At 40.8% G+C, this 280,559-nt stretch overlaps 5 protein-coding genes across 13 annotated transcripts; 2 read left to right on the top strand and 3 right to left on the bottom strand.

Moving 5' to 3' along the window:
* Positions 1 to 2,575: 2,575 nt before the first annotated feature.
* On the bottom strand, positions 2,576 to 27,188 carry PSEN1 (presenilin 1). Of its 2 annotated transcripts, XM_065754718.1 has the most exons (12): positions 27,127 to 27,188; positions 24,350 to 24,484; positions 22,503 to 22,541; positions 19,512 to 19,768; positions 18,105 to 18,246; positions 15,309 to 15,376; positions 14,286 to 14,506; positions 12,049 to 12,147; positions 10,076 to 10,162; positions 9,076 to 9,249; positions 6,982 to 7,100; positions 2,576 to 6,691 (listed from the first exon to the last, which is right to left on the bottom strand). In XM_065754718.1, the coding sequence occupies exons 2-12, from the start codon at positions 24,431 to 24,433 to the stop codon at positions 6,536 to 6,538; spliced, it is 1,446 nt and encodes a 481-aa protein (XP_065610790.1). In that variant the 5' UTR covers positions 24,434 to 24,484; positions 27,127 to 27,188; the 3' UTR covers positions 2,576 to 6,535. The 2 variants fall into 2 exon arrangements, with proteins under 2 accessions (XP_065610790.1, XP_065610789.1); XM_065754717.1 differs by lacking the exon at positions 22,503 to 22,541.
* A 1,370-nt stretch (positions 27,189 to 28,558) lies between these two features.
* On the bottom strand, positions 28,559 to 59,282 carry RBM25 (RNA binding motif protein 25). Of its 2 annotated transcripts, XM_065754719.1 has the most exons (19): positions 59,127 to 59,282; positions 53,837 to 53,957; positions 50,546 to 50,595; positions 49,496 to 49,666; positions 49,146 to 49,203; positions 48,025 to 48,185; positions 45,243 to 45,425; positions 43,032 to 43,085; positions 42,690 to 42,773; positions 38,863 to 39,149; positions 37,760 to 37,958; positions 37,383 to 37,472; positions 36,369 to 36,442; positions 35,903 to 36,053; positions 35,250 to 35,574; positions 34,046 to 34,320; positions 33,072 to 33,170; positions 30,738 to 30,785; positions 28,559 to 30,136 (listed from the first exon to the last, which is right to left on the bottom strand). In XM_065754719.1, exons 2-19 carry the CDS (start codon positions 53,940 to 53,942, stop codon positions 30,044 to 30,046), a joined length of 2,508 nt encoding a protein of 835 aa, XP_065610791.1. In that variant the 5' UTR covers positions 53,943 to 53,957; positions 59,127 to 59,282; the 3' UTR covers positions 28,559 to 30,043. The 2 variants fall into 2 exon arrangements, with proteins under 2 accessions (XP_065610791.1, XP_065610792.1); XM_065754720.1 differs by lacking the exon at positions 43,032 to 43,085 and having other exon boundaries at positions 28,561 to 30,136; positions 59,127 to 59,281.
* A 3,306-nt stretch (positions 59,283 to 62,588) lies between these two features.
* On the top strand, positions 62,589 to 86,200 carry ZFYVE1 (zinc finger FYVE-type containing 1). The gene is made up of 12 exons (XM_065754736.1): positions 62,589 to 62,894; positions 63,337 to 64,197; positions 74,962 to 75,466; positions 77,384 to 77,598; positions 78,950 to 79,056; positions 79,991 to 80,099; positions 80,652 to 80,749; positions 80,861 to 80,978; positions 81,346 to 81,516; positions 82,302 to 82,482; positions 82,971 to 83,084; positions 84,104 to 86,200. The coding sequence occupies exons 2-12, from the start codon at positions 63,703 to 63,705 to the stop codon at positions 84,334 to 84,336; spliced, it is 2,346 nt and encodes a 781-aa protein (XP_065610808.1). The 5' UTR covers positions 62,589 to 62,894; positions 63,337 to 63,702; the 3' UTR covers positions 84,337 to 86,200.
* Positions 86,201 to 92,511: 6,311 nt separating this feature from the next.
* DCAF4 (DDB1 and CUL4 associated factor 4) lies at positions 92,512 to 104,041 on the bottom strand. 4 transcript variants are annotated; one of them, XM_065754713.1, is made up of 13 exons: positions 103,771 to 104,041; positions 102,855 to 102,952; positions 101,047 to 101,204; positions 100,159 to 100,241; positions 99,435 to 99,537; positions 98,850 to 98,993; positions 98,129 to 98,178; positions 96,737 to 96,816; positions 95,208 to 95,303; positions 95,003 to 95,100; positions 94,152 to 94,328; positions 93,811 to 93,925; positions 92,512 to 92,924 (listed from the first exon to the last, which is right to left on the bottom strand). In XM_065754713.1, the coding sequence occupies exons 1-13, from the start codon at positions 103,950 to 103,952 to the stop codon at positions 92,731 to 92,733; spliced, it is 1,578 nt and encodes a 525-aa protein (XP_065610785.1). In that variant the 5' UTR covers positions 103,953 to 104,041; the 3' UTR covers positions 92,512 to 92,730. The 4 variants fall into 4 exon arrangements, with proteins under 4 accessions (XP_065610785.1, XP_065610786.1, XP_065610787.1 ...); XM_065754714.1 differs by having other exon boundaries at positions 103,775 to 103,903; XM_065754715.1 differs by lacking the exon at positions 103,771 to 104,041 and adding an exon at positions 103,474 to 103,570.
* Positions 104,042 to 124,528: 20,487 nt separating this feature from the next.
* On the top strand, positions 124,529 to 278,732 carry DPF3 (double PHD fingers 3). 4 transcript variants are annotated; one of them, XM_065754752.1, is made up of 12 exons: positions 124,529 to 124,579; positions 190,913 to 191,073; positions 196,280 to 196,387; positions 219,377 to 219,504; positions 222,621 to 222,716; positions 223,739 to 223,777; positions 227,341 to 227,419; positions 238,270 to 238,407; positions 250,421 to 250,549; positions 275,875 to 275,987; positions 277,293 to 277,374; positions 278,391 to 278,732. In XM_065754752.1, exons 1-12 carry the CDS (start codon positions 124,548 to 124,550, stop codon positions 278,459 to 278,461), a joined length of 1,176 nt encoding a protein of 391 aa, XP_065610824.1. In that variant the 5' UTR covers positions 124,529 to 124,547; the 3' UTR covers positions 278,462 to 278,732. The 4 variants fall into 4 exon arrangements, 2 of the variants coding, with proteins under 2 accessions (XP_065610824.1, XP_065610825.1); XR_010623347.1 differs by lacking the exons at positions 275,875 to 275,987; positions 277,293 to 277,374; positions 278,391 to 278,732 and adding exons at positions 253,378 to 254,807; positions 260,127 to 261,018; XM_065754753.1 differs by lacking the exon at positions 223,739 to 223,777.
* The last annotated feature ends 1,827 nt before the right edge of the window (positions 278,733 to 280,559 follow it).

Below are 280,559 nucleotides of genomic sequence, written 5' to 3'. Positions count from 1 at the left end.
GACTAAACAGTTCTAGCACTCAGCCTTTTTTATATGAATGATGTTCAGTTCCCTTAACTACTTTTGTGGCCTTGCCTTGGATTTCTTCTGTTAAGACCTGTCTTTCTTGTACTGAGGAACTCAGGATTGGAAACACTACTAGATTTGGCCTGACCAACACCGCAGACAGGTAGAACCAACTTCATTGATCTGTTGACATATTTACTCACAGTGCCACCCCCAGGATACCATTAGCCTCCTTTGTTGTAAGGGTGTGTCGTTGGCTAATAAGGTCCCTCGCTCCAAGCTGCTTTCAAGCTGGTGTCATGGTTTTATGATTTTTGTTACCAGTATTCCACAGTATAACATAATGTGAGGCACTGGGAGTTAAAGAGTTATGCTCTAAGTCCATGGACTGACAAATTTCTGGGCACCTGGCTCTCAAAGAATAACTACATACCCCAGAGGCTTTGCGTTCCCGTTTTCCACCCAGAGAGAAAGATAAAACTGCATGCAAGTCCTGGAGACTTCCTCTTAAACTGTTCATCTCAGCAGTGGAGGTTCCCTAGCCTTCAGCTTTAGTGTAAGGCCTTTGGTTTTGGACACTCTTTCTCTAATTTTATTTATTAGCATCAATTTCAATTATATTGTTATTTTGCATTCTGATATCTTATTTAGTAAATTAGTTTTCCTCCTCAGATCATTGCTGCTGTTTTGTTTTTAGGCCCATCTCCCTACCCTCTCCTTTTTCCCCTTCTCGTGGCGTGGGTCCACAGGTCCCCCACCCTATTAAGTCACAGAAATGGGTCGAACCAGCCCATAAACAGTTGACAGCTGGTCATGCCCTAGCAGGCACTGGTGCCTGGTGTTACTCCTCCTCAGGTGCAGGTGCATCCATTTCCCTTCGCTGAACTCTGTGACATCCCTTTCTGCCCATCTCTTCAGGCTGTTGAAGGCTCCCTAAACGTCTCTTCTACAGCCACTCCTCCCAGTTTTGTATCATCTGCAAACGTGCTGAGGGTACACTCCATGCCAGTGTCCAGACCAACAAAAAAGGTATTCATCAGTACCGATCCTAATATTGAGCCCTGAGATACACAACTACTGACCTGTCTCCAACTGGACTTTGTGCTGCTCATCACAACCCCATGGACCTGGATTTTCTGCCAATTTTCAGTCCATCTCACCATCCACTCCTCTAAACCATACTTCGTCTGTTTGCCTGATGATGATGCTATGGGAAACAGCAATAAAAGCTTTACTGAAGTCAGTTAACAACATGAACCACTCCATGATCATCCAGCAAGCTTGTCACCTCATTGTAGAAGGCAACAAAATTGCTCAAGCATTATTTGTCCTTTGAAGTCCAAGCTAACTACTCCCAGTCTATTTCTTGCCCTTCATGTGTTTGGAAATGCTTTCCAGAATTTCTCCATCACCTTTCCAGGGACTGAGGGGAGGCTGACTGGTCTGTAGCTCCCTAAGTATTTCTTCTTACTCTTGTTGAAGATACGGGTGAGGTTTGCTGCCTTCCAGTCTTCAGAAACTGCCTCCAGCTGTCAAGATAATTCAAAGACAATTGAGAATGAACTTGCAGTGATGTCAGTCAGCTCCCTCAGCATTCATGTGTGCAACCTCTCTGGTCTTCAGTAACTTGGTCCTCCACCACCTTGTTCCAGATAACCCCTCTGGTCTCAGTGGTATGGGATTCTTTAAGGCCAGTCTTAACAGTAAAAACTGAGGCAAATAAGGCACCAACATAGCTATCTCCATGTCACTTGCCACAAACTCCCCAGCCCCATTCATCCTGGTGTGCATCCCTTTTTCAAGTTTTCCTTTTGATGTTAAATAGTTAGAGAATCCTATTTTTTTGCCTCTCTTCTTCCCATATTCAACTCAATTTGCCTTGGTTTTCTTATTCCTATTCCCGCAAGATCAGACAGCAATTGTGTTCTCCTCCTGGGTCATCTGCCTCTGCTTTCACCTCCTATACATATCCTTTTTATGCCTGAGTTAGTTATGAGTTGCTCTTCAATGCAGACTCCATACTGCCTTTGCTTGATTTTCTGTATGTCAGAATGGATCTGTCTTATGGTCTTCCAGACCAATCTTCCATGCAGAGACAAGGTAATCCCCTACAGAGACATCTTCAACAGCAGTCAGTCCACTAGGACAAATATAACTTTGTAGTGACTACTTTTCCAAAACAAAACAAAAAAATGCAGCTAATGTAAGGAACTTATTCCTATCACATTACATGAAGTCAGCACCAAAATAACAATATAGTTCATGAAGCTTTTTATCTGAACAACCCACATATCTTTTCCTAGGTAACACTAAACCTCTCTGTGAAAGGTAGCGTTTGGATATAACCTCAAGACATAATTTGCAGTTGCTTTTGCAACAGGTTTTGACAAACTGTTTAACTTGAAAGATAGCATTTAGAACTAAGTATTTCTACAAAAATCAGTTTTAAGAAGCTATTCCACTGGGAAATAAATAAGCTACTTAAGTGTACTAAAACAAGAATCTTACCCATTAAATAGCTACCACGTTTAGGCCTCTAACAGCATTAAATGATGGCTTTAAATACAAGTCAGGATCCATGCAATTTTTATTTTAATAATTAAACAAATACAGGAAATTTTGCAGTAATCTATCAAAAATGTATCTTATTAAGAACCAGAAAGGTGTTTAAAAAACATTCACATTCAATTCAGATTATGTAAAACCAGTGTTTGTAAAAATGAAAACAGCAAATGCTTTGAGTGTAAAATAACTCCATTCTAGTTCATGTTTCAGCGTTTCCAATGACCAAGTTACCACTGAGATGCAATCACAGTGAAGATATGTCCCAGTCTATTACAACCATTTTAATAGCATAACTGTTAAAACTAATACTTCCTTTTTAAATAAACAATTTTGAGAATTTTCTTCATATAGTACCATCCCCCTAAAGTTTACTGTCCAGCATATTTAATTCTTCACTGCAGTAATGGCAGAACAGTTCTTATCTATAGGTCCAGAGTGCATACATTAGCATTTGTAAGTACAGATACATATCTACATACCCAAGAAGCACCAGTCTCCCTTGCCTGAAAAAGCCAGAATTTACTCTGCACATTCAGGAGGTGTGCCATTTTTAGTAGAGCACAGCCCTTGAATATTTGGCTTGAAGTCCTTATCATTATCTGCTCAATCAAGAACTGTTGTGAATGTGTTGCAATATACAAGTGTGTACTTTCCAGACTCACCTCATATACGTCATACGAATTTGAGTGTCATATGAATAGCCTCCCATAGGTACGACAGCATCATACACCTTTGCTATAACAGTTTCTGGGGATTTCTCATCTTTTTGCACCAGATTAAATCCTCAGTGTCACAAAATGAGAAATGAAAGTAGCTGTTTTTCAGGCAAATCTGTAATTTGCCAGGGTTATGTTTTTTTCACGTATTTATTTGAAGTAGCTTTGCTGAAGGAGACTAATGATTGATTTAAGATGAAAGGGGAGAGAAAACTATCAAGATAGTCAGTTTCAAAGTACAGCTAATAAAAGAAGTCACAGCAGTTACCGGTTAGTCTGCTTACAGCACAAAATAGATGAATCTAGCTACTGGGGCTAAACAATAGTTCTTTCAGCGCTACAGCCTAATGTGCTGTAATTACCCTACTAATTTAATAAAAGCAAACAACTCTTTCAAAAATGCAGACTAAATATCAGAACTCTTTCAGTTAAACCAAGCTAACCAAGTTGAAACAGTTCACAACTTTGAATTAGATAGGTGTGCTAAGATAAAAGAAAGAAAAGTGATACAACCTTCACACTAACACAGAAAAAACTCAAATGCTAACACTTTTCTTAACTGCACCTTACGGACTCAAGTACTGAGATGATCTTTAGATGCAAAATATTTGGAACACCATGTCTCAGCATAAGAGGACAAATCTATCAAATTTCAAATAGTTTTTGACATTTATTTTTTGAAAATCTATGTAAGGCTTGGTAATAAGCAGCGTACTGTAACATATATATTTGTCTAGGCTTGAAAAATCAGATTTCCCTTCTGAATTTGAGATTCAAAAACAAACCTGACCAACAGTCTGTTACTACGTATTTTATAGTCTTCATCACTGTAACATCAGACTAGCTCACTAATAAAGAATTCAAAAGAGTAGAAACAGCTCTGGGAAGAGTAAGACTGGAATTTAGTGTTTGAAGATTCCTTGCATTGTACATCTGCCACTTTTCCTCGGGTTGTACATCTAAAATCCACTCAAGTATGCGGGAAGGTTTCTGCGTATTTCTATGGATTCTAAAGCGTCTCTTAATGGAGTCAGTACTCCAATGGTATATATTTAAACAGTAAAAACAAACAATAAGGATGACTGCTGATTTTCAGTAACAACTCTTAACTGAGACTTGGCTCCAACATGCAAACAGATGCTAATGGTGCCAACTCTTAGCAAACCTGTTCTGTACAATAAAGCAATAGTTAGGATCCCCAGTAAAACACACAAGGGAAATTTTCCTAGATATAATGCTCAGGAAAGAACAAGTTACAATTGTATAAAAACCCCCTTTGAATCATGTGAAGAAAGTCTATTTCAAGATAGGCTTCATTTCAGCAAAATATGGAACAGTGATTTAAACTAGAAAACACAAGCAAATTTGCCTAGAAAAGTCATTGTAAGGAATTTTCATGTGGTTACTTTATTAACGCTATCCAAGATGAATCCACACAAATGAGATGAAGTACTTTAGACAAGGACAATATATTTTATGCTAACACTGCAGTTAGCAACTCACACTGGAAAAAGCAGATGTTTCCAAACAAGATGAAAGAAAGTAAATCTTTCTTGGTTTTAAAGTAGATTTACACATCACAGTCCTTCTTCCCTTACTTGGGCAATGGTTGGTGAGCATCTGTGATGTTTCAGTCCTTTGAATCTATAGGCACTGACACAAAGCCCCAGAAAAAGGGGCAAAAAGAGTCTGTGTCGGGATTTTAACAGTTGTCCTACCTGGTAAGGACTCCAGTATCAAGATGCAAGTAAAACAGAATGACCATCAAGAGTACCCAACTCCCTGTGCTTCCCTCAGGAAAGTTTAAATAAAAAAAAAAATACTTTCAGAGAGTTAGAGCCTACAGAGGAAAAAAAGAAATCCCATACAGATCTCATTTCCAAGCAATTATGCATAAATGAGTTCTTTCAAATGAAGAACAAAACAGAGTTTAGCAGTTTGAAGGCTAGAATCAGTTCTTGTTCTTGTAAGATGTTCAAAATCTTCTATCTTCTTTTCAGTGATTTTGAGTCATCTTTCATTTGTCCAGTCTTCTTTTTCACACAGGAGTGGAACTAAAATGAAGGGGGCCACAGATTTTGCTCCTTTGTAACATTAAATAATGTCTCAGGTAACTTAAGTATGCTCAGAAAAAAAAATAATTCCCTGCTCAACCTTGGCCTTAGATGGCTGAATGACCACATTCGGGTCAACAGAACTGTAAATCACATTTTAAGATAGAAATTTCAGTGAAATATTACAAGTGTTGCTGATAGCACTTTGGCCTCTAGATCTGCTAAGCTCAATTCCATCTGGAACTGTTGTGAATTTCTACTTATTTTGTGAAAATCTCAATAGAATGAACATGTAACAGCAATGCAGTCTATGCTGTTAGTGGCTATTCTCAACAAGAGTTTGAACTGGTGAACTAGCAAAATGATTTGCAAGTGCACAAACCTAAGTCCCAAAATTGCCTTTCAGTGTAGTTTAGCAACCCTTCAGAATTTTAGATCCAAATTAAGACTTCGTGATCTCTTCTGCAATTTAATTCAGTCCAAGTCCAAATAGCTACATAAACTGAAGCAGGTGTACAGAAGGTGCACTCCATGCTTGGGAATATAGAGAAAAATCAGAATAGGCTCTAGTTCCAGTGTGAGGGGAAATAAAAGTTTAAATGTACTAAACCAAGCACACTTGGGCACAGAGGCTATGAAGTAGTGGAGCACTCTTAGAGAGTGACAGTATTTTCTCCTGTTGTTGAATTGCTACTAAGTTCTTCTCCCCCTTAGAGGAAGCAGCCAGAATCAGCTGTCAAAGCAACCACTGCTGAAGAAGTTTGAGGTGGCTAACAGGGACAAGTTCCGTGTGACTTGTCAGCTTCCTCTGTCAACAGGAAGGAAGTCCTGAGCACCCTTAATGCCTTGAAAATAATCAACCTGTGGTAGAGATCACATTGCTGGTGGAAGCATTAGCCATTTACGCACAGATGGTCCTTGCCAGAGGTATGTATATCAGAGTACCTCTGATATAATAGCACCCGGTTTAGACCAGCCATCAGGAAGAAATCACTTTTGCACAGGAGAATTCATGTGGTGCCCAGTGCAGCACTTGTCTCAGAAAAAAAAAACAAAAAACTGGAAGAAGTTGTAATGATTCAGGCTTGGAAACTCGAGTGTTAAACTTCAGTTTCACTTGAGAACTGAGGGAAAGATGTTTTTCCTCCTCCCAGATTTGCTACAAATATACATAAAATATCAGCAACAGGCGTGCTAGATATAAAACTGATGGAACGCTAGCTGGTCCATAAAGGGCTGCACCAAGTTATCTGTAGCAAAGTAAAAAACTAGCCCAAAAGTTATGGAGATTGGAAGAGCTGGTAAGGCCTTCTTAAAGATGGCAAGAAGCAGAAGTGTAAGGCACAGACCCTGAGGAGAAGAAAAAAAAAAAGATAGGGAGAGATTAGGGAACTCCAACACACAAAAGATTATACGTATATATAAATTAATCTCACAGAAATACAATCAAATTTCCTAACTTCCTAAACTAAAAGGTCTAAGTGATGGATGTACAATCAATGAAAATCACAGATGAACTCATTAGTTTGTAGTCAGGTCATCAAATAAACAAATACCAACTGAAAAAAATATAACAGTTATGACTTTGTCCCTGATAGGCATAAGAAACTATCACTATCATCTTGCTAAATCATACTTACAATCAATATGGCTACAAAACATGCTAAAGTTGTATTCCAATCCCCGCTTGCCGTTGCAGAGGCTTTGCCAACCAGAACACTGTAGAAAATGAAGTCTCCTAAACCTAGCTTTACTCCTCCTGCAAAAGTAAATATTTAAGTGAATATACGGCAGAATTAATCATCAAACAGTCTACTACTATCAAGAATCTGCAATTGTCAGGGAATAAGACATCCACATTAAGTTATCAGTAAGATTTACAAATCAGAGTATTTTGCTCTCAGTAACAGTACCACTCAAATGAAGTGATAAACTCTAGCGAAACAAGGTGGCTGAGGAACATTATACTACTTAATCAATTCATTGTGTAATGAGATTTTTTTCTGTATTCCTAACCTACTGTAAATATAATTGCAGTATATACAAACTCAGATTCCTTCATTACAGTTTGTGGGGTTCTTTTTCCCACTTTCAGTTGCTGTGTCATAGTTCTTCAGCGAAACACAGAAGCAGAATCAAATAAAATAATAAGTTACCATGGGAGGGGGAAAGCAACTGTGTCGCTTGCAGATTATGCTTTATTTGTCAGTTAGAAATCTACGCTCAGCAAAATATTCTGCTGCCTTTTCAGTTTTCTCACAGAATTCTTACTAAGGTAGTTCTACAAAGCACTTGTGTATAATTGCAGAGTGTATCAAAGCCAGAAAAGGATGTATTTAGTCCAGGATGAGCTAATGCATTTTATTTTTAAATTGGAATTGCCACCATAGCAACATATATGGAAGCACAATATTCAATAACATCTGTAAATAAAAGAATGAAAATTTCCCAAATGTCACGCCAGTTTCTAAGCTTTTAGTCCAAGCTGTTAAGCCAGAGAGGCCAAACATCAGGTCACCAGCTGAACCTATCAGTTACTTTGTCACCTGCTTACAGTTCAGCCCCAAACCTACTCCTCAAGAGTTCTGTGAAGAACTCAGACTACCACAACAGACATTTATGCCTGGCTGATAATTTAGAAGGGAAAAATAAAAAAGGTACTTTCAGTAGGCACTGAAAGTCACAGCAAGCACCATGACAGCACATTCACAAAAGAAGCTGTTTACAATTAAAACATCCTGTAACTGCTGAGACAAAATATGGATGCTTGCTTACATAATGATAGAACAGTAAGAGAAAATGGCTAGAAAAAGTTCTTCCACACAAGCAAATTCTCCAAACTTCCACTAAGCTAATGCTGGCTAATATATCTGACTGGATCACTGCATTTGTTATTATTATTCCTTTAGAAATACAGAAAGAAAATTAACATTGTGCAGACAAGAATTTTAGTTATTCAGGTAACTAACTAAAACAACTCAATTCCTAAGATTTTGGAATTGGAGATTGGAAGGTTTGGAATAAAGTAAATTCAAATACTGAAGTGTTCTTAAACAGAAGCCTCTGTATTTTTAAACAGGAGAACCTTGGAATCAGAGAAAGCAGGTGCACCTGCTAAATATGGCAGCACCACCTGAGAAGAGCAGTTCATTAGGCACAGAAACCCCTACTTATTTAGATATCTGCAAATCTAATACTAGCATAAACTCCAACTGAAAATCAAGAGTCTCCTAAACTGACATCTGACTATTGATATCATTTGTTCTCCAAAGGTACTGCACTTCAGCAGTGCTGGAGGAAATAATCAAGCTCATTGCAATCTGAATTCATTTCAGTCCCCAATTAGGTTTTTAAACACTGCTTTGTCCAGAGTAGACTACAGTGATTTAATCTTAAAGTTAATAAAGTTAAGGATAGTATTTACAGGGCCTAAAATCCCAAAGAGCTATACATAGCAGAACGCTGCATGAAAGAGACAGAAGCTAATGCAATGGAGCGTAAAATGGTCTGAAAACAACTTCATAGTTAGTGCTGTTAAAAGTTTTCAATCTGTGTATCATATGGAAGATCAGTTTGGCCAATATACCTCACTTCTGCAGCAAAAACAAGTTATTTTTTTTAAGCACAATAATACTGATCATAAGCAAGAAAAGCTCACAGCATACCATATCTGTGACTGAAATTAACTAGCTTCAGACTGACTAAGTCTTTCAGAGACAGTACTCCATACTCACGTTCTTCAGGGTCTTCACTGGTTTGAGAGTTACTAGGTAGAGCCTGGACAGCAGCTCGTGATTCAGGTGTTGATTCAATGGGTCCTATTCTATTGTCTCTTTGTTGCTGCCACTCCTGACTAAAGCCACCATCATCTGCTTCAGGGTCTTCATTCTGAGTCTGGTTTGTCGGAGCTCAAAGAAATAAAGGCATTTAAAATCTTTTTTTTTTTTTTAATGCATCTTCTAACTCATAATGCTCTCCTCATATAAAACATCACAGAAGAGTGATGGAGAAAAAAAGAGGTATTTCATAAGATTTAGCAACATCTAATATTAGCACACACCATTACAAGAGATTCTCATTACTTTAATATTTAATTTTAAACACTCTGGAGTCAACATGCATTCTGCAGGCACTGCATCTACAAGTTGCACCCAAGTTCTAGTATTCAAGAGTGCTTCGATATAACAGACTGGAAGTCCTGTGGTGACCTAACTCAAAGATCATAATTTAAAGAATTAACTCCCACCTAATACTAGCTTCTCTGGTCAGTAAATAATTGACGGATTAGTTTTCCAGTAAAATGGAAAACATTACTGAAAATTACATATTATACAACAAACTCAGAAATTCTTCTCTGAGATATTTGAGTAAACAAGTGCTGTTTTTAAACACTAGTTGCATGGCCAGGAGGGCTAGATGCATTTGTTTCATATCAATATGAATATGAGTTAGCATATACTACATTAACCAATTTGACAGCCAATTGAGCTCAGTAAATAGCTGCCTACTGAGAGCTGTATCATCACCAATATCCTGTGTTCCAGAATAATGAGTGCAAGAGCATTCACTGCACAATAAGTAAGGAATTTTTTCAGTCTTAATTCATCACTCCTAATATGGCTTCTGCTTTTGCACTCTTCTACAATAGTCAAAACACTTAAAAAGATAAAAAACCATGTGTCCATAAACATTTACAAAATGACAACTACAAAGGCGTGTCAAAGAAAAACTCACCTTGTTTATCGTAAGTGGAGCTCTTAGAAGCTTTCCGTTGGCCTTCCGGATCTTCCTCAGCCATGTTCACTAGCCACACCATTGTTGCTATTAAAAACAAGCAGTACAGCTAATGGTATCTCAAAACACATGCAATTCTGAGCTAGTGTTGGCATCAATCCATTATTTTTTCTGTTCTTTTAGTATAGCTGTCTTCTTCCTGAGGCAATTTTACTCTCATTAAATTACAGTAGTATCTGGGACACAGCCAGTACCAGCTACAACATGCCTTTACAGAATTTGATGAACACAAGTTTTATTCTTACAAGATGCTGAAAAAAAAAATGGCAGCATTACTTCTACCTATGAGGTTCACTCTGAAAGTCTGAAACAATACCTGCTTTACTTTTTTCCATTAATCAGTTCTTCCAACTGCAAATGAAAAGTTCTATTAAGACTGGTATAAAGGTAACTTGAAACCAGAAGCTGCCTCTACGAAGTTAATTGTTCTGTTTTCTGTCACACCACAAAGAAATCCCCAGTCTTCAGATAAATAAATGCTGTCACACTTCAATGGTACATCTTATATACTAAGCATATTCTATATGCGGTTTCTCAGCACTTACCTTTCCTCCCATAAAAAAGACAGACATGTAACTAATAAGTACTATCAGTAAAACATAATAAGAACAAAAGATAAAGAAGTCCCTTCCCCTTATCTGCTGTATCCTTGTCCCCTAAGTAGCCAGTGTGGAGGCTACCACACAAAACACAACAGGACGCAGACCTTTTTTCAGCACCAGTAGCATGATTTATGATTAACCCATTTCAATATTATCCATGTGATTCTAACTAGAAACATGAAACGTAAGTAATTATATGAGACAGTTTTACTCTCATTAAGTGACAATAATACCTGGAACACAGCTAGTACCAGCTACAAGTTTTACTCTTGTGGATAGCAAAATTATCTGCTAATTGATAATCATAACGGCAATCTGTTCTCAGTAGGTTGTTTTTTTTTTGCAACTGATAGTAGAAACAACATACAAGAAGTCAAGCCTTGCCAAAAACTTTTGTCAGCGAGTTTCTCTATAGCAATTTCTCCCCCTTCTTTTAGCAACACATAAGATATTTAAGTATAGGAAGTCGATAAGCTCTTTCTGAAGAAGAGCTCCTTTTGAATTGCTTGATTCACAGCCTAATGACACACTAATATATTACCACTTTTTTTCCTGTTCCTATTTTGTAAGTAAAAAAACACGCTGTTTTTTATTTTGAAAATCTTAGCCAGAAGATGTTTCACATTTTTAAGTAAAAAGCAAAAAGGAAAACCGAGACCCAGATGAACTGACTGGGAATTACAGCTGGTAAATAACACGTTAAAACAAAGTAAAATGATAAAATAATTTCAGCTCAGTGGGTGATTTAATTCTGAAATATTTAATAGAATATGAGGGCTGCTCTGGAAGTAATACCTCCTCTTTCTATTATGTTGGCCTATGACATCAGAAGCAGATGGTGGCATGACAGCAGAGGGTGAACATTCCCACTGCATTCTGTTGATGTGACAAAAGGCAGCAGAGGGGCAGTCCAACCACATGGCATCTGACGTGGAAGTGCATATGAAGCAGAGGTGTATCAGTTAATTCCTCCATGTGGAAATAATTGCACTCACTGAAATTCACTGACATTTGCTGAATGTTTATGGAGACCAAAGAGTGGATGTGAGCACAACGAGGCAGCCAGTAGTGCACTTCAGTAGTATTTTTTCAGCATTTTTTTTTTTTTTTTTTTTTACAAGCATGGCATACAGGCTATTGCTTGTTGCTGGTGAAAGTGCATAGCTAATGGTGGTGACTACAATGAAAAACAGTACTTCGTAGCTGAGAATGAGCTCTATCAAACAGTGTTATTGTGCTATTTGTACCTGTTATTGTTTTCATTGAAAGCAAAATGAGGCATTAGTTTTGGAACGACCTACTTATACTTACAGGAGTAAATAAGTGCCGGGAAGAGTGTTTCATTTCTCTCTTGAGCTGTTTCAACCAGCATACGAAGAGGACCTTTAGGACATAAGACAGCAACCAAATCTGGAAGGAAGAGAAAATACATCTAACATCAATGCAGACATACTTCTAAGAAGTGGTTTTTATGTTATTTTTTTAAGTGTAACAATTATAGAGACTGGTAATAAAGTAAAAAGCCACCATGAACACAGACTTCTGAGGGAGGCAGTGACCAGACACTGGTCAGCACCAATTAGAAAGCTAATTTTTTGCCTTGATCTGACATTTAGAAGAGTCTCTAAGCATACATATGTCACAGCAGGGCACCGTTATTTTTCAGACCCCTTTTTTATTTCTCTTTTTATTTGTTTCAGCCTTCCTAGCTGCATGGCAATGTGTTACAAATGTAAGAACGTGCTCCTAGTCTCTTGTCTTGCACACATGCCTGGAGACCAGTCGGACAAAGATAATCATATAAAATTTAAAATGGTAAATTAATTTAATTGGTCCTGGTTCATGTCCTCTAGGTATGTTGACTTTTACTTAAGTAGCTGATCTTTCCCCTAAGTAATAAGTAGTTTTGTTACTAACTGAAACCTAGAAGCAATACTACATACACTTAGTTTGAAGTTCCATCACCTGCAGTTCCCCATGAGCTTGGATAGTCTCAGCAAGCCTGCTGTTTTCATTTTCTAATCCATAAGTTTTGCAGACCACAAAACAGTGAACTAACATCCTTCAGGACAAAATTAAAAAACTTTATTATGGAAGTTCACTGTGTCATCAGGAATTTCACAGATAAAAAAGTCATGAAAAGAAGAGTAAATATTTTAGTTGAAGAACATAAAGCTTTAAAATATTGGCTCAGAAATCATATATAATGCTCAAAACTATTATTTCTGTGCTGCTTATTTTTTGATTATCAAAAGCTTTCTCCGCAAAAGTTAAGATAGATTACCAACTTTAAGGAAGCATACAACAGCCATTCTCACAATTTCATTACTTTAATCAGAGGTTTAGAGAAATCTTACACTAATGGTATTGAACAGTTTATTAATATTCTCATTTGCAAAACCTGCTTTACATATGATTGTAACATCTGTACTAATTATAAAATACAGCATTTCTCACTTCACGTGTTATGCAACTGCAAATGCTGCTGTGTATCTATGTTGATTTGCAAGTTGAAAGCAAATAATCCTCAAAAACTATGATCCAGTTAACATCTTTGAAATACCCAGGCTTGCTTCCTATTACTGATGCTCTTTCTTAACCCCATTTTAATGCTAGAAGAAATTTAAAGACAACAGATAAATGGGGGTTTTATAATTTTTAATGGATTAGAAATGACTGCTTATTTATTTCCACTTAAAGAAGAAAAGAAGCGCAAGTGAAAAGGAAAACAGGATTACAAAGCTTTGCAGAAAGAAAAAGCTCTGAGGTATTCAAAGCACATGTTGTGAGGAAAAACAAAAAGAGCAGCTTTTTCCCAGTGTCCAGTGCCCTCTAAAGATTTATGAACAAACTACATCTAGGTATTTCTATTTCCAGTCTCCATTCTGAAAAAGATAAATGTTCAATAATTCAAATTAATTTTCTTTTTAATTATAAATGAAGAAATCAGATCACTAAAATACATCCTTCTATAAGTAAAATTACTTTGAGCAATGAAAACTGACTCAAATCCTGCCATGATTATTTTATTAGACATGGATCACAGTGTGGTTCCTATGCCTGTAAACTTAGGTAATTTGTAGGCTGGGCAGATCTGCACCAATGTAGGACTATATATAAAAATAAATAAATAATCCTTCCTAAATTCTGAATATACAATCGTTTCCAAGGATTATGGGTAAAATGGAACAGAAAAGCTCTTCACTTTCATAGAAAAGAATAATATGACAACACAGGTCTCAACTCCTCTTTTGATTTACTTAAATTCTAACCTTTCTTCCTCCCCAAAGAATTTTTAAAGTCCAGAAGACACGTAGGAAGATGGCATCACGCAGTCACACAAAGTCATTAGCTGCAGGGACTTATCTTGGTTTAGATAATGAGTTTATTTCTGTAGTCTGTAATCGCCTTACCCACTTGTTTGGATGATCCCCCTCCCCCCCAGTTCTTTTTTTAAGGGCTAGTCAGACAAGTGGAAAATGATAAATTAGGAAATAGAAGAAATTCCAGTGATAGTTTCTGTTACAACAGCTTGCCCCAGTTCTTACCGTAAACTGAGATGACAGCCAGGATAAGCCATGCAGTCCATTCAGGAAGGTATTTAATGAACACCAATGCCATGAGAGCGCTTATCATAATGAGATACGCCTGCTGAAGCCGAAGTGGGCCCTTCCAATGGATACAAATCATTCCCACAACACCAAAGTTCCAGATTATGAGCGCCACCGTAATGTAGTCCATGGCAACGTTATAAGTCTTAAAGACCTCGCTAAAAATATAAAGAAAAAAGAAAAGACTATAGACTGCATTTGCTTCAAACTATGGAAGCAAGTACTCAGTTGTTTTTTTCTTTTTAAACATCTTCCTACTCAATGTAATGACACAGATATCAAGTAGTGTCTGCAATTAGCACTTATTTAGAAACTGCTCTTCACAGAGGGGACAGTTTTACTGGTGCTTACTTAATGCAAATTATTTCACCCTTCTGCAAATTTTCATCTGCATTCACTTTTCAGTCAAACCATCAATGGACAGGAGAGGACATTACTACGTAAACAGTAATTTTGTTCATGCTCATGTTTTTTTTTAAAGTAAGGATTTTTGAGGTTATAATGAATCTTTCAAAACCACTCAAGTCTTGTCCATACCCAAACTGACTGTAAGGGAATTCTGGCTGAGTAGTTGGGGGTTTGCTCATGTCCTGAGTTGTCTGAGATTCACACAAAACAATCTGCCCTTACTCACCTGTTTCCTACTTCCAAAGCCATGGTGCATAGAGCTACTCTTCACTCATATGCTTATGAAAAATCAAATCATCAGAAATTATAGGAGTATAAACTAATGTGTGGAAGATACCTTACTTAGGTAATAAGCACGACAGGAGTAGTATACTTTAAGATGCACTAAAATCCACAAATCTGTCTAAGCTACATATTAGAACTAAAAATTTTACTTCACTAGCGATAGCTTATCTGGTATCATTCTTGTTATGACACAGGGGCTAATTCTAAAACAATACAAATAATATCATAGGTGAAAAATAATACATTATAATGCTTTTGCTCACTTACCCCAGATAGATGAATGAAAAAAAGAAAAGCAGCAAAAGAGAAGAAATGATAAGCCAACCATGGATCACCTGGAAAAAGAGATACCACATTTTTTTAGGTTTGACATTTTTAAGTTAATATCTACTTAAAAACGTTTTTACTGCTACTTTCCCTTTTGATTAAAGCAAGAAGATGATATTCAGATCTATCTCTCTTTGGTTTACATTTATCCTATACTCAAAATTGAGTCTAAATTTACCCCTGTTAATTTTAAGCATTTTGTGATTTTTCAACAGAGGTTCTATACAATGCAAACTACTTCCTGTATATGTTAAAGTTACTTTGACAACAACAGCATTATTAACAGAGCAGAAATATTCAGTGCTAACAAAGTAATTATTTTTTGCGCTATTAAAAAGCTTGCCCTCGTTCTGAGTCACTTTCAGAATTTAACCACAGAATTAAATGCTAAAACAGAAAACCTTCATTGTTTATCTGACAGAACTGTCATTTCATTGACAATGACTATATTAGGATTTCTATACTCTCTACCAATTACCTGTACACATAACCCCTTAATATGATATGGCAGCAGATACACAAAACCAACAAGAAAATAAAAACAATCACAACAGTTCTGTCTTGAATTGGAGGGGACACACACAGATTTGAACTTGCAAGTAATATCAGCTCACTCTGCATGGAAGAGAGTAACGATATTGTATACTACTGTGAAAATTAAAAATGAAGATCAATGAGCCCAAGACAAAAGCTGAAGACTGACAGATATCTGAAACAGAATCCAGCTTTCTAACAACTTGTAAAGTTGACAGAAACTTTATTTCTCTAAAAAAAAGTTGAAAATATTTGGAAAAAAAAAAAGAGTAAAACAAGCTGAGACATTTCTTTCATGAACTTGACCCTATTTGTAGTTCTTCAATACAAGCACTTAAATTATCTCACCACATAAGAAAATTCCATAACAGGAACATTTTTATTCTGGTACTGTAAAATCCTAAAATATCAAACTCCAAGGCCACAATCCAGCAAACTTGTACATGCTTTTGTATGAACTAATGAGGACAGCTGACTTATATCAGCATTTCATGTACAGGTGTTTGTATCATTCTTAGTTTGCACCACATTTGTGGACACACATTTTCTAAATCATTGGAAAAATCATTTGCATGAAAAGGACAAAGTTATTTCTTAAGATGTTTCAGCTAACATTTTCCTAACAGCATATCACAACAGTTTTAATGTCTTCTAGTAAAAAAATTCTCATTTTCCATCTGACAATGGCTCCAACACTGTTGGTTGCTGGTACAAAGCCAGTTGCCTGCTACTAAGAATTGAAGAATGTGGAGAATTACAGCAGCAAGATAAAAGGCAGACCACTGTAAAATGCAGAGAATAAAATGGGGTAAAAAATAAAGCTAATTGAATACAATCACAGAGGAAGATATTTTTTTCTGGTTAGATTTAGGACTTCTAACTGGGATCGTGCTTAACTTTTCATGTGGAGGAGAAATAGGAAGTGAACAGCAGTAAAGCTCCCTTCTTCAAAAGAGCTTTCAGATGAAATCTTGAAGATAAGCAAATTATCGCTTCTAGCTAGAGGCCTCACTTACTTTCATTCAAGTTCAATTCCTTATAATATACAATATGTTCTACTTAAAGAAATGCACGTAAATAAAATTGCACGGGTAACTCAATTTTACAGCATTCTCATATAACAGCAGAGAAATATTCTGTTAGCAATTAAATAAAAACGTAATGGCACATACAAATGTAATTGTCTATTTTAATTAGTATAAAATACAAACAGAAAACTTCTATTATCTAATCAGGTCAAGAGGGAAGGCAGAAATGTGAAAATCTTAGTAAAAACACTGGATAGCTTCAGCAGCAGAGAGAATTGAGGGCCAGCTGAGGAACCTACCCGAAGCACATTAATTATTGTACTCCCTTAGAATAATCAAAAATGACCATTCATAAAGAAAGCTTAGTCACTTCAGAGTTAACCCCACACCGTGATAAGAGAGGTAGCACGCACCTTAAAAAAACACTACTCCAAATCACAGCCAGAGGCATTCCTCACATACTTCGTAAAGGGGTTCCACCTACAGCCACAAACATCTTCCCCTCTTGAAAGCACAATAAATTGAAGCTGCTGTGTGCCAGTGAATGGATGCCATAGCCAGTTTTACAATTGTTAAACAGATTAATTGCATAGTGGGAAATTCTGTTATGTCAAGCTTTGCCAAAAAGGGTCATTAAGACCAAAAGACCACCACAAACTTTCAAGAATACCTCTTAGGCAGGTGACATTGCAGTTATTTATGCTAAGCCTGGACTTGCCTATTACATCATTATTTGATTGAAGTGTTTCACAGAAAAGCCTTTGAGTCTTTGCATTTGCTGTAAGGATATCACCTGACATGTACAGCCACACACACATCAGTCTTGGGAAGCTTCTATACTGAGGGCAGGGTGGGGTGAGAGAGATCCCTTGAAGAGTCCCAGAACTCTTCAACAGGTTCCATGTTGTAGGACCAGGTCTGTGCTTTGTAGTTTCTGAGCACAGGAAGATTTCAGTATATTTAACAGGAATAAGAAACAATTCCCAACCTAATTCTAGCTGATACAGCAACCCAGCAGTGTTAGTACTGGGGTGCTGTCTTCTCATTCTGTGAAAGAAATAGAACCCACAACATTTTGAAACACTGAAAAATCACTGCTTCTACTTTTCCTCACTCACCCTTGATGATCTGTACCAATAAAACCAGCACATTTACTCAAGTCAATTACACTCACCTTGTAGCACCTGTATTTGTAAAGCACAACCAGGAGTATGGTCATGACAATGATGACACTGATCATGATCGCAGCGTTGAGAATTGAATTCAGGGCCCTTTGTCCAACAGTATCTGTCTCTTCTGTGAAGGGAGTGTAGATGCTACAACAACAAAGGGTCAACTGAAATACCACTGTATATTCCACAGACATGTCTGATACACAAGGCCAACATGAAACGAAATTGCAGTAATCTTTCAGTTCAAAGCTGTACAAGAAATTTCTGCTTTGCCAGAATTTGAAAGGCAACACAGTAGATTCTTCCTTAGAAGACTTGCCTTTCCTATATTCTTAGACTACTACTACAAAGCTTTTAAGCTTTGTAAAAGAAACAACAAAAAAAAAAGCAGAAATCCGAGTTGCTTAATAAAATTACACACAGGCTATGAATCATTACTATTAGTGCAGCTAGAGCTTTATAAGCACACCATCTAGTGGATTTACAAGGAATTAACTCCCAGTGACTCAAAAACCAGCGCATGAGCACTCAGCTCTTACAGAAATGAGCTGGGAAGAAAAGAAACACTGAATTACTTGACAAAAAACAAATAAAATACTTATCATTAATAAAACCCTAAGCAAAATAATTTCTGATCAACAACTCTCTTTCAACAAAAGACAAAGTTCCTTTTTACTACCATTTTACAACATTCTTACATTGTATAAACATTTCAAAGCCAAATGCACTTTGAATAATTTTGTCTAAATGTTTTTACAGGGAAACATATAGACTGATTTGCTGCAGGTTCTGACAGCCTCAGTGCTCTTCCTTAGTCTCCTTTCTCTTAAACCATCTTTCACTGAAATTACTATTGTTTTGGTAATATTAGTATTTTGTCAAAAATATTATTATTATATACAGGAAACCTTCCACAAATGTTTCCATAACTGCAACAGAAGCGAACCTCAGAATATCATCTTCCTCTTGTATTTGAATTTCTTTCTCAAACATTACAGACATACCAGTATTTGGCATACAAGGTACCTCACCTAAAATGAGTACTGGTTCTCCTCCTTCCCAAAAGCTGTGCATTCTAGCAGAGTACAAATAGCTTTGAAATAGCTTTGGCTAGGGATTGAGTTTATTTTATAAATACCATAGAGCACAGTTTTAAAAGAGGGACCAAGATCTGAACCAAGTAGGAAGAAGCAAGATATCATCCTGAGCAGTTACCATACAACCAACACACATTCATCCAGGAGTTTAGTTTCTAGAAATAATAAAATAAAACTGTGTTCGGGCTGGTGAAAGGGAAAATGGAGACAAGAGGAAGCAAACTGCTGCAATTACAGTCCTGAAGAAATGGAAATTAAATAAAATTATCTGAGTGGGTCCATTGAGAAGACAGAGAATAAACTGATACATACAGCTGTCCATCCTTGCGTGTATAAAAGCTGACAGACTTGATGGTTGCAACAACGACCACCATGCAAAGTGTGACAGGTACAAACAACATAATCACATGTTTTGCTCCATATTTCAGTGTCAGCTCCTCATCTTCCTCTTCATCTTGATCCACCACTTGCTGAATGTTGTTCTGTGGCTGCCCATTGGTCTCAGACCCCGGATTCTCATTTCTTCGGCGCTCACTATTATCATGGCGTCGTCTTTCACTGTTATCATTCTGCAAGATACAGAACACAGTTTTATCAGAAACTATCCATGATCATATTCCCATAAATTAAGCTAAAGATGGAAAATGTGTAAGGGAATGTTTACTGCCAAAAACAAGATTTAAACCCAGTAACTAACTGTTTCACATTTATACTAAAAAACAGCAGCAGCTGATAGTGATTCTGGTTACATATAAAAGTCTGTAACATCTTTTCATCAAATTTAAAGAAATAATAAACAAAACAGAGCTTTTTCCTTTTGTCCAAACTACAGCTGATATAAGGGTGCATGACAGATTACTCATAGCTGACAACAATTCATTATTTCTGCTTCCAGAAATAATGCCGGACATTTATGATCCTTACTCCATGAAACTCCCAAGAAAATTTATACTTTCCTTGCCACGTAGCTCCCACTGCAGTACACCAACTACAATATATTAAAATGAGTTTTGCAAGGTATTGTGTTCATGAATTCTCAGCAAGAACAACAAAGAAACAGTGACTGAACCAGATAATTCTTACTCTTTACGCTGAGATTCAATCAGAAAGTTTTAGTGCAGTGAATTGACAGCAAACTGTTTTTCTCCTTTCCCTGCATTGAAGAAATTCCACCACTCTCGTCAACAAGTACAAAAGAGCCTCCAAGCCTTCCTGATTATTCTATGGATCAAACGGAAGGAAGTCTTTCCACCTCATCCTTGGAGGAATTAAGATTAACCGAAAGCAAAAACATAATTCAGGAACTCAAGTTGTATAGAATTCAGTTAAAATACTGTCTGTGAGTAAACGATCAAGCCGGTATTCTTTAACAATTCTTTCACATTGTGTGCACATACAGGGAACACAGTAGAAGAGTGAGCTACATTTCACCTTTCTGAACTATATAGCAACAGAACTTTTTAATGTTTACCAGTCACTATAGACAAAGCCCTAAAATGCAACAGTTTATACAGGCTACCCTTTTTTTCAACTCCATCTGTTATCATCTGTAGTTGATGCTGTACTGTTCCAATTTCCACCATTTAAAAGGCCTCATATAAATGAGATGTAACATTAAGACTCGGTTCCTTAAAAAACAGATCTTAAAACTTCCAAATTGCTTCAGAATTTACAAACAGATCAGTTTCACTAAGTGCACTAGAGATGTTTAACATCAAAAAGGTACAATAAACTAAAGAGAGATACATTTTGCAATGCCTTGGAATAGAACTCAGTAAAACTTGACATAGGATAGAACATTGAATATAACCTAATGTATTTCTAATTAGGAACTGTTATACAAATGATTTTTTTCCTTAAACACACAATGTTAAAAATCACATTACTTGTTAGTCACTGAAGTTATTTTGATAAATAAATAGCTATTCTGGGGATTCTTTATAAAGAACTGTCTTGGTCTCAATCTTATAAATGATGTTAAACATGCAGTCAGGAACTGATAGCTAGGTTTTCAAAACCACTGAAGTGATTAAGGAGTACAAGTCCCTGGACTTTGAATTGCAAACACTGACAAAGCAAAAATCCTGGTTGAAGCGTTACAGCTTCCCTAACTCAAGAAAAAGTTACACAAAACTTTGCACAGTAGAAATACATACCAAATTCTTGCCTATTCACTTGTATGTGTGTGTGTGTGTGTGTGTGTGTGTGTATACTATCTTCAGGATCAACCTCAGCAGAGTTTCAAGGAGTGTTCTCCAACAAAACTTGCTGTTTAATTTTTATTTTTCAAAGAGGAAACTTAGTATAAGAGGAGAAAACAAAACAACTAAAATTATCTTAATTAAGCAAGTAAAATCAGTGGGCAACCAGACATTTTTAACTCAGCTTTTAGCCTTAAATTGAATTTAGTATCATTAACTTAATGAATACCTTAAAAAAGATTTCAGATTCAAGATTATTTCTTACTAAATTAAAAGATTCATTATAAACCACTTGGTATTTCGTGTGGACTCCTTACGTACAGTTACTGAATACCAGCTAGAAACAGGAATACTGGAGAATGCAAGTAAAAGTAACGTTTAATGGTTCTGAAGCTTTAATTGTTCAGCAAACTGCCTGCATCTGAACCTCATTCTGTGCAGACTATAGCTGAAAACTAACATTTTTCACTGTCATTGTGAAAGTGCTCCATTTCTCTCAGTCTACATCATGAAAACAGTAAGCTTACTGGTTTAAATAACCTGCTTAAGACGACCACAAGTAACACTACACTAGAGACAATCAGAGACTTTGAACACTTCACAAGTAAGGCAGAACTAGTATTTAGGTTTCTGCATACCTGTAGAATACGTTGCTCTTTCTCTGTGGTAACAGCAGTTCTGCATGAGCGAGTGCCTTGCCCCATCTTAGGCACAGAAACACAGAAACTAAAATAAAAATGTACTATTTGCAATGCAAACACAAGAGCCACCAAAGGGAAAGGCTGATCAGCTTACACATTACTACGCCACTATCAAAAACCTGCAGAGCTTAAAGAAAAACTGAAGAAACTGGACCAGTATGTGCCATTCTGTTTCCTTCACTTGTAAGGAACAAAGACACAATCACAAAATGTCTTTACACATTAAAACACAGTGCATAAAAATCTGAACAGCATCAAGAGATGTAAGTTACTAAATGAATTAATCTCTCACTCATTAACTAAAGAAAAGCTGTGCTTTCCATCTACTGAACTAACGCATTACTAAATGTGACATGCACGTACCCCTCTGCTTAAAGGAACGAAGTGCACTCATATCCTACCTGCTTGGTATTAAACAGAGCAGAGGCCATGGACTCTTGCTGAAGTGGAAGCAAAGGAACAGACTCTTCACTCTCCTCATACATAGTTAAAAGTGAAAATTCTGAAGCTAAAAAGTCAGTAACACCTGTTGTAACACTGTAAGCAAATGTAAGTTATGAACTACGCGCTTTCAGGCGAATAAACATCAAAAGCAAACGATCGGCTTTTTTTCCTATCAGGAAAATAGTTAATAACAAACCCAGATCAATGCCTCTGAACCAACAGATAGAAAGCTAGCCTATTCGATACAAAAGTATTTTTATTTCTTGAATCTAAATGTATACATCCGTAGCAGATCCTCTTGCATGACAGTAGGCTCAGACTTCTTCATTAGTTCTCACACACAGCATTTATGTTAAAAGCTATTACACAATGACAAGACACTGAAGCCTGGGCTGAACTCCTACTGTGTGACTAAAAGGGGATGGCAGATGCTAACTTGGAGATTTTTCATACTGTCTGTTAGACAACAGAAGCTTAGGGAAGAACTAATACTTAAGAAAGAAATAATCTCTGTATCCATGTACAAAAACAATGCAGATTGATGGAGGGGAGAAAAATCACTACACCTAAGTACTGAAGCTACACCTTCAGTTACACTTAATAAAAACGGGGGCAAAAAAAGCACAACCTGTACTTATTGACTGGTATAGTCTAGCAGTGAGAAGTAAATAAAAATATCTGTCCCCATTGCTGGGAAGGAACACCAAGAAGCATTCTGCAAGGACAGTGAGCCCAGAGCTAATGACAGAGCTCTGCCTTTTCACTGTGCCAGAAATGCTCAATAAAGGTTAATCTCCCACCTGTCAGAGGATGAAAATAAACTTATTTCCTTCCCTCTGAAGTATAGGCACAGCCTATGTATGCAACAGGACAGTTTCCACTGTCTTATTTTTCATAACACTTTCTATAATCAGCAAGGTCTTAAATCATTTTAACTTCTTAATTTCAAAATGAACTTTCATGTGTTCTGTACGTTTACAGCACAGTGTTGCTCCGAGAGATCAATACAAGGACTTTTCAGATTTCCATTTGACGTGTTGGACTGCACAGAGAAATTAGAACAAGGATCAAAATGCTGTCTCGAATCACTGCCATAAACGTGGCTAGGAGTGACTTAATTGCAGAGCACTTCTATGTCATAAGGAAAACCGATACTCGAGAGCTGCAGCAGGAACAAAGAACTGAGTGTGACAAATCCAAGAGCCAGAGAACCACACCCAAGTAGATTATCTAGATTCAGTTTTATCGTACAATAGTTTAGGCAGTAATTGCACAACTACAACTTTCAAAGCAGTGATTTAAAAGTTAAAGGTCTGAGTTTTTTCCCCACCCCAAACCTCAAGAACTCTTAGAATAACCTGACAATTACTCAAAATTAACACAAGACAACACTGGTTCTTCAGTATAACAATGACAAAATCCAGGTCTCAAGCTCTACTTATACTAAAATTAACTCTCACTGAAACCTCTGAATCAAGCAGATCAGAGCCAGAGCTCAATTCATCTCACCACCTGGAAGCCAAAGTTTGCTATCAGAACATCACACCTCATTTTTTCATTTTTTTCTAGAGGGCCTGGTCACTCGAGAATCACTTCAAACTGGGAGTACACTATACTTGTAGAAAAATGAGTTTAGGATATCAGAAGATTCACAGAATTTTTCTTCCAGCACTGCTAACCACAACGGCCAGACAGAGAAAATAACTCCCAACAGATTTCTACAGTTCAGAACCGTATGTTCATCCACACTGATTATTCTTCCTTACTTAATTGCTACCAGGTGATAACACTGTTTGTTACATACGGTGTTGCTGAGGTGGTTATCCGGGAAGTTTTCTGTCAGCTGCCCATGCTGAAACTGGGGTAAATGTGCAGACAGTTCTGTCATTGAGGCAGTCCTCTGGCAACCACTTATTTGTACACAAAATGGACCTTGATGCTGAAAGGAAAAAGAAGTGTGAGAAGCCTTCTTTCTTTTACCACCCAATTCCCCATCCCCTCCCTAGCCCAATTCTTAGAGCTCACACACACCAGAGAGAACCATTTTCTCCCTTCACGACGACTATAGCACATCCTTTCAAACAGGTCATAACAGGGATTTTCCAGAACAAAAATAAGAGTATCTGGGTGCTATCAAATTAGTTCATCAACCACGGAAGTAAGTCAGCCACAAACTAAATATTCAAACAGTTCTCCATTCCATCTTGTGCAATAAATGAGAAGTACTGTATACTTGCTCTAAGCGTTACCTGCATGTTTTCGTCTCAGAGTACAATTGATACAAGTTCTTCATTTCTGGATTACAACTAAGCTTAATCATCGGTGAACTTCAAGCAAGGATGATCCAATTTATCTTGATCATTTAAAATCTCGACGTAACATGTTTACTACCGTAATACTCAAACAGCATCCAAAGAACAGTATTTCAGATGAGCCTCAGGAACTCACGTGCATTCCCCTAGCGGTAGGTTTGAAGTACAAGCTAAATGTACCCTAAAGATCCCTATGCTTTAACATCTTAATGTATCCTTACACAAAACAAATTGCAAGCCAACACTTTCCTAAGAAAACGTGAATAAAGCAGAACTAGACAGCTACTCTGTGACAAAAGAAAATTTAAAAATAGTAGAAAATGATTGAATAATGACGTAAATACATTTCAGAGAAAACAATTTTAAGAAACAATGGGTAGGTCCGGATAAGTCACCGTTTTGGCTGCACAAAATACAGAGAACAGAATCTACAGCTGCTGCTGCTAACAGGAAAGTGCCAGTTCCCACTTCCACCACAAGCAGATCTTGCTTTCCAGTCTTTTTTTAGTACGTTTAACTGACTGCAATGGAAGAAAACACCCAAGGAAAGAAAACTATAGTATTTTTCTGCTGTTATAGTATATTCTCAGCCCGTGTTTGGAGGGATCTAGACAAAGAAAAAGAAGGAGAAGAGAAAGAGAAGAGGACATCTGGATGCTGTGCAAAGCAAGGCATCTCACTTTTAGCAGCAGCAAGCCACAACACAGCACCTCACTTAAATGGATATTCAGTTTAGCTTAGCAGATATGAATCTGCAAAGATGCAGAAGGCGTTTCTCCACATTCAAAACAAATCAGCTTCTCACAAGACCAGTTCACAACGGTTACCCTCTTCTGCAAGGATGCACGTTACATGGAAGGGCCATTAGGATGCAACATCAATTTAACAGGTCTAGTGGGAGCACCAAACCATTTAGAAAGTCAGTGCAGCATTCAACAGGAGAATAGCTGTATCCTGCACTGTAATCAGAAGTAAAGCATATCTGGTTTAAAATACAATGAAACGTAAGACTAGATGAAAATAAACGGGCACTGCATCACTTTTACTTTTAGTATTCATTCTAATTCTTCAGTAAGACTACAAAATATAAACAATGCTGCTGTCAAGTAAACAGCAGTGAAAGTTCTCAGTGCCAGTGCCACTACAAATGCTTGTGTTTTTATCCAAACATGAATTACCAGAATGAGACTTTCACACAATGTCCTAATCCAGGTGAAATAATAATTAAAAAAATCTAACGACAAAAAGCAACTTAATGGAGGCCAGTTCTGTCTATAGGAACCACCCCAAGTCCACCAAACATGGTTCCAGCTACTGAGGAGCAGAGAAAAAGCAGTGGAAGGAGGGAGGGGTATCAGAAGTGATACCAGAGGATGAATGGCACTAAGAGGCCCCAGAAGCCACGCTTTGCTAGAAAAAATTCTTTTTAAAGCTCAGGAACTGTGAAAACATATTCAGGATATCTTCAAAGCTATCTTTATTTTTCTAAACGAATGTTCCCAAGTTTGAAACTTAACTGTGAATGAATTAAAACTAGAAATAAATTGGGTGCAAGTGGGAGCAAATTATGTTTTCACCTGCTTAACCTGAAAGGGACTTATTGAAACTGTTTTATAAACAAACCGTTAACAAACACCTAACTAAAACAAACAAACAAACAAACTCGCTTGTTCCTTTTGCTTTCCCTAAGCCATACCTTTCACGTTCTCTATGCAGCTACCCACTACTTGGCCACAACCTGCACACAGGCTTTAGAACCGTTTCTCAAGCCAGAAAAGAACGGGGAGCCAACACCGAGAGGGCGCGGTGCGGCTGTTAACCCGCTCCGTGCCTCACGCAGCAACAGGTGGCTGCAGCCGGCCCGGGCCAACGCCGCAGCGCTCCGGCCGAGCCGAGCCCGGCCCGGCCGCCCCCACGGCGCAGCCGAGACGGGAGAGCGGTTCTCGAGGAGCCCCGGCTGCGCTATACCGGGTGCAGCCCCCCACGCCCCCACTCCCGCGGGGCGGCCCGGAACCCCGCCCCGGCCGTGCGGCGCAGGGTGCTCACAAACGCCGGTCTCGGCTCCGCCGGCTCGCGGCCGCCACACACCGATCTCCCGGCAGCCCCGAAGGGCGACCCCGGCCCGGCTCCACGCGCGCAGCCCGCCCGTCCCGCTCCGGTTCTCGGACACCGGGCGGAGCGGCTCGCGGGGAGACGGGTCCCGCCCCTCCGGCTCGCCCTCAGAGCACGGCGCGCCTGGCGCGGCCTCAGCCCGGTTCCCCACGCTCACCTGCACGGCCCCGCTCCGCGGGCTCGGGTACCGGCTCCGCAACACCCGCAACCCGGCCCCACTCGCTTCCGGCCCAGGCTCCGCCCGGGCCGCGACCTCACTTCCGACGGCGGCGGCGGGGCCGGAGCACGGCGCCCGGGACCGGACCGGGACCGGCCGCCTCTCCTCAGCGCTGCGCGAGGCGGGAGGAGGCGGGAACGTCCGCGCGCGGGAGCACGAGGCGCAGGGGACGGAGCTGCGTTGCTGGGCGCGAGTTCGGGTTCCTTCAGCAGCGCAGAGCGGCGTCCAGCTGCGGCCGGCTGTTGCCCTAGCGGTACACCGCATGCTGTGGACCCGTACTGAAATACCCCTAACAGCACCTTATCCTGGCTGCACCGGGTGCAAGTTTGCATTATGACATGCTGTGCTCCTGCCCAGGAAAACGTATAGAACGTTGAAGTGACGCTGGTGGTGCAGCTTCCAGTTTTAAGCATTACCTACTCATAACATACTTACCTAGCAACTCGCTTTATAAAAGTATAAAATGCAATGCTTCTCTAACAATACTGGTAACAAAAAAATACAAGGTGGAAAACTAAACATACAGTTGGCAGCCTTCCCCAGGCCACAGGTGGAGCTACGACACTGCCTGTTATTTCAGTGCACAGTGACAGGAAACATCAAAGGACTACGTGAACATGCAAACATTCTAACAAAAAAGGCTCATCAGGAATATGAAAACAGATCATTCTTAGTGATGAACTGCACCACACCACGAAATACTTAATTTATACCGCAAAATGTGTTGTGGTATATATGCAGTCATGTGCCCCAACCCTGGAGGTGCTCAAGGCCAGGTTAATTACCTGGATAGTTAACATTCCAGTTTAAGCTCTAGATCTTCCTCACCCAGGCGCTGCCTTCAGTCTCCTTAGGGAGGGTACACGCTTACATCCATTTCATAAATAATGTAACAGATGAATATTCAACTTTAATGTAGGACAAAAGAAAATAAGCTAACATTTCACCACTGGAAATCTCAATCTCAAGGAGGACATGAGGCAACTTGTCTCATGGTAGCATTATGGAGCATTAGTAGCATTTTGCCTGTTAAAATACTACTGATAGAATGCTATATTAGCAGAACAAAAAGCACTCATGAAATCCACCTCTTCTCTATAGAACAGGGCAAGTTCTGAACTTTAGAATTTGGAGAACTATGGGGAGAAAGGGGAAGTTGGAGAATGTAAGCTTCACACAAATTTAAGCGCAACGTTAACGGCAACCTCTGAGCATTACACTTCAAAAGCTAAGAAAAACACAATGTGTAATATGACAGATGTGAAAGAACATGTGGAGGATCACATCTATATTTGCAGGCTTTTAGTGACCTCACAGAAATAAGATGGGAATGTAACAAACAAAAAAAACCACCCAAGCCCCAATTTGTGAGCACGTTGATTCACCAATTCAGAAAGCAGTGTTAAATAAAAATCGCATGCTGCATAAGACTCCAGAATGTCAGTCCTCAAATCAAATATATACATTTTTAATATTTGAAATATTTACATCGTGGAACCTTTACACGATCCCATTTGTTAAGAACAGTGTTTTCAAGTCTCCTCTCCAGATACAAAGAACTAGTAACTCAAGGTCACAGTTATGTTTTCTGAATAGGCCAACCTGTATCCTTCAGTTAAATACAATATAGAGATACTGGAACACCTTTACTTAATTTGTTTGCGATTAAGAATTTCGTTTAAAAATTGAAAGTGTTTTTGAGATAGTTTGCTCCCTGGAACACAGTCCTCCTGCAATCAAAACAGTTCATAGCACATTACTGATTTGTCTTCTTACCTGGGTATGAGATTAAAAAAAAATGCAGTTTACAGTACATCTCATCATTTATATCACATCAGCCTATTTATAAAAAACCATACAAACAAGGCAGTAAAATACAATCCTCTTTTTGTGGACAACAGACTGCTTACAGTAGAAAACAAAAGTCGGGGTGGTTTTAACAGTATGGATAAAAACCAAGACTTGAGCTTTGTTTGAAAACTTATGGTTTTGTTTTTGCCAACTGCTACACTCAGTTACAGCTCCGAAGCTTCCCAAGCATGTGCGTTTTCTTTCCTCCTTACATTCTAAAAAAGGTTTTAAAAATAAATTATTAAAAAAAAATCAATTACTTTGGAGACAAGGGCTACACAGAAGTGATAAGAATAAAACTGAGCAAAAGATATGCAAGGGTTCTAAAAAAAATAAAAATAAATTGCACTTACTGATGTTCTGTTCCTGTGAGCAAATAAACTGAGCAAATAAAAAAAATTCCTGCAATTTGCACTTTCTAGGAAAGAAGCAGAGCATCTGCAGGAAATCAGCATCCAGGTATGCTGGTAGCTAAATGGGCAATGAAGTACCAAGACCAGTAATGGTTCATATCCGAATCAGAAGTCTGAGGAAACTCCTTTTTCAGGATTAGGTAAGGAGACCAGAAAACACACACAACTGCTTTGAGAAAGCAGCTTTAACTACTTAGTTTAAATTAAATTTAAATCTGTAACTGAGAATACTTTCATATTAAGTGCAAATATTTTTGCAAAAGAGGGGCTTTTTTTTTTTTTTTATATTTACAAGAATCAAAGTAACATAAGATTACCAGAGAGCGTGTACAGTAGCTGCAGCTTATAAAACATACCGGTAATTGTACCTGGTGAATTATAAAGAGAACCATTGCAGGATTTCAGATAACTAACTGAGAAGGGCAGAAGGGGCCTCAAAGGAGAGGACAAAAAAAAAATTCACATTTCTACATTAAAAAAAAAATACAGGTCTCAAGTCTCTGAGAGCAGAGAAGATTCAAAGTCCTTGTATGACGGGGGTGGGGAAAAAAAAGCAAAAACTGAAATGGAACCCTAGAAGTAAGGAGAGTGCTTTATTTCACTAGACCAATCTTCTTGGCTTCTGTCTCGTATATCAACAACCTCCACATTTTGACTATGAAAACTTCAGCTTCTTCATCTAGTACCTGTAGGAAACACACATTTTATATGTTATTTTTTAGGTTAGGGATTCTAGCAATGCTGATTTAATTCTAGAAGACATATCACATTCTGTAGTCACAAGAAAGATCACTTAATATCCAGCTCCTATGCAGTGGAAGTAATATAATCAAAATTAACACTGAATAAAGCACTGGATAAACTTCCAGGGACTTTTTCCATCCTGCACTTAACTTCTGACTTGACCTTAGTTACATACTTGCTTATACTTACTGATTAGGAAGAGACTCACCATAAAAGACATCAGAAAATGTAGTTATAAGAGAGTAAACAAGTTCAGGTTTCTCGTACAGTGCTGTTATTGTCAAGTCTTACCTCTAGTGCTAGGACCAGAATCTTTTTTTTACATATCCAAATACAAAGCAGAGATCACTATTTTCTGCATAGATGCTGTAACTAGAAAATCTGTGCTAGCATAAGCTGTTTAACCGTAACTTTCATATCTACCTATAGTATGCACATTCTATGAACACCAAATATTTCTGTTACAGACTCCTACTAACTCACACAATTGACTACTAGCTTTTGTGCAATGCAGAAGGTACATCAAAAACAATTTATGCTTACCATGGCAACATCATCCAGTATGCTCTGTGGTGAACTGTGAGCCATAACCTGAAAGAAATCAATGTTTTTTTGGTCTGAAAACTCAATGTAAACTGTATGAATGACTTTGAGGGGAAAAGAAATTGCTATTTCTCAAGAGCTTTTAATACTTTGCACAGACAAAAGTGTTTCCAATTCATTAGTTTCTAGCATTAGCCAGGGCAAAATTAAAAGTTCATTAAATTTAATTATATTGAGTGCAAGCTTATGGCTTGTTACTGAGGAACAAGTTCCAGCAAGCTTCAGAGATTCAATGCAATCTCTATTTGCTGGCTATTCGGCACCTTTGGTAAGTTTCCCTAATTCAAGGAACAAACTCCTAGTTCTTCAACAGTGAATTCCTGCTGGAAAACTGAAGCAAAATTTCCTCTAGCATTGTAATACAGTTTCCCATCTGTCCTGAAGTATTTCAAGGATTTAAATTTTCTAGAATCATAAAGCTGTCCTTCAAAACTAGAAAATGTCATTCTTCTAATCTCTTTTAAATGTAATTTAAAACTTGACAAATATTTTCTGTTTTTCACTTTCTATTAACCACTCATGCCACAAAACAATCACTTGATTTACTTCATGCAGTAGCCCTTAAACATAAAAATCACAGAATCCTTAGAGTTGGAAGGGACCACTGAAGGCCTTTTAGTCCAACACTCCTGCAATGAACAGAGACATGCATAGCTAGACCAGATTGCCCAGAGCCTTACCCAAGCCTCACCTTGTAAATCTCCAAGGATGAGGCATCAACCACACCACTGGGCAACCTGTTCCAGTGCCTAACCACCCTCAGTAGACAAGATTTTTTCCTTAAATCTAACCTAAATCCAATCTACCCTCTTTGAGTTTGAAACCATTTCTCCTTGTCCTGTCACCACAGACCCTGCTATAGAGTCCATCCCCTTCATCCCCCCTTTAAAGGGGATGAAGGCCACTATCAGGTCACCTCACAAGCTCTCTCTTCTCCAGGAAGAGCCCCAGTTCTCTCAGCCTGTCCTCATAAGAGATGTGTTCCTTTCCATAGACAATTTCTGCAGCCTCTCTGGACACACTCCAAGAGGTCTACATCACTCCTGAACTGAGGAGTCCATGTCTGGACACAGTACTCCAGGTGAGGTCTCATCAGTACAGACAGAGGGACAGGATCACCGCTCTTGACCTGCTGGCTGTGCTTCTTTTGAAGAAGCCCAGAACACAGCTGACTTTCTAGGTTCCAAGGGCACACTGCTGGCTCACATCCAGCTTCCCATCTATCAGTACCCTCCAGGTCTTTTTCAGCAAGGCTGTGCTCAATCTTCCATCCCTTGGCTTGTTTTTGTAATGGGGGTTGCCTTGACCCAGGAGCAAAATCTTGCATTTGGATCTGTTGCATCTTACGAGGTTCACTTGGAACCACTGCTCAAGCCTGTCTAGGTCTCTCTGAATGGCAACCCATCCCTCTGGTGTGCCGACCATACTGAACAGCTTGGTGTCACCAGAAAACTTGCCGAGGATGTACTTGATGCCACTGTCTATGTCACTGATTAAGTTATTCAAAGAATATCAGCCCCAGCATCAACCCTGGGGGGCAACACTCATCATCCATCTCCATTCAGACATTGAAACACTGACTACTGCTCTCTGGACTCGATGTTGCAGCCCGTAAAATGTAAGTAGAGGCAAGCCCTAATGAACATACTGAGAAAGTAGTACCTAATTTGATGGAATGATCTAAGCAGAGTTTAGTTCAAGAAAAGTGAAATGTGACTGAAAGGAACGGGAAAATGTCTTCTATTGCTAAGTTTAATGGCATGGTATTTGTCTACTAACAAAGAAATAACAGTAACTAAAAAGCCTTTTAAATAAGTTAATTTAAAACTTATGTGATGTCAGTCTACTGCCTTTCCCTGAATTCACACATCCTACTCTGTAAACTTAAAATATTTAATTTGCCATGAACATTTTTATCTGAAATTAAATGTTAAAATTATCAGGTGTAACAGTTGCTTTTCTCAACTGGTCACTTCAGACAGCCTTAGACTGGAGAGCTAAATGGTTATTAAATAACAGCATCTGGCATGTACTAACTGTACTTAGTATTTGAACTTGTACTTAGTATTTGTACTTAAGTATTCAAGGTGGTAACTTGTAAAACATTAGTGTACATACTAACCTGAAGTACAACAGTCATCTCTGCTCACCAATACTATAAATAATACAGAAGGTAAGAACAGACTGCCTTTAAACAACAGATACCTCTACTATTCCTGCAGCTTTAATGGGCAATAAAATCCAGACTTTGAAAAGGACCTAGAAGATACTAACCTTAGAACAAACAAAGTCAACTAGCGTGGCTTCTTCTTCACCAATATATTCTATTATCTTCTTGTTGATCCACGGTCTAATTCGACGTTCCATTAGTGTCTGAAAGAAAAAAAATCACACCATTCTTTCCATAAGTTTTATTACCCTGAAAAATTACTGCCAGAATAGCAGCCAGAAGATCTAAGTCAACAGCTCAGTGAAAGATGACTGCTTCAAAAGTAATGTCTCATTTTATTGGGCCACAATGTCAGAGGCTGATGTCGGTGGTATGGCAGTAGAGGTTGAACCCTCCCACCAATATTCCATTATATTTTGCTGACATGCAACAGATGACAGCAGAGGGGCAGTATGACTAAATGACATAGGACATGGAAGTACATATGATGCAATGATGTGCAAGAGAATTCCTCCATGAGGAAAGAAGTGCACCCAATGACACTTGCTGAACATTTATGCAGACCACCTCAGCTAGAATATATATACATATATTTAAATGAGTGCAGCATGCAGGCTTTTGTTCATCACTGGTGAAAATGCAAATCCAGTGGTGATAGCTAAGTTGAACAGTGTTTTGTAGCTGATAATCTGAGAGCATAATAGCATTATTTGATATCTGTCGTAGTTTCTATGGAAATAAATACAAGGCATTACTTTCAGAGCAACCTGCATATAGTTTGGAATTAACTGAGAACCCTCAGTGATCTGCATTTAGAAACTGTCTTTTTTTTTTTTTAAATCCCCATTTCTAATATTAATCAGCAACTCAGGAGAGTTGTCAATTCCAGATAGCAAAAAAATGAAGCAGATATACTTCAGAATAAGAGCTAAACATGGAAAAGAAACAAAATACTCACGTTCAATTCCATTTAATAGCACTGCTCCAATCCACTGAGGTGCTAGGAATGCTACATTTCAATTCTAAGGTTTGTTTGGGAAGATTAGGCATTTTGAGCGTGGTTAAGAAATTAACTTACCGAATCCACAATTGACCAGTCAAGAGGATATGCAAAGAGCTCTGGTTTTGCTGTGGGAATCTTCTCAATGAGACTCTTAATATGTTTGCGTTTTTCCTCTGTATTGACACTGCCTTTGATATTGCTTTTATCTTCATCTCCGTAATCCAGAGGAACAAGTTTCCTCTTCCGAGGCACATCATCACTGTCCTCATCATCAAATTTGTTGAAAACACTATCCACAGCAAGCTTCTTCCTTTTTACAGCATTGGGCTGATTAGGACTATTACAGGCACCTACAACCCATAAGACAGAATCACAAATATATAAACTGGAATTAAATCTAATTTCTCTTCACACATTTTTTGATGAATAACAGTTTGTGTTATACAAATGTCAAATCTGAATTCGCTATTAAAATCACAAACTCAAACTGAGATTCTTCAAGGTTCCGAAAAACAAACGGCAACCCTGAAACCAATTAGCATCCCTTAATGAGAGAGAGAGACTATAACATGCATTCAAACCTTGGCAGAGGCAAATCAATGAGGTGATAGTTTACTGTGAGTTTAATTGTAGGAAAAACACTAAATCTGTCGGACTAATAGCACAGAGTTGCTCTTCATTCAAGTTGTAATAACATTAGTGTAAGCTCAAATTACAGCCCCAGTATAGATGAAAATAAATGCACAACGCTCCTTGAAAATCAAGTATAATTAGTTCTGATACTCTGAACAAAACACTAGGAAAGTGCTGAAGAGCTAAGGAACTTTATGCTCATGCTCCAACTACAATTGTCATCAATTCGTTTTACTACTTTAAGAGGAAAAAACTCATTTCCAGCTTCCTTGTTTTGAGAGGGTCTTTCTTTGTCCATGAATATGGGAAGTATCTATAACTTAGTTAAAATATACTTACATTAATGAAAAGTAACAAAGCTTTACAAGAGATGCTTAGAAACCTTTTAAGTAAAAAAAAAAAAAGAGAAGCAAGATAACTGATCTTGGTTTGGCGCATTCTTAAAATATTAATCCTTTAGGATGACAAAACTTTTCCACTCTACATTTTGGGAGAGAGATCTGTACCTCCATATACAGAGCATATGGATAATAACACTTGACAGAACATGTAAAAAATGTACAGTATAATTTGGAAAACTATGTGGCTGGTGATCTTTTTTTCTTTGCAAACCCATTTGAACATTAACATAAAACTGTAAACTCACCTAGTTTGAGGCTAAGGCCTATTTTGGGCCGATGTTCCTCTGGCTGTTGCTGATCAGGTGAATTTTCATGGGGGATAATAATGCCACAGGGAGATTCATCACCAGGTGTGTTAGGGGTTGCATTTCCACTAGCAGAAGAAACAGATGGGGCAGAACTAATTGGTCGTAAAGTTGGTTTAAGGCAGGGCTTTTGCTCAGGCTCTTCCTCCTCTTCCTCTGGTTCTTCTCTTTTTTCTTCTTTTTCTGCTTTTTCCTCTTCTTCCTCCTCAGACTCTGGCTCTTGTTTGATTTGTGGCTGCCTACGTCGCTCAGCCTCCTGCTCCATCTACAATGGAACAGAATTAACAAAAAAGAAGCTCTGTAAAAACAGCACTGTTCAAAAAAAGAATGTTAGTTAAGAATTAATACGTCCAACTACTGTCATTTTATTGAAAAATACTGGCTAATCTAGGTTTTGAACTCCACCTAGAGATGCGTCTGAAGCAATTTCTCATTTCTAGTCTAAAAAGACTGCTTGCTTGAATTTATTTAAGAAAAAGTGAATAGACCAAGTATTAACCGTTAGATCTATACCTTACTGGAGACATTTTAATATCACTTAAGACTAGCAGAATATAAATGGATTTTTTTCTTCCTGTCAAACAGCTACTTACCCTCTGGAGTTCTGCATCTGGATCTGGGTGTCCCTCTGCCAGAAGGCGCTGTCTGATTTCTTCTAATTCTTCCTTTTCTCTCTTCCTATCCCGCTCATCTGCTTCCATCTCTTTCTCTCTGTCTCGTAGTCTCTTCTGAAGAGCACTACCCCTACAAAAGGTACAGAATTTGTATGTTAAAGGAACACTCCAATGATAACCCTGTATGACAATGCAAGAGGTACCTGATATCGATGTAACACACTTTAATATTTAAATATTAGAGTCATAAAATCATATTGTGTCCCCTATTTCTGTAACAGGAAAAGAACCCTACATTCTTGCACAGAATTTACCAATCACACTGAAAGATACTTAATATGACCATTACATCACTACTTAATCACTCAAACATAAACTCCATAAACCTCTGCCAACAAAATCATCGGTGACTATTTTCTTGCCTGAGATCAACACAAAGACATACCTGTAGTATTTTGGATCATCTCTGTCATCATCATAATCTTCTAAGAATTCTTTTAACCGTTTAGCTTCTTTTGCCTGTAAGACATCAAAGCATAAACACTATTATTTGTGGTTTAAAATCTAGTAATATTTTTAGCAAGTCAATTCTTCAAACAAAACGTAGAGTTTTCCACAGAAAGTGGAAATACTGTATGACCATTGAGCTCATAATAAAAGCTAGGGGAAGGAAGGAGAAAAGGGAACCTTCAGAGTTGCAGCATTTGTATTCTCACGTAACTGCCATACATGCTAAAGACTAGCTTCCTTGGCAAATGCTAACCATTCATCTCCTGTTTAGAAGCAGTAAATCAATTTCTTATTCTGCTTGATTGTGTAACTTCCACAGAGCTTTTGTTTTACCTATTACTGTTTTTATCTAAACCCAAGAGTTTTCTTTAGTTCTTCCAGTTCTCCTCCCTGTCCCACTGAGAGGGAGGTAGCAAGAAGCTGTGTGGGACTTAGCTGCCTATTGGGGATAAAACAACATTCCCAAACACCAGTGGTTTTTGTTGGTTTTTTTTTTTTTTTTTTTCCTGGAGGGTGGCTGGGAAAAGGGAGGCATTTAATTCCATGTAGAACAATATCTTTTTCTCATTTTTTATTCCATTGTTCCTCACTTTCCATTTTCTGATTTCCAACAAATACCACACCACCTCCTACCTGGAGCTCTCCTGAATCTTCCTCTCTGGGATCATTATGAAATGAAATGAGAACATCATTTTAAATAATTTTTTTAAACAAGGAAAGCTATTAAACTGAGGAAGTATCCTTTGTCTAAAGCTGCAATTTCAGACTACATTCACAGATATTATACTGGTAACTGACTTTAGTTCATCAGTTGTGAAATTACCACAGAAATATAGCAGTGCTTAGATATTACATAAGATTCACAGGCATTTGAGCTGCCTGCAACCAAAAATGTTGTTTCTAGTTCCATTGGTATAACATAAAAAAAGAAAAAATCACAGGCAATTACCATTTCCCTTCTTCTTTCTTCTTCCCTTTCAGCCTCTTTCTCATATTCTCGACTTTTCTTCCTCTCTCTGATTTCCCAGTTTTTAAGACGCTACAACAGAAGAAAAACATACAATATAAACTCAAGCAAATTAAAAGCAGAACTACTTTTGTATTATCATTTAGAAACATTTACATTAGAATTAAGCAAAATTAGTTATTGTTCAAGACTCTGGAACAAAGAGTCCCATGTTCTTCTGACTGACTGAAATACTCTGCCCCAGTTCACTGTCAAAAGACAAAATTAGAAAAGATGGGAGGAATAGCATATTCTACAGAAAAACAGTTACTGAGACTCAGCAGAAGTAATTTTTATTGTTAAGGCATTTCAGAGCCTACCTCTTGATACGCAGCTTCCTTTTCTCGCAGTTTCCTCTCTAACTTTCGGCGTTCATAGGCATCTTCTTCATCTTCTTCTCTGTCTCTCTTTTTATCCTTTTCTCGCTCTCGTTCTCGTTCTCTTTCCCGTTCCCTTTCACGTTCCCTTTCTCGCTCTCGTTCTCTTTCTCGTTCTCTTTCCCTGTCTCTGCTTTTTTCTCTGAAGGAAGCAAAAGTCCAAATTTATGTACAGAGCCCTTCATGTCCATTCAATGAAATGATGTACTTTTAAGTGTATGATGCACTACTTACACCATCTTGCAAGTTGTCTTTCTTGTGCAATTATACAGGATGATTAGCCAATACAGCAGTAGGATAAATCAGGACTTTGAGATAAACAGTTCTTGAATATATGAAAGTAGTTGTTTGAGCACTGCAACTATTTAATAGGAATATCTACAGAAATTAAGCGTAAGCACACGGCAACTCATTTATTAGATTATGTTCATAGCTCTCTATAAGCCAGTGACAGCTAAAAATGCCACAAAAAGGTATGCTTAATAAATCCTTTGCATTTACATGGCTTACAGATAATATAAGCCCCATTGACGAGAAAACATAAGGTGTAACTGCTACTTCTACGGTGGAGATGGAAATGGTAGCACCTAAAGCCTGACACAATGAGTCATAGTTTAAGACTGGAAAATGCATTCCCTTGCTTTAACAACAACAACAAAAAAAAAACCAAAACCAACAAACCAACATCCAGATGTACAAGAAAAATATGAAAACTATTTAAGGCAAAGAATGCTGAAGACACTGGAGAACTCCCAAGAGCAAACCAACAAATTACTCACGAATAGATGAAGACAACTGATAAAACCTGTATATTTAAGTCACGGTTGCTTGCTACATATTACTGTCCTTACATTCCTAAGCTGTGCAGTAAATCAAGGACTCTTCTGATTAGTGTAAGCACAATCTTCTCTAAAATTTAATTTCCTTTTTTAAATTTGTCTTCAAAAAGGAGCACTCTTTTTCAAATGGCAGCTTCTTTTCTGAACTATATGCTCAGCATACAACACTAGGAGTAACTGAAACAGACAGCAACTCAGGTGTACTACCTTGATCTGCTCCGATCCTTGTTGCGATCCGAACTTCTTTCACGATCTCTGTCCCGATCTCTGTCCCGTTCCCGGTCTCTGTCTCGGTCTTTAGTTCGGTCACGATCCCTATCTCGCTCCCGTTCACGCTCCCGTTCTTTTTCCTTCTCTCGTTCACGCTCCCGTTCCCTTTCTCTTTCACGCTCTCTCCTTTCTCGTTCACGCTCCCGTTCCCTTTCTCTTTCTCTGCGTTCTTTTTCAATTTCCTGTCTTTCTTTCTCCTTTTTGCCTTTTTCCTCCTCCAGTTTCTAAAAACCAACAAGAGAACTTACATAGTTAATTTTGTAGTTATAGGAACCAGACATTCCCGACGCAACACACGAGGCTGGTAATGGAAATACCAAAACCGCCACTGATTTTAAAACATTAAATAGGGTTTGGTGGGTATTTTTTGAAACTCGTAAGTATGAAATCAAAATGCAGCAATCACAAGACTAGATTTCGTGCAAAAGCATAGATCTACACAGACCAGCAATCTCCAACCTTAGCAGAGCAGGGCTGGCCTCAAATAAGCTGACTAAACTGCACATACACAGTGCACTGCCAGTCATGATTCAAGTGGGCCACAGATTCCATTGGTCCTATAAGCCACTTGGGTACAAGCAGAGTGAACTTCTAGCTGACAAAATTTAATCCTGTTCAACTACAGAAATATATTTCAGTGGAATGCTTACTGGGACAACATATTTTGCAACAAGTCTTGGCAGACCGAAACCATCCTACATGAAAAGATGGGTAAAGGAATTTTTCCACTTACACATAGTGCATGTGGTTTAACAGTGAAGAGAGCTGCAACCTTTCCCCTCCCTAAAAAAAAAATAATCTAACAGTTCATTGGTAAAAATTGGACTCTGCAGAATGGAATCCTTAACTTCCACCACTGCAAGATGGAGAGAATAAAAAATAAAAAAAAGGTTGGAAATAGCTCTTTTGAAACACAGAAACTAAAGGGTTACCTGCTACAGTTTTACTAAAAATTGTGCAAAATTGCCATTTTAAAAATTTCAATTAGAAACAGTTCCTATGACCAGAATTCCTATAAGACAATAGAAAATACATCAACAGAATGATAGATAAATCCATCCTTGGAAGCAATTGTTATGTGTTAACTTACAGATGCTGTGCTAGGACATGGACCGCCAACACTGGATTAACCTTGCCTACAAGCTATGTTTCTGGGAGGAAGAGCAAGTACACGGTTCACAAATACACCAAATAACAACCAAGTATACCAAATTTCAACCTGACAGATGCCAGAATACCACTTTATATATAAATATATATATTGAACAGTATAAACATGTTTATGCCCTTTGGCTCCGCGTTTACCATCACTGAAATGAAATTAAAAACTGGAACAATCAAACAGCATTCTTTTTTTTTTTCTTTTCTTTTAAACAAAGCATGTAAGACAACTTTAAAAAGCAATCTTACCTGATAAATGTTCTTCTGCCATAGGCACGGGGACCAGAGAACCAACAAAGGATTACAGAAATAAAGCTAATTCACTAGTGATTAATGTATCCAGTGAAACTACTCTGCATTGATAGCACAATACAGGCAAACCAATATTGGATACATTAAAATCACAAAGGAAAAAGGGACTAAAAATGGTAGGAAATAGGTAGAAAACTGGTATGAAAAACAAAACTTGGATTCTACGAGATACATGGGTCTGAAAATCAATTTCTAAAGGACCATACTTTACAGGAGCTTTACAGCATTAAACCTCACTCTAGTCAGATGCAAAACTAGGCTGCTAACTTCTAAAAATCAAACTTACCTCAAATTTCATATACTTTAAAAAAAGTTTATATACCAAAATGGTTGATACTTACAGGTTATCTTAGATGTTCCAATAGAAAATTCTTTTGCAGAACTGCTTTTTTGTCACTCAAACTTTGTGGTGAAAAAAAATTTCATGTGTTTGGTGCGTTTTTTTTTTCAAACTTAAAAATGTTTACACACGTGTAAACATACAACCATGTGAATGAAAACCCATTATGTAGGTCCTCTTCCTTAAAATCCAATTGAAAAGGAGTAACTCAGCCTACTTCATAATCTAAACCTGATCTCAACTTCTATCAGTCTAAACAAGAAGATCTGAAAGGGTAATGGGATGGGAACGGTATCTGATATATTGAAGTAATGAACAGAAATGAACAGGTAGAAAAATTATAAATCTTACCTTGAGCTCTCTTCAGACTCGTCCGTGCTGTAAATGGACGCCCCCTGCAATCCTGATACCCTGACAGTCTGTGGTTACTGTTTTATAAACTCATACCAAAAACATGCAAAGGTTCACTGTGCTCACTAGCCAGCTGCTAAAGATTCAACAGCCCCTTTTAAATGTAACCAATATATACAGTGACTATTTTCATTTTGATTTTTGACGTTAAGTAACAAGAATAGCCCCCTAATAATAAAGACAGTAATATGCTGAAAAGCTTCTGAAACAATGAAGCATTTTTTTTTTGTTTGCTTGCTCTTGTTTTTGTTAAGCATGTGACTTGCTTGTATGTTAATAACACAGGCTTGTTGGGGCTTGGAATCGAACCCCATTCAACTGAAGTTCCACCGTGAATCAGTTTCATACTGAATTGCTAAGCTTCTCCAGATGATTTCTTCTAGAATTTTCCCCATGTTTCCACCTCCAACAACTTGGATCGAGCAAAAAACCAAACACGCATACATCTAATAAGGTGTAGTCACTTGTGTTTACATAGATAAAATTGCACGAAAATGAGGTAACATCTTCAGTAACTACACATGGTAAGGCTGAGTAACATGGGTGTGCTTCACCTTCACGTAGTTTCACTGTTTTCATTAACACAGATTATGGGATATTTTGAGACAGAAGCACGGGCTCAAAATAGGAGCATGCTGCTATCTCCCTACACCAAGGGCCACTCCACAATTTTGTAAGGAAGAAATAATATCAACTTTAAGCTAAACATTAAAACAAGAACATTACATGCATAGTTATACTTTATGATATTTAAGCTCCATTTTACAAAGTAGAAACATTCACAGATGCAATAGCATTAATGGAAACTTCTGTAAGTGGGAGCTAAGGTGGGATTTAATGTACACAAACATTTCCAAGCCAGTTACCCCTTTGCATATTTTTCTGAGGGGGCATCCATAAGTATAATAAAAAACAGAAGCTCATACTTACATCCTATTCCATGTTACTTTCCAAGCTGTGAGTTTCATCTTGCATTAGTCACCATATGATCTCTATCATAATGGTGGGGGTCAATGAATAGATTAGCTTTATGGGAATTTACAGTTCTTCCATGCATCTAAAGTTTGGTAAGTCTGGTAACCACTGACCTAGTTTTAATCTTTCCCCCACTCTTAACTTAGAACTATTAAAATAAAAGACTTAAATTTAATTCAAGTTTCAAATCTTCATAAAATCTTGGATTATGTTATAAATCTACCTACAGAAACACACTCAAGTGTATGTCTTATACTGCAGCCCCATTTAGCCTTTAGCTACAAATATCTTGACTTAATGTATGTGAAGAAACTTAAGTTGCCTTTATTCACGTTAAAGTGAGAAGACTGAAAAATAATCAGCAGCAATCAAAAGCCTTAGCATAAAGATGTCAAGGGCCACTTTAACGTGGTAACTGTCTTTTGGTAAAGAGTTACATGTATATTAAACCTAATATAAGCATCATTTTAAGTGATATTGCCACGTACTGCTAAACTTTATAATAGTGTCTTTTTGGATTTCGAAAAATTCTAATTTGTATTAAGCGCAAAAACAAGAATACTACCTTGTGTGTGTCTCTGAATTTACTGATCTCTCTTGATATCAGGTCTCTTTTGTCTTCCTCCATTTCTATAGCATTTATATCCTCCTAAAAAACAAGTGGGACAGGAGGAGAACCATTAAAAGCTGTTTGTACAGACATAGGAGAACAAGAGAAAAGCTGAAGGTTAGAATTTTTCAACCAGTCTTGTAAGAGATAAAAAAAGTCCTTCTGCAGTACCAAACCTGACAGTCTGATGTTAATGAGTGAAAAAAATAAAAATAAAAAAATCAGATGGACAAGAGTCACAAATCTGGCAACTAGCAGTAAACACAGTCATTGTCAAAGCCTACAATGTAAACGAACCTTGGTGATGAGTGGATAAGGTATCAGTGGGGCCACTGGAAATCTGCGGAAAATCTGCGGAAAAATCCACGGAGATTTTTTTTTTTAAAAATAGATTGCATACTACTCTGAAAAACAATGTTTTGTATGTTTGTACTATAAAGCAATATCGTATTGCTGTGACCTTATTTCTTGATTCAACAAAATTACAGAAGAACCTCGCTAATTCTCCCTCCTCTCCTCTACTTCATTACGCAGTGAGGTCTCGTATTATTAAGACTTCACTGAATCAAGTATACTACAGGATATTAGTATGCTATGAAAGCATCATAAGCAAGACTAAGCTACACTTGCGAATACAGTCAGTGTATATGTGGTGCACAAGTCTTGAATTACTCGCTAATTCGCAGAATTTGGTATGTTGCACCTACTAACTAGTAGTGCGAATTAGCGAGGTTCCCCCGTGCTTGAAATTGAAAAACAGATTCCACTCACTCTCCGTTCCCCACACACATTTTCAACTCCCCCATATCAGACACCCGTAAGAACTAACACCAGAGTCAATTTCTAACATAAATGGGAGTTTTCTTCGCCTCCATGCCCTTCAGAGTACAAAAGGCCCGAAGCTAGAAAGCTTCCCCACCCTTCACACATACATATCTGCATCAATCTTCCCTTTCCCACCAGATCACAGTCCTCCCCTCTCTTCTCTTTTATGGTCAAGAGAACAACGAGCTGGGACCACCTCTTCACTCCCATCTCTATCCACACAGGCCAATTATGGCAACTTTCAAGTTTTTTCTCCTTCCCAATACAGGAGAAATGATGGGGTGAACTTTCAATCCACAAGTAATAAGAGCATATTTGTCCACTTGACTAGCTCAGATTGGTCAAATTTTACATCACAGAAAACTAGCACAGGGTGCTTTGACCCAGTGACATACTCAGCACTCGTCTCCTTCAAGACTGATGGCTTCTTACAGCGTTTATCTACCTCTCCTTATTCATCGCCATATAGATGTACTCACAGGACAATTTACATTTTAACAATGCATCTAACAGAAAACAGCTGATAGCATTAGACAATGACTCATTTGTAAATTCTCATCCAAGAAAGCATCTTCTCCCAAAGGAAGGGAGAGAAAAGAAAGACAAATTCTCAGCTCAGCACTCTTATGCCTTGGGTTAGCCATGGATAATAATGTTATGGGGAAGATACACTCACTCCCTGAGGGAGATGTTATTTCTTGCACCACACTTAAACCCCATAAATATCTGAAACTGCATTATTGACTTTGGAATAGGCACTTTACAGAAGACTTAAGAGTAAGAATCTTGGTCAAACAATTCTCCAATCTTTCGTATTAGGTGCAGAATGGCAAGTGTAAGACTCCATTTTCCCATGGTTAGAAATTTGGCTGGAAAAGCTAAGTCTGAGTTTGTTCATTCTTAATCCCTCTTCTCCGGAGTTTGTTTTAAACCATAAAAAGGTCATTCACAGAAGCAGGTCTAAACCAGAACATTCATTCCTGCTTAACAACTTTTTTTGCATTATACAATATAGTAAAACCAGCTGATAAATTCCAGCCAAATTGACACATGCGTGTAAAAGTGATTTTGTAAAGTAGGAAGATTATAACACGCCTTTCATCCCTGAAGGATACCTCCAAAATTTGTAAGGCACACACATATATAGCTAATGAAGTTTATCCACATGTGGAAAAACAGCTGCAGCCAGTTGGATCAAGGCACACTACAAGAATGCATACTATAAGCGAAGAGAGAGAGAGAAATTTGTCAAAAACTACCAGAGCAAATCCTTGCCATTACAAATGTGCCCTGGCATTCTTCATTGGAAATGCAGATTACGCAGAAAGTTTTTAGAGTTGTTTTTAAAGTTTTCATCTGAAAAACCAACGTGCATGTACAGTTTAAACTGCACTCTGTTCAGTATTTCCACCTTCAGAGGGATGAAAGGTCAATTCAAACCTGCCCAGATTCAAAACTCTTGTTCCAAGAAGTTTAGGTGCTTAGATCCCTAAACCACTCTGAAAGGATGGCTTCTATGACTGACTAGCTTTTAGCATAAAACATGAAACTGCTTCTGACATCAATGCTTGTTGATCTGGTTTCTCATCGTAAGTTTAGGTTTAAAGCGTTTGCACAAGGTTTGGCCATTATATAAAGGTGAGTTGAAGAAAAATCTGCTTTGTCCAAAATCAAAACACATACGTCCTCCTTCTTTTCCTTTTTCTTCTTCCTGGGGTGAGAGTCAGATTCCTGGGAGGGGGCATTGAGCTCGCTGGAATATTCTCGTATCAAGACATCAATGGCCCCTTTAATTATCTGATCTCTTCTCTTTGTTTCCTCATCCAGTGCTTCGTCATCATCATTTGTAGTCTCCGGTCTGGAATTCTAGGGAAAATGGTAAAGTAACAGGAATCAACAAATGGAGAATAGTAATATTAGTTTTATAAGTCCACATTTCATCATCACATTCATGCACAGAGTTTTTACTAAACAACCTCCAAGTAGTTATCTACTGCTTAATTTTTACCCAGGTCTTTTCACACTAGCAGTAACAAAGGGATCACAGTTTTACTTGTGGAATGACAGTTGAGAGCAGATACAGGATTGCATAATAAAATAGAACAGATAGTGGGTGACAAAGAAAAAACAGCATGCACAGAAAGACAGTCACTCTAATTCCAGTCTCAGTCAAAAGCTTCTGCCTTGTTTCTTTCACGATCTTCAGCAATTTCAGAATCAGTTCCTTAATGCTTACTGAGGTCCCATGCAATATAAATGTCTAACTCCTAAGTTGCAACTTATTAATGGAGAACTATATTGAAAAAGTGTTGCTAGGCAAAGTATCCCTTGCACAAAGACTTTCTTAGTACTGCTGATTAACAACTCCACAGTTCCTCTCATCTTTCTTCCCCTTTCCACCATAGAGATGAAAGGGAACAAGCACAATGTTCATTTAACTAAATATTATACAACAGGGTAAAACAGCAATCTGCACACTGAGCAAGATAACCCACTCCTCAATTCCTTCAGTATTTTTTAAAAAATGGGATCTCATGCAAGAATCCAGCTGGGTGTCTCATTAAGCAATAGGTGGTGGACAGAATGAGGAGAAAGAGAATGGTCAGAGCAGCAGCTAAGTATGAGGGGGAAAGGTGGATTCCTTCGGAGTTGAAGAAACTGCCAGACCAAGGAGGAGCAAACTGAAAAGAGCTAGAAAGATGGCGGTGGCAGAGAGTGGAACTGAAAAGGTTGAAGTGATCGAGAGGAGGTAACTAGATTAAGAATTGTTTGATGTGCCTCAAAGAAATTGTGTTAGTGTATATGTTTGATTTCCTAAAAATACTGAGGAAAAATTGTGGGACCAGCACATCAATGATGGTATGAAAGGTACCTCAAGTAGTATGATTAAAATACACTTTATCAAAGTCCCCTGGCAATACTCAGCCTTTCTTTGCACTCCACTACCTACAGCTACTGCACTTATTACTGTACACTAGGTACATAGTCAAAAGCATCACATGTTTCAAGTGATGAGTATGCCTCTAAATCTTGTCAAAAAAGAAAATAACTCATTAATAGGAAATAAAAGTACTCATGTTTGCGATTCACTGTACGTACCTTTATCACCAAACCTAAACCTTCAAAGAATTGATCTTCTAGTGTGAAGAACAGTTTCCTGAACAAGAACCTATTCACTTTCATTTTATAGAAAGTAATTGTTTTAAATACTGAATATCTTAAAACATCTGTGGTACTTTAAGATAATTACAGAGCAAGCTTAGCAACTTGTGACATGAGATGCATTATTTTAGCTAAGAAATAGATGAAATTAATTTTAACACACAAAGATGACCGCCCACTGCCTGATACCAGCATTGTTTACACAATTATGATCATCTTTCTTTTTCATTAATTTGTTCCAGGAGATTTGTCAAAAAAAAAAATAAAAAGGGAAAGAATAGACATGACAAACTGACAAAACAGCAGTTCTAGACTTTTATAAACAAAACTGGAGAAACATAAGGCACGGCTGAACTTGAGCATTAATTTTTAATTCATGCCGTAGATTCAGTTGTATTTTATAAAGAAGTACAAACAGATTAAACTTCAGTTGTGATGAACAATATGCCCTGGCAGCCAAAGTGGCAAACTATATCCTGAGGTGTGTACTTCCAGGCTACTGTTCATAAGATACTTAAACAGTACAATATATCCAAAGGAAGACAACAAATGTGGTAAAACGATTAGAGAACATCATCAAGGAGGTTCAACTGAGGATGCTCAGTTTGTTCAACTTACAGGAGCCCAACAGATGACCTCACTGCTGTCTGTATTTTCCTCATGCGGCAGAGCACAGAGGGAGGTGCTCACTTGTGCATTGGTGAGAGGGCAAAAGAGAGTGGCTTAAAGCTACATCAGGGAAAATTCAGACTGGATCTTAAGAAAAGGTGAAAAAAAGCTCTGGAACAACCACCCAAGGCAAGTGTTCAAGACTCCAAGGTTGTCAGTCTCAAAGAAGCATTTGAACAATGCACTTATATGTATAATTTAATTATTAGGTTGCTCCACGCAGAGTCAGTTGGACTAGATTCTTCATGGGTCCCTTCCATCTCAAGATATTTTATGATACTATGACTGTAAAAGTTAAACAAAGCTAACTTGTACATAACTGTGTTTGTGTTAATCTACAATGCTGTGCAAGTTAACCTAAAAGGGGTAATAAATCTTCAATAGCTATAAGTGGGTTAATTCATTCGTAGTAAGCATGGTAAAAAAATTCAAGAGTACTTGTGAATTAAGAGCTTCCACTTCATTTCTTTTCACTGCATCTTCAGACTTGTTAATTTGATTCTGGCAAAATCCTAAAGTGAATTAGTCGCAGAGACAAGAAAAGAAACTAGGAGACCAGCTCACAGTCTGATCTAAAAAGCATACTACATTACCCTCCTGCCAAGACATTACAAGTCATATATTATATACGCACCCCATTAGAGGCCTTTTTCTTTGCTTTCCATTCATCTAGCTGCGCCTTTGTTTTTGCATCAACTTTTACTAGTAGCTTCTTCTCTCCTATCTGGAGGTCATGGAGTAGTCTCAGTGCCCGTAGTGTGGATTCGGGTTCTTTGTATTCACAAAATCCAAAGGCTGAAATGGATGATTAAAATTAGAAGCAAATGTGTTAAAGATCTTCAGTTGTTAGCACTTTTTTGTTTAAACAAATAAATATTGCTTTGAATCAAACTCTGAACATTGGTACTTCTCAATATAAAACACAACAAAGAAACAGAACAATAATTAACTGCATTAACCTTTGATATAAGGAATAGCCTAGTAAATAAAGTCAAAGCAACACACAATACTCGTTTGTAAAGCATTTAAAATGACCTCAGCTAACAAACGTAGCCTATACAAAGACATCTCAGATTTGCAATTGTCCTGAAGATCAAGGATGTAAATATTACATTGTTAATCTAGAGGAGTATTTCAAAACAGCTACAGAAAGTTGTGAGGAAAAAATCCATTGTGAGAACTAAATTATATATGAAAGATGAGAAAAAAATTATAAAATATTAAATTATAAGAAATAAGAATATAAGAAAACACTAACAGTGAAGAATAACCATAATTGTTCATATATTCAAATATTATAGGAAAAAAATTAATCAGTACAATATGGAGACAGGGAAGGATGAAAAATTTAAAAATCAGGAAAACCTACTTAACAGTAAAGGATAATTCACAGCAATGGAAGTGGCTACTAACAGTACTGCAGATCCACTTCTTGGGAAGTGGAGTCCAGGCTGGCAGCTACCTCTCAGATATAGTCCATGAACACTTGATTTAGTCTCAAAACAGGAAAATGAACATTTGTCCCTTCAAATACAGTTTTGCATTTAATCTTTCCCAATTATTTTCTTTTTTCGCTGCACTGATTTCAAGGACAGAAAATACTAGCTCTATCAGGAAGCATTTAACAGTTAAGTATTGTATTCAATAACTTAAAACATTAACTATTAAAATAACAGTATGCCAAACATTTGAAAATCTGCAAATAATAAAAACATTACTTTGATTAGAAGTTTTGAAAAGCATGAACATTATTACCTTGAAGTTTTCCAGATGCCCCTTGTACTCTCTTCCAACTCAAAACCAAGCCACATTTCTGCATTAAAAATAAATATTTAAATATTATTTTCTTTGAAACATTAAAAAAGTAAACACTTGTTGCACAGAAAGTGAAAAGAACAAACACTACTAAAAACAAGCCCTGTCTATGCTCACTGACATATACAGCTAAAATAATTTTTTTTCTTTCTTATTTACTTACTACAAGTTCAAACACCCTGGACTGCTATTCTAATGAGTATGACCAACTCTGCTTTCAGTTTCAATTCCACTACTTAGGAGATTACAACTTTATTTAATAGTGAGGGATGAAAGCCCATGACACTTACTGCTAAAAGCTGCCTTATGAGCATGTCTGAGGCCTTCTCAGAAATGTTGCCCACGAAAACGGTGGTTGTGGGACCGCTGTTTTCATCATTTTCTTTGTTCTTTAAGCCAGGGTGATCTTTCCTCACTCCTAAGTGTTTTCCAACCATAGACACTGTGGTAGGAACTAATACCTGGAAAGAGGAGAGAACAAAATAAAGCACTGCTGTTGTGTTGGTTTTTTTCCTCCTGTATTTAATTTAAGACAATAGGATAGACGTGAATTTGAAAATTAATTTCTTATATGAACCTTGGTTAAATTTATGGAGCAAACAAACATTTCATGTTTTAATACCTCATACAACATCAAAAGGATGCCATTTTCTGATAGACAGAAAAAAGGTGCACCTGAGCATGGCTACTGGAAGATCTTAAGGTGAGCATACAGTAATACTAAACATCATTTGTTTTATAAATTACTCACTTGCAACATTTGAGTCATTAAAAGTTGAAGCACTCCACCTAACAGTGTGCTAGATACTTAAAACATTACTCGTTTAGTTGGTCAGTACACAGCCCTTAGCCATTTGCCTTCAGTTAAGAAGCAACTATTTGTAAAATAAACTGTACAGAGACAGACATGAATGTTCATTCCATTTTGCTGCATCCCTTCTTTCACTTAAGTTTTAAGGTTAGATATGCACTGAGTCTCTCCTCTCAAAACCCTTTCTAAATGCATCAGTTTTAACAGTTTTATCAGGAAAGTGAATAACGTATTTGTTCAGCATTTCTTTATTAAGCACACTCGTTACCATGAGCATATCTTTCTCTAACAAATAATGCAAGCTATAAAAAAAATAATCAGTATTTTGGGGAGATTTCACTTATGCAAAATCACAAAAATGCTAATTCACCTACATGTCAATAAAAAAACCTTTATCTTTAATAAGCTTAATAACTGAAATTAAAATTAATCATTTCCTTCAGGAGTATGCCTTTTTAATGAAATAGTTCAGAAGACAAAAATACTGTTGAAATCTATGCATGAAAATCATCCCCAATGTAATACTTACAGTTGGAGCAGGAGCCATAATGCCCATTGGCACAGGAATCATGGGGGTCCCTGAGAAAAACAAGATATACTATTAATACGTACTGTTAAGACCACTGATGAACACAGATGAATTGCTAGAAGCCATGATTCCTAAACCAGACAGCAAATTTGGTGACACAAGAATTTTAGTGTATTAAAGCACTCAAGCACAGCCCACACATACCAGCAGAACATGAATGTCCTGACCACTTTTAACACATGCTCATTTTGGCTTTGCTCTTCACAAACAAGCTCACTTTTAAAAACACATTCAAACCATAGTATTGCTCTAGAAGATGAACGAGACTGAGAATTCTATAGACTATAGAGAATTCTATTCTATAGAATATATATATATATTATTATATATCTCTATTCTATAGAGAATTCTATAAAAAAGCATCCCAAGTCCAATAGATGGTAATCCCATTCCTTACTTGTTCACTTCCAATAACACAATCAATCCTTCATACTGTTTAGGGCTGAGGTCCAATAGCATGAAACCTGCTGGCATCCTTTATTATTTATAACAGAGTTTAATAAAGGTTGCTTTAAAAAAACAAACCAGAAGCACACTACCTTATTAATTATTGAGTTTAAGTCTTAATATTTTAATTAACACCACTATTTAATAGTGTGAAATTACATGTAATATCCTTTTATCCACTACAATATCCACTGATACACTACCTGGTGGTAGGGAGCTGCTTTGGCAGGGGGGTTGGACTTGATGATCTCTTGAGGTCCCCTCCAACCCCTATGATTCTATGATGGCTTTAAGCACTATCATGTTAGTTAATATCTGGTCGGTCATGATAAAGGTCATTTACCTTTACATACCAGCTGCTATAGGGGAGATAAAGCTATTTATCAGTAAAGACATTAAGACTCAAGAACAACAAAGTTAACTTCATGTTCTTCAGGAAAATACTCTCTGGGGATTCAAGATTATTGTTTTTTTCATTCTACATATACTTGTTCATCCTTTGATTCTTCTCTCTTTCCCTCACTACTGTACTCATGAAACCCCAAGCAAATTTCTGCAACACTCTGTTCCTGTGTTGGTTCCCCTGCTTGTTCTAGTCCAAAAACAACACTTCATTTCACCCTCTGCAACTTTTCACCCAGCCACCTTTTATTTCTTAGATTCCACTATCTATTTCTTCCATCAGTCAATCCTTTCTTCCTCAGTTCCTTCACTTAAATTCATCCCAAGTCCTTCGAAGCTCTTCAGAGAACCTGCTCTCAGATTTATTGCACCACATCATCTCTCAGACTACAAGAACCACCATGTGTGGTTCAAAGTCTGGTAGTGCAGGTGTGACAGAATGATGTGACCAATGTTCAGCAGAACCCAATCAGATCTAGTAACATGTTGGGCACCATCAGTAAGCACACTGATGATCAAGATCATGGGCATCATTTTGCTGCTCCGTAAAAACTTAGTGCACCTGTATCCTGACTAGTGCCTGTAGAGTTGATCTGCAACACAAGAGCATGTAGACTCAGAGAAGAGCAACTACATGACTTATAAAGCAAGAAGCTATGAAGGAAGAACTTCTATACAAATGGCAATGAACTTCTGGAATTTGGAACAAGAGATGACAGCTGGAACTGTATCAACATGTTCAAAAAGTATAAAAACACTCATGAATGGTTAAGCCCAGAAGGAGAAAAAGAAGCGCAAAAGATCATACTCTAACATCCCTAATATATTAGTTGTGGAAACTTCAGTTTCAGATATGAAAAGCAGATAGCTGCACGCATGCATCTAAATATTATCTACTCCCATAGCTCAGACAAAATATCAGGCCATATGGACTGCTGATGTGAACAGAACATTTCTTACATATAGAAAGACATATGAATTTTATATCTTAATTGTATCTGAACTTCACAGAAGATGAGATACTAAATCACCTCCCTTTTGAGTCTTCCACACCTAAAGATGGAAATGCTAGTTCTTATTTCTAAGTCACCTTCTTCAGCAAAGCAGAACACTTTTCCCACCTTCATTCTTGCACAAGCACACTGTTCTAGCAGATTTTTTATAGGCTGGATAATTAAGGTGTTGGTTTTTTTTCTGCTGAACACCTAGCTAAACATATTTTAATTGTAATTTTACACATGCAATAAGTTTAGAGTAGACATTCAAAATGCCAATGTGGCATTTTCAATTCTATTTATACACTTAGGCTGAGAAATTAAGCCTGTATCTTTTAACGGACAGAAGATGTTAATTCACTAGGTAAGCAAGTCATACTTTCGCAGCAAGGAGAAAAATTAAGTTCCCCCCTAAAACCAGACTCCTCCAATTCACAACCTATTTGAATTAAATTATATATATATTTTATACGTTACATTATTTTGGAAGAAAAAACAACCTATTACTAGAGCCTAGCATGATGAATAAGCTTGCATGAACCACTTCTGAATTCAGCCATCTGGTTTTTGAAAGTCTTTATTGTCTAGAAAACACTTGTGCACAACACAAAACCATACTCGCAGAAATTTTCTGCAGCTATCATGTTATGAATTTTAAAGGGATAATTCTCTGCAGCATTCCTCTCTTACTTCCCATCCAGACTCCAGACACTTATCTATACTATCAACGCAGAGGAAAAAAAGAAAAGGTGGTCCAAGATTCATACATTAAAGTCTCAACATGCAAAAAATAAGATGTTGATCTTAAAGATGAAGAAAGGTGAAAAACAGAATTTGTTTTGGGAAGATTATGAGGAAAGAACAATACAACTAAGTTAGCAAGATGTGTGAATGAAAATGTGTAAAAAGGGAATGTAAAGAAATGGTATTTCCAAGATGGACTTATTAAAAAAATAAAGAAAAGGTCAAGCTTCTCTGAAAGTTATTCCTACATTTTCACACTGTGCATATTTGGCCTGGGCGTTTCCAAAAGCTATCACAATGGCTTATTTGAAAGCAATCAAAACCCGTATACTGCCAAAGAAGTGACTCTTAAAATACCTAACAAAAATGACAACCTAGCTTCAGACTTAAACAGAAAGACAACAAAACCGGAACTGTATCCAACAGTTTGATTTCTGGTTAGAAGCAAGCAGACAATGGCAGACCAGAGTCTGTGCACCTGACAAGTGTGCCTGAACTAGAAACTCAATTGCAATGCACACAGATCAGTGTTACTGAAATACACTTAAACTAGTTATCTTAGGGAAAATAGTAACTTTTTTCCAAATTCCTTTTTACAAAAAGGAATTTCATTCTGCAACAGTTTCATACACTAATAACTTACCAGGAGGCACAGGTGGAGGAAAGCCGGGAAACTGTGGAGGTGGAATCCCAGGGGGAAGAGTTGGGATTCCCATAGGAGGGCGATTCAAATGAGGTGGAAAAGACATTCTTACAGAAGCAATCTGTCAAAAGGATAGAAAGGGAAAACTTTTATTAGTCAGCTCCCAAAGATATTCTATAAAAGCAGTGCAAATGATCTGTATCGAATTACTTCAAAGCTTTATATGGACATTCATACAAATTAAAACTGTTTTTAAACACTCAACTGGGGAAAATAATAAGTTTCCTCTGTAATACAAGTATTCCTTACCAGTGAAAAATAGCACTGAAAAAAACCAGAATCATTATGTGCTTCTTCATACCAGTGTTTTACATAGAGTGGGAAGTAAACAGCATTTAAAAGCATGCACACAGTTTCTTTAAAATGAAGCTTTTTTCTTTTCAGTATCTGAACACAGAAGTAATCTTAGAATACTCTCTTCAAGGCCAGTAGTTCTCCAGGACAAGAACTGACCGCACACAATACAACCACAGAACAATTTCGGAGAAAGAACTGGGGAATCCTCATGTACAGCACTGACAGAAATTGAATAACACAGATGCTGGGGAAAACACCAGGCTCCAGAACAGAGGCAGCTAAACACTTGGAACAGGGTTCTCTCATCTATTTTTAACATCCCAGCTCAGACCTTCTAGAGTACATCTTGGAGGATAGCCTGGGGGAGCTGAGGGTCAACGTGCTATCACAGAACAGAACGTTTAACATCATTTTTCTACTCAGACTGTTATTACTACACAGATATTACTGATCCTACAACAGACACCACCCAATAAGACTCAAGATCACTCTTCATAATGCTCTTGCTTCCAGTACTTTCTCAGCAGCCTTACATGATTAGGTCTTGATTTTCATTCCTTAAGACCAAATGGAACACTGGTTACCAACACACACAACTGGTCACATAGTTTTAAGTCTTTGTTTCTATGCTTGTTAAAACACACAAGGTTACTCAGCAGTAACTTGTCACGCCTGTATTTCCTCATGAGCACATATGTACACCCACATCACACTGAGGAAGCAATGAAACTTTGAATGCCCTGGATTATACAGACAAGTCACAAGGAGGAGCAGATTAGAGCCCAGCCAGCTTCCCATGTACACATCTGTGTTTCCTAAAAGACTGAGCAGTACTGTAGGCTGCAGTGCTGTTTGTTTTCCAAACAGGCAAACACAAGTCAAAATCATAACAGAAGGCCTTGAGAACAGGAATTATAATGAATAAAATTCTGACAGCTAAAACAGATCTGTAGATGGGATGGTGCATACCCTGTTTCATATCACTGAATACAAAACAGGAGGTAAGCTTGCTAGATACAAATGTGACTTCCACACATGTGCAAGAGCAAGTAGTTAATGACAATCTTAAACAGCAGAACTAAGAGCTAGTATCAGTACTTTACCATAATAGCAGATGCATTTAGAAGAGGCCAAAAGGAAGTAACCCTATAGCAAAACTTCATTCCCAAAGAGTCTATCAACAGCTGTGTATACACCCTAATGAAGAGGATGAAAGCAAAACCTACATGTATTTGGAAATATCGTTGGAACTCCAGAAATTATTTGAGTATAAAAGTAAATATATAACCCTATAGCATAATTCACCTAAAGACATATTTGCATCAGTCACAAGAGGTTCATGATGACTGTGTTCATTAATTGGACCCAAAGAGCACTCATCTACACAGCACCAAGAGAAAAGTTAAACACTCCTTTGACACAAGGTCTCTAAGGTGGTACAAGAAGCAAAATAGCAAATCTTTTCTCCACCAGTTCACTGAGGATTATCTCATACAATATAAAAAACAGAAAGGCTTTTTGTTCTTAGTAATGGATACACTTCAATAACTATCACCTGTTATTCTTGCCTTTTCAAGCGAACAGGCAAACAAAAGCAGCACAGGTGTACCACCAAATCATTTCATTGGAAGAATGTTGTTTATATACTGCCTACACACCAGCAAACTCTCCTCTACAGTGTGAAGCTTGGATGGTATGGAAAGAACTAGGACTTCCATATCTGTCTTCCTAACATTACTCCATGCTGTTTCAACAACAACAAAAAAAAATCAACCAACAAAATCAGCCAAGTGTCCCAGGAACAGCAGGAAATTCAGATCTTTAGGGCTCTTAGTCCTTAGCTATATTTTAACCAGTAGGCTATTAGGCAAAAACTCAAAACAGCTTTGGGACAGGGTGGTAAAGTATTATCTTGTGGGTTTGATGTCCCAAAGTGGCTACAGTATAGTTACAAAATTTGAGGTCCATAAGACATAAATGAGAGATCTGTTAAATAAACAAGAAAAAATAACTGGGAATTTTCCAAGCTCCCAGGAGATGCGGTCCCTCTCCTTGCTCTAATAAGCACTTTATTTAAGATACCATTTTAGGGAAGTATAAAAAAAGTGTAGGGACTAAGAACGAGACTCTGAGCTAGATGCAGAGAGAGCACTGGTAGAAACCTCAGGACATTTCTCTGAAGACTGTCCTAAACCCCACAGGTACAGAGCAGTAACCACTGTCCGGTGTACTTTCTTCAAATTTTCCCTAAAAATTTTAATAAAAATGCTCAAGGAATCAAAGTCTTGGAATCCTTAAAACTGTAACTGACTTGAAGTATAACCTCATATAAAGTCAGGTGTATAAAGCATCACTTTAAGGGAGACATTAATTTGCACAAATTTAGCAGCTGCCAAAGATGCACCTGTAAGAACATTATCTAGCCTGGTAATATTAAAAATTCTGAAATCCTCATCACCCAAGATGACAGACCTGTGTCAGACTCTAAACACGGTCAATTTAGGCTGCCTGCATCAGCAAGAAGGGCACTACAGTGCGAGTAAGACTGCTAAGTCAGATGGAGACGAGACCCCAGAGCTCCCTCTACACGTGGGGAGGTGCAAAAATCTGCGGGTGAAACTAAGTTTTCAGTATGTTTTCATATGGAAAGAACTCAGTCCATTCATTACTACAGTATAAGGTAATATGAAAAAAGACTTCCCAAATGAGGATGACTGTGAGTTTTGTTCAAATAGCACACTCCCGCTCTCAATTAACAAAGTAGTGTAGCAGCACACAATATATTAACTGTGGACAATTTGTATAAGCTGTATATTAACAATTCCATGGATAGCAAAATATCCACGCTTAGTCTAAGCAGATCCAAATCAAATCTTGCTTGATATCTTAACTGAGGCAAGCACTACACAAGCACAGCTAGAACACTCCAGAAAGAGTTCAACTGGTTTAATTCAGGGCTCTCGCAGTTACTAAGTCCTGGTGGAACCAAGTGTGGGCAGTAAGCACAAAACACGTCTAAAGAAATTTAAACAAAGTCCAGCTTTGATTAAAATCTCAACTGCCAGACGATTAAGAGAGCCCTGACAAAATCCATGCTTATTGCATAACACCATGCTACTCAGTAACACCCTGAGTCATTAAGGCATTTGATCCCAATGTTTCACTGTAACGTTCACACTCATTTTTTTCCTACTGTTCACTCTGTATGGCTGCCTGCATGTAATATTATGACAAAAGATTTTACACATTTTGTGCCACAACAGGTGCAGCTGAGCAGCACATTTTCAAAAACAGCTGGAGAAAACATACACGATAAACAGGCATACTGCAGTCACTACTACCACACAGGCTTTTAACATCAGACTCCACGTGGTGTGTGGACTTTTAAGCTGCTCCATTATAAAAATAGCTCCAAAATAAAAATAATCTTAAACAGTTTGCCACTCATTGGAGATACTGCCTATATTACTGCATCTCAGAATGGTGCATAGGTCCCTACAAATGAAGGCTCTTTACTTTCAAGGGACAATGCCCATCACTTTCTTATAGTCTTACAGTTTTCTCCAAAACTACCTTGAGGCTAAGTGAGGCATTAATGAAAAATATAACAAACACACCACGACAAAAAAACAAATTTAGAGATTTTCTAAGGATATTTGTTTCTAAGCAAACAAAACTAGTACTTGCTTAAGCCTGCTTTCTGGAGATGCTCTAGAAAGATCACCATCATCAATAAGTTACAACTCAAATTTCTACAAAATTCCAACTAAAAAAGCGACATGCTTGCCCAAGACAAAGCCTCAGTCTGAAAGCTCCCTACCCAGAGCTCTACTAATCACATAATCAGAATTTTAACATCTTGGACTTTGTTTTCAATCCTGCATAAATTTAATATAAGCTCTCGTCAGTAAAATAAACGACCTTCCATCTTAACGTTGCTACTGAGTCTTCCCAAAAGACAAACACAGTCGTGAACATCAAGAGACAGAAGTGAGAAATGTGAAGCACTGTGTGCAGTGCAGCTCCTCCATAGGAAAAGTAAGAAACCAGCCAGTACTTCCCTACTCAAGCTGTTCCAGGCCACCTTCAGTAAATGCTGATGCAATACCAGTAGCAGTGTCTCACTACCTCACAAATAAATTAAGATATGTTTGCAGTCATCTTAAGTAGAACAGACTAAGAATGACACAAGTTCAAGATTCCATTTCCTGCAAAGCCATATAAGACCTGATGTCACAAAAAAAAAAAGAAAGAAAAAGAACTACTTCTGTTCAGGATGTCGCTGTATTCTAATAAGTAAAAATGAGAAACAAACACGAACAAAACAATTTCCCTTTAAGCAGCAAAAGGTCTTTCCCCATTAATAAGAAAAAGTCGTTATGAGAACAAAATGTGCCTATCCGCCCAACACAGGTGGTACTCACGGGGCTCAGCCCGATTGTCTCGAGTACCGGCAGACACGTGCTGGGGGAGATGACCGCCACGGGCCATTACCCTCCATGCCGCGACACTGCCGGAAAGCGCTTCCTCGCACGAAACGGCACCGACGAGCGAAGCCCAAGCAGACCGGCGCGGCCAGGAGCGGGCCAAGGGCAGCTTCGGGCGCCGCCTCGGGCTCGCTCCCCTCTAGGCCTCGCTTCCTTTCGCCTTCCGCCGGGCCGTACCGGCGATCCCGCTGAGGCCACGGAGGACGGAAGAGAAACGCTCCGCCGCCGCGCCGCGAGCGCCTCCCCGAGGCCGCTCTCGCTCCCCACCCCGGCGCCGGCCCCGCGCCGCCTTCCCGCCGAGGAGCGGCCGCGGTCCGAAGAGCGGGAGGGCAGCGCGGCGGCCCGAGCCCGGCCCGGCCCCAGAGGCGCCTCCTCTCAGCGAGCGGCCGAGGCACGGCCGCCACCTTCCCACCCCCTTCCGGCCGCCGCGGCCCCGCGTCGCTCACCCTCTCCCGCTGCAGGGCAGGAGCCGCGTCCGGAGCGCCGCCGCGGCCCCTTCGAGAGGCGCAGGCCGGGGATGGCGCGGAGGGAAGCCGCTATACCGCCGGAGGCCGGGCTGCAGGGCCCGAGGCGCCGCTAGGCCGCGAACACACCGCGCCGAGCCGCCACCGCCGCGCTGCGCGGGGTCATGTGACCCGCCCCTTCCGGCGGCGGCCCGACCTGCACCGCGCCGCCCTACCATAGAGACGGCCTTGCCAGAGCGCCCTCCAGCCGCGCCTAGACAGCGAGGCGCCCAACCATAGAGAGGCAGCGGCTAGAAGGTCGGCCTGAGTGAAACGGTGTCAACGTAATGTGGAGCTTCGCCATCTTAAGGTCAGGCTGTAGTGATTTGAGGCGTCGGGAGCTTCCGCAGGCGGGAGCCGCCATTTGCAGGCTGTCCCACTCGACTGCGAGCGAGGTGTGACAGTGGCAGTGCTGGCTGGACCCGCTGTGGCAGAGTGCACGTGTGTGGTACTCTAGAGTGCAGCTAATCTTAGGGGCCTGCGAAGAAAAACAGTCTTACGTCGTCCGTAGACGTAACGATATCTGGAAGGTTGTACCTCACCTGAAAAGGTTTCCAATGAGCAAAACGAGCAGGTGCAGGTCCCCTAGGACGCTGTATCCTCAGTTAAAAGAAGAAAGTTCCTGTGCTGTATGGCAGGTTGGACGTTTTGGGGTCTGCTGCTGGTGATGTCCCTGAGCTACATCCAGCATCCAGACTGCATTAAAAATGTGTTAAAATTGTACACCTTCCCCCCATATCATTTCTGAGTGGAACTGCTGACAGCAGGTGATTGCACATGGAAAGAGCAAGCAGCAGCTGTGAAGAAAGGCAGTCTGGAAGATGATCACAAAGTGACACACAGCTTAAGCTTGTGTGAACATTTTGGATTGGCAAGAGAAAAAGGCCTGGTATCTCCATACTGTGTTCACACTGTTCATATATACCGTATAAAGAAAAATGCTCAAAGGATCGTGTAAAGACAAACCATCCCCTCCACCTGCAGTGGAAACAGCAGAAGAAACTGTTGACTTCTTCAATACAAAGAAGATGGAATCTAACCAACTGATTTCATACCTGCTACTGAGCAGCCAGCAACTGAGCTGAAACAGGTACATTTCATTACCTTGCTTTATGAGAGTTGATGTGCAGAGGTAGAGATCTCAGCTTTAGGGAGTACTTCACAATTGAAGCAGCTCCTTCGTTTTTAAGAACAGCATTTTTGCTCTGTTAAGTATAGCTCCTTCCGTATGTCCTACAAATGTTCCTTCAACTAATACAAATTTAGTCAATACAATACTGACTATTATTAATCTTTTGAATAGTTTATAAATATTTGTAACTATATAGCACTCATTTTGCAGCTCAGGAATAAAACTTAGGGAAAAAAACATTCTGAGTTTCCAGTTTCTATGCAGTTGTCTCAGACTGAAATTGTTATCTGCCTGAAAAATGTGAAATCCAAATTCAAGGAGATAACAGTTTCAGTCTGAGACAGAGGCTTTCATCATGTGGAAATTGATGTATAGCTGCTTAGCCAGAGAAGGACACCAATGTAGATTTACTTATACAAATCATCAACTCTTGCCTCCGGTACCTTTCCTAATCAGGGAAGCATGCAGTAAAAATAATTATTCCAGATGTCCACTCTTTCTGCTCTTGAATTTTAGAATTTCCTACTTAATTCTGTCTGTGCTATCTTTTTACCTTTCAGTCATGAAATTGAGATGCCATACTCCAGTTACTGATCCCGGTTCACTCGATTCCCTTACTCACTGTTGACATCAGAATAAAATTAAGAGTCCAATAGGGGGCTTTTAAGATTGTTCTGTATTTCAAGCATAAGAAATCATTCAAACAATACCAGGCAGTATCTCAGAGTAAAAAGGTCAGATTGTTTCTCAGCTGTACAACGTTTTAAATATTTTATGGATGCACATCTCTAGAATCATTGGGTAAAAAAGATCTACTGCGATGGTGATGTGCACGTGTAGGAGTACAGGCTTTGTAAAATGGTGACTGGTCTTTGGGATCTTTACTCTCCATCAGTTTAAGGGACAAAAACCTGACTGTGGTAGGGGAACACAGCTTGGGCCATGTACAGAAATACTACACACATTTCCTACTCCAGGCAAAGAGTAGTGTTGCAGATTTTCTAAGGGAGAAGTTGGAGGGAAAAATGGGAGCAGAACATTTAGGTTTTATCCAGAAAGCATGCTATGTAGAAACTGGGCTTAGGCATTAAAATACTGTTAAAAATGTTGTAAAAATGATCTTTGTGTAACTTTTTTGTAGTACTGTGAATAAATGTTGCCTTTAAATATCCTTTCATTAATACCACGAAACAAATGGTTACATTTTGTTTTCTCTTCCTCATACCACTAAATCTCTGACTATCACATTACAAGTCTAAACACAGACCCTTTGAGAAAGATCCTTTAGATACCAAACTCATTGATTTGGCTCCCTGGCTCTCCATAGCACTGTGACGTTTAAGTTTCTATTTCCTTTGTATTGAATATACACACAATCTTAAATTTTTTCACTCTGAAGACATCTGGCTCACAATAGTTTATTCCTACAGGCATCAGTCTATTTAGTGTGATTAATCTTTTATGCAAAATAATTACAAATGTGTCACCGTAACTGTAGGAGGGAGATTAGGGAAAATGAACATTGTGCCAATTTTAGAATGATAAAATCACTAAGGTTGGAAGAGATGTCCAAGATCATCAAGTCCAACCCCAGCCCATCCCCACTTGCCCAGCAGCCACGTCCCTGAGTGTCACACTGCATATTTCTTGAACACCTCCAGGAACAGCGACACCACCTCTCTGGGCAGCCCATTCCTGTCCTCATCATCACTGAACTGCACAGAAGTAGGCACACACTGTCGCAGAAGGATGTTGTGAGGTCTTGGCTGTCAGAATTGGATGTGCTGATGGAGTTTTGTGAAATGGCACTAGTTCACCTTACAAAAGGGGCAGCCCCTGTCGCTGCCATTAACATAGCTATCCAGTTATGTAATTAACTCCTAGAAATAATTTGTATCCAACCAAACCACTAGACCAGATAGCAGAGCATTTTCTAGCTGCCTTTCTATCACTGCGTCAGCTTGCTGAAGCGAAGCCACAGATCCTCCTGCCGTGAGCACCCATAGACATTTCAGGCAGCCAGCCAAAATCTACTGGAGAAGTGGAAGCCGTTGTCAGGCCTTCCTTGCACGCGCACATAAAGCGAGACAACGCGCAGGCAGCGCCGCCGGCGCGCGGACAAGATGGCGGGCCACGCCGTGCCGGGCGGCACTACAACTCCCAGCAGGCCGTGCGGCGAGGCGAGCCCCGGACTACAGCTCCCGGCGTGCCCGCCGCCGCTTCCCGACTCCGCGGCGAGCCCGAGGATCCCCGCGATCAGCTGATCCCGCTGACAACAGCGGAGCGGGCGCAGGGCGGTGGCGGCGGGTGCCCCGGTCCTGCCCTCCCTGGCCCGCCGGGCGTCTCGCCTGCATGCTCGGCTCCGCCCCGGCCGCCGGGGGAGGAGAAGTGGGCGCCCCGCGGCCGCCGAGGCGGGGCGGAGAAAGCGGCGGCCGGGAGCCGACTCCTTGGTCCCCGGGTGCCGGGGGAGGAAGGGGAAGGCGGGCGGCCGCGGGACCGTAAACAAAGCCCGGCGCTCCGCTCTGGGTCGCCTTTGTTCGGCGGCGCGGCTCCCGGCAGCGCTCCGGCCGCGGCCCGAGGTAGGTGCGAGGCGCACCGCCGTTACGCAACGGGGCCGCCGGCTCCGCACCACCCGGCCGGCGCCGCCCAGGGGCCGCGGGCACAGGGAGAGGCCGGGCCCCGGAGCGCGGTGCGCACAGACAAAGGCGACGGGCGCCTCTCCGGGGACCGAGCGGCGGAGGGGGAAGGGGGCGGGAGGGAGCGGGAAGAGAAGCCCCCCGTGGCCGGGGCCGCAACATCGCCGAGGTGTGCGGAGAACTGGGGCTGGCAGAGCGAGTCGGGAAATTCCAGGCGAATAAATAAATACCGTGAACTCTGAAGGAGGAGCTTAGCTCGGGGTGAAAGCGAAGAATTTTCTAGTATTGACACAACCCCGTGTGTACATATATGCATACAGGTACTTGTGCGTTTCTAATGCCTTTCTTCTGCGTTACTAATGTCTCTATCTGCTCTTTGCTGTAGGGAGATTATTGCCCTCATCTGCCCAGGGGCACCTGGCTGGTTTTGTCCTATCACTGAAAACGCATCACAGAGCGAAGGAACAGGTGCCTGCATTTTGGTGTAAGAACGAATGAAGTGGACCACGTGCTTTCAGTCTAGTTGGGAGAAGAACTTCACCTGTGCCTAAGAGGGCTCCAAGGGAGGCTAGTCAATGTATGAACTCACAGGAACATCTCTTAGTAACTTAATAACTTATTAAGTACATACATAATTTGTGTTGTGTTTCTTCCCCCTGTGAAAAATACTGAATTTGCGTCTGACTTTTCCCCATATCATTATCAAAAGCACAACCAGGAGGGAAACGCGCTGCTTTAAAGAAATCTGAAGATGAGTGCTCACACGCAGACTGCAGAGAAGGGCCAGAACACAGCCCTTCTCTGCCAGGAGAGCTATGTTTGCAGTGGGACAGATGAAGCGGTCTTTGAGTGTGATGAGTGCAGGAGCCTGCAGTGCCAGCGCTGTGAGGAGGAGCTGCACCAGCCGGAAAGGCTGCGGAACCATGAACGGACCCGCATAAGGCCTGGCCACGTCCCTTACTGTGACTCCTGCAAAGGTGCCAATGGGAACATCATGCATGCCAGTATGACAGGGTCAAGACAGATAGCAGCAGTGAGGTGCCAGGTGTGCAAAATCAACCTCTGCGTAGAGTGTCAGAAGAGGACACATGCTGGCGGGAACAGGAGGAAGCACCCTGTCACTGTGTACCACGCTGGCAAAGCCCAGGAGCCAGAAGAGGAGGAGATGGATGAGGAGACCAGGAGAAGGAAGATGGCAGAGAAAGTTGTGAGTTTCCTCTTGGTGGATGAGACTGAGGAGATTCAGGTAAGAATGCTGTGGTCTGTTTGACAGGTGAGATCGTTTGGTTTGGTTTTATCTGATGTGTTAGGGAGATGGATGATTAATGCTTGAAGTGTAACTGGCAGCAACAATAACAAATGGAGAATGGCTGGTTCCTTGCACTGAATGGACGTCTTGGGCCAAAGAGACCCAGTGCCTAAGACTGGCCTTGCTCATCAGCTCCTCAAAGGGCAAGTTCATGAAAATCTCTTGTGTGGCAAGAGCCTCCACTAAGGCTGGTGAGAAAATCTACTGTACAGGGGCACGTACAACTTAGATAAGAACTCTATGTGCAAGGTGCTAATCATTCCTGAACAGAACTGAGTGGAGAGGATTGCAGTAGGTACACTGCAAATGGGAGTGCTGTCAGCAGTTGTGATGTATGATGAGGACTGGGCACTGTATCAGGCAGCATAAGTGAAAAAAGCACCCCAGTACCCTCTTTCACCACCAGTAAATCCATCTGATTGTTAGGAACAGGATCAAGTAGAAAGTAAGGGTTGTGTAAGGAATCATGACTGTGTACCAGACTAGTTCTACAGATGCCACGGTTAAGCAGTGTTGCTGGTCACAAATGTCAGTCCACCTTAGCCTTTGGCCATCCATTTGGTATAGGTCTGATGGTAATAATGATGGAAATAGAACTAGGAACAGCTTCTCAGGAGACTTTATTTTAAGGTCTAGCATGCAATGCATGCATTTACTTAATTTTTCTGTTATTCTTTATTTTTGGTAAACATAAGCAGTTTATAAATATAAAAGCCCTCTGTATGTATAAAAACAGCAGCATGTGAAAGTCACAGAGAAGGTTAATTGCCCAGATAAAAATTTGTTTTCATCTTCTGGCTTGATTTGCAACTTTCGTGTTAAACCTCATTCAGGAGACACTGGAATAAAATATGTACTCACCTGACAGCTGTGTCTGGTTGCCCTAATTTAACAAATTCATGCTGCCCATCATAAAAAGGGGTGTACTGAGGCTAAAGGGAGGAAAGAATGATGGTGACTGTTATCTGGATATGACCAAGTTTCAGGTGTAGAAGCAGTCCTAAATGTGTGTGCTTCTAATAAGCACATATATGTTTTCATGTAATGCATGGCAGATGCAGTTATTGCTTCAAGGTGAAGGCTTTTCAGTAATGTTCATCTGGCTTCTAGAGCAAGCTCTGAAATCGCTTAGAACAGGGCTGTCCTGGAAGGCTCCTCACAGGCTGTGACTGCTTCTGGTTGTACTGTTTAAGTTATTTTTATGCTCATGAATCTGTAAGCCTTATTGGGGCAGACCTTTGGCTGCTTCTTGCAAGCAAGTGCTTGACTATTTAAATGTCACGGGCAATAAAGCCAACTTCCTTGTTGCAACTGTAGTGGTCCTTTGTAAGATATTAACAATCTGATCAGAACAGGTTTGAAAAAGCTCTCTGAAAATGATCTTGCTTCTTAGTGAGGTCTTGAGTCAATTCTTCCATCTTGAGTGATGTTTTCTTTCTCACAGCTGACTACTTACGTGACAGCTCACAACCAAGTCTCCAAGCAGTGTGCAAGTTTTCGATTAAAATATTTTTTCTAGCAGCTGGAACTTAGAGTTCTCGCTGTTATGGTGATGTTTCTACTAGTGAGCATGAGAACCTTTATTCAGAGATGGCTGTCAGATGGTTAGCTTTGAAGACATGTTCTGTAGCATCTTTTGCTCTTAATACTGAACAGAGAATGTCGCTATAGTTAAGTCATCTTCAGTCTTTTTTGTGTGTGTGCTTGTCATTAGCAGGATGGTTCCTGATTACTTTGGAAGAAGTCTTTATTTCTTCAAACCAACTTTTTGTCAAAAAAACAAACAAACAAAAACAAACCAACCAACCAAACAAAAAAAAACAACAAAGCCATAATAATCCAAAATGTGGAGATTGAGTTCAAGGATGTGCAGCTTTATAAGCTTGCACAAACAGGAGAAGGCTTTATCAGAATTATGGAGTCCAGCTGTCCATAACTGTCTGTTTTCTGATCCTTGGAACTTCAGTTTTGTTAGGAAATGGGAAAGGAAACTGCTGATTTGCTGTTCATGGCACATTTGGCCATGCCGATGCTCACTGCTAGTCCTACACAATTAGGCAGAACAGGTTCTGCTGCTGAGCAAGTGCAGTGGATCAAGGTACTTGCTGGTGTATGCTACTTGAAAGTAGTACAATTTTGTGGAAACATAGGACAAAGACTTATTTATTACTTTGTGAAACTTGGAGTTGTTTGGCTCAAGAAGTTGTGTCCAATCTAATACTTCCTGTTGGCTTCTAGGAGCTGGTGGTTCTGAAACTTGAGGGTGTTTACTATGTGTCAGCAACAACAGTTTCAAATCCAGAAGCAGTGTAACTTCATCCATAAGGAGCAAATTAGTTTAGCTGGGAAGTAGAGAGTCTTAGCCTGTTCTCAGCACAACACTGATTCAGCTATCATCACTCTGAGGTCTGCATAATTGTCTTTGTGCCACGTTGCACAGATGTGCTAGACTGCTCAGGGCTAACTGAGCTTTTTGCACTTTGAAGACATAACTTTAAGGTCAAAAAGCTAAGGACTTGGGCTTTTCTCAATTCCAGTTCAAAGTGGAAAAGGTCCTATTTTAAACCATTGTTTATGCAGCAGTAGTTTGGAGAGAACTGACTAGCTTAACCTCATCCCTGTGAAGTGCAGTCTTCTCTGTGATGTTCACGGTATCTGTGCTCCTCACAAAGAGATTTATTATCTCATGTTAAGAAAGTGCTTTTAAAGGTTAAATCCAAGCTCGTTCTGCAAGTCTGTGGAAGAACCAGAGAGAGGTTGTTCCTCCTGAAGTCCAGCTGCTGCTGTCTTACCACACAGCACAATGTCTTGTGACTGAGTCCCCAGCCATCTTGACTTGTACTACAGATATTTCCTTTCCTTCTTCTAGAACTGGGGGTGAAAAAAAAAAAAAACAAAAAAAACCCCTCATGTCCATGTTTTACAAACTGGCATTTTTTTGCAGCTTGGACCCCATTCTTGGTCTTTTTCCTCAGGCTGTATTATAGTTTTGCAGTTTCTTTTTACACTATATTAAACTTCTGGCCTTATCTGTCACGTACCTGAAGCTGGCACTTCCATCACATTGTTCTTGATAACTGGAGCGTCTGTTTGCTAATTGTTTTGGACATATTCTTTCTATCTTGTTTATCTCAGAGTGATACTGTGGGGATTATTTCCTCAGTTGTATTAGTCTTATCATTGCTCTCTTCTGCATCTCTTATTTTTTTTGTTTGTTATGTTAGAGCAAATGCCAAATCCGTGTCTTCTTTTAAGTGTAAATCTTGTAAATCTCCCAACTGAATCTTCTGTTCTGATGAGGGGTCAGCTTTCCTTTCTTGCCTCAAACTTGCTGCGTTTTCAGACAAACTCCTTCGTGTGATCACTAGGGCAGCCCCTTGCGTGTGGGAGGCACTTCTCTAAAGAACTTAGAGAACCAATTAATAGATCACACTTCAAAATGTTAGTTACTCTTATATTGGTAAATAACAGCACAACAAAACACAGCAATGAATTCACAATTGAGGTTGGAACCTTTGGTTTGAGCCTCTCGAGCTTTTACACTGGTCTTCGTTTCTTCCTTGTTCTTAATGTTTATGCAGTTTCTGAAAGGACAGCCATTTCTGCTTGGTCTTTATACAACATGTTTGCAATAGAGTGGAGTTGTGTTGGTTGTATAGTGAGCTCTTTGCTGTTGCTTCTGAGGCAAAGGAAGAGAAATGCTTAACAAGTCGTAACAACTCGATAGCTTTATCTTGGGGGACAGATGTCAAGAGTTACCACAGGATCAAAGTTCATTGTGGTGCCATCAGTGGCTTCTACTATAATGCTATGTCCAAAGCTATAATTAAAGACTTGTAATTTGTGCAAATGGCATAAAGTCTTTCATCAACTACAGTGGATAGGGAAAATGCTTGATTGTTACTAGTCTACGTTGGAGTTGCTGATGTTTGATCAGAAACTATCTGTGCTACAAGAAATTATCCATTCTCTGAGTTTCAAAGAAAATAAAATGAATTGACTTTGTAACTTCTCTTATCAAGGAGACAGGAAGAAGTCTTGTTGTTTGTTTTTTTTGGTTTTTTTTTTCACCTGAAGCTTGCCACTGGACAAAAATAACATCCCCAGTGGTATAGTGTTATATGGGAGAAAGGACCATACCACAGTGTATCCCCTTTGATCTGCATTTCTTTAATTAGCAGGCTTGTTTTTTTTCTTCTTTTTTTTTTCCTTTTGCCTATAGAGAGCTGCATTTCCTAGATGCAGCCCCATTCCAGAGTTCTTTTTATTCTGGCTAGCAGGGTTAGACACTTAAAGGATGAAGCTCTCTCCCTCAGCAGATACTGAGCAGGATCTATCTTAGGCTCTGCAGACAGTTCAGAAGACAAAATGAGCCACAGCCTTATATTTAAATGCGGACCATTTTGTACTATAACCGACCTCTAACAGTGTAACAGCTTTTACTCTTCCTCTGTGTCACCTCTTGTTAGGAAGTTGGGTGTGCTGAATGATAGCTCCTCAGGGGTGTTAGCTGCTTTGCTTTTGCCACACCTGCTGTAATCTTGATGGAAGCACTGTTATTTTGTTTCCTTATTACCTCCTGATTTGAGCATGGCCAAGCTCTAGAGATAAGGGAATGGAGATTCACTAGGAATGACACTTTCTAATGAAGTGGGTTTTTTGTGGGTCAGTACAAGCTGTTTTATGTCATTTCTGCTAAGAGAAGGTCAAAATCTTAAGTTTTCTTGCTTGCCTTAGTAGTAAAAACAAAACAAACAAAAGAACCCAAAACACATGTCTAACACATGCTACTAGTTTCTATGATAGTCTTGCACAACTTGTTGTGAGAATGTTCTTGTTTTGTCCTTTTTTTTTTTTAACTGTCTCTTGTGATTTTCTTGGGATTTGTAGTCCCTGAAGAGTGACAGCTGGTGTATTTACTATAAATACAAAGGAAGAAGAAGAAATGTTGAGGGATCTGAGTTCTTCAGGTCAGTGTGATCTGTTGGATCAGAACTTGTAATTTCTGTTCCTGATCCTTATTGTACTATTGATGAATTCTTCCTATTTGCACTTCAGAGAGCTTTCCTTGCAAGAGTGCTTTTGGGATTTTTCCCATCCTACTGTGTTACCAGTTTTACAGTTTCCTCTCTTGCAATTCAGTGCACTAGTTTTCTGTTCCCAGAATAAAGCAGTAGGGTGGGATGACTACTTTGCAATAGGTGATTAGGATTGCTCTTTTTTCCCCAGGTTGTTTTGAAGAGTATTTTTAGAAAAAAGGAGAAGAGTTGTCTTAAAGGAGCTGTGCATTTGTTGAATGAACAAGAGATCTGAGTGTGTTCTCCTCCAGTTTCTCTGCCATTTCCATCTTCTGCACTGTCTTGTTTTGTAAGGGTCCCTGGGACAAGGTATTACTATAGAGCACCTTTTACTGTACTTTTGGATTGTTAGTGCCTTGCTTTGGGGTCACATGAGGGCAGGTGTTCACGTTCCCTTGATCTGTCCTTCAAAACAGCCTACAGTTGGGAAAATAACTAAAGTAAATATTTCCTGAAAAGTGCAATTGTAATGTAAGTAAGTTTCTGAATGTCGCTTGTAACAGGGATAGTGGTGTCACAGTGTCCATGCAGATAATTATGCTTAATATTTAGCAAAGCTAAACGACTCACTGGCTTGCTGTCTTCTGGGCATGTCTTTTCAACTGGATGTGCCTCTGCTGCTACAACTATGACATGAGAATGGTAACTGTGTGGCCAAATGAACATCTGGACAGAACTGAAAGGGTACTTAGGGAACAGGATAATGATCTCTACAGCTTTGTTTACAGTTCTCTGTAAGAGTTCAATGACACTCTTGAAATAACATTATTTCTGCAGCAGTTGCATTTACCTTTAAGTCTCAGTTAATTTTGAGATCTTCTAAAAGGAAGAGGGGAAAATATAGTTTTTCAGGTAGAAAATAAGTTACAGGGTTTTGTGTAGTCATCTACTTTCAACTGTTTTTCAACTCATTTGCCCCGTACAAGGATATATTATCTACTAAAAACAATATTTCAGTCAATACTGCCTCCTGTGTTAGAGAGGGTTCCAGTAGAATGAAATTACCTCTTATCCACTCATAGTAGGTTTTTTGTTTCCTCCCCTGAATGTATCCTGTCTTAAAGCCCTTGAAATAGCCTATGTCCTTGGTTAAGTTTGATAGACAGGATTTAACTCTTTTCTTAAAGAGAAGGGATGAGAGTCTGGTAACTGATAGACAAGGGCTTCACCAAGGGCCAACCTCTGCCCTTTGTTGCAGGGACCTGTAGGTCATGCTGAGATTTGTTCTATTTGTCTCTGGACAAACCCATGTGTGTCACTGAATTCTTGTGCCAGAGCTGTGGGAAGGAACAGGGTAGTTTTTGTCTGAAAAGACCTTTACTCAGAAAGTTTTAGTCTTTCTACTCTGCTGTCTGTTTTCATCAAACTCTTGGGAAATGTGTGTTTCAGAGGCATATTTCTCTGTCTATGTAGTTGAATTACAGATTTTAAGTTAAACATGGAAGGTTTGGGTAATGGCATTAATGACATTTCTATAGGTAGCTGTGATGAAGAAAAGATGTAGGATAAAGCCAGGGCAGGAAAATGGAGTTGCATAGTATTTAAAGTCAGTCTTAATTTTTCCCGATTACCCACCTGTGGCCAAGTTCCTCTTTCTTGTTTGGAAGCCCTTTAAAAGCTGAGTTGGAGTAACAGCTTCCTGAGATCCCTTCCAGCTGGAATATAGTCTTCCAGGTTTTCGATTAAGATAGTCTAAGGTTCCTCTCATCCACCTGTGGATGTCATAGATTTCAAAGTTGAGGGTTTTTCTTCCTTACAGGGAGCCACCCAGTGCTTTTTCTCAATTGGTAGCAAGAAACAGTTGGGAATATCAACAGAGGTTTCTTCTGGGACAAAAGTGGGTTGTTCCCAGCAGCTTTTTTAATTAGCCTATTGCATTTTAATTTCTTGGGTAAGCCAGCTATGCTTCTTTGTGTTCATGTGCCACCCATCTCAGTTATGTCTGCAAGGACCTCTGATGAGATGTGGATTTTAGTGGCAGCACTGTGATGTGTTGCCAGTTATCCCTCTCAGATTTGCCTCATAGGCTATAGCTAGAGGAAGACATCTGTTTTATAGATTTTCTTTTTTTTTTTTTTCTGATGTAGTGACCTTACAGTAAGACCTCAAGCTCTAGGCATGCACCTAGATTTTTGTTTACAGCTATTGTGTCATCGTGGAATACCAGTCAACCCTAAAGGCTTCATAAATAGTTTTAAGTGAAGAAAACTGGTTAAAAAAATTCAGATTCGCTTAATGTGTGTTGCCCAGAGGCAGAGTTAAAGCTGTATGAGTACAAGTCATTGGAAACTCCAATATATTTTATGTGTTTTGTGCCTAAGATTTAATTTGTTATTGTTTGAATAATGTTGTTTCCAAGAGATTCCTGGTCACGAATGTCATTTTATCAGTTCTTGTTTCTAGACTTTTCCTAAACAATTCTAATTTTATTATGTATTGGAACTAGGAAATGTGTTTCGTTAAGTATAATGCATCTCAGAGTATGAGTGACAAGGAGAATTGAGATCTAAATGCATTCCACAGCAATGTGGTGGGAGGTTTTTGTATCCTCTTTAGGAAGGGCTCCAAAGCTTTCATTTCTTCCTGCTGAAAGTCTTTACTTTCAGTTCAACTCAACTCTGGAGTAACTGGCTGAATGACAGTCAAGAAATGTGGTTAGTGCTGGAAAATAAGACTGACCAAGATTCTAACCTGTGACGGTGTAAAAACTTTTCTTTCTAGAAGATAATATTTTTCTAAGATCCATAACAAAAGTGTGAATGAGTCTTTGGCACTGGAAATGATAAAATACTTCGGGGAAATAGAGAAGGAATTGGAGGGAGTTAGGTAGATGTACATGGTTTTCATTCTTGCTTGTCATTGCTATATAATCTCATTTACACAATGCTATTGATGTCAGATGTGGAGCTCTTGAGCAGCAGGGGTGTGATGGAAATGTGAGTCCTTCGCACATACAGTAGAAGATGGTGGTATCATGTAAAGTTCTTTTGAGATGAAAGGGAAGAAATGAAGAGATAAGACTGGAGCCCAAGCATTTTAACACACATATTGCATCCATCCTGTCGTTAACAGTTTAAAAGAAACTGCTCAGAGGTTGTGAAGGGGCTTGATGACCCCTGTAGAACAGGCCTACTGATTCTGTATCAGATGTGAGCATCCAGATGCAACTACTACTCAGGAAGGCCTGAGAGCTGATAAAGTGTGCAGGAAAGCACCTTTTTCTTGTCCAAATTCTTTCTCATCTGTTACTGAGACCCATGAGAATATAGGATGAGCTGCACTTTGGTGTATTCTATGCTCTTATGTGATGTCTGAATTGTTCCTGAGTTCTGTCCTGAGGCGAAGTCAGCTGAATATTGATCTGGAATCAGCTATTTCTCTGGCTCAGCTATCCAACTCTTCTTCCTGCAGTAAGTTGCCCTGGCAGAGGCCATTGTTGGAGTAAACTGAATGCAAAAGACAGTGGGTATTGTAGAGATTTGCATTAGCTTGGACTGGAACTATCTCAGATAAAGTGGAGTTTGTGCCAGCTGACTTACAATTCTTACTGGTGGGAAGGCTTTGCAGATTACCCTTATCCTTGTGGTCTCTGTGGTCCTCTTTATCTTTTGACATTGCTGGCTCAGCCCTTTGCAGATGCTCTCAAAACCTGGTACCAGCATAATAACCAGTGCTGCCTGAACAACTTTAGTTGTTGCTCTGCTTACACTTAAAACAACTGCTTGGAGAAGTCTGACACTTCCTTGTGCTGTTGAGAGAGTGAATTACCAGAGTGATTAGGTCTGATCAGACACTGGCTCCAGCAAAAAGCCTGCCACCTTTATGGAGAGAAGTTTGGGAGGCAGGAGATAATATGTTGTGTTGGTTTTGATCATATTCCTCTTTGCTTACATACATTGATCATTTTTATATGATCAAATTAGTGATTGTTTTTTTGGACCTATCTCATGAATCAAGAACTTGCTTTTGTCCACAGATGCATCTCCAGAGGTACTGATTGAAAATAGGTTTGTCATCTGAGCTACCATAATGATAATGAGCCAGTAGTCACAGCTACCAAAAAAGCAGACCCTCTCTTATGTGTGTGTTTTGAGTGTCTTGATGGTTTCCCAAAGGTAGCAGAAAAAGTTCTAATTGAAAGCATTTTCATTTCTTTATTTCCTTGTTTTCTGCATGCTGTGAGACTGCCTTGAGTGCTTTGAGGCAGTGAGTAGCTACAGTGGCCCAGCAATCCACTGTTTTTTCTTCTGAATGCAATTCCCAACCACAGCCTGGTGCAATGGTTATTTTGTGTTTTCCTTCAAAATTTGGACCCTGATGGAGTTGACTAAAGCAAATGAGGCTGGATGAGCCTAAAATTCATTTAGTGATCTAAGAATAAACTTATTGGAAGAAATGGTTCATTACCTCATGGCCTGTGTGGCTCTGGTATCATGACACTTGCCAAGATTGCTTGTTGAGGGGGTGGAGGGCAAGTAGCCAAGGAGCCTCCAGCCCGAGGCAGGCTGAAGGGGACAGAAGCCCTGTGCCTTCCAGCTGCCTCAGGATTCCTTGAGATGAGGATTGTGATGGGTAGAGATGTGTTCAAATCCTTCTCAAAAAGCGTCTGTCTTATTTTTCCCTGTCACAGTGTGCGGAGTAAAACTTGTTGAAAGATGGAAAATCTAGTGACAAGCAACTGTAACTGGAAACATTAAATCTTTGATAGCCAAGGCAGAACACTGTGAGGAATATGAGAGTTTCCCATATAGAGCCCTAACCTGTGTCATTGCTGAGTTTATCTGTTTCCTTTTGTTCTAGTATCTGAACAGAAAATGCCTACTCTGTCATAAATACCACGATGCTTGTCATGGAGAGACAAACATGTTTTTGTCGTATGATTTTTATTTGTGAAAACACAAAGCAGCAAATTAGGAAATGGATGATGGCAGTTGTGGCACACTTGTAAAAGCCGTTTGACCTTCTTCATATATGTGGCTTCAGGGAATAACTTTGCTTCTTTCATCTTTCTTTTCTGTCCCACAAGGCTCTGCCAGCTGGAGAGCCTCTAAGAGGTTGTGCTGGGCAAGCCAGAGGAGGCAGTGTCTGACTGCTTCCTGCTGTGGGATGGATGCAGCGTGGCTGAACAGAGGAAGGAGCTTTTTTTCCCTTGAACAGGTACTCAGACTCTGAATGGTGCAAGTTAAGGTGACAAAAGCATTCACCTGCTTTGCACTGGAGTTCAGAAGCATTCTAGGAGACCAGTGCTGCTGGGAGTGTGTGCCACACTCCAGGTAGGTGTTGTGGCAGGTTTGGCCATAGGTTTTTGCTTTTATCTCTAAAGAGACTACCTCAGGGTGCTTGGTGACATTATAGTAGAGGCAGGTTGTTACAGCACTGCATCACCTTCAAAACAGCAACATGATGAAACAGCCTACATCCCGCTGATGTCTACATGTTACAAAGCTGCTTTCTAGTATTTTGCTTTTGAATTCCCTGTGCTTCAAAAACTTGAGACAATCTGAACGCCAAGTAATCACTCATTAGTCTTAGGAAACCTGGAACCAGCTATGCTATCTGAGTTGTCTGCTCCAATTGCATAGCTATAATATTTCTTTTTTGTTGATGTTGTTTTCTTTTGAAGGTAAGGAATGAGGAAGACTTTATTAAGAAACTGGACTGTAGTCCTGACCAGCATCTAAAAGTAGTGTCCATCTTTGGGAACACAGGGGATGGCAAGTCTCACACCCTTAACCACGCTTTCTTCTATGGCCGGGAAGTCTTCAAGACATCTCCTGCCCAAGAGTCCTGCACGGTCGGAGTCTGGGCAGCCTATGACCCTGTCCGCAAAGTGGTGGTAATTGATACAGAGGGCCTCCTGGGGGCCACCGTGAACCTCAGCCAGAGAACACGGCTGCTGCTGAAGGTCCTGGCCATCTCTGACCTTGTCATCTACCGTACTCGTGCTGACAGGCTCCACAATGATCTCTTCAAATTCCTTGGTGATGCCTCAGAGGCTTATTTAAAACATTTCACCAAGGAGCTAAAAGCTACCACGGCCCGGTGTGGCCTAGATGTTCCTCTGTCAACTTTGGGTCCAGGTGTCATCATCTTCCATGAGACCGTGTACACCAAGCTACTGGGCTCTGGTAAGTAGGCAGTACAAAGTGACTAACTGATGTGCTGGATGCTATCTATAGGCTACCAGGTTGCATTGAATTTTCAGTGCTCTTCACTACCACATAGGTGTGGTTTGAGTTTTGCTCTCAGTTGTTCCAGCCTGTGAGCCAGACTGTGGAAACAGCAGAGTGTTCCATGATGGTGGTCTGACTCTTCTAGATCAGCCAGAGTAATCCTCTTAGCCAGCTGGGTGTTGGCTCTGACTGGTCATGATGGGAGTTCTGCCAGCCTTGGGAGGGGTCATAATGCACGGTCCTGAGCGTGGGTGATATGTCAGGCAAAGGTGAAAATTGACACCCTGGGATTTTGGCGGGGATATAGAGGATCCTGTTGCAAAAAAAAAAAAAAGGGGGGGGGGGGGGGGAAGGGCGGGGAAAAAGGCAATACAAGAAGCCAGAATATGTGTAGATACTAGGTTGAGAAAGAATAGTGAAACTGATGATGAGTATCAATACTTTTGCAGTACCTTCAACCTATTCTTCTCAATTCTGTGAGCCAAAGTGATTCTAAGGCTAGTTGAGGCTGGGACTGAGGCTGGTAGTGCAGAGTTGATGGTTTGACACCATTTTCTCTGTATGAATGTTTGATATGGATGAAGCAGCAGGCCTGGCACAGTATTATTCCCATCACTTTCAGTGTCCTTCACCAGTGCTTTTAACTGGTATTTTACTGGATTATGCACGTTTCAGTTGTCTGTTTTATTTGCATGTCTGAGTGAAGTGCACACAGACATGTCAAGGCAGATTTTGTTTTTGCCTGTGCGGGGATGTAAGCGCCTTCTCATGGGCCCACTTCTTCCATGTTTCAAAAGATGCAATGAAACTTTTCTTCATTCATTCTGTCCATTTCTGATTCTTTGAGCAAAAGCCCTAATGTACTGGCCTGCAACAGCAGTTCTGCCACTTGTGAACATCTGGGAGTCTTCTATTGTGTAGCACCACAGTAGCTCCCTGCTGGCCCACGCTCTCATTTTGGCCTTTCTAACTGGTGAGATCTTGAGCTATTAGAACTCAGAATTCTATATGCTGATTTTAATTATCTGCTTTTCAATTATCTTACCTGCCATGGCAGTTCCTTTTTGTTATGTAGCAATTTGCGAATTAGCAATGGAGAATTTCATATAGTTGTTGAAATTTGCCATTTCAGCAGGTCAGGTTCAGTGACTCACAGTGATACTTTTTCCTTTGTGAAAAGTCAGAGGAGGAAAAAAAAAAAGTGTTTTAATCATCACTCTGATCGTGGTAGGAATAGGAAAGGAAACTTTGTAGTATGTGGATTCGCAACAGGCTGCAACCATCCATTGTGACAGATAATTGCGAGATGAGTGTGTTTATAGTTTTAGGACAGGGAAGAAGAGACCTGTGTTATTCTGAAATGTACAGTGGGTGCTTGACAGCAGGCAGAAGATAGTGGTCAGCTCTATAAGGTCTGAACAATTGTGGCAGGTTATGAAGTGCTTCACCATGTACTGAGGGTTGGTGGGGACTCAGTCTTCCTTGCTCATATAAGGTACATGTTCTCCACTTATCAGGTGCTAGGGCTTGCTATACTACATTATGGTCTGGTGAGAAGAGCTAGCAAGTGTGCTGACATGGACTTGTGTTATATCATGTTATAAATTGATTCTGTGTTTCCAAGTCTAGATGTTCCAGTTTTACCTGTGGATTTAGAGTCTCTATGAAGCCTAGTCTTAGAATTTAAAACTTCATATAAAAAGGAAACAGTTTGTTTTCTCTACTTGTAGCATGTATTGATAGCTATGTTCCAGATGCGTTAGAAGAATTAAGAGAACTAGCACAGTGTTGCATATGAAAGCACTGTGCAATTTAAATATTGTATTTTAAACCATCAGTTGTTTATGTAATTCCTGATGCTTTTAAATACAGATCATCCTTCTGAGGTTCCTGAGAAGCTCATTCAAGATCGGTTTCGGAAGCTAAGCTGTTTTCCTGAGGCTTTCAGCTCAATCCATTACAAGGGAACGAGGACATACAATCCTCCAACAGATTTCTCTGGGCTTAGGCGAGCTGTAGAGCAGCAGCTGGAGAACAATACAACTCGGTCACCTAGACAGCCTGGTGTTATCTACAAAGCATTAAAGGTAAGTCCTCTGGTTTGGAGATCAGTTCATTGCGATCTTTATTCCTGTCACTGTTGCTGGTAACTGTTAGTTACAGCTCATAAAGCTAGAGCAAGTGAACCAGTGTCATAGAATTGCAGAAATCTGGAAATAAAGCAAGTCTTTGAAGGCAGTGGTTTTGTGTAACAGACAGGTAGGTTAGATAGCTTTTACTTTAAAAGAGAAAACAATAACAGTAAACACAACCAGCAAAAAAAAAAAAGAGGAACTCACCATAACTGATGCCCAGCAGTGTGAGGAAAAGCTGAAGAACAAACCAAAGCAAAAGCATAAAAGTGAGCTGGGAAGAAAAAATAACTGATGCTGTGGGTGAGCACATAATGACAGTGATTTACAAACTGGAGCCCCAGAAGGAATTACTGCTGAAATCCCTCAACACAAGGGGAGAGAATGCAACTAACTCAGAGGTTGTTAGTGGTTTGCAAAACTTAACGTTTGAGCATAGTGTAACCCAAGGGCTAGGAGGCAAAAAGGAAGAGGAAGGTGTGTTAGTAACTAGGAAACCAGATAGATAGGATTAAGCCAAATACTGTATTGCTTCAGAATGGAGCATCAGATCAGAAGGCTAGTGAAAGGGATTTGGTGAAGAGAGCAGCTGGTAATTTTCTCAGGAGGTTCACCTTGCTGGAACGAAGGAGGGGTTTTCAGGTCTTAAAAATTTGCAGTTTGGCCTATAGGTTTCCCCCTATTGCTACTGCTGCCTGATTGGCAGCATATCTTTATTGGCCTGGAAAAGCATCCCTGTTAGCAGGGGATGGGGTCACTGGGAGCATATCTGCAGAAGGTGTCAGTGTTGGTGGCCTTTTGGCCACTGAAACAGATGATTCCAACTGCATGGTATTTGCGTTAGCTGAAATGGAGAAGGAAGCATCAGGGTAGCTAATACACAGTTCCTTGTGCTGGGAGCAGACAGGCTTCAGGGGACAAGCAGCTGGAGTGGTTAATAACATTGGAATTTCTAAGAACTAACTGTAATAATGAAGGAAGGATCAGATACAGCTGCCAGTATACCTCAGTTCATGTTCATTAAGATGATTGCTGTTTTCACATCACTACTGAATATGAATTAACATTTTTGCTTTGCTTCTTGAGGGCATAAGTTTTGCTAGACACCTTTGTCCATCCCCTGTAACTTTTGCATCCTTTAGTCAAGCCTGAAAGAAAATGGTAATTTCCTTGAAGTATTGTGAAATCTGATGGAAACTTCCATCAGAAACTTCTATCCCATTCTTTTGCTTGGGAAAAAAAATTGTTAAATGTTTGTATTGCTCTCAGTCCATTCCAATTTCATCCATTCTTCTCTGTTTCACAGGCTCTAAGTGACCGGTTTAGTGGGGAAATCCCTGATGACCAGATGGCTCATAGCTCTTTCTTTCCAGATGAATATTTCACGTGTTCCTCTGTGTGCCTCAGCTGTGGGTAAGTGGATGACAAATGTACCCTCATTCTTCAGAAGATAGCACTTCTCTGGTCACAAGAACTTTATATTCTGCTGTAGATGTTTTGACAACTGATATCTGATAACAGGCAGTACTTCCAGACAGAATTCTTCTGAAATTAGACTCATGTTAATTGGATGGCTGTTACTGCTGTGTCCCAGCTGGATATGATACGTGGCCTTTGCCTACTCTATTTTTGTGTATCACTACAGTCCTCTTCTGCCCATATCCTTTCCTCAGTTGGTTCATGAGTAACTTGACTGAGGTGTGCACATAGGGCTTAGTAGGAAAGAATGTCTAAGGAAATTCCCTGACACCTTCTACAATTATTTTTTTCTTATTATATAAACAATATTAAAGCAGACATCATTACAGGACTAGACTGTGACTATTTCTAAGAAGAGCCCCAGGTTTGAGTAGAGCTTGGCTTGTAGCCGTGTGGAAAAAGCCTGGAGACTGAGCCTGCAAGTGTTCTGAGTCTGTATATAGCAGCACGATGTTACTATGGCTGAAGAAGCATTCCCTCTCTAGAATACTATAATGCTATGTTTGTATTCTTTTATGCTTGTTACAGAATTCCTAGGAGCACCTTGGAAAGGCTGCGGTGTTAACACTGTCCTGGCTAATTTCCAAGCTTGATTTGTCCTACTTACAGTTCTCTGTGAAGTTTAAATTGGCTACAGTGATCATTTTCTGCACTAAATTGTTGTGTGATGTTGCTTTGTACAGTGAAGCTGCTACAGCTCCTTCCAAACGGCCTGCCTTTCAGTGATAGGTGTGTGACAGTGTTGTTTTATGTAGAGTTGTTGGGGTTAGAACACCTATGCAAATGCAAGATAGTAACATAAATGAGCTCTGTGACACCTGTCCCATATCTAACAGCATCAGCTCATGGCTTGCTCTTGTATTCTCAGGTGTGGCTGTAAGAAGAGCATGAACCACACAAAGGAAGGTGTTCCTCATGAATCCAAAAGCCGATGCAGATACTCTCACCAGTATGACAACAGAGTCTATACTTGCAAGGTAAGTAGAGACACAGTGACAGGGTCTGAAGAACAGAGAAGGAAAGGGATGGCCCGATGAATAAGGAACATCACAGGCATGGGCCTGTTTTCTTGCACTACTTCAAATGAGAGAGTTGCCCTAGCCTGGACAAAAAAACATTGAACTTGTATTTTTTGCTTAGAGGTCATCATCTTTACAAGTAACTGTTACTTTGCTAGCTAAACTGAGAGTCCACCTGCTCAAAATGTGGGTGATGTTAACCTTCTGTGCACTGGATGCAGTTGTTCTCTTTACTTGCTTATGCCTATTACTTGGTATTAGGTAATTTTTCTATGGGATATGTACAAGATGAGGAAGATTTTTTTTTTTTAGCCATCATCGTGGTTTTCAGTAGAGATATTTACCAGATGTCATAAGTGATAACAGTTTCTTTTATAGGTTTTAATGAGTGGCCTCTTTGCTATGGAGACCACTGTAAGCCAATTGCATACTCTTTGTGGCCAAACAGCTGCAATACCTGGCATCTGGGATTCCCAAGAATGCAGTTTTAATTGATCCTTTGTGTTATAGGCCTGTTATGAACGAGGAATGGAGGTTAGTGTGGTGCCAAAAACCTCTGCTTCCACTGACTCGCCTTGGCTAGGCTTGGCCAAATACGCTTGGTCAGGGTGAGTATTACTGCTGAGATCTCTCTGCTGCCTGTTGCTTCTACTCTGCCTAGTGTTCTGGACTTTCAGTACCTCACTGAGATCACCTGTCTTCCTTTAAATGCTCTGCAGATATGTGATTGAGTGCCCCAACTGTGGAGTGGTGTACCGCAGCCGACAGTACTGGTTTGGCAACCAAGATCCTGTAAATACTGTGGTGAGGACAGAAATTGAACATGTCTGGCCAGGGGTAAGTCTGGTTGCTGGATATTCTATATCTAGCATATATGGTGGTTATTCTGGACTTTCTCCAAAGTGGCTAAATGCTCATTAGAGCAGGTCCCATAGAGCAGGTCTCTTGTCTGTCATTTAGAAGAACCTTTGCAAGGGACTTATCTCTTTCTTTTTTTGGTGGTCTAAAACTGGCATGTCAGCCACTTCATGAATACTTTGTATGAATATTACACCATTACAACTGTGTTTCAGAGTGGAGCTGGTGAAATTTTTATCGTGCTTGCTCTCCAGTTTAGTGGCAGCAGTGGGCTGTGGAGTTGTCTGCCTTTGAAAAATCAGGTTTCCCTGATTTTATTCTCAAATTAATGCCTGCTTTATTCCAGACGGATGGCTTTCTGAAAGACAACAACAATGCAGCCCAGCGCTTATTGGATGGGATGAATTTCATGGCACAGTCTGTATCTGAACTTAGTCTGGGACCCACAAAAGCTGTGACCTCCTGGTTGACGGACCAGATTGCCCCAGCTTACTGGAGACCCAACTCTCAGATCCTGGTAAATAGCTGCTGTACTTCCATGCTGTAGAGAAAAGCTTTGCATAGCTAAAATTTTTTCCTTACCATTTTGTATATTCCAATTACATCTTGTTTTACTGCACCAAGGCCTTGTCCTACAGTTTTGAAAAAACTGAGTTGCTTTCAACTTTTCCCATTCTTGACTTAGCTTGATAAAGAATGAACAGAGGTTCTGCCCAACCCGGCCATTTAAACTGTTCACTCTCTGCTTTATGCTACTACTTTTCTCAGCAGGATCACCATTAAAAATCCTAGCTAGCATGAACCTTCTCTTAGAAGCAAAGAATCATATCTTAAATCTTGCTTTTGTGGTTGATAGTACTATTTTTGTAGGTGCAGAGATTTAACTCTGGTTTCATGCCAGTTGCACAATTCCTGACCCAACAATTGAACTAGAAAGGGATTTTCTGTGTCTTACAGGAAACAGCTAACTACTTCAGTAATAAAAACCATCTGAATTCATACAACCCTCTGAGACCTACTAGCCACCACTCAGCCCTACACGATGTGGCTGTAATTATTTGTGGTTGTGACTGAGGGGATCATAGCAACCTATTGGCTTACCTGCTGTATATACACCTACCCGAGTCACTTCCTTGAGGTTGAGATATGGGGCTGATATCACACTAGTCTTAGGTATAATTGTATTTATCACAGTTTCAATCTGAATAACGCCATCCTGGGATTCTGCTCTCTATTTTTCTGCTACAAGACCCTTATGGAAGATCAAGCTAACAGTTTTTCTTTCTACATTGTCCTAATCAGAGTTGTAATAAGTGCAACACGCCTTTTAAAGATAATGACACTAAACATCACTGCCGGGCCTGTGGAGAGGGCTTCTGTGATGGCTGTTCTTCCAAGACCCGTCCTGTGCCTGAGCGAGGCTGGGGACCAGCACCAGTGCGCGTGTGTGACAACTGTTATGACAACAGGGGCATCCAGTTAGGTAATTTTGAGTTGACTGTGACAGAATTAACCCTGGGTAACGGTCTGAAGTCTTTATCCTTGGCTCCTGGATCACATTTCCCACTGGCTGTGAACTGCATAGTTAAAGTTGGGTTTGGCTCAGAGTTTTTAGTAGCAGAGCCCAAGAGCTTGGTGTCTTTTGGCAGGAAGAGGACCCTTATAACAAGTTACCAGATATTTTACTCACTAATATAGTTATTTTCTAATTGGATCTTTGCTTCCTTTTCCCAGTACCCATTCGTGGTGCCGAGCTGACATCAGAGCAGGGATGCTGGTTCAGTAATCTGTTTTGTATCTTATTTCTGAAATAAAAGTGAAAACTCCCCAGTCAAATATTGGGACTTCTCTGCAGCCTTTATCTCCTACATCCCCAAACTCTCTCTTGGGTTTGCTGCTTTTGTGGTTTTGTACTTTGGCAAAAACTGCTGGAAATAGATGTTGAGCCCTTTATTCTATTGTGTCATGCAGATGTGGCTGAGCTGCCTTCAGATGAAGAAGGGGGAACACTTATTGCCAGAAAGGTGGGGGAAGCTGTGCAGAACACTCTTGGAGCAGTGGTGACGGCCATGGACATTCCCTTAGGTGAGCTTTGCTCTCTTTCGATTGAAATCAATTAGACATTAGATCTTAGGGTAAAACATCTGACTAAAATTCAAGATATTGTGTGATGCACTGGCACCTCCACTATGATACCACTGTTGGTTGAAAGTTCTGGAGCTGATGTTTCTCCTTGGTTTACAGCATGCTGTTTTTGCAGTCTGTATCTTCTCTTTTCTCTCTGTGGTTCCAACCTGTCCCTGTAAACTGCAAGTAATTCATGCTGCCCCGATGTGCCTCTGCAGTGACCTACCAGTCATTTCCCTAAAAACTGCCCAATTTGAAGCATTTTATCAGGCTTGGTTTTATTCCAGAGATGCAGAATGCCTTCAAGTGTGTTTGTGGAAACTGCTGTCATTTGGTACTTCTTCCAGGGGGTGTTGAGAATTGAGCTGTGCAAGCTTGTAATGATAGTAATGTAATCTTTAATTATGACCTTAGTACGGTGAGAGTCTGCTGTTCTTTCATGTGCTGGGTAGCAGTTCAGGTATGTCATCAAACACCTTTCATCTGAATCTTCTGTTGTTGGAGTTTCTTCCTACTCACTGCCTACGTAATCACTTCGTTACTTTCCCTACAGTGTGTCCCACCATCAGCTGTGTGGGCTGTTCGTTGGCTAACTCAGTGAAAGGAAGAGTAAATATCTTCCTCAGCTTAGATAGTACAAGTGTTTCTGAATGTTTGGCTTGATGACTGTTTTCTTGGCCACAGTTGAAACTGAAGTTAGGAAAAATCAACTGTCTCAACTTCTGAAAGAGCGTGAATAAAGGGAAGATGCCAGAACTTAAAGGAAAACAGTCTGTTCCCTTGAGGAGGGGTGGAATTACCCATTTATGCCGTTCTGCCCATCTGTTACACTGAGGTAGTGTCAGTAGATCTTACTCCCCTTAATGGCAGCGTGTGAGGATTTCCACCTTTGGCAGAGAAGGCCTGGAGATTTCTTCTCATGCTTATTTTCACAAATTTTCTTCTCCATCTTTCTCCCCCTGCCACTTCCTCCATAGGTCTGGTAAAAGATGCTGCCCGACCTGCATACTGGGTACCAGACCATGAAATCCTGCACTGCCACAACTGCCGGAAGGAATTCAGCATCAAGCTCTCCAAACACCACTGTCGGGCCTGTGGCCAGGGATTCTGTGATGAGTGCTCACATGACCGCAGAGCGGTTCCTTCTCGTGGATGGGATCACCCAGTCCGAGTCTGCTTTAACTGCAATAAAAAGCCTGGTGACCTTTAACCCCAGGTTCATCTCCAGATCTTTGCAATTCCTTACGTTCTCAGGGTTAAAAATGAAAACATTTGGTCTCCCTTTCACTTCTTAACCTGTTGCAGCCAGAGTGCATGTTTCCAGTTTCTGGCCTCCTCTCGTGTATTATATCCATCTTGGAATGCTGGGAATGAACTTCAGTTCAGCTGTTAGGTTTTAATTTCAAATTAACTGGGAAGGGAAGGAGCTCCCTTGTAAATGAACAAACCAAAATCCAGTATATTTTACTCCAATTTAAATATATATATATCTATATATATGTATAATTTAGCATATTAAGAATGCAGTTGGCTAATGAAGCTTTGAGTATTCCTAGTTCAAATGATGGATGATGGTGTTCCCTGCTATGTTGAATCAGACATACAGCCTTCTGATTCTTCTTCTGGAACTTCTTGCTGATCATGATACCATGTGAGGAAGGTTTTGACTCTGCTGGCAGGAAATCACAGGCATCTTCAATGATGACTGTATGAATTACATCTGGTAATTCAGGCAGCCCTACATCTGGATGTGCCATGCTCCTGGCTGTCGATTAGCAAGTTTGTTTGAACTACGACATGAACAGTGGTCTTGCAATGCAAGAGGGATTAAGTTGAAATAACCCTTTGGGAGAGACCAGTAGAGCTTTCAAAGGTAAAGCAAATCATATGGCACAAGGCAAAGTATTCTGAGTTTCCTATTTTGACTCTGATACCAGATCAAAAGGTTGCAGGGTCTTGCTCTCCCTGACAATGTTCTCACATACTCAGGTTGTTTTTGTTTTTCTTTCAGGTTTGCCAGCTTGTTGCAATTAAGTTTTGTACAGAGCAGAACAAGAGAACAAGTTATGTAGGCAATTCTGAGATAATAAGTTTGAGTTGCTTGAGTTGTGGTTTTTCTTCTTTTCCCACTTTTGAAAAAAATCTCTGAGTCTATGGAACCTCAGACATGGTTGTATAGAAACTGCACAAATTTGACATACTTTTTTTTTCCTAATAATATGAGCTTAAGAATCCGCCTGGAAGATGAGAACCTTTCTTCTTTGCTCCTGGCACTCACTGGACTTTATCCTTTTATTAAAGGGATCACATTGAATTCACTGATTTTTATTATCAAAACCACCACTTAACCTAATTAATACTGTCTTGTACTGTGGATTTGTGGTTCCAATTATAAGAAGTAAGAGACCATTGTGGATTGAACTGCCTAAAATTCTCTGTTGTTGGCTCACATAGTCAAGAGTACTTCTACCACAGGAGACTTGTCTCTTCTTAGAGTGGCTGGAGTTTGATGCAGTGTCCTGAAACTGTGGTATTTTTTTCCTCAGCTTATTAAATGTGCTCTTGTGTAGATGAGTACCCTACACCCTGTTTTAGGCCTGTATTATTAAATTAACTGCTATAAAAGACTTTATCTTCTGAACAAGCATTCTGACTTTTTCCTTGTAACAAGTAGTTCTTACTTGTCTCTGAAAGAATGTACAGAGAGCAATTGCCCCTTCACAACTACATCCAGCCTGCGTGTGGAAGTAGCTTTGAAGACTTTCAGGACACCTTCTGTACTGACCAAGTTTGCTGGGGACTATCTAACATTTTAATAAGCAAAGTCTGCCATAAACTGACAGTTGCCTGAGGAAGGCACGAGTAGGTAGAAATCCTCTCTTTAAAACACGTTCTGCACATCCAGCATAATTCTGTGCTTCAAAGTCATCATTATTTTAATGGGCAAGCAATGTGTTCTTGGTTTGTAGGCTGTGCCCTGTGTGCTGTTTATGCATGAGCCTTTACTATCATGTTAATGCACAAAGAAAGCAGCCATGACATTCCTTGTATAAAATCTTTGACATCTGTTTCAACACCTTGTCTGATTTTGTTTTTCCATGTCACAAACAGATTTACTGCTCAGTCTAAGAGGACGTAGTCTGTAAATGTTTTTTGTATACATGCTAACTTAGCAATTTAGCAATCTGAAGAGGCTGTTTGTGATTGATTATCCTGAAGCTGAACCTTTTATACTGCTCAGTGAAGCAATTTGTTGTGCTTAACCTGCAGGAGGCTGGAAAATATTGGGAGGATTGTTTGGGTCTTTGTTTCTCAAAGTGAGGAGAAAAATATCTGCGAGATTTAAGCTCACTGCAGTTTTCTGTAGACAGGAGCTTTTCCTTACTCTGCTTGTATTGGGTGCTGTGAGTAAACAGAGCATTGAATATGAGTATTAAATGGATTAACTATTTGAAGGGGATAGATGCATGTTTTAGTAGAGCCCAACCCTATGTGGTATTAACGTGTTAGGATTATCAGGATTCTGTAAGCAAAAGGGCTCTAAATGGTGTCTTAGACAGCAAGCTCCTCAGGGAACTTAAAAGTCAATAAATCTGGGAGTGATGTGGGGACCACTGAAGTATTTAACAAGGAAGCATCTTGTGCTTGGATTGGGACTGCCTGAAGACAAGTTAATGCTAGCAGTAGAAATGTGTGACACTTGTATTTGTGACTTTTTTTTTATTGTGTATTTGTACTACTAGGAGAGGGGATTTGCTTGAGGAAGTATTGGGAGCATCTAACCAGAATGAGTCTTTGCAAAATGTCTGCACTTGACAGCAGTCCTTTCTGGAGCACTGCAAAAGCCCAAAGAAAGAGTGTTTCACAAAATGCCACTACTGTGTTAGGAGACAGTCTGATACTTCAGTGCAACTCCTGTGTTGAGATGTGAAGACTACTGGATAGGTTTAGTGTGATACAACTGAGGAATGAAATTCTAATGCTGGATAATAGGATCTTATTTACAAGGGTGGGGATGGGAAGGGGTTGTTTTCCAGGGAATTTCCAGGAGATCACTGTGTATCTCAACAAAGGTGAATTAATGACTTACCATTACATTCCCATCAGAGAGGATGGTAATGTGTCATTTGGATTAAATAGAGTTCACTGCAATATTCATATGCCAGTAGTTAAGGTGAATATGCTGTAACTGGGAAGATAATGTATTCAATTGGTCTGGGATGTGGCATGATAAAAGCATGGTCTGAGTTACAGAATGATTAGTCAGCCTAATGTAAATCTTTTGCTAGAAAAAATGATGTCAGATGGGTTACTGGGAGATAAACATTATCTGATTAGAAATTGTTCTGAAAGAAACATTAAAATAAGAATCATGCAAATTAACTGATGTGCCAACACTCCTGAAAGCATGCCCAAGTGAAAAACTAATTAAGTACCACAAAACAGGACAGGATTTGTAGAGGGAGAAATGTGTTCTGATGTGATTGCTCTGATGGATTTGTTTCTGTTACAGTTATTGACGCTCATTCACCTTCAAACAAGTGATGTGTTTCCTGGGAGGCAGATGTGTGAGCTTCATACAGATGTGCACGTTTTCAGTTAGCTTTCAGTATCTACCTTTGGTCCAAGCCTGGCTTACACACATACCAGGTGAACCTGAGAATTGCAGCAAGGGAAGAAGCTAGCCGAGCAGCAGAGCTGTGACATGTAGCTGCTGCTGGGGTCTTGCACGAGAAGAATTACTTTTGCCTTTCACCCTTTTATAATTATTTCTTTTCTGTTTTATCTTCTGCTCATTCATCCTCCTGCCTAGCTCCTCACAGGTGGGGTTGCACTTGCTCAAGTTTGCCACTGTACCACATATGCTCCCTGTTGTACCACTTACGAATTGGCCTTTGGTTGTGTTTTTGTAAATGTGATGATATCACTGGCTTTTGATGTCAGCAGTTTTTGTAGAAATGAATGCTCATCATATTAGTTGTGCCTGGCATTTATGCTGGCTGCCTGTCTGCTATGGCTGTGCTGAGGCATTCCCCTCATTGGTCTGGGGAGTCTGGGCTTGAACACTGCAGGGCTCTGGCTTCTCACCTGCTGGTAACAGACTTTTTTTCCTTTTGCTTCCACTATAACTAGCCATAACCAGATTTGAGTACTGCTGTCTTAGGTTTTGCAGCCTCTTGTTTTCGTATCTTGATGTTTTCAGTCCATACAGTGCTGCACATTGTGGCTTTGTCCTTGCGTTTAATTTATCAGTGATGGCTGTAATAGAATTTGGCACTAACAGATACGCCTTTGCCAGTAATTTGAGAACAGAATGTGATCTGGACAAGCGATTGAGCCGTCTGTTTTTTGTTCCCTAATGCTTTAGCTGAGCACTTTTTCTTGGTAAAGCAATGTCAACATGTACATTCTGTCAGCACAGCACATAGCAGCGTATGTCGTGGAAGATTTCTGTTCGCAGTGCAGGCAGATCAACAATGAAATTGTGGCAGTGCCAAAATAAATAGAACTTACTATGAGGGCTTTCAAAATCAGCAGTATGCTGTGATAATCAGAAAGCTAATGTGGTATCAGAATGATAACACAGAACTGCAGATAGGAAAGGAATTGTTTGAACAAGAAAAGGCCGAGTGATCTTGAATATATTTTCATATTTTACCAACAGTGGTTCCTTTGCTTTGTGCCATGGCTTCCATTTTTGAAACATGAAGCTAGGTGTAAAATGCTTTAAACTGTCTGCTCTGCCATCTTTCTGCCCCTAGCTGCTCTCCCCAGAATCCTCTGTCTTGAAAATTCTTTTGGGTTGATGTTGAATGTTCAATTCAGCTCAGAGAGTGCATGCAGGCAGTTACCAGCAGCTCAACATTTGGGAACACAGCCTGGATTGGCTGCTACTATGTTATAACTTTTCTGGAGGGAGCTGTCAAGGGGCATCTAGAGACTGTACACATCCTGGTGTAAATTCCCATCTCCTTGCAAGAAATGCTTTATTTTCTGGTGCTCTTAGAATAGGTCATAGTTGAGCTCAAAATGTAAAAATGCCCTAATGGGTTTTTAAAGGGCGGAGAGACATGACGATAGGAGCACGTTATGGAGAATAAAAAGGTTAAGAGTCTGTGCCTTCCAAAACAATTGTGATGGTGAGGAGCTGTCAGTCTGCAAGCTTTTATCATTTATTAAAGTACTTAACTGCAATGGAACAGGAAGGAATGGTACGGCAAGGCTGTTGTCCATGTCATACTTCTGCTCTTAGTGTGTGAAGATAGTCCAGTTCCTCTTCATCTCTCTAATCCTGGGAAACTCCCACTAGCAAAAAGCCACTGTTTTTTCTCTGGAGGCAGAGAACAAGGAAAATGCTGCTGCTCTTTAACCAAGGAGGGACAGAGGAGCTGGGTCCCATCCTGCTTTAAACTGGGAGTTCTCAACAGAGAGGAACTGCAGTAAAGGGCCATACACAACAGATGGAAAGTAAAAGGTTAGCTCAACTGTGGAAAAGAGTCAATAACGCCCTGTACTTTGGCTCAAGGGAGGTAACAAGTACAGCACAACTTTCATTTTCTAGGCCTTGCATTTTCTGTAGGGGCCTGCTGGAACCTCACTGTGCTAGGGCCTAGAACTGCATGAACAACCTGGTGTTTGGGTGAACACAGGTAACTATGATGTGTGAGGCAATAGTAGCTAGTTTAGGACACAAATGTTCTTCGATAGCTGTTTTTGATAAGTTTTCTAGAGGTAGAGTTTTTCTGCTTCCTAAGATGTAGCATATCTCCACTGAGAGCTCTTAGTGGCTGTAGGCTGCAGTGAGAGAAGCACGAAGATGCTCAGTGTTCGGGGATGTTCGTTGTCAAACCTGAAGTTCTTTTCACTATAACCTGCCACAGTCAAGTGTGGTCCATGAGGAGAGCCTGGTTGTCCACTCTGAACTTTGCTACAGTGGGCAAAAAAGGACCAAACACACTGTGCCTGATGGATAAAATGTGCTCAGCTTAGAGTGCAGGGTTGGCATCTCGAAATTTTCTGTTGGTTGCAGAGAAGCTGAGACAAATAAATGGGATATTTTGATACTGGACCTGGAGAGAGGGTGGTGCAGGGTTATTTTTGTGAAGGTACCTTAGGGGCCTAGCTATTCCTGCATAATAAATAAATGGCTGATTTTAATAACCAGTGCCTCCATGCTGCTTACTGTTTGTTACTGAAGCCAAATAACCTCTCTTTTTAGTCTGCTTCCCCTCTCTTTTTACCCTGCTTCCCCTCTCATTTCATGCTGTTCTTGCAGGCTTCATTAGATGCACTGGCTGCAAAAGCACTAGTTGGGTAAAAAATAGATTTGCAGGGACATGCGCACATTTGGTTCCTGGAAACAACAGAAAGCAAATGACTATCTTCTTTTTAGCCAAAGCCAGCAAAACAAAGAGCAAGGAAAATAAACTGTCCTTAGTTACATAAGATGCCTTTCTGTCATAGTTCTTAGCTTGTGTTTCCCACAGTAGCTGGAAAGTGATTACTGCAGAGTCTTGTTCTTGCAGAGCAGACCCTACTGGTGTTCAGAACATGGAAGAGTTTAAATGCTAATTACACATTCTGGAATTTTTTCTTAATAAAGGGAGTTCATGGTTATTGTGGTTTGCCAATTGCAAGTGTTTGAACCCCATCTGTTTGCTAGCAAGAATATCAATATAAAGCATGTTCCTGCCCAACTCTGAGTTAACTGTCAGATGCAAGCAGCTGGAGTTTGCAATGGTACAGGGTTAGTTACTGTTCTGTCTTATGAACAGGTGCTTAGTGACAGCATGCATTATTAACTGAGCCAATGCAAATACTTCTGAAACTTGTGCTGCATGTAGTAGTGGCTGTGCATGCAACAGAAAATGTCCCAAGTGATTATAACAAGATGCAGAATATTTTCTCAAATTGAAAAGAAAGGCAAGCCAGAAAATTGGTGACCACCCTAGCCAAGCCGGTCTCTTGCTTATCTAAAATAGAACAAATGAGGAAAGCCCACAAGTCAGTGTGACGTTAGACTCATCATCTGATGAGAGCAGAGGACCCTCGGCCTCATAAAGGTGTTCTGTAGAAAGAAGTGGCAGCACAGACTATGCTGCAAGCAGCATCTGCTCCACTTTGTGAGGGAAGAATAAAACGCTCTGTAAAGAAATGCAAAAGCCAGATGTATCAGGGGAGCCATAGCCGTCAAGAGAAGGGAAGCTAGCTGTTAATGGAATACAAGGAAAATTTAGAGGATTTTGAATGTATACTCAGGGAAGAAACAGTGCTGGGATTTATCCTGCATCTTAAGTACCCTAGCAACGTGTATTTCTTGTAGAATATATTCATGCTGTCCTATGAGGCTGGTTTTCCTGCTATAACCTTTTGTCTCCTGAACTGATTAATGGGTAAGAAAGTATAAAGGGAAGGAAAATGAAGTGCATTGAGCAACAGGAGCTGCTGAGAGACAGTTTCCCAGAATAGTGTATTACTTAGGCCTGAAGGTTGCATGAAGATAACTGAATGTGGAGCCCTGCAGGATCCTCTGTGGCACCAATGCATAATTCCCTTATCCAAGTTCATCTGAAAGGGGAAATGCATGGGAAATCAATGAGCAAGCAAACAAAAAAACCCTAAAGACTTCAGTCTAGGCTCAAGTTTGCATAGCGCTTGTGAAGGGAATCTTCTTGTACTGGAACGGCACTGCACAGCTACTTGAACTCGGTTCCCCTCTGGAGGAAGCCAAGCCAGAGACGCTCATGTAGCATGCTCAGCGAGCTCAGGCCACTAGCAGGGATGCAGAGGGAGGGGTTGGCTGCAACGCTACAACTTCAATGCATGCTTAGAAGGCTCACACCACAAGCCAGTGCCTCATTCCTGACAGCTATGAGTACTGTGCTCACCCTGCAGCTTACACAGGCAGCCACTGGGGAAAAATCTTTGTGCCTGATTGCTTAACTGCAAGTATTCCTTCTCTTCAGAGCTTAACAGCTTTCCCTGTATGTGCACCAGTGTGAGGTGGAGTGTAATTGATGGCCCATCATGATGAAGGTGGTATGGTGCAGTTCCTACCTATATTGGTAACTCTGGCTAAAAGCTTTAGGTGAAGAATAATTTCTGCTGAGAAACGTATAAGCCAGATACCATTACACCATGCCTAGGATGGTAGTAAAGGTTTTCTTTGAGGGAAGGGATAGAATTGCTTAGCCTGCTGTGCCAGAACAGTAGCTCTTTAGGGCAATGAGTTATCACTATCTGTAACCTCTGCGTGTGCAGATATAGGTCCTCCTTTTCTTGCTTCTGTTTGAAACTGTTTCTTCACTTGATGCCTTCCTGGCCTCCTCCTAACAAGCAGTTAGCCCTATGCTTGCAAGGGTTTGAGAGCACTAAAGACAGCCAATGAGATATTAATCAGCATTCAGCTTTTATTAACAAGATGCCTGAGATGTATACAGCAAGATTTGTCAAACCTGCTGAAAGAAATCCAAAATTTCTCAGGTAAAGCAGATGCAAATGTGGCATGTAGTTACGTAACAACATGGTGATGTGTGTAAACATTCTCAAGTCAGGTATAGGCTAGCAGCTTTGAACAACGGGTCAGAAGAGAGTACCAGGGGCATCAGTTATAGGAAAAGTGATAAAGATCCTGTTTGACAGCCATGAGCAAGCCAGGAACGCCTCGTCTACCTCCAAGCCTCGAAGAAAACACCACACTGGGAATAGCATCTTTGGAGGATGGGTGGGGAGAAGGAATGGTTCTAAGCAGAGAGGCATCTTGGAGACTCCAAATTCGGGTGTAGCAATCCTGACCAACTGGAAAAGAAAGACACCAGCGGTCAGCATCACACCACAAATAGTTGCTGTGGCTCTGCAAGATCTTCATCACAGTGGCTGAAGGTAGTGTAGGGGGATAAAACTTGACTGTTTCTACATGCCCTACAGGCAAAGAGGAAAAAATATGCATTTCCTATTAGGCAATAGAAAGGATGTTAAATCAGCAGTTAAGATTGCTTTCCTCGTTGTCAAGCTCCTGAGCAAAACAGCGAAGAAAAACTCAGCTTGTTAAAATTACTGAGTTATTCTCATTATTCCATCACTTACTGAAAAATCCAAGAACAGATCACTATGTGTACAGTGACCTTAAGAAACCTAGACATAGTATGAAGATTTAGGGATTTTGCTTCTTTCATTGTTATCTTTCTTTTTTGAAAAAAAACCGTCTCATACACTGTAGCTGTGTATATTCATAACAAGCCCAAGTGAGAGACTATTTACAGGGAGTTCTGCTTACAAGCTTTGGTCCATTGCCACACTATCCCCTTTAGCTTCAAAGAAACCTATATATGGTCTTTAGTGTCCATATGAAAATACTGCTTCAATTATGTTAATGCACTGCTTCTCTGAACTTCATTTTGAAGTATTTTCTTCTCTACTCTTGAACCATACTGGGGAAAGGATAAAGGGACTTCAAGAATAAGGCAGCTGAGAGCGACACAGGAATGATTACGGTAGGTGTGTATCTGTAATGTCTGATTTTAGTTTTTGTAGTTAATTACAGTACATCTAAAGGTAAATTTCTGCTGAATTTTAAAGAATTACCAGCTTCATGGCTTTCAACATCTGTACGTAAGAAACACTCCTCCAGGATAAGAAAATCACTGCTATGCACTTATAAGTAGAGGAGAAAAAGTCAACAAACCTGCTGAAAGAAGTCCTTCCTCCTCATTTACGTGCAAAGGGAGAATAGCATATTCATTGTGATGCCCTTCGTACTGTTTCACACACTTTGCCGCTCTCAGATCCCACAGTTTTATCTGCACGTTGAAGAAACAGTTCCAAAGAACACGTTAAGAGCAGAGATCACTCAACTGTTGGTAAATAACAGGATCTTAGCAGTGAGGAGCAATGAGCCAAGTGGGGAACTACCACTCAGTTTCACACTACTCTGCAAAGAACTGCCATCCATCAGGACTGGGGTAAGCACTCGTTATTGCCCATTTACTAAAAGGACAGTATATCCTAATGGTAATCAAACCATACCTTTCCAGCCATGTCTGATGCCATAAGGTAGTGTTGAGCCTTAAGAAGGCGAATAGATGTAACTGCTGAGTCGTGGAAGAGACGAATTGCTTTCCAGCTCTGGCCCTTTCGGTTGCGCTGACGTACATCAATGCTGAAAATTTCACCTGAACGGCAGCCATTGAACAGCACTGGGGTCTGGAAGAATCCAAAAGAAAGAGGTGTAATATCTGAAAGGATGTACAAGTTATGCAGAAATTATGTATGTCAAGGTTTTGAGCTCTCTGGTGCATTTGTGAAATTAACACAGGCATTAAGAACCAGAATTTTTAGAGCAGCGTTTTTCAGCTAACTCATGAGCTCCACTCAAACCTCACTTATTTACTTCTGTTGTAAAAGTTCAGCAAGGTTAGTAGGAACTTAGACTAACATAACAGCAGAATAGGAACTGCAATTGTCATGTTCCAATTTGACCCCCTCTCACTAAGTCTTTGTTTACAAGTCAATGAGAATTTTATAGCGCTTTTCTTCTCCTTGATGAAGACAATAAACTGAGTGTTAATAAATTAGGTCATTTGGCAAAAACAAAACAAGCCTGCAGTGCCTTATTACTGTGCACTTTCTACTTCCATTATTTCCTTTTTATTTCTGGGTATTTAACAAAAATTACCCTGCTGCCACGGGCTGAAGTGGGTTATTTTTCTCACTGCTATTACACTGTGTGCCAGCATCAGACCGTATCACCTCTACTAAGGAACAATAATTGTAGTCACAACCTTATGTGATGTTGTTCCGTCACAAACTGTACAGAAAGACCACGAATGTCACTGTTCTGAAGAAAAAAAATAAAAAAGGTGTGCATTTCTTTGTACCTGGACAGCAAACTGTTGTGCCAAGACGTCACTGCTGGTTCCAAACGTCTGCCGATGCCCTGTCACTACGTTGGTCACAAGAACTCGTCGTGTCAGGCCTAAGGGACATATTATATTTGTTTAGTTGTAATTTGAGTAGCAGGTGGGACATTTATGCAAGAAGTCTTCGCCAGAGATAAAAGGGACTGCTAGTCTTGCAGATCACCTGTGCTAAAGCAGTTGTCTGCTTGTGGATTCAGGCACCAAGCGCAGGACCAGGCCGTAGATATCTTGAAGCTGCACAGCATTCCAGGTCTATCTCCTAGGAGAAATGAACAACACATGGAACATCCATAAAATTCAAGGACAGGATAACTCAGAAAGCTTCTCTGGACTTCTATACTTTGAACATTATAACTAGAAGCACAGACAATATCTCCGTGCTGCTGAAGATGCAGGAAACAAAAGTGGGACTTCGTGACTGTAAGCTTAAGACTTAAACTCTCTCTATAGATTAGTATTGTCTTTTCCTTGATTGATTCTACAACTGATTCTCCTGGGCTTTCTCTGTTTTTGAAGCAGGTTTGAGTAAGTAACAATACTCTAGATTTGACTGTTCCTTCTGTAGCTCCTGCACAAGGTCTACCAACTCACATGCTTGAAGTGCTCAGTCTTCATTTACTTTATGGCATGTCTGCCATGATCTTACAGACATCAGGCAGAACAGGAGTCAAGTCTAAAACCATGTTTCAGATGGGTTAAGTTCTACTTTGCTCACACTACCTATTTAGCAATGTCTCCTCAAAACAAAAATTCAGGAGATTGTGGTATGGCAAGACACTTAGAAATACCTGTAACAGTCAACAGAAAATACCAGACAGAAGTACATCAGCGTAACTAGAAGAACCTGACTAGTGCAAGCTTTAAAATATTCTACAGAGCATGCTAGCCCAGTAGCCATCCATCTTTAGTGACATGTCACGTTCGTACTAACTATGCATCATTTCCTCCATTTCCCCCCCTTTTTTCTTTTCTCCAAGGCTCCATAAATAGCATGACATTAAACATTTAAAATGGGTCCATGCTCTTCTAGCAGATGCAGATCTAATCTGTATAAACTTAACTGATCACGTCTGAATAGGACACCGGGTTAGAAGACTGCACTGTACATCCTGAAGGTATCTGCACGAATGCTGCCTCCAAAGAACATACAGTATTTTTGTTCTTTAAAAATAGGATTCTCTAAACAAATCATGCTTACACACAACTAAGAATGATGTCTAAGTGCTGTACAAGGAGCCATGGGTTGAGACTTTTACCTGCTTTCCACCTATGATTAATCTACTGAGCACACTTGAGTAGCTACTATGATAAAGTATCCTGTAATGACACTGGATAGTCTATAAGGAAATCTGAGTAATTCTTGTGTGCAGCTTCTGTGTGTTAGTTAAAGGCCAAGCTACTCATATGAATAATCTCAAATGTTTACTTTCAAGTGAGGTGTTCTCCTGCCAAAGTCAAGTACTACATCAGCAGCAGTTAAAAATAAACTAGTGCTTTGAATACTGCTTGTTAATTATCAAAGTAAGTTATTTAACCTGTTTGTTTCTTATTCTGCTCCAAACTTTCTACATTTTTACGATAATACAACAGTCCCATCAGCTACTGAAATGTGGACATGATCTTTCCTTTGTGCTCTTTGCATATCCTAACTGTTATCCAAAGCTGGGAAAAAAACAACCACCAACACTCTACCTGGGTTAGTGCTGCTGAACAATGATGCTGGAAGCAGACTGGCACAGCCTGGAGTTTCTGCAATTCCCATGAGACACAGCGTGCTGGAGTGAGTTAAGGAAAATAAAGATTTCTCCCTAAAATGGAAAAGGCTGCATAGTATTTATAAAAGGGAAGGGCAAGATGCTCTCACACAGCTGTAGCTCTCAATATCTTCCCTTCAGTAACATCTTCCAAGAACATTACTGTGCCTTACTCTTTACAGTTAAGTCTTGACACTTCCTTTCTTTCATAGGAATGAGCAAGAAAGGACTCCAGTTTTTGATTTTGTATTTTCACTACCAGAAAGCCAAAGCTGAGAGAGACACTGGGGCACCTTCCTACACGACAGGAAAAACCTGCAGGACCTACATGGATCACTCTTCTCATCTTTACGTGCTGGTAACAGTGCATTGATACAGAACTGTCTTGCTTGGGGATGGGTTGGAGAAAGTGGTACATATATTAAGGAATCAAGAGTCAATTTAGATTTCATTAAATACTTCCTAAAAATCATAGCAGGCATGAACTGTTTTTGAAAGCTGCTTTTCAAGTTCAGTGAGTTAAATCTGGAATGTGACTAGGGGAAAGCACTGAATAAGTAACTGTCCCCAGCTCCTAACCATCTCTAAGCAAGCTTGATGAATTTCTGCCACCTTCTGGAGCAGTTCTGAATTGTTTGGCTTTTCCCACAAGCCATGACATAAGTTTTTGGGTTTTTTTTTTCATTTTCTCTTTTACTAGCCACTTTTAATGGCACTTTAATAGCATTTCTGTTCCCTGCCATCTCGCACTTTTAAACCCCCTTTTGTTCCTCTCTTCTGTGACTCTGCACTGTCCATTGCTGCTTCCTCTACTATACCCTCAGCCTTCCTTTTCTTCTGAGACAAACCTGCAGATCATGTTCTCAAAGTTGCAGAGTACAGTGCCTATGAATTCCTGCCATTTTCATCCTCGCCCAATCAATATGAGGATGGTTTACAACAGAAACCAACCAAACCTATGTCAGTGTTCCACTTCTTAAAAGAGAAAGTTAGTTGCCATAAAGCCATCTTTAGCTGTTGTCCAATCAATTTCTAACCCTTAGGCCATTTTTTGATTTGGCATCTGCATTATTAATGGACTGGCAAGTCTTCAGTGCAGGCAAAGTAGTCTTTTGCCTTTTACTGCACTGGAACAATACTACACACATCTGTAACAGCACCATGCATCTGTCTCACAACATCCAACAACTTCCAGTCCTTTTAAAACTTCCATGTTTGCCAGAAAGCAGTATTTTTACAGTTATTTTACTTCCTGAAAGTCAGCTGCTCTGTGCAGTATGATGTAGAATAGTCACAACAGAACTGAAATTTTGTTTTTTTAAAAGGATATAAAACATGAGAGTCTGGATGAGTCAATGATGCCCAGCACACAGAATTCACCTTCAGACACAAGAAGACATACTATTTTTGTAGACCTCTCACTCAGTTCATGAAAGGGTATTTCCATGCAAAGATGACATGAAACTATGCAGTGGGCATGCTTCCATAACCCACGAAATAGCACAGCAGATTATTTTACAGACTATTTCAGCCTTATACTTCTCTTAGATGCACGGGAGAGAGGGCAATATTGAGACATCTGTCCAGACACAGACTGAGGCATCAAGCACATCCTATTATTTAAAGGACCGTCTTTAAAAGATCTGAACATGAAGAGATTACAGAAGCCTGTTTTAAATATTCTTCACGTTCAGGGATAAATGCATTTTTCCAAAATTCTTTTTAAGAAAGAAGCATACAAATTTGTGTCTTTCTCAACACAGTTTTGTCAGCTATGGCTACACACAACTCCAAAGTAAGCACTACCCTTGGAAGGTGGTACCTCAATGTGGTCTTCTCTTCCAATGGTAGCACAGCATTCTGGAGAACTACTGCAGGTACTCAGACTATCAGAGACTCTGATTCTGTGTTTATCCAAACACCACCCTGCTAGATTCTTCCACTCTCTCCTACTAATCCCTTTCCCAGCCCTCATGCTTTTCCCCTCTGCCTCCCAAGCAATAATGTTTGTGAATGTGGCAACTGAAGGAAGCAGGAACAGAACACAGTACTTTGCGGTTTGTGAAGTAGAGGTTGTCATACATCTCCACAGTGAGAGACTCCTTCCCCAAACCACTGAGGTTGATGATACCGTATTTACATCCTCCATGCTCTACATCGTTCACAGTGAATATTCGCTCACAAGCGACATCTGCCTGTAACACAGAAGCATTGGAAACTTACTGAAAATAATGGCTTGGGGTAGCTGCATTATGTCCAAAAGGAGGATTACACAAAATCCCTAGACCATGGAGTGGTTACTCCCCAAATTCCTCTTTCATTTTCTTCATTTTCCCCACTCAAAAAGCCACCGCAGTAATTGTCCACTTGACTCCTGTTTATTCCCAACAGAATATACTGGTAAGCTCCCAAAATCATCTCTATATACAATCTTTTCATCATTTTCCTTTCTGGGAAAAGAACAATCTCATTCTTCCTGTTAAAAACTACTTAGCTCGTATTTTGAGAACTGACACAATGGGGACAGTTCATCTTTGAAAGCAAAATTTGACCTATGAGGTTTGATTAAAAGACCTAAATTTTCACTGAAGACAGGCTCTTTTTAACCTAAAGATTTATCAGTTCTCATAACATACCACAATTATTTTAAAATTGTTGGTTCCAGCAACCGAGGAGTCTGGACTGTGAATTTCTATCTTCCTCCTCTGCATGCAGTTCACTTTTAGTTCATGGACCAGCCTGTAAAAGCAGTTGGCGAGGGAGGAGAGAAAGAACTTGGGTAAGCCTAGGTTAAATGCCAATGAAAATAATTTTGGATAAGATAGCCAGAACTGCTTCTTAATCACAGAAGATAAAATGCCCGAAAACTAGCATGCCACAATTTCACTAATATATCCCACAAAACCATATAACCCCTGTGCACCTTCCACATTCATGGTATTTCATCCTGTCATTCAGAAGTCCTGCACATCTCTAGTAGCAGGAACACAGCAATCCACTGATTTACTTTCTACACTGTTACGGAATCTGAACAGAGATTCTAAGCCAGGGGAAAATGTCCCCATCAACTGAAGGATGCTGACCCAAAGAAATGCTATATTTTATTCATATAGAAAAATGTAGCCAAAGAACACATACTGAAAAAAATGGGAAGTTTTAAACATGAGATTGGAAGTACCTTTCACATTTGAATTCTCATCACTTTAGAAATTTGATTATTAAAAAATACTGCTTTTTTGTCAATATTAATAATGTTACTCTGTCCTTAGTGGAAGAGAGAATTGCAAACAAACTGACAGGATGGTTGTACTAACAGCAGAACTTGACATGGCAAAGAGAAGACAATTCAAATCACTATACCTGCAATAACTTGTGGAGCTGAGCAAACCTAGCTGCCTTTTCTGTAACAGCATAGATGAGTTCAGTCCAGCCCTTGTTGTCTTCTGGAATAGAATAAGATGAAAGCGTACTCAGTTGTTTGCTTGGTTATAATTCAAACATGGCCATGGGTCTTTGATGCTTGGAATATTTGGATAAGTTTCCTCTAGCCTATGTACAATAATGTTTCAGGTTTACAGAGCACATTTCAGCACCATCTGCCTGCTGCTACAGTACAGATAGCTCTTGTTTTTGCTTTATACCATCAACAGTACCACCCTGAGGTGTGAAATCACTTTCACTCTAATACACTAAATCTGATTACATAGCAAAACTCTATTACCACAGGACTACTATTAACTGCACATCTTATAGCAGCGTGAAGCTACTTTTCCTTTCATCCTTTTTTAACATTTAAAGTGAACATTTAATAAATACTAGGGAGAGCAAGGGATAGAGTACTGTGCAGAGTTACAGCGTAACAAATGTTTTCCTCAGGGTTTAGGCATTCTATCTACATGTCTACTAAATGTACAGAAAACCTACAACTGAAACCCCACTTCACCAATTCAAAGCAGGGATTTGAAACCAGGCATCCAATGTCAAGACTCAAGTGTAAGACAACTTGTTATTCTGAGAGTTTCTCTCTTTACAAGTGTTTTTGTTTGCTTAGTGACATGCCTTCCTTCCTGTGTGAAACAATCAAACACAAGACTTCAAGTGCTATAAATTCTCAGCAAAAAGAAATTTTTGTTTTTTCAGACAGCTTCAGGGACTGTACCACTGGAAAAAATTGAAGGACTTCAGCTCCTCATCTGTCCCAACAGAACATGCCATTAAGGGCCGATTACAATCTTTTCCAGAACATACCCTCTTTTGTTGTTCTTCCTCTTCCAAGAGTCTCAGTCTTTTACTCTCCATTGCCTTGTACTGAATGCTCTCTTTGGTGAGTGGGTTGTAGTTATTATGTCCAGACAGTAGGCGAAAATAGCGGTTTTTTTCTGGGTCATAGTAAAATCCTGGCAGCTCTTAAGAAAGTGGCAAAAATAAGCAAAATCAGACACACTACCAAGCTATTTACTACTCTTTGACATCCTACATCTTCATGGAAATGTCAGTCACACAGCTCAGAGTTCCTGCCCCAGGTTGGTCCTGTGCATGCTACACAGACTGGGAACATATGGCATCCACTTAAAGGAAAAAGTTTATACCTTGCAAATGGAATGTTGTTCCACAGATATAGAAAGGATGCTACCTACCACTGACCAAAGTGAATTTCACATAAATTTCAAACTTCAGAGAAGCAGAAAGGAAAGATTTTACTGTGTAATAAAAATGACCTTTCTTTATGAATCAACCATGAGGGGATGCTCCAGGTTATGGCTAGTTTGGTCAGTCCCAAACAAACAAGGCAACTAAGTACCACCCAAATCAAAACCAAAGCAATTCCCACCCAGAACTAAACACTTTTTATTCAACACTTAGGAGAGATTTTGATATAAGCAGGATTACAATTAGACAATATACAGAGGCTTCTTCCAGAGAGGAAGTGAGGAGAGAATAATTTGGGTTTAACTCAGGTAAATTTACACAGGCAAAATAACATTATGTTGTCTCACGACAAAGAATTTTACTTCAGAAAAGATGAACGTTAATGTCTTCAAGATTTTTTATTTAAACTTTTATCTACTACTACAAATTGCATTTAAGGTTACTTGCAATTCAGCTCACTGTCATCATCCATTATGTTTCAGCTTGGCAACAAACAACCAAGGTTCAACTGTTCGCCTCAACAGAAACATTAAGTTAGTGACTGTTACCAGCACTCTGCTTTAGTATATGGAATCAGCTTACACAGCAACAAGTGTTTTGGATTATAGGTATTATTTCCTAAAGGCTCACGATCTCTTCATCAGAGAAGGGTGATATGCAAAGGAGATTGCCTTACACTCTGGATTTGATTGTTGCTAAGACGTTACAGAGCCAGCAGTGTTTCAGGACTCTCCTACTGTGGAGACATGCATGTTTCCACAGGCTCAGCTTTTCCTAGGGATGTTAAATGAGTCAGGAAACCAGAATGCAAATGGAACATCATCTTCTGTAGCATTGCTACTGTATCAAGTCTGGTTCTGCCAGCTGACTCCCTAATAATGAACGAACAGGTGATTAAACCAGATCTCACGCCTTACAGATTACAAATATACTGACAGCATAGAAATGCATTCCTTTTTTTTCCCCATAGTGGTAGATAAATATGACTTTTAAAAGGCTGAATAATTAAATGTACATTACATATCTGTTACATGACGTCTCACTTTCTTTGTCTATTTAATGTTTTTATTGAAAGATGTATTTTATAACATCTTCAACTCATATACAAAAGAAGCAAACTTAGTATTCCTCCCCCATTGCTGATTTCCAGAGAGAGAATTTTTTTTTTTTAGTTTCTATTCTGTGGCTAAGCACACAAGTTTTCATGTAAAAAGATGGATTGTATCTTGTCCTGCTTTCCAGATTCTCACTTACTGCATCTTTTTCAATCACCTTTTCAGATATTACTTCTCTCTACAAATTTTCCTGCTTACATTTGCACACTATTAATACACCTACCACTATGTTTTTCATACAGTCAACATACAGACACCGAGTTTTGTTGACCAGTAAATGGTGTCTCTTACCTGGCACTGCAGAGTTCTCTGCTGAACTGGAGGAAGAAGAATTTCCACTGCAGCTGGGGCCTGGATTCATCGGGCTTTGTGCTTCATCCTCTTTGGGCCTAAAAAAATAGCACTGCCTTCAGGACAAACTCACAATTGTCCTACACATCTCTTCTGCACAGCCTCTTTAAGGCAGTACGTTAGTCACATTAATACAGCACTATTTTTCAGGTCTGTGAGAAGCACACTCTGTACACTAACCGATGAAAAAGGAAAAGCATTCAGCTTAAAAACTTCTTGCAAACACTAGATATAACAGTATCTTAACAGGCTAAAACATTAGAGATAGTTACTGATTCTGTATGCCTAACTCTTTTCAGAAAAAGATTAATTCTGGACACGTCATCATGACCCCTGCTTAAAAGAGAAGTCCATCTTGAAAGTGTGGTAACTCTTTACAGCCTATAATAAGTGAGAACAGCATGGGTAAAAAGAGTGATCACAGGTCGTTGCCTTGATGACAGGAAGCTCACTGATTAGGTTCAGAAAGATGCAAGCCAAACAAAACTTTAAGGAAAACTCTCAAACAGAAAAATCTCCACCTTTCTGATAAATATCACAGTAAAGTTGGTAACTGCACCTTTCATCTTTTAGACGCCACTTAAGCAGGCACATTTAACACCGATGAGTAAAATCCCACAGGGACGTCTTCCGAATCACCCATACAACGCCCACCTTTTAAGACAGGTCACCCTAAAAGCGTTAGGCCAAAATGTTTTTCACGAGTCGGACGCTACGGGTGAAAGTTATCAACAAGCGATACATTCCCACTCCCAGTGCCCCACGGGACATTCTCGCCGAGCACACCACAAGCACCAGTTTTCCAGACGTCGAGGATCCGTCCCCGGACGGCATCCACACGGGGCCGGGCACGCACTCGCCTGTCGCTGCAGTGACGCCCATGGGGTGTCCGGCGCCGAGGCGGGCGGTGGCTGCTCCTGCTGCAGCCCCACCCTCGCTTCTCTTCGCCTCTGCCGCGGCTTCTCCCCATTTCTGCCCGTGTGCCAAACGCCGGTTCAGAGCTGCGCGCGTGGAAGGGCCCGGCCGCAGCCCTTTCATTTCCTGCGCGAGGACAGAAGCACTGACGGGCCCCGCGCCGCTCCGCAGCCGGCGGGCCCTCCAGGCAGCCTCAGGCCGAGTCCCTCAACTCCGGATCTGCGACGGACGGGCCCCACGGGCCGTGCCCTGAAGGAAGGCCGCGGCCAACCACCCCTCACAGACACCTCACCGCTTCCACCCGAGCGCTACAGCTCGGCCCGATAGACGCGCCTGATTGGTCCTCCCGCAGTACCTACCGCTTGATGGGCAGCTCCCTCAGCGAATAGCAGAAGACCGGGCCTCCGCGTGACACCCGCCTCTCGCGCGGGGGGCGGGGACACAGGGACTGATGGGCGGGAAAAGCGTGTAAAAGAGACTCGGCGGGCAGGAGCAGCCCGGAGTTGGTAGGGCTCCTGTAGGTGTTTGTTTCTGGGCTCCCGGGTCCCGTGGTGGATCTACGGGGTCGTCTTAATGCTTTGAGCCTTTTTCCGCTGGTTAACGAGCGCTCACCAGTAGTGTTATCAGAGCCAGGAAAGCATTCAACGAGTGTGCGAGAGAGCAGAAAGCAGCGGGGAGGCTCTGAGCACCCGCACCGGTCGGCGGCAGCCGAGGGGATGCGGAGCGTGCGGTTGTAGCTGCCGTTGCTTCGCGCTTGCTGTAAAGAAACGCTCTTTGTCTATAAAGCTTTTCTTAACGCCGGGTTTGTGTGGCGGCTTCCCTCTGCCCTGCTGCTGCTCGGCGAAACGCGTTGGTGCAAGTGTTCCTCCCCCTAGTGGAGGACTAATGGTACTGCAAAGTGCATCTCACGTGCGAAAAGGAAATCCGCTTTTCATAGCGCTGATAAGTTTTCAGCTTTCATAAGACAATTCGGAACTTCTTGCAGTAGCAGGTGTAGAAGACCCTGTAGAAATCTGTGCAAGCTGTCCTCTCTGTGAGCCAAGCTGTCAGTAATGCTGTGGCTGGTGAAGACTGCATCCAGTGATGGTTTACATGGTATTGATGCTTCATGTACATTTGGTGCTGATACACCTGTAGACAGGAGCCTAGGCAGTGCAGTTCTCCTTGTTTTATGGCTTGTAGGTAGGAATTTAGAATGTTAAACGACTTACAAGTAGTGTTTATTATACCTGCTTGTTCTGTTGGCCTGGTTTCAGCTTTTTAATTTCTTATGTCTGTGAGCAGCACTGACGGTTCTGTGACCAGTGTGCTGTTGGTAAGCTGTGAGTTGGACTCCACTGAAATAAGATTCCACTGGGGGACAAGTGTGTTAAATGATCTGTATTCTCACTTGTACTGCAAGCTTGTTGTGGAAGCTTGTATACATGAATAGACTAGAAGAGATTTCATAGGCCACTGGATTGCTCTCTGTGTGTATATATGTGTGTAAATAAAATATGATATAAATAAAATACTCTCTCCACGCATACACATACCATTCTTTCACTGATGCTTAGCAATTGTTTGATCTGTGTTATATCTGTTAACCTCTTGGTTGCATTAGAGTTTTTATTAATTTGTTGGCTAAAAGGCATTTCTGGTGCATTACTTGAATGTTTATTGTTTCAATTAGAATCAGTGCCACTTTTTCCTCTGCCTTTCATGAATATAGACAACAATTTATTCCCTTTATCTCTGCAACTGTATTACATACTTGGAAATTACTGCCCACTAGAGTCTCTAGATTAAAGAGTGGCTGAAGAATGCTGATTCATTCAAGTATTACAGATAACAGCTTCTAGGTCCAGTCATTCTTGCTTACTCTTTTGTAACCTTACCTTGTAACCTTGAATTGTGTTCCTAAAATCTGGATGTAGTACTGAGGGTTTTTTAGTTCTTGAGGGTATTGTAGGCTGTACTGACATGTATGAGAGCTGCATTTACAGTGGTCCAACAGCGTTAACTTCCACAAAGCTAATGAATGAAGAGATGTGGGGAATTTCAGTTTGAGAGCTGCTGCCTATTCAGGTGTTTCCATTTTGAGTGGGTGCAATTGGTTGAACTTGAGCTGATTGCTATTGAATGCTGCTCTACTCAGGCTACTTCTGTCTCTCATTTGCTGTGGTTGTTTTTTTCTGGGTAATCCATTAAACACATGCATGTAGGTCTATACTGAGTTTCTTTGCTAGCAAAATTAAATAAATAATTGTAAGTTGCATTAAAATGTTATTAAGAAAAACAACATAGCAACAGTACAACGAAAACCAGCACTCTTTGCTAATCATGCAGGAATTTGTGCTTCAGACCGTGGGTTAGGATTATTGCAGGTCAGTGTGCTGCCACTCAGCTGAGCTGCAATACCTGAATCTGTGTCCATTTTAGTGCACATGAAAACTGAAAATAGTTTGTGCAAAATTTGTGCTGAGGATTAAGCTATATGTTTTATCTCCTACCTGTTGTGAGATAAATCCTTCATGTTCTTCCAGTTACAGCTTAGCTTAAACAAAGCAACAGAATAAGTTCAGTTGCTGGAATATGCATAGAGCCTCAGGATTTGGTTGTAAAGTGTAATCAAAAGCAGGAGTCTGTCTAATGGCATAGCTTAGCCTTCATTTAATTCTGGTGAAATAAAAATAGTTACATTAAGATCCTATGTAACCTTGCATGCTTCATACCTTAGGAGCTGCAGTAACCCTGTGGAGACACCATCCAGAGCTTTAGATGTTTTTACTTATAAAAGTTGCTGCTTGTCTTTATTTTAGTTCTCAGAATATTCTGTTGTCCCCCAGGGTTGCTCTGCTGTTGGTGCTGAAAATCGTTTTTGGGATCTCCTGCATCAGGTGGTGGAGAAAGGAACAAAGTGCTGTACCATTCAAAGATGTTAAGGTGATGAATTATAGTTTTTATAAGTACTAATAGCTTGCTTCATTTATTATTAAATCTCAAGCTCCTCAAACAGTCCTGATGATGTCTGAGGTGCAGTTCTTTCCTGGGTCTGCTTGATGTTGTACAAATAAGATCTGATCAGGCCCACCAGAGAGCAGTAGTGCACTTAGGCAAAACTGCTCTCTTTCAGCACTGGAGGGTATTTTGTTGAGAACACTTTTGTAGCGAGTATTGAATTTCTATAAAAATCAATTTAAGAAGCAGAAGTACACCAGGAAATCCCTTTGCAATGCTGCTTACGGTGTATTTATTTGTATTCTTAAGTCTAAGGTCTGGGGGCACTGATGCTACATATTTGATTATTTTAGCTCTCTGAGTAAGAAGGTGAAACTTTTCTCCTGAGGTATCAGCTCTGTCTCTTCTAAAGGCTGTGAAATAAACCTGAAGAGTTGGCAAGTGAAACTGGGCCTTCACAGTCTGTCAATGAGTTAGCTTGGAGTAAGCATTTGCTTCTGTGTTTGCTTGTTCTAATGCAATACTTCTGGCTGTTATATGACAGGGAGTGCTTGTATGCCAATGAGTGACTCCTGGAAACTTTGTCTTTCAGCTCTTAGTACATCACAAGTGTATATATGATTATTTTTTAAGTTACCAGTTGATACAAATTCAGACTACACTCTGAAACTATCCGCAGTGTCTTCCTTTCAAGCGTTCTTAGCAGACTCTGATCAGACCTTGTCTTCTCTTTGGTGCTGTTGGAAATGTTCATATATACTTTACTGAGTATTCTGTTGATTAATTAATTTAGCTTTTTATTTTTTATTTATTTTTTCCTGCAGAATTAAAGGGAATAAAGGTTTTAATGTTACTTTGTGTAAAACTTGTAATCAAGTCCTTCTTTTAAATTACCTGGGTGCTTGGGAATGTTTGACAGAAAGGCATTTGGGTTCTACTCATATTTTTTTATGACTTTAGTGGAGGGACTTTGACTTCTGGCATAACAAGATGATTTATTGAAGATTATGCAAGCATAAGTAGTCAACAACAGTTGATGTTGGTAGAAATCGAGTTGTGTTATTGCAGCTCCCATGAGATAGGCCAGCGTGTTCCAGGAGATATCACAGAGGTGGGCTTTTACCAGAGAACATCACCTTCACTTGTCATCTTTCACTTTCTCTTGTGGGAAGTGCAATTGAGTGGGCTGTGTTTGCTACCTCAGCAGCTGCAAATCACCTGTGTGTCTGCACAGCCCAGTGGTGACAATGCTGTCACTTGGAGCTGCTCATGGGAGGTGGGAGGAAAAAAAAAAACAAAAAGAAAACTAATACCTCCCCGAAATTCTGTTTGACCTGTAATAAGGGAATGGTTTCTGGGAGACTTGTCACATGCAAGATTTACTATTGCAGCTTCTGTGGGTATTAGAACTCAAGAATGCAAGGTAAATTATTACTGGTATGCTGTACTTATATATGCAATCTGTTATTGCAGGATAAGCATGGTCTACCGTATTATGGAAGAAGATTTACCTAAAGTCACTAATACCAATAAAATGGTTCTGTTTTGCATACTCAATTGACTGTCATTTAGAGTCATAGACTCTAAAGGGATGTTCTCTCTGGACAAAAGAATGGTTTATTTTGCTTTTTTGGTTCAGACTTACTGTCCCTGTGATGTAACACAGGGTTCTGTGAACCAGCAAGTTATTGTCAGTCTCTGTTGCTGAAATAACTGTACTTTGGTGCTGTTTTTCTTTCAGAATAGTATGCAGTCTCTCAGATGGCAGTGTTAGATATCTGTAGTCCTTTTGAATGCTTTTGATGTTTTAGCTAAATGTCTTAAATAGAGTTTAGCTGCATATTGATGGGTTACCTATCATCTTAAAATGTCCCTTGCTGTTTTCTGATGTCTGTCATTATTCTTTGTGGGTCCAATTCAAGAATTATTAGACAATGTAGCAATATTCACTTCTACAGGAGATGGAGGTAAATATAAATTATATGTGTATATGTATATAAGCATATCTCAGTCTACAAAATCAAGAATTCCACACCACGCTTTTGTGTATGCGTAGAGAGAACGCTATTTTGAAGGCATAGGAATTGCAGGTGGTTTCGAGGGCAGAAGTGCCTGCTCTGCCTTGTTTCCTGTGGTGCTGTAGGTCTTGTGCCTGTCACTTCAAAACAATGAGCAGCCTTTTTGTTAATAATTTTAGTGGGTTTTTTTGAATATGTGCTTCTGGTGAAAGATTGTATTTGCATGTGGTAGAATTGTTTATCAAGAAGGTGAAGATGGTAGAAAAGTTTCATAGTGTTAGAACACAGGTCTGGCACTGGACCTTTTATTCCTTGCAGAGATGTAGGTTATCATACCCTGACAGTTTGATCTTTGAAGAAAGAAGAAACCTGCCTTGAATACTGCTGTCCTGCATCTCTGTTGGGGACAAATTAGGATTCAGTGTTGGAAGGTTACATTCATGGTACAAATAGTGCCATTTTTAGAATAGTAGCAGCTGGCTGCTTTTCCATTTTTCTTCCAGGCTCGTTTGTTCAGTTCATGGGTATCTAACGCACAGAGTGCTCGCAATTACAAGACTGATTTTTATCTTTTTATCTTAAAAATGCCAGTGAAAAGAACCGGTCAGAATCTACCAGGAAGTATTTTCTTTGGGAGGGTCAAAATCTAGTGTGCTGCTTCATTTTCTCCCTTGTCTGCTTTGGACATGAGATTGTAATATTACACAAAGATGTGAACTGTTTTGCTTTACGCATCGGTAGTGGATGTCAGATCTCTGACAGCTGATTTCCTACTGAAGGAAAAGTTGATGACATAAACCACAGGAATCATCTTTTTTTTAGTGGAATTTTTAAAAGTATGAAATACACAGGCTTTGAACAGATGCAGAGACCCCTGATAATGCAGAGAAAAAACATTCTCCAAAAATGTTGATGTAGAAACCTGGTTCACTTTCAGAAAGCAATGCTTAATCTTTGTTTATAGCAAATTAACTAAAAATGTAATGTCACAAAGGTGCTAACACTTCATTTCTTAAAGTCTGTTCTATTCACATCCGAAGGAAAATAATTTGTAAGACTTGTGTGCTGGAAGCATTACAGTCATGTGAGTGTGGTTCTTAGAAATGCATGGTAAATGGACAGTGCCGTCTTGGAGCATGAGCTAGCTCAATTATCTTAACTACATTCCATGGTGTGGACGTACCATCTTGTAAAAGCATGGTTTGAATGATGCAAGATGTACTTGCTTTGTCTCTCACTCCACCTCACTTCTCTTGTTTTTGAAGACATGTAGTGGAACTTCTTGTTTCAAGTTGTCTTTTATTTTAAGAGGTAATGGGTAATGAGAGCTTTATTAGGTAAGAATTCCTGCATGCAATGCTTGGGGGCTACAGGGCAGGAGGAGGAAGCTCAGTACAGTGTATGTGGATTACTGTGGGAGGTTTCCTGTTTCTTGCATGTGAAGTATCAAGAATGAGTTTCTTTTGAGGTCCTTCAGGAGTATATCTTGAAGGAAGAAAGGTGGGAGGAGGGAAGGTTCCACAGGTAAGCCATTTCCATATCTATACATCTGTATGTTCCATATAGAGCATTTTGCAGAAGGTATCTATGGGTTCTTTGATTTGTTTGGTGGCAGGGGGAAGGGCTTGGAGGGGAGTAAAAGATCTGCAGATCCTAGTCTCATTATGATAGCATAAAACTTCTTCATGTCTTGATTACTATTTATCTATTTTTTAATATTCTGGATGCTTCTAGAGATATCGTTGTGGCCTCAGTCTTAAATTTTATTCTTAGATTTATGTGCCTTCAATCATCCTAACTGCATGTATACATCGGTATTTGACTTCGGTGTTGCCTTCACTTTGTTTCATGTCTTGTACAGCTCCATAGGCACTCTGCTTCATGAAACCTTTCCTGATCTGCTGACTGCTTCTCTACTGAGCACTGCATAGAAGCTGGAAGCAATGAACTGTAGTCAGTCCTGATTATTGCTGCAGGCATCAGCCCATAGATCTCAATACATATGCCTAGTGCAAAAGACTACCCTTGGGAATGGCATTGCAGGATCTGTCCCATATCTACAAACTAAAGAAACATAACTCTGTGCCTATGTCACCTCCACTGTGCCTGTGGAAAAGCCTGTAATAAAAAGGCATATAACAACAAATTACTTATGGGAAGAAACATTTGATAAATCACAAAATTAAACTGCACATTGGAATAGTCTCTTATTCTTAGCAGTATTTTGTAAGGTCTTCAAAAAATCTAAAGGCAACTGAAACTACGTCTGCTTTGTGGAACTGAAGCTGCAATTGTTTCACATAGAAGATGTAATTTATCAGTTTGAAGTCCAAAGAAGCCACAAAAAAGACCAACCCAGAACAAACCAACAAAACAATCAAGGAACTTTAGCTCTCAGCTTAATTGGATAGAAATTGAAAGAGGAGGTAGGATATAGATGATGTTTTATCGGCTCGGTTGAGCTATCATTTCCCTGAGCAAAGCATTTTCTAATTGTGAGCTGGAAAGCTCTGCAGGTTGCAAGGAAAGAATAGCCTAAGTAGCTGGCTGTACAGCAGTACAAGTTGTCTACTATAACCTTGTGGGAAATAGGTAGGATGACAGAGCACTCTGTATAAAATGGCTGAGAGCTTCTACAGGATTTAAGAGGCTACCAGACCATGGGGTTTAAGCTGTATTAATTATCCAGCAAGATGTAGTTGTGTTTGTGTGGGCTTTTTTTTTCCCTGCCTGGATAACAACTCAGTGTAAGTTGACTAATAGCATTTACCTGCTTTCTTAAAAAAATGTGCACACTTTCCTAAAGCTAACAGACAGTGCAATTACGTCAGCTGGTAGTGCATCCTCACCTTGGATACTGAACATATTTTATCACCTCGGTTCAGAATGCCAGGTCTGAAAGAAAAATACAGATGGTGTGTATATGTAAAGCCAAGGTCTAGGAGAACTTCTGAGTAAAAAGAACTTAAAGGGGAAGAGGTATTGTATGATGGTAAGTCAGCTAAGTAGAACTGCTCCAGTTCATTCTGGATAAAACTAAAACAGCAAACGTGTCCTCGTGCAGTGTAGGTCTGCATGTGTGCTGTATCCAACAGAGAAGTGCTGCTGACCTGTAGAGGTTGTCTTCTAAAAATTGCTGAAAACCTCCAAAACAGAAAAGGGCAGAGATGACTTCTGCTGAGTTAAGTTGTGTGGGAATAACATTGTTCAGTTCCCAACAAGCTTCTCTGTGAGTTAGTTGAAAACTGTCACAGAGACCTTCTTGAAAACTAAACTTACAATGTCCTTTCATTTGGTGGGACCTTGCTTCAGGGCAGAGCATGGGGGAGAAAAAATCCATTGCTTCCAGATTCCCAATTCTACTGCTGATGAAATGATGTGGAATGCACTAGAAATGTGGTGCCCGATATTAAATGGGTACAGCCTTTCTGAATTAGTGCAAGATGGTTTGATGCAGTGAAAGAGTTTCATGGGGAAGAGGTTATTAAGTGGCCCCGATTTCTTTCTTGCTGTTGCTGGTAGTTACAAGCAGTGCTACAGGAACTGGAAATGATGTTATTAAAAGTTTTGTATGCAGCACAGCCACAAAGGACGTGGCTGTACCTAATGAGGGCAAGAGCCTGGGACTTGCAGTTAAAAGTAATTTGTTCAGGCTTAGCTATTGCTGTGGAATCTGGGGTCTGCGCTACTGCTGGACTGTGTTGAGCTGCAATATACAAGTGTAGCATAGAAGAAACACAGATCTCCAAATGTTTGGTGAATGCGCCACAGATAGGTCCTATTAGTTGTGATTTAGTTGATATAATCTGAGGATACAAGCAATGCCATAAAGCGATTGTCTTATCTAAGCTGTTCTAGCTTTAACATATTAGATGTATCTTACTGATTAGGGTGAATGAACTCATAAATGTTCTAGTTTAAAGTTGCCTCCTTAGTATTCTGTAAAACACTGATGATATTAGTTTATAAAACCCACTGTTTCCTCCTTTGTTTCCTGTGTTCAAACTTGTGACTGGAATTTATGCTGGGCTTTTGTGAAAGCCTTGGCATGATGGTGCCAGCTGAGGGGCTGCAAGTCAGGACCAACTGCTCTGGCTCCAGAACTGGCAGCAATACTGCTGTACTGGCACAGAGCGATGCCTGAGGCAATAAATCCTGTTTGATGGCCCAGCAGCTTCTTTCTTATGCAGACTTGTATGCAGTTTTTTTCACCTGTGAAACTTAGTGTAAGCACGGCGCTTGGCTAGTGGAGCTTGCTGTGGTAATTTGGCCCAACTCATTCAGATGAGCTGCAGAGAGCTCCAGATTTACAGTGTTGTGGTGTGGCTAGCAGGTGGGCAAGACTTGCCACGGAGTATAAGACACACCCTGACATCTGATGCAAAGCCTATTTAAGTCTGTAGAGTTATTTTTATGGAATTTAGATTAGGTGCTAAATCCTGGAAAGGCACTTAAATGTTCCTTACCCAAGAACTTTGGAATTTCCTGTGAGAGATGCAAAGTGCACCTCTTCTGGATCATCTTGCTGAGTCAATACAAAACCATTGACTTCAGATATCAAAATAATATGTATGCTACAGTTTTTGGTTATCTTTATTACAGGTCAGGTGTGCGATGTGACTACCTAAGTTAAGCTGAAGAATGAGTTAAGCACGATCTTGTTATTTTGGGATGTAGTAACTTAACTGTGCCCTTTAATGTTCCTGATGTTAAATGACAAATAATGAGACTGCTTATGTGGCTTTTCCATTGCATTTTGGTTCAGTCTGTCACAGCACCCTCTTTCCTGTAGGAGGCTATTTGTGTGCGCTCTGTGGACAACAGTATGGATCAGTTACTGCCACTGGCTTTTTTTTCAGGCTATTTCATTCTACCCTGTCACTCATCTGTGGCATGATGGGTTGAGTGGAAAAATGGGAACCTGCTCTGTGTTAGTGTGACAGCATTACTGTCCTGCCCAAAATGTTTGGGTGTAATGCCGTGTGCGTTCACAAAATGCCAGCGACAAACCTTTTCACTACATCATCCTTCTTACGGGGCAATCCTTTAAGCTCTTTCCACTTCAGCAAAAGTTGGGCTAAGTGGAAGGCTTTGTGATGTTTAGGCTGCTAAATAATTTTTTTTTCTGGAGACAGTTGCTTGGGTTTAGTGCAGTGTTTATCCTTTGTCCTCAGAGGAAAATGTTTTTGTAGCTTATTTTTTTTTCTGTCTCTAAGGAAAGACCTGTCCATAATAAGCTTGAAACCTACTTGAAGTTTGACAGATGGAAACACTGCCATAACTCATGTGCTCTTGAAACAGAAAATATCTGATCTTGAAATCCAAAGATTTCATTCGTTAAGGATTTCCACTGGCTGGTATTGTTGAGTTTTAGCTTCTTTTGGAGTAAGACAAACCACCTAGTGACACATTCTCATAATTATGAAATAAATGTTTAAATACTATAAGTGGTTTCTTTGTGATGTAAGGCTTTAACTAGGTAAATGTCTCACTCACTTTGGCTCTGTACGCTAAGATTTACAAGTCTCATGTTATTTGACGGACACACATAGTAGCTCAGACCCCGAGTATTTCTTTAAAGAATCACCGTATGGCAAAGAAATAGTAAACTTCTTGAGTGTTTTCTCATCTTTCACCTGATTTTTTTCCTGACAAAAATTTTGGCATGAAAACGCTACTCTGTGTAGGTGTTCTTCTGATCCTTCTGTTTTGTTCTTCACCTGAAGCATCATCATCATCCCTATAAATTCTGAGTTGGCTGGTGCATGAATAATTAAAATCCTGCAAACAGAACTATGATTTCAAGTGAGCAGAGCACAAGCAGATAAAACACTTCAAAAATTGCCTTTCAGGAAGCATCTCTATACTAATAAAGCAAATTGAGAAGGCAAACAAACAACGCTGTGTATATAGCGCTATTTTAAAGTTGTTTTTGGATGTAATTTTGACATTGTCCCAAGGCTTCCAGCCTGACTTCAAAGGTTAAATGAGTCTCGGTAGGTCTGTGTTCATGCCTGCATGTGCATGCCCAAGTACCACAGAGGGACTCTGTGTTTGCGTGTTCGCATGTGTACAAAGAATGGTCAAAATAGAAGTCCTGAGATGTAGCCTCTGTCCTTGCACATGGCAGTCTGTTGCAGCTGTATGGAGGTGCAATGCTGTGTCCACATATGTGTATGGTATTTAAAAATAGAAATAGTGTATGGCTGCAAATTCAAGCCCTGAAAAAGTAGAAGAAGCCATACTAAAGGTTTTCTTTAGTGTTTTAATGTGTCTACTTTATGGGGGGATTGCATTATAACTTTCAGTTGCAGAGCTGAGTGCTTTCTTCTCTTCTCTTGGCCCTGCTTCCGTGGCACAACAGGATAGGGAAGAGCCAAGCACTGCTACCTGATGATGCTACCTGATTTTTGGATGAGCAACTCTTACTGCAAGGTCAGCTGGGCTCTCAAGGGATCTGGTTGCTACATCCCAACAGGCTCCTGCTGGTGCTTTTCAGTAAGAGTGTGCATTTGTGGGTGACTTTCTCCTGTGGAAGTTTTACAAAGACACGTGTGTATTACCAAATTCACCAAGTTCTGAATTTCAAAGCCATGCAGGCATCCAGCCACTCAAGCTTACTGTTAATGTTTCCTTTAAGATATTTTGATTGCCATTGCTATTGAAAATGCTTTGGGAATCCATTGCCAAAACTTTCAAAAGCACTTTATCCTCTGCTTACACTCTCTTGTCCCCTTTAAAAAAGCAAACAAAAAAAACACATCCAAACGAACTTCTTTATGGAAGAAATCTTCTGATTTGGGAATTGAGTAGCAGGAAGCTTATGCAGTGTTAGAGCTGACAATGCTGTTTAGGATCCTGGTGTGCCTGTGTCATGTAGCTTAAGGAAGATAATATTCAACCGCTGGACAACGTTTCCTGCCAATGTGTGGGCATTGCTGCATAAAGGAACTTGTTTATAAACAGACGAGCGCAAAGTAATCGCTTTGCCTGCGTCTGCCGAAGCACGGTGTAAGAAGGGCGCTTCGTTGTGCGAAGGCTGCCTTCGAGGCGTCCCGTGCTGGAAGTCTCGCAGGGGCAGAGCTCCCTTTAGCCGCGTGCCTCTGCTGTGTGCTCAGTTCGCCGCCAGGGGGCGCCGGGCGCTGCCCACCCAGGTGATCGCTGCCGGGGCGCGGGGCGGGCCGGGGGCTTCCCCCGGCGCCTCGTCCCCCTCCGGCTTTGGTGCTGCGCGCCCGCTTGGGGCGCGGCTGGGAGGCAGCAGGCGGAGCGAGCAACTGTTACGTGGCAGGGCAGAAGTACGTGCTCGTTGCTGTTAGCTGGTTTCTTTCAGTATTTAATTACGAAGGCCAGGTCTTGTGCTCGTGCGCACAAATGCTAATTCTTTTTGGGATCGGGGCTTCTCACTTTATGCCTTGGCTTTAGGCAGCGCCAATTTCTCTCTGAGCTGACTTTGCACAGAAGATTTCAAGCATGACATGTGCACGTTTCAAAAACTTCCTTATAAGCATGGATGAGATTCCGCTTTACTTCACACCGCTGTATATGCCTAACAAACCCAAGAGACAGTATGAGCTGCTTTGATTGTGACAGCACTGGCCAACGCTTCTTCCTCTTGAAGCCAAACTTGGCAGAACCAACCCTTAAGGTTAGAATTATGGTTATATATATAATATATGGTTTTATATATATATATAGAATAAGGTTAGAATATCCCATTTCAAATGGGAGCAGAATCTGACTGGCAAAGTTTTTGTTTGTTTCTAATGTCCAATGTAGCCCAAACATTCAACATCAAGGAGACTAAAACCAGGTCCCTAATCCAATGGCTCCCCAAGTTACCTGATAGGAAGCACCAGGTATATAGACCTGGCTGGATTTTGGGTGGTGTTCATCATGGCTTATGCAGCTGTATTGCAGCACGTACAAGTACTTCACTCTGCTTTTTTGAGGTATTATATAGTTACGTGCTCTTAGTTCTACTGAGTTCACATTGACTACATACTCTTACGCTGATTCTAGATCCTTCATGCCAAATAACCACATTTGGTACAAGAATCATAGAATTTTTTTGAGTTGGAAAGAACTTTTAAATGTCATCGAGACCAACTCCCCTGCAATGAACAGGGACATCTACAACTAGATCAGGCTGCTGTTCATCATGTTGCTTCTCTTCCTATTTTTTTTTCCTGCAAGTTATTTAATAGTACAGCTCCCTTTTAGCAAATGAATGGTCTCAGTGAGTGTGCAGAAAAATATGGCAGTTCCTTACTGAAACAGGGCCTGGTTTTCCTGTTATGACTTTTCTAAAAGCCACATAGATCTTCCATAAGCCTTTAAGCAGAGGAGTTAGTTTATCTGTGTAAAGATACAACCTGGAAACAAAACTTTCCCAGTGGATCAGGGAGCCTATATATTTGAGGATGGGCTGGGGTAGAATTTACATTTTTATTTAGTGGTGGGTTGTTAGGGTAGTATGGTTGGATTACAGTTGGGCTCGATGGTCTTGAAGGTCTTTTCCAACATGAGTAATTCTGTGATTCTAAATACGTGAATTGCAAAATGAATGCCTATTTTCCCAGCATTCTTGGTGCTGTGCTAAGAAGTGAGACAGACTTGAATGTCCACAGCTCTTCAGTTTGGGATAGCGCCCAGCTTTGGAATATAACATGCTTACGTTTGTATCTGGAATACAAGTGGGATTCTCATGTTCAATAATCAGAAGGAGGGAGTGTGAGTGAGGGAAACAGCTGCATGTCTCTGGCACTGCACTTCGCATGCTGACCCTTGTTGTGTAACCTCAGTGCTCCAGAAGTTTGAATCCATTTCAGGAGGTGGGCATTTATTTAGCTGGGAAAAGTGTTAGCTAGTGAATTATTCCAAGTGTATAAATAGAGTAAGGGAGTCCATTGCTTGTCTGATACGACAGTGATCTTAAGCAATAAGCACCTCTCACCCACAATGAATGCAAGTGTATTTCAGACCATTCTGTGCCGTCTTTCTCCTTCTCCCTAAAGGGATTTTGCCAATGGCTCTGTCTAGAATGATGATGAGAGTGGATGATTGTGATTGCTAAGAAAAATTATTGCTATGTGGGGAGAGAAAATGCTTTAATAAAAAGAGCTCAGAGAAGAACTAGCCAGTGGCTAGGAGAAGAGTAAGAAGCTATTGCAGGACCAAAGGGGAGCAGCAAAGAATGGAGGATAGTTGTGTTTGTTGGTACCATTTCTGAAGGATTGTAAAGTGGGTAAGAATCAGTCCTGAGGCTCTATTCTGTGGCTATTGGCTTCACTTAATTCTTGGAAGCTGAATTCCCACTGCTTGCGTTTGGTAGTGAGATGCTGATGCCTGCAGGAGCCAGACAGGGAGAATCTCCCCTAAGAAAATAATTTAGTAAAGTATTCTACTTTGTGCAAGCTGGAGCATTGCAGCAGCAGCTGTAATATTTTTCCTTGTAAATGTTTTACTATAACAGAATTGTTCTAATGCCTTTAGATCGTATTTCATAAAGGCTTTAACTGTAGACACCAGATGGGAGGGAGCATTCTACAGTGTGTGAGATGGACAAACCCTTTGGGGTTTTCAAGTGCAGAATTCAGCGCATGGAAGATACTGACCTTAGTAGGTGACCATTCTTGTTCCTAATTATATGAAGTTCTGCGCTGTTTAAAAGCAGTAGTGCTCAATTACTCCCCAAAAGGACAGATACTAAACAGTCTAAGTGTTGTGAGGTATCTTTGGATATGTCTGGTGCCCTTTTTTTTTTTCTTTCTTTTTTTTTTTTTTTTCTTCTGATGTTGAAGGTGCTGGTGCTTTTTTCAAAATTATATGCTGGAATGCTCCTAGCTGGTTGACCTTTAAAACAAACAAACAAAGATTCTGGAAGAAACAGCAAGGTAGGGCACTTGGACTTTCTGCACGTGGCACAGCTGGCTTTGTAAGCTTCATGTGATGATGTGTTTAGACTTCCATTTGACCCTCAGCACTTGGGTAGCAATCCTTCTTATCCTGCCTGCCTGAGATCTGAACAAGGATTGAACAATGTAGTATATGTGAACACTGCTTATAGCAATGCAGTGGAAAGAGTGTGTGGCTGTTGGGCATACCAGGTAACAGGCTTGAGACTCTATAACCTACTTGAGCTCACTGGTAGCTGTTATTAACTGAGACTTTTGGGATGATTGTCTCTACCTAACTTTGTAGATATTGATATAAATCAGAAGGAATAATGCTGATGAAATGAGTAGTTCCATATATGCAGTATACATGAGGATGAGAGCCTGGCTTGTATATGTGTGCATATATGTATTTATATATGCAACAAACAGACACAACGGCTGAAATCCTGCACTAGACAGTCTTTTTTGGAGGTGCACTAGGACTCTATAGAATAGTCCTAGAAACAGTCTAAGCAGCATGAATAGAAGCAAAAATGTGGGCCTCGCATCGAGCATCATCTCCATCAGCCACTTTCTTTGCTTAGAATTCCATAATAATCTGACACGTAGTTCTTAGCTGCTTTCTGTGGTGCTGTTGAGAGAGCATTGTAACAGTGTCAACGAAGGCACCTCTAGCAAAAGCCTGAACTTTTGTGGAAGATTAGACATAGTGGTTTAGATGTGCTACAGAAATGCATGGGGCAAGAGCTGCAATACAGAGCTTCCTGTTGCAGAAGGGCCTCTCTATTAGCAGGTGCCCTTGACACCAAGGCTGTTCCACCCGTTTAACAAACCCCAAACAACAGCAAAAACATCACACCCCCAACAAATAGTTCTCCACCCTTAGTGAAGCTGTTTTTGTGTAAGGGATTTTACCAATATGGCATCTCTGTGAGGGAGTATCAGTACAATTCTGAAAGAGATACTTCTGGTCTGAGAGCCTGTTTGGATTAGGGAAACATAGCAAATTAGCTCCACGGGTGCAAGTTGTTGAGGAGACTTAGGGGCAAGAAAATCAGGACTGGCTTCATTACAACTTTGTGACTTAAAGTGCCATTAGTTTAATAAATTCCTGGGATCTCTTCTGTGTTATCCCAATAGCTGGTGTCCACTGAGATTTCCAGGAGTCTGCCAACTCTAAAGATGGGTTTGTTCTAAACTGGTATTTAAGCAGGTCAGTTGGTGCCTTTCTGCTGTTTCCCTCCTCTGCCAAAATAAATTTGAATGGGAAATGGAAAAATAATTTCAGGGCACTTTTAAAGCACCTCCTATTTAGTAGGTTTTAAAAGATAACTAAACCACAATCATCTTATTTCCCCCTTACTTGTGTTTTCCTCTGGCGTTTGGCCAATCAGTGCAATAAAATAAGCTTAATGCCTTCTTACCCCCTCACTAATTCCAAACTGCTGTTTACATGGATTGTTTTCCTTTCCACCTTCACCAACACATCAGGTTTTATTTTTCTTATCCTGACCTTTTACAAAGAGAAAGATATTTTGAGTTATAAATTGTCAAGATTTTAGTCTTTCTCTTGTACCCAAATTCTTTTGAAAGTAAGGGAGCAAAAAAAGAAGGGAAGAAAAGAAAAAGTTGCAAGTCTGTAATTCTTTTGTATTTGATATTCATTCCTTTCTGAGAGATGGTCCCATGAATAGTGAAGTAAAGGTGAAGCTTTTCTGTCAAGAGCTAACTTCCTAATTAATGCTCTATGAACTAACCTGGTAATTTTTTTTTTTTTTTTCTGCAAGTTGTTGATTTTTTTTTCAGGTAGAGTTGTATCATGATTCATTATGCTTGATCCAAACATTAAACCTGTCTTAGAATCATAATAATTACAGTGCGTCCTCGGTGCTTATTAGGAAGAGTACTGAATTAAAACTTCAGGAAGTCAGAATGAGGCCTGAAATGAAGCTAGTCCTGTGGTTTCAGACAGCTGTTACTGTAGCTATAGAGAGGAGTTTGGCTTTTAAGAAAGCAAGAAAAAAAATAAAATTGGAGGCCATCTTTTTAGAGTGCAATTCCCACAGTTACAAAGAGTGAATCATTGGCGCCGATTTTTACGCTGTGTAGCTCCGTAGTTATCTTTGTTATGCTGACTGTGTCAGATTGTTGGTGATGTGTCTGCAGAGGGCTGGTGTTGAGTCTGTTACATGGACACCCTGATACCATCCTTTCCTCTTTCAGCGAACTCAACTATTGGTAAGGATCAAAGAAAAGGAGGAGGAGGGCTGACAAGAACCAGCATATGAGATGCCTGCAAAGCTTTAAATAAATAAAAAGGAGTTAAGGCTTCGAATCTGTTGCAGGATATCTGTGGATGTGGGGCCCTGTTTTGCTGTAAAAAAGTCTTCTCTCACAGAGTACGCTATCGTGCTTATATCTTTGTGAATCCTGTCCTTTGAATATGAATGTATTTGAGCAAAGCACAGTTGTGTACTACTGGGCATATCTGGAAATATTAAAGCTAAAAAAAAAAAAAACAGCAACCCTGCAGCTTCTGGTAGACTACCAACTGCTTCTTTTGTTTCCCTGCATAGCAAAATTAGATTAGTGGCTTTCAGTGTTAGTATCTAGTTTGTTTCACTTTCCAATTCACAAGGGTTGAGGAATGTGTAAGCAAGAGCCCAACCTTGCCTCCCTCCAGAAAAGAACAATGCTACATAAAAACCGAAGATAAAAGGAAAAACAGGAGATAATGAGTGGAGAGTAAAACTTTCACAGGGAAAGGCCCTCAGCTGAATTAAGGCTCTGTGGGGTGAGCGGGAATGTTTTTGACCCCTCGCAGGAGGTAGCAGTGTATGCATATCACGCAAATAGTGAAAACATTTGAAATAGGGATAGGTCAGGATGGTTTCAGTATGATCTCTAAGATGTGACACTGCCAGTACAGTGGAAAGGACCCTGTTTTCTCCTATTTAGTTCTGTGTGCTGGGAGGTGTGGATGTGGTTGTGCTTTCTGAAGCTCTGATTGCTCCAGCCCCACAGGAGCAAAGTGCTTAGGCATTTATTTATTTTTTTTACTGTATTATGTCAAAACCCACCTCCTGTTTTTAATGTTGAGAGTTGACTGTCCAAGCAGTTGGCAACCATTTATTAAAAATACACCTATATTATTTTCCTTTAATGCTAAAAGTTTTTACAGTGCATATATTTCCTTGAAGCCTGCTTGTAACTGCTTTTGGTAGGTTTGAATCAAACTATCAGAAGTTAAGTGGGAATGTAAAAATCATGAAGTTGCAGCTTAGTGCATACGTAACTGAGGAATTTCAGATGTGCTGGGCTTGATTTGATGCTCATGCATGGTATAGATCCACATTAACAGTATTGATGAGTGACTCATGGTAGCCCAAAACCAGAGACAAATGAATCTAAAACCTTAATTTGTGAATGATCAATTGGTGATGGAGTGCTGTATGTATGTGAATATGGAGCTTTCTGTGGTACGGTTTAAGTGTTTTATTAATAATTTGTAATGGTTCTCTTACTTTCAACAAGTCAGTCAGGGAATGAGTTACGTAGGTACTGTGAGTGTGGTGTCAGTGCTCTGTGCCTTCTTTACAGCTAAACCAGTAAACTAAATGCTGCTCAGTTCTCCTTGAGACATGCTATCAGAGAGCTAGATGTGATCAAAATTGAATGTCTCCATCTGCACAAGTGGAGCAGGAACAGGTCCTGACATGGCTGCTCTGACACGCTCCCCCGGCCAGTAGCTGTGGTGGTTATCGCTGCTTGCTGTGCCTGCTGGTGGCTGATATAGGCCTAGTGCCCCCACATCGGCAGCAAGGAAGGATGGGTGTTGCAGGAGCAGGAGTAAGCCACACTCCCTGCAGACTGTGCCAAGATCTGTGTGCCTGTGGAGCAGGAATGGGCCTTACTCTCCATCCAAACAGGGTTGGAGGGGCTTGTTAAACTTCTGAATATGGCCTCAAACAGGTTTGTTTTGTTTTAATCCTCTCAAAGTGGCACCATTTTGTATTAGGGTATCTCAGGACTTCCTAGAGCATTGCTGGATGCTGGTACCTTCCCTCAGCAGTGCTATGCTGCCTCCAGTTCTGCAGCACTGTGGTTCTGGGCTGATTTTCCTTTCACAAAGCAGAGGAGATGTTGTGCCTCACATGGATTTTTGCCCATCCTGGGGTAAATGATAACATTTGGATCATTTTTGTCACTGGGTGAATAGCACTGACAGTGCATCAAACCAGAAATCCTTGTGACAGTGGGATGTGATTCAGGTCACTGGTCGAGGGTCACCAGATCAGGCTCATGCAGACCCATTCATTTCTGCACAGCATGCACAGCAGTGTGTGCTTGTGAGAACTCGGCAGTTTGTGGTTAGCTTTTCCTGTGAACAGTATGAGTACTGAACAGGGGTTTCTGCAGTTACAGTCAATGTCACCTGGCCCACTACCATGCGAAATAATATAATGTAATACGATAATGGCAGCGTTCTTAAAGATTGCTTCCCAGAACCATGGCTAGGATACAGCTTGGCAGTCTGGCAGCTCTCCAGCTGATGGGAACTTTATTTCTCCTGTAACCAAATGGCTTGGATGGGGAGAGATGGTTCCCTCTGGGGGCACATAGTGAGCAGGTTGGCCACAGAGCTGGGGGAGGTGATGCTTGGGGAAGGAGGACCTGAGATGTGCTTTGGAATGCTTGACTTCTGGCAAACTTCTGATGAATCCTGCATGAATAGGAAAGTGATGCATTGCTCTTTTTCCTTATTATCTGTATGTCATAATTTCTGTACCTCTGTTCTCCATCTCTCATCTCTGCTATCCACGTGTTAGAAAGTTATATTTTGACAGTCGGGAGAGATTTAGTTTTTTCTGCCCCTGCAAAGCTCAGCCCACGTGCTCAGTAATTGCTGTATTCTCTTTATACCTGAACATCTCCCAAACATTTATTTCAATTCTTTCATTAAGTTGTGGCTCCGTAGGTGCCTATCTTGCTCTTGTTCCAGGGGGAATGCTTTATCTGCCCGTAGTTGAGTTTCCTCCGACTGTAGGAATGCGAGGAGTGGAGGGGCAGAAGCGTGTTGTTCCTGGATGGACAGAGGTGCCCGAAGGGAAATGGGGACCTCCCGGAGAGACGGGCGCCGCAGGGCGAGGCTCGCGTTGGGCGTGCGGGAGTAGAGCTCCTCGTTCGGACCGTGCCCGCTTCGCGCGGTGTAACTGCACCCGCTTCGGCGATTTACCTCCGAGCCGCGCGGAGCTCCGCACCACCGCCTGTTCGGTCGCTCGGCCGCGCTCCACAACTGCTTGCAAACCCCTTGGGCTAGCGGCAGGTGGCCGCGAGCTCCCGGGACGCGTCCCCGCCGCCGTCCCTCGCTGCCGTGGCCGTCCCGTCCCATCCCAGGAGCGGACAGGGGAGAGGGAGGGGGGAAGGGGCGGGGCGGGCAGTGCCGCCGGGCGTTATGTAAGGGCGCGGGGCCGCGGCCGTCCGACACGGGAGTGGAAATTCCTTGGGGGGGAAGCGGCTCTGCCGAGCGCCGGCGGCTCCCAGGGGACGGGCGGATGGCGGCACCGCCCCGGCGGGAGGGGGCCGGGCGGGGCGGCGTCCCCGGGGGCGGCCGCTGGCAGGGGACGCCCGGCCGCGTGCCCCGCGCGGGCGCTGCCCCTTTAAGGGCCGCTCGCCGCCCGCTCCACAGGCAGGGAGCGACCTCTGGGCTTTGACAGCTCCCCTAATAACTAGCAGCGCGCTGGCTCCGCCCCCGGCGCCCGATTGGGCGGCGGGCCGGCACGGCGCGTGCCGATTGGCTGGCCGCTTCCCCTGAGCGAACCTTTAGAACTCCGAGACACAATATTCTGTTACATTGTAGCAAAATGGCGACTGTCATTCACAACCCCCTGAAAGCGTAAGTAGGGCTCAGAACCGCACACGCTCCGCGTGGTTCCGGTACGAGCACGGGCGCCCGCCCGCCGCGCCCGGCCCCGGATCCCCGCCTCCGCGCGCAGCCCCGGCTCGGCGGCTCCGAGCGGGCGGCGCGTCCTGCGGCCCCGGGCAGCGCGCACCTGGCGGCGTCCCGCGGGGTCCGGCGGCGGCCGGGGCGGGGCGGGCAGCGGGGAGCTCGGTGCCGCGGGGGAGCGGGGTACGGAGCGGGGCGGCAGCGCCGCGGCCGCTGTGCGCGCGGAGGGGCTCCGTCGCTCGGAACGCCGGAGAGTTGGTGCCGCTCGCGGCTTGGGAGCGGGCACCGGGGGTGGGAGAGCGCCTCGGCTGCGGCCGCCACCCGGGTCCCCGTCCGGCGAGGGACGCGGGACCGCTCGCCGTCCCCCGTTTCTCCTCCTGCGTTTTCCTTCGTTCGCAGCGCGCGCGGCTAATCCCGGGGCATTAGGGAGAGCGCGATCCGGTGCTGCGTAACCTCCTGCGGGAGAGTTCTCCCTCCCGGGGCAGCGCTCCCGCGGACGGAGCGCAGCGCGGGCACCTGGCGGCCGCACGGACCGGAGTTCGGAGCCGAAGTGAGGGCTGCGGGGCGGCTCTGTTTTCTTTCTTCTTTTCCTTCTTTTTTTCCTTTATTTATTTTTGTTTGTTTTTGACTCGCGTCCCTCCGTCTGGAGTTGGAAAACCACTCGGAGGTGGTTCCAGGGACTCTTGCCGCCGTCTCTCCTCTGCCTGCAGGAAGGGAGAGCCTCGGGCAGCGGAGAGGTGCTGACATGTTTGCCGGCTCTCCTGCTCCGTCCTGGCAGAAAACCTTCGCTTTCATTTCGCGTGCGCTCCGCAGCGCCCACGCGGCCGCGGGCAGCGGCAGCGCAGGTGCTCCGCGCTCCTTCAAGGGGATCCCGGGGCTGAGCGCTCTCCCGGGGCTCGGCACCCGCTGCCGCCGCTCTCCGGACCCGCGCCGCCCGGAGCAACTTGTCGCGCCACAGCCCCGGGCGCTCGGTCCCGCTCGCAGCTCCCGCCCGGTTCCCGGAGCCGCTCTTCGCGGACAGCGCTACCCGGGAGCTCCCGGGGGGCGGGGGGGGGCGTGAGCGGCCGGCCCCGGCACCGGCAGGCTCCTCTCCTCTCGCGCGGCGTGGAAGAGCGCGAACAATGGGCAGCTCCTCTCCCCGCCTGCCCAAGTGCCATGCTGAGCAGGGGAAGTGGGACCGGCACCACCTGCATTTTTTATTGAGAAGTTGTTTAATAAAACATTTTATAATTTTCACCCGTTCAGTAAAGTTGCTGATCGGGAAACAATACACATGTAAATAAATTATGCATGGGATAAATTAGGACAAAAGCGGTAGGACACATAATAGGGGAAAGGACGTAGCGCACAGTGTTTTATCCTCATGTGTCCTCCCTGACAATGAAAGGGAGCCGAATGACATTTGCATTTATCTGCGTTTTGATTGTATCTGAAAACCCACGAACGCGCCCCCTACAGAAACTGCCCGCACAAAGGTTTCGCTCCGAGCCGGGGACAATGTAGTGTCTGAGACATCCCGACTCAGGTGTCTGCAGCCACGACTGTGCCGCGCGCCCGTGGGTGCGCAGAGCTCAGTTTTTCTCCAGCACTTGGACACACGTGTGGCCTCTGTCATGCTGCGCTGCTCTCGAGATAGCGTGCTCCCGTGTACCTGAGCATCCCTGGGGACGCACTGCACGAAACAGCTCTGTGCGTGCAGTCCCCCAGCTGTGATGGGCGCTCCTACGTTCAGCTTGCCACTCTGCCTCTTTCCTTAGTTGTTGGTTCTCTTCAGGTGCTTTTATCCCTCTGCTCTTCTCCCCCTCGCTGCCTCTGGCAGTCTGGTCAGCCTGACAAAACTACCTGCTATTTCTGCCATCCAGCACCTTGCTTACCTACACGGTGCTCCGGGCAAAAACGGCAGAGGTCTGAGTCGAAGAGATCCGTGAGGAAGGGGCAGCAGGTGTCTGGATAAGCACGGAGTTCTTTGCCTGCAGAAAAGGCAGCACTCAGAGTGTTAATGGGCAGTAATGGGTTGGAAATACTGGATTCATTGTTGTGTACCTATTTTTTCTTTCCGTCTTCTTCTCCTTTGGATATCTTAATGTGAAGATGCTTGAACGGGGCAGCAGAAGAAACAAATGCAATGAAGTGGTATTAAAGTGACACTTAAAGTGTCACTCAGAAATCTCAGTGGGCTTTGTAAACATTAATTAATTAAACCTCTCATCACCCCTGTGAAGAAGGGATTACTGCCTTTGTTTTGTGGATGACTAAACTAGGACAAAGTAGTTAAGAAACTTTCTGAATTGAAGATCAAGTCTAGAGCGCAGCAGTGCAGCTTTCAGCCTTAGCAGCTAGCCACGTTTCCTCCACCCCTGCCTGACTAGCAATGTACATACAGTACTGTAATGTGTTTAATGTAATTAAGATCTTGTAATTTACAGAGTCTGATCTAGAAGTAGAGCTGATTTTCCCCACCCTTTCTCTGTCTGTACTCCCACAGCAGACTTTTATTTCAGGCTGTCAGTTAAACACACTCCCGGGAGCACTCTCTAAGCTGCTGCTGCTTTTTCGACACAAAGTTGCCCCACTGCAGCTCTGCCCCGAGCAGGAAGAGCTGCTGCTGGCTGCGCCCCAGTGTCACTATGTGGTGCCCTCCCTCCTTTGGTTCCACCAAGCCATGGGGCAGAGACTGACAGTGCCTCATCTGGCTGTGCTGTTGGACAGCCGTGATGTGCTTGGGGAGGTTTATTCCCAGCCAGGTGGTGGGAACCAGCTCGATGCAGGCTGCTGAGCGCAGTGCTGGAGCTGACCTTACAAACCCTACTGGCCTTCTCTGTAGCTGCTGTGGCACAAATACATGGCAGTGGTCAGTTTTCCTATTGCTGTGCCCATTGGATAGAACTGCCCTGGCAGTCAGCTCTGACCCTGGTGGACCACTGGCCTGCACTGTAATGATGGGTTCTGTGGCATGTGGCACCCGTGGAAAAAGGTCTGTGCTCACCCTCTTGCTTAATGTCAGCATCAGGCCAGTGTAGGTTTTTGGGCCCTGTATGGCAGGAGTACTTTGTAAGTGTTAGCTTGGGCTTGAGTTCAAGGTCAGGACTCAGAACTGGAAGTCTTCTGTATCCTTGTACCAACCCCCAAAGCCGCCCTACAGTGTGAGTAAGTGCTGATGGAGACAACTTATTTATTTAATTATTTATTTTCTGGATGTTGTTGCATAAGTGTCTGGTTGCTAATTTTTAATAACTAAGTACGATGTGCAGTGCTTCTTCCAGCAGGTGGAAGCAACAAGATAGATGGACAGTTATGTTGCCAGTTCAGCGTTTGCAAGTGATGTGAAGGTGATTTTAATGTGGTTTTGCAGAAGGGAGCGTTCTTCTGCTTGACAGAACAGGGTTGTTGGATGCATTAAATCATATACCAAAATCCCTACAATGTTTCCAGTATGGCTCTGAAGTCACTTAAAAACATAAATGAGCCCCAGCGTGACACATTTCAAGCCAAGACCGCTGCCCGCATGAACGCTCTCTTTTCTGTATCCCAGCACCACTCTTCAGGGAAAATGATGGATGAATGTTTTTGTATTTATGCAGGGAAACATGAGCATAAGAACAAAATTGCAGGGGGTGAGAGGGGGAGGAGGAAAGCCAAATTCTGAAGACCTGAGGATATGCTGCTCTGAATGTGGAGAGCCAGATAAATGTGTTACTAGTTACAGTGTTAGTCTGGTTGCATGAGTAACTTGTGCATGAATAGCTGTTGTAGCTACAGTACAAATAATTTGTTCCATTGGTGAGGATGGACAGAGCTTGTGACATAAAATTATCACTGAAAAAAAAGATTTTTAAAATACGTGGTGTGTGTGAGAACAACACTGTGAAAACAACACTGGAGATGTGAAAACATCTCCAGGATGGGCTGCAAAGGCCCAAAGATAGATGTTTCTCAATGGTGTAATACTGAAGTATATGTCCCAAAGTCTAGGTTCATAATGCCCATTAGGTCCAGTCCCCATTGAGTGAATGGGAACAGTGTACTGGGCTGTGCAGAGGGGCAGCACAGGAAGCAAAATGGGGTTCTGTCCTCAAGTGCTCGCAGACTCCAGGGAAGGTAGTGGGGCACACCCAGTGTGTAGCCACATCTTCCTCTGCTTTCCTCAGTCTGGAGATGTGGCTTCCTGGGGGTACTTGGTCTGTCTTGTTGGCTGTGCCTCTGCTGTCTAGAAAGAAGACATTCCAGATTCTTTGAATTACTGCGTGCCAAGACTGGTGTTTTCTCTCCTTGCTTTCTCTTTCAGATTGAAGCTGAATTTCTTTGCTTGGTAGCTCAGTTTTACAATCTAGGAATTCATTCTGGGCTCATCCTCGTGTTGCCCGTGCGTGATGTTGCCTTGAGTAAGAACAATCCCTGTATTGTTTATCCCCGAGGACTTGTTGGAGTAGGACAAACGTGCTCTGGGAGCTGAAGCTCTTTCCCTTGGCTGAACAGAGCCCTGACCCAGGGATCCCCAGGCTCAGGTGGCACACTGCCCCGGGCAGAGGCAGTACTGCTTTCGGCCCAGATGAGCTGTGCTGGGGTGCGTGAGCTGCTGGTTTTTGCCCAGGGCACAGACTGACAGTTTGCTGATTGCCTCTTTCATGCTGGTCCCGGTTTTATCTTTGATTTGTTTCTTTTAAGGTGATCAGTTTTAAAGTGATGTCATTAATTCAATCTAGGAGAAAGCATACTTATAAAATACCCATTTTAATGTTTTTTGAGTGGAAGTGCTTCTTTCTTTTTAAAAAATTCTCTACAGCTCGTGGAAGAAGTCCTGATACACTGGACCAGTATGTGAAAGGCAGAAAGTGATTTTTCTCTCAAAAGAAAGAAGAAAACTCTCCGCTGCATTTTTACTGTCTAAACTGAGTTGCGTGCAACAGACAGCCTAAGTAACTGCTTCAGTACTGAATGTTTACAATTCTTATTTATCTTTAATGACCTAAACTATTAGAAGTATGAGACTTCTATACTTTTTTTCCTATTGTTATATATGGTTTATTTCCCAGCAGAGCGTATTTTAACCACAGATTCCCAGCAGATGTCTCAGAGAAGAATAATGTGGTATCTCGGCGGCTGCTGGCCAATATCCCTCTCGCCCCCATCTCCTCCAGCATGGGACCAGTGAGGCTGTGTCAGCATGTGGCTTCCAGTTACCTGCCTGGCTGGGTGTGGCTCAAGCTGCAGCCACATGGAAGGTTTTGCTGGTACCCTAGTGCTCTCGAGGGAGGCTCTGCTGGGAGCCACCTGAGCAGCGTGAGTGGAGCAGGGATGGGTGTCAATGAGTGTGCGCTGGGGAGGCTGTGATCAGCATGCATGTGCTTGCCAAGCCCTGAGTCATTAATTTGGCGTTCTGCTGAGCTGTAACTGGGAGAGAGTCTCCTGCTCAGATGCTGATGGGGATGCTGACTCCATCTGTGTTGTTCTGCTGTGGAGGAAGGCTGCAAGTGACACCTAGGGTCGCAGTCCCATAGGGCAGAATGGAGCCAGTGTGGCTGAAGATCACCTCTCCACTCATGCAACACAGTGCACTGTATCAGACTTTGACATCTGATAACACTGTATACATTCGCTTTCTGCTAATATATATAAACCAGTATATAATGCCAACTGTAAGGTGCATATTAAATCTAAATATACGAAAGAAAAGAACTCCACACAATTTAGTTTCCCTCTTTTTTTTTTTGCCAGACCTCTCAACATTTTGGCTCCTCTGTGTGTTATAAAGGGTGCTCTGGTTGGAGCAACGATCAGGTTTTATGGGCTCTTGTGATGGCCTTGGTTAAGACTGAATTCTCCACAAACACATGACTTAATGGTTTCTGCTTTGTAGGGCTTCAAAATCTAAATCTGTCAGATGGTGCAAAGTAAATCAGGTGCAGAGCAGAGAAATAAGGCTGCGTCCTGAGCTGGTTAATGCCGGCCTGCCCTACTGCATCAGCTGGCACTGCTGATGTGATCTGATCAGATGCGGGCATGCTACTCCTGCCAAAACACAAAGCACAGTGCTTATGTTGCTTTTCTGCTCAGAGTTGGCTTCGTGCTAGCCACAGGAAGATAGATTATGCCTATTGGAATAAAATTACCTCTTCAAAGTATTTTGAGCGTTTTGGAAGAGTAAGTGAACATTGGTTCAGTGCTTCATGTCATACAGCTGTGAAATTTTTGATCTGGTTCTAGCAATTTTGCAGTTTCTAGTGTTTGTAGTCTTACGTCTTCACAGTCCAACATGTGATTAGTCAGAGATGGGAGAAAAATTGAAATGAGTGGAGCTGTATTCCACATAGGAATAATGGAAACAGAGGTTCAGAAAGCTGTTATACTGCTAATCTTCTTTGGTCTTGACCACGAATAAAAGCTGCAGCATACTTGAAGTTACTGTCCTATGAGTGTTCTGGTATCAGAATCAGAAATATATCAGATATATATATCAGAATGGTATCAGAGCCCACTTAGATCTATCTACAATGGTGACTTTTTTTTATTTCTAAAGCACTAAAGGGTTTGGAAGATTGTAGGGTTCTGTGTTTTCTATAGGCTCCTTATCCTTGCAGTTTTCAGTTCATTAACATATACCTGTTGGTGTAAGATACATAACAGAGTGGGATCATGGCTCTGAGATCAGCACTTTTTATAGCTGGCCTAGCACAAGTTAACAACTAGGAGAGGTGCTGGGTGAGGGGCTGGTGACGGGAAGATCCTGTGGTGACCTCTTTCTCTGCTCGTGTGGTTCAATTGCAGTACTTTTACTGCTTCCTCAAGCCTGACTGATGCCCAGATATTACCTTTTAGAAGTGCTTCTCCAAAAAGGGACATGTCCTCTGTCAATTCTGGTTATGAAGTTCCCAGTGATTAAATTGCATGTGGATGAATGTGATATTAACACTCCCTCAGGTACAATGGGATCCCGAAGACTTCTTCCTTCTTCCTGTTCTCCTCTGCTGATGCAAATGGATAGGGACTTCAGCGCTTAGCAGGTCTTATGCTGATAGCAAACAGGCAGTCCCGAGGTCAAAATCTAGCAAAAAATTGTTGATGGGGAAATATGTGGAAAACCCTTCTCAATTTCACGTCACCAGCTGTGATTCATTGTTGTTGATAAGCTCAGCTAAATGTTTTATCTTTCTTTAGCTTTCCTCTCCCCCGCCTCTCAACCTCTTTCCCCCATTGACCTCTACAGCAGAGTCCTAGCTGTTGATTTATCAGGACAGGCTAGCTCAGCACTGTGTGGAGATTGCTTTTAATTAACTCTCTTCGTTTTTTCCAACCTTCAGGGAGCAGCAACCCTTTAATGATTTTAATATTTTATCTGGATTTATATCCACCTTAGGTGTTGTTTGTTGCTCTGCTTCCTCACATGTTCTTCCTGAGCCATTCCCCAGAATGAAATGTTTGTTTCAGGTCCCTCATACAGAGTGAGCAGGAATGTTTTTAATGGCTTCTGGACTGGGAAGATGGGCTCACTGTGACCAGCTGTGGTGTTTGGAGCACGTGGAGTTGATGCACTTAGGTGCTGTTGTGGAGCAAGGCTCCCACCAGAGCTGTGCCTCACTGTGCACAGAGTGGCAGCTTTGTTCAGTGGTGGCAGTATTGCAGATGAAAGCCTGCTGAATTAAACCTGACTCCTCACTGGTTTTCATGGTCAGAGTTATGAGCTTATTCTCACAGTCAGGTATGACTCTCAAGCTGAGCAAATTAGGGGCTAATGTAATGACCTGTTGCTAAAATGTAGTTAACTTCCTGTGCATGACTATGGGTCAAAAGGAGATTCCCTTTTTACCAGCAAAATACTTTCTTTTCCTACTATGAATAAGTCTGCCAAGTGAGATTTCTTCAGACTGATCGTAAAGCAGGAGGACAAAACTTCTCCCACCTAGAATTTTCTCTTTTTTATGAGCAGAGGCTGAGGGAACTGGGATTGTTTAGTGTGGAGAAGAGGAGGCTCAGAGGAGGTCTAAATGTTATAGAGTACAACAACCAGAAAGGACGTTTTAGTGAGGTGGGGATTGGCCTCTTCTCCCAGGTAACAATGATAGGATGAGAGGGAATGGCCTCAAGTTGCACCGGGTGGATTCAAGTTGAATATTTGGAAAAACTTCTCAGAAAGGGTGGTCACACTCTGGAATGGACTGCCCAGGGAGGTGGTGGAGTCACCATCCCTGGAGGTGTTCGAGAAATGTGTAGATGGAGCATTGAGGAACATGGTTAGCGGGTATGGTGGGTCGATAGGTGGAATGACCTTAGTGGTCTTTTCCAACCTTAATGATTCTATGATTCTATGAAAATTGTCAGTTTCATTCCAGAACAGAAAACACTTTATAGTCATACTCAAAGTAAACATCACAATTCCTTCTGTGGGATTTTTTTCTCAGTTCTTCTCATGGAAGGAATGGCACTACTATTGGTTAGTGTCGCACCATCAGCTGCTGACAGTTGGAGGTTTGGAAGTCCTGTTTTTTTTTCATTTGAGTGTTGAGTGTTAGGCAGTGTATGAATGATATGAATGAAGTGAAAGGGAATCCTTCCTGGTAGCAGCTCCTTGGTCCATCTGAAATCATGGGCATGAAAGAATAGTGAGGAAGTAAATTAAGACTGTCTGCCTGTTTCTGATAGGAAGAATTAACTGAGGAACACCATGCAACAATTCTTAATGACAGTGCTTAAAGCTGAGTGTGCAAAAATTTTACCACCAAAATGAAATGGATTACACTAAATGGTAAGTGGTCAAAAATACATCCTCCCTGCATTTAAAAATATCCATGTTGCTCGCCAGATAACCTGTTCAGTATAACTCATGCATTGAATTCATAGACATTGATGTGAGAACAGTTTGACTCCTTTTATTTTACAAGGCTACTTATAAGTATGTGTAGAATGTGTTTGTCCAAACGGCAAAAGAAGTTGAGAAGTTCCCAAATCTAGTAATCTTACAGAGGACAGTGTCTCTGAGACTCTAGTTGAGAGGAATATGATGCTAGGTGTTGCTTATGAAAAAAATTGGTACAGCACTTCATCAGATCGTGTATGTAATCTGGTCTGTGGTTTGTGTTTGTGTTCTTCCTATCTTCCTCTGCAGTATGCTTTAGTTTAACCAAGTAATTATTTGGCTATATTTTTCCCATGCTGTTGCTGTGATTCTACAGTAACTAACTCCTTATCTGACCAGATTGCAAATGTATCTGGTTCAGGTGTTCGTTTTGCTGAGCTGAACTGAAACAAAATTTTCTTTTCCTCTATTATCAGCTTTCTAGTTTTGTTTCCCTAACTAACCACAAAACCCAAGGGCTAACAGAGGATGGCTCTCCTGAGAATGTCTTCTGAATTCTGCACTGCTGAACACACACAGCCCACGAAGTTGAGGCCTGTCTTGCCCTCACAAGGCAGCCTGTTTCCCAGGCTGCTGTTACTAGCATCCTTCCCCCCCCTGCACCCCTTGGAGGGTAAGAGAAGGAACAGATGAGAGGTGAGCGCTCTGCCTTTGGGAAAGTATCTGACCTGAAAATGGATTGAAATTCCAGCTGAATGGTTCTTTCCCTTTGTAACAGAATTGCACGCCTGGGCTCTGAGCTCTTTGCATTAATTCCTTCTCTGCTAAACTTTACCAGTCAATTAACCATGTCCATCTCCTGCTCTAGCAGCCACATGTGCCTATTCTGCCGCAGCAGGGTTTTGGAGCAGTAGCTCCCTGCAGCCTTTGCTGCAGCAGTTTTCCTCTGGCAGCTTCCCTCAAGCATGGTTATCAATTAGGACCTGTCAGGGTTTTCCTGCCGATGCATCTGTTTTCAGGACTGCAGGACTTTGACCTTTTGCTGTTGTCTTTATAAATACTACTTTTTCCAAGAGCGGCCAGCTTAAATGCTGAGCGTTACATCTTTAATCTAGTACAAAGGCTTCATGGAAATTTCAATCTTAGTCTAAAGGGATTCTTATAAACCTTCTGGTTTCTGACACTTCACTTCCCTTGGGTTTTAGTTTTGCTTGTCAGAAAGGGCTCATTAAGTTGACCAGTAGTTCCTGTGTTGGGCTGCAGGCATCACCCATGGCTTCAAGCTCTCTTTGGGCAGTTGGCTGGCAGGCTGGGACAGGAGAGTGGCGGCTTCCTCCAGAGGGAATTCTGCACTTCCCTCTGCAGCTGGAAGAGTATCTTGGCACTGGCGAGCTCTTGGCAAATACATAAGAGACCACAGCAGCAGCTTGAACATGATTTTCATGCATGCTGTACTACCATCAAAACTTGAGCTGGGCTACAGCATCTATTAAAGCAAGATTCTAAACTTAATATCTTGCCTTGAGTGTAGGAGTGATCCTGATTAGGATAGATATCTATGCTGCTCTGAAAGTAATGTCTCCTATTTATTTCCATGGAACTACAAAGAGCACAGTAACACTATTTGATAGAGTAAATTTGTAGCTACAAAACACAATTTTTCAACATAGTTACCACCATAAGCCAACATGTACAGATGAGCTGGTGGTGAAACATTCTTCATTTCATGTTGTGACAGCTGTGTATGGCTGTCTGCTACATGGCTTGTCTTTCACATCACTGTCGCCACTGCTGAAATGCACCACCCACCACCTCACTGTACTCATATCCGCAGTTTGATCTCCATAAAAGTTCAGCAAATGTCAATGAATGTCAATAGATGCACTTTTTTTTTTCGGCATGGATGAATTCAGTGACACACTCTTGCTTCATATGCACTTCCATGTCAGATACCATTTTGTCAGACTGCTCCTCTGCTGGCAACAAAATGTAATGGAATACTGGTGGGAAGGTTCAACATCTACTGTCATACCACCAACATCTACCTCTAATGTCATAGGCCAACACAATAAAATAGGAGGCATTACTTTCAGAGCAGTCCTCGTATGTCATAAAAGCTGCTGTCCCAGTTGGCACTAATTGGTTCCTATGTGGGTACTTTGAGACAAAAAGACAAAGACCAAATTGGCCACAGAGGCTCAATTAAGAGAAGGGAAGTTTTATAAGAGGGTTCCTAGGTCTTATGTCCAGTCCCCTGGTACCATGTCAGATAATCCCTTTCATAAACTGAAAAGTCCTTGTCTTAAATCCCCACTTGGACTGTTCGTTCCCATTACTCCTCTTGGGAAGGTTCCAGAACCCACTTCTCTGGTGGCTGGAAATAGCATTTTAATCCCTAGCCTAGCCCTACTTGTGACCAGTTTATACCCATTTGTTCTTGTGCCAGAAGGGAGTCGTTAGTCTAAATAGTGTTACTCCATCCACATCTTCCTCTCCACTATCCAGAATGTGTATGACACTGTATGACACTGAGTCCTCTTGTCTTTGTTTTGATGACATAAACTATCTATACTATCTTTTACTTCCCTTCAATCACCCAAATATTTATTGCCTTTACCTTCTCTGCTCCATCTTGGTTTACTCCCACTTAACTTTCTTGAATGTGAATAGATAGAACTGTACTCAGTGTTTCTTCCAGATGAGCTTTACCTCTCCTGGCAACACTTTGATTTTGTATCTGTTATTGCATCATGCTTGTTGTTCACAGTCATCCTGTGACAGATGTAATGTCGTCCTGTGATATTGTTATGTTTCTTCTGTCCTTTTTCAGCTGTTGTTTTTGAGGAGGTCATCTTCATGGTGTTTGCTGAATTTTTTTACTATATTCATTCTGTCTTATTCTTGCCTGATATTCTTAACTTCCTCGATGACCCTTCAGCCTGGGTCACCAGCACAAATGCTTCTTGTGCCAAGGTCATTAGCAGAAATACTGAAAAAGAGCAGTCTGTAGACAGTCCTTTCTGGAACTCTGTAAATAACCGTCCTTCAGACACTTACTGTCTTTGGTAGGACACAAACTTTGCCCACTTCTCTTTATCTAGTTCTTCAGTCATGTCATCATTCTTGTACTAATCCTTGTCTTCCTATTTTTCATATTTTTTGTGTTCCTTGTTTTTCATTTTTCATTAAAAAAACTTGAGGTGGATAAACCCAGGCCCAGTTAGCCTTACTGCAATAACTTGCAAAGTATTAGAGTAAACATTTTATTTTGCTTGCTGTGCTTCAGCAGCAGAGTAGTAACCATGAGTATCTGCTGAAAGAATTTGCTAGTAGATGTCTGCTTTCACACTGCAGTTCTCAAGCAGAGGTTATTCAGTATTTGTGTCTTGACTGCATGATTGTGGCTTCCTCCTCAGGCATCCTCAGGCAGAGCGTTTCTTTAGCTCTTGGCCTGTTCCTACATTATCCTTTATCTATACATCATTCTCACTGCCAAACAGCTGAAATTTCTTTAAACACTTGTGTTTTGATGTCTAAAGAATATTACTGTTTCTTAATAGCTTTCTCAAGTTCCAGCTCTTGACTTTGGCATTTCTCCCTTTATCACTTTACATCTGACCTTTAAGATCCACTTTTTTTCTTGTATTACTATGGTTTTCTGTTCCTGAAGGGTGTCTGCTTAATTCTCATGTCCTTTTCCAAGGTAATTATTCAGCCAATAACTTCTCCAGTCTTTCCAAAACAGTTTCAATCTAAGTTTTGCACTTTTGTCTTAAAGAAATTCTCCAAGTTCCGCTTTGTTACTCTCACGCTTAAAGAGCAGGCTTGAGGCACTCAAAAACAGGTTTGGAGCACTCTGAGATGGTGATGGGAAGTGTACTGTTTGGTACCTATTCTTTGGACTCCAGAAGTGTTGAGAGGCTGTGTTGATTTAGGACAGGCAGGGGCAATTATGCTTAACATTAAGATATTTCGCTTAATTAGTTTGTGCCTAGATGTGGCTTTTAGGATTTCAGCAATGTAAAACTATGCTACTTCTTTCATCAGAGTTGCAACCACTCTGTAAAAATCCAGATTAACAACATGAAGTCATTTTATCTGAAACTACTTCGTACCATTTTTTTCTCTGATGTTATTGATCTTATTTGGAGAAAATTGTGTCTATGCAAAACATGTTTGTATGTGTGTATAATATAGAAAAGACAGAATGTGTTTACAGATAGTGTTTAAGAAAACACAATATTGTTTGTTAGTCAATGTCTTGGCATTTTAAGTGTTTCCATATACTTCTTACTAATTTGCAGCAGGATGCAATTCAACTCTTTCCTATTGATCACTTTCAAAAACTTATAAATAGAATTTTTTAATTCTTTGTTTCATTTTATGACGGAGGGCTCTGGGAACTTTTACAATATTACAGCACTCTTTGGATCAATGCATGTCCCAGCAATCCCTTGCATAAGTGACCTAAAATCGTGTGATCAAACCTCTTCTCTCCTCCCCATCCCTAGAGAGATATTTGTAATTAGATAAAATGAGGACAGAATATGCATAAGTATCTGTTATGCTGGGATGCCTGCCCAGAAAGAAAACTAACGGCCTGAGCTGGTCATAATCTTGTGCACCCTGTATGCTATTGACAAGGCTATGGCTTGAGAATGTTGGGAGTTCAGAAGCAGATTTTGGCTGCTGTCAAGTGGTAACCTTTCTAAATTGACTGTTATCCAAAACAAATGGAATTACGCATCCTATATTTTACTCAGCGTTCATTGTCAGGGACGTTTTGCTTGTAAGGGAGGGCCTGATTCTCCGATCTCATACTTTATGCAATGGAAGCGAGTGTGAATTACTGCTGCTGTGGTTTGGAAGTGTTTCACATTCACTTTGCCCAGATGTAAATGACCACATGAAGCACAAGACAGAGGAGATCTAGGCCTGGAATTGTTGCTGGTTATTTTTTTCCATTTCATCTAGCAATTACTGCTCGTCTCCGCTTCTTTAGCAGAAAGGACTGTGGTGTTCTGGGAGAAAGTTCTCTCTCTCAGCTCAGATTGAATTGCCTCCGAAGTCTGTATGCCAGGTTGTCTTCTCCTGAGATACCACACCATATGAGAGGATCAGATAGGTGGCACTTTGGAAATCTGGAGGCTGCTTTTTGTACTACCGCAGTTTTCTTCTTTCTCTCAGTGCATTTGGTAGGTGTCAGCTCACCCCACACAAACTTGTAGTTTTCTAATGCTCTGCTAGATCTGTGTTTCTGTCTTGTGGCTTGGCAACAGTGAAACACAAACCCTGGGCTCTTATGAATCTGTCAGTCTTCCTCAGCTACCCAAGTCATTGGCAAATCCACTGATGAAGAGCTGTAGTTGAACAGACAGGCTGTCTGTATGCTGGTTGTCTTCTCTAGCATTGCCTCAGCATCCTTGGGGTAGATGTCAGGGAAGGTAACAGGAGCACTGATAGAAGAGGGGCAAGGTCATGAAAGAAGTTCGTCCTGCAAATGTTCCCAAGGAAGTTATCTACCCAATATTTCCACTGCTCTGCCCATTGCAGCTAAATCTGTAGCCGAGGATTTACTGAAATAAGAGTCTTTTTTTATTTCTTTTTTTCTTTTTCCTGGTGATTATGTCTGGTTTGGCATCTTTTTGAACTGAGGAAGATTGGTTTGTTCGCCCTCTCCACTTGTACTAATTTCCAGTGGGAGATTTGGGCTGAACCTCTGTTTTCTTGTGCATATGAGAGAGCAGAAACTTTTTTGGCTGGAATGGAATGTGTTGTTTCAAGGCATTGAATGTGGAAAAAAACCCTTTGGCTTCATACAGACTATGGGTTTTGTTTGTACTCAGTCAATGTGAATTCACTGAAGTCCAAAATGTTGTGCCAGCACAAGAGATAAATCAAGTTCGTGTTACTTCAGGACAGCCTAGCTACCTTTCCCTTTAACTTCTCAGAATCTTCCCACCCTGTAGGATATTCAGCAACACCCTGTGCTTAGAACGTGTGAGCAAATGTTGACATTAGCTGCCCCCTATGAGGTCCTTAGCAGAAGTCTACAGCTTAACCTGCAGGACGGGCAGCAAGATGACTTCTTAGTAACGGGGATGGATCTGAACAAAATCCTGGAGCTCAGCACTTCCTGCGAGCTTCCAAGATTGAACCTGGATCTGAAGTAAAATGTCTTTAATGGATAGGATCCAAACACCCACATGCTTTGGCAGAGCTCACATCCAAATTTTGTCTACCTAAAGAATCAAGGTTCTGTTTTCACGTAGATTCTTTTACTAGTGAGCAGTAAGGGAAAGGATAAAACAGAAAATATGACACATTGGCAAAATTGTTTTTCAATACTGTTTTTCAAAGTTTTTTCCATGAGGCATCAGCAGCTCTTAAAAATCGCAGGGAGAGAGTATAGTTGTCAATGGTCCAGAACGGTTAAATACTTTTAAATATTTGAGTTGGGTTATTCCTTCACCTTTCTTTCTCACAAACATGTCTGGTAAAACTCCAGTAATGAAAACACTTGCTTGGAGGGAAAAATAAAATCCTTTTCAGCAAGTAATGATGGTGACATTTTAATCATATCATAACAGCACTGTTAGCAACGGTTTAGGTTTGGCATTGAACATATACACAACATTTGTTCTTTTATACAGTATCAGTATTACATAGTAAAAATAGCACAATTGCAAAACTCATTTGCCACCCTTGTGCCAACTTTGTTCAGCTGACAGTTGCTGTTTGAACTTTTAAAGCAATGTTTCGTCCATATGTTAATACCAACTGCACGATTAATTCTCTCTGCTTTCAAATGATGCTCTATGCCCTACAACCATGCCATGGTATTTACTTCCCAGTCTGGGATACCTGCGAGAGCATTTCTGCCAGATAAGCTGTGCTCACCCTGGATGACTCTGTACGTCGAGTTGGTGAAGAGCAGTATTAAGATAGCAGCTGAAGAAAGATCCCTGCTGCCTGTGCAGAAGTTTGTTATAGCCTCTTAGCTTCACTGAGCCATTTCAGGATGGTGCTATTCAGAAATTTTCATCTTCCTAGTGGGAGATTTGGAGCTATTCTGCAACGTTTTGGACGCTGTGTGTTCTCGCTGGTTATTTGCTGCCAGTGATGGATGCTGATTGTATAATTTTCACTTCAGTTTAACAGTGGGCTTTTGATTTTCAAAAAGAAACAAAATCACAGGGGTAAACCAAGGCTGAGAGCATCCATCTGTAAATGAACACTTTTAGTGGTGCTATGTGGTAACAGGTAGAAGTCTCCACTGGATCACACTGAACCAGTTCTGGTTTAACAAAAGATAGATCTCGCCCCAGATCAAACAGTGCTCCCTGAGGTAGTTACTAGCAGAGAGCTGGCTGATACACAGATATACTTGCTACTGCACCATCTCACAATGCTGGAATTCAGCTAAAGTAGGTACATATAGATCCTATTTCACAGCCTTTAGAATTCTGCCTCATTCCTACTGTTAAGATAAAATCACACTTTATTTTAGGAAGGTTGTCGTTGTTTTCTGTATTCACTTCTGTCATGGTTTCTCAAGGATAGGGGAGAAGCATCAAGTTGGTAAGAGAGAATCAATATGCAAGAGTTTGTATGTAGACTAGAACCTGATCCCAGAGTGGGCAATCGATGGAATGTCACACTGGAGAGGACTTCCCAGGGGATATGCTTGGAGACACAGAGAGAAGCCAAAAGTGCTGCTAAGAAGTGCTTTTTACCTATGAGCTACAGAGTGGTTTTGTTTTCTGACAGTCTTTCTTGGAATTTTGATCGGTGTTTCCCTTTACATATTTATGAACACAATACTACAGTGAACTTGATTGTCATGAGCGATACCAGCCCTGTGCTTATAAAATTGCATGAAAATCCTTATTTGTTCCAAGATGCTATTAGGGTTGTTAGACCTTAGTTTAGCTGGAGATTGTTCGAAGAGCGATGAAAGTTACTCTGTAATAAAATTGTAACTCCACAGTGCTTGTGTGAGACATTTGTTTCTCTAATTTAAGCTGGCAGCGCATTCAAACAGCAGTAAGGGTATCACTGCTCTGGCTGCAGTACTGCTTGATGGGATGCAGAGGCCTGTGCTCTGCAGAGACTTGATGCTGCCTGCTGGTATAGGTAACGCTGCATTCTCTCTCCAAGGGTAAGGGGCCAATGCCAGTTCTAGTCTGGTTATGGGAAAGGAAGAAGTAGGAAGAGCAGGAATGGAGAACTGGGGGAGATTGAGGTGTGCTTCTCCTTTTCCTACTGGGAGGGCAGGAGGTGGGGAAATGTTGCCTGCATCTTGGGACCACAGCTCTGCTCCAACAGTAGCTGCTCATACTCTGCAGCCAACTCAATGCTCAACCTGGTTTCCAGATGGCTTTAATAATAATAATGTTATTCTCTAGAAGCTTCTAAAGAAATTAAACTGCCCAGGAAATTCCTCTGGTACTATAGTAGTTGGTTAAAAACCTGGAAACACAGGCTAGGAACAACCGGTCATTTCTCTCAGGTCGCCTGCGGATGCCCAGCTGGGTCAGTCAGTGAGCCTGTGCTGCCTGGGATTTGCAAATGGTCTGGGAAGCAAAGGGAACAGACAGGCAGAGAACTTAACAGCTAATTGCTAATTATATTGTATATATACTAATATATGTTATATACTAATTATAATAATTGTATTCCAGGTTGGAAAAACTTAAGGTTACTAAGAAGTATTGAGGAAGGACCACAAGAACCTGATCATGTTCAGTTTAGATAAATGTAAATTAATGCACGTGGGGAAAAACAATCTCAAATTAACACACACAGCAATGGAGACAGAGCTAGTTACTGACACTGAAATGAAAGGTTTTGGAGTTATAATAGATAGTTTCACCAATGTATGAGCTTTGTGCTCAATGGCTGGGGAAGATAATAAGTTAATAAGAAAAATAAGGAAGAAATAAGGGAAGACAGTCTGAGTGTTAGGGGTTATTATTTACAGGAAATAAAATATCATTACTGTGACACTATACAAACCCAAGTTTTGCTGAGTGTTAAACAGTGTGAGCAGTTTGATCTCCTCGCATTCAAAAGGATACAAAACCTCAAAGATGTGCTTAGAAGAAAAGAAGGACAATGAAAAGGAACAACTTCTCTATGAGAAGCTATGAAATTAATTTGGGTTTTTCAGTCTGTTCAAGGATTTCTGAGAGTTATATGAAAGAAGCATCATGGAAGAGGCAAATGAGATGAATGTTCACTTTCTCTTTAAGCTGGAAGTTAGGACATCAAATGAGGTCAAAGAGGTTGGTAAAAGATGCACTAAAAGGGATGATTTTTCACAAAATATTAAATGAAGCTGCGGAACTCTTTGCAATGGGATGTATGGGGTGTTAGAATTAACATAGGTCCAAAAAGTGTCAGCTTCACAGACGGAAAAGCCTTCACGAGCTATTGAATACCAGATGTCTGAATCGCAGTTTGCTGGAGGTTGAGAGACTGTCACTGTATTTTCTGCAGAATATTACTCTATCCTATCCATATTACGTGCACTTCCTTAGGGATTTCTTATTGGCTGAAGTTTGAGACAGGATCCTGGGTTAGGTAGACTTTTGGTCTGACCCGGTGTGGCCATTCTTACGTTTCAAAGGCTCTGGCAGTCATATAGTACTTAGCAGTGTTGCAAGAAAGGCCTTGATAAATTTCAAAATAAGAGACCCAGAAATGCAAGGTGGAATTATGATTACTGGTTAAATAACCAGAGCTTTATTTTGTTCTTTGCAACATTTGCTCCTTCATGTCAACCCTACGGGGAAATTTGTGTGCCAGTTCACCCAGGTCTTGCAACAACCTGAGACAGCCTGTTTATTAAACATACACTTTGGCTGCTATACAGAGGAAATGGCACGATCCCGACTGGTAATGCACAGACTTGCATTTGGTTTCTGCCTACACCGTTGACTTTCTGTATATTTCTAGCCAAGTCCTGTATGTTATTGTCCCTGTGCAAACAGATAAAACCCTTCGTATCTCTTATTGAAGAGCAGCTTGAGATTAATGGTTGTAAAGTGCTAAGTCAGTGCTAAAAGTTGTGTGTGAATGCAAAGTTTGTTTGATGCTGATTTGCGTAATGGAAGTGCAGTTAAGGAACTTACTGTCTTCCCTGGCTGCTGACACACAGGCCTCTTATTCAGGTAAAGAGTGAAAACTATTTTCTAGAGGAAACAATCTGAATTGATTCTATACTTGTTATTTATTCACTTCCTTGAGAATATGTATTTCAATACGGTCAGGATTAACACCTGGGAAATCTGTAGTCTGATTTGTCTAAAAGAAGAATTATTTTTTGTCCCGCCTTTCTTGTTGCAGTTTATTCTTGTTTTGGTGCTCCCACTAGGTCATTGTTTATGGGATGAATTTCTAGTCATGTCTCAGTTTTGCAGTCATAGATGATCTTTGCTCTTCCATGTGGCTTTTTCTGCTCCTGTGACCATTTGCAGACGTGTCATGTAAGTTATTATTTATAATGAAAGGCAGCTGATGGCACTTTCACACAAGCTTGTTGTCTTCTCCTTGTGCTCTGCAGTAGCATACCTGAATCCTGATGAGAAGATGAAGAGATGCTCTTGTTCAAAATTAAATATATCAAAAGTCCTAAAACCTGCTCTGGCACTTGCTGCTGAGCTAGGTGGTACCAGATTTCATAGAGACATAGAAAAAATTCTTGGCATCCAGCTCTTGTGTTCTGGGTAACTGCTTCTTGCTTGAATAGAGTTTCAGCAAGGAGGTGTGTTGCCTGTGCTCCCTGACTACTCTTTCTAACCTTCTCTGCACATACTATAAAACTGCATTGGATTTTGTGAGGCTTTTTCCTCCTTTGAATGGACTAAAATCTAGCAAGGGGTTGACTCGAATCTGCTTGATTTCTGAATTTCTGGGAAATTGTTTGGTTCCTGGCTCTGGCTGCTATTAGCTCTGATAGCTATGGTCCTTACATTTCTCTGGTACAGCTGGGGCATATAGATATTCCAGCTCTGCCTTCTTTTCCTAACTCATATCCCTGTGTCTTTCCTGTTTCTAGGGTAGGAAGCCTTCTCCTCTCCTTCCCACTGGGGTTCCTCCACAGGAGAGCAGTCTATGCAAGAGTGGCTGCTACTCTAGGTCGACAGAATGATTAACAATTAGGCTCTTGATTAGGAACCTCTAGGTGTTTCCAGGATACTCTGCACATCTAATAGAAGGAATGAAAACACCCATCCTTCTTATTTCCCTAGCAAGGTGTTAAAACACCTCTCAATAGTCAGCAGGAAGCTCCAGGGTGCTGCTTTTATATGTCTTGAGTCCTTAAACATCAATCACATTTTTGAGGGCTCTTTGGAGATAAAACACAAACTTTGGCAGTACAACCAAGAAGACCTACATGATTGCTTTCACTATGCGAATTTGGGTGCTGGGATTTCATCAGTTCTCTGCTTCAAAGCTGTTATGGGTCAGGAAGTGTGGAAGAGGACCCAATTTTGTGCAGACTGTCTCTGAGCTTCACTAGCAAGTTTTCAGACATTTCACATTAGCTAGTACTGTGTGGTTCCTATGGAAAACCATCCTGTAGCAAATGAAATTAGCAGCTCCTGTTAATGTGTCTCATCAGTGTTCACACATGGAATAATCCTATAGGGCATCAGGGTGGTCACAATATGAAAGCAAGTCTCCAATCAAAAATGTGAAGGCAAACGCAATGTGATTGCTTCCTTATATTATTATGTGTTTTCAGCACTCCCTGCAGGTGTCTGCTAGGAAGAAATGTGTGGACTGAGAGAAGAGGCTTGTAATAGGAGAAATGGCATCTACCAGAAAGAACTGTCTGCAGGGGTGATCTACAGAGCCACAGTGAGACATGTGGCATGGAGCAAGTGCCACAGGGAGCAGTGTTAACTGGAAGTCCCTAAATGCCATTCTCCTCCCCCAGTAAACCCTGCCTGCCTGGAGATATAGCTCAAGTGAATTCTGCCAGTGCTCTGCATCTAATACTGCAACAGGAAGCTTCCCAGATTTAGTGCAGCACCCTCTCCCACAGGTTTTATTTCATTCTTGCAATTCATCTTGGAATTTGTTTCCACTGATACTCTAAGCCTCTTGTCTGCCAGTTATAGATACTTTCTGACTTGGGTAAAAACAGTTATTTGAACAACAGCTGTCTGTCTTGATTCTATATACGTAGTTTACCTCTAAGCCCCATGTGAAGGCCACCATGCCCTTTTGTTCTTTGCATAAGTGTAAAGCAATACCTAAACACAGCTTAGCAAACAGTTATTCTATACAGTGCAAACAGGTACTCTGGGCAAAGGGCACTCACTCCAGCTTGAGCTGCAGTGATGATGCTCAGTGGTGGGCCTGTCCCAGGCTTTCCTTCTTAACCTGGCTACTTCTGGTCACCTGCATACATTGCACTGCTTCTCTGTCTGCCCAGTAGCCAAAAATATCCAGTTTTGAGGTATAATAAATGATTTAAAAAACAGCACTACATACAAAAGAAAGCACCCAGACTAGTTTAAAATATGCCACTTTTTGAGCTAAGTACTGAGAGGTGTATTGAACACTTGAAATGACTGTGAAAATGTAGTAAATATATTATACTAAAATAGAAAATCTCCAATTCAGTATCAATATTTTAGCCTATAGGAGTATTGTACTTTGGTTTCATTTTGCTCCTTCCTCTGTGTGTAATCTCAGCTCTGGTCTTAGCTACAGACACCCAAAGCGTATAGAAAATCTTTAAACTGTCTTCTGGCAGTTTTGAGGTAGTTGATAACACTGTCAAAGTGTAAACTGCGGTTTAATCCTTATTTTTAAGGAGACTAGAGACAATCTACCAGAGTGATTTGCCAGTCTTTCAAACTCAATGTCAGTTTTTGGTGAACTGATCTTATTTTTAGTGGAAGAAAATAGAACTATTTGTAATTGTTAGGATATTCTATTTCTTTAAATTCTGGAAAGGCTAAAGTGAGATGGGGGATGCTAAGCAACACCCCCTAGCAAAGCGAAGTGATGAGTTACCACTGATGAAGCAGGCAAGAGGTGAGGATTGCAAGAAAGATTGTAAAGAGTGTGTGTATGAGTGTGTGCGTACATGTATAACTTGCTTCACTTTGAAAACAAGTGAGAGGAAAGGACTGCAGATATGAAGGTTTGCAGCATTTTAATTTGAAGAAACTGGTATTCCTATGGGAGAGAAGAGGATGTGGTTTCTTTCTTGGCTATAATTGTAATTTCCCTATAATTATAATAGGGAATCAATAGGAAACATGGAAGAGGTGTAGTAAAGTAGGAATAGAGATTTTTGTGGAACAGAAGGGAAATGAAGAAAGGAAAAGAGACTGTAACACAATTGAAAGCCATTTCTTTTAGCATTGGTAAAAACTGCTATTAACTGGAAATCAGTATTCTAAGTAGCTTCCACTAGACTGTCAACTCAGTGCACTAACTGTGCAGTCTCTGACCCAAAGAGCTTGCAGCTGGCAATTACGGCTGGTCCTTGTCACTGCAAAGCAGCGGGATGGGCACCCGAAGGCAAATGAAGGCTGTGAGAGCAGCTGGCTACCTGCAGAGCTCCTTGCAGGAGGGGGGAGCTTGTGGGGTCTGGTGTGACATCCTTGGGCATCACGGGAGTTTGCTTAATACATCCTTGGGCACCACGGGAGTTTGCTTGAGGAGAGGACTCAAGCCTGCAAAAAGCCAGCAAGCCCTACTTTCCAGCCCCTGGTGAAAAAGCAATAAGGGAGAGCTCGGGAAGGTTTGCAGTGAGAGGGCACCCATGGCAAGAAGTCAAATACAACCTCAGCTGTAAACGCAAAAACTGGTGACAGTTGTGTTTCTGTTCCTGACAGTAGGTGTGAGATGGAGACCCCTTGCTGTGTTTGGGTTTTAAGAAGCTACACCATTCTGGGGATCTAATAACTCTTCCTCCTTGTACTAATGGAAATCCCTTTCCCTCCATTCTCCTCCCACTGCAGCATGGAGGTGGGAAATGAGGTGGCAGTGGCCTTGATGGAAAGGGCAGGAGGCAGAGGCAGTGATGCCTCTGCACCAGAGCATTGCAATGCAGAAAGAATTGCACAACTGTCACTTTGAAGTTTGTGGGTTACTGTTCTGGGAGGAAGCAGAAGCAAGGATCCTTTTGCTCTGGCTCATAGACTTAACCCTTGGCTTGCTAAGCAGGATTTGTCATGCCAGATCAGACCTCTTATCTGCTTTATCCAGAATCCTATTCTGGCAACATCTTTCAAAGCTGGATTTTCTGTGTCTAAGAGTCTACAGTGAAAACTTTATCAGGACAACCTAACCACACAGTCTGAAGAGACCCAGTACTGCCATCAGAGTTGCTGTCTGCTTCCAAGAGATTCCCTCTCCAGTGTTGTTCCAACTCCTACTACATTCTCATAGAATCTATAGGGTCTGAGAAATATAATCCCATTACTTATTTTGCTTGTGGGTACAGAGTGGATTCTGCTTCCACTGAATTTGGTACAGAGGCCCCCAGGGGAAGCCAGTGAGGGTAAATCCCTCTTAGCCTGCCTACATGGCAAGTGGATAAACTGACCTGAGCACCTCTTCCCCCTCCCTGCTCTCCTCTGACAGTCTTTAGAAGTTCTTGCAGACTTCGTGTGACCTGAAAGGACTTAGTCATAACTGTTCCACAACAGCTATCTCAACGTATAACATGACCAAATACAGCAGTTTCCCACCTTTACTGTCTATCTGCCTGTGCTACAGTAATTTGAGTAGTTTCTTGTTTAGTTGTTTTTTTTTTTTTTTTTTCCTGAATTGAACAGCGTAAATGAGGACTTGTTAAATGAGCCTCAATCTCTGTTGTTTTTTGCTATGTGGTGGTTTGCTCACAAAGAAGGCATGTAAAATCTTTCAGTTTGAAACTTGCAATGTTTTGATCAGGTGTTAACACCACCACAAGGCGTGCTGAGGGCTTAGACTGGCCTCAGGCCCTGCTGGCATCTAAAATATAGGCTTAAGAATCATCCCTTCATGTTCTGAATGACTGTTTCATTCTTGCTTTCTCATATTTGCAACAGTGAGTAGTGAACATAATCTTTTCTTTCACATCATAGATATGAGACAAAGGAATACAAAAGCCTAGCCCAGAACCCACAGGTGCATAAAAGCAGAGCGTGGAACTTGCACTGCTTGCCTTCAAGGGTGGAGAATAAAAGTAGCCCAGTGGCAGGAAAACTTTTATAGAAGGTCAGTGTTTGCTGTTGGTGTTGCACTGTCATAAGAACATACCCATCCAGTTATGGACTGTAGTGGTACTTGTCTATTCTGCCCCAAAAGCATACGAGAGAATGCTGAATAGTTTCTTGTAGAAATTTGTAGCTGATTTTACCACTCTTTTTTGTTCTGTCCTCTGCTCAGGAGAGTGTTCCAAAACTGACACTGGGCACTTAGCTGAAGGCCAGGATGGTTCTGCATGATGTGCCACAGATTCCTGCCCCTGCTGCCCCTGGCCTAACATACCTCCTAAGAAAGGAACCACAGCCTGCTCAATACGTGCAGGTCATTATAGATTTGTCTGTCTTACAGTCTCAGCTTAAATACTGCTGGGATTTTCATGACATGCACTGAAGCTGTGAGTGGGAGAGAAGTTTCATGAAAGGAGTTCTATTTGAAATAACTGTGCTAAGGAATTTTCTGGAGCCAGTGGAGAGACTTACCAGGCTTTATACTGAATCCAGTGCACACTGGTCAGGATTTTGCATGCTTAATCACTGCTGTGTGACTGTGTGTGTAGTGCAGAAATACTCAAGAAGGTGTGCAATTATGATACACCTCACTGTCCACTCTCCGTGCCTTGAATTAAGGTGCACAGAATAGCAGCTCACATCTTCAAAGCAGTACACCAGTTCTAATACAGGAAATTCCTGTGATGGGTCCAAGCGATGTTATTTCCATTTTTAAAATTAGAGAACTGAAAGGGAGAGAGGGATGAAGTCATAAGCTTGGGATTTTAGAAATATTTAAATAACATTTAGGAGCTGCTGGCTTTTGTGCTTGTGTTAAGCATGATGAAACGTGGCTATCTGGATATTATTTATATAATACTGATATATTTTTATTATATATATACATATGTAATGTGTGTGTTTATTACAGTTCCTCACAACTTCTAGTCTTCTTGGAGATACAGGTCTGTAAGAGCTCACATGTACCCAATACACAATAGGATATACTGAAGGTTACAGTAGTTTGAAAGTGGTGAAATTGATGGTTTATCTCTTCAGTTTCTTTTACCTAATACTGAATGGAAGAAACAGTAAAAATAACTTTAGACTGATTTCTCAGAACATTTTTTAATTAGATGAGAGGAAACTAGACATGTTTGGCCTGGGGAAGAGAACTTTGGGGGAAAATGAAGAGAAGCCTTCTGATATTTGTGTGGAAGTCATCAGGGGGATGGAGCCAGGCTCTTTGCAGCACACATTTAAATAACACATGAGCTTGATGGCAAGGCTTGCTGACAGCCTGGTGTCCTGGAATTAGCAGTGCGAAAGGCTTCCTTCAGCTCTCCATGGCTGTAAAGAAGGAAGCTCTTTCAGATGAGGAGAGTAATTCCTACTAATGTTAAAAGAAGTTAGCTCAGTCTTTGCCCATTCTCTCTCCTTCCCATTGAAGGAGTTGTCTTTGCATGACTCTCTTACAGTTCATGGATGTGGTAGGAACAAGTTGGGGAAGGTCCTCCTTATTCCTTTCTAGAGGACACCGGTGTTTATTACAACGCATGTTGGCTACAGTGACCATGGTTTATGGTGTTTGAAATACACATTCTCAAGAGGTAATTTCTTTCCTAAGCTGTACTTGTGAGTAGGGTAAATGAAAGCTGTCTATGCCACATGTGTTTGGTTTGGGGAATTTATAATAGACTCTTGAGAGAGATTTAATGGGAACACTAGAAAATAATGGAGTTCTTACAAGTCTTTTTGGAACTGACTAATATTAATCACTTAACACCCTCATCCTTAGAATAAGGAACACATGCAGTATGTTTAACTTTGTTAGATTTTCTTTGCTCAAAACTGTAGACTTCACTTTTGCTGATTTATTGGCAGTAAGCTGTGTCAATAAAGCTACTCTAAGTGCATGCTGGAAGCAGTACGTTTTGTGTGGGATAGAATGCTGTATTTCTCATTTTTGATCATTTATTCCAAAGTGCTGAGACTTGAGTCTGAAACATTTTTTCTTGGAAAAACTGTACTCTGTGGAGAAATATAAAATAATAATCTAAGAAAAACATAATATCAGAAAAAAAAATTACAGCTGCAGATCAACAGTGGTTGAGCTGGACATGTTATAGGTAGCAATGCAACGATAACGGTTTCTGTCAGGAACTCTTAATTTGAAAAGAACTCATGAAGCTTTTACCACACCTTCCTTCACCCTCCTCTAAGTCACTTGTTGAACACGTTGCCATACTGTTCACATTTTCTATAGAGACAAGGCTTTTAAACTGAAACAGAACCTCTGACCCTCTCACCTGACACTTGGTAAAGGTAGATAATGTGAGACTTTCCACTTATCACTGAACACCTGAAGCTGTAAGAGGATACTACTTCTTTGCTACGCTGAGGCTCCAGAAAGCTTAGCAACCTGTCTTTTTTTCTTCTTGAACTCTGAGAATACCATTAGGACAGGAACATTGAGGCTGAGATATAAGCACATAAAAGAAGAGTCTCCTTCCTCTTGTCTGTCTAGTCAAGCTGGGCAGGAAAATCCTTTTGACAACTCAGATCATGTGTTTCCTGAAAACATTAATGAATTCTGCAAGCTGCCTGGAGAAACAAGCATGAGAATCATGCCTGGAAGTTAGATTTCAGGCATAATGAGTCAAAGTACCGAGCATTTATTTGTTGTATCCTTAGTGTCCTTGGACAGGTTGTTTAACTACTCAGCAACTCTTTTTCACTTCCTATATAAGGAGAACAATAAATCTTACGTGCACTAAAGAAGTGTTTTAAGGGTTGCATGATGAATGCTCGTAAAATGCCTTAAAAGGACTTACTGAGACCAATTGTAATTATCATGTATGCATCATGATTACTAGAGATAGCTTCCACGTGCGTGCATGTATGCACGCAATTGATTCAGGTACAGCCTGCCGAGGACACCTCGCCTAAAGCGGATTTAAAAAGTAGTTTTTAGATTTAGAAGGTGGAGGAGAAGTCTTCTGCTAGTGGTAAATGACTTGCTTCAGTGGAATTTGCTGTTTACTGATGCATTAGATTTAGGCAAGGGTGATGCAGGAGGAAAATAATAACACTTTCTTCTATTTTGGTGGTTACAGGGTCTTCCTTTATCTACAGTGTGTTTTCAGGCAAGATCTTATAATACTTCCTCATCTTGTCTAAATAGATCAAGGAATCATCATTCATTCAAAGGAATGAGAAGCTATTTTGTGTTCCACAATGCCTTTAAGCCTGTGGCTTTTCTCCAAGGGAGGTAATTCTCTTGTTGCTTCTAGTGAAACTCCGTGGCTGCTTGTTCACAGGAAACTGATTTGAAATGCTTCCTCCCAACACTTCACAAATGCCATCCACACCATACATGTAAGAACAGATCACTGTCAAGGACAGCTGACTGGAGAAAGGTGAAGATGGATTTTGGTGACTCTAGCTTTATGATAGATGTTTAACAGAGATGCATAGACTTTGCTTCAGTTCTGTTGTATTGCTGGATGGAAAGACGAGAAGTAAAAAGAAATGAGAAGTGTGGTTACAGGTGGAGTCTTTTAGTAGGGCAGCTCTTTCGTGCTCTGGATTTCCCATGTGTTCTTTATTTTCTTGCTTCTGACACCTTGAAAAGAAAATGAAGGTCTCAATGTAACATTTATTAACTGGAATTTTTAGATAGCCATGTGTATGTAATCAGAGAATGTCTGAGATCCATATAAATGCAGTCCCTTATAATTGAAGAGTTATTTTGAACCCTATTTAAATTGTTGCTTAAAAGCAGAATGCTATGAGAACAACTTGCGAATTGAGTAGAGGGAGCAGGGAGTTTCTGGGGCAGTGATTTGGAAACTAGAGAAGACTGGGCAATTTTTTGACCAGTTGTTTTGGGGTGAAGTATAACAAATCATCAAAATCAATCTAGTTCGTAGAACTCAGTTGATTTTTAATTTTCTAAATGAAAGAATTGATAGTGTTTTCCTGAAAAACAATGGAACGTGTAGTATTATTCAATTTCAATAATTTTAGTTTATTTCATTTTATGTGAAAATGACTTAGTAATTCAAAAGATCCCAAAGGTTAAAATCAAAGCGAAGCACTGTACTCAATTAAAGACATTTTTAATATATATTGTCAGCTTATGCACATTTTGAAATTTTAAGTTTTTGTGCTGTTGTGTAAGACAACAACAAATCTCTTCCAGAACAACAAAGGTGAGAAAATCATTTCTCAATAACATTTAGTAAATGAGAGATGGGAGTCCAAGAAGTTCTTATCTAGTTTGCTGAGCTGAACAAAACAGAAGCCTATACTGCACAGCTATGACTACTGCTGCTTAGGTCCACATGTAGGGGAACTTTTAACTCTAGCTGCAAGATTGCTGATCTAGAAAACTGTGTCATAGGCAGATGCGTTTTTTCTCCAGAGGAAGATATAAAAATTGTGATTTAATTCTTTAAAAATAGTGCCTTTTTGAATGTCTATTTGCCTTTTAGGTTAATAGCCCGCACAGTACAAATCCAAAGTATTCTCTGGAAATTCAAGAGTTAGAAACACTTCTATATCTATGAAGGCTACAGCTGTGTAAATCATGTGTCTCTGGAGCTGAACGTTTATGAAGACACCACATTGCACTAAATATGCTTGAAATTCTTTGTGATACTGCAGATGAGTTGAGAACCAGTCTACACAGCAGGCATGTGAAAATAAGCTCTTGTGTACAAAGTTCTATGAAGTTGCAAAGACAATGTGATTCATGAAGATTTTATTAGCTGGTCTTTTTTTTTTTTTTTCCCCTCCAATGATGACAAAGTGAGGCATTCTCTTGTTTGCCAGAATATTTTTATCTTTCCATAACTTATTCACCTGGTTCACAGGCTGGCTTATTTGTTTTTTTCAGGAAAGGTGCCTGCTTTTGCCCAGCTTTATGATGGTTAAGTAAAAATGCAAGGAAAATTGAGTGGCTAACAAAAAGTCATCCTGAATTGACAGCTTACCTGAGTCTAACACTATACACTGTTTTGACTCATGGTCAGGTAAACGAAGAACACAGCAGCATTTATCTTCTTCTTCCTTCTTCCCATTAATTCCATCCAAACCAGTCCTCTCAATAGTTAGGGATCCTTTGCTTAGATTCTGATGTTTTGCTCAAAAGCCATCAGAATAGGCTCCTTAATCCATGGGGTTTCATAACATTGGTGACAGGCCTACTTCCAAACCCAAATGAACCCAAACTAGATTGAAAACTGAATATATGAGGGACAGAGGTTTGTAGGGGAATCTAGTGGGCAGAGAGCTGCCTTCAGCTAAATCATTTGTGAATCAACAATCTTCACCTGGTGGTCTAGGCTCATTATAGCTTTTCCTAAGTAAAGCCTTTAGGTACGCCTGCAGGACAGAGGGAGGACCTGTAAATGTTTTAAAAGCAACCATTTGAATTTCTTCATACTGCTGTTGGAATGGCACCTGCCTGCTGGCTCTCGGGGCCTGCGCCCTTCCTCCTTCTGCTAGGTTGCTTCTTGTGTTTTCTGTTAGGCAGATCAAGCAGCATCCAGTTTTGTCTGCTGAGCTTTATCTCCTATCATGAAAATCAATTCTCCCTTCCCTCCTTGAGAATAGACTATTCCCCAGTGAAATACCTCTTGCCTTTCTCCCTTACATTCTTTAACTTGCTTATGGTTTGTCCAGGTGGTTTGTTATATTACCACATATGGTTTGTACAGCTGGGCCTCTGAGAGAAGAACATCCCTTCCCCCCAACCTGCAGTTTACGTATCTTTTCTCCACCTCTTCTTCCTTCTCTCCTCCCTACCCCCCACACCGGAAAAAAAATCAAGTAATCAACCGTTGCATCTATTAAAATATTAGTCTGTGGGATGCTACATGCAAGAGCAAATCCTACAGAAACTTCTTGCACCTGCAGGGGAAATGTTCCATATACGGTATGGAGACTGGCAGAGTCTTGATTCAGAATAAAATTTAAATGATTCTGGTCGTTTTGCCACATCCTGTTTCTCTCATTTATGCATGCACTATTTTGATAACCAGCAAATAGTTCTCAGCTTGCTGGAGCTAAAGATAGCCTTGAATTGTAGCACTGCTATCTTGCTCCTTCAGAAGAGCTTGGGTGCTCCTTCCTGCAGAGATTGGGACCAGCCTTGAAAACTGGGGCCTGCCCCATGTTTCCTTTTAGCATTTATTTAAGTTTAGCATGATTTTATAACTGCCTTTGAAGTGTTTCTGAGTAACCCAAACTTGACTACTGGCACAGTTTTGTTCTCTGGTTAATCAAATGACTGGTGTCATCTCTCTTTTCATTTGTCTTTTAAGCTGATAGTCTTTGTTTTGCGTGAGGTATGAAGTAGCAGAGAGAAAAACAGTTGGTATGCTTCAATTTCCTGACTCTGCCTGAGGGCTTTCTCTTGCTAACTTGGTTTCTAGCATTATGGTTTTTTGGCCTGTGAACCATTCTGTGGATCCCTTAGCTGATTTCGGCCCATCTTATATTTATATCCTGTTGTACTTCTCTCAGAGAATAGGTGTTTCAATGACAGATATGACTGGAATGGCGGGCACTCCACTTCCATTACACTTCTTACTGCTACCTTTGGCTTCTGCTGCTCTCCTTGCGGCAATCCACAGTGTTACAGAGTACTTCTTCAACCCTTCTGCACATTCCAGCGGTAGCTGGATTTAGAATTCAAAAATCTGTCTTGTAGAATTGGGTAGAATTATAGATAGATTCATTTAACATTCTGTTTTCCAAACTCATAATGGACAAGGGAGATGACAAGAAGATGCCCAATTGAGGCCCGTTGATTACATATACTTTTATTTATTTGACTTATAAAATTGCTTGGTCTACGTATATTCCATACTGAAAAATGTGCTCTGCTGTTTTGTGTAATGGTGTGTAGAGGAAATGCTAAGTGATGGCTTGAAACAGTGATTGAGCACCTGGTGGGAAGGCAGGGTCAACCAGGGGAGCTCAGGTGCATGCAATGAACCTGAGTGACCAGAAGGGGTGGATCTTGGCTCCACCCCTTCCCAGGCCTCATTTAAGGGTTGGCAGGGGAGGAGGGAGTTTCTTGCTGGAGGTTCTTGTCTATCAGAAGCTTTCCAAAGGTAAGCAGTTTTTCTTCCTTTGTTTCTTCGTCCATGGCTCTGGTTGTGTTTGGGCTTGTTCTCGTTTGTTGTAGCCTAGGATTGTGCCCCTCTGCTATTATTGCTGTGCTTTCTATCACATGGTGGCAATATGTGGTGCTATCCGCTTTGGAAAGAGCGATGCAATTTTACCTTCATGTAATAAACCCACGTAGAGGTCAAATGTGAGGGGAAATCTTCGTGGAAGCATATGATTTTCTACAACATTCACTGTTTGAGTGAGGTAGTGAGTAGTACTTAGTATTTACCTTGGTCTGATAACACATTAATGTTGAGAATTCTTTGAACAGAACTGAGACTTGGAAAAGTGTTTTCCCAATGAAGAAAAGAGGCAGAAGATTACAAATCCAGTTGGATAATTGGCAGGAATTAGAATGGGAAATTAGTGACTTAAAGGTGTTCCCCTGCTGGAAAATTCCATTCTGGATTCCATGTGCTGTGCAGCTGATGTGTATGCTCAGGAGCTTGTGTGTATTGCTTGGACCTGTTCTTTGTGGATATAGGCATTCTATGACACTGAGATCTAGCTCAAATTAGTATTTGATTACTCTCAAAGAATGAGCAGGCTGATATTTTGTGCAGTTCCACCTGACTTTGGGAAAATAACATTCTTCCTGACCTTTTACATTTTCTGGATCTTCCCCATAACTTGCGTTAAGATGAATCAGCCAGTATACTGTGCAGGCTGCTGTGCTTCCTGAATCAGGCGAAGATGTACATCTTAACTGGCTGTTGCAGATAGATGTTTAGATCTTTAGGTTTCTTTTCCTTGGTCTATCTGGAGGTGTGAACCTTCCTAATATGATACAGCCCTTTGAAGTTGCAGACAGAAACATTTGGCTGCCAGGTACCCAATAGAACATTGGAATTCCCATGTTGCAGCTGGGACCCAGCACCTGACAAATAGCCATCATCACTTATTTGCTACTTGTGTATAAGTAGTATCCAGAGTAGCTAACTTAAGGCGGAACATGCCTTCATCTAGCTGAATGTGTGTTCATCTAGCTTCATCAACATTAAGGAACAAATCCTGCACGGTTTACTTATGTGACTAATACTATTAAAGCCAATGAGACTGCTCAGGTGAGCAATACCAGGATTTTTGGAGTGCTAGCAATCCTGGAACTACTCAGCTAAGCAACACTAATGGTGTTTGGCCCTGTGTGTGGAGAGTTGTCTTCTGTCTATTAAACAAAATATGACCCTGTCAGGTTCTTTTCTGGTGTAAACGTGATATCTGCACTGGTTGGGGAACCTCTGTATTAGTGCTGCTGATTCCAAATAAAGTCATGGTGACCGGACCCTCAGTGGGACCTTACATTGCCAAATTCATAATGCAGCAATATGACAAAATTAGCTCATTGGACCAGATCCTCAAACTGTTGTAAATCTTGGTCACCTTATGGACTTTGCTGGCAGTGTGCCAGCATACACCAGGAGATGAACTGGATCATTCTCCTTCTTTATTCCTTATCACCATCATGTATATTTTCTTTTACTTTAGGATTTATATGCAGCTGATGATCTTTCTTCGAGGAAATTCTTAGCTTGCCTGTTTTCTTCCTGGCACTGCTGACCTTCTGTGAGTGGTTTGCATGGCAGTGATGTGGGGTTACCACGTCTCATTGCACTGCCTGTCCTATCCCCTTTCCCTTCCCCCTCTCTCCCTGCCATGTGTAGCAGATGGTGCTGATTCCCAAGGAGACTCTTGGTGCAGCTGAGGTCGCTTCCGTGATGCCTCTGCTGTATCATGGAAAGTCCCCGTGGTCTTTTTGGAGGCAAGAATGCACAGCTGATTGTTATCTTTTGTTTATGACTTTTAAGATCCTGTTAGGATTACATTTCTTTTTGCTCTTCTCTTCCACCTCCCCTTCTAACCTGTCCCAAAGATCTTTAGTCTGAGATTCCTTGCCACTTGGGGAAAATTGCTTTTCATTACTGTTAATTGTATTATTTTGCATTCCTACAGATACCTACCCACCACGTTTACCTTTGTCAAAGATTATTTTATTATTTTCAAGTAGAAATGCTGACTGTTCACATATAACAAGGATCACTTGTTTTCTATTTTAACTTAGGAGCTTAAGCAACACCACTTATGATTTCTTATTTGCCCCTTTTCTTAGCTTTCAGGCCTCCCCCCCTCTTTTATTGTACAACAGGATGTTTGCTAAAAACCATCTTCCTTTTCACTGAGCTACCAGGGTATGCTGCTCACAACTCTCCCTGTGCTGACTTTTGGTATCCTTATCTGATTCAAACACCACATCCCTGTCTGTAATGCACTGAATTTCTCTCTCCTGACCCTTTTGATTCTTTCTGACCATATTGTTTGCTCTTTATAATTAGGTCAGTGGGTTTTATATTGGTGAAGTCTGGAAAGGAATGTCACCTCCCGTATTTGATTACCTTTGCTTTATTAGTTGTACCAGCTTCTCTCCTAATTCAGCTTACTGTGTTGCTGAAACATTCTCCTGCTATAGATGTCTCTGTGCATTTTCCCACATCGGATAAAGACGTTTTCCCTGATGCTCCGCATTGTGCTACTCAACTTTCATCCAAGCCACTCACAAAATCCACTCCTTTTACACTAACCATCCTTTGCTGTTCTCCACCCTTGTCTTTTATGCCAAATCCTGACGCCACTGAAGTCATTTGAAATGTTGCCATTTGCTTCAGTGAGATGAAGACTACATTCACTGTCTAAAGATTTAAGTATTATGAATGGGGGAAGCAGGGAATGAAGTGACACAAGAAAAAGAGTCATTAAGCTCATTACACCCACTGAACACATCCTGTGAGCTCTCACTATTGTGGTATGTGTCCTCCTGTGCCACTGTTTTTGTCAGCCTCGCTGTGCTGTGCCTAATTTAGATTGTAAATGCCTCACATCAGACTCCTGTTTCATTTCTCCTTAGCGTGGCATGCCCACCTATGGTGCTGCGTGTATGTAGTAACTCAAGGAGATGTAGTCTTCTGAAAACCTTGCCCAGTTGAAGTGATAAAAGGAAAGCATTACAAAATTACCCTTATTGTGGAAACAAATATGAAATCTCTGAGCAATGGTCAGAATCTGAGTGGAAAGTCACAGCTTCAGTCCATGACAGATATGCAGTGGCTGCAGCAAGGGGCAGAACAGAAGCTTGCTGAATGTTTTATTCATCAGCTTTATATCTTTGTTAGGCTGAGGGGTGGAAATCCTTAAAACCCTTTGTATTGGCAGATGTTTTCTTTTGAAAATACGCACACAGAGGTGACCTACATTGGGTCTTCAGTGAATACTTGCCATGATTAAGTTCATGAGGGAAGGGGAGTGGTGATTTCATGTGTTTTTTCTTAGGGTCCAGTGTACAGCCTCCTGCATCCTGTCAGCCTCTCAGGTGAACTATTAAGGCCTGGACTATCCCAGCTATTGTTTTGTAGAGAGCACTGGGCTTAATCCAGGAAGACCTAATGATGTGCGGAGTGGTGATTATGTCTGAAGCAAAATAGACAAGATGCACTTAGTGCAGCTGGAGCCAGAGGTGAGAAGCAAAGCAGGCTGTGATTTGTGAAGAGTTCCATGACTCCAGGCCTACCCCTTCTTTGCTAGTAAGTGCCTATGTCCTTGGTTAGATACAGATCAGTGCACTCAGGTTGCATCAGACTATGACAGTACCTGATGAGAAATGGTAAAATGGATTCAATTTTATTTTGTAGGTATCGCTAACTAATTTTATTCTTACTGAAGTTACTGGCTAAACAAAGTCAGTATTTCTGTTTCTATGTATGAAATTACTTTTTTCCTCCTTCCTTTTTTCTTTCTTTGCTTAAGGTTTGCTTTAAGATATGATTCTCCTCTTGCTCCTGATTTTTGCTCATTCAGTCTTTACAACTTGCACAGTTCTCTCAGTTTAGAGAGGTGATAAAAGAAAAACAGCCCCTTTCATGTCATGTGGCAAGCCAGTGGTGGTGTGGTGTGGGAGAGAGCTGCTCTGTGATCAGCTAGCAGTGAAGGTCTGTCTGTCTTACTGCATCTGTTTCTTTGGTACTTGAAGTGGGCACTTCACCAATCTCTGCCACTCCTTAATTAGCCTGTTGTCCCAGGTGCAAAAAAAATAAAGAATTCAAAACACTCCAACCAAACAACCAAAAAACTGGGATGGGGATATAATTCAGGAATGGCTTTCCTGGATGACAAAACTGACCAAGGAAATACTTAAGTGAAATGCTTCGTGTTTACACAGTAATCTTCAGTGAGTGTCTTGCATTCCTTAAATAATCTACTTTCCCATCTTTTGCTAAGGTCGATGAAGGAGCATATCAGAGATTTGTCCAATCAATCCTTAATTTCTGCAGCTGCCCTCCAGTCCCGCCTTTTCTGTGTTTGAAATGTTCATCTATCCCACTCCCAGAGAAGTTCCTTGTAGTAGAAACCTTCTGTTCTAGAAACCTTCTGTTATTCAATTATTAGTGTGCTGTAGTCTAAGAAATGATGATGGAAAGCAATTCCGTGCAGAAGACTCACCATCTCTGGAAAGCAAATGCTCATGAGAACAGTGGGGAAGGGAGACGGCAGGCGGAGACCTACAGCTGCAAGTCCCTCTGCCATGCTGTATCCTTTAAGGATACTTGCAAAAGCATTGTATGGTTGATAGGGAATTCATGAACCTCTGCATCATAGGATCACGTGCACCTGAGGAACAGCTTCACTTGCTGTCCAAGGACTTCTACAGAACATATCACAGGAAGAAGTAGAAAGTTAAATCAGACAGGTATGTCTTGCCACGTGTAAGTTTTAGTTGGGAGCTAGTCACAAACTCCAGGATTTGTCTGAGCCTAGGGTAAGAGAATGGTCATTGCAGAAATGATCTCAGATGCAAAATACAGCTTTGATTTTGTTCCTGCCACTTTTGAGCAATCAGTAGTCATTCATTTAACTGTTCTGTTGTTGTGTTTTGTTTTGCAACGGTCAAGAATTCATGTTCTTACACGCATAGTTCTATAACAGTGTTTTCATATTTTTGGCTAATATAAAAAGCACAATACCTCTGATACTCTGCGAAATGAGTGCTTAGGTCTTAACATGTTAACTCAGTTTTTTTTTTTGTGCGTCAGTTGCCACCTCAGTTTCTCTACAACCTTTTTTTTTCTCCTAGAAAAAAATACCTAACAGTTATGTTGTGTGAAATCTGTTTTTGTTTCCTCAACGTGATATTGTCTTCTAACAATATTTACCTTTGAAATTCTTCTTTGGAATAACTCTGACTTCATTGACATTATACCAGAAACAAATTTGTCACTATAAAACCAAATAATGGATCAAAGGTTTATAATTAGTATCTCCCATGCCTTGTAGTCCTGTAAATGTTTTCCACATCAAAAGCAAGGTCTTCATTAGGAAAAATGAGATAACACACTTTACATTAAGCTTATGGTAGCCATTTTTCTCTGTGAATGTAGTTCTTGGTACTGGATTTCCAGATATGTTGACTTAAATATCCTTCCTGATACCTGTCCAATATTGTCAGTAGGAATGTAAGTACTGCCCACCTATACTATACTAGTCCTTGATTGTGTGAGATAGCTGGATCCTTCTTATTCTTTCAGTTAGGAAAGTAAGTTAAGGAGTTGATTTAAGATAAATCAATATATTACTCATCTAGAACAAAATAAAGCCATATGGTAAGAGATTGAATTAAACACATTCATATTTTAACCAGTGAGTTTGGAAATGGATATCTTCTGATGAAACTGCAATTATAAGCTGCTTGCGCCTTCCACACAACAGAGAGCACACAGCAGAGCAGTCTGTGTGTGACTGGTTAATTTCAGGCAAAATTAGTTGATTTAGTTCTGACCATCTACTTAGACTATTAAAGATAACAGTTTGTTTTGCCTCATGCAAATTAAAGTCTTCTTCAACAAGACTTGGAAGGTAACCTCAGATACAGTGGTACTGTAACCACTCCAGCTGAAGCTAGAGGGGGCCTTCTGTGCATAGCAATAATTCATACAATTTCCTTAGGTGGTCTGCTCTTCAGGAGAGTTCTGGGTAAATGTGACCCTATTTCAAGGCTCACTGTGGTACAGGTGCTCATAGCATTATCTCACCACTACTGACTGGATTTTGATTCCCAATCATCTATGTTAAGATGCTAGTTTAATGAAATACTCTCAAAATATTTCCTTTTGGTTCTTACCTCCACTTATCCTTATTTCAAAGTGTGACAGCAAACCACACTACAGATCTAAATGCCACAGAACTGAGGCTTTTTGTATCCATGAGGATATGCTTTTTTTTTGTCCTGTGGAAGGATTGTTGTAGCTATCTATGAATGTTGTTGAGAAAATATAAATGCTAACTTGCACCAGCTGATGGTACTCAGCATTAAGCAGGTGGTGTGTAACTCCATGTTCACTCCTTACTTATCCCACTGGTATAAAGAAAAAAGTTAAATTCAGAAACAAATATACAAATTCTTAACACACTCTACATCAGGAAGGCTTTGACAGAATTACGTAAGTTCAGATTTAATAAGAAGCAACTTGAGCCTTTACCAGCAATGAAGAAACTTGGATGATATATTTCTAAAAAGTGAACATTTCCTTTTCTATCACTTTCACAATCCAGCTCGCAAAAAGAAGCGGAAAAGCCAAAATAAAGTGCTCTTGTGGAACAGTGAGCCTGCTGGGGCTGTCCTGCCCTCCCAAAGGAGAACTGTGTGTAGTGGAATCTTAGCTTGGCTATGCCAAACTGGGCAGTTTGTATCCAAACTGATTTGCTAGCAAGCTTCCAAGGTGGCTGGCTAGAGAATTGTAATGATGTTTCTTTAAAACAAACTAACAAAAAAAAAAACTGTGTTCTGAAACTATTAGCTAGGTTTGTGTAACTGCTCCAAATGTAGATGTTAGAGGTGAAGCTGTTTATTTTAACACAGGACTGTCTATAGACTAAAATTTCATTATGGGTTTCCTATATAGGGCTTATTCAAGCAGGAGTATGAAATATTTATATGGTTTTAACATGGAAACAAGTTGTCTCTTTCTGGCTGCACAAATTTTGGAGGAAGGTGATGGAAAAAATACTGTGGATTGGAGGAATTAAAGGGACTACCAGCATAAAACTTGAATTAGGTAGAAGACTGACATTGCTCTTGACTTGTTCTTAATTTTTCCTGTTTTTCAAATACGCTTTTATCATCTTCACAGAGGATGTGAAAATGAGGGATGTCTGAAGATAAGAAAGGAACAGCCAGTTTTCCTCCCAGTGTCTTCTTTAAGGTGGCCCTCATTATGACTTGTGTTAACAGGGGGTTAAAAAGCCTTCTGATAAGACAGTGATACTGAAGTTGGTTGCATTCCTTTTATTGAAAGCTTTATTTTAAGAGACCCTCAACTTTCCCATTCAACTGCAAAAAGACGTGGTAGTGCAGTGAGGTTTTTCTTGTGGATGGAACAGAAGTTGAGCGCTTTCCCAGGAGAGCTTGCAGCCTAGCATGTGTATTACAAAATCATCACACGACTCTTCCTTCTCCCCACAGGAATAAGTTGTTCTGCTGTTTTCGTGAGGTCAAATTCTCTACTGAGTTTTAGTGGAGTGTGTTCTGTCCCTGATGTATATTTTGCCCATATGTTAAGTTCTATAGAATCTCCAGCAATCAGCATGTGTCAGGATCTGCACATCAGAGCTGATTTGGGCACTTGCACATTGTTCCATTAACATCAAGTTTGGGCTTCAGTTCAATAGTGACTCATTGAGGGCAGTGAGTTGCTTCAGGAACTACCAGCTATGCACTCTGTACTGCCTAGGGTTTCAAACTAAGTCAGAGAAACACAGCTCTCCTTTGAAATACGTGTTCAATGAATGTGCAAGTCAGTGGCATAAGGAAGGTAAATACTAAGGGCCCATAAACATTCTGATGAGAAAACTTTTAAAATTGCAATGCATCTCTGGAGGTTCTGATGTAGAGCTTTAGTAGTGAGGGTGTTGCTCTGAGACCCCTTTCTACCAGTGCCATGCATGAAATAGTACCAATGACACTTGGTGATTTTATCCCATGCAGCATGAATTGATTCAGAAGGAGCAAAGGTCCTGTCTGTTTGTTTTAATGTATCACAGAAGATTGTTGAGGCTACCAAGAGCATTGGAGAGGCCTATTTATTTATTTATAGGCACACTGCATATCATACCTTGATGAAAGGCCAGACTCATTACACATGAACCTAACATGTGACTATAGTTATCTGCCTCATGCTAAGTGGCTGTAGGCCAAGGCAGTTTGTGGATGTACCTGGAGCTACGGTTGTGCAGCGTCTCTCAGCTTGTCTTTGCATCTCTTCTGAAAGTTAATGTCCCTTTGGTGTGCCCACTAAGTTCTTTTTAGATCTCTCCTTAAAAATAAGATTAGCTTTATTAAAAAAAAATTAAACAGCAGCTCTCTTTTTTAGAGTTTATTTCAATTGGTAAAAGTAAAGGAATACTTGCAAGGTGGTGACTTCTGTCTGGGAGGTTAGAAATTGGGAGGGAAGCAGCAGACCCTTCTGTGCTGTGGGGACACTCAGGACACGCGATAAAATCATTTCCCGTCACAGTTCTTTACTTGAGTCCTGTTTTGCTTAAGTAGTCTCCACTGACTTGTACATTAATTGAAATGGAATACATTGTTCATACAAATTTGTTTTTTTTTTTTTTGGATCATGACTGTGAATTAGTATTGGATCCTGTAAAATCAAAGGAGAAGAGAGGGGGTAAAAAGTCAAAGGGGATGCATTTCTGCTTCTAAGCAGAGCAAAGGTTCATCATTTTGTGCAGTATCCAATGTGAATAATACTACCAGAGTTATGCTTGCTGCTTATGAACTGTCCTTTTTTGAAAGGCAGGCCCTTTTGGCTGATAGGTTTTGCTGACAAATGCACAAGAGTTACTGCTCCCTGTTGTCAGAGTGGCTAATGAGCTGTGGAACATCCAGTGGGAAGGAATTTCTGTGCTGCCTTACTAAACGCTGTCCCTTTTCCTCTTTGGAGGCTCTTCTGTAAGACACCTTCACAATATCATTCATGTGAAAAGAGAGCTATATCAAGTAAAATCTTGTAATGAGAGACCTGTCCATGCTTCTTATCTTTGTGTGAATGTACTGTAGTGGAAATGCTAAGTCCTGGCCTGAAACAGTGATTGAGAACATGGTGCCAAGGCAAGGCCAACCAGGGGAGCTCAGGTGCAAGCAATGCACCTGAGTGACTGGGCTCCACCCCTTCCCAGACCTCATTTTAGGGCTGGAAGTGGAGGTGAGAGTTGCTGGAGATTCTTGCCTAGCAAGGGCCTTCCAAAGGTAAGTAGTTTTCTTCCTTTGCTTCTGCATCCACGGCTCTGGTGTGTTTGGGCTGGTTCTCATTTGCTGCAGCCTAGGATTGTGCCACTCTGCTATTATTGTTGTACTTTCCATCACATTATTGCATTACAAATACATTAACTTCTTGTTTGCATTCCAAGCGCAGATACTAGATAGGGTGGACTAAAGAACGTATGGCTGGCAATGCAGGATGAGCAGAGTAACACTGCTGCAAGAAGAAATAGCAGGAAATCTTTCTGGTCCTCTTCGGGATCTGTGTGATCGCAAATGGAGCATAGATGGTCATGACTTTGAAAGTATCAGCAGTCAAATTAGACTGAAATGGCATGGCTGTGACCTCTGGGCATGAGGATGAACACCTTCAAGATATGCTGAAACAACAGACAATTCTTATGTCTTTGCTTTGGTATCTTTCAAAATATGGAAAAAAGACTGAATTAGTGGAGGAAGTGCAAGACTTGCTGGTTGATGACATAGTTCCATTACAGGTTTAAGCCAGAGCTGCAGTCTTGCAGTGTTGTCTGTCTTCCAGCTGTCCCTGACCTTGTGTCCCAACCCTGACACTGCCTTTCCTTGTACCAGCCATGGAATAGTTCAGATTAGAGAACCAATCTGATTTTAAACATTTCTTTTAACATCATTGTTTTATGTTCATGTTTTGGTTTAGCCTCTGTTGTCGTAAGGGGAGAGCAGTGGGAGAGTGGTAACAGTAGCAAGAGAAGGATAAAGGGCATTTATTTTAAGGCCATTGCTGACTACTGCTAGCTTAAAATGATTGTGAACCTGTAGCACAGAGTGGGCATGTAGTGGGCAGGGAAGGAGATAAAGCACTTCTGGCTGATTAAAATAGTGCAGGTGTTACAGAGAATGTAGCAGGTCCTGCTTGGATAGGGTTTGTGTCCTGTCCTCCCTGTGTCTTTAGCCTCACTATCTGGAGAAGTGCAGATAACTCCCTCAAGGGGCTCCTGTAGGGTTGATTTCAGTGAAGTCTCAGGAGGTTTATAGAGATAGGCAGTGTTTGTAGATAGTAACCAGGTGGCTATGCTGACCTAGAAAGCTGGCAGCGTTTACCCTTTGAGGTCCCTTTCAACCTAGGCCATTGTATGATGCCTTAGTGACAGAACATCAGGCAAGGGCTGAGTGTGTTCAGGGGGACAGTGTGTGTGGGGAAAGAAGTGGCACTTTGTCCTTGGTGATGTCAGCTTGTTGCAAATGTGTACCTGTGTAAGTTGCAGAGTGTTGACTTTCAGTTTGACTCTACCACAAGTAGATTATACCAGGTAGCATTTGCACATGCATAGGAAAGGTGATTGTACAAAGCAATTAATCTAGCAGTCTCACAGCTAGAACAAGAGTGGGGTGTCATGTGAAAGTTCTTTAGGAATTAAGTTTGCTACTTACGTTATTGTTCCTCATCATAACCTTTTTGGAATATCCCCTCAGGCCATGTTTATCGTCCAGAAGAGGAAGAGCAAGCCACAGTGATAGCAGGAAAATTCCTCAGTGAAGTTGAGGGGTATAAAGAAGTGGTGGTTGTTCTTGTTCGTTTGTATTAGGTGGAGACTCCTGTGTTATTAAGAGAGTGCACAGAAGTCTGGAGGAGGCCTACCTCTCATTTGCTTCCCTGTAGCTCTGCTCAGCAGACACCTTTCTGGTTACTCTAGGTTTTACCCCTCAGAAGTTCTCACACATGCAGTAATTTGTTTACATCTGTTTCTGTTAATGCTTTCTCTTTCACTGGCCCCTTTAGATCCTTTGGGACTTGCCAAGTTAAGAACAAAAGCATGAGCCTATGTTTTAAAAGAAGGTTGATTCTTCATTCTGCTGCCTTGTATTTCCAAGGCTGCTGATCAGTTATGTCTGTTACTTACTATTTTAACATGCTTTTAGTTCAAAAACTGCTCTTGAGCATAGTGTTAACTGTCATAAATTAGCTTTCTCGTGGAAGATTCCATTTGTCTCTTTACTAGTCATAAAAAAATGCATTTTTACCTTTCTGTGATCAAGGCAACAATAACGATAGCATTAAGGATGAAGTTGTATTGTTTTGAATAAAATATCCTACTCATCGGTGTAATCTGAGAGAGCGGTGCCCTTGTGTTTGCTTCTCCTTTATTCTGGAGATGTTTCCATCTTCCAGCATTACACATGGTGAGCGGATGAGATATAAAATACCGTAGTAGTAGTACTGTTGTATTGTTTGTTTTCCTTGACTATATTTTTAATACATCAACGTTCTGATTCTTGAAAGGACATTAACTTAAGCCATAGTTGTCACTCAGTACAGTTTGCTACTACCATTTCACAACAGTTCTCAAGATGGCCTTATCTGAGAAAAAAACATAAGTATTTTTATCCCCATGTTGTTAACCTGACAGCAATTATTCTAATGGCATTGTATTAGCAAGTTTTGCATTGGTGCAGGAATAATATCTGAGAAGCAAACATGCAAGTCCCTGAAAAGAGAGCTGGGAGCAGAAATGCGGAGCATCCTGCATCAGGTGTCAGCCTGAGTGCTGCTGGAATCTCTGTGCCTTTCCCTGCTCTCAGCCAAACCTGCTGGGCCCTTGTCTTGGTAGGAATGTTGAGAATTTAGTCAGCACTTTGACCTGCAGGCTTTCCATATAAAGCCCGTGTGCTCTTGGGTCAGCTTTCCCTCTGATTCTCATCTAAATAAAAGATAGGTATCTATATATAGGGATATATAGATATATACAGGTGTATGTATTATTGGATTATTTCTGCTGGAAGACTGTAAAGCCTAAGAATAAAACTAGCAGGCAGTGCTTTTGGCCAAAGCTAGAATGGGGGCAAGAAGAAGGGAAGCTCTTACTTCTAGGAAATCAGGAAAGCATTCATCAAAAGGCAGTCCTGTGCATCCACCCAGCAGGAACACAGAAGTTTATTTTTGTCCTCAGAAGTTGTTTTTGGATTTTTGAAACATAACCCTTTGTTATGGCAAGTTTGAGGAGTTTGCTGAGTATCAAACTGCTGAGGAATTTGCTTTGTTACATTTTGTCTCCTTCCTTCTGCTCCTCCTCAGAGAAGACATCCTCTAAAGGTCCCACCCCCTCCCAAAATACCATAGTAACTCACCAGCTTTGCCAGAAAATGCTTAGCGCATTAGCGGGTTTAAGTGTCATAGTTGTAATCGCTCAGAAGGCCACAGAGCTGCATAGATTTCATTCCAGCATCTCTTCCAGATGGTGGCTTTTTGACAGCAGTCGGTGGGCAGCAGTACAAACTCATGAAGCCTGTGGTATAGATGAAATATGAGTTGCTGTGCTGCATGGACAGGATAGCTGTGTGTGTGGATGTGGCAGAGGGAGGAGGGATATGAGATCAGCTGGGTGTCTGTGGTGAGAGAAGTGTGAAATGGCAAGGGTAGGTTTTCTATTACATAGTGTCCAAATAAAAATGGTTTTTATTATTGAGGTTTATCTGTTTCTAAAGCACAAAGAGGTTCTGCGCTGCCATATCCAGCATTCTGTAAATAAGCAGTATTTATGCCATGTTGTTTTGGCTGCCTTGGATAATTTCTGTCTCCTCTAAATTTTTTCTGCAGTTGCCCGAGTGCCAGATTCTGCTCTCAACTGTAGGAGCCTAACACCAGGAATAATTTTTCCCATGTTAATAGCACTCTGCTGCGACCTGGTGCAACTAAGAGCAGGGTTTGGTTGCTGTCTGTATTAACACCTTTTCACAAGAAGAGAGGCCCCCATGCTGCTAAACAGAGCCAGACAGCTGCTTATCTCTCCTGCAGATGTTCCTTTCTTTGTTCCTTGATGTGAGGAGGCATGATGGAGCACAGGAATGTGCCATATCCTTTCCATTCCTCTCCCTTCTGGTTTGGGGCAGCCAGAAATGAGAGGGGGCGAGGGACCCGTTAGCCTGAGTGGGGAATGCTTAATAATCTCCTTTCTTTCTTGAGCATGGGATATGACTTCTTGGCTGTGCCTGCACACTGGGCTGATAAACACAGAAATAACATGCCTCTGCTTTCTTTTCCCTAAATTACCATGCTGACAGCTTTTGGTGTGTAAGACTTCTACCAGAGCACCAGCTGGACTTGGGCAGAGCCCCTCTCCCCCCCTGCCTTGTCGGACTTCATAGCAGGCTGGCTTAGAGCTGCTGCACCATTGCAAAGGCAGAGCTGGTGGTCATGCAGCTGGTGGGCAGTATTCTGCTTCTTCAGAGCCAGCAGCCTCATCCCAAGATACTTCTAGCCTGTGATTTTCTGTCTCAAGCAGAGTAAATTGTACTTTAGGTGCAAAGCAGTCCCTTCTAGTTCCCTATGCTTTTTGAGCTCGGCAGGAGCCTAGATTCCTTCTTCACAAAGGCACGACATTGCCCATCATTCTTTGCCTTCAGCAGTGCCACGCATTTTCCTGATGAGTTCACATTTTGCCCTGGCCTGTAGCAGAGGGTTCTGGGCCCACATGGACTCAGCAACCAATTTGAGCTCCCTTGCATGGGACAGCTGCTGCCTGCTGCATGATCCAGTATAAAGCAGGGTCTCCTGAATACCTTTCTGACTTCGAACACTTGTTGAGGTCCGAAGCCATAAGGGAGCAAGCGGCCTGCAGTAGTCTGACAGTACTGGGCTACAAATAACTTTAATAACTGTTCAAATTGACGTTTCCTATCTATAAAGCACAGCCAGCTTGCAGAGGGCATGTGTGACCATGCTACAGGCATAGAAGCTTTGTGAGGAACACAGCCTTGAGCACAGGTGGCATGGCAAGATCCTGCAGTGGCTGGTCGTTGTTTTGCTTTTTTTTAATCTTTGCCAATCATTTGGAGACACAATGTGCTGGTGTGGTTAGGCATGCTCTCTGGAGGGAATTGGGCTCATTCTTTTCTATGAGTTGGAGCGGAGCCCTCATGAAAAGGTGCTTCTCTGTTCATCTTGCCTGTCTGCATGCCTCCTACTGGGCAGTCTGCAGATGATGAGACACAGTTGCTTACACTGGGTTGTCATAGTTACCTACTCTTACAGAAAGAATCAAGGAGGAAGCTTCAGATTTTGCAGATTTATAGGCTACTCTTCTCCTTTTTGTTACTTCTAGGATGAGAGCAAAGTGTCTAATGCAAGATAGCATCTCTTAAACAGAACAAGCAAAACCCCCCAGTTCTGAGTCTTCCAGCATTCCCCCAACATTGTATAATGCTACAAATGCAAGCAGTATGTTTTAAGCAGGTGTAGAGTTGTGCCTCACTGCTTCCTGTGTTTCAGTACCTGCTATCTGATTGGAATGAAGCTGCGGGTATTGAGTGCCTGTGTGTGCTTGGGAACACTTGATTCACTGAATTGGCAGCCCTTTGCTCTCCTTTGTCCGGTACTGGGTTATGCCTCCATCCACCTTTCCTGTCTCTCTGCTTATATGTGTGTGGGGCAGTAGTGCTCTGGGCTGAGCTCCTTTATACCATGCTGTCAAAAGAGGATGTTATAGCACTGGAACCAATTACAGCATAAAGCCAAGAAATGCATGAAAAGGGGAAGTGAGTTTAAATCATCAAATCAAGGATAAGGAAAATCCATACAGACACGAAGAAGAACGTGAAATTTCCTCTTTGATGTTCTGTGCTGGGAATGTTTCAGTCTCTTTTTAAAGCTCCTCCTCCACATCCTTGCTTCTTATGGGATTGTATCCAATATTCCAATGTTCATGTAATGCCTTGACTTTGCTATCATTCTTCTCGGGATAATTATAGGTTAGCATAATGTACCTATTGTTCTGTTCCACAAAGCAGCACTGTCATATGGATGGCAGGGGTGATTGTGGGGGGGGTGGGGGGAAATCTTTGTATGTTCTCCTACATCCACAGTGTCTTTAATTTGTGTCCTTCCTTGTCTTTCCCTTTTTGTTTTTACTTATTTTCCTGTCCTCCAGTGAATGCTTAGCACTTCCCTTCTCAAATGGTTGGTCTCTTTTTCCAGTTACACCAGTGCTCTGTTTTTCAGTTTTGGCTGAGCTTGTTCCTATGATAGCAGGTTTGCCTTGCAGATGAAAATGGCATGAAGCTCAAGTAATGAGCTATCAGTATTTACAGAGAAATTAGACAAACTGTTATTTCTGAAATCTTTTGAAAATCTTTTGAGTCTCTTATATTATCTTGCATGATTTTTCCTAGATTCTGAAAGAAGGAAAAAAACTCTTGCTGAGTCCAGAGCCTCTATTCTGCATTTGGGCACTGCTGCACAGGGCACTGTATGAACAAGTACTAACATAGTCCCTGCCTCTGAGTGCTCACACGTTTCCTTCTAACAGCATTTGTCTTTGCCCTCCAGGTGCAGGCGTGGGAGACTGCTGTTGAGTATTGTAAAATGTTCGTGGTGCTGGGGCCTTGCTTTTTTTTTTTTTAATTTGCTAGGCAAGATGCAGAGTGTATCACTGGGTGCTTGAAGGAGGGGGGGGGGGGCGGGAGGAAAGGCTGAAGAGCAGTTACATCTCCACTGTTGTACCTAGGAGATAAATGTTGGGTCATAATTGGTTGAGAAGCTGTGTAATCAGTTGCTCAGTTTCTATTGTTGCTGCCTCCAAGATAAATAATACACAGGGCTGGGGCTGTGTTTTAGCCAATGAGACTGTATAAGCAAATAGGTTCATCTTGATTAGCTGCTGTTTATTTTACTGAAAACTGCCTTTTGCCTTTGAGTCAGATGAGTGGTCTGGAGAGGTAGCTCCTGACTAGTCCATCAAAAGAGAGCGACAGTGAGGAACTTCACGCAACTTCCTCCTCTTTGAATGCAGGTTTACCAGAATGATGAAATGGGAAACCTCCAAACTACAGAACTCTAAAAGCCTGTTGTTGTAAGAGAGGAGATTACGGATTTCAGAAATTTTGATTACAAAGTCTCTGCTGTCATTGAGTGCACCTTGAGTACCTAGGTCCTTCTCTGCAAAGCACCTGCTGGAAGGAGCTCTGTGGAGAAGGACCTGGGTATCCTGGTGGACCAGTGGGTTGATCATGAGTCAGCAGAGTGCCCTTGTGGCTGAGAAGGCCTGGTGTATCTTGGGGTGCATTGAAAAGAGTGTGGTCAGCAGGTGAAGGATGGCAGTCCTCCCACTCTACTCTGACCTGCTGAGGACATATCTGGAGTACTGTGTCCAGTTCTGGGCTTATCAGTTCAAGAAAGATCAAACTTCTAGATGGAGTCCATCAAAGGGCTGTGAAGATGCCAAAAGGCCTGGAGCATCTCCCTTATGAGGAAAGGCTGAGAGACTGGGAGATCTTCAGCCCTGAGAAGAGGTATTATTACATACTTATAAGCATTGATGAGCAGGATTTACATGGATGGGGCCAGGCTCTTTTCAGTGGTGCCTAAGGGACAACCAGCACAAACTGGAGCTCAGGAGGGTCCGTACAAATATGAAGAACTTTACTTTGAGGGTGACAGAGTAGTGGGACAAGTGTCTGAAGAGTCTGTGGAGTCTCCTTCTCTGGTGATATTTGAGACTTGCTTGAACACCTATGTGTACAACCTACTCTAAGGAACCTGCTTTAGCAGAGGGGTTGGACAAAATGACCTCTAGAGGTACCTTCCAACCCCTCTGATGCTGTAATTCTGTGAGATTCAAGTATGTACAACTTTATTCCTAGAAAAGTGGACAAAAGTGTGATCAGAGCTCTTCATGCAAAATTTGGGCTTCCTCTTGATCCTGATGCATAATGCTAAAACACAGTTTTAATTTGAATATTTCTTCTAAAATTCCAGACTGTCTTTCAGAACTTATGCAAGGAAAGTTCATCCAACATTGTTCCTGCTAGACTATTCTGTGAAGCTATTAAAATCTGCAATGTTTTTGCACACTTCTGTGGATTTGCAAATCTGAAAAAGCATAATGACCATCCATGTGTATGGAGAAAAAGGGACTGGTGGATGAAAGTGGACTTCTTGCTCTGTCCCTATAGCATCTGAGCTTTTTAAAACAAAAACTGATCTATTTCATAATGATAATTTGTAGAACTGTGTCTCCAAAACAAGAGAACTAACACAGATGCATGATTTGGCAAGGCGCAAATATTAAGCAACCAACCTTTTTCTCTGGAAGTAACTCCATGGACTTCAAGGGAATTATGGTAGTGGTAGTGAGTTTCACCTAAGATTCCTTTGACTAAAATGTATTTTATCTCATGTCCTGCATAATGTCAAATGAGATTGGATGTTTTAGAAATGGGTGAAAGCTTCTGCAATGGTACAACAAGCTGAGATACATGTACATGTAACCATATGTGCATGTCTGGATTGTTTTATGGGGGTATTCCCAGCACTGGTGTATTTACAAGCCAGCTCTGAATGTGGTTTGTGTGCTGGAGAAGTGCAAGGATGCTCCCCGTGACTTCTGCTTGCATTTTGCTTGCCTGTTGTGTTTCTCCTTCACATCTAGAAGAGAAAATCACAGGTTAATCCCAGTCAAATTCTGTAAATGATTGGCACTGTTGGACAGGACTCAGGAAAAAATTCAACCCTCTGGCTTAAGCGTATTTACATACCACAGGTCATTACAAGTTGGTGCTTACCTTTGTATTCATTCCCACATATCAAAGCATGGATATTGGTTCATTTTTATTTTTTTCTCTAGTGTTTCTTCTATTTTCTAAGTAACCTTTTTGTTTAAAAATAAATAAATAAAGCTACCCCCATGGGTCCTGGCATCTGCTGCAGTCATTCTTACTGGCTCAAAGGACACCTAGAGAAGAAGAGGGAGCAGCCTGGCTGCAGCCTCTTGGTGTTTCTCTTCTATGGGCCCCCACCCCGCACCCTCCTGGGTCTGCAATCCACTAACTAGCTCCTCCTGACTCCAGCTGTCATTTTTGCTTTTTATCTACTGCTCTCTCAAAGAGCCAAATGTCATCTCTTGTTGTTCCCTTAGCTGGGGTCAGAGGCTCCTTTATGTGCCTTACTCTGATCAAAGATTTTTAACTGGGAATGAGAGAGGTAATCAACTGCATGGCTGGGGAAGGAGAGAGATTAAATCTGAGAATTGCCACTGATTGCCCCACGTGAAGAACAGTCGCTAACAAAGCGCATGCTATCATTATGCTCTTATGATTATTTTATTCTCTTAGTGACAGTAAAATGCTATCTGTAGCAGGAAGGTAGGACAAGGTCCATCCTTGTTTTAGCCCTGTGGAGGTTTTCAGTAGAGCTCGGAAATCTAGATTTACAGGGATTTACAGCTCGTATTTTTCAGACACTCTCCCTTGGAGATTTCAAGAAAGGGAGAAAACAGATCAAAGGTGTTTTTGTTTTAAGTTTAGTAGCCATTTTTGTTCAAATACGGCAGCCATTTTTCTTTCCACTCTAGCTATGGGGGGAAGTAATTGATGGTGTGCTGGGATGTGACTTCTGCTGTGTCCTGACATTTCTATTTAATCAGCCAGTTTTAGAGCCTACTGCCTGAATAAAAGCTGGGGGCAGGAGTGGTTCCCAGTGCTATCAGTCTTTGCCCATGGTTTGTTTTTTGAAGCCAGAATCAAGCTCCAGGGACTGCAATAGTTTGCAAACTTAAATTTCACAGTGAGACCCAAGAAGGAAGAGCAGTTAACAAATAAGTAAAATGATGAGAATCACCTTTGGATTGATTAATTACTTTAATTTTGGTAGTCTAAACTGTCTCCTTCAATACGTTCCCTTTAAATTCTTGTCAGTCCCTCTAAAATGCTTTCTGCTGTTACAGAGCTATAGGAAGAACAGAACAAAGTGTCCTGATTCTTCCTCTTGCACTGATGGAAGACAAAAGTACTCTGAAGAATGCAGGAACGAAGTCAGCCCTATTCTGGAAGATAACTTTCTTTGCAAATGACAAACAGGCTGTATTTAGTTTGACTAAAGAAGACCTGGCTTGTGGGGAAGGATGCTGAGCTCAGATTGCCAGCTTTTGATGGGATCTGTGTTAGGGACTAGTACACTAGTATCATTCCATAATTATTCTCTAAGTGTTTGATAGTGGTTTTGATAATGCTTTCAAAATGTGTTACTTTCTTACAAACTCCGGTTCCTAGAAGCCAGGAACTACATGAAAATTGCATTTTGTTAGCAGTAATTTCTGGCTTTACTGGTTATAGATTGTATCAGATCCCTATTTCTATCAGTTCAGAAACATGACTTAACTCAAAATTATTTAAGTGGTTTGGTTAGGAAATATAGGTATTTGTGAACCTGCACTACCCGTTGCAGGTGGATTACAGAAAGAAATATGGGAATATTAGGATAATAAAACTTCTCCACAATAAATCCAGCATTAAGCTTCTTGAACTTCATCCCCTTGCTTGTTTTTCTAGTTAAAGTATGAGATGTGCCTGAATCTGGAGTTTAAGTTGGGACCTATTTGTAAAGGATTAAGTGAAATGCTAAGCTGTGAAACTCCAGGATCTAGGAAGATGTGGAGTCATGCCAGAACTGAATTTTCTGCCTTCCTTCTACAATGGTGTTTCAGCTCTAGCATTTAAATGCCTTTTTTTAATATGCTATTGAAGCCTAATCATCCCTTCTGTACATTATGATTTGAAGGAAAAAAAGGATCAATAGGATGAGTCCACAACCCTAGGGACAGTGGTCAGCTTCCTTCCTGGACTCTTCCTTTGCGTTTATCTGTAGCATAGGATAAGTCTCCTAGGACATTCATCTCACAAATTCCTTGGAGTTGTGCATACCCTAGAATTCTTGTAAGGTCCTTGACCTTCCTTTTTCTCTCTCTGGAGCAGTTACAGTACCTTAGATTCCTGATTTATTATTATTATAGCTCTTACTATTTATTTATTGAGTTTTAGAATATTGAAAATTCACACTTTTTTGTGGATCTCTTTTATGTTGTTTCCTGTGATTGCTGGGTCTTTCAGTTTGTCATTTCCAATTCTGCAGTGTTCAAAGTCTCACAGTCCCTGATGTGTGCTGTTCCATCTACCACTCCCTTTTCACCCTTTGCTTGCCATCTTTCGTCCCATATTCAAATTTCTCATTCCCAGTGGTATTATTTTGTTCAGTGGGTGCTGCTATTAACAGTTTCCCCGTTGGACTGATTTGGATAGGCACCTATTTTTTCACCCCATCAAGTTTTGAACAGATTCCTCAATATATAGGCAAATTCTTATGCTGAGGCTATGGCCTCATTCTTCTTTCACCTCAAGTATTTTTTTTCCCTGAACAAAGTGAGTGCAAAATATTAGTGGAAATTAGTGTGGAGTGCTCAGTGCATGCAAACTTGAATGCCAAGGAAATGCGTGATCTCATGGTGAAATGATGTTTCTGAAGTTCACATTCAGGCCTTAAATCCAAACTACAGTTAAAACAAAATTCAGCTTAATTTACCCATCACTGCACTATTGAACTGAAGTATCAAAAACACTGCAGTGTTTGAGAAAGTCAGATTGTGTACTACTTCTGCTTACGTTTTCTTTTTGTGTGATATTGTTGTTTCCAAGCACACTGACAGTTGCAACCAAATGGAAAGATGACTGTAGTAGCCAGTTTCATCCTTCAGGACTTAATGTAAATGTATTTCAGGTGAGTCTAGAACATATAACCCTGGCAGAAACAGGTAAGTGCAGAAAGAAAGCCTTGAAGTTATACTGCCATTTTCAGAACCCTAACAGCTCTCTAAAAAGGAGGTATTAGAACTGAGTCATCTTTCTTCTGCGAAACCACAAGTTCAAAGCCTGTTCTCCAGTATTTTATCAAAGTTTTCTCTTTTATGCAGGTAGGAAAAAAAGACAACAGCACACACATAAGCAAAAGCATGCACCACAAATAGTCTGAAAAGTGTCAGATTTTGGATATTAAAAACAATCCTGAAAGCATGTCAACTTATAGTAAATTATAACCATACCTCCTATCAGTTCAAATCCTCTAGGAATTTTTGCCACAGATTTTTACCAGATGCTGCAGCACTTCTCGGCTGTTTCTACAGTTTTGGATGCACCAAGCAGAACTGAGAATCTTCACAGGCTGAGAGATAAATGCTTGAAGGGTAAAATGGAGTAGAAGCTGCTTAGCTGAAGTGGTAGCAAGCAGAATTTCATCCAAGATGATGCTGACTGAAGGCATAGATACCAGCTGTTTATCAGCTGGCTTAAGTCTGAAAGTTCTTCCTTGAGTATACACAGTATGTGTATTTCCCCTCCTTTCTTCAATCTTTTGTCTAGTTAGACCAGAAAGAGTACAGGTGAAAACCATGTGCTTGTACATAGGTCATTCCAAAAGTAATTCCTCCTATTTTCTAGGAGGGTTTTCTATTTTTAGTTCCTCCTTTTTTTTTTCATGAAAGCTGCAAGAGGTACAAAGACCACAGTAACTCTGTTTGATAGAGCTACAAACCACTGTTTTTCAACATAGTCACGATCATTAGCAAATGTGCACAGATGAGCTGATTCAAGATGTTTATTTCACGTTGTGGCAGTGTGCATGGCCATCCAGAACGTGGCTTGTCTTTCATGTTGCTCTTGCCACTGCTGGACCACATCACCAACTGCCTCACTGTACTCGTTCCCATTGTTTTTGATCTCCATGAAAGTCCAGCAAATGTCAATGAATACCAGTGGATGCCATTTTTTCTGTATGAAGGGATGCATTGCCACACCTGTGCTTCAGATGCCATTTGGTCTGCTGTCTGTTGCATGGCAACAAAATGTAATGGAATATTGGTGGGAAGGTTCAGCATCCACTGCCATGCCACCAGCATCTGCTTCTGATATCATGGGCCAACTTAATAAAATGAGGCATTACTTTTGGAGCAGCCTTCGGATATAAGTGTATCATATGTTTTCCATTTGAACTTCTTTCTGGCAAGAGGTCACATGAAAAGCAAGGGTTCTCCAGTTCTTCACTGTTCCCACAACAAAAACGTTCTGTAAGTGATTGTATCTAAACATAAACACTGTCAAACAAAACAGCAGGTATGCTCTGCATTCAAAAAACAAGCATGAGTTTCTACAGCTCCTCTAAAGTAAAGTGCTCTATTTCAAGTTATGCACTGCAGCTTTATAATCTGAAATTTCCATGTAGCAGTGACTCATTTGTAAGTATATACAGTCCACCTATGTACAAGCATTACTAAAGATTAGTGACAGTCAAACCTGAAGAGTTTGGTTCTGGAATGGACTCAGAGGAAGTGACATAATCACCCAGGTGTGGTAACCTGCTGCTGTGCTGTGCTTTGTTGCTTTGTCATTGTTGTAGTATGAGGATGATTAGCACATAAAGTCTGCAATTGTATTTTCTTTCTAACCCATGTATTGGCTAAGTCTTCTTGTGAGTTGAGAAACAAGGCTTCGATTAAGCCTACAGATTCCTCCAGAATCCACATGTGGTGTTTTAAGGAACTCAAGTAGAGCATTGCTGAGCTATGCAATACATGAATTTTTTTTTTCTGACTTCTGGGAAAATATCCTGTGTTTCAATAGATCACACAGTGCTTTCTCATAATTCTCTTTATGCAGAGAACAATTCAGCTGGTAACTGTCTTGTGTATGTTACACAAAAATTCTTCTGAACAAAGGATCTCTGAAGGGCTTTTCTCTCATAACTCTTATGGAAGATGATGAGTTTTTTTTAGTATTCAGTGCATATGGCTTCTGGTTCTCTTAGAGCATGTGGATCTGGAGAAAAAGGAGGTGGTTGTTTTATGCGTGTGTGATAGAGTCAACAGTGTAACTGTCAAACCACAGCTGATGCAGCTAGCCTTAACTTAGAACCACGAGATAAGGATAGAGGAGAGATTCACCTGACTGCTATATGCACCAGGAGGATGTAGCTGAGGTCTCAGAAATGGGAGATTTTTCATACCCTCTGTATATTGTGACCTTGCAGATCTTTCCTCTTTCTTCTCTTCTCAGCTTTTGTCAGTGGATGGACTCTTCCCCTTCCATTGCTGCAGAGCTGTTTTCCTTCTCCTAGTGAATGCCAAGTGCTTTAGGCCACAGCCTTGAGGGGTGGGGGCCTTTACTTGGATCTACCCCAGGGACAGAATGGAGCCAGCAAAAATGGGCCTTTCTAAATTGTGTGGTGGCAAGTCTTTTTCTTTTTCCCTTCCCTTTCTTCCCAGAGGATAGCTGGGGAAGTTTGCTGTGCCAAATGCTTGGAATGTGTTTTTTCTCCTTTTCTTCCCCTTTCAAAACAGAAAGAATACTTTATACTGTGAAATGTGTTAATTGGAGAACATAAATCCAAACTACAGTGCAACATTGCTGAGCCTGGGCGCCTATTGAAGTTTAATGAGGGAAGAACAGCTTTCTCTTGCCCTCCCCAGTTATGCTCTCCCTGTATCAGACTCTTTCTTGTGGTACAGTCCTGTTTCAGATGAAAATATGGGAATGCCAGTTAAGGTGTGCATGTTAGCCTGAAGTTCTCTCCGGACTGAAAGCAATATGTGGCCCTTTTAAACTAGTGCAGCCAGAGTGAGGCACATTCTCCCAGGGCAAAGTTAGTTATGCTTCCAGTGTAGGAAAAGGGATTCCTTTGGGTACCCTGTTAGAGTGGCTGAAAGCCATTTGGAGGCAAATTCATGCTGCAACGGAGATTTGATTGCTCATGCTCCCTGACTATCAATTTCTGGGTTGATGACAGGGTCCCATGTAGGAAGATGTATGACTTTTTATTCCTCGTATTTGGCCTGATCTTCTGTCTAAACTTCATGATGAAGTGTTTCTTTATGATTACTGACTGGCTGAAGAGATGTCTCAGTACATCCAGAACAGTGAAAATGAGTCCTCCTCTCTGTCCTAGCTATGGTGCTGGGAATAACTAAGTGCCAGTGGGCTTGTACGGGATGTAATGGAGTCCCTTACAGAAAAAGCCAGCATAAGAGGGCCTTGATCTGAGCATGAATGAGAGTGTGATAACCTACTGAGTGTAATAACCCATACTTTAGATTGTCTGAAATGACTCTGGAGTGAGTGCCAGAAGTAAAAGCTTCTTTTTGGCACTGATACTTTGGGAAGAAAAGCAAATTACATAGCGGAAGAAAGGTAGTTTGGGAGAGTAACAGGAAAAGAACTTGAGGGTCCTGCAAATCCCAATAGTTTATTAACAAATACTCACTTGCTCACAGACAATAATGTTTCTCATGATTGTGTTCATTCTTCAGCTCTGGATAAATATAACACCACTACAGGAGGTATTTTAACTTGCTCTAATATTTTACTACTTTTGCTCACAAGCTCATCAATATTTGTGGAGCATTAAGCATTAAAACTCTTTATTTTTATCAGCTTTTCCAGCTCTTGCTGATGCAGCACTAGAAGTATAGGAAAAACTGATTGCTTCTGCTTTGTGAGATGGGATGAAAGGCTATAGGGGGTGGATGACGATTGCAGGAGTATGACGTAGGTCAGGTTACTGGTGGATTCCTCTTATAAGTGAGATCCCTCTGAAAGGTAATTATTGGATAGTATAAATTCCTGAGATAACCTCTCTGAGCAGAAATACTGACAGGAGCAGAGGCCATGTGTTAAAGGCTAGCCATTACTCCAGGGCAATGGGCTAACTTCTGTGTCTTTTTTTCTTTTTTTCTTTTTGTAACCTCTCCTTGCTGTGATGGTTCACTCCCCCAGTTCTTTTTCCTCAGCTACTTGCCAATCTGTTTCTGGTCCAGTTTATTTTTGTGTCCAAATTCTTGTTCAGTCATTGTCTTTCGTTGTCATTGCCGCTGCTGTGTTCAGGTAAGTTTTACACCAAGTCTGGAAAAAAGAAAGGTTGCTCTTATGAGCTGTTTTTTCCAGAGTTTTGTGTAGAAGAGCTTCAGGTAGTGTTCAGGGCTGACGTAGCATCAGCTTTACCTCTGAATGAAGAAAATCATTGGATTGCAGTTCGTGAAGGAGATCTTGAAGTGTGAGAAAACAAATTTCAGAAGAAAAGATGGAATGAGACTGGGAAGTAAGAAAAGGGCCTTCTGTTTTCCTATGGCTTTGTTATGCAAACTGGCTGTATCTCATCTGTAATGCAGAGATAATGATATCTACCTTGTTCGTATTTCCACTGGTTGATTGATTAATGACTGTCTCATGATCCCTCGATTACACTTCTGTGACCTACAGCTTTAACTATTCCAGTGCATTACATCCCAGAAGGAAAATGAAAGTAAAGCAGTGGCTCTGGCTAGTTCCAACTAGGAAGATATTACAAACTGAGCTAAACTTGCCCACATGCTTATAAGACCACATCCTAACAGTGCTAGCTGTGCTATCTGCTCAGTTGTCATGTCTGTTCAGCAAGGCATTCAAGTATCTGTAGGACTCTGAAGTGGACCTACACATTCAGTGAAGTGCTTTGCTGAATTGGGATCCAATGCTTGGTCATGTGCAGGGTGACTCTCAGAGCACACATGGAGATCTTCTGCCCCAGAGTGACTGGGATATGCATTAAGCAGATAGTGTCTTAAGAAGAGTGAAGGTATTGAACAAGGAAAATCGTTGTATAAGGGAACATCTATCACATACTTGAATTTCTGAAGGCTTATTGTGATGAGTGCTTTTTCTTGACATCAGGAAGTTACTCCTAGATGCTACATAATTATCTACACAAATGAGGACACTGGTGTGTGAAATATGTAATTCTAAAGTTAAAGCGGTGTGTCCTTTTGGAGTGACTTTTTTTTGCTCCCATGGGATGTGCTCCAAGTGCAGAAGATTCTGTGCCTAGATCTTACAGTTAGTTGAAGTATCCTCATAATAAAGGGCATTCTTTTTGCTGAGGGAACTGTGAGATGATGTGCTGGAGGACTCCACACATCTGTTCCATTTCTTTCTCAGTTCCTTTCTGAGAAGCAATAATGATACCTTAGCGGAGGAATGCCCATAATCTGCCCTGCTTCCATTTGCAGGTGGAACTGGGGAAGGAGGTGAGAAAAGGAAATATAATTTACAGTTTTCTTGTGAATTACTCTGTATTACCTAAGTTAAGTGCATCCCTGCTGTACGTTTATACAAGTAACAGAATGATTGTTCCTATGAATTCAAGAGAAATAATAACTCAGAGAAACATAACCTTAATTATCTAGAGAACAGAAAATATCATTTTCTACTGTGAGCATTTTTAAAGTGATGAATGATTATTAACTGGATAGAATAGAATTCTGTGTTTTGTTACATTTGTATTTTATTTGTACATACAGTGACTGAGGAACTGAAAGTGCTACCCATTCCAGTTTAGTAACATTTTCTTTTAAATCTTGACTATTGCTGACATTTTTTTCCAAGACAAAGTAAACCATAGTAATTATGTGGTTTTTTTCTGGTTCTATGTAAGTCTCTGCTTTCTACTTGTGTGGTCATTTTCACCTGAGTAATATGGCTTGTTTCCTGTATCAGGACTTTCTTTGCGACAGGAGATATAAGGTTCCCACAGAAGAATTAGCTCACTGACCGTTTCTAGTTTAAGGACAAAAGATGCCTAAAAAGTTTTTTTTTTTTGTGTGTGTGTGGTGGGGAAGTTTGCCTGTGCCTGTCATTTTCCTAAGTATGACACCTGTATTTGTGTACTAAATAGCTGTGCCAGGTGCTCTGGAAGTCCCAGCCTGGAAAGTTCCAGGGGGGCTAACTGCCCCTTCAGAACAGCACCCTGCTTCAGAGATTTGACAGTTACAAGTCTGACACAGCTAGAAATGCAGACCCTCCTGCTCTTTCCTGGCATCTCTGCCTGGGGAGGCCTGACAGAGACACATGACCTCATGAAAGATGATCTACATGGAGATGCATGAAGAGGAATGCTGTTGTCAGCTTAGCTGATGTTGTTTGAGCAGATGATGTAATTGTGGTGGTAGGGAATATATCATATATGCTGTGTCTCCCTAGAGGGCTGTGCTGGCTGGGTGATGTATCTCTATCTGCTGGTGCTGTGAATGGGCTTCTTCCCACTACAAACAAGTGTGCTGCTTGAAGCCTTACCAGCTGGTTGTACTGCTGGAAACCTCCTCTAGTGGCAAAAGGGACTCTGGGAGCTTGCTCTCACCCCTCCCAGGTGATGTCAGCTGGGTTTGCTTAGAGATGGAGTGGCCATGATGAAGCAGATTAGGGAGCACTCACGCAGTTATTGCTACTGGCAGAAGATGCAGGAGCTGTAGGAGACATGCAGTGAAAAGCAGCAGGGTAGATGGGAAGGGGTGATATTTTTATCCAGCATAGCTAGAACCAGAAGAAGTTCCCTCTTCACCATTTGAGAATCCTTTAGTACAGATAGTGCCTAAAGCAATCTGAAGGATTTATTAGTGAGGTAAGTGTTGGGTGTTACCCTGTTCTGCAGGTGACCTGTTGAAGCTAACAAAGGCATTTGCAGAACACTCATTTGCTGGCTCTCAGGAGCTAGGCCAAGCAATAGGTTGTGGGCTTTACTAATTCATCTTTCTACTAGATGTAGGAATGCAGAAGATAGGCCAAGTGTGGGATGTCAGAATGGAGATCTGAATGAACAGACTTTGTGTTGGACTATGTCAGGCCCTAAAACCATGAATGCACTAAGCTAAACGGATGTCTGGTGACCCCAAGTGCCAGCAGCAAGAGATCTTTAAAAATATATATTTTAAAAAATCCCTTGGATGTTGTCTTCTCCAATGTAATACCACTGCTGAAGTTTTTATTAGTTCATTCTTTTAGTAATTGGTGAGAATTTTTGACCTGCTGGGGAAGGTTGGGACCAAGCTGAATTCAGACTACTGTCCTCAGATACAGAAAGAGGTCTAGGTTATTACCTTTTTCACCTGCCGTTCTTTTAATTGGATGATGCTGCATCTCTTTAGAACAGAAATCTTGGCCTGAGAAAGTATAGATGCTCTGAAATATCCCCAAGGAGTCTGCCTCTGAGATTAACCTAATTGGTCACTCTGCTGAGTCTAATAGAGATTGTAGGCAATGTCTGACTCTGGAAATACCTTAGATGGTTTGCTGTATGACATGGAAGCTGCTGATACTATCACTCCATGGAAATGGAAGAAAAGTAAGAGGAGAGTTGGACAAATTACAACAAGCATTGTAGTATAGTCTTTCACAGCCCTGTATATCTGAGTAGGGCTGAGGAACTTATCTTCTGAAATAAGTAATCTAAGCACACTTCATCTTGTACCATACCTGCTGCATCTAGTCAGCAACAGTGCATGTTAAATGCTGGGCATAATGATCCAGTTTTCTTATCCCTGAGAGCAGACTGTTGCCACAGGCCTTGTGCAGGGCTGTGTGCTGCAGAAAGAAGAAACACTTCCTACTCTGGTTCTTCTTCCTGAACAGAAATGACTGCAGCCCCTGACCCTAAAGCCAAATTTGTCCTGCAGCCTGTTGTGAATGAAGTCCTCTGATGTACCATGCTCCTCTTGGCATCCTTAGCTTGTACTGATGTTTCTTTTCTTTAAGTGGAAATGCTGATGGAGCTGTTGTACTTTCACAATACTTGTGAGGATGGGGTTAATCAGATCAATTTCACCTAAACTGTAAGCTCTGCCTTCCATTTGTCATTTTAATTCGGAGACAGGTTTTTTTGTTTTTTTTTTTCTCCAGGAGATACCTGTAGTTTCACACTGGATTAAGTTACAGTCTGAGACTGTTTTCAGAGAAGTGAATTAAGCTCACACAATGAGGCCAGGCTCTCTGTTCTGGTTCAGCTTCACCCCATGATTCAAGCAGTGAGAAGTCAGTGGATTCTGGCCATTACTTGCCACTAGGGATTTCTGCCCCACCAAGAGGGAGCCTGCAGATAAATACCAGACAAAAGGAATTCCTTTTCCTTCTACATCTTGGGCGTGAGCTGGTTCTGGGTGCTTGAAGGAGAGCACTGTGGAATCTCACATTGGTTTTTTTTTTTTCATTGATCAATGATTGAACCTAGACTTGTAGCTCAGGGCATCTCATCAACTCATGTAATGACTGGGCTGTGCCAGAGCTGACTCAGGATCGTGTTGTTGACTCTCTTATGGCTCCTGATCTCTTGCACCACATACAGTCTGTGCACCTGGCACAGACCTTTTGAACAAATGCTTGATGGCTTTTCTATTTTGACCTGGTTTATCAGTTCTTCCATAGAGAAGGCATTTGCCTGTCCTTACAAATCTTACCGTGTGTTTTTAGAGCAGCATTATCTCTGCTTGAGTCTATATCCTGCTTTTTGGTCTGATTTGTGTGTTTTATCTACTATTTAAACAATTCTGCTAGCAACGTTCTTTTCTCTGACTCCCATGCTTGGGGAAGTTGTACAGACTCTTTATGAACATCAGGTGCAATTGTCTGATATGTACAGGAATGAAACAGATGTATGAGCTCTGGCTCTTGTAGAGCTTAGAATAGGCAGGGGTATATGTATGTGAGTCTTTATGAAACAGTCAAGTTTACTTTAAAATATGAAGGCCTGGAAAGTCTGAGTCATTCCGTGTCCCATCTGGAAATCCTGTTTTGCCTTCACTCATGTTCACACCCTTTACATCTTTAGAAGATGTTGTGCAGTGACAGACTTGACTGACCGCTACGAGAAAATGGAATCCGCACATTCCTGTACTTTCTGCCTTGCCCTTGGAGTTTGTGGTAGGACTTTGAACAATCTCTTATGCTTCATATAACATCATTAAAGTCATTCTGTTCTTCTGTTGGAACTTGTTATCCTACCTCTCTGAAATTGCAAAGGGTATATGATTATAACATTTAGGTGCTGCCTATATAGTAGAAAATGTGAAAATGTGAGAAGCAACTTTTCAAATGGCTTCAGTGTAGCCCGCTGCTCCCTTTGCAAAAAATAAAAAATAAAATCAGTGCTTGAGTGCATGAGGAAGATGGATGAGTGCAGGCTGAGCAGTCCTCATCTCTTTGGTTTGCTTCGTGATGAAGTAGGTACCATGTTTTTGCAACTAGCTATCTCTTGCTTGTCTGGTCTAAGGCAGAAAGTCATAGTAGCACTGCCTGGATGTGAAAACACACGTTGAACTTGGCTGGTTACATGTCTTTTCTGAGTCCTCTTCTTCCCTAGATCCTAATCTAAAGTGCAGTAGGCAGTGAGGGAAGGGTACACTAGATTCTGCCTTTTGTAGTTTTTTAAAATGGTGTGATGCACTCAAATAGCTTGGGCTTTGCAGGCTGGGTTGGAAAGAGATGGTGAAGAGCTGCTCTGCTGCTTTTAGGGCCCTCATATGCAGGAGGGACTCTGAGAGAAACTGCTGTCTCAAAGTGAAACTTTTGGTCCGTATTGCTGAAGTATGGGATTGTAGACCAGAACAATACTTGTGGGCTATGGCTTCTTAAGGCATACCTAAACAGAAGGATGTCACTAGGTACTGTACAAAAAACCAAAACCAAAACAAAAACAAAACAGTAAGCCAGAGTCTGCTAAGAAATCCTGTAGTCTAGGCAGACACAAAGGTTGAGAGAATAAGAAAGGTTCTTCACTGACTTTGCATAAAATGGCCCAATTCCTTGTTAGAAAACCTGTTTCTTAACATTTAAAAGGACAATGACCCAATAAAATTCTCAGGGGCTGCTTCTCCATCCCAGTATACCTTGTTTCCTGGATGCTGGCCTGCTAAGCTGTGCAGGACTGCCTCAGCTTCACATCCCTGTGCCAGTGCCCAAGTGTTGCTGGTGCTTCATGTGTCTTTGTATGTTTGCTCCACTCCTGCTGCACTTCTATTGCACCAAACCAGCTGTTTAATTCTGGTACTACTCTATCCATCAAAATAGAACCCCTATCTCCTACTGGAGAAAGATTCCTCTTGAAAACGGGTTGCTTATACGCAGTTTTGCAGATTTTAACAGCATTATTTATTAGTCAGTGAGAGCCTGGTTATTTCAGTGTCCAGGGGCTGGAATGCAAATGCAAAACTTGCATGTGTCCCAGCAGTGTCACCTGTCCCATTGATCTATCCAGGGTTTCACTTGTATTCTTTTTGAAGTATGCTGAAAACTTCATTCTGTATTTCCAATTGTCCTATATTCAGTGTGATTTGCATCCCTTAAGCAGCAACTATTTATGTCTGCTTCTTGATTTTCCCCTAACATTGTTGAAATCTATGTATATGATGATGATTTTGTATTGTTAATATAAATCCAGACAAGTCAGTGTGACCTATCACTCCCATGGAAGAATTGACCCTTGCAGTCAGTCACAGCACAGCACTGAGTCATACATACTTTTCATAAAAATAATGCAGGAATTCCCCATAGTTTTTACAGATATTTTTTCAGGAGTTGAAATGCAAGTCTTCCTTGGCAACAAAGCTTGGGAAAACTTAAGAAGCTTGTAACACTAGATCATTAATCTTTCAGACGTATGATGTACTTTTCACTATTAGTGTCTGCTTGTTTATTCTTCTCTGTGTTTCACTCAGTCAAACTCAGCTGATCTGTTTGGGTTCCATTTGTACTTCTGTGCTCACCAGTCTTATTTCCACCCTTGTCTGTTCTCCAGTTCCACTGAAGGTCTTCTGGAAAAGGGCTGAGTCTTATCCCACCTCTGTGACTCCACAGTGACCAGTGCAGTAGGACCTTTCTTTTTCTGCTCTATTTCTAATAACACTTTCTACTTTTCCAGTGTAACATAGAATGTACTCTATTTGAATATATAACACCATATTGTAAACAAAGGAAAAAGTTTATCAAAAGTTCCTTTGAAATACGAACCAAAGTTTGGAGTGAGTGAGGTTAACTCTAGTGAAGACTCATGGTCAAAAAGAACCAAAACAATCAAGCATCTAGAAGTATTTGCAGGAAAGCTGTTTTCCACAGGGATATGTTTGTCATGGGGAAATACTGTTTCTTTACTTTCCTGTATTTGATTGTTTTTTATATTTTAATTCCATTCAGAATTGAATTCAAGAAAAACCCTCAAGGCTGCAGTGCTTGAGTACTGGCTTTCCCAGTGAATAGTTAGGGGGTGAGTTTTTGATTGCGCTCGCTGTAGTGGAGCTAAGGCAAGCTTTCCTGAAGTACAGTGGTGACTACATGTTTCTCCTAGATTGTTATCTTTCTCTAAGGCAAAAGGTGTGTATTTGTAGTCCTTAAAATAAATGTGATGAAACAGTTAAGAGGTTACATAATTGTGTGAAGAATGAATTTGACACATTAACTTGTCAGCTTCTCTGGTCGTTAAACACATTGGGATCTCAAAACCCCTTTTCTCCCACTTAAAAAATCTGAAGTGTAATCTTACACCGTGCTTCATGGTGTCACTGAAAGCCAAATATTTATCACTCAAAGATTTATAGTTACTTTCAGTCTTAGAAGAAGATGGAAACTGTGGTCATCTCCAGCCAGATGTTCTATCTGGGTTGCTGAGATATATTGTTTTTGATAGGAATGGTGCTTTGCGAGGTGTAAATTCTAATGAATTGAGTAATTTTTAGCATAAAGAAACCTGTGCAGCAGTGACAGTTTGTCATGCAGCTGTGCTCTTCCTTTCTCCTTGGAGTTAGTGAGAATCCTTGGTTTAATGTAGGGGAAGCTGAAGTGTTTGTAGAAAGAGCTGTTAATCTTTGATCAGCTGGAGTCTTCTTGTTACTGATTTTGATTACACAAGTGTACAACTTTAATTACAGCTTTTAATAATCTTTCATTTCTTCCTAGCCACATTCTTTCTATAGTAGTGCAGCTTATCTTTTATTTTTTCCTCTGCCCCCCGTCCTTTCTCTGCTGTCCTTAATGGAAAAAGGGGGTTGAGGTCATTGTGTGTGATCCTGTGTCCCAAGACATCACTCTGACTGCCCTTCCCACAGCTCTGTCCCCTTGTACAGCTCAGAGCTCTCTCTTCCAGCCCCTCTATACCAGTTGCTGCCTGAGGCTGATGATCACTGGCTGTGGACACGGCTGAAAGATGCTGGATTCAAACACACATGTACTGCATGAAGCAGCTTAACAACCTTTGGAAAATTATGTAGCCAAGAGGTGCATGGGCTCCTGGGTGTAATTCCTGATTGTTGGGTACTGTCCTATTCTCTTCCTTCTGGATGTTCTGAAATCCAGCAGCTGAAATCATTGTATTGTGGATGGACACGGGAGAGATCAGCATGATGAGCTCCATGTCTGACCGTGATACTTATTTCACATCTAGGGCCTTGGCATGCTGGTCTGCCTGTGTCCATTAGAGAAGTGACCTGCTGGAAGCTTTGTGGAGGACTTCTGGACTTTTTTGTGAATAATAATTGTGAATTCAATTATTGTGAATAATTGAGATATGGCTTAAAACAAGAAAATGTTGTTTTTTCTCTCGTACCACATTTCAGCTTTGGAACACATTGCCCCACCATGGTTTAGGCATGAAAAATAGAGATGGGTTGAAGTTGGTTGGATGCACTCACAGAAGAAATATTCATCAAATCTTTTTACGCTATCCACCATTGGGTAACCTGACACTTGGGAGAATTAGGCACTGGTTATCAGAAATGAGAAGGAGGAGCTAGAGATGCCTACCTCTGTGCATCTGTTCATCAGTTAGCCTCTGATATCAACCCCTGTCGACAAGAAGATACTGCACCGGTACAGCCTGTGGGGAAGAACATTGCTCCTATGAAAGTCATGAGGTGAAAATGACGGATGACTGAACATGTGTATCAGTCTGTCAGACACAGACAGCAAAATAGTGATTTGCACCAATTTGGCACTCAGAGGTGTGCAAAAAGAGTATACTTTTAAAATGCCAGTTGTGCCTGTGGAAGAGGGTAGTGGATAAACAACTAACAGAACAGCAAAGGGAGCCTCTTTTATCTTTGTGTGCGCATCCCTCTGGCTCCCTTGCTGCGTGCGTTGTACTCTTTTTGCACACTAATGAATATTGGAGTCAGAGCAAGTTAAGCTATATCTCATTCTGCTCCTATTTTCTAATGAACTTACCCCTGATGGGTAGCTTTCCTAGCTATTCATGTCACGACTGAATTTCACCTTGACAATAGATCAAGAATGAGGTTCAGCAGCGTGGCCCACCTACTTTGCAATGCTCTAGCATGACAGCTGCTTTGTGTCCTTAGGGTAGCTCTACTTTGATGCTTTTCCCTGTTTAGAACAATTTGCAGGGAGGATTTTGGTAATCTCCAGCAGGCAGAGTTTTTAAACCTTTCTCAAGGGAATATGAAGATTCTACAGAATTTTTGAGCCAATATTTATGAAACAAGTGACATTGTCTTTAGCACTGTTCTTCCCACTGGGCTCCAGAGCAAAGGATTTGCCATGCTGGATATTACCAGCTACTGTTGTAGCCTGCTGCTGTTGGTGCCTTAATCATAGAACTGATTCTTGAATGGTGGAGGGAATACATCTAGTGTAAGCATTGCAGATGTAGCTCTAGCTGTTAACGGGTGTGTTTTCATGCCTCTGAAACATACAATATGAGGACTATGTCTTTTGCTCTTCCACGTTGTTTGAATTAAGAAATGCTGGATTGAAGTCCTTCTAAACCTGGCTGGCTTTTTGGTTGCTCACGATACTGGAGGAGTTGCTGTTGCGCAGAATTGACAACGTCTGGTGTGCTGACTTGGCTGGACAAACTGAAGGGGAAGAGAGACAATAGAATGAGGTCACTGCTGTGTACATGGTGCCTGGCCCTGGGTCAGGGGCCAGTGTGGTTGCACCATTTGCTCATTCAGTAGCTATGCCTGCTGAAAAGATCCCTGTCTGGTTTCTAAGAGAACACCCTTTGAAACAGTTTCTGCATGATCTGCTTTGGTAGTGTACAGTGTCAGCCAGCTTTTCATGTGTTCAGGGACAGTTTTTCTGGTTGTCCATTTGTATAAACCAACCATATATCCCCCCCCCCCCCCTTTTTTTTTTACGTCCTCTTGGAGGGAAAGAGCAACCTTTTCTAATCTCTGCCCTGTCTCTTTTGGCAGACTTGGGGACCAGTTCTACAAAGAAGCAATTGAGCACTGTCGCAGCTACAACTCACGGCTGTGTGCTGAACGGAGCGTTCGCCTTCCCTTCCTGGACTCACAGACTGGGGTAGCTCAGAATAACTGCTACATCTGGATGGAGAAGCGGCACAGGGGACCAGGTTGGTAGCATTGTGTCTGTGTGTGCGCATGTCTGGAGGTCTGGCCACTGAGCCCTCATGGGGTTTAATTAATAGGAACTCAAACCTGCTACAGGCCACACAGAAGAGAAGCTGCCTAAAACCTCTGTGCCTGCAGGGGATTTCCTTTGGTAACTGCGGAGAGCTGATCCTAATTATTCTCTCTCTACCTGAAGAAGTGCCTGACATGGTAGTTTCTAAGACTGTATCACTGTAGCTCTTTTAATGCTATTGATCCCAGTCTGTAGAAGGCACAATGCCCTGCTCTAAGCTGGATTGGAATTATGTTCAGTGTGGAGAAGTAGAGGTGGAAGTCTCAGGTGAATGCCGAAAATAAGGGGTTATATTAGGGAGTGTATATACAGTGAATGTGAAATACAGGAGAGTCCAGCAACTGAAATGAACATTGTTCTGATGATTAGAGATGTAGGTATAACTTCTAGTTCTGCTTTGGACTAGTTTGGATATCAGCTCTGGAACCTCAGCTTCCTCAACTGCAGAAAGAAATTGATAAACATCCTTAAAGACCTTTGGCTAAGGTCTGTTCCGAAGGGGGAAAGACCACCATTATTTTAGTAGGCTTTGGCCAGTCTTTCCTTTGTTAGAGTAAATCCATCTGAAATCCTTGTTTAGAAAGCAGAGGAAAATCACCAGTTCAAAGGCTTGATGTTACTTAAACAGAACTCCTCCCGAAACCCAGTGGAAATTTTATTAGATCCACAGTTAGCGCAGAGATGGATTTTCTGACGAGACCAGAGTGGATTTGTGTGTGTTTTTTTTCTTTTCCCCAGTGCATACTGGAGAATTCAAGCAGGGAGGGAGGGGTCAAGTGTGCACAGACATTGAAAACACAATGTGCACACGTGCATATATCCATATCAACTCCTGTAAACCATACTGGAAAAAAAATATATATATATATATCCAGCCTTGGAACTGTGGGAAGGTGCAGGCTGCTGTTACTTCCTCCACTGTCTAGCTTGCAGCAGTTGTAGCAGAAGGGATTCAAAGGGTATTTGCCTCTCCTCCTGTGAGCTGACTAAGATAGCAATTGTTGCCTCTGAAGGGTGCTTATCTGAAATGCTTCCTAGGATATACTGAGGGACAGATCGTTGCTCTGCTTTTGCACTGCTCCTATTCCTAAAATACTCAAAGCAGGTATAGTATGATCTTGCAATACCACCAGCAAATGTTATAGTAAAATGCAGCCACTTATGTTGCAGTATACAGCAGATGTTTTACCAGCATTACGTATATTCTAAGAATGTTTCAATGGCCGAAACTACTCCAGTAATCTGAGGCTGCTAAATGTGGTTTATGAGGTTTTGGGCTAGCCCTTCTTATGTCTTTTGTAGGTTACTTCATGACCACTTTTTTTTTTTTTTTTTTTTTTTTGTAATTTTTTAAATTTAAAATCTCCTTATTCCTAAGAGATTATGCTTTTGCAAAGCTAGCTTTTTTTTTTTTCTTTTTTTTTTTTTCTTTTTCCCCCTTTTTGGTTAATCAGTTTACGTATTCAATTTCTGTTCTTGTAACATCAGGTTACAAGTAAGGTGTTGCTTTTTTAATCCTTGTGAACTCAGTAATAAACATCCACTATATATGCAAATGATGCTTTGGCAAGAGCACTTGCTACAAAAGTAGGCAAATGTAGTCTTGTATGGGTCTCATCAGTGTCCCTGCACTTACAGAGGAAATCATCTTAGGAGGGTTACGGCATCACACCAGGAACCAAGGGCTCTTAACAATTTGCTTTTCTCAGTCACTAGATCTCTGGACGACTTTTGGCAAAGTTACTGTGCAAAGCTTTTTGCTCACTTCTGATACTGAGCTTTTCTGTGGCTTCCTCTGCAAAAGAGTCAGTGGCTTCAGTGGGAACTAGTGGTGGAACATTCCTCATAGAGAGTCTTAAGTGAATCAGGCTTTCTGCATTTGCTTCAGCCACCAAATCTGATGCCTTTGTTATTTTAAATTAGAATAATCAGTGCGAAATGAAGCAGCCCTCCTCCCCCATATTTGCTGTGCTTTTTCTTGATTTTTATTAGCCCATTTAGTGCTCCCTTGGGTCTCTTTGCATCATCTATTTCTTGTAGTATCATTATGGTGGGTCAAAGCATCCTTGTGTAGTTTTAGCATCCCTGTTTTCAGGCTGCACACATTGTACTTATGCCCATAGTGAACATCTCTGAAAAATTCTCTGCCAACCACTTTGGTATCCATCTTGTGTGCTGTGTTCACTGCCATTTACTATCTGTAAACTGAAAAACTGTATAAAGACAAATGGTAAAGCTCCAGGAACTATTTTCTCCCTTACAGAGAGTTTGAAAAACAGAGGAGAGTTGGGATCTCAGTGTATTAACCTGGTTTCTCACCATCCTGTTTGTTAAGGGAGTCAGAAAACTGCATTTCATGATAAACAGTTCAGGGTTAATTTCACACAATACTGCACATAACTCCCTCCCTCTTCTCTCCTCCTCCCCCAGCCTTTCACAGGAGCTTTGAGTTATGGCTCTCCTACACTAATGAGATAAACAACATAACTCACTGCAGGTTCTGCTATTTCCTCTATAAGCAAATGGTTGGAACCTTCTCTGGTTGCCCTATAAGGCCCCAGAGGGAGAGAGAGCTCAGCTAGGACTGAAGACAGTAAGACATGTATAAACGTTATTTCTATATGCCCTGCAAGATCAGCCGTGCAGGGGCTAGATTCTGTTCAGAACATAGCCTTTTCTTACTGCTTCTCCTCTGTGTAAATGCTCAAGAGCCAACACTTCATGTGAGGCAGTGTGGAGACAGATAGTATTTGATGAGTTTGAATCAAGATTAAGTTTGGTATCTGTCTTAAGTTCACCAGATGGCTATGCGTTAATGACCAAGGATATTGTAAATAGGAATAGAGTCCTGAACATCTCCAGAAATTCTCTGCCAGCTGTCTTGGTATCTGTCTTGCGTGCTGGATTCACTCTCATTTAGTATCTATGACCTGAAATACTGTCTAAAGGCAAATGGCAAAGCTCTACAACTGTGGGTTTTGGTGTTGGAGGAACTTATGAGCCTATCTGCCACTTGGAGTGGGCCGCATTTCCCCTGCAGCAGAGACTTTTCCACTTTCATCTTTTCAAGGATACCTGCTGTGTTTTTCATTGGCCTTTCAGCATTTTGGTTGGCATTCACTGTCTTGCCTGAATCCAGAATTGCCAGTTCACAGTAATTGCGCCCATGTTACTGGACACCCCAGAACTGCAGTAGATCCTTGGTTTTCTCTGTCTGGGACAAATGGTCAAAGCTGTGGTGCCCACTTTGTTCAAATGAGCCCTCTCTGGAGGTCTGTGCAATGGAAGCTTGATTCTCTATCCTGTTTTGTTTTTTTTTTTAGTCTAACAACCTTTTTTTTCAATGCTGTGAGAAAATTTTTTAGCAGAACCTACTGTGTAAGGGTGAGGCATCTTGCCTCTACTTCTTTAATGACTCACATCAGAGCAGGCACAGTCCAGCCCACCATAACAGCAATTGTTTGCAGTGGTTAATGTTTGCAAAGTGTCGTGAAGAAGTGTGTCAAGCACTGTAGGAGTACTGGTTATTCACCTTTTATTCTCAAACCAGTTATATGTGCTGCTCACCAAAATGCATCCTTTTTGTGTTGGGCATATAGCCTAGGAATGGGTGCAGTGATGAAAGAAGGGTGTGCAAAGCCCTAGGCCTGCACTGTGACCTTGGGCAGCCAGGATCTCTGCAAATGTTCCATCACCTGACCATAACCAGGCAGTATGATGTAGATGCTCCATTTATGCACCAAGGCCAGGGAGCAGGTGGAAATCATTGAAGTCTGAACGGGCATTCCCAACAGCTCAACTATTTCAAGCCAAGAGCTTGCAGAATGTGATTAGCCCATTCCCTTGAGGTGAATAGGTGAATAAATTTGGTGTGTGTGTCTCTCTCTGTCTGTTTTTTTTTTCCTAGTAACAGTATATTTTCTTTTTTTTTTTTTTTAACTACATCTGGCTCAATGAATCAGTTTTGTTCCTGAGCTGATATGCACTCCAGGCTGTTTCAGAGGGAATGGCAGAGTAAGCATTTTGGCCATCCTGCTGTTCTTGAGCTGTTTTGCTTTACTCACGCTGCTTAATGATGTCCAGCTGCTTACTGGTGGTACTATTTAATGTATGGTAACATTACTCCTGTCCTCTCTCTTATGTATTCTTATTTATTTTCTGAGGGCACTGAATTTGGAACTGCAGTTGTCCTCTGTAGCCCCTTCAAGACTAACAGCAGAAAGCAGAAGAGTAAAAGCAGAAGTAGCAGACAGAGAGGTCAGGGGTAGCAGGGGAGAGAACAACATTCTTCCAGCATTTCTGGGTCTTGATGGGTATCAAGAGTAACTGGGGCAGTAACTTGGCAGTGTGCTTCTGTGTCCTTAGTAGCAATGCATTCACAGGGCCCTGCTGTGTCCTGAATACAAGAGAACAAAGCATAGCTTGAACATTGGCTAAGGGATGCCTATCAGGAGAGCCAGGGCAGCTCAGAGGCCAGCAACACCAAATGTGAATCAATGGAGCATGCAATAATATAAACATTACTGCTGTATTTCCTCCCTCATTCAGGATGTGGGCATGAGGAAGGTAATAACCAGAATAAAGGATTTTATTCTTTCATTATTATTAAGATAAATAAAAACAATATTTTATTATCTTTAAAAGAAAGTCCAAGATTTAAGCAAAAATAAAGAGTCCCAATAGCCAGACTTCATGTTTGCTTTCACTCAGAAGGCATGTTTTCTGAGCTGGTCTGTATACCGGGGCCTTATGATTTGTGTGTTGGAACTTCATCTCTTCTCTCCCAAGGGGCTTTCTCTGCCCATGGAGGAGACATCGCCCTGTGACCCAAGAGAGGCTGAAATTCTATTTACCCTGAAGGAATCACAAATTATTTATGTGCAGCTCTGGTTTCAGTGAGCTGAGTGAAGTGCATGAGTGAGACCTAGATTCTCTGTAGGCCTGATCCCCAGTGGTGCCAAGCAGCCTCCAGAGTGCTTGGATGCCTTGAGTGCATAGTTCTGCCTCACAATTTGCAGGACTAAGTTCTCTGACAAGAGGTGCTGAAAGGACAAGGGAAAAGATGCTAGAGACAGTGCTTTGTGGTTTACAAACTGAAATGTGATTATGTTTTATTTCTTGTCTTTAATTTTCAGGCCTGGCCCCAGGTCAGCTGTACACATATCCAGCACGATGCTGGCGCAAAAAGAGGCGTTTGCATCCTCCTGAGGATTCCAGGCTGAAACTGCTGGAAATCAAACCTGGTATGTATTTGTTTGCCTCTCTCTCTCCTGTGCTGCAGAGCAGCTGGCATACACACAAACCTGGCGTTTAGACCTTGGACTCCATCTTTGTCCCTCTCCATCCATTTCTCTTTGCATTTATTGCACCTTGGTTCAGTTTGCTGTAACAGTAACCACTAAACTCTGTGTTTAACTCACACCTTGCAGAAATGTGCACATCTTGTGTTGAAGGAAATGAGAACTGAATTTACCATCCATAGGAGTGAATCCTGGGCATCCACAATTAAATGTATAGGGATGTAAAGGATCAATTTTTTGCTAATTACTGCCTCAGTGTGTTATTAATACATAATCTTCCTCTGGCATCTGTACCTAGTCTCTGTGGAGACCACTGTGTGTGAAGAACATTTCACTGAAAAGATTTATCATAGAGGGACCAGGGGCTAGGGGTGTGACCTGAAATCTATTTCCTGAAACAGGAGATAAAAATTAGAAAGGATTGTTATGTGGTGAAAATTATGCCACGTTCATATATGTGCATATGCCTGTATGTGTACCTTAGTCCATTCCTTTTTCATTGTTACTGTCCTTGGTACTCTTCCCACACAATTAAGCTGTGTGAAGTGATGAATCTGGATGCTGAGCGAGTAACTATAAAGCAGATGTGGAGGAGCTGCAGCTGTCAGGAAGAGAGTAGTGTTGTGCATTCTTCCCTGCAGTTAGTAATAAAGGTTTGCTGTCTTTGGGTCAGCTATTATGAGAGAGTGCACAGCTGTATGTGGTTTTTAAGAGGTGAGACACTGCCACTTTAAGAAATACAGAAATCTCTAAAATGTAAATTAAGGATATTTACAAATAAACCTGTTTGACAAAAAAAAGGTGTCTGGGAACTGAGCTACACTGATCAGTACTGGTAACTTTGCTTCTGTACAGTGGCGGATGAAAAGGGAGAAAGAAACAGTAAATGCACAAGATATAAACTCGATAAAATCAGAGGCAAAATTCTTTTTGACTTTGGGAGAAACAGCCTTTTGAAGGCTCCCTACCTTCAAAATAGCAGGTGTCAGCAGGCAGTTGGACAAAAGGAAGAAATGTCTGTAACTGCACTGTTGAGGTGCAGATGAAAGATGAAAGCTCAGCCAGTAGGTAGAACCAGACCTCATGGCAAAGCCAGCCAGAAAGAGCTACTGAAATCAAATCGGGTTACTCAGATGTTCAATCTCACTGACTTGAGGAAGAGGATGATGTTGACCCATAGAAATCTCTACCTCACTCTTTTTGATGTTCCAAACACTGTTGTGCCTTGGTAATTTAGTAAGGCAAAACAGTAGTGTGGAGTTAGATGCTTCTTTGTTTGCATTATGCTTCTGTGCTGTACTCACTGAATGCCAAATTAGTGCATCCTACTTGCCACAGGGCATGAAAGGCAATTACCACAAAGTTATCAGATAAAGAGACCTCAGCATGTCTGCTTCTGTGTTGTTTTCCCTGCTATAAACATCTCTTCTGCATCTCAGGAGTGCTACTTTTGTTGCATTGCCAGTGGCAGCCAAATAAGGCAAGTTATATTGCTCTGTCATTTAAATCTATTTTCCAACCAATTTCTATCTAGTGTTTAACTTTCCTTATCAGTTACACCATGAAATAATTTCAGTCCATCTGTGCATATCCAGAATAGTCTCACTAGCCAAAATGGGATTTTTCCTTTCTTGAATTTAAAAGTATATGACCTGCAGGAAACATTGAAACTCCATATAAAGATAGCTTTTGACAATTTTAGAAAAGACTTTGTTGAATTTATTTGCAATATGAATCATAGAAATGCTGTACATTTTTGGAGGGAATCACTGGGATGAAGTCTAGCACTGAAGCTGGGAATATACCTTCTGCTGACCTCTAAATTCCTCAGTTAAACACTTGGTGACCGTGTGGGACACAGATATGCTGATTTACAATCTTAGAAGAGATGACAACTATAGGACATATAAAATAAATTTGGAAGAAATCTCATCTAAATAATTAATTCAGTTTCACTGCACCTAGGTCTTGGACATCCTCATCTTGACTTAGAGCTGTTCTCACTGTTTGCCTTACTTGTGCTGGGTTAATGTGAAGTCACTGATTTTTAGGATAAGAAACTTGAATTGGTTATATGATGTTGTAGAATTGCATTGCTTGCATATATCACATTAGGGGTTAGCCTTATTTTTCTTAAGTTTTACATTTGTAAAACATTTTTACATCTAAGTTTTATTTTTTCAAATATACTTTTAGTAAAATTGCCACTGCAAAGTTACAGAAGGGATTCTTAGCTTAAAAAGTTTCCAATCCAGCAGTCAGAGGAATGAACAGAAGAGGATATGAATGCTTGCTTGGGCTTTTGGAGTGGTTCATTACGGAGATAAGTTGTATCCAGAAGTTCAAAACTTCTAGATAATTTGGGAGATAAAAAGACCTGGAAGTTTTGTTTTGGTAAGACGTAGCTTGTCAGCAGCTGGTCAGTAAATAGAATGAAATTATTGTCTTGCTAGCAAGATAAGAGTATAATAAATCATGTAGTACTAATACAGCATTTATAGTTACAGTGCACTTCTGCAATGTTGGTACCTTGTGGCTATAGAAGTTAATGGCCCAGCTCAGAGAGCAAGAATTTTGTATTTGGTATTACCAAAATGTAATGAAGAAAATGTTGCAGTATTTTCTGTTTTCAGTAGATTACATTCCAACACGGTATCCTGTTGTTTAGTTTTTTGTAAAATGCAGATGCACTACAATATTTTTCTTGGTCAGTTCCTGCTTTCTTCCTAATAGAACATGGAGCTTTTACTTTATTTGTTGCACTTATTTGCAAAGTGTTCCATTTTAGGAATGGTTACAACTAAAGTTGTATAGATCAGAACACTGGAGTAGGGGCTGCTGATGCAGCCTTTAGCCATTTTCCTCTGCCACTGTACTCTGTGTTAAGTGCATGGATTGCCCCAGTAAACTAGCAGTTAATACTGTTTCTAAGCACCCTCCATCCTATCCAATAGGTATGTGGTAGAAATGAAGTATTGTCAAAGCTTACTTACAATAACTGCCTCAGTGACAATACAGTCAATAATTATCAGACCTTTATGAATAACGCTAAGTATTCCTGACTTTTAATTTCACATGAACTACCTTTGGTATTTCAGAAGCAGATTCATATCATTGGAACCAAACATTATGCCTCAAGAGCAGCCAAGTTTTCATCACTGTAATGGATATGAGGTGCTACAGAGCGCTGAAGTTATTAGGTGTTGATATGTTCATGATATTCATGAAACTCGGCCTCTGCCTAGTTCTGTTCAACCAAGCATGGGCAAGCCCTGCAAAACTGGGCAGTGGTATTTGCATGGCACTAGAGAAATGAAAGGACTGGAAGTAGGTTGTGCTCCCACACACGTTCCTTATCTGTTCTCCTGCCCAGTACAAGAGGAAGAGCGGAGCAGAGATCTGTCTATATGGTTGGTGTGTGAGCGTGGGAATGGAAGAGAGAGAGAGTTGGGCTGAGCTGCATAGCCAGTTATCTTACAGGAAAGGAAGGAGAATTTCCAACTCTCCTACTACCACCTTGAATTGCAAATGCTACAGAGGCAAGCAGAAGAGTTCTGGCCTTTAGTAATACCAGAGCAGCTGGAAAGATGTGGTTTTGAAATAGAAGAAAGGTTATGCCCTGACTACACCCAAGTACCTTTGAAATCTTAATTGCTCCCTGCCCAACATGCTAAGTGGTTTTGTGGTACTGGATGATAACATGATTCTGTGTTGGGTCAGGTATCAACATTGTGAAACTGGTGTTACCTACGGTAAACCCTGCTGACAGTTGTGTATTACACAAGATTTGCAGCTATGTAAATGAGAACAGACAGGATGCCTATGGCCGCAAACTCTGGAATTTAAATTGGTAGTGTCCCACTTCAGTTTTACAAGATGGCTAAATATAGGTTTGTACATACATGCACGCACACAGAACTTAAGTGCTTCACATGTTATACAAATGTAAAGAATATGGCTGGAAAGTTCCTGTCTCAGTTTATTGCTGCCCTTTGGTTTTGAACTCTGAAAGGCAGCAGAGTGGTCTTAGAATCAGCAGCATTCCTATCTGTTTGGTGACTATGGAGTACGGTTAGTGTGCGCTGCTGCTCTGGTAAGACTCAGCTGTGTTCAGGTTCATCCTCTTAGTTACCTCTGGACAGTGTAGTGTTCAGCTGAACTGCAGAAATAGCCATTTTTTTTCCTGTTAACAACTTTGTAGTAGTAAAAATAAGCAAAAAATATTTTTCATTTGCTATGATGGACCGTGTTCACGGCAAGTATCAAGACCAGATTTTTAGACAGCCCTTAACAATGCCTGGTCTGTTGTAGTATGACATATAGGATTCACCTCTGTGATCACGAACAATTGAATGGATTCCTTACACATAAGCTATTATCTCTTCCAAGCATCTCAACTTACCTTGTAGAGACTGCGCTTGACTGCACAAGGTACTGTGTTTATCCTGGGAAGTGCCAAGTGCCCTCAGCTCTTGAAGATGATGCTCAGCATATCTGTGGTGATCAGTGCCCTTTTAGGTGGAGCACTTCACTAAGATAATGTTAAGATGAAATTAAAAAGCACAGGGCAGAATTAGAATTACTGTAATTATTCGATAGCATCTAGAGACTCAAGCAACTTGTTAGACCACTATCCTGGGGACCATTGTAAAGTCGTCTTATACTGTCTGCTGCACTGTAACAGTTTCTACACCCCAAATATACAAAATATACAGAGAAGGTCCTTCTATTCCAAAATTAAGAAATAAACGACGAAGATAGTGATTTGTATGAAGATCTAATCAGAGTTTTGTAGGACAGCTGGAAATTGAGCCCAAGAATACAGAAATAATTCAGTTCTCCTCAGTTCCATACACTTTCCCTTACTGATATGTCCAGTGTCACTCAAAGACATTAGAGCCCAAATATAATTTAAAACACTAATTTAGTGAGAATTTCCTTTTAGCATTTTTTTTCAGATGAGCCAATTAATATTGACCAGTTTTCGCTTTTGATTTCAGCGCTTTTCTACGCAATCACTTGTTGGTTCTTGTTCAGAAATGCTGGACAGCAGTGTTGTTTCCCAGTGAGTTCTGTATAGAAATAAACTTTTTTAACAAAAAGTTTTGCTGTTATGTAACATATATAGAAACTTTTCCATGATTAAAAGATAAAATTTGCTCGTGTTTTAAACCCTACCTATGGCCTCCCTTTAAAGTCCATGAAGATTGACTTAGGATCAAAACTGGCAGGGTAGCTCTGGTGCCAAAGTGGAGTACTTCTGTAAAATTTAGATAAGATATTCCTGAAGGGGCCATAATATTAAGAGGAACAGTTGTTCAGACTTTGGAAGGCTTTCTGCAAATCTGACTTTGTACCAAAGATCCTTCTGTGAATAGCTGTTATAATTTGTTTTCTTTTAAAATATTGCTATTATTTATTTTCTATGGTTTCTATAAACATTTTCTGTGATGAAATCAAAATTTGGAGCAGACATGACATGAACAGCCAAGCAGGTAGGTAAAACTTTTATTCTCTGATGGCTTCTTCTTATTTCCTCATGTAAGGCAGTGTTTCACTGCCTGTTATCAGCTGCTGTGTCTTTTGCTGTCTTCCCTCCAAACTCTTGGAATTCAAATGTTTTTGAAAATTTGCTTTTTATTCAAGTACATCTGCATTTATAAGTACTTTGGCTTTTAACATTACCCTCCCTATCTTTTAGAGTATGCTCTTTTGTACTTTAAGATACTGAAAGTTTAGGATTTATTTTTTTTCCTTTTCATGTAGTAATTCCTGATTCTACCTGCCAAATATTTCACTGTGACAGGGTTGGAAGTGGGCTCTCTTTGCATCTGCTTCTGTGTTCAGGCTTCTGCAGAAGCAGGTGGTGCTTCAGGGCCAGCAGAGGGAGCAGCGAATAGTGTGCTTGTTGCAAGGACAAGGCCTGACTGGTCTACGTACCCTGAAGTAGGTCAGGAGTTACCTCTGCAGAAATGAATGGAACTCACTGCTTGTAAAACTAGGGTAGGAGAGTGGCTCAGCCTGCTGCATGAGTCAACGTTTAACATGTTTTTTCTGTGGCAGGATTAGGTTATTTTAACTTTTTTTTTTTTTTTTTTTTTTTTAGAAATGGGATTTGATTTTGCTAGGTGGTGCCAAAATAGCAGTTCTGTGGTGTATTTAGGTCAAGTGTTTGGCAAAAATTAAGTGAGATGTCAAAAAGCTCAACGTTCATGTTTGAAGATGCTATGTAACTCATGTCAAATAATTTTACTGCGCAATTCCCACAGCTGTCCTGTAGTTTTGGGTAGAAATAGAGCGGATCTCATTTTCACCTGCTCCCATCAATATTTTCGGCACCCCATGTAGAAGTGAAAAAATACTTAACTTTCTGTGGCAGAGATAGTGGATAAGCTTCAGTTTTCTCATGGTATTACAATACATATCTGCACAGTATCTGTGCTGAATCCTGAGGTTAGTTTAACATACCTTTATTAGTGTCACTTTGGGGCAAGCTGAAGATCGACATTGTGATACATATATATATTTTAATTATGGTTAAAATAAATTTCAGTGTGTTAGGAGGTATATTTATCAATACTGTAGGAATCCCTCTTTAACACCCCAACTTTTCTTCTGATCATTTCTTTAACCAATTGGGAACCTGTCGTGAAAACAGGATGGGGAAATTCATTGTTTATCACCTCTGGATTTTGCTTATAACAAAGTAAATATTGATTTCTGCTGGGCCTTTTTTTTTTTTTTGGCTTCTCATCCAGCAAAGTACCTGAGCATTGTCCTAGATTTAAGTAGGTGTTTATTCATCAGATAAGCCTGCAGCTTACAGATGAGTCCATCAATGCCACAGATAAAAACAGTAGGCTCCAATTCTCCACTAATCTTGCCTTCAGATTGTTCACAGCAGGACATGGCACTACAGGAAGGAGCTGCTGCTCTGTGGCCTTTACACATTGAGCTATGAATCAGGTTAGAAAAAAATAACTTTCTGTCACCAAAACAAAACACATCAATATGGGACCTTCTTGTGAATCTGTTCCTTGCTTTTATACACATATAACCAGCCTCTATTCTGTCTCATCAACCACCCTTTAATTCTTCCAACAATTGTGACTTTTGGCAGTCTGAATCTCTGGCCAGGGTAAAGTTTGTTTCCTTTCCTCACGTGGCACCGAGGAGACCAGAGAACCTATCCCTTCCTGCCTGTATTCACTGACATGGAATCACAATGAAGAAGTCCTGCAATGAAATATCTTTGTCCCATTTCCAATCTGCATTAGAGGTGCCAACCTCCTCGTTTAAAGTTCTGCCATGTGACCCCATACTATCATCACTGCACCATACAGCACAAAGGGCAGTGGAATATCTCTTCAATATCTCTTTTTCTCTCTGCTTTTCAGTGTGTAAAACTGAGGTGCTAAAACATCTGTCTGATTTGTCTATTTCAGAGAAGTGCCTAACAGTTAGCTTATAAATCTTTTTAGAGAGCTTGGGAGGTGTAGAGAATATTGCAGAGCTGGTGTAGAAGTGTACTATGCCGATGTAAAACCTGGGCATGTATGTACTGTGGTGGCCAAGACAACAAGTAATTTGTTACACACCCATTTATATAAATAAAGAGACTCAACATAGGTGAGTTGTTGAGTCAGTTTTCATAAGGCTGGCTGAGCAGCTTAACCCTTGGAAAGTTATCTCAAGTTTTGTGCAGTGTAACTCGTCTTCCTTCACTTTTGCCACTAGCAAGTTCTGCACTCCTTGTGTAACTGCCATGGTTGTAGTAACTTCTGACTTCTTTAGTTCATGTATTGTCATGAGCATTGTCATGTGTACTAAGATGCAAGCTCTTAGTCTAATTTAGCTCAGTAGGTTTAAGGATGAAATTGAATGTATATTCCCCTCAAATGGAATTTCATGATTTTGCAGGTATAAAACAGACTGATTTCTAGAAAAGTAAGTAATATTCTATAAAGAGTCAAGAAAACAGGAACACTGCTGCTGCTCCACTCTGCAGTCACATTACTAGAGTTTATAGAATTCGCTTTTTGTAAATAGTTTCTCTTTCAGTTGAGGGATCTGGAACAGGTCGCTACAAGTATTTTATATGCACAATTTTATTGTGAGAACTGTGTTGGTTAGCTAAGATTGCTCACATGAATCACCTGGGTTTACTCTTGGTTCTTGTGTGGCTGAGCTAGTTTGCATAATTAGGAGAAAGCTGCTTGCAAAAGCCACTGGGCTTTGGAATCTCTGGAGTTTGATCAAAAGCCTATTGAAGCCAGACCCCTCTGGCTCTAGCAGTTAGTGGTTAGTCTAAGGCAGAAGTAGCAACTAAATAAGATAAAGTGATTTTGGAAACAGTTAAATCTTTGTCTTTCTGAGTCTTGTCCCTGAGAATGAGAATGTAGACTTCACAGAGGGAATGCACACAAGGCTGTTGCGAGTTCAGAAGCCTGGCAGACCCTTGAAGGTGATTTTTTCACTGGCATGTAGTCTCAGCTGTGTTTAATGTATTTCTGAAAATGGACTTAGGTGACTTTGGAGTCAGGCAATTCTGAAAATGATTGGGGGCAACTAGATTACTGTAGTAGGCCATTAAATTGAAGAAGTGAGTTGTGTGATGAACTTGGAGCCTCTGCAATGTGGCTGGTGTTGAGGAGAGCTTGGAGGCAACCTGAGACTGCTTGTGTGGGTGCTTACATGTGGTCCCAGCCCCCTTTCTTTGTTATCCAGTCCATTGTTTCATTCTTCCACTGTTCTAGGCTACTCTGTGTTTGACCTACATCAGTCTGCTAGGAAGTGTTTTTGGGAAGAGGTTTTTCAGTATGTACCTCCTAAGCTGCCAAAGCCTAACTATGAATGCAATGTCTCTAGGAAATGTTATTCCTTCTGGGAAGATAAAATGCCGTGCGGTTTATCCCCTTACTATGAAGTTAACACTGATGTCTCTAAGTAACCATTAGAATGATTTATTTCTGAAATAAATACCTTTTAACCTTAAGAAGGGGGGATTGTAGGGGTGCTTAGGATAGGATTGTGCACTTTGAGAAGAGGTGGCTTTGAAAGAGTGTGTCAGTGCACTTTGAACAGATGCAGGGGCCAAGACATGGATTGCCAAAGCAGTCCCCTCAGGGCCTGCAGAATAAGGGGCTGTGAGGACCCTGAGTGAGTGATGGTACTTGGGGAGCTACTGGTGGACCCCAGTGATGGTACTTGGGGAGCTACTGGTACCAGGTGGTTTTGTTTTGCTCGTGGCACAAATCAACTGCTCTCCAGCAAAGCGGAGGAGCAGTGGGAAGCTGTTCTGTGGCAATCTTGCAGCTAGAGCTGAACCTGAGCAGCTTTGCCTGCAAACCTTCTGGCACTTTTCTTACCAGTCGAAATTCCTTAAAAAACAATAAGCTGTATTGGCAAAGGGACTTCTGTGAAACACAAGAATAGTCCAGATGCATGTACTGGGCACAAGATCCTAAAAAATGCATATCCTCTATCAAATGTATAACGTCTATTTTGTGTGCTTGTGTGACTAGTCCTTGGAGTTCTTTGGTAATCACATGGACAGGGCTTTATAGGATCAAGTCCTCAGAGCTTAGCCTTCTAAGATGCCAAGCTGTCTAACCCCAGATGAGGAAAGCACCTGAGCTTGGACTTTAAGAACGTGAGTGATCTTTTTTGCAATTAATGGGGCATGTCACATGCTTAAAATCAAATCTACATGTAGAAGAATTGTTTAGACCAGGTTTGCCGGTTTGGTACTAAGCATCTTGCAAGATAGAGCCCCATAAAACCACTGGGTTACTAGATTTACCTCTTAGTAGAATATGCACACTATTTTATGTGTGTATATTAAAAATAAACACCACAGAATGTCACTGTATTCAAAATACGACTTTTAAAAAAGTTTTCTTCAATTTTATTGTTCTCCTGGCACAAAGCAAATTAAATTGTTTTGTAGTCTCAAATATTATAAAAGTTCTTGCAGGTGATATTTTTCTGATGCATATATAAAGTGAAGAGCAATAAATGTTAATATAAAGTCCAGTGTGAGATCTTACAATCTGAGATATATGGATTTGCTGATAGTAGAATGAAGAGTATGGTGGTGTCCTCTCCCTCATCTCTGCCTCTTCCACCACCTTCCCTGGTGGATGTTTTATCTGTTATTTCCATTCTTCAGGGTAAACATTTTGCACCCTTGTAATCAAGCCTTGATCAAGGTAGTAAGCATGTTTTTACTGGATTTCAAATAATTTCTGTATGCTCCGTGTTTTTTATTTGGTTGTCTAATAAACAATAGATATTTCATGCTTCAGAATTCAGACACCACTGGCATTTGCCATGGAGTCCATTCCCAACAATGAAGTCCTTAGTGGAGAGAGAGTTGATGTAATGTACATTTGGAGGGGAATAAACTGCGAAACAGATATATTGCACAGAAAAGCCATATATCTTCCAGACCAGAGATCTGACTTAGGTTGCACTTGGAGCACGATTTCCCCTTACACTAATAAGATGATTTAGGGCCAGGACCTTAGCTGCTGTAGGTGAATACAGTTCCATTAAACTCTATATTGAGCAGGAGTTTACATCAGCTGGAGCTGTGGTTCTTGATGTAGGAGAACGGATGAAAACTTCACTTATGATGGACTTGTCAGTGTATGTAATTACCCTCGGGAAGTATGGGATAGATGTCTTAGGAACACATATGGCCATGATTAAAGATCCTATGCATGTCCTATGAAGCTGTAGAGAAAAATCTTTTATTGTTGGCCTAAAGTAAAAAGCATTACATGAAGGAATAAAAAACAAATTTTCAGAGCTGAAGCATACAGTTAGTGCTAAAACTACATTTAAATACTAAGCAAGTGGCTCATTTCTTTGTATTTTTAAGAGATGCTGAATGCCTTTATATTGTCATGATTTGCTTTGTGAAACGTCTGTGAATGACAGTTACAGATATATGCTGCTCTGACACAGTGAAGTTCATAGTCATAGGAATTTCTGCAGTGATGTTGCATTTGTTAATGATGCTATGGGTACATCTGCCATGTAATGCTCAATGCTTAAGTGAGATAGCAGCATGGCAGGAGAACTGGAAACACAGAGGCTGTTTCTGAGAGCAGTGCTATAGTCCAATACAGTATCAGCAAACAAAGATACTAGTAACTAAACAGAAAGAGTTGGGATTAAGTGCTTTGTGCCTCTGAAGCTGCTATATTAGGGATGGCACTATAAATATACTTATGGTATATTCTACTGGGGAGCTTTCTTTTAATGCCTGAATGGAAAAAAAAATAACCCTCTCTGCTGAAGATAAAGCCTCAAGTACATCTGAACTCTCAGCAAGTGCTACAGATGGAACCAGAGTGCATCCAACTTTTTTGTTTTGCCTTTCAATCCTGAATCTTAATTAGTTCCCTACTGCTTTAGTACATGCACAACATTCTAATAGTCATAAGGACCTACTCCAATCCACGTTGCCATTTCCACAATTCATTTTTTCATACCAGTAGTGCATCTTCCCCCCTGCTCCTCCCCCCCCCCCCCTATTCTAGGAATAACGTAAAGGGAGCTAAATAGCCAAGAGTGTAGCTGTAGATTGATGAGGTTGTCACACCATTCTCTTCACCATTTTCTTCCAACTTGCACTGTTCTCTAATAAATGGATGATTGCTGGGGGGGAGAGAGTTAGCAAATCCCACAGCCAGATGTTCAGGGATGGACAGAGCGACCTTCTCTGGGAACCCAAAGGAATATAACTGTGTCCTTCTGAGGAAGAAGGACACTCAGGTGCCTCCGGCTGCCTGTGTTTATCTCTCTTTTCAAAAGGAGCACGAATGGGCTCAGCATGGCTGCAAGGATGGATGTTTCTCAGAGCATCAGGGAAATGACCAGTCATCCGTCTCTTCACTGTGGAGTCTGCCTGCAGCCATCAATCTTGTAGCCCAGCACGGCAGCTCCTTTGGCTTAGTTTGGCTCAATGTTAGATGAACAAAGGGAAATGAAAGCTGAGTGGGGGAAAGGAAAGGAGAGCAACTATTCTCTGTTTCACTTTATTTTCCTCTGGTATGGCTCTCTCTCCTTCTCCCCCATTGTCATCTATTCTTGCTGTATTTCGTAAGGTGTGGAAAATGGCCCAGAATGTATGTTTTTAGGATCTAGGAACTTACAGCATTTTTTTATTAGCAAGATGGAGAAATGAGAGAGAGATTTAAAAAAGGATTATCCAAGGTCCAGAACCTTTATTTTGAAGAATTTTCTGTTGCAGTTTTCAGAAAAAGTCTGCCATAGCTTAGCTGCAATAGGCAAGGACAAGGAACACAATAGCTTTCCTCCATATTGTTATTTTCCTTCCTCGCCTTTCCTGATTCCTTCTTCAATGCAACTTTAGTGTTTCAGATGCATGCTTCACTCCTGTTTTGTTCAGAAAGTAACTGGCAGAGCCATGTTATGGGGCTATCTGAAAAGCAGCACGTGCCCATGTATATGCCCAGAAGCTGTGCTGGCAGCTCGTGTCAAGAAACACAAGTTCACTTGGGCCTAGCCTGCCTGATACAGCAGTGCTGGGGCTGCATAAGCTTTGACAAGCTGCCTGAACTCATCCAGCACCTGTGGTTCATGCTGTGAAACTGAAGGTCACGACAAAGTCTTCATTGCAGTTGGTAGGCAACCTATCATAATGAAAAACATTCAGATTCGTCTGCTTATAAACTTAGTGCTGAATTAACTGAATCTAGCACTGAACTCAAATGGGCCACTCTTGCCTGAAATTCTCAGCTGTGATCTACTTCGAGCCAGACTGAAAAAAAAGAGGTATTTTAATTCTCTGCCTGTGCTGGATTCCCAGAGCTGGGGTCTGTTTTTTTCCACAGTGGGCAATAACATAGTTGCTTACTCTCTTTTTCCCTAAAATTCCCGCCTCTGGATATTATAACAGAATAGCTTTCTTTGTAGAAGGCTTATTTAGAGATAGCATTACTCCCATTAGCACTACTCACTGTGGTGTGTGATTGACGTATTTAATAAATGTGTGATTACATTTACTTCTAATTTTCCTTGCTAACCTCAATGATCTAAGTACAAGGTCTGAAAAAGCCAGGCTTCTCTGCAGAATTGTTGTAGGAGATTTCTGTCTCCTACTTTTATTGTAGGTAAAGAATTGAGATCTTCCAGGCATGCTCAAAGCTTATTAGGATATTCAAGGCCCAATGAAGCACTAAGAGCAAGCAAGGGAACTCTGTAAAAGCAGATATTGGACACAGAGATGTGTCTGAGGAGTCTTTACCTGCTTCTGACCCAAAAATGGCACCTGGAGTGAACAGACTTACGGGGAAAATTTGTACCGTTGTGGGTTTAAAAGCCTGCTTTGCAGTTTGTGCTTTTTTTTTTTTTTAATTCTAAACAAAAAGCATAAACTCTCAAGAAAAACATTCGTTTAGTGAAAACCAATTTCTCCTCCCCCACTCCTTGCTTGTGTAGGCTTTATAAGCAGACACAAGACCTTTGTGAGTGGGGATATTCAGAGCCTTACTCTTAGCCTTTCTGTCATATTTTTTTTACAAATCAGATAGCATCATTTTCTAACTTGTGAATTTAATTGTTCTTTCAAATGAATGGTCAGATTTTCTGCCACTACTCATTTTGCCTGCCTGCAATTTTTGAAAAAGACAAATCTTGTTCATGCTGTCACGAGACAGCCTACCCCAGATGGCACATTTGTGTCTCGGGATGCCCTCTGGCTGGCCTTTTGGCAGGCATTCCAGTGGCTCTGAAGGTCACCTTGTTTACACCTTGCCTTTTCCCCCTCCCTATTCAGAGTCTTGCTGAGCCTGCAGGCTGGGCTTCACCATCTGCATTTTCTCTGGTGCCATTAATCTTCCTGTTTACCATTCTGTTATTAATTCTAGAGTTCACCTTTTTGTCTAAACGTTTTATAGGCCTCTTGGAATTCCTTGCCTTTTTGCAGCAACAGATCTGAACATCACCATAGATGATTTGCTTTTTTCTTTTCCATTTCTGAAGGGATATCTACTGAATCTCATGCCAGTTTTCTATTACAAGTCTTTCTTCTTATAATAACATTTTTCAATTATATAGCTTGATCTGTCAGATGCATCTAACCATATGAGTAAATATTATCCTCGTTCTTTGGAAACTGTGAATTGGCCATGGAAAGGAAGTAGTTCAGTGTTTTTCTTGGTTAAAAAAAAACCAAGTGTTTAAACCCGTTTTTGTGAGAACCTGTGAGAACACCTTGCATTTTTGGTGCATTTTATTTGAATGTCTGAATGCCTATGAATATTGTCCAAATCCTAGAGGATAGATTAGGACTATCCTCCTCTTGACAGATAATGGCAACATAGAGGATACCTTTGTTAGAGTGTGGCTCAAGGTCATATAGGAAGATAGCAGTGATTATAAGGGTGTTGTCTAAGATTATTGTTCCCTATTCCTCACTAAAATAATTGGTCACTTTGCTGTTGCCTTTCTGTTCTTCAGAGGCATTTATGCAGGCTTGGTATTTAGTGAGCCATGGGTGCTGAACCAGCTCTGCTTGGTGTGTAGGTCTTCTTCAGAACAATGTGCCTTACCCATGTGGCTGTCCTGCTTCACAGCACTACTGGGGCTGCAGAGTACTTTGCTCCTGCAGCTGGGAGGTTTGCAGACACAGATGCAGTACCAGGGCACTTATAATCTAGCTGAGCAGCACTACTAAACCCTGCTGCATCTGTGCTGATGCCTTCAAGTTTCTTGAATGTCTCTACCTGCTCCTTACTGCTCTGGGCTTTAGAAGAAACTCATTAACTGAGCTGCAGCATCCCATGAGCAAATGGAGTCAGGTAGAGCTGAGCCCTGCACTCTGGCAAATAACCCCCTGCAGTCCCAAGTAGGAGAAAGCGCAGTGCAGGCTCCCAGGAATATTGCAGGACTCAGATTGGCTTTGGCAGGTTTATCAGCTCTGGCTTAATGCCGGCTCTGCTAGGCCCAGTCTGAATTAATTGGGATGCGTGTGCACTGCAGTTGAGAGATAACTGCATTACAGAGATTTATCTGCTACTAAAGGTATCCTCTCCACCATTCTTGATAAGGAAGAGGAGACGCTATGCAAAATGTCACAGAATTTGTAGCAAGGTTAAGGTATGGCTGTTTTTATGTATGGTTTATGTATGAGGCTAGATTCAGTGCTGTCATGAGCAGAAATAATACTGTTGGTTGCAGCAGAGGCCCACTCTCTGTTGGCATCTGCAGACTGTGCTGTGTGGGAGCGGCTGATAGCTGTCTTGGTAGTGGTTCTGGTTCTTCTGATGGGTCAAAAGGCCAAAAACCTATCCATCAGTGTGAGTCTGCCTAAACAACTACTTGTGGATAGATTGACCAAGCTGTTCAATTGCTCCATAGCAGGCCAAAAGCCATGTAAGGGTGGTGCACAGCCTGGAAGGATAGGTCAAATACTCAGGAACTTTCTCTAAACTGCAGCAGTTATCCAGTCTCAGCCACCTGATACCATCTACAGTGTTTGCTTGTTCAGAATCTGCTGAAGTCCTGGCTTTGTCTGAGTCCATCTAGAAAACAAATGCAAGAGCGACCATGAGCACAAGTGAGTGCTATAATAATGTTACTGAAAGGAGATATTCTTTTATGGTTAGAACCTCGAGGGTAGTTATTTGATCCAGCATTTAGTCTGATATTGTAATTTGGCAGTCTTTGAAAAGCAGGTACGGTATATTAAATGTGACAATGATTTATATGTTTGCTGAGAAATAAATCCGTAAAGAACTTCTAAGAGACAACCAACAAGAGGGCTGTTTTTTTATTTTATTGTGAGATTTTATAGAGGCATTCTAGTCTGCCAGAGAAATACAGCTGCTTGTAAAGTCCACATTTTGATGATGGGTTAAACTAAACAATACTTAACCTTATGTTTGAGGGCCTCTGCTCTTTTTTGCAGTTTTATTTCTCCCTCCTGTTGTGTAGAAGCACCCTGAGGCATATTTTAGCTAGGGATTGATAGAATTTTTCCATTGGATCCTGATTTTAAAATTCAAAGTTATCGTCTGATTTTTCTGCAGTTTATGCTCAGGCTGAAGAAAGTGTATGGTCTCCTCATATCGTGGCTTCCTCTGTCAGTTTCTACCTCTTTTTCTTTCTCTCCCTGCCCCATTCCCCCAACCTTATCATGTGAGTAGCAGCTTTGAAGTGAGAGGTGCTAGGGATTTTTCGTTCTCCCAGTGTTCCCTAGGTCAAACCACAGTAATCTCCACAATTCACAACAAGTGTTAATAAGATTCATTTTGAAGCAGTATAGAGTTCCATGGCTGCATCGTGTGGGTACAGAGCTGAGCTGAGCTCTGCCCCTAAAGAGAATTTTCACTTAATGGAGGATAATCCTCCAAACTGTTCTTTCTACTCCAAATGACTGGTATCTGAGGAAACATATACTTGTTTTCAAGTAGTCTTGCTTCTAAAACATGTTTATTTTTCTACTTGACCTCATTCTCGTTCTCACCCTGGCACTGTTTACCTTGTGATTGCAACAGTATACATGAAGTTTGAGGGTGGAGTTGGAGGGAGAGTGAAAGGGTTAGGGGAGCAGTTTTGCAGTCTGTAATCCAGCCATGGCTTTATTGTATATATCTTGGATTAAAAATAAAGCAAATTCGATTTTTTTCAAGTGTCTAGGAGCATTTGTTTGGCCTTAGAGACCCTTAGAGGCTGTGTCAGCAGCAGTGTGGTCTTGGGAAAGGCTGGGGTGGCTGGAGGTCCTGTGCATTGGGGTTAGAGAGGAATGAAAGTGTAGAGCTGACACTGGAAAGTTTGCTACAGATGAGTGCAGTGATGTTGGGAGAACAGGCTGAGGTGGCAGTGACTGTAGAAAGCCAGGATTTGAGCATGAAGGCACTTGCACTGACCATCTGCCCCTGCGATGATGGTGCAGTGAAAGAAGAATTTTGGAGATCTGTGGGAGGAATGGAGATCAGTATTGTGCTGTGCTGGCAGAGGCATACTTAAGAGCAAGTCTTGCAGAGTCTTGTCTTTACTGTACCTGGGTTCTGGTCACTGCTTTGATGACATCCATTCCAAGGACAGTAACAAATCACTGTACTGGCTGCGAATGTAACAAGCAAGCAAACAAACATGCTGAGAAGAGTCTGGTTGTGCCCATAATGAAAAGCAGTGAAATCCAGCTATTCAATGTAAAGCATTGTCTCCTTGTTCTCTCTTAAGGGATTCTGTCCCCCCTGCCCCCACCCTTTGCACTCTTACGCTGTATTTGTGCCTTGGAGATGTGGAGATGAGCATATGATGGATGGATGGATGCTGCTAGTCTGGGTTTTTCACCACCATTTCCCCTGGGGCACTCTGTCTGCTGGCAGAGAGCACCATCCCAAAAGATGGTATCTTTTGCAAACTCGACAGCTAACAGACAGCTTCTCTCTCTGCATATTTCCCAAAAGAAGAGCAGGCTTAATCTGGTTTTTATATGGCATATTTCATTATAATCTTTTTGACTTCCCGTGTTCCCACTACACCATCATAAATAAAATGCTGGGGGTGGGAACAGCGGAGAGATGCTGAGGCTTCACACTCTTGTAACACTGATAGATTCTCATTTTAAACTGTCATGGGATTTAATTGCTTGCTGAGCCACTGCACTGCACTTTCAAACACATCCTGCCACATCCTCTTAATGAGCTTAGTGGCTGCATTTGCTCAGCAGTAGTTCTGTTTGCTGTGAATTAGGTGGTTTTTTAGACCACCTATATGATTTTAAAGAGCCAGTGGTTCTTAAGGTAATATCTTTGGATTTATCAATCTTAAACAGCACTTCATGGACTCCTAATATATCATTTCCTCTGGCACGTTTTATGTTCCAAAAAAACAGCACCAAGAAACAAACACATGAAAATCTATGTGCAAAGTCAGTGTTTGTCTAAGAGGGTTTTTGGAAGCTGGATTGCTTTGGTTTGCATTGTAGCTGTCTCTGGCATGATAGATCATGCTGGAACTCACCCAATAAGTATCTCTGTTCCCAATTAGAACTGGAAATGGAGCTGCTTAGGAGTGCACAGAGATGATGACTTGGGTGGCAGCTGCTACTGTGGAGATGGAAACGATCCATTGTAAAACAAATACATTACACTGTATAGAAAAAGGGATGGTTGTTTTTAATTCATGTTTCAAAGAGACACTGAAAAGTTGCTTAGCTCCAATGCATTTTAAATCAAATGTAATACATTTAAGGATAGGCATGTACTGCTATTCTGCTGAATCAAAACTTGAAAAAGTGCATCATTGCATAGGATTTGTGGAAATGTGATTCTTTTGGATATGGCATCTCCATAGAAAATAGATATTGGAGTGATGCTGGCATGGGTGCTTGCCCAGATTCTACCACTGCAATCTTGATAAATAGAGAGGTTGTTGCACTGAGCTGGTAAGTAAAAATAATCATGTTAATTTAATCACCATGGAAAGGACTCTGCCAAGTTAAGAAACATAAATTTTAATTGTATTGGTAGACATATTTGCATTGTTCAGTGTGCACAATGTTTAGCTGTGACACCAATAATACCTTAGTTTATTTAAATGGGAAGAAGTTTTAAATAATATTCTATTTTTCATTGATGAATTTTGATTTACTCTTCTGTTTTGTGTAGTTCTGCCTTTCACTACGTGCTATTCCCTGCATCTCCTACACTAACCAGATGCTATTGCATTTGCAATACTAATCAAATGAGAACTTAACTACAAACTATCTTAAAATTGTTATATTAAAAAAGAGTAAGCTTTTAGTTATATGGCTTTTACTAGTAGTTATTACTTGTTATAAAGATTATGTTCTTTGAAATTGCAATGTCTGAAGAGGAGCTTGTGATACAAACTAGGAGTTACAACAGAAAGAATTTAGAACAATTAGTGAGTAGCAAATGTTATTACCTATATTTAAAGAGGATTTGGACATGATTCAAGAATTTAAAGAGCCATAAATTCTACATGAACACTGGAGAAATTGATTGAAACAGTAATTAGGTATAAGCAGTAAAGCACCTGGGAAATGATGATATAGGAGGTTCTGACTGACTTTTTTTTCCTCCCAAAGGAAAATCATATCTCACCATTCTTTAAAATTCTCCATATGATTAGCAGATAAGGAGGTTGACAATTTACTTGGACTTTCTGAAGACCTTTGGTCTTCTCCAAAAATAAATAAAGCTTTGTCTTGAATAAAAACTTTTTAGAATAGAATATGAAGCAAATTAAAAAATGAAACGAAGAATTAGAGAGAACAAAAAATAAAAGCCTGTGTAGCAAGGTTTGGTGTTTGGTCCAGTGTTGTGTAATGCAGAAATGAATCTCCTGGAGAGAGAGATTGAATGAGTAAGTACACACAAAAATCTGCACATACTACAAAGTTATCTGGAGCAATCATGGCCAGGGGAGATGTCCTGTGTGAGAGTCTCTTAGTGGGGATCGGAATATCCTATGAGAATAGACGGTGGGATGGACATCTTAATTTGCCTTTGAAGCATCACCTACTGGCAGTTCTCATCCCTGTTACAAGGTTGCTAATTTCTGCCTATCATGTAGCCATGGGCACTCTTGAGACTGCCTGAGCCATAATGCTGTAGGCAATGTAAAGAACATTTTAACGCACTACTTCCAGTGGGAGATGCAGCTTCATCTGAACAGATTGGGTGTAGTATTGGTCCATCTCGATGAGGTTTTTGAAGAATGAGAATAACTTTAGAAAGATCTGACATGACAAAGTCACACAGAAAAACTCTCACAGCAGGGTAATAGAAAAGATTGTGGCTGTTTGTCTTTGGAAGGAAAGAAATGGACAGAAATGACAAAAAATTTTGGTCAGAAACTTCTATTTTCTCTGTCTTATGGCAAGAACAAAAGGACAGACAATAAATAAAGTGAAATACTCCTTTCAAACTGTAGTTCAACTGTTGAACTCACTCTGGTAGGCAGGCATTGAGGACAAAAGTGCATCAAAATTCAGAAAAGGATGGGCTATTCTGGGTATTTCCAGAGGAGCTAGATGTAGGATAACTGGAAGTGATACTGCATTATCCCTCAGGTCAGATGTATTAGATAGCATTGAACTATTTGTCTAGGTTAACTGAATCATCTTTTAGATTTTTGGATGCTTTTATCTCTGAGGATTCAATAAATGTTTTGGAAATACATTTTCCTGACTTCATTACTGTCTCCCTTTAGAGACTAACCATCTTCCAGGAAAGACTGAATTCATTACAGAAACAGAATTCATTACAAAGATGTTGTCTGTGGACCTTCATAGGTTCTTAAGCTGTAAACTTTACACTTCAGGTAAGGTGGTCTGCCATTGCCACTTTCTAGAGCTGCTTAGGAATGAAAACGGCCTGTAGAAGCTGCTGGCAGAGAAGGAGATAAAAAAACTCAATAGCTGTTAGCTCTGTGGGCAGGTGGGAGGCAACTGTCCTGAGTTTCTTTTCCCAAGATTTCCTCCTTGCTATTTAGTTCTTGGATACTAAATCTCTCCATCAATGAACTGGGTATAAAGGTGTTACCTTACACTGCCTTGTCAATGGGATGTTAAATTTAATAATTGGAAAACGCTCTGAGACTTTTGGATGAAAATATTCCTGAAGTGTTTCTGCTGGAAAGTAGCAGTGCCACACTAAATAACCATACTTTTTAAAAGCAGCTGCCCTTTTTTGACCTTAAAGCCTACTTTTCCCCATGTATGTTCAATATTTCTGGAATAAACAGGAAGTAGTTTTACTTTCATATGCTTTACTACTCCACTTCCTTCATTGCTTATTCCCTTTACTAATGCATTTGTTTGCTGGGTTTATTAGAGACAGGCAAGGCTTGTCACAGTGAAGACATGTTCGTTACTGCTGCCCTTGAGCTTGCTTGAAGCTTCTTCTCTTGCTGAATATATGATTACCTGTTGGATTTTGCAGTCCTGCAAGGTTCACAATACAAAAGAAGTGCTCTTTTACACTTAGGTGCAGGACTTTGAAACCAGCCTAGCCCATGGCCAGAGATGATTGTGGAGGTTCCTTAGTGACTTGAGGTTCAAGTGTTGTGACTTGCATGTAAATCAAGTCTGGATTTAGCACCCAGAGGGAAGCGCCAGGAGTTCATAGCAGGAATTGTGATCTCTGTGATTCTCCATTGACTTGTCTTTTCTCTAGTCCAAAATAAGGAAGAAGTTGGAGAAGGTGACATAGTAGGGGAGGGTGGTGTGCAGAGCTTAATGCTAAAAACAGAGGCCTGATTGAATTAGACCACCTTGTGATGAGAGGAGGGTCAATTCACTGTTGACCCCCTCCCATTGTGTGGTCTGTCCTGGCAGTTTCCACTGAAAATCCCAGTGGTTTGAATTTTCTGCATGGTTTGTACTCAGCCTCTCCCTCCATGAATAGAATAGATTTTGCTGGAATTTTTGCTGGATTTTCTGTGGTTATTGGCTGAACAGTGTTCTCTCACTTCAGAAAACTTGAGCAAGCATGTTGTGGAAGCACTGATCAGGGACCCCGAACAATTTGCTGGCTTAGAGGTTTTTACGTAAAGAGCAAACATATTCCTGAGACACAATTGCCCCCAGGAAACAGATTATAATTTACTGTCTCAGGTGGAAGTGTTCATTCATTATTTGGATTGCAGGAGTGATTTGGGGTTTTATAAACACATGAATTTATGTCCTACAGAGTTTACAACTCGTGGTGATAGAAAAGCAGGCAGCCTCAAGCAGATTGTGAAACAGTCCTATAAGATGAAAAGTGAACAGAGCTGTGAAATAAGGACACCAGATGCTGTTTTGTAAGCACCAATTCAATACATTATTGCTTGGTGAATCTATTGGCCAAGAGGAAGGAATTAATTTTAGAAGGGAGGGAGAATCTGAGAAATCCATGTTTTGGCATTGTCAGGTAAAGAGATATTCAGGATGTCTTTCTGCCATAGGACTGCTCTGAATTAACACCTACACAAGTAGGGTAGAGGCCAAGATCTGCAAGGAAAATGTAATTCTTTCCTGGGTGCATTTTAACATCTTGCTAAAATTAACATGCTATATTTGCCTGTCTGCTGAAGTCTCATAATCTAGTGACAGAATTCTGAAGGGGATTTATGCTCTGTACCTTCACTTGCATGGCAAGTTGCATCAAGCTTCCTCATGAACCCTCTTCATCATTTGAAGTCCCATGCCTCAGGCCTGCCCCTGAGCCACCCGTTAGTTCTTAATGCAGTGGCTGAGGTTCATCCAGATACACGGGCTAGATTCTGCACTTGTAACTGCTTGCTGGTGGTTCTTCATTTGTACAGTCCCATTTAGAACAAACTGAAGATTTTATCTAGTAAAAAATGGGAGTCAATATTCTGTGAAAATTCAAGGCAAAAATTCAATTTGGTAGTTTTGTTTGTTTGTTTTTTAATTGGCCCCACAAACTAGGTTTCCACTTCCCCTTGTGTGGAACATGCTCTTTTGTAAGATAATGCTGCTTGTAGCTGGTCTGTATCAACTCTGCCAGATGCTAAATTGCACAGAACTACTTTTCCACTTCAAAAGATCAGATCTTCATATTTGTTATTTCAGTGTCTTGGAAAGACTTGATTTTGTTCTTTAATTGAAACATAGGGAGTTTACATTAGGGAAAAGAATTTTTTACCTCCTTTTATTTTTTACCTCCTTTTATTTCCTCTTGATGTATTACATCTGGCCTTCTTGTCCTGTAAGCAAACACAGCTTTTGAAAAGATACTAGATTTTCAGTGAGATAGAAATGAATCCTATAAGGGAATCCGTAGAGATTTGGAGAAGTCTCCTTCAAGATAGAAACAAGCTGAAAGGTTTGTCAGTCTTCTGCTTGCTGGCTCTGTCCTTCTACTTGTGAGCTGTCTGGGGAGATACGTGAAGTTGGTGGTTTTTGTTTTTCAGAAGTTGATCTGCCTCTGAAAAAGGATGGCTTCACATCAGAAAGTACAACACTGGAAGCCTTGCTACGTGGAGAGGGAATAGAGAAAAAGATGGACACTAAAGAGGAAGACCCTATACAAGAAATCCAGGTAAAGGAGATAACTGTGCCCTGACAGCAGTGCTGAATTTTATGACTTGTCTCTAAGCATAGCAGATTTTGTCCTGTTGCTGAATAGTTCATCTGTTGATATCTGTGTCATTCTGCTGTCAAAATGTTATCAAACCATTGTGTTACACTGTGATGTTCAAAATGAACTGAAGATCTCACTACCTTCTGTTACAAACATCTCAGTCGCTTGGCTGTATTGTGCTCAGCTTATATGTTGCAATTTACAGCAGTATGAGACGATTGCATGTAGAATGGACAAGTAGAGATGGGTCCCAACCATACTCCAAATTTTAGTGTCTCAGATTTAGAATGAGTTTGGACATGGGTTTGAAGTTCTATTTGCAGCAGTTGTTTGTAAGAAAAAAAATAATAACACATGTCTGTTTTTGGTTATACCGAGAATCCTTCCAGAAATATTTAAGAAAAAAAAGTAATTAACTGAGATAATTAACATTAGAATATATTTATTGTTAGTGTTGCAGGTATGAAAAATATTGCCTCTGCATGCATTATGATTTGAAAGTTGTATGAATATTTGTAAGGATTCCATTTCATCCTTTAACAACATAAAAGGTAGGAACACACTTGTGGACCTGTCACAGAAGGAATTTGGCTAATGTAAAGGGTTCTTAAGGGTATGCCACTTCATATAGACATCTTAAATTGCTAGGAAAGCAGGCTTCTCCTGTGGGAGCAGCAGGAAATATTTGGTGATGGTAAAACATCATTGTGCTATGAATCTCTACTTGTGAGGTTTAGGGAGAACCATTAGCAAATCATTTTGGCTGATATACAAGATGTTGCATCTGTACTTCTCTGGAGACACTGAAGACTCGCCTGGACACCTACCTGTGCAACTGGCCTAGGGAGCTGCTTTGGCGGTGGGGTTGGACTCGATGATCTCTTGAGGTCCATTCCAACCCCTACCATTCTGTGATTCTGTGTGATTCAATACCTAAAACTAGTAAAAATTTGAGTGGGAAAACCCATGTCAAATAAGACAGAAATGTGCAGGCTTCAAATACGTATTACTTGAAGATCAGTCCCAATGATCTATTTGCCAGTGTTCCACTGAAATTTTGTGCACATAATGGCAGAAAAATTAGGTCTCCTGTTCTCAGTAACACAGATAAAGGAGCACCATCAAAGAGGAAGTGCCCCATGTACAGCTGATATTTAACAGAGTAGAGGATTTTGTCCTGCCTTAGATTAGTATTGAATGTGGCTCTCCATCATTTGCTGGAGAAGACTTAGAATAACCTTTTGACCATGTATCAGAAAGGCTAAACCCTTTCTGCTGGGAATTAAAGTCATTATCCTGGCAGTGTCATCAAATTTACACATGGTTACTTATTCTCCGTGTTCTAAATTAATGCTGGAATTTAAAATGAAGAAAGTGGTTTGTAGCATTTAACTGCACTTACATAGTATTATTAGTATAAACTAGCTCCTTCTTGGCCCACATACAATATGGTGTCAGCCTTCTCTTTTTTCTTTTTTTTTTTTTTTTGAGATAATTTAAGACATGAAGCACGGTGAAAATATAGATTCATATCAGTAAGTTTGCATATTTTCTTACATAGCACTAGTCTCTTCATGCACAATATTTTCCTAGTGCTCCAGTTATCTAAGAGCAAGTTGTATGTAATTGCATGAATTTTAAAGAAATATTTTACGTATGTAGAACTGGAACTTGTTAATCTCTTCCACCCTCTCAAGTTTAGTGGTCAAGTATTATGGGAAGTTAGATTTCATGATGGTCTAATCTTATTAATACCTTCCTGGGATTTACAAATAAAAGGAGCAGAAACCAGATGAAGAGTTGATCTTTTACTATGTTCAATGAGCTATTTGTTCATTTTAAAAAAGGAACTGTCCTCTAATAGCCTTCAAAATTTAGCTGATAAAATAAGAATTAACTTGTATGGCTGGTCTTCCAAACACAAACTTTTTCTTCAAGTTTCTTCTGTAGTCTTTCCCACAAATTCAGAATTCAGTGCTTGAGATATGTAGGAAGAAAAAGCCTCTGTGATTTGCTCCTCTTCTCCCTATGTTGGCTCTCAAATAGCTGTTAACTAGAAATTATACAGAAGAGACAAAAACAGTAAAAGATTAAAGAGAAGCCTTCACATCAGTTTGAAGTCATGAATTTGAATCTGCAAATATGGTAGTTTAAGTGAATGGCACCCACATAATTAATGGCAAGAGTCGTTCCAGCTCCTATCTTTATTTGCAAGAGGGATGGCAGAAGTTGAGGAGTGTTCCAGCACAGCACCTTTCCACATTAGTGTTGTGATGGTTCATCTTGCCATCATCTGTGCTGTGTCCAGTTTGTACATAATTTTGCCTGGATTTCATTCTGTAGAGGTTATGTTTCAAAAGGTCGAGTTGAAATTCGCTGACACTGTTATGTGAGATGATGAATTGTTATTATAATTTTCATTATTATTCCTATTAAATAATTAATGGAATTAACTATTGTTCTCATCAGCTTCAATGAGGCCTGTACTTCCTCAGTATTCACATGTGGCAAAAACTTTTCTCCAGATTTTAGAGCTATGCCTACGATGTGAGAACTGAAAGGTGTTACTTTCTGGATTCATTGAAGATATTGGGATGTATGGCAGGATTTTCTCTTTTTGCTGCCAAGAACAACAACAACAACAAAAAAATCCCCAACAACTGATTTAAAACTTCTTAAAGTGTATTCTCAACATTAGAAGAAAACAAAGGCACAAGAAACCAAATTCAAATGTCATGCAAGCAATTTCCCATGAAGGGCCTGCATTTGAGCACTTGTAAAGTCTTGGGATATCAATGCTCAGTGATGCCACTATCTTTTTTTAGAAATCTTTTTTCCTTTGTTGACTGATACAAGTGGTGTTTTTTACTAAGAACCCCTTGAAAACTAAGGGTGGAAGGAAAAGCAAATTTTGCTTCATCAGAAAGAAATAGGTATTCTGGGATCTTGTTTGGCATTATATCATTACTCAAGTGTAATTTAATGACCTGCAGTCTCTGTGGTAAAGAGCAGTAGTTGTTTGTATGCATTATCTTCTTTTCTTCTAACCATTACTATTTTTTGTTTAACTACAGAGGGTTTTAGAAAATGATGAAAATGCAGATGAAGTGAATGAAGAAGAGGATTTGGAGGAAGATATTCCAAAACGAAAGAACAGGCCAAGAGGACGGGTAGGTGCAATCAAATATAAAGGAAGGAAGCAAGCCTCTGCTTTCTAGTGTATATTTTTAATGTGTCATATGTGCAAAGTGTATATCCATGTAGGTAATTTTTAGTGATGCAATCAGATTTTTTCTTTTTTACTCTATTTTTGTGAATTATAATGTAAAGAGACTACAGTGAGAGTAAAAAGTTGGGATAAATTTATTATAGTGATGTATTTACAATTTTAATGTGTACTGTAATAATTATGGTGACATCCTGCTATTACTGTGCTCTTATTCTAAAACAGCATTTACAAATTACAAAAAAGTAATACATTCAGTCATGACAGCCAAAAAAAAAAAAAAAAAGAAGTATTAATAAAAATAAGTTGAACTGCATTAATATGTTTTGCAGCTTTCTCCAAGGTAGCACTTTGTGGCTGACATTTTGGCCCTCTTGAAACCCCATGGCAAATCATCCACTTGCTTAAAATGGGCAATATTTTATCCTTAGGGGAGTCTGCGTCCCTTCTCTTACCTGAGATGTCTTTTCACAATTTCAGCAGGGCGCCAGTTAAGTAATAAAGACAATGTTTTAAAAGTTGGAATCAGCGCTTTTAATTGTGGCCCCTTAAGCTAGGCATCTGAATAAAAATGAACATAATTCTCAGAAGTTTCAAGCATTTTCATCTTTCCTTGGTTCCAGTGGATGCTGCAGGGGCATAGGAGCTCTAGAAGTACCTTTTGATGTGTTTGTAGAAATCAAGCAAGAAGGGCCACATTTTAGGCCAAATAAGCAGGATATAATAGCTTTTGAGTAAGAGAGGGACATGAAACCACACTGAATACTTACAGTGTACTTATGCATCAAACCCTCTCTTTTGGTTTCTTCTGTTGTTGTATTGTTTCAGTTTTCTGCTCCTCTTTATTTTGGAGCTTAAATTCTTTAATATAAGATCAAAGCACTTTATTAACTGGATAAGTATATATTTCACCTTCCTTATTCTCAAAATCACCTGAACCAGTTTCTTTCTTTCTTTCTTTCTTAGCCAAAGACCCCCACCTGGAAAAAAATTTTCCAGAAAAATGTAAGTTTCAGAAAATTTGTATGAACCAGTAACCAAAACAAGGAGTTAGAATTGATATACACACACAAGCTTGATTGTAGCTATGGATAAGTTTTCGAGGCGAACAAGTATTTTCTGATAAGCTGCTCTCACATAAAATGTGCATGTGGATTAGGGTAAGTGAAGGAGAGTGAACAGCTATAAAAGATATCTTACTCAAGAGAAGGGAGTTAACTGTATTGCATATATTCCAGGCCTACACAAACACAGTCCTGAAGTTATTTTGTGCAAAGTTCTACTCCCCTGTTCAGGAAACTGTTTGATTGTGTTACTTTCTTCTGCAGTAGGGAAATGAGTTGGAGAGTAGGTGTCCATATTCATTTTAAAGCATACTTTTACAACTTATTTCTGCCCTAGAACTGCCCCCTTTTTAATAACAGGACTAGCAGAATCTCCTGTCTTTTCTGTTGCTAACTAACTTCTGCTCTGCTAGTGCCCTGGCTTCATTTGGTGCAAAAAGCGAAGTTTGAAGAGTGCCAAATACTTTGAGCAATTTTTGTTTTTATTCGATGGCATCAATAGCCAAAGTAAAATGTGGTATAAATTAGGATTTCAAAATTAGAGCCAGATTCCTAGCTGTTGAAAACTGGTAAGCCTGTATTGCATCTGTTCATTACTGTTCTGTTGCTCTTCAAGCAACTCTTTTCAAGTGTTAGCCTGACCCAGTGTAGGGAATCGGGATTGGATTTGAAATTAGGGGATATGAAACCTGGGCAGCGCTTTGTTTCTGGTAAGGAGGTGGTCAGGGTATTTTTATCTAGAGGACAGAAGAAGGGAAAGATGTCTGTAGGAAACTGGATCCTGCAGAGTGTGGCCTTTGGGGATTGAGAGGAGTAAGGGCTGGCAGCACTGATGAAGGACAAATGCTGCAGATCTACTGCTTTGAGCATTCCGAACTGTTCATGCCCCTTCCTCTTCCTACTACAGCATGATTTTATTTTTAATCCTTTACTTCACCATCTGTCCCTCTGGCTACCCTCTCTGGCTGCTTCAGGACTGCTGCGTTGTGGCTTTCAGGCCTCACATATCTCATAGCTTGTGCCGTGTCCTGTCAGAAAAATGAAGGCAGTCGTGGGTGACTGAATTCAACAGATAAGAGTGCCAACAGCAAGCACGTGGCACTCAGTTGAGAGCCTCTGGTGCAGCTGATAAGTTCACTACCCCCTCAAAACTGGCCCTGACATCATAGGACCGTTAGGAAGGACACTGAAGGCTGAAGGAGTGGATTTACAGAAGGAGCTTTTTAGTACCTGTGGTGGACTGGGAAAATGTGGTAGGAACTAGGCAAGATATTTTGCTAGGAGACAGGAGAGGAATGCAGCTGCACAGATACAGAGCGTGTGCTCCTCAGCTGAATATTCCCCAGAACTTTTTCAAAGATACTGAATGTGTTTAGGAGCCCAGCTCCCAGTGGAAGTCTTTGACTTGAAAAATCTCCCAGTGTGTTCAGTGCATGAAAAGGTTCACCTGACATGCGGTCACGAGATGAATGCAGTACCCTTGCATTTCTGTAGAAAACTGTTTGAAGGGGAACAGCTACTGCAGGACTAATGAAACTCCGAGCAACACACCTTAAATTGCTATCCTATTCTGAAAGATGTCAATGTAAAAATAATACATCCTTACTCAACAGACCTGTTCTCAGTGTGTAGAGTCAAAACTACTGACTGTTAACAACAGCAACAAAAAAGACTTTACAGATTATTCACAGCCTTGAAAAGCCAATGCAGCCTGGTAGGATAGGGAAATCAGATCCTAATCCAGTTGCCAGCAGAAATATTTATTAAGAGGCAATCAGTTGTCTCTGTGAAGACTCTCTGATGAGGTGAGGGTGATACAGGAGCTGCCAGAGACCTGAATTCAGCTTGCAGCACATTTTGCATTAATGACTGAAGAAAGAAACTTACCTCAGATTGATTTCATAGCCCAGGGGGGATTTACAGAGCTGACAGTTGAAGAGAAAAATATTGTAGGCTAATAAACTGATTTTTAATGTGATATGGTCAGTGAAGTACCTTCCACCAAACAATTGTCGCTTGAGTCCATTTCTAAGGCAAAACTGCTTTTCAGTTCACCCTTTCAAATCTCACTTTGCACATGTGCTGATCTGTACAGAGTTCTTTGCAGAAAGCAGAGCTATACTTGTCGTTCCTAATAGTGTCTGCCCCATCCAGAGACCTGCAAATCCATGTCTTTCCTTCAGGACTGTGTTAAGAGTTAGACCTGAGCAATCCCAAGAAAATAATATGTGAAGCTTTTCTAAATCCCTGTTTCGATAGACTGTAGTAAGGCTAGCATAAAACTTCCTTTTTGCTTCTCAAATAGTGCAAGTTCAGTACCAAATCCATAGAAGAGGGACAGAGATTATATATGACTGCTTAGTATCTAGGGAACTAATATTCTCAGGATTTCTGCATCTTCTCTGGCTTTACTTGATGAAGCTCTCTTGTTTCCACGTGCAAAAGCTTTGAAGGATTTGAGTCAGCTGGCCTTGTTTAGGATGAGAGACACTGACAATTTAATAAGAGGAGCAGCAGGAACAATTTTGTTGCTTTTAGCCAGAAACAGATTAGCTGACAGTATTTCTGAAGGGCTGCCTAGCCATCCACCTGCAGATCACTTCTTCACATGAAGATCAAGTCTTAAATTATTGTCATCTGCAGACTGTACATTAACATTAAAGCTTTGAAGGCCTTGGCTCAATTTCCAGTTGTACATCAAAACTTTTTCCATTGAACAAATATGAACTGTCTGCTTGCTGGCATCTCAGCTAGGGTTAGGAACAAGTGGCTCTGATGCTGGATTCCATTCTTAACCCTGGAGCTCAGGACAGAGCAGTGTGTGCTGCGGAGAAACAGAGGTTTTCAGTTTCCAGGGCTCTCAACTGTCTACATTTTATGAACACAGAACTGCAAAGAGACCTTTCTGGGTAATTCCAGTTCTTTGCTATTGTAGGTAGCCATATTATCTAATCTTTTCCACTAACTGACCAAAGCTCCATTTTATATTAGCCACAGTATCTTTGTCCCAGTTAGAAAGCCCTTTCAAAATATTGCTTTTCAGCTAGAAAGCCAAACCAAACAACCCCTCACCACCTCTGAAAATATTAAAGGAGGTTATTTTACCTCTGTTTTATTTGAGACCTGTTTTCTGGTTAGTTTGAAGGTTATATTTATCCTTTACCACCCGTTCATCTATTCATTCATTCATATTCAGTAAGAAAGGAATTTGAACTTTTTAAAAAATGGAAGTGTAATGATACTTGACTGAATACGTGCTGACAGTGACCTACTGATAAGAATTAACAGTTTGGGTTATCTGTGGAGAGGATCTCTGTTGCATTACAAGGTCCATTAACATAGTGCGTATCTTAGGAGTTGAAGAGTCAAACCCACCCTTGATAAACCTGTGTGGAAGCTGAGGGTTTGTTTAGTTTATACTGCACATCTTTCATAGGAGGGTGAGGGGCACCAGGAGAATTGAGGGGCGGAAGAATAATGTTAACATTCCTCTTGTTCTTGCAGGCTCGGGGATCTGGAGGTGGCAGGAGACGAAATGATGCTGCCTCCCAGGATGATCATGACAAACCCTATGTTTGTGACAGTAAGTAGCACCCAGACAGCTGACTCCACTTCCAGCCTGGTTCTGCCAGCTTGGCACACTCAGGGTTCATCTTTTCCAGCAAAGTATTCTGTTGCTCTCTGACTTGCATGTTTGCCACCAGCTACTGCTGCTGATCTTGGTGTTTCTTTTTTAATTTTTTTTTTTTTTTTTTGCATGAAGGAAATAAAATTAAGTCCTCAGCAGGAATCCACTTCCCTTTGTGCTTTAAGAAATCATTTCTTATATTCTCTTTCTCCTTCTCTTTTTCTGACTTACAGGCTTTTTTCCTTCCCCCTATATAAGATTCACTGTCTATTTCTTTTTCTGTTTCAGATAGTTACAAACAAAACTCAAAAATCTCTGACAGAGGTACTTCACCCTTGTATTTCTCTACATACTTGGTGATTTCCTTTCCTTCAGTCCTTTGGAAATCTCACTGGGCTAAATTTTGAAGGTCTTAGACTTGTTGTTTAGAAAGGATTCTAGTGACATCATCAGGAGTTTGAGCCCTTCTAAGGGAGAAACACAATTAGAAATGCTCTATTTTGATACATATTCCCCTTGCATATGACCATGCTGTTTGACATCTTTCAGTGGGACTGAAGATGAAGTAAGGCACCAAAATTAAAAAGATACCAGTGTCCTGTATATGAAGAAGGAGTCCAATATTTCACACACACTGGGTTTTTTTTACTATTTAGTCCTTGGTGCCTTTCTTCTTGTTATATTCTTTTTTTGCTTCACTATGTCATTTCTGTGAGGAACACTTGCCTTACCCATGTGCTTTCAAGATTTCCCATCTTAAGGCTTGCTAAGAGTATATGTGCAGTAAAACTTTGTACTAGAGTGCCTTCTATTGTACAAGGCAACAACACAATAAAAATAATAGATATAGGAGAATATCAGGAAGTCGTAACTTTTTTTGACCCAAAAGCAGTTGGTGGTTTTGAGGAAAATTAGAATACTCCTGCCTCTACTTTTTAACTATCCTGCAGTGTTACTGACCTTAGAAGACCAACCACTGTTATGGCAGTCTCTGTGTGTTTTCTGCTTATTTTAAAAACATGAAGAAACATGGACGTGTTGTAAATGAAAGCTGTATTCCATATGGTCAAATAATCTTTCATAGTGAGACCAAATGACTGCATAGTACAGTGGTGAACACGTTGGGTATATTACTTCAGCAGTGTGAATATCCTAAGTGCTACGGGGAATGAGTAGAATTGGAGGAGCTTTCACATAAATGGAAGTATCTGAACTGAAGAAAAAGAGCTCTTTAGGGTTTGAAGAGATGGGACATTTCTACTACAGTTAAACAGCTATTCTTGCTAGTTCAGAGAATGAGAATGTGTTTTCAAAGGCTTGTCTAGGAGGCCACTGTGTATCTTGTTCATTTCCACAGCTTTCTTTTTCTGGCATAGGCATAGCTATCTTCATCACTTTTCTGGAAAGTCCCTCTAAATCCAAGGACACTTGTCAATGGTGCAGTCACTCCAAGCATAATGTTTCTTTACTGTCTGATCTTGTTCTGCTTTTGGAGAGAACTCATGGCATGCATAAGAGTGATTTGCACTGAGTAGATAAAAATCTAAGATTCCAAAGCAGGCAGTAAAAATCTGAGCTGAAGTCGCTGTTTTAGTGCATCATTGTACTGATGGAATTTTGCCTTGGCTTATATTTTGAAGCATAAATTTCCTCTTTGGTTTTGGAAGTTTAAACTTTCCTATTTCGTTTGGCCGATACCTTTCATTTTTAAGAAACATATTGTCAAAGGGTGAGTCATAAGAAGTTCTAGAATCCAGATTTTACACAGTAACTACTCATTTTTCTGTTGTAGATAGCTGAGAAATAGGGTTATGTATTAGCAGAACACTTAACCTGACTGTGGAGTGGAACTGTTGCAATTGCAGTGCCACCATCCTGAAATAGAAAACTGCCCGTGCTTACTTTCTGTAGAACTCTGGCGTATAATTCATTGTGAGTAATTGGCTTGTCAATTTGAGGCTTCTTTCCTGCTTGGATGATCACTACGCTAATAAATGATTTATTTAATCATTTTTTTTAAATTCAAAATAATCTGTTAAATTTGTTTATAGATAAATCTCAGTGTGATCACGATAGTTTAGATATCAGTTTACAGTTCTTCATGTAGAGATGTTTTGGGCAAACATTTTAGTCTTATGTGGAAATATACAAGCCAAAAATAATTGATTTGTTTCCTGTTTGGGAAAACATTATTCCGTCAATCACATTATTGATACAAGTAATTAACATAATGAGCAGTCTTTACTTTTTCTCTATATTCTTTAACTTACCTCCAGGTTGTTTTTTCTGTATGCATTCTGATATTTTCTACCATTGCTGGAAGAAGCATTCAGCTATACACAAAAATTAAAATATATCCCAGTATTAAAGCTGACTGGAAATTTGGAATCTCTGTACTGAGGGATCTTTTCAAAGGTCTCAAATTTTGTGTCATCTGGTGTTCTTAAGAAAATGTGGAACCTCTGTTTGTTTGCTTGCTTTGTGGAGTTAAACTTCAGTTGATTTTATTGAACATTTACTGCATCAGAAGTTCAGAATGAAATATCTGGCCATTCAAAGCTGCTAACATAATCATGAAATTCTTTGTTTCATTAAAATGGCAAGTGGAAAACTAGTTAGCCAGATTTTCACTAGTTGCACTGGACAGTGTTGTGCTTTGACCTCTCATAGGAAAAAAACCTTGGATAATAGAAGTGGCAGGAAAATCTGGTGTGAGATGGGCATAGGCAGGAAATGGTACCACAGCAGAATGATCAGCTGTTGTATCAGAGCAGACCCGAATTGTAGCCTAAATACTTGGGCAAGAGACAGAGCAGATGCTTGAATGGATAGTAATAAAACAGGCTGGAGGAACAAAACAAGATCTGTGGAGTCAGTCCTGAGGAGTTGAAGATACTCCACCACAGCTGTTCAAGATGATCGGGGCATAGGATTTTAAAGGAGGAACACAGTGAATGAATGTTACATACCTACATATGCAGCAAGACTTAATTTTGTTGCCTAATGATATACCAGAGAGCCATCATCCCACCAAATCTTTTAGTCCTAGAAAATCATTTTACTATTTTCATATTGCGTGTTATGTATATTCTTTTTGGGGGGAATGGGGAGCATATCTGAAGTTCTATATAGAAATTTGTTTTCTGGTTTAAAACTTGCAATCAGTTGTAGCACCAGAACTTCATGACTCTAGATGTGTGCCTCCTTCAGCTATACTACTTAGTTTGTGCTGGATCCCCAGAAGTTACCAACTTCCCTGCTGCCCATCCTCATTTGCCTGCTTTCATTCTTCTCATTTTCTCCTTGGCCTACTTTCATCTCATTTCCCTCCTGTGACTTACCTGCACATGTAACTACTTCAACCTTTGTTTTCTCTCTCTAACTGTGGAAAATTTCCCTAGCCCATCTCTAAAAGGAGTTCCTTCTTTCTCTTTTTTTCCTTTTACCAATATATCCTTGTCTCCTTTTAGTTTTATTTCTGTTTAAACTGCAATTCTAGTGAAAAAACTTTTGTTTGTATGATAATCCTAATTTATAGTCCCTCTGAAGCTGAGATATGTATTCAGATCCGTTCGCTGTCCAAAAATAAGAATTGTCTGAAACCTTCTTATGATCTCTGCTGGATCAGTGACTAATGCACCCTTACATATATCTAGAAACAACAGATCCTACAGTCTTTTGTTGAAGCTGGTTCTTTTGTCAAAAACACTTTAGTTTCAGGTTTCTCCAGATACTTAAAGTGATTTTTTTCTGCTATCTCCTTTCTATGTCTGAATAAAGTTACTGTGGCTTCTTTCAGCTGTTTTTTCAGATCTTTTAATAAGCTTGTTTCTTTTCTCTCAAAGATCTTCAAAGGCTCTTATTTAAATAGCAGTGGCCAGAACTAAGTAGAAGGTACAGTTCTAAGTATGAAGCAGCTCAAAATAAAAGATAAATGACTGAGACATTTACAAGTCACTTATATTTACCTATGGAACTTGGATTTGTGCAACTTGCTCTGTTATTTATCTATGAGAGGCACAGAGATGGCTGATAGCTTAACTAGTAAACCCATTTGCAGTGCAGGACACTTGTCTCTAGTGCTATGCTTTCATGTTTCAGTGGCAGTTTTCACCCATGTCCACTGTGTGAGTTTGTATTTAATAGATCAGTTGCTGTAACTTCTTGTTCCTTTGCTGATCCACCTATTTCTACTGAGTCTGAATATCTATCATCTTTAGTTTCCTTATTATACTGCCTTCTGTTGTTTACATCATGTTTTACTGATCTAAACTAGATGTCATGTTAATATTTACTAATTATGTTACTGTTTGAAAAAAAATTTGATTGATAAAGTTCACGTGATATATTTTTAATTACTATTCCGAAATATTCTCCAAGAATCAGTTCTCTGCATGTTTGACTCTTTCACTCTCTATTCCACCTTTCAAATTAATTGTAAAAATAGAGGCAAGCATTGGGCCCAAAATGGACTCTTTCAGGTACTTGAAGATGCAGAAAAGTGCCTTGTGAAGTTTTCAAAAGATTAGGCTCCTAATTCTCGCTGATTTCCACTGGAGGTAGGCTCTTAAACTGTTTTCTGTAAATATACCACTAAGTGCCTATCTGCTTGTATTGTGCTTGTAGATGATATAAAGCTTGGTCTCTCGGTGAACACTTTGATCTTGATCATGAGGTAATAATAATTGTTCAGAACATATTTTTGTTTATGAAAATGTCTGACTGTACATTCAAATCATTAGAGTTTGAAACATTCCCCTGATTTTACTGTGAGTTTGTCAGCTGGCAGGGTTTTGAAATTCCACAGCTTTAAGGTTATTTTTTTCTTCTGCGTTCCCTTTCTCTACTAAATGTATCACAGGTTCTGCCAACAAATGCTGGAATTCCGCTGAGTTTCAATGGGAATTAAGGATCTCTCTCTTTAAGGTTCTTTTAAAAAGTTAATTGTTATGTTGTTCTAGCATGACTTGCCAAATGTATTTCTTTGAGGCCTACGCATTAGGAACCATTTTCCTGTACATGATCACAAAGCGACTCCTCTGGTAATTACCTTAATAACTTCACTTGCCTTCTTTCTTCTCTCCTTGAAGTAGACTTGATCCTACCATGCTCTTTTTAAAAATTAACTCAGTGATTTTCTGAAAAGTTTGCTGGAATACCAGAGACTTGCAAGATAAATAATGATGTAGGGTGATTTTATCAGTTTTCTGAGACTTAATCTGTTGTCTTAATTCTTACTGATATTATGAATGAGTCAAGCACTGCTACTTCTGGTTCTTACAACAGACCTTCAGTTAAATACTGTGATGACAAGCTTATTTGAAAATGCTTTGATTTTATGCTTTTACATGCTTCTTATAAATCTCCATCATGACTTCAGCTTCCCTTTAAACTTCAGCAGTGTAAGCCCTAAATCATCTCTTCGTATTATTCTTTCTAGTGAATCTCTAAATAGTTAAAAAGCAGTAAGATCTAGAATAAGATGGTTGTTCAGATGTACCCAACGAGCAACTCTCCCACCATAGCTGCTGTACTTTGCATTTACTGAGAACATTAATGCTAGAAATTCCAACAGCAGAGAGGCAAGATAAGAGGTCTGGAGAGGAACATGGGAAGAGGGGAAGAGAACTGACTGTAACAATTAATGCTGCCCCTACAGTGTATCTGCTTTCTACTTTGTTTCTGCTAGCAATTTAATTATGAATTGTGGAAGTAATGTAATGCTGGATATAGGCATTGTTGACCTTTGTGTGTAATTGCTTTGGAGTTCAGCATATCTGTGATTTTAATACTGAAGATAGCTTCTGGGACTTGTCCCTCTGGGGACACTGAAACAAAGACTATTTACTACCCTCAGAAAATCCCCTAAATAACTTTTCTGATAAAAGAAGTGTATAGCATGACAATAGTGATCAAAGAGGTACAAACAATGCCTTTCCATCTGTGGAGATCAAAATACATTGTGTTAACATCTTGGATCTCTAGATATGCAGAAAGTGGACATGGCTGTAACAGTGAAGATTATATCACAAAAACAGTGCAAAACAGGGAAAGGGGTTTTTTTGGAGTGGAGAGACTGGTGGGGCAGGAAGCTAATTTTGAGGAATGGCTACCTGCTAGCAGTTGACTTAAGTTTAGTATTTGACACAACTCAGTTGAGGATAAAGAACAGAAGGCAAAGAAGAAAAGCAAAGACAATGAAGGAGCAAGATTCGGTTAAAAAAACCAAAAACAGAAAAAAACCTGCATATACTCCCTCAGTTTCCTGTTTCCACTGAAAACATGGATTGTTTCCTTCTGTGTCATACTGGTGACAGATTGTGCAAAATGTATGTGGAGAGCTGGCTGGAACATAGCTCACAGCCTGCCAAGGACCAAATGTGTAACAATTTCAAAATGACAGCAACACAGCTATTAAATATTTGATGAGGAAATCTTTTAAGTCATAGATTTCAAACCTTCTTTTATAGCAGGGAAGTATTTTATATTAATTTTACTCAGAGAGAAACATGAACAGATAGAAAGTTCGCTTATCTAAAAAGTTACAGACTACTACCAGAACTTAGAACTCTCTTTTATGAAGTACTTGTGATTAAACTGTCTGCAAATTATGTTTTTTTTCCCCATAACACAGTTGTGTAATTTATTCATTTCAGTCTTGGAAGGAATGTAAAGTCCTTCATAGGAGAGTGTCTGGGAACCTAATAAAATCTTCCTCTCTTCCTCATCTGCGCTGTTTGATCTGCACTGCCATGGTAGTGCTTGCTTACTCAGCTTGTTTCTAAGATGGCATTCACATCAGGTTGTAGAAAATATGTCTGCTGAATGCAAGGGGAACTGGAGTGGGTTATGTTCTACAAACTCCTGCTGTTTTCATTGGGCTCAGCAACCTAATTAAAGCTGAAGTCAACTTCCCAGTGTTGAGATTCAGGATGAAATCTACCACATGCAAGGATGATGAGCCAACCCAGCATGGAAAATTAAAGATAAAACAGTCAAAGCCACCAAAAGGAAAGGCAAGGCCACCCAGCAAAGTTTATGAAAGTCACACTCTCACTTACTATGTATGAGCTGTGTAGTGTTAGAACATAATCACTAGCATGCATTTCTGACTGGGGGAACCAGTTCCCATTATGCTTTTGTCAGCTCAGAGAATGAGAAAGATGTGAGGTGAGCATTGGTCTGTGTGCTGGAACTCATGAATTCTAATCCTGGTAATGACGAAAGATCACTGTGTGGGCAAGCCACTTAACCCCTCTGTGGGTTCTCTTGTTTTAGAAGTGAAATGAGTATTTCCCACTCAGAAATATGGAGGAAGATTAATTAATGTTTGAAAAGCCAGTCTTGTAGTGGGAAGAGTTATGTAAGAGCTAAGTGTTCATTAATGATCATCCTTTTATAGAAACTGCTTTTTAGCGTGGTGATACGGTAGATGAATAAAATGTGCTCTATCTGGAAAATAAGAGGTAAAGGTAAAGAATTTGGGAAGATTCCAAACTGTTGGAGAAACCATGATGCTCTGACATAGCTTTTATGTTATGTTTCCAACTATCACTGAAGCCAATGACTCCTTTACCTGACTAATATCACGATAATCTTTTTCCCCTACAGAAGTCTAATTCGCTTGGGGAATAGGAAATCCCTGTAGTTTCAGCTCATGTTCTAGACTCTTCCCATGACAAGACATGAATTTGAAAGAAGAAAAAGACAACCAGAAAAAAAAGGCTGCTGGAAGCTGGAAATCTTTGGTCCTACGAATGACCTGCTGAAACCATGTGAACAGAACTCCTTTACTTCAGTGCTGGTTATAAATTCTTCCAAATTCCTTTTTAGCTAGCAATATGTCAGCTTGCTGCTACCCTTGACGGCTATCTCAAAGAATCTGGCCAGTGAGAAAGGCCCAGCATAAATACTGCCTTAGTTTATATTGATGCTTGCTGATTTTTCCTGTTGGGTTTATTTTGGTTATATAATTACCAATTATACTTATATTCCTTACAGGATCTTGTAAGGAATGGAGAAAAGGCCACAGCCTAGGGAGTTTCTTCAGGGAAAGCAAGATTCCTTCCATGCACTGAGGGAGAAAGATGTATGACACCTTTATTAGAAGATGCTTTGCTTTTGCAAGATAACTTATCTTCCTAGAATCGTAGCTATTTTTTCATGTAGACTTAATACATATAATCAAGTTTGGTAGAATTTGTAGAAATATTTAACTATTTTTGTTTCAAAATTAAAACAAATGAACTAACACCAACACTGAAAATGGGAAAGTGGACTGGGTTTTAGGTATTATCTGTTTTCATGGCTAGGTTAGTAGTAATGCAGGATCAAGCAGAATAAGAGCAAGATACAATTGGATAGCGCGTATCGCATAACTATTGATTCCTGGTGCCTCTCCTTTGTTAATACAGTACTGATTATCTGACTGATCTGAATATAAGTTAAACAGAGAAGTTTTTGAGCAGTATTAGTAATTCATGGCAAAAGTATATTTTCTTCAAACACACAAATAAGGTGGTTAGAACAGGATGCTTAGTGAAATACTTCAATAATCTGCTAGGAATGTTAATCTCCCTCTCCATTCTAATAAATGCTATTACAGTTGCTTAATTAGAGGGAGTTATCCTTTTGTAATAATTTAAATAGTGAGAATTTTGTAGTTGTCTCTGCTTTGATGGTGACTTCTGAGTTACGCTTTTCCAAATATTCACAAGGTGGAGGCTCAGTTACACATAACTGTGGACTTCTTGTTGTTGTTCTCTTTGTCACCACCTGTTTCACTGCTTGTTCTTTGTTTTGTAAGACTGCAGATGAGCAGTAGGTAGTTCTCCTCTCCAGAATGGAGTAGAAAATAACTGAGGGGCGTGGTTTAGTGTGAAATTTTGGTGATTGGTAAACAATTGGACGTGGTTGATCTTAGAGGTCTTTTCCAACCTTGGTGATTCTATGATTCTAGGACTGCTACTAGAAGAAGGGAGACAAAACCAGTGTTTTGAGGACAGCATGCACTGAATACCAATGTAACTCTTAAAACTCTGGCAGTACAGTTAGGTTTACAGCACAGATGAGGGCAGATGCTTGAAAGAATGGATGAACATGTACCTCTGGGTATTTTAATCCTTCCCAGCTTCTCTTCTGCAGGAATTTTCATTTCTAAATCAAGGGAATTCTAAGACTTAAAACCCCTCTGCTAGGGATGCATTGCATTTGGAAAAAGAAACCTCTGTTCTTTTAGAGTAACTACATGATCATCATCTTGCAGAATGGAGAAATCTGGGATAGAAGTATCTAATCTTCCAGTTCAGTCATTTTATTCGTATTATGGGATTGTATAATAAAGCAAAGTATTTTCCTTAAGGGAGTTTACAAATAAGTTAGAAGAGACAGAGAGTGGAATCTGTTATCATACTAGGCTTTGATTTATAATTTTCTATCCTTTGTTCTACATTGTGGAACATCAACTGGCTTTTGGTGGGCAGTAGCAGAAAAGTAAAATTATGGAAGTTTTACTTGAATGTGAATTACTGCAGTGAGTCTTTTTATGATTTTTTTGTTTACTTGTTTAATGACATGGATATAATTATTCATGTGTCTGTGGAATGGAAAGTACCTGTATGCATTGCAGGATACATTTCAGGTGTCAAGTTGAGTGAAGATTTTAGGATTGGATGGTGACTTCCTTCTTGGAGATCTTTTGAAGAGACGTAACATCAAGACAGAGAATTAGAGGCTGATGAGTTCTGTTTTATTTTCTGGTACACCTTACTAGCAAGCTTTGTGGGACAGAATACTGGACAAAACACTTATTCCTGAGAGAAATCCTTGAGATTGATGAAGCTGTACAATGACTGAAAAATGTAACTAGGAGGAAAAATCTGCAGAAAGGCTACTAAGCTTCTGCCTTTGTTTACTAGTCTTTTAAAATGGCCACAATTGTATTTGATAGATAAAATATCTGCATAAAATAGACATTCAGAGAATACTTTGAAGATAAAAAGAGAGAACTTTTAGAAACAATAATGTGAATTAAAATCTTTATAGAAGCTCAATTTGTATGTAATGAATTTTTTGATAAAGTTTGTCCTTGCAATGAGCTTTTACATTTTGTAGACCTTTCATCAGCCTGAATTGTTTATTCTTGTTCTTAATGCCTGTTGACTTAGTCTTAAAACAAACAAAAATTCAGAAGGAGGATTCCACATCCCACATTATTTATTAGCATTCTATGTGAAGTTAACCTGGATGGGGAAGAACCACTACTGTTCTTCTAGGAAGAAACTGCGGATGACTTCCATCTTCTTGTCTTGACTGGGAATTGTGAACAAAGCTATTTATTACCTTTTTAAATAAAGCCTTTTGTAATTTTGTTTTCTTTTCCCAGAGATCAGTGATCAAGATAATAATGTCCTTTCTTCTTGGTCCAGTTCCCCTTGCTGTGCATTGTTTAGCATCAATATCAGAGCTGGCATTTCATTTAATTTTATGTGCAATCTTGTTAGTAATCTCAGCAGAGAGGATTAGGACTGTATGAGCTGTAAGGCTGAATGTTCATTTGTCTAGCCCAGCAGGAAGGGCAGCTGGCAGCATGGGAAGAGTGCTTATCTGGGGATGCGGGGCAGCAGGGCTGGTGTCTGTCACCTTTCACTGACACCTATTGGGAGCATTTCAGGCAGGAACGTGGTATGTGTGGTGCTACTGCCAGGGGAGAAAGGGGTGCTGTTTTAAAGAATGTTGTCATCGTTGCAGGTTGTCCTGATGTTTCCATTCTCTCTTCTCCTCCTTCCTGTTTCCTCTCTTTCCAGTCTGCGGCAAGCGATACAAGAACAGGCCTGGGCTGAGCTACCACTATGCTCACACTCACCTTGCCAGCGAAGAGGGTGATGAAGCCCGAGAGCAGGAGACGCGCTCTTCTCCTGTCCACAGAAATGAAAACCACAAACGTGAGTAGTATTTTCCTCTTACCTTTGAGATCATTTCTGGGGATGTTGCCTTCATCTGTTCTTTGCTTTGTGGAGGCTGGCTTGATTGCCTGGCTCCGTTGTGAGTGATTGGTACCTGGATGCTTGGAGCTAATCAGCCGCAGCTCTCACCAGTGCTGGCTCAGCTAGTCAGGAATTCATTTCAAACCCAGCATTATCTCTGCAGCAAGTCACTTTTCCATTACTGTTCCTGTGGGGAGGAGGTGTCAGGGAGAGGGGGAATAAGAAGAGCTGCCCAACCCACCCATTGTCAAGCAACCTCCCAGTGGCTGTTAGTAGGGATGTCAAGGAAATGCACATTCCATTTCAGGGGGCTGTCTTTGTTTTGCCTTTGAATAAGACACCTTTATCCCTGCCTCAGATTTTTCGATACAGAATTCACAGCTTCTGTCCTCCTTATACCTGCATTTCTTCCTCAGAAGCCTCGCACTCAACTTTACCAAAGATGCTTCTTATTTACAGTTTTGGAAAATCTATGAAAAAATATCAGTTCTTATCTGCAAGGAGTGCTGGAACAGGAGATGAGTTACATGCCTAGATTTCCCACACCAGTGCCAGGCTGAAAGAAAAACAGTGGCATGAATGGCCATATTTGTCTATCCTTCCTCTGCTTCTTAGGCACAGAACAGATGTTAAGGAGACTGTGCTATGTACTAATTTTTCATAAGACTGGAAGTCTCTAAGCTGCTGTTTCTCAATTTTCCAGTTTGCACTACTATGGGATAGTTGCTTTTACCTTCAAATTTGTGTAGATACCTTTATTCACTTTTGAAAAGTCCTTTCAAATCACAGTGTGAACTGTGTCATTTTAGTTCAGAGTAACGAACAATGCAAACAAAGCAATAAAATGCTTATGGGGAGAAATATCCAGGCAAATATGTTACAGCGTGTTATGAAGAAGTGGAAGACTTATGGAAGAAGGAAAACATTTTCTTTCAAGTCAGATAATTGATAATTGTCCCCAGGGATGGAGGGAGGGGGTTTCCCTCCTCCAAAGCATCTGCTGCTAGCCACTGTCTGAGCTTGAAGGGCCACTCCCATTTGGCAGTCTCTGTATTTCTGTCACTTTTATGCTCTGCCTTTCAGTTATTCATGTGTTTGGTAGGTTCACCGCAAAGGTAATTTTGACTCCTCCAGCTGTTGATAAACTTGAGCTGTCAGTGCACTAAGAGCAGCTTAGACAGGCTGGAGACTGTCAATGTTCAGCCAGTAGCTTTTGTTTACTTAGCATTTACATCATCTCTGAGTTTTGTAAATGTTGGCTTTTTTTTTTTTTTAATGCCTGCAATATTTAGTTATAGCTATGTATCTGAAAGGTATATCACAAGTCTCTATTGAGTTAATAGTCATAATGGCCTTGCACAGATGCTCAGACAAAGAAGGGTAGTGTATTTTACCCTTCAGCTTGTTGCAGAGGTCAGGGACAATCTCAGTCTTTATGCTTCTGGTACTTAGGAATTTATTAAAGTTAGCAAGAAGAGGAGCTAGAAGAGCTGTGGAAAGGTTAGTAGCAGCAGGACTTAGCCCATGGAAAGAAAGGTTTGTTCTGCTGTGTAGGAAGGGGTAGAACAGGAGCTACAGGAACAGGCTTGTGTCCTCCCAGAGCTTCTGTGTAATGCATGTGCAGCAGAGGGAATCTGCTAAAGCACAGATCCCAGAACAGGCAGAAGTACAAAACCAGTGGGGTAAAATCCTCTGACATCCAGATTCTCAAGCAAAAAGAATCTGCTTAACAACCAGACAGGAACCAGTGAGGTACAGGCAACAGCTATGTGAATGTGAAGATCACCCCTGGGGAAGGTCCCAGACGCTGGAAGGTAACTCTCCCAAATGGTTTAGCTGTCGCAGTGGCTGTTTGTTCCTTTTTGCCTGTTTATTTGTTTACAGCCTTGAGCTCAGATCTTGCATCTTTGCTCTTTCACTTGGTGATATTTAATTTATGCTGCCATTTATCTTCCATGTGAATGCTAATTGTCCACATTGCTAATGTGCAGTCATTTAATGGTCCCTTTGTACAGGGGGATGGTGGGGAGCCAGAGCATCAGATCTTTCCTCTCCCTTAAGAACTGCTAGGCATGTGTTATGAATTAGATTTGACAGGTTTGCAGTATTGCAGGGCTTGGGCTTCAAGAAACCTCTCTGCATGGGCTTGGGGGAAAAGGGAGGGAGGAGGGGGGATTTTAATCCAAACAGCTAATCTGCAACCTACTGAACAGGAGGACCAGAGATATGGTATAGAGCAGGATCTGGTTATTTGCTTAGCAGTGTGTCAGAGAGATATGAGCAGCCTGATTTAGCAATGGCAAGGCAAATTCAAACCAGCCATTTGGAATTTGTCACGCTGTGGGAGGTGAGCATTGGGTCAGTGAAGTCCAGGCGGGCAGGCAATTGCAGTGTGAACTTCCTTTGTACCTAAGTCTCTGCAGTAGCTTCTGCAGTCTCTGGTCCTTGCAGTACCTGCAGTAATGGCAGCTTTGCTGATGCAGGAATGAGCTTTCTGGAGCTCAGCTCCTACAGGATTCAGTTACTGATCCCCTGGCTGGTGCCAGCTCAAGACCTGACGGTTTTGTGTCTTTCTGCACACCCAGACTCTTTTATCTTTTCTCCTCCTGCACAAACCAGTTTGGGTAGTTAAGTAAATTGTCCACTTAGATAGGAATAACCTATCTGAAAATGAGAGCTACTGAAGAGATGTGTATTAAAGAAGAGGACTGACCCAAACCCCAAGTCTCACCTCTCTGGCTTGTCTTACCGTCCTTGGTGGGTACAGAAGGTTTATTTACATCTCAGCTGTCCCTCTTTCTGCAGATTATCCTTTGCATCAGAGAAGATAGTTCAACAGTATTCTCTTGCTTTTGTCTTTCCTAAAACACCTTGGCCTGGGCTTTGTTTGAGCTTTAGCTGCTTTATTTGTATGTCTTATCTGGCCCTTTGACACAGATATATAGCCTTTCCTCAGTGCCTAGTCTTGCCTTCACCTACACACCCATTTATCATTGACATGCTTTCTGATTTTTGGCAAGTATGGACTTGTGAAAAAGAGATTACAGAAAACCTTTAAAAAAGTCAACTCCCCTCTTCCTCAAGTCCACCAATAAAAAGAAATGACCGCACACCATTTTCAGCACTTTTTCTGCTGCCTTTTCCTCTGCTTGTTGGCACTGCCAGCGTGAGATTTGTGAGCCCAGGGTGCATCCAAGGCTGCCACAAAACACCTGCTGTTTTATTCCATCTCACTCTATGGGTACAGGCCAGCTCTGGGGGCAGCTGGTGTTCACAAATTTGGAGACATTTCTGATACAGGAATTACATTAGACTTCTCTCTATTGAAATGTGTGTGTGAATGAGTGTGCTACTATAAATGCGCTTCCTTAATTCCCAGGAGAATAGGATAGTCTGTCTACATGGAGAAAAACTTCCTCCCAGTTAAAGAAGAATTTTCAGTGGCATTTCAGTGAAGCATTGGTTAAAAGCAGCTGCGTAGTAAACAGCAACTGAACTTATGCCCACAAGCACTTTGGCCATTGACGATCCTAAATAAAGCACATTGTGCTGGCTGTTGCTGGCCTAGCTGTCACGTGCGAGTTGGGTCATACCTGCAATAAGTTTAATTAACAAGAATGCAGTTCCGTGCACTCCTGTCTCAGCATCTGACCTGTAAAACCACCAGTTTATGTTATTTTGTGGCACTGGGCTGTTGTGCCCAATTGCATTGCAGATTTTATGATGTGGATATATCGCTACTGGAGAGACCAGCCAAAGTTGTTTGTGTACTCTAAGCATAATTGGATACCCAGTCTCCAGAGATAAAAAATTAATGTGCTAACCTCAGTTTGCCTTCAAGCTGTCCTCCAGCTCCCCCACACAGTCATCTTTGAAACATTTTTATTTCCATCCAGGCAGGGGGCTGGCCATGAATAAATGACGAGAGTCAGCCCCTCGGTTGGAGATGAGCTGTTTGTTCCTCTCCACAAGCAGCATCAATTTGAAAAGCTACATCAGGCCTACTTTTTTCCCTGCCTCAGTGCTTATCCTCACTGGGGCCATGATAGGAGCCACATCTGAATGCAAGGGTGCATCAATGCCCACCTTGTGACAAGATACCCTGCAGCAGCAGGTGCCTTTTCAGTGAGAGCATGTACATTGCCTTGATTTGACTTCTCATTAGTTTAATCTCTCTCTCTCTCTCTCTCTTTTTTTTTTTCCTAGGGCTAGTTTTAATGAAGAAAAAAAGAATACTAAAAGAAGCTGAAAATGAATAGTGATTTCCATTCAAACTCTGTTTGCAGTTGTAAATTTCTCAGACTTTTTGTGCCTGTGTTCTGAGATGTTAAGTTTTAGAATACTGAAAAATCTCAAATTATATACAGGAGTCCATAGGGAGCGTTTCGGTGATTTATTTGGAGAGGTTTTTTGTTTGTTTGTTTGTTTGTTTTTCCTGTGTGCATGTGCTTAATTTTCATGTACTCCTTGTCCAGAAAATGCAGTGTTTCAGATGTTCAATTCACAGTGAAGAGGAGCACCTCTATTTGTACTTTGACAAAATAGGTTGTGGGAAAGTATTTCCAGTTTGACTAATTGAAAACCATGTGTTGCTTCAATACTGTCAGCTCTTAAGACAGAATGATAGTGTTTATGTGTTTATATATTTTTTATTTTCTTACCATCTTGTTTATTTGTCTTCCATGTAGATTTTAAACCAAGTAAGACCCATAAAGTTTGATACGGTTTCAGCTTAGGTGCTCTGCCTTCTCTCATTTCTCCAATTAGAGATTTCTAGAGCTAAAGTGTACAATATATTGTGGTTGTATTAATGCTGAGGGATGCTGCCAGCCTGGGCTCTACATTGGTCAGTTCGATCCCCCCTTGTGTTCCCTGTACTGACAGGAATTATATATTTCAATGGCCAAAAGCAAAGTTTCAGGAGAGGAACCCCACAAAATCAGAAAATCTGTGTTTTAGCATGTCAGACTCTTCTGTCTGCTTTACTGTTTTTATCTCCTACTGTTTGTTCTTGTGAGACAGTGGAGAGTTGCATCCTGGTCCATTCTCAATGACACTGTGAGCAGTGGGATTATGGCCCTTGTCTTAGTTGCTCCCGCATAAGACTCTCAGAGATCATTGCATTGACGTTTATATGAGGTATGCCTTACGGAGCAGGAATACTGACTCCCCAGATCTACAAGATCTCAGTAGCTGATGTCGTATTTTTTTGCTCTGCCTTCCACTGCCCACCTTCCAATTCATTCCTTCGTTGTTCAACTTAGGGCCACATCAGCTCCTGGCCTTAACCGAAAAGATGTGGTCAAACACACCTCCTTTCCTCACACTCAGAGGCTTTCTGTGACTCCTCCAGAGTGCTTGCTTCTGGTAGCACTCCATTCTTGCAGCCTGTAGTGCTCCTTGGCTGTGTCTCTCTATCCACAGAGGGTGTAGCAAAGGCAGCCTGTCACAGTTGCTAAGAACTGTGTGAAGGCGATAGCTTCCTCTATCCTCAAAGCACCAACTAACCCAAAAAGGAGACCAAATCCAGTTACTAGGGTGAACTGGCCGTATTTCTTGTGGGTGTTGCAGCTGCACAACCGCTTTCTCTTGCTGCTAGCAAAAGGCATGCCCACCGTGCACGGTGGAGGGTGGTGTGGAAAGCTCATGTTAGTGAGGTGTGGGGCTGTGCAGAAGGGTGAGCCTGGCACTAGGAGCAGAGCAGCAGCAGTTCCCAGTGCTACACACCCAGGTTATGTGCACTCAAAGCAGAAATAATGCGATTGAATACTGTGCCACATCAACACTGTGGTTTCACCACCAGATGTGGCTGCACCTCTAGCCAGCTGTACTTCAAAAAAAGCCATAATCTGAGTGCTGCTTCTCTTCCCTCAATCCTAAATACCTCTTTTTTTTTTTTTAAGTTTGTTGTAATATCTTGCTTGAGCTTGCCTATCCTCCACAGATGCATTCTGAGCAGCAAATTAAGGGGCCGTGCCTCAATGCCTTACACTTGAGAGATGAAGTAATAACAGGTGGCACGACCAGAGGCAGGCCCAGCCTGGCACTGTGGTCGCCATGGAAACGGGCCAGACCTGCGAGGGATGAGTGCTGTCAGCGGCAGCGGGAAGGCGAGCTAAGCACATGGGGCCACTTATGCCATAGGTTGGGACTATCTGTCACCAGGTCCTCCAAGGAGCTCTGTGAAGGCAGGCGCAGGCTCTTGGCCAGTGTTTTGCTGCACAGGCAGCCAAATGGTGGACTTGTACTTTGTCAGGGAGATGAAGGGAGGTGTCAGAAAGGAAAACTGGGCCCCACCCAGCCTCAGACAAAGAGTCTTATAGAATTCATTAAAAAAAAAAAAAGCAAATTCCCGCCCCTTTTTCTCTGTTGTAAAATGCACTGACTTGATTCAGGCCTGCGCACAGGTTCCCGTGGTCTCTATTGTGCTCTGGAAATTTCTGTTGCAAACAGAGTAAATGGCCTTTCAAATTGAACTGAAATCTTCAATGGACTTTATTGGTTTTGGATCAGGCCCAGAAGAAAAAGGTAAGAGCTGGACAGAATGTGTTAGGAAAAATCCCTTTGGGAGTGCATTTATGTCTGATTGTAGCCAACTCACAGTAACCATTTAAATAAGCAGCACACAAGCCCCCACATGACCCTGAGACATATGCTCTGGTTCTCCTCCTCCACTGCCTTTCCAGACTTGTGGACAAAATACAAAACAGATCAACTGCTGGCAGACCTAGATGCACTGCTTACACCATAGCTAAGTATTATGCTGTTCTACCTGTAGGTTGAAGAAATACCTGTGACTGTGATTTCCATCTCTTAGTGTTTTAGAGACTGTAAGCCAAATCATTAAGATAATTTCACTTAGAAATTTGAAAAAATGCAGGGTTCTAGACATTTAGCTTTCTGTTTGTTTCTATAAAAGGGTCGCATTTTAAAGGAAGGTCAGGTAAAATATTTATATTCTGAGTTTTCAGGTTAAAAAAAAGGGGCAGTTTTTTCTTTTGAACTTACCCTCTATTCTAAGTATTCTCTTCAGTCGTGAGAGATAGCAACTGAAATTCTTATTGTGTTTCATGACTCCAGAAGATGATGTTGAAAAGAAAAATCCTAATTTCTTGGTGTTATTTCACTATATATAGGGATATATATAGTTATATTATAATATATAGTTATATTCCCTATATATATATATATATATAGGGAATATAACTTCTGGTTTTCTTTGATTACTTTGGGAGAGAAGAAGGGAAGCTAGAATTCTGTTCAGAACCCCTGCCTTCAAAATCAAGAAAGCATAGAAGTTATTTTATTTGAAGTTATTGTTGACGCAATAGAATGGAGGGATGCCATCCAGAGGGACCTGGACACACTTGAAAAAGGGGGTCCACGAGAACTTACTGAAGTTCAACAATGCCAAGTGCAAGGTGCTGCACTTGGGTTGAGATAGTCTCAGATACGAATGCAGACTGGGAGAAGAACTCAATGAGATGGGCTCTGCGGAGAGGGACTTCAGGGTCCTGATGAACAAAAAGCTGGACATGAGCTTGCAGCCCAAAAGGCCAACTGTATCCTGGGCTGCATCAATAGAAGGGTGGCCAGCAGGGAGAGGGAAGGGATTGTCCTCTTCTGGTCTGCCCTTATGAGACCCCATCTGGAGTGTGTCTGAGCCTGAGACCCCCAGTACAGGAAGGATATGGAGCAGTTGGAGCAGGTCTAGAGGAGCGCTGTAAAGATGACCAAAGGGCTGGAGCACCTCTCCTGTGATGAAAAGTTGAGGAGTTGCAATTGTTTAGCCTGGGGAAGAGAAGGCTGCAGAGGGACCTCACACTGCAACCTTCCAGTATTTGAAAGAAGCTTACAAGCAGGAGTGGGACCAGCTTTTTACATGGTCTGGTTGTGATAGGACAAGGGAGAATGATTTTAACCTAAAAGAGGGGAGATCTAGGTTAGGTGTTAGGAAGCAATTTTTTACTTAGAGGTTGGTGAGTCACTGGCACAGGCTGCTCAGAGATGTGGTTGCCTCATCTCTGGAGGTGTTCAAGGTTGGATGGGCCCCTGGATAGCCTGATGTGGTGGGTAGAAGCACTGCCCATGGCAGGGGGATGGAACTGAATGATCTTCAAGGTCCTCTCCAACCTAAGCCATTCTGTAATTGTGATTATTTTAAATGTAGAAATTCAGTTGATTTGCTTAGATCTTTAGGTTTTGTCTGTAGAGCAAAGTTACTGTGTAATATACTGTAGAATTAATTTACAGTACCTATTTTATAGGAGGACTCCTGTGAATAATATTACTGTATTCTAATAAGAAATTTATTCCACTTTGCATGGTATACTTTGAAATTCACTTGATTGGGCCAGGATGAAGGAATGTATTTCAGAGTAAAAGTATTACAAAATTATTTGGAAATACTGGCTTCATTTTCAGACTCCTATCTTCACTTGAATCAGCTTTCAGGTATAGTGAAACCATCGTCTGACCTGTGCAGTTCTTCCTTAATGCATTTTTAAAAAGTATTTTAAAAAGCAGTATACTCCTTATTTGAGAGCAGATGTAGATAAAGAGAGGGCCTTTGATGAAACAAGAAAGTGAGACCAAGTTGAAATGGCAAGAGGTACTTATTTAAGTACACCCCCCTATGAGAACACCTTAGCTCAGGCAGTACTCCTCAAAGCTCCACAAAGCTTTTGATCTGTTTTTTACAGTTTGTAATGTAAAAGAAAATCAGAGGAGTTTTGTGTAAGTTAGGACAAGACCATGGCTGTTTTTCAAAGCTTTACTTTAAAAGGGTTTCTGATTCTGTGTGAGCATTTTTAGACAAAATCCTTGGTTATGGTGACACAATCAAAATGATTGAGCTAGCACACCTAGGTGAGTTACTTCTCATTAGCTGAGCCATCATGTGGCTTAAGCTAACACCTTCTACTTTGTGACTAATGTGTGAGAAAAGTGTATACCTAATTAATTACAGCGTCTCAAATGAAAAGTAGCAACACATTAGTCCCCTGTAATTTAATTGGTTTCACTTTTACATCCATTTTCATACTTATTTAGTGAGTAGTTTTATTGATTAAGGGGTGGGATTAGTGCTGTAAAATAGAACTTAAAACTGCAATGATGTGCACAAAACAAAACAAAAAAAAAAAAAAAAGAAAAAGCCAACACTTGAAAGTAAGTATTCTGCTTGCTTACTATCATCTGCAAATCTCTTTATCCTCAAACCTTCTGTGATTTAGCCTGGGGCTTAATTCACTGAACAGTATAGATCAAAGTTGACTTAAGTTTCATTCCAGTTGTTGCACCAGTTGTTGCACCTGTTAGAATGAAAAAGCATTGGAAATGCTAACATTGCCAGTACTGAATTATTTGGCTGTGAGGATGCACTGTTCAAGACAACGTTGATGTAACTTCAGAACTTCTAATCTGTGCACAGCTTTTCACATATAACGTCCATATTTGTGAGTGACAGGCAATAGATGAACATGTAGACGTAGACATTAAAAATTAAAGTGGAAAGAAAAGAAAGTAAAAAGTAGTTATTAAAAAGCATGCCCATACCCTTGCCTGTAGTCCAGAACACACTCAGTCACATCACAGGCAGCAAAAACCCTCCACCTGTGTCATGCACCAAGGTCTAATTGATCAGTGCATATATTTTCATGAGATCTCCTGTCCCATTTCTAGTTTGACTGTTGGTAGGTCTTAAGCTCCTGAGCTGCTCTGGAAAATTTTAAGTCAGTATATGTTGTGTCTTAAATCAGCTGTATGATTCTACACCGTGGTAGTAGATGTCTTTCCTTAGTATGGTGCTGATGGACACCTTAAATGATTTTTTTTTTTTTTTTGTGGCCTCTCCACAGAATTCCTGTGTGTTTTTGAGGAAACTAGTTAATCGCTTTACTATCAAGCTTTCCAGCTGTAAAATCCAGGGGTACCTCTTCACAATAAAATCTAGTTAGGGCCTAGCAATACTGTGTTTGGACAGCAAAACTGTCTTCTGACTTCACTGAGGTTTAATATTGGGTTCTTAGTATCTATAAGGCACTTCAAGAAATCCTCATAAAAAGTGAAGTAGGTAATAAGGAACAAAAAAATCACGAAATGTGCTGGGTTTGCTGAGCTTGTGTTGCATACAACCACCCTGTAGATGCAGCAAAATATAAAGAAATAATTACTTAACTTTTACAGAATGGGGCTGCTGGGGGAAAAATAAATGTTAGGGAGACCTGCTTCTTAAACCAACAGAAAGAAAGAAAAAAAAAAGAAACAAAAAAAAAAAAAAGAAAAAGAAAAGAAAGAAAAAGAGTACAAGCAGCAACTTTATGACCATTTTGTTACAGCTCTTAAAATGAGTCGATGTGCTAGGCTTCCACCTGGTTGCTGTTCTTTTTTTGCTTATCTTGCATGCGTGTCTTAAATGCCTCTCTGCTAAATGGCAGAATGCTAACCTAAGAGTGGGAGCTTATGTCTGTTCTTGGGAGAACTGAAGATCCTAACAGCACCATTTCAGAGTAAAACCCATTGTTTTGTAAATACATCAGGGATTTGGTGATTGTGTAGAAAGATAATGGTGTATTTACAGTGTTATGTTTTTTTTTAATTTTTTTTTCTTATTTTCACCTTACTTGCAGTCTTTCAGCTACCAATTTCCAAAAAAGCTCAGATAATCAACAGCTGGAAGTGAATGAATAACTAGATGCACCCAAACCAACAACTGATTGATCTCTGAGAAAAATTTAAACTGTGTCTTGGAGTGCTACCAGAAGCCCTTTAAAATGTCATTGTTCTTCGGGGGAAATTTGAATGTGGACAAAAAGACCATTAATAAAGGCTGTCAAAACATCTGTTAAAAATCTGCAAGTTACAAAATATGCATTAAAAGGATAATTAAATATAGATGGCATGGTTTAAAGGTCTTCGTTTTTCTGGTTTGTAGCAATCTACATGGGGTAGGGTTAGGTCAGGTATACCACTGGCATTTTTAAGTTTAAAAAGAAAAAAAGATAGACCATGCTGACCATTCCTCCCACTCTTCTGAACCTTTCCAGGCTCCTGGTTAGTCAGGAACAAGAAGTTTTCTCTCTCTGTAGAGTAAAGGAGGAAAATGGCAACTGTGAAGTGAAAAAACACTGATATTTCTGTTCAACCTGAGAGTGCAAAATACGTCTGCCTATCTCCTTTCTAGGGGAACAGTCTTCCCTTCTACTTAAGATCCACTGTGTATTTACTCCTTTCTAGCTATTCCTAGCTGGAAAATAAGAACTCAACCACCCTCCTTTTTTTCTTAGCTAAGTTTTTACCTCCAGCAGCTAAGGCTTGGCCAACCCTTTGTGCCTGTGCTGGATGCTCCATTGGGCCAGACTTGCTGCCCTGCCCTTATGTCCTAGGCATGCGTAGCCTGCTGCAGGTAGTGTGGCCCTGGGTCCATCACCCAGAAGTGACTGTGACTGTGAATGTTTATCAGCATTTGAACTAACTTCTGAATGAAAAGACTACAAATTTGAGATATAATCTCTTCAAAAAGAAAGCACTAGAAGTAAAACCAGTTAGGTTTCTGTGCAGTAGGTTTTGAGTTTGTGGGAATATGTTTTCTCTTTCTGAAACTGCACTTCGTGTGTTTACATTTATGACTGATGTCTGAAAAACCAGGCTTGGCTTACTGACAGCTCAGGTCTGATTCTGCATTAGGGATTGTTTATATACTTGTGTGTATTATGAATTCCCTGAACTGTTTGGGGATCTCTGGCAGCAGGCTCTGGTGAGGGACCAGACCAGCTGCATTGTAAAGGAAATGGTGAAATGCTCTGCAAGCAAAATCACTAAAGCATACAGTGTACCTGAGATGGAGGTGATTTACAGAATTCACTTTTTGTTCTAATTGACAACTTTTTGTGTGGCCTGCAAACTCACCAATTTAATATCAAATCCAAACTGAATGCTCTTTAAGTAAATCTGATTTCTAACCTGACTGCAGCCCAGAAAGGACCGGATGGGGTCATCATTCCCAATAACTACTGTGACTTCTGCCTCGGAGGCTCCAATATGAACAAAAAAAGTGGCCGGCCTGAGGAACTTGTGTCATGCTCAGACTGTGGGCGCTCTGGTAGGTGACTTCTTCTTGCAGCTTTCTTGTATAGAAGTGTATTTGTATTTTGGTTTTTGCTCCTGAAGATTTTGAAGAAAGCCAGCACATTTGGGAGGGAACGGGAAACAAGGTCTTACCTCTTGCCTGTGTTTGTGGGAAAGGATGACTGGGAAATTTTCTGTCACGAAAACTTTTTGATTCACAATTTTAAGCTAATGAGATCTTATGAGATAATAAAATTTTAATGTATTTGTCGACTTCTACAAACTTTGGTACATGTACTAGTTGTTCCTTAAACAGAAGGAAAAGACCCTAAAACAATGTTAAAGCATGGGCTCTGTCTTAAATGCTGCTATTACAACTATAAATTACTTAGAAGATTTATGAAAGTTGCATGACAAGCATTTCCATTGATTACACATTTCATGCATTTTTTTCATCCAAAAAAGAAAGAGGGAGGAAATTACAGGGTAGGGATGGGGGTAGCTGTCAAGAATTATCCTCTTACAAGATGACTATCATTAATTTTGTTTAGAGACATTTTTATTTCTCCTTTTTCTTCCCTTCTCTCTTTTTAAATGTATGCAGTTGTGTCTTTCTCACTCTGGATTGTCTTTATTTCTGGACTGTTGTATTTTTCCTTCCTTTCTTCTTTTTTCTTTCTTTCTTTTCTTTTTCTTTCTTTTTTTTTTTTTTAATTTTATCCCAGCTGAACAGTTATTTATAGCTCATGTGGGAGGTGGTGGCAATAGCAGAGGAAATGGAAGACCTTTAATAACTGCATATTCTAACTTAGGCCCAAGTTTCCAGTTGTGATATTTCTGGGTAGTGGTGATACTAGTGGTAATAAGAATTTCATATGTAAATCTGGAAACAAAAGAGATCTTGAAATTGTTGCTACTTCTGTACCATGGTCACGGAAAGATGCTTGTTGCTTGATGGCTGAAGTGCAAAGTGAAGTGTTCTTGTACTGAACTAATGGCCTTCTCATACTCCCACTGAAATTCACAGTAAGCCTCTAATTAAATTCAGTGGGAGCAGAACTAGATTCTCGCTGGCGAATTGCCTACTGCAGTTGTTGTGGCCTCTGAAGATGTTCTGAAGTGGTACTGACTGGTCAGCAGAGGACCAGTGGCGAACCCTTTGGTTTTCTTCAGAGGCATCCCAAAGAATACTGCACAGACAGTAACATGGACCTTTTAGTGTATATGTGTTTGCTTCTTAACACATAAAGGAAAAAGCTCATGTGGTCTGTGGTGCCAACCTGGAAGATCGTTTCCCTTCCCTTTGATTGCTGTAGTTCAATATAACTTATTTCAGCACTGTCCTGATACTGCACAGTGAGACAGATCCATACTTTCTGCTATTTAAACATTGCTATGGTGATTATATCAGAATGAAACAACAAAGGCATTAATTTTCTTGATGGCTTAGTGTGATGGAACAAGTAGATCCACATGTAACCTAAATTGTGCAAAATCAGTTCCATTAAATGCTATCCTTGTACAAATTCTGACCCACCCTGGGTCATTCATAAGGGTCTGCGGTGGTGTGACTGATGTGTGATGGAAGTGATTAAGGTACAACCACACACTAATCTGTAAACTAAAACAATGAAAACTCTTTGGTGGCCATCTTCCTCTTCCTTGATAATGGGGAACATTTTCATTATACTGAAAGAGACATCATGGAAATTATCTTGTTTCTTCCCTTCTCAAAGCCACTAAAATCACATCTCTACGAGGTGGTTCATCTACCAATTATTTTGTTATATCCACTTTCTTTTTGTGAACAGGATTTAATTCTTCGTTTCTCAAGCAAAGCGGTTTGCTTAACCATGCAGTTATATGGCTGATTCCTGTAGCTGGAGTGAAGACCAAACAGTTGCTTGCTTAATGTCACGTCAGTATTTCTGAGTTAAAAAACAGCTGTCCCCTACAAACTGACACTCATTTGCTGGGGCACAAGAGACATCTTTTTCTCTGTCTTTCTTAGAGAGAGATTCTGAAGGCTATTACTATTAATCACGTAACGCGTTTGACTGAGGTAGAAAATAAACCATAGTTTCACAGATTTCAGTATCTGACTTCTGTTTTCAAGAGTTCTTTTTGTTGCTATTGTTGTTATTGCTGTTGATGTTCTGTGTGGAGAATTTCCTGTTCCATATTGAAAGTTGGATTAACATACACTTGAACTTTTCAGTATTTCCCATGACAGATCACTTCTCAGTTGATTTAGCTGTTGAATTGTTGTTCATTGGGGTGGTGGTATTTTTGAAGGAGATGGCATGAAAGTGGAATAAAAGTAGTTTACTTTTGCTTAGTCTTCAAAATGTATGTCATTGTGTCTATAGAGGAGTCTCTTTGGGATCAGGTGAAGGACAGGCATAAAAGTCTTGAGGCTGATGAGATGTCTAATGGGTTACATTTCAATAGCAGTAAAACTGTAAAAGGTGATGCCAGTCTGAAGGACAGTCATTGTGCTTAGAGCTAATGGTGTCTAATTACTTATACGGGCTAAATATCTCCTAAAATTGATCTAAGTAATCATGAGAAAATATTTTAATGTTTTTGAAGAGAGGAAAATATGATTAACCCTTTCGCTGCCATGGCTATGGGCACCTGTGCTGCCAGTAGATTTTTTTTTCTTTGAAAGAGAAACTGATACTTGTTTATTTTTGTTACTGCGGTTCTACCAAGATGTGTTGTTGAGGTGCACGGGCACGTACGAACACACGCCTATAAGCCTGATAATCTGTATTGTTTAATAGTAATGATACTTAAAAAATGATGATGATGATGCCTGTTGCTTAACCCATGTGCTGATATATTCATCATACATGTCAGCTCATTTGGGAAGAGAAGGCAGGAGGGACGAATCAGCGCCAACACGCACTACGGAGGACTTGTTCGGTTCCACGTCAGAAAGCGACACCTCGACCTTTCATGGCTTTGACGAGGATGATGCAGAAGAGCCTCTCTCGAGCCGAGGAGGTGGCTGTGGTGGCAGCTCTCCCTCTGCAGACAAAAAGGGCAGCTGCTAAATTAACTAAAAAGACACAAACTCTGAGCAATTTGCTGTCCGTTTTACTACTAGAATCATTATTACCTTCTTCTTTTTTTAATTTTAGGTCCTTGGGTTTTATTTTTGTTTTTGTTATTGTTGATGTTGTTTTTGTTGTTTTTCCTGTGGGGTGTACACTGAAAGCACAAGCATTTAAAGTTCTTGACAAACATTTTGAAGAGACAGAAGGTTTTGATTTTCCTGTGTTGGTTTTTTTTTTGTTTTTCTTTTTCCCCATTTTAATTTGTTCTTCTCCCATCTCCCCCCCTTCTCTTTCTCTCTGGATGCATAAAAGGTGGATTTAATATTTTTTTAAATAGTGAGCAGAGTTGATTTTCTTCTCTTTTAATATATATATTGGCAAACCACGTAAAATAGAGATGGGTTGGAGAGCATGAAAGCAAACCCAAATAGTTTTTTTTAATTATTATTATTTATATAATCTATATATTATTAGAAAAAGTTACTTTTTAAATAAAAATACAAAAAAAAAGCAAAAAAAAAAAAAAAGCAACGGATATCTACTTGATGATAGAACTGTTTCTAGAGAACCACTGTGGATGGACTTCATTGGAGGACAAGGAAACCCTTGGTGTGATGGCTTCTGCGTTTTGAAATTTTGCACTTGTTGTACCATGTGGAATTTGGCTCTTCTTGTACACCTGCTGCACTTGTATTTAACAGCTTGAAGACACAAGCAGCTCCACTGAAGACCATGACCTTGGGGAATATATTTCCATCTCTCCTTTGGACACCTTTACAATAGATCTCTTCCTACCTGCACCCCTTCATCTCTTCCTCGCTCAGTTCTGCTCGGTTCTACTTTTTTTTTTCTTTTTTTTTCTTTTTTTAACTTCACCTTTCACTTCATGGATAGCAATTTCCAAGCATAGGGATGGAGTATAAATTGCAAGTTGTAGACGTCAAAGACAAAACAGATGGAGCAGCAGAATCATGGAAGAAATTATATGGAAAAATACCTCACCTATACTTTTCTTTCCATTTTTAAATTTTACTTCACATCGTTTTTTCTGTGTCGCCCAGATTTTTCTCTCTGTAGTGTCCTGTGAGACACTTTGTTTGCTTTTTAATAGCTTCTCTTGAAATAAACCAAAGCAATACTCATTAAAGTTCCAAGGGCAATGGAGAAGAGTGTGGCCCCCTTCCCTTCAACTATTCCAGAAAGGAGGAAACATGCAGCAGGATTTGAAAGGTATGTCCTAGCTGAAATATGTTTCACTGATTGTGAAATCTCTGTTCTCTGGATTTTCAAGAGACCTTTGACTGATCTTTGTTGTAGGAATAAATCAGAGATAAAATAGAAATTTATTTGGGCTGTGCCTAGTCCTTCAACTGTGTGTTTGTGTTTGATGCCAGAATAAAAACTTCAGCCTTGTTATAAAGACTTTGAATATATATTGTTCTAGTACATGAAGCCTGTCCAGATGGATTCCATTTCTCTTGCTTCTTTTGATGGGTCATCACAGTACTGTCTGTGAGAGCTCTTTTCGACCTTCTGTTCTTTCCATAAACCTTAGAAGAAAGAAGGAATGAAAGGATCCACTCATGGTACTTAACAGAGGATTTTGTTGTTGTTACTGTCTTTAGGCATGTAATAAGCAGTGGTGAGATTCTTCTCTTAGGGGTACATGGATGTACCTGGATGTAAATCCAGAATGATGCTACTTATGTTTAGATTAATAAGCTGCCCTCAGAATTGAATGTGTTACGAAATGTTACAAAATAGCTCCATATGTTTCTAGTGTAGAAACAAGGAATGTGAGAGCAGTGCTCACATGTGAGGAGGGAACCTTGTTTGAGCTTTTCCCATATTGACATCCTGTTGCTATTCTGTTCCTGCTGGTGTATTATAATCATCCAAGTGTCAAATCAGTGATATTTTGACGTAACACTGGCATTGAGAAGTATACTTTAATTGACTTAATTCATTCCAAAACTGGTCTACCTTTTCTTTTTTCTTCTCTGACAGAATATGCCAGATAAATTTGTAATATTTTGTCACTGTTCTGTATTTACTAAAAGCCCAAACTTCAGATGGTTTCCAGAGGTGAGGCACAGGCATGTGGGTATCTGCTTTTCCAAAATCCCACAACAGTAGGATTTAGCTTGCACAACTGTATATCTTATGTGTGTGTATGGGTAAATATATATCATAAATATATGTGCACAGACACATACATTTAGACAATACAGACAATAAAAATGAAGAGCAGCAACAGTAAAGATAGAAGACACTTCCTAAGTATAGCTGCCTTTTCATGAGTCTAGCGTAGGCTCACTTGTTCCATACTGACTTTAGTGTAAACAGTAATATCAATGAAGTCCAGTGCATTTCCTCTGAATGCAGAATCTGGCCTGGAGGTACAGGTGTACTTGGTTTGTAAGGAAATACCATAAATGTGAAAAATCTTTTAGACTAAAAATATGAACTTCAGATTGATTCTTCTGTTGCTCCAGCCCTTCAATCCCTGCACTTACATTTATGGCATTAAGTTTACATTCTCTTATTTTAAAATAGAGCTTTTTTCTTCTGCTGTTCTGTGATATAGCTGTGTGAGTAACAGGGAGCAGAAATGTGCCAAATACTAAGCCAAAGAGCAGCATGATTTCTTGCATCCATCTTGCATCTACTTCTTGTGTCCATGTCAGTTATGGAGGTTAGAAAAAGAGTTTTCTTCATTCTAGCTACCTTTGGCTGTCTGTGAAGTGGATGCTTTACATAGCTGGAACCAACCAGCTGTATGTGGCTGTTGGTGCAGTGATGGCAGCACGGGGCTCAGCATTTGCTAAGTGCTGGACTCCACCAGCTTGCAGCCTATGCTGAGTTCTGTGCTGGTATACTGACTAGTGTCCTTGCAGCACCTGAGCTAGCTAGCTGAAAGCTATCCAGGTATGTCATTCTGAAAACTCCAGTCACTATTAACTGCAAAATAAGCATACTCTAGCTACAGTTTTTTTCCAATTAGAGTCCTTAACCATTGTCTTTTGTGAACCATGCCTAACACATTTTGGGCTCTTCTGGAATACAAACAATAATCAGATGCTCATAATTTATTAAATCTTGGTTTAGTTTCACAAATGCAGTTACTGTAACAATGCATACAGTCTTAATCCTTTCGCAACCTAACCACCCATCTTTGTGACAACTGGGTAGTGCAGTGCCCTCAGAAAGAGGCCACAACTCACATAGTGCACAAAGACTGCCAGCTGACATTTATTATAGATGACTGCATACAAAAACACCCATCACTGTTATGTATGCCATTCACGTGTATGTGGATGGTCACTAGTTCCAGCCAGTCCTGGAAAAGGAAAGAAGGTAAAATAAATTCTTTGTTATGGAGAGCAGAGTAGTCTTTTGAATTACTCTGGATGCCTTATTAGATGGAGATAACCAACCTGAGGAGAAATCTACGTCTCATTGTTTAGTTGGGCAGGCAGAGCAGTGGGCATTGGCCATAGGAAGATGCAGAGATGGAAGCTGAAAGTATACTTGTTTAAACTAGATTGTAAAGGAGTGTTAACTTTGAATAGTAGATGGAGTATTGATATGGAAATGAAATATTGTCAGGGTAGGTGCTGCTGGAGTAAAGACTTGGAACAGGAAAAGAAAGTTGGTTTGCTCTTCAGTCAAGGGTGAGAGTAAACCTGGGAGGCTGTTTGCATGAGACCTTCCCAGATGGATGACAGCAAAATGACTGTGTTAATGAGACAGAATGTGTATAGAAGGAGGTTTCATAAATGCAGTGGGAAATAAATAAATAAAAAAGGAGCCTGACACCAGCATAGCCAGGTCAGAAATCAGGGAACTGCACAGTGCCAATTGTATGTATCCTCAAAGACACACAAGTCCCAAACCAAACTGGAAGGCATAAAAAGAGTTTTCAGTGTGAATTCTGGGTTGTACCTGAAAAGTAAAGTCATCTTTGAAATCAGAAAGATCCGCGTTGCTCTGTATTCCCCAGTGATTTCAGCAGTTCAATGAAACCTGCTGTTCTGTGCTTTATAAGAAGATCTTTGAAGGCACAGTCCTTCAACTAATCACAAGCCTTGCTCTTCCAGTTCTCCTCCAAAGACATCCTTATTAGAAGAAGGTTAGCACAAGTCTATCCAGAGATTCTCCTGAAACATATATGCTCCCACACAAATCATGTACCAAAATAGAGCTGTTCCAATATGAAATGCGAAGAAAAGAATGTTTCATCTCAGGCCCTAAATTCATACTTTTCTGTTTATTTAATCATGTTAGCTATCTTCTCAGGCCCCTTTCTACTGTTTCATACTAAAGAAGCTTAGAAAAGGCACAGAATTTCCTGAGCCATCCTCTGCAAACTGATTCATAGATGGGAGTGAGTGGAAATAAGGAAGTGATGTGCTGCTTGAGCAGCTGAGTAGTGAGAAGAAAGGCTGTACGGACAGTGCATTGGTGTCTAGTGTATTTCCTTCTGTGGCCCTTAGAGGACATGTAAGAAGGTGAAGACCCCATCTCTTTCATGAAAACAGTTTAAAATTTAAACATGGTAGAATTTATTCAGAAAATTGTAAGAAAATTTCAAGAAAAAGATTAAGAAAATATTTTAAGGGTCCTGAAATGGCATAAAATAAAGGGAGATCGTGAGGCATGTGGCAGAGTAGGATGGTGCTGAAATCTGTTTTACTTCACTTTGCACCTCTTCCCTCCATGTTTTTGGGCTTGTGGGTTACATTTTTTTTTTTTTTTTGTATATGTAGTATGCCTGGAATAGCATTGCACATATATGATAAGGTCATGAATAACAAGCCTGGGCTGCTGAGACAGTCCAAGTGAACTTTGCCACAGGCTTCAGAAGAATTAGCTCTGAGCTTTCTTAGCCATTGCTTTTATTGAATGAAACCTCTCTGCTAATACACTTACTGGTATGGTGTAGACAAGCTCTGAGATGGCCGTTTGTTTCAACAGAATGTGTTATTAGTATCCCATCCCCACATTGTTTTGCCTTTAAGCTTTTACATTAGTTATTCATTTGGAGTTCCAGTTTGCCATTTTACAGTCCTCAGCTCAGGCTCTTGATTGAAGACAGAACATTGGTTTGCATGGAGCAGCCAGAAACACACCCAGAGAGTCACTCAGTCCAGGATGCGTTCTCTCCTGGCTGCTTTGCCTTTCTTTGGTTAATTCTTTTAGTGATATTTTGAGACAGGTCCTAAAATTGTGATTCAAATAACATCGAACGCCGTAGCTTTCAAAACCTAGATCCTCATGCAGTTTCCCTCTTGCACATGGCAAGCAGTTTTACTGAATCTACTCCTCAAGCAAACATTGTATTGACCCTACTGGGAGTTGTCATATATAATCTGCAAAATCTTCCCAGTGAGTTCTGTGCTGCAGTATATGTAGATGTTTGCAATAAACACTCATTTCTTTTTCTCCATTTTTTCTTATTTAAAATGGGTCTCTATGAGTATATGTAAAGGATGTAGCATTTACAAGTGTTCATGCTGGCATGGGGCTGTTTTGACAAACCCTTGCAGTGCAGGAATGTAGCCAGGATGAATTTTTGCTGATTGAGCCATTGCAATAAACCCTACCAACCTTTGTTCTGTTTGCCAGATATTTACCAGGGTTGAAAAAGCGCAACCTGTGTAAATACCATATGGTAATGAAGCTAGGTTCAAATCCTTTTAGTGTTTCTGGTCTGTATTTCCACAAGTTTAGGGTTGTCAACTTCAGAGAATACAAGTTATAACAACATTTAAGGGAAAAAAATTAAAAATATATATACAAAAAGCTAATGTTGCAGTTGTAAGTTCTGATACCCTTGTTAAATTTGTCAGTTTGTATCTTTGAATTGTTCAACCACTGTCAGCTCCTAAGATTTTGGATCTTTACGTCATCCAAAATTGGTGTGAGGTATGAGAAAGATGTGAGGGGAAGGCACTCCCTTTTTGTGGAAATAAACAGATTTTTAAGCTAAGGAGCCTAGAAGTATACAACTTAGTTCATTCATATATTGAATGAAATGCAAAATGCAATTCTTCACTTATTTTCCAAACTTATCATATTGCTGCTGCTCCTACTGCATGGTTCAGACTTCTGAAAAAATCTTTTGTGCTGTACTGCATACACTTGTGGCTCTGTACAACTAATTAGTGATGTAGCGATGTAATCAGAGCAGGATTTCATTAACAAAAGTCTCAACCTCTAGAGAAGAGAGAGCTATATTAGCTGAATGGGGAAGGTTATTTAATTATGTTCACAGTAAGAAAAATTAACAGCATTTGATGCTTTTATTTTGGATATGCTCCTTCATATCCCGTTTGTTTGCTTCATATTTACTTATGGATCCCAATGTCAGTTGAAACTGAATCTGTCGAGATATTTTTTCAAAGACCTAGAATGCAAACAGTGTTGAAAGGTTGACTTGTGGTTTTCTTTCTTTTTTTTTTTCTTTTTTGCTTTATTCTGAGCACTTGCTTTTGTTGTCTGTTTGAGTTTGTTTAGTTTTACTTTTTATTGCCTTTTCCTCTGCAGTCAGCCCTGCCCTCATGGACTCCAGCATCCTTCAAGCAAGACATTTCAGAAGAAGACCGAGAGAAGCCAGGAGGCTTTGATACTTCTGATACTTCTCCTTGCCCTGACCCTTCCGTCCCTGTGTTTCATCTGGCACAGGAGCCTGGACTGTAGGAAGCTGGCTGCCAACTGTTCAGAGAAATTCTGGGGATGCCCTAAGATGGTGCAATACAAAGAATTTTTTAAAGCCTTGATTTCACTTTCTTTTAAGCATGTGTATAAACCCAGGTCAAACTGGAATTGATCTACAGTAGAACTGACTGAAAAACAAACAAACTGAAAAAAGACTTGACTATTTTATTTATTTCAATATTTAAGAGAGAAAAGGAGTGCTGAAGTTGCACAGTATTTTTGTTTGAAATACGTTTTACTTCAAATTTTAAATGCAATTTTGTGAAGACGTGGAATTTTAAAAAAAGCACTTAATGTAAAATAAAGACTGAATATTTACTTTAAGAAAAAACCTTTTTTTAAGTAATGAAAATAAAGATCAACTCTGCTCTCTCTCTTACTTTAAAGAAGCCATTCATACATGTGCTGGGTATCTTTGTTTTTTGCAAATTGGATGTGGTAAGTGCAGACTGTTCTGGTTTTCTTTCTCCTGAATAATATTATCCTGTTAGATGCTTAAATCTTACTTTGCTTTATTTGTGTTAGGCACAAATCTGAACAAAAACTGCTGAAAGAGCAAAGACCAGGCTCAGTGCCTGGATTTTTTTTTGTTACCAGATGTTGTGTCCAATTCAAAGGACTGTCTTCTCCCTGTAGGATTGATGTGTCTCTTCTGCACAGTAAAACAGGTTTTCATTTGAGCCACTCTGTGAAATACGTCTGCTAAAAGAGATTTAAAGAAAGGAAAACAACTATTACGTTGTTTTTTTGTTTTGTTTTGTTTATTATTATTGGGTTTTGTTTTTTTTTCTGTTAGTTTGTTTGTTTATTTTTTCTTTGTTAATTCCTCATCTGATTGTGAGTTGGTTGTAAGGAAAGTCTCTAACTGTTTGGATGCTCTTGGCATGGAGCTTCCTGCTGGAGTCAAGGATGATGCCCTGTGTAGAAACCCTGTATATTTCTGCCCTTTCTTAAGAAGTAGTGGACTTTGAAAAGTATAGAAATACACCCTCATGTCAGCAGTAAGCAAGAGAGGATACTCAGCAGGAGAAGAATTTGAGTTCCCACAGCTGCAATCCTAAATTGTCCAGTGAGGGACGTTCACACCTTCATCCTGTGTTGTTAGCCATCTTCTCAATTAAATGAGTTCTGCTTCATGCAAGCACTGGAAAATTTTGTTGGCTGTCAGATCTGCTCACAGTGGATAGTTTGTTGTCGTGTGTGATGCAGGCTAGCAAGGATGCGAGCCTTGTGTATTAGAAGGGCACTGGACTTGCCTCTGAGATTAGCTGTCCTCTGTAGCCAGATGTATCTACTGGTATAGACCCAGTGTATAGATAATAAAGTGTTTTTTTAATGTGACTTATGTTGCTTTTCTGAGTCAAAAGATTGTCTGCTAAAATGCATCCTGAGTAGGTGAAGCTGCCAGAAAGTCTCATCACACATCATGTTTCTTGCACACATAAAACTCAAATTCACCTCATTGAGAGGTTTCTTTGTGTCAGTCACAGTGCTCCTTCCCCCTTCTCCTGCTCCCTCTTGGATTAACACATAGGGCCAGAAATAGCCACATTACATCGCTGGTAGACCTGAGTTCTGCTCTCACTACGTTGAATGACAAAATTTATGTCATAATTGGGCTCTTTACCAGGATAGGTTTGCTCTGTTCATTTTGCTCATTTCTACGTTTCTGTTGGTGAGCTGCCTCTAGAGAAAAAGAAGAAATCAGATTTTATTTAATCAAAATATAACGAAACGCACAACTGTAATGAAGATTTGCAAACTGTAGGGTGTGTATTCAGTTTGTGTAATGTTCTTTTCAAATAAAAATTCTGCTTCCAATGCCCCTACTGTATATTCCTCTGTAAATATTACGTTATCAAACCAATTCCGCAGGGTCTTTTTTAGTGCAAGTAATCTTTTTAAAAGGCATTGTTGAATAACATTCTTGTACATATACTTTTCTAAGCTCGACATTGTTTATAATACTCTCTTTGAAGCTTGAAATAAAACTTCCTCCTCTGTTGATTTTGTTTTTCTTTTCCATTTTGTAAATTATGATTTTTGCTCCTGGATTTTGTTTTATATCTCTTAATGAAGCTGATGTTAACCAAAAATTTTCTGCCTTTTTCTCTTTTACTTTCTTTTGACCCCGTTCTCCAGACTGCAGAAACTGGTCCTGTTGCTTGCTGTAGTGTAGGTAGGCAGGAAATATAACACAGCTTTTGTGTAGGACTTATTTTAAGGGTATTTCCTGTTGCTTGGTGGTGCTAGAAGATCTTCCTAAGTGAGCTTGTGTTTCAGTAAACATTTCTGTGAGATTATTAGAGTTGCAGTAAAGTAATCTAGATTGAAAGATAGTGTCTAAATTATATGATGCTCTTTGTGTGCATTTTTGTGGTGTTGCCTTATGGAGACCTGATTCTACCTATGACATTTCTAATACTATCTCTGGAGTGCCTGTGGTTCCCTATGCTGCATTTTACAGTGTAGACATGAAACCTCCCTTGTACGTGTTAGATTAGTAGTACAGTTGTGTAGGATGGAAAGAGAAAATACTGTTTCAAATCAGATGCCATTTTTTAACAGAAAGCTGTGTTTCCTCTTCCCTAGTAGGTCTGCTTTCATTTTTTACGAAGCTCTGCTGTATTTTCTCTACCTTGCCATCAATTGCTTCACTGCCAGCAGAGGCTATACATAGACCTTCCTATTTTGGCTTGAAAGAATAGCAGAGGGGATGTAGTTTTTAAGAGATCTTCTGATGTGGGTACAAGTTCTTTATAGTAGTGGGAAAAAACCCAGCAGATTAAATGACAAATAAGTCCTAAGGAGCACATCAGAAATGAATCCAGTAGGGCAATGTATAAGTTACTGTAAAACCCTTATAACTGTACAACATGAACTCCTACCTGCTTGAATTTCAGCATTTCTATGTGACAGAGCGTGTCTTTACAACAGAGAATTAGCTATTTCCTGTAAAGCTTTATTTTCTACATATATAATCTCAATTTCCATCAGTGTTTTGCCACTCAGATGGGCAGAACATGACTCGAAAGCTTCACTGCTTACCTTCAGACCTTATACTGAACAGGCATGTGACAGATTCACAGGAGGAATAGGCCAAAGGGTTTCAGCTACACTTACTGTCCCTATTCAGTGTGGCTCTTAGGAATTTCTTTAGGATCTGGTAGAACAGCCTGTGGGCTACTTGCTGGCCTGTCTTCAACTGTTCTGCAGCTGGAAAGATCTTTCCCTCCTTTCCAAGTTTTGGATATTGGGGGCCCGGGACAGCTGTGGAGTTGAGATGAGGCGCTAGCTGTATTTCTGAGCCGCGCTGAGAAGGCATCTACAATGCTTTCCTGAGAGCGCATATTGATATTGTTGGTTTTAAAGCCTTTTCCAATTCCCTTTCTGTGATTTTCTCTGAGATATTTTACAATAATCTGAATTTCAAGCCTACAAAACTACTTTTCTGAAGGGATTTCATGGGGTACAAGTAATCTCTTTCTTCCCCAAAGCAGAGTTGGAAGGGTAGAAGTGTGATGACAGATCCTGAGCCCCTGGCCATTGCTGCTTTTGTTCTTCTCCTAGCTCCTCTTGAGCTTTCCTGTGTGCTGTGTAGGACAGAGAGACCCAGATGGAGCTTGGACTGAGGGCAAAACTGAGTGGTGACAAATCAAAGAAAGGAAAGTTGAAGAAAGAAAGGAAGGGAGCTACTTGTGGCATCAGTGCGCTTTTGTTCAATAGGTCATCTCCCACTCTGAACTCGGTTGTCATTTTCATTGTCTCCAGTGTGACAGGTACACAGAGCAAAGAGATGTTACTGTTAAGGTAACCAGAAGTGAAAGGGTATGTTGAAATTTATCTTTATGGATGGCTGTCAACACTCTGTTTAGACGAATGGGATACTTCCCACCACAACAAAGCTATTGCTACAGACTGTCAAGTCTCCAGAGGACAGTTCTGCATAGGTCTTATTTTGGATATTTTCATGTTGGTTTTTTTTTTTCTTTTCTTTTCCCTTTCTCTCTCTCTCTCAAGCCACAAACCTGGAAATATAAATGCTATAAAGGAAAGTTTTAATTATGAAGAAATTTTCAGGACTGGATAAAATACCACGGTTCACTCAGCCCCAGAGGAGATTTTCGTTGTTATGCTAGCTAGGGAGGTGTCTTACTTTCGTGTCTGGTGAGAAGAGATCCTTGCTGGTTAGAATCAGATCTGGTAGAATTGGGAAGTAAGAGTGTTCACCAGCATTGCTACAGCTGATGGGGGTCTCTGTGGCCGTGGTTCCCCGGGCTGAGATGTGTCTGAAGGTTGACAAAGCTGAGAGCTGCAATCCTGGGTTCTGAGTGCACTGACAGAGCCATTGGTTTCTTTGTTTTGCCATAAGTTTGTATGCTGCACCTGTTTAAAATTTATTCCAAACTTTTGCCTGATATCAGTGAAAAGAATCCTCCTTGTTGGAGTCAGTCAGCCTCTAAATCATGAAAAAAAAAAAAAAACAGCAGCAAAACTTTTCCCTGTAAACCCAAGCTTTTATATATAAGACTCATTAGCAATAGTAGGGCCTTCTCTATATCCCAACCTATTCCTAATGTTGAAGATGGATCTTTAGGACTTCCACTTTGTAATATATACTCAGGATAGCACATGAGCATTGATTACTCTGCTTAAGTTTGGTTGAGCTTGTCTAAATTGTGGCTTGACATGTTATAATCTCCATTGTTCCATGGAAATTATTGTAAAATTATTTTTTGTCTGCTGCACTAAAGCAGGATGCTTGCAACAGTTTAGTCCTACATTTCATTTCAGTAATAAAACTGAGAGCCACTCATTTGTGGCATCTTAATTTCAACAGTGTATTTTTTCAAACCTGACTGCATTTTTTTTTTTTTTTAGTTTCATCAAATGTTGTGTATCTAGGAACTTTTACTGTATCTGTTATCTGATGAACTTTTTTTTTCCTGTAGCCATTAGATCTTTGTGTTTCCAGAATGTGTGCACCGTGATGGGAGAAGCATGATATTTACCTTTAAAAAGCACAGATTTCTGAAGCATTGTGTCACTGCTAATATTGCTACCCAGGATGTAACTAGAAGCAGTTTTGAAGTTGTCTAAGATAGTTGTAGTGGCTCTGAATAGTCTGCAAACCAACTATCATGCTGCTATGGAGTATACACTATACTTTAAACAGTGAAAGCTAGTTAATCTCCAGGGTTGCATAGTTGTTAGGAGTCGTTTTTTGCTTGAACTGAAGCCCCTTCTCATTATGCAGCTTCAGTCTTTGCTGTTAGCGTCCTTGTGTTGGTGTCTTTGTTGTGGATTGCAGGAGAAAGAACGCAACCAAACCTGTTAGATACAGGCACCTGTTTTGAAACAGATCAGAGATTTCAAGTAATGCTGGAGTGAGTTTTGTCAAGCATTGCTGAAGGTGTTAGCTTACTCGTTTAGATTTCTTTCATGTACCAACTACCATTACCTTCCTCGTATGTTGATTTCAGGAGCTGGTACTGAGGCCAGCTCCTAGGGTGAGAGGAAGTCTTTGCATGGGAAATAGTTGAATGCTATACTGTAACTGAAGGAGTACTTTTATTTCAGTGTAAGACAGCCGTAGCCTTCCTGTTCAGGTAGCACTTTGCATGCTGGAGTTTATATTGAATAGAGTGCTTTTGAGTGCCCAGAACCATGTCTGACCATCTGTGTAAGAGAGGACTTCCCATACTTCTTGTCATTGCTGGAGCCACCTAGCAGACATCCCACTAAGAGCAGGGTCAGAAGGCTTAACAGATCCCAGTAGTACTGTGAAGATCATTCTCTGGCATTAAATAGAATAATGTTCTACTTTCATATAGCCTCTGTTAAGCAATTCTTCTGGTGCTGAAAAGGAGCAGGACTAGTGAACTGTTTAATGAGGGACACTTGTGTCCACTGCAGTAGAACTAGCTAATTTCTTGTTTCATCTAAAGTGATATCTAGCTGCTATGAAATATGGGCTGTGTAGGTTAAATCATTGATGCTCACTTGTTACAGGATAAAGAATGTCCTGCACCTGGACTTTGTTAATCTGCTGCAGAAGGTCTTGTGTGTTCTACAAAACCACATGGATTTGAATCTGGTGTTTTCCAGTGAAAAACAAAAAAAAATTCCTGCTGTTGTGGCATCTCTGGCATCATTTTTTTACAGTTACATAGAAGGGCTGTTCAAGTGATGGAACTGAAAGGTACTGTGGTGAGAAGAAATGATTTTATTTGCTTCAGAATTAAACATTTTGTTTTTCTCAATGACCCTTTCTCTCCCCTTCCCTCTGCCAAGCGGGCTCTGACTCGAATGAAATGTTTCATTTGTGAGTATTTTTTCTTCTCTTAAGAACAATTAAATGAAGCTCACTTTTAAAGCAAAACAAAAGTAAATCCTTTTATTTGTAAAACAGTGGCACAAAATGCCTTGCCCTTTCTGAAAAATCTTCTGCCTCTGCTGTTTGTTAACCCTGTCTGCTTTCCCACTTTCTTTTGACAAAATGCACTTTGTTCAAACTCACTGCTTACTCAGATATGTAGATCCCTGTGAAACTGCATTTTTTAGAAAGTGAACTTGTACTTTTTACTGCCACTTTACTGCCCCATTCTGAGCATGTACTGATTCTCTACAGTGTGCACTGAGCTGCTACTTCCCTCTGGCTGTTGATGTTGCTGGGATTTTGATGGGGAAGTGCAAACTCTTTGCCATGAACTCTTTGTTCATGTTGATGAAACCTCCATTGACACTTTAAAATTCCCAACCAACCAGAGGTTCTAGTTAATGGAGAAGGGAAAGATCAGAAGAGAATGGGATTTTTCTACTTCTATCCTGCGTTACATACAATAGGGAGTTTATTATGAGTGGTGCCTGTTCCATAGCTGAGAGAGCTCCTTTAAATCAATGGGGAATCGAAGTAGCTTGCTCAGAGTTGTGTTTAGCTGAGCGATGCAGTTCTGGTTATGTCTGAATATACAAGCATACAACACATTAGCAGCAGAGTTAAGTGATGCTTGCGTGGGAAAGTCAGACCGCTTGTGTTTATGGTGTGTTTGTATAGCTTGTCAACCATCTACCTGCCATGTGCTGAACTTCTTTACTTGAGTGGTGTATAATTCCCTCATGTAGCAATGAGGAGGTCTCTGTCTATGCAATGACACAGCGTCTTCTGCATAGATATTTAACATTAAATTGATGACATTTATATAATTTCTCCAGAATTTCCTGTTGGATTTGAAAATCCTGGAACCGTTCTGTCAGCGAACTAATCCAGAGTCATTTTTCAGTCATTCAAGGAGGAAAGATTGTACAGATACCAGTGATACTCTACTATCCCCCTCTCCCAGCCTCTCCAGTTCACCTGCATTAACCCAGCCTGCCCTGTTTCCGTGAGAGGTCACTTCCACCAGTCCTTGAGTGAAGGCACCACAGAAGTCCTCCTGAAGCCCTTGGTGCTTGAGGAGGGCTGTGGTGGCATGGAGCAGTTGTGAAAATGCTCCTCAGGTGAGCTGGATGAACACAGGCCTGATTTCAGCACAGAGATGCTCACATCGCCATGCGTTGCCTCTGTCTCACTCTTAGACATAATCTAAGTGGAGGGAGAAGCTGAAGAGGGAAAGCCCTCAGGAAAAGCCACGGCCTCTGCCAGTTCAGGTTAGGCACGCTGTATCGGGTCAGCATGGAAGACCTCACACTGCCAGTGCTCGTGCTTTCTCTGCGGCTCTGTGGGCTTTGTGGTTCTGTCCTTGTCAGTGTAATACACTGCAGTGTGGTGGGGTCAGGGCAGCTGCAGGCTCGTCAGATGTCTGTGAGGGCGAGAGCTGGTTTCATTGCCTCATTCATTCGGAGATAATTTGATCATCTTTGTGGTTTATTTCCCAATTCCAGCAAGCGACTGGCATTTGTGGGACCCTCCTCTGTATTCTTAACCAGTTTGCATCAAGAGCTGCCTTGGGGACGGAAGTGTGCTGGTCAGCACTGGCTGTCACTGTGGGCATGCTACTCTCTGGCTGGATCAACAGAGCAGGTCAGCGCCAGGAACACCAAGGAAGGGTCAGGTGTGCAGGCAGGCAGCTGGGACTGAAGGTTCATGCAGGTAGCAGTGTACTTGAAGGAAGGGGATGCGGGGCAGAGCTTATATCTTGGTTTATGGGGGGTTTAATGGAGGTTTTCATGAAATGCTTGAGTGGAAGACTATTCAGACTGCTCTTTCCCTAGCATTTTAAATATCACCCCACTCCTCTCATTATAGCGGGAGATTTTGGCTCTCCTAGAGGGGAGGATATGTTCTAAATGGGCTGCCAGGGAGGAGGATTTAATGCACTAGGAAGAACTGGCTTCACCAAGTTAAAAAGCAAAACAAAACCCAATCCTCCACTCCTATTTTTAGTGTTTATGACCAAGTATTTTTGCTTGGTTGCTCATTTTGAAAGGGTTTAGTGAGCCTGCCAGTTGATTGAAAGCTCTGTGGTGTGTAAGCTGGCTGGGCTGGGGGAGCCCGCAGCGCATAGCGACGAGGTCGGCGCTGCCTCTGAGTTTTTTTCCACTGCAGTTTGTTGAAGGGGAACAGAAACGTCCCCGTTGGCTTTCCAGGTTGCGGTGATGCATCTTCTATGGGTAAGCAGCCATCCTCCCACTCCCATGTTTTCATCTCAGTCTACCTCACCCATACTTCTCTTTAAGACCAAATGCAGGACCTGCTCTGCGTTGGGAAGGCCTCACACCCCACAAGGCATACCTGCTGGACAGCATTAGCATTCCCTGCCAGTCTGCCCGGCCGATTCGCACTTTATAAATGGCTTTATTCTTGTTATTAGGAGCTGTGTCCCTGGCATATGGAGTCCGTGCAGTGCCTGCAGGCAGGTTTCCTTCCTGTTGGTGTTGGTAAGCAGCCCAAATGCCTCCTGGTAATTAGCAGATCATTACCCATAAAGCCATGCGGTGATGCAGCCTGGTTTTCTGGAGGTCACTCTGACCTAATTCACCCCCAGGAATCGTTCAGTGCTGGCATGACTTACCAGTGCATTAATAAGCTGATGCTTTGCTGTGAGGTTATTTGAGTGCTTCCGCATTATGTTTCTTAGGGAAGAAATAGCCATTTTGTCTGGTAGCCAACAATGCCTAACCAGGGGCAGGCCTGGAAAAGGAAGGAGTGGAGTGCTGCTAAGCTGTGGAATGGGACGCTGTGGACATGTGGCATTTCTATCCATGTTAACGGTTGGGGTATGTTTCTGGTCTTACCTCGGCTAAGCAATGTGGAGTATGGCGAGCAGCTGTGGTGGTCTCATGATCTGGTCCTGTGCTCTGCCCCTATTTTTGTGCCTTTCACCTGCATCAGGGTCTCTAGTCCCCACGGCTGGAACTTGAGGTGTGGGTACAGGCTCTGGGTGCTTAAAGGGGGCAGCTTGCAGGTGTGCCAGAAGAATGCCAGGATGGCTTCTGGCCCCTACCAGCCCAAGACACGAGGCTCTTCCGGCACCGGGGCAAAAACCTGCCTTGCTGATGGGTTTTAGAGGCTTCTAAAGTATGTTCCTATTGACTCCAGTTATACCTGCTTAACTGAGGTTGGGCCCCACTCAGCATCTTTTTTATTTGTCCCTTGTGTGAGTGATTAAAGCGAGTTCTCTTTTGAATATTTGAGTGCTAGGCTGTAATGTGTGTGCCTGTTTTTGCTGCAGTAGGCAGCCCTGAGGAGCCCCCTGCTCAGTTCTGCTCCTTTCTAGCCCTGGCCATGTGGGACAGGAAGACTGCAGGGCCAGGAAGTGAAATGGTGTGAACTGATTGCTCTGCTACAGCTGCACTGTTTCAGAGCTCCATCAGTTATTAGAGAGGTTAATTCTTTCACAGTTAGTGGCATACTGCAGCACCCAGAGAGGTGGTGGGTGCCCTGTCCCTGGAGGTGCTTGAAGTCAGACTGGAGGGGCTTTGAGCTCCTGATCTGTGGGCTATGAGTGTCCTTGTTCATTGCAAGGGGATTGGACTAGACAGCCTTTATAGGTCCCTTCCTGCCCAAATCATCCTATGATCCTATTCTATGACTATGATTAGAGGAAGGTTGGTCTCAGATCAAATCAGACTGACCTGTCTATGAACCTAAGCCTCAAGTCTGTTGCAGCAGCATGCTAACACAAAACCTTTGGTGCTGGGAGAAGCAGCCGTGTTTGCTCATTTCCATTGAGATGCAGAAATTGACAATGGCAGTATTTCCTCTGTCTCTCTCCTGATAGTAGTAAAACCCAACGGTGCCTACAAATGGGGCTTCGTTTTTTGTTTGTTTGCTTGTTTCTCTTTAAAAGCTGAGTTCAGCAGGGCTCTGCTCTGAAGTGTGAGGCCAGAGCTCCTCATCTGCAGCCTCCAGCACCCACCCCAGCTGTGGCCTCAGGGAGAGCTGTTCCATTTTTCCTGCAATGAAATGCACCCACTGCCCCAGATCGCAGAGGTACTGTGGCACCTGGTGCCATGGATCCTCATCCTGCACACATTTCTGAAGATTTACAAATACTTGCATTTGAGCAGGCTGGCATATGTCCCTGCACCACAGCTTCTTGGTGTTGCTAGATGGGAAGGGACAGGAAAATGCTATGAGCTCCATGTCCTCCTTCCTTAGAAATGTTTGGTCTGTTCCTTGACACTGCAGCTCCTAGAGCCCTGGGATTCTGGCAGCCTTTCAATTTGGTAGGAGGGCTTGCTTTTTTAAGGACTCCTTCTAACCCCTCTGTTTTCTTGGGGGACTTTCAAGGTGGAAACCTAGAAAGGCTCGGGAATTAAAAGGCAAACAAAAACTACTTTTAATAATTCACTGACAGGTAAACTTGGCTGACAGGGTTTGAATGCGGGACTTGCTGACAGCAGCTCTCTGTAAGCATGCTAAACTGCACTTGTAGATGGACAAAAGACGGCTGCAGTTTTATATCATAACCATAAAAGCATATCCCTTATTAGAATTACAAGTTTCTTTTCCTTTCTTTTTTTTTTTATGAATAACAGTAATAATTCTCTCTAATGATGGTGGAGGTCATAGCAATGCTTATTCAGTCTTAGCAAGAGGAAATTTTGCAGTTTTTGTGCATGTTTGGATGGGGTTCCTGTGTCACTATATCTATAATATGTATTTATGGTTGTTTAAAGACTCGAATAGTTTATGGAATAGATTCTGACATGCTATAGCCAGGAGCCCTGTGGGTTTTCATTATACTATTGATTAAAAAGCCCACTACTACGCAGCAAAGATAAAGGACAGAACTGGGAACTGGGTGGCAATACCTTTTACTCCATACAAATAATTTCACAATTTTTTTTTAAAGGGAGTCTTGGCTTATTTTTTTCCTCAAGATAATCTCTGCTTTTGTTTGAAGAAGGTTATTGATTGGATTGTTAACTTAAATAGTCTGTGGCGGGTGTGACAGAGCACATGGCTGCAATTAATCTTGTGATGCAAAATCCATTATTGAAGAAGCACTAATGAGCCGTTTGCAGGCCTTGGCTGGTCACGGAGTGCCTGGGAGCAGCAGATTGCTGCTGCCCTTTAATGTCAGTTTTGGTCTTTAAGTGTTGCACAGGCAGTGTAAGCAGAAGAAAATGTTAGATTTTTTTTTAGGGCGTTTCCATTTAAATTTTCCTTTCCACTAGCCTGCAATTGTCCTGAGTGCAAGAGTCATGAAATGATGGCTGAAATTCTTTCTGCCCCCACTCCTCAGTTCAGGTGTCCAATGGACTTAGTGTACAATTAAAGCCAGCGGCATGTGAAACGTGGATGTCACCATAAAATATAGTCTTGGTTGCAGAGTTCAGATCCAGATGAGAGTTTTGACATAGATGGGAGAGCATTCAGGGCTGATCTATACTTTAAAATATTGCTTTAAGACAAAGGGATGAGCTGTTGGAGACCAGCTCTCTGCAAATTTTATTGTCTCTGTTGTTTATAGCTATTGCGGCATAGCAAAAGTTTAGGTAGAGAATAGTTATGGTAGATTAGAAACTGTCGATGTTAACATATTGCCTTCTCCTTCAAGAGAACTGCTCCCTGGGTATATTTTAGAGGTCTGTCTATTGACTTCAGTGGCACCATAAATATGTGTTACTTCTTCTGTTAGATGCGCAGAGCTGATACAGACGTGTGAGAGTGATCGGGACTTCTCCCGGGCTGAAGCACTGTCTGAATTATAGCTGAGTTCCTGCTGCAGGCTGCTGCACACCTTAACCATAGGGAATGCAGTTTATCACAAGATTAGCAAAATAGAAGTATTTCTTCATCCTGACCACATAACTGATGAAATTAAGCAAGAAAATCTTTCAAACTCTCTGGCTTTTGCAGTCCCATAGTATCTGTTACTGGAAATGCAATTTTAACCACTCTTTGTGTAAAGCAAAATTGTTCATGAGCTGAACCAACCTTTGTGTTTTTTAAATGGATTCAGATATACCGACAGTAACTTGCTGTATGCAGATATTGGGCTTTCTCCTCATAGTTTTCTGCAGAGGAAATGCCAAGATGTGAAACGAATGGTGTTTACTATTGAAAATCCAAGAAGTCTTGAGAGTGACTTTCCTCTTAGGTTATGAAAAACACTGGGTTTTGAAACAAAGTAAGTGGAAAACAGAGAAATTGAGATGAAGAGAGGGTGGGGAAAAGTATTTTGGGTGTCCTCATTAAGCTTCTGGCATAATTCAAAATAATCTTTCGAGTGTCATTAGGTTTGGGTCATGGTACTACAAGGGATGTTGTTTAATGTGAAAGAGGGTATGACTTGGAGACATTAGATAGAGATGTCCATGGGGCTTTCTTTCTGACTCAGATATATCATGAGCCCCCCAGGGCTAACAATGAGTAGATTATGGCTGTGCAGATGTGACTGTGGGCATCTGTGGGACTCTTTCATCACCACAACATTTGAGGAGAGAGGCCAAAGGTGTAAGTAAGTCTGTTTTTTGTAAGAGATTCCTTCTTTGCTATTAAAAATTTGTCACAGCAGCCCTCACTCCACTATTAATGTTTTCTAAGAGATCCTCAGACCACAAAAGTCCCATTCTTTTAGGCTTGTGATGAGTGCAGTGCTTAAGAAATACAAAAGAAGGATCACTTCAAGGACGGGGCACCGTCAGTACCAGGCACAGCACAGCAAACCTGCAAAGGTATTTTTGAGGAGAGTGAGGAATGGAACAGTCAAAACAGATAACTGGAAGAGAGCAGGAATGACTGTGAAAGGACAGAAATAATGCAGTGAACAGAATCTGACCTTCATTTGAGAAAGGGAGTCTCTGGCTATAGTCTGCAATGAGCAATGTGTGCACGCAGGCAAGTGAGCACGTAAATACATGTATGCAATTAACTTTGATTTATTTCTGTAAGTTTGATTCCATTATTTCTGTTTCTTTTCAAATGTGACTGAAGCTATTTAACTCTCTGATTAATTCACACCCCATATGAGTTGTTTTCTTTGATATACTCCAGCCCTGTACAACCTTTCTTGATGCAGACTTGCTGCCATTGGGATGAATTCCTCCCTGCTTTGTAGTGTGACCCATTTGTTTTCTTCAGTGGCATTGAAATGAGGTTCTGCATTTGCTGTAAATCAGATCTGGAGGATTATTTCCGTGTCACACTGGGTTTTGCTACTTTGCTAGTATCAGAAATTGTACACGATCCCCTCAGCAAGAAAGAGAGTTCCGTCACGGAGTCTCTTTCTGGACAGTTGTGACTTCAGGGTCCCCAGAACTTCAGTTTGGGGGTGTGTAATGTCCTATGTAAATCTCAGTGAAATGTGACTTGTGTTTTTTTGCTGACATTTCAAGGGATCCAAAACGTAGCAATCCTCTTAACTTGTCAGTACACACTTCTTTGTTCAAAGGCTTAGAAGAGTGATATGAGCATATCACTGGTCCTTCCTTCCTTAAATATCTCCTTTAAGTTCAGTTCCCTTAACAACTTTTGTACACACGTCTTTGCTGAATGAGCTTTGTTGTCATATATCTGCCATGTGAATGGAACTGGAGAACCGTAATCCTTATTCCACCATTTTGTGACAGCTTGGGCATATAAAGGCAATGTATTTCCCATGCATTACTGTTAACCAGCAATTCTCAGCAACTGTTTGCTTCGCTAACTAGAAAATATAGATGGTGTTTATTCTTGTGGATGATGTGACGGTGTGACAAAATACCAGTGATAGGTCTGATAATGAAGACAGCACATCGGTGTGCACATCTGTGGTGGCTATGCCTTCCTTTTCTTCTTATCAGAGAAACAGCTCTTTTTTTTTTTTTTTGCCCCTCCACTCTTAAAAAGGGGCACTCAGACTCATGGAGGTGGAAAATATTTTTTTCTACCCTTGGGCTGTTGTCTAAGAACAGTGGATCTGCTAGTGGTGAAAAATACCTGCGCACTTGATGGTGTAAGTTTCTCCAAGAAGCATGTGGTAGTGCCAGGTTTGGTACCTGTATTTCTTGGCTTTCTCTGCCTATAGATGAAGAATTGGAGAGCCCTGTCCCATTTCCCCTGTTACTGACTCTGCACAGTGCACGTGCTTATATATGTGCCAGAGAAGGATACTAAATGCAGGACTTTCCAAGGAGGCAAGCAATAGCTTATTGCAGGTGACTTAGAGACTGCTTCACCTGGATAGGGGTGCTTTGGGAGTGCAGTACTTTATTTCAGCAGCATATTTTTCTTGTTTTGTTTTGCAGAAGGAACACTGATCCTACCTTTGGTTTGTTTGTTTGTTTGTATTTTCCCCTCCAGAAAGCCCAATGCTCACCCTGCTACTGTGATACCGCTGTTTTGCAGAGCTGGAGTCCACACGCATGTAGGGGCGGGGGTTGTGACTCTGGCAGTTTGTCCTTCCCCTCTAGATGTGACTGTTCTGCTAGCTTTCCCTTCTTTATTCCTCCCATTTAGTTCATTGTGGGAGTTGGCTTGGGGTGTTTTCCTTTTGGTTTCTTGTTTTGATCCTGGAAGGTTAGCCGTGCAATTTGGTTTCTTCTGTGCCAACCAACTTTAGTGGCAGAGCTCTTAAAAAAATTGAAAGCTGTATCCCTCCATCTTGTCTTGTTTTTTCTCTATATGCTATTGCTTCCAATTAGGCCACGTTTACAGAACTGCTCCACCCATTTGGACACGAGGAAGGGAAGCTCTGAAATGGAGAATAGCCTCATTTCCACCAGGTCCTTCAGTCCGGTTGAAGCAAAGCTAATTGAAACCGTTGTCCGATTTCTATTGAGATGGATGGGCTCTCTGTGAAATTTGGTTTGTTTCAGATTTCATCCTTTCTGTTGTTTCCTTTCAAAGAAGCAAACCAAAAAACCCAAAACACCAAACCCAAGAAACAAAGCCAAATCCAAACTATTTTTAAGAGCTCTGAATAAAACCGCTTTGCCAATGGGGATTGGGTGGGAATGACTCTGATTTTCTCTTGTGCCCGGCAGCGAAAGGGTTAATGCCTGCTTTTCTCTTTGGTATCTGTTAGTTGCAGCCCATGTTGTGATCAGTCCACGTCCATGTGCGTTTTGCTCCCAAATTAATGCCGGTTAATTGACAATACGTAAGCGAGCCTTAACAATGACCGTTGTTTCCGATCTTCCTCAGGGCACCCGACCTGCCTGCAGTTCACCACAAACATGACTGAGGCTGTTAAAACCTATCAGTGGCAGTGCATTGAGTGCAAATCCTGCAGCCTTTGTGGCACCTCTGAGAATGATGTGAGTTGATTTACCTTTTCACGCCAATAAGTGTCACTGCAAGCTGCTGTCATGTCCGCCTTGAGAAGCATGTGGCAGTGATGTGGGTCCTGGCTTTTCTGCTGCTTTCACACATCTCCTAGGGCAGCCCACTCCTAGGAGCAGAGCTGGCCTCTTCCCAGTGATCTGTTCAGCTGCTTATCACTGCTCAAGTTATCATGGGTATTATGTAGGGCTGCGTGAGACGTCGATATGCTTACTCAATAGAAACTAGCATTGTTGCAGGGAGTTGCAAAAGAGTAGTATCTCCAATATTGTAATCAGGAGTAGATCTAAATGGATGATAACTCCAGAGATGGCAGGTGTGTTTTTTCTCTCTCTGGTTTTACTTTCTTGGTTCAATTTAAAAAAATAATTATAATACTTGGGAATGGAAACATTTGGGTGGGAATGGATGAGCCTCTATTCACCTGACTACCTATTCCAGGGATTTCCAAATGAGTCTGCAGCTGAACAGCATCCTTTCTGTGGGTTGTTATTTTTTTCTTCTGATGCTAAGGGTCCTTGGTAGTCAGTGAGAATCTTGGAGAATTGACAGTGGCTGTAGAACTTCAGAGGCAGTAGTTCAGACTACATTCCCTATAGCAAAATGAACGTGAAGCCTGAGAGTTCATTTTGCTTTAGTGGTAAATGAGGAAATCTGAGAGTAAGGATGCTGTGTTAAGAGTCAGAAGGTACTTCTGAGAAGGTTTTTTCTCTTTATGTAAGTGAAAGAGCTGCAGGCCATGTGTTAGGATCACATTGTTCCCATCTACTTCACAAAGCATTTGCTACTCAGCTGAGTTTTGGATGACTGGCTAAGTCCAAGCTTTCGGTGAGAAAGGTTTCCCCTGAAAGGATAACATCCAGAGCTTGGCCATACTGGAACCCAGCAGAGTGGGAATGCCAGTCCTGTTCTCTCAGTGCAGCGTATCACTGACCTAACAGCCTTTGGTCCTATAACAGTGAGGCTGCCTTGGAGAGGAAGCCCTCTGGCCCTCAGGAAGAATTTACAATTAGAAGTGCAACTGCTTTTGTGGTGAGTAGGGCTCTTTGCAGCCTCTCAGGAATGTGGTTGTTGATCTCAGGCCCACAAATGTGGTGGCTTTTACATCCCCAGTGATCTCCAGGTCTCTGTGTTGCAGCTCTGTGTTCCTACCTGAGCACTGCTGGTTACCATGCTTATGTCTTCATCTTGGCAAGAGACTAATTTACATCGTTTTCTCTCTCTCTTCTCCTCTCCTTCTCTCCCTTTTCCCCTCTGTCCCTCCAACAACCCTGCCTCAGGACCAGCTGCTCTTCTGTGATGACTGTGACCGTGGCTATCACATGTATTGCTTGAATCCACCGGTCTTTGAGCCCCCAGAAGGTAACATATGTCAGAAGTCTACTTTGAAAATCACAATGAAGTCCTTGTGTAAAAGAGGTTCAGAGAGTTGGCCAGGATCATGCAGGGTTAAGGAAGCAAAGGAAAAGCAAGCAGCACTGGGAAGAAGGCAAATGAGTAGACTTTGAGGGCAAGTGTGATCTGAGATGTCCTCTGCAATGTTGTCTGATCTCTCCTTCCTCTTCCACACACGGCCCTTTTGCAGGTTATGGGTACCTTTGGTTGTCCCAGATGGCACTGGACACCTCAGTTCAGGCAGCTGGGTTGAGCTCCTGTGAACAGTGACTAGATTTCCGAGAAGTCAAGGTCCCAGAGAGAAAATGCCAGATGAGAAAGTCCTCTCTGGAACAGTTAAATCTGTTGTCATGAGACTGCATTGAGAGAAAAAACCTTCATTCTCTGACCTGTCTGTGCCTTGAAAGGGTGAGGGTCTATATTACATCCAGTGTGCAGTTATGTCCTCTGAGGAGAATGCAGTCTGAATTTACAAGTACTGGTTATAGTTTGCCATTTGGTTTTGGAACAGAAGGATTAGTCCCTTGACATTACCAATTCTCTGACTTAAATCTGCAGAGAGCTGTAGAAATGGAGAAGGAGACATCCGAGTGCAATGGCTGTAGTTTACATGAGGGATGAGACAAGAATAATTACAATCAATCTTAGCAAGCTAAATATTTGTAACTTTGACAAATAGGAGGCTAAGTAGGGGAGAATTTTGAAATGGTGCTAAAGATGAGGTAAAGGCTGCTGTTTGACTGGGAAGTGGTGTGTTGGATGTGTCAAAATATGAAACTCCTGTAATCAGAAATCCACATCCCAGCTGTGTTGTAATTTGTGTAGAGAGCCTACATGCATGCCATCATGGGCAACAGAGCCAGCTCCAGACACATACAGGCAATTCCAGTGTCAGAAATAGTTGATATCCTATTCAAGGCAATCTTGGCATAAACTCTGAGTATCTGGATTTGGTGTCATAAGAAGGATTTCTTCATTTGCAGGGAGTTGGAGTTGTCATTTGTGCCGGGAGCTGCTCAGAGAGAGAGCATCAGCTTTTGGCTTCCAGGCCTGAGGAGCTCCAGCAATCAAGAAACACTTTGCTCCTGTTGTCATACCAGCACACAATTCCCATCCAGAACACAAAGACACAACCCACATCAAAACGAATGGACACTCAAGTACAGGAAGAGGTATCTGTGGTATTCACTGTCGCTGATGCAGAACCTCCTGGGCTCTACTAGAAGGATCACATACTTTCCTGATGCTCCGGATGAAATCTCTTCACTGCTATGCATGGTTACTGCTTAGCATTATGGGCTCACATGCGTTATAGAAGGGGGAGGGTTGTTATATCGACATGGAGAAGTCAATTTTGTGTGTCCTTGTGCTTTCTATTTAGTTTTCTTCTGAAGGAGAAATAGTAAGAAGTCTCCCAAGGATTTGTTGGTGAGTGCTTTGGTGGGAAGCAGCACCAGTTGCTACTGCTCAAAGGCTTGCCTGGAAGTCTCTTTACTGCAACTGCTCTGTATTGTTAGGGTGGCTTTGTGTTGCATTAGTTGAATACTTCTCATGTTGTGAACAATGTGTTGTCACTGAGAGAAGCACTGATCAAAATTTTGGGGGAGTGACACTTTCTCTCTTGGATCAAATGCTTTGATTTGGCAGATCTTCAGACATCTGTTTAGTATTTCTGAAGGAAGAGCACTGCCAGTATGAACATACACAGATGCTGAAGTGCTGCGTTAGGTATTTTTGGATATTCAGGCACACTGTCCCACTCCAGTGCTATCACGCAGTTCAGATTCATCATTTTATTTTTACTGGAAAAAAAAAAATTGTGAGTGATTCTGGATGTAACTGACTTGCTGTCCAGCTCAGAAAACAAAACGAAAGAAAACTGTCATTTTAAGGTGATCGTAGAAAACAGAGGTTCCAGTTTTCTAAGCAATCTAAAGTTGAAAATAGGAACAACATTGGCATAGGTCACATGAAGCACTTTTGATGATTTTGTTTTTCAAATTTCTAAATGAAAATATTTTGCAATTGGAAGCTGAGCTTTTATTTTGGGAATTGCCTGATCAGAACTTCCAGTGTTTCCAGAATGGTACTTCTTTTTATCAAAATAGTTATTAATTTTCAAATCATTTTGCCCCCTAATTCTGTGTAGCTGCATTTTTGGTAGAAGCCTTCTCAAGCTCAAGTGAAAGGAATCATTTACTTGAAATGAACATGAAAAAAAAGATTTTCATAGTTACTTTAAAATTTAAATAGGAATAGTTGTACTTTGTGCAAACAAACCTCTGCATGTGAAATGGAGAACCGTTCAGCAAGAGCATCCATTGAAAAAATATTTTCACGGTTAAGTCCCTTTGATTAACTGAAGACATCACTAGGAGGACAAGTGAGTACATTGAAACGTTTGTACCAGGTGCATCTTTTAAGGTTAAAAACACACAACTCCCCAAACAACCATGTAGCCCAGAATGATCATTTTCTTGGGTGCGATTTACATTTCCTTCTATGCATAGATTTAAGTGGGATTAAGGTATAAATTGATGAGAGTCCCAAGCAACATGTGTCTTGAGTTGCCTGTACAAGTAGGTAAGAACACTGAAGGTTATATTTGGGATATTTATTATTCTTGAAACTTTGAAACTTTTCTGCAAAATGAAATGTCCTGAAAGGACGCTGTGAAAAAGTAGCAATGAACTAATTTTTCCTTTTTCTCCTGCTAATTACACTTAGTTAGAATGAACTATACTGACCTAACGCACTTTTCCTCATTATTTAGATAGTTTGTTCACCTTTAGTGTTTTGTTCAGCTTACAGTAGTCGTGCCAGCTGTTGGATTCTCCCATGTGCTCTCTCAATGTTGTCTTGGTTTGCAGTGGGAGTACTTTAACCTGTTAGAAAAGGGGTTTAGGAAGTATTTATCCTAGTTGTATTGGACCAAATTCCTCCAGGAGGGGCCGCAATGGCCACCTGTGACACTCAGTCAATACTTTAACTTTCTGTGTGACAGTCTGAGGTAAACCAAGAGCCTGTGTGAGGTGTCTGGTATTTCCCTGGACAAAGCTGTAGAAAAAATGTCAAACAAAGCTTCCTCTCAGTTCAAGGAACAGCCCGCCCTTGTGGTCCCATTCTCACTGCTGAGCTGCTGTCACCCAGAG

This window comes from Cyrtonyx montezumae, unplaced genomic scaffold, assembly GCF_038088225.1.
Source record: "Cyrtonyx montezumae isolate F1298 unplaced genomic scaffold, pur_monq_1.0 scaffold_10, whole genome shotgun sequence".
Lineage (NCBI taxonomy): Eukaryota > Metazoa > Chordata > Aves > Galliformes > Odontophoridae > Cyrtonyx > Cyrtonyx montezumae.
Note: the sequence above shows the minus strand (reverse complement) of the source record. Positions and strands in the feature narration are given on the sequence as shown.

Coding starts and splice junctions, on each gene's coding strand:
- PSEN1 (XM_065754718.1), bottom strand. CDS start 24,433: ATGACAGAACTGTCTGCACATTTACCCCAGTTTCAGCATGGGCAGCTG. Junction 12,148..14,285: donor GGCTGTCATCTCAGTTTACG/GTAAGAACTGGG, acceptor TCTTCCTTCCAG/ATTTGGTTGCTGTCTTATGT. Junction 6,692..6,981: donor GTTTTGTAGCCATATTGATT/GTAAGTATGATT, acceptor TCTTCTCCTCAG/GGTCTGTGCCTTACACTTCT.
- RBM25 (XM_065754719.1), bottom strand. CDS start 53,942: ATGTCTTTTCCACCTCATTTGAATCGCCCTCCTATGGGAATCCCAACT. Junction 43,086..45,242: donor AAAAGGAAAAGAAGGAGGAC/GTATGTGTTTTG, acceptor ATTTTTCCGCAG/ATTTTCCGCAGATTTCCAGT. Junction 33,171..34,045: donor ACTGGTCAATTGTGGATTCG/GTAAGTTAATTT, acceptor TTTTTCTTTCAG/ACACTAATGGAACGTCGAAT.
- ZFYVE1 (XM_065754736.1), top strand. CDS start 63,703: ATGAGTGCTCACACGCAGACTGCAGAGAAGGGCCAGAACACAGCCCTT. Junction 75,467..77,383: donor CACCAAGCTACTGGGCTCTG/GTAAGTAGGCAG, acceptor TTTTAAATACAG/ATCATCCTTCTGAGGTTCCT. Junction 77,599..78,949: donor TTATCTACAAAGCATTAAAG/GTAAGTCCTCTG, acceptor TCTGTTTCACAG/GCTCTAAGTGACCGGTTTAG.
- DCAF4 (XM_065754713.1), bottom strand. CDS start 103,952: ATGAAAGGGCTGCGGCCGGGCCCTTCCACGCGCGCAGCTCTGAACCGG. Junction 100,242..101,046: donor AGGAAGAACAACAAAAGAGG/GTATGTTCTGGA, acceptor ATTCTATTCCAG/AAGACAACAAGGGCTGGACT. Junction 99,538..100,158: donor AGCTCCACAAGTTATTGCAG/GTATAGTGATTT, acceptor CTGCTTTTACAG/GCTGGTCCATGAACTAAAAG.
- DPF3 (XM_065754752.1), top strand. CDS start 124,548: ATGGCGACTGTCATTCACAACCCCCTGAAAGC. Junction 191,074..196,279: donor GAAGCGGCACAGGGGACCAG/GTTGGTAGCATT, acceptor TTTAATTTTCAG/GCCTGGCCCCAGGTCAGCTG. Junction 227,420..238,269: donor CAAACCCTATGTTTGTGACA/GTAAGTAGCACC, acceptor CTCTCTTTCCAG/TCTGCGGCAAGCGATACAAG.